Raw genomic sequence first — 275419 nt, 5'->3', positions numbered from 1 at the left:
CCAGACCATTCTGGACATGGAGGCAAGGAGGTCATTTACATGAAAAGGGAACGACCATCTCTGAAGCAAGGACAGGGCCTTACTTCACCATTTTACAGCGCTGTTTGTGGCTATTCTCCAATTCTCTGTGAATGGTACTCATGCCACTGATGAATGGTCATGACAGTTTGCATATTAACGCTCATAAAACTGAACTCTGGGCCTGTCGGCTGTTGTGCTGTGCTCTCATTAATGATATCAAGTCATTGTGAGACAGAACCAAAATCTGTCAAGGTAGAAGCAATAAAAAATTGACTTTCATATATATATATAAGAGTCACTTTCAAGCAGGTACAAAGTGTCTGACATTAAAAATGCCCTTTTCCAAGAGAGATCTGTAAAGCAGAAATTGCAGCAAGTTTAACATCCCAGTTCTATAAAGATATTCTAAGTGGCTAAAAAGGAATGGATTGATTATAATGTAATTACAATAATCGAGTCAAAGATACTCGCAGACAGGCATTTTTTTTAATGTTATACAGCGATTACAGTCTATTAGCAATATAAGCAAAGCTATTACGCATAAAAAAACATATAGAATTGAACTAGATCTGACCTTTTTTGACAGTTGATCACTTTTTGGCACAACAGGGGAAATCTGTAGTCCTCCAAGTTAGGAAATCACTGCCACCGGATAACCGGAGTTGATTTTCTGGGATTAAGTGAGTTAGTTCAGCTTGAGTGGGGATGAGATTTTTGCACGTACCATTTAAAGTCGTAGATAACAAACCAAGCAAGTGTCCTACTAAAATCCTAAGCAAGAACATGGCAACCACCGACTTTCATTAGCCAGTTCTTCTTTTATTTTGAAAAAAGTAAACGGAAGTTCATAGTTTGCAGCTGTTAAAATGAAACTATTTTTTTTGTGGAACCAAAGTATATTTGTGGACTTTTGTTTAATAACGAAGCTTGTCCCACACCAGCTGTTCATAATTATATTTAAGGAACCCATTTACATGTATACATAATACATAAACAGGGAGAGAAACCAAAACGCTTATTGTACAGGCACTGCCCGCTTTGCACCAACAGGGGGCGACATTATCCAGCCGAACGGAGGTCGATCTGTCCAGCAGTATCATTCCCTCCTTCACCGGAGCATCTCATCGTTTGACAGTCTCCGAGGCTATCCCTCCGCGACTGTGACGGTAAGACACTGTTTACGTTTCCCCTGCTTGCAGCGTTAATTGATAAAGATAAATCTGCCCGAATAGCCGGGCCGCGAGTGCGTCTAGTTTAATCTTCTTTACAGCTTATTTGTATCAGTTGCACTGTTTTGCTTTTACAGTATTACGGAGTGCTTTGGCTGGCGTGTTTTTTTGGGTTGTTTTTTTTTTTACTACGATATAGAGAGGATCGCATCACCTGAAAGCGGCACAGACATGGTGTTTCGTTTCATCCATGCACGTAGTCAGTGCAGGCATTTGTCAGTACGACGCTATGAAGGCTGGACGATCCGCTGCTGCTGTTGCTACAGCTGCTGCTGCTGCTGCTGAAGAGTGGTTGCTTGGTCAGCAGCAACGTACCGATGGACACTGAGCTGCTGTGCCTCAGCTTCCAGAAAACCTCAGTGGCTTTCAGGCTGATGGTGGAGGGATGTTGCAGTGAGGATGCTGATGCAGTAGTGGATGGGAGTACTTTAGGGGTGCTAAGACTTCCTGTGGGACTGTAGATGATGATGCCATCGCCATCCTTCAGTCTGATGGCTCAGAATACTCTTCAGTCTCCAGCTCTGAGGTAGCTTTAATAGCAAACCTCTTAATTAACTTACTGTAGCCTACCAGAGTCCCACACTTCACTTAAAGTGGGTTCAGTTTATCCTAAATCACTCTTGTGGTGTGACTTCATTACAGATCAAACAAGCAGCTAGTGATCTCTTTAGATTACAGAAGGAGGGCCGGGGAGGGGAGGTGTTGGATATGCTTTCTCTCTCACTCACCATTTAAATCCTAACCAGGAGACTCACATTCAGGAGGATTACTGTGTTTCGCTTCTCTCATCACCTCCTTATAACAGAATTTTATAAAGAGGGCATTGCCAGGTCATCCACGTGTCAAGCTGCTGTATGCTGAAGGGTCAAATGTACGCAGGGCTTTATTTTCCAGTATTTCAGACGCTGAATGCGATAACTGGAGAGATCTGTGCAGTGAAACGTTGGTGGCAATACTCTCTCTCACCGGAGAGACTTTCCATTTTTAGAAGGCATAAAAAAAATGACTCGAGGAACAATGATAAGGAAAAAAAGCTTCTCTTTTACCTGGATGTGACACATTCAGGTACTGTTTATGGGCCAAGTTTACAAGAACTTGAGCAATGAGGTGCTTGAATTATGCAAGTGGCATTTATCAAGGTTGGCCTTGTCCCACGAGGCCCAAGGCTCTAGTGGCTGGAGCGGTAGAGGTGGGTGGTGTGGCGGGCTTAAAGCCCATGAGACAAAACAGCCCCCCTCCTCCAGCCTCCAGCCTGGTTCTCTCTCAAGAACTGAGCACTAGTAGGAAAATGAAAGCATGCTGAACGACAGGCAGTGGTGAACTCCAAGAATGAGAAGCATGTCCAAGTCTGCTACACTTGTGTGCACACATGTACTCAGAAATGCGATGAAAAACAGAGACTTTTCTTTCAGCTTAGAGCAGCTGGAACAAAGAAAAACCTGAGCGCGATCCGAAAAAAGCAAAAACACAAGCATAAGTGAACAGCTACGCTTCTCACTTTTCACGTGTTTTGCATCCTGTCTGAGAGGGTTTTATAAGGATAAGCAGAAGAGAATGGATGGATATGTATATCTGCTACACTATGACTATAACTGTTAACATCAACACTTTATTCCTTTCTCACACAGAAAGTAGTTTAATGTGTAAGCGTGTCAGTGAAAGTAAGTTGTAAGTACGCATGTGTGCATAACCCTGCATGGATGGATATTTGCATATATCAGATCTGATCAGATCTCAGGCTGCACATAGGATTCCTCTCTCTCTCTCTCTCTCTCTCTCTCTCTCCGTGTATACTTGTGAGCATCTGAGCGAATCCCGTTTGATGTATGCCGAGGAGGTGGGTGTATCCAGCCCAGCCGCTCTGATGTTGGGAGGCAATAACTTCCATCCTACTCAGTCTGCTCTCTACTCTCACTGCTCTCCTGTTTCAGCCAGTCTGTCTGCCTCCTAGCGTAGTACTCTGCTTTCACTCACCATTATTCATCGCCATCTAAGGATATATATATATATATTTACACAAACCCACAGAGGCAGACGGAGTACCTTCCTAACGGACCCAAGACTTTGCATTTGGCTGATAGAGATATAAAATATACACCACCCTGCAAAGACATAAAAGTTGGGCTCGATAGCAGTTCTTCTTAAACTGACATTTGTTGTTCCCCGCTACTACATTTTTTCCATCACAAAGGATTTCACAAGCAGCTGCTGAGGTAAGGGAAAGATAGATTTCTCTCCGTTTGACTGTTTTTCACGTGCATTTGTCCCCTGGTGCATCCTGGTCTTCCAGGTTCGGTGCTTGGCAACTTGAGAACACGTTTTTTTTAGCATGTTGTGTTTGATCAACTGATTATATTTATTCTGGGCTTCTCTCTGAGCTTATGGATCTCTTAGTGTCTGTGTTGTAATCAGATGAAGCAGTCCGGGCATGCGCATATATCTGTGCTAACAAATGACATCTCTTTGTTTATCATTACTCCCCCTACCTGCTGATTCTTCCTCTGAAGTGTTTTGTTAGCAAGGGCAAGCATCAGTAAAACTCACTGCTGCTCCAGCTAACCTCTTTCAGCTGGAGCCTGACATGTGCACATATGTGTGGGGTTACAATATAAGCACGCTGTGGTGAAGTGCTGTAACTAGTCAGTGGCCGGTCAGAAGGAGTAAAAGCGAAGGATGGTTGTTGTTCGGAGTGATCATATATGCAACTTCTGCTTGGTTGCCTCTGCATTCAGTGTGCCTCTCTTTGCTTTTCCCTTCCCTGCCCTCTCCCTCCCTCTCTCTGCTCTCTTATGGTCTGCTTGTATTCACAGTCTTGGTCACTGCTCTGCTTGCCTGCCACAGACCATTGGCCATGGTTGGATGGCTAACCGCAGCTACACAACATTAAAAAGGCAAAAAGTTCCTATTTCGCGGGGCATGTTTGCAGGGTACCACTTTGTGTGTGTATGTGTGTGCCTCATGCTGCATTTACTGACTTTTGGATTTCTACTCCGTCGCTCAGGTGAAAGGGCACGTGGTTGTTAGCACATAACACACATTGTCCTCAGAGATACAGCTGACCTGCATTTAGTCCTTGCGTGTGTATGTGTGCGTGTTCTGTGTTTGTGTGTGTCAGTGTGATTTCCTTGGAGGTTCAGAGAGGTGAGTCATACCAGCTCAGAGGCTGGTGGCTGTAAGAGTCATTCGGTGTAACGATGCCTTGATGTGCGATTTGCAAATTGACACTGTCTGATGGAACCGTGTATCTGTGAAATGCCAACTTTTCAGGAAATGAAAGCAAGCAGAACTGCCGTTTTAAGCTCAGTCGTCATTCATTTTTAAGGCTTTCTAGTACAGCTGGAAGCAGTTTTGTCATCTCAAGTCTAACAGAACTTTCTCCACACAGAGGGGTTTGTAGTGTTTTCAAGCTAGCCAAGAGACTTTTAAATAACATAAAAAAATCCAAATGTTGAATATCTAAGACGTAAAATAAAAGCATGCATATTTAACATAAACAAAACAAATACTAACAGCACACAGAACATGTTTTTGTTGATATCTATAACCCGCCGCCGGATCATAGCAGCATGGTTCTTTGATTGGGAGTGTCTGCTGAAATTCTTCAACAGCTATTTGTTGGATTCCCATGAAAACTCGGACAGACATCTATGGTACCCTGAGGAAGAATCCTGCTGGCTTTGATGATCGCCAGAGTTTCCCTATGAGGCTGTTGTGAAGCTGTGCAAAATGTAAATATAAACAGAATGCAATAATCTGCAAAACTCATAAACTCTGAGCCATTTTTACCTCTGTAGCATCTATTTTTTTAACAGCAGTTTGTAAATGTCTGTGCTGCTGTTTAATATAAATATACAAAACCTTCCCTGAAACTGGCGGCATCAGGATGGGAGCATGTGTTGATCTTAAACCTCACATTTTCATGTAACTTTCAGCACTGATGGTGCATTTTCAGGTGTGCAAGGTATCAGTTTCATAGGCACTGATGAACCCCCATACCATCAGAGATGAAGACCTTTGAACTGAGTGTTATGGAGGACTTGGTGCCCATGTTTTCCAAAAAGAATTTCACATTTTGATTCATCTGGCCACAGAGCAGTTTTCCACTTTTTCACAGTCCATGTTAAATGACCTTTGGTCCAGAGGAGACTGTGACCTTTCCGGCCACTTGTGGCTTCTACTTCTTTGCATGACAGAGGTTTGGCCTGCATTTGTGAATGGCACCATAAACTGTGTTTGCATGATCACAGAATCATGCCCGTGTTTAATGCTGTGTCACCCGAAGGCCCGAAGATCACAGGCATCCAGTATTGATTTTCAGCCTTAGCCTTTATGCAGATATTCATATTATGTACCGTAGATGATGAGAATCATGCTTACATTGATAAACATGATTCTGAAATTGTTTCGTAATGTGAAGATTGATGAGTCTCTGTCCATCTTTGCTTCTGATACACGCTGCCTCATTTTATATCCAATCATATTACTGACCTGTTGCCAGTTTAGAATCAGAATCAGAAAGGGTTTTATTGCCAAATGTTGAGCAGGTTTACAACATTAGGAAATTGCTGCGGTACTTAGTGCAAAACATACTGTCAGATAACGCTTAAATAAACATAAAAATACAGATTGTGTCCAGGGTGAGAAGGGTCAGCTGTGATCTGAGCTGCACGCCCCAGTGTCCTGGAGGTGTACAGGTCCTGCAGAGATGGGAGTCTGCAGCCAATCACCTTCTCAGCAGAGCGCACAACACGCTGCAGTCTCTGTTTGTCCCTGATAGTGGCTCCAGCGTACCACACGGTGATGGAGGAGGTGAGGATGGACTCGATGATTGCAGTGTAGAATTGCATCATCGTCCGTGTTGGCAGGTTGAATTTCTTCAGCTGCCTCAGGAAGTACATCCTCTGCTGGGCTTTCTTTATGACAGAGGTGATGCTGGGCTCCCACTTCAGGTCCTGGGTGATGGTGGCACCCAGGAAGCGGAATGAGTCCACAGAGGTGATGAGGGTGTCAGTCAGGATGATGGGGGGGAATGGGGCTGTGTGCTTCCTGAAGTCCACAACAATCTCCACTGTCTTCTGGGCATTCAGCACCAGGTTGTTGTGGCTGCACCAGGACACCAGACATTCAACCTCCCTCCTGTAGGCAGACTCATCCCCGTCCGAGATGAGTCCAATAACGGTGGTGTCATCTGCAAACTTGATTAGCTTGACAGACTGGTGGGTGGAGGTGCAGCAGAGGAGAAAGAACACAGCCCTGAGGGGAGCCGGTGCTGATGGTCCGGGAGTCCGAGACATTCTTTCCCAGCCTCACATGCTGCTTCCTGTCCGTCAGGAAGTCAGTGATCCACCGGCAGATGGGATCAGGCACATTCATCTGGTAAAGCTTGCCTTGGAGATGGTCTGGAAGGATGGTGTTGAAGGCAGAGCTGAAGTCCACAAACAGGATCCTGGCGTAGGTTCCTGGGGAGTCCAGATGTTGCAGGATGAAGTGTAGAGCTAGAGCAGGGCGATATGACCAAAATATTTATCATGATATACATTTGAAAATTTGTGATAACAATATAACTGACGATATAATTGACATTAGACAAAATACTTTACAGCTCCACAACTTTATTAGTGAAAAAAACCCCATCAATGTATTTTCACTTAAACAAGCAGCTGTTTTTTATGTGCATTAAAGTTATATAAAAATGTAACAGTGCAAATTCTTTGCTGACAGTTTAACCAAAAGGCATTTCCAGTGGAAATTGGCCGACATATCCTCAACATAACCATGTATAATATCCACAAAACTTAAAGAGGTTATACACACACAATACGGTAATATTATGTTGAAGCACAGTACGTATCACTCCACGAGGCTCCTCCCTACGATAGCCGTAATGCTCCGACAATCCATCAAGCGGTGCGGCTTTGTAGCTTAGCAAAGTCGTACTAAAACATTTGACAGATTTTCAAGCGCCGTGTACCACATAAAATCGTTTCGAGGTCAGTAAACACAACCAGAATTCATAGATAAGGCACACGGGATTATAAGGGGCACTGTCGATTTTCAGAAAAATCAAAGGATTGATTTTAAGTGTGCCGTACTTTCCAAACAACACGGTAATAACGACGGCCCGCTAGCATGCTCTACTAAAAATAGTGCTTTGTTGTGTATCTGACGGACGAAAGCTAAACCAGTTCCACACCACTGAAGTTGCAGCATTTTTACAAACCAATTCTGGTTCATCCGTTTCATTTAACGATCCACTTTCGCTCTTCTCATTCTGCGTCGCCGCCATGTGTGTATGTAAACATAGGCACTGCACATGTGCGTTTTACCCATATTCTATCGCGATATTTCATTTTCCTATCGTTGCCCAAAACTACACCGGTATTACCGTGAACGGTATGATATAGCCCAGCCCTATGTAGAGCCATGTTGATAGCATCGTCTACAGACCTGTTGGTTCTGTATGCAAACTGCAGGGGGTCCAGGAGGGGGGCCGTGAGGGTCTTGAGGTAGGAGAGAACCAGGCGCTCAAATGACTTCATGACCACAGATGTCAGAGCCACAGGTTTTTCCAGTGATCCTTGGTTTCTTGGGGACAGGGATTATGGTAGAGGACTTGAAGCAGGCAGGCACATGACATGCCTGCCGTGAGGAGTTGAAAATGCCAGAAAACACTGGGGCCAGCTCGTTTGCACAGTGTCTGAGGGTGGCAGGAGACACACCGTCTGGGCCAGGAGCTTTTCGTGCATTCAGACTCTTAACTGCTTCCTCACATCTGCTTCATGAATATGAAGGGTATTAACTCAGTTAGCTGCAAAATGTTCCTCTAGCTTAGGTCTACTTCCTTTGCCGGCCTTTTCTCACCACCTTTTCAACTTTTTTGAAACATGTCACTGCCATCAAATACTAAACAAGATAATATTTTTCATATAAAAGCAAAATGTATCCGTTTAAACATTTGATATGTTTTCTGTGTTCTACTGTGGATAAAATATGGTTCCAGGAGATCTTAAAATCTGTACACTCTGTTTTTATTTACACGTTGCACAGCATCTCAGACTTTTTGGAATTGGGGTCGTACATTTACATTTTCTGGGGTGAACTAAAAACAGCTTGAAGGGTAAACTGGCCAAGTTTGGTCTTACAGTGGAAACCAGACGCATTAGAGACCAAGCCGTAGGTAGAACTGTAAAGGAAGGCCTCAGCAGCCTAATCTGATGGAAAGTCTATTGAAGCACTAAAGCAGACACACACACACAGAGACCCTGAGCCCACCCAGAATGTGTAGCCAGTTCAGTGAGCATTTAGCATGGCTGCTCTTATGCAGAGCAAACACATGGAACCGTGAACAAAATCATGCTATGCTTTTCTTTCCTCAGCAACCCTGTCGTGTTGTCTGGGTCTGTGTACGTGATGGTCGTGATGATAATTATTTCAGTTTATTATTCTGAAGATAGCTTCCAAACAAAGAAGCAGCTCAAAATACTTCACACGGCACACAACACGAATCCCTCACAGCGTCATCGCAGTGATGTGTGTGCGGGTCTGGTGTGTGTAGAGCAGCGCCTGTAGAGCTGAATGGGCAGTAATGTGCATGGTGGGAGTGTGCGTGAAGTTAGCGGGTGCCAGTAGATACCAGTCTGTGCCCTGGCTGAGTGCCCGGTGCTCCCATGTGGTTTATGTTCTCCAGAATTTCACATCCAAGTTCAAGTTCAAATTTTATTCGCCACATGCAGTGGCAGGTTGCCCTGCAGTGGAATGAACCCGCCCCCCCCACCTTACACACACAACACAGACATCACATGGGGATACAAGTCAGAGAACGGTTGCATTACAGAAAAAACACTGAAATGTACACTACAATGGGAAAGTACAAGAGGAAAAAAAGAGACCTCTACTCATGCTGGGCTATAGGAGGACAGCATGAGAACAGGAAACAAAAAGACTCCTCTGCACAGAAAACACATAAATGTCCACAGTACAACATTATAGGGCACGTGACCAGCAACAGGGTTGGGTAGGAGATAAGGAGTAATCCCAGGACACACAGCAGCCATCCTGCCACTGCGCCGACTCTCCAGTGCGGGCCCAGACCCGCCTCGTGTTCCAGTGACTTTCCCGAAGACTTCACTGAACCCATAAATGTCTTTGTTGGCCCACACAGCGTGTGCGTGTTTGTGTACAAATGTGTGCATCAAGTTGATTGCTTAAAAGGATAAGGGTGTCTAATTTCATACTGTAGCAAACAATGCAATGCAAAGACAAAACAGAGCCAGGAAGAAAAACAAAAAGAATCAGTTGAGTTTGTGTGAGCTGTCAAAAACACTTCCTTTTATGCGTGTTTGAGGTTGAGCCAATGCAGGGGGGCACAAAGTTGATTTTTTTTTATCTCCACAGTATTCAAAGTGTTTAAAAAAGATGTGCTTTCATCAAACAAGTGGCAGAGTTGTGGGTAAGGAGCTTTAGGGCTTCTTAGCACTGCTGTGGGAGGGAGAGGGACTCCTAAGCAGTCAAAGAAGCCAAAAACCCCTTGCTGAGAATACACACTGATACAGTACACAAGCACTAAGAGTTAGAACGCACACACATGCACCAGCTGAATGAACGCCCAGGGACAGCACTACTAATCTCATTCTCTGTTGACATACTATTCCTCAGCTGTGCCACGCTTTCTGAGCGCTCTCTCGCAGCGTGTTGATATCCTGACGCTGGAGGTGTATTCCCTGCTATCAGAGTCAGCAGAAGGTAAAGTTCACAGAGGGCCAGAGGTGTGTGTATACTCTGTGCCCTCAGCATTTCTGATCTGCAAACCACAGCTGTGCACAGACTGCACTATTTTACAAAACAATAACTCTTTGCAAAAGTTTAGATGAGTTAGCACTTCAGCTGCCTTTAGTAGCAGAGTTCATCTGGAGCGCTGCTGTGAACAGATTAAGAACAAATGCATTAAAAAATCAGACGTGCCCATAAAAAAAAAGATAAAAGAAAAAAAAAAGGATTTGAAAGTACAAATAAAATGAAAAATGTGCAACTTTATCAACTTTGAAAATGGAGACTTTTGTAGAAGTCAGCACTTTGGCCGCAGACGTTCACGAATTGGCTGAGGTGGATCCAGACCATTTTTGGACACAAGCCAGCCATGAAGTCAGCGCCAAGGTAGGCAGATTTCTTTCTTTGCCCTGAAAGCACGTTTTGTGCTTAAAGGAATGTTAGCTGGTGTAGATCTGTGAGCAGTCTAACTACAGACTGAAACAATTTGCTCTATCAGTGTGGGTCTTTTGGTAAACTAATTGAAGCCATTCAGATCAGTGTTATTCGTATCAACGTCTGTTTACAGGCGCGACTCATTGGTCACCATCACTCCATCACAGAGTATCACATCCCTGGATAAATCCACCATTAGCTGTTTTATGCTTTGCTGGGATATTGTGCAGATACAGATTATTAGCGATTAAAGTCTGGTATTTGTATTTCCAGTGCAACTCCCTCCACACATTGAAGAGCCTCTTTTTGGTGATCAAGGCAATCTGCAACAGATTCAGTGCTTTGCAGAAAGCTGGTGATTCATCAGACATCTAACGTTTATGCTTTGCTTTCTTTTGTGCTGACAGTCATACCTGACCACCCCTTCCTATGCATGTTGTGACAGTAGCTGTGTTAAAGAGCCTGCTTTTAACTTCCCTTGTTTGATTCCTTTCTCTGTTTCTTCTTTTATATCTGTGCCATGGTGATGTCAGTTTCAAACTGAGATCTGAAAGGGTTTCAAGCTGTTGTTAAAATTTAAATAACATTATTCCTAAGATGATCTTTTTTTTTGTAATATAATCTTTTCATAGATATATGGCAACAGGAATTAGTCCAGTCCTGGAAAAACAATGGGTTATGCGAGCATTGTTACTGAGCTTCACAATGGTGCGTGTGTTTTTGTGGCGTTTCCATGGTGGATGCCTGAGTGGGTGAGTTTAGCTGGACAGGGGTCACTGAGGTGGGCTGCAGTTCTTTGCTGAGTGGGACTGTGGAGATCAGAGGAACAATACAGCAAGGCTTGTTCTTGTTCTTTGGTTTTCGGGGTGAGTGGGGGACACTGGCCCTGGTTTTCATTTTTCAGCAAGACGACACATTCAAAGCGTTTCACAGCACCGCTGTCCTCCACCCACCTCACCAAATACTTACCCATATTTTTAATTGTGCTGTATTTGCTAGTACGGACTGCGAACAAGCCCAGGGATAAGGTTTCTAATGTTATCAGAAAGGAAACAGAAGTTTTCAAGTCATTACAACACTGCTCCCAGCAATAAGAGCTTTCTATAATGTGATCATATTATAAGTAAATGCTTAAAGCGATTATCAAACTTAGGCACTTGCATTTTAGATTCACCCCCTCAGACGTTGATGATGTACTTACCTTGTGATAAAAAGTGAAAAAACATACAGATGGATTTTCAGGTAAAGATTCAAGGTTCAAACCAGCAGGACATTTCTCAAGGACCAACACTGACCAACAATGGCTTTGTCCATCCTTACATTGTTCCCTCCCTTAAGTATCCCCACCACTGATTCTTAATGGATTCCTGGCATTGACAGGCAGGAAAAAACAGAGTCTGTCGTGAGTGGAGTCAAGACTGCTGAAGGGAACGTGGGACTTCCTTAATGGAAATTTCATTGCCAAATACTGTGTTTTAATTGGCTGGATGCAGGAGGCAGGAACTTCCTGTTGGAGTGTTGTTAGAAGTAACCACTCCCTGTGAAAGGCCAAGGTTTTGTGTATGCATGACTTTATGCTCATGTGTGTTCTAATCCAGGAATAATGTTTTGTTGTTCAGAATATTTACTTATAAGATGTGTGTGCATAGAAATCTTCGCTGTGGATGCACTGTGAAGTTCTTGGGAGGATTGTGTTTTTGGTGTGCACAGTAGACACTGAAATAGAGCAAAGCTTTCCATCCACTGAAGTTCAGCTGCTATTATCACGTGGCACACTCTACTCTCTGAAACATGAATTGGCCTTTGATTGCATTGCATAATTTGCAGTACAGTGCTCTAGTGAAGCTGTCTGTGCAGCGCATGCACTGCTTTACCACTCAGTTTGCAATTACTGATGCCACCACATTAACCTGTAATTGGCCAGATGTGTAAAAGGGGCATGAAAGTGTGTGGCATTACTCGCATTTGCACGTTTTATATAAATGCCTTTTATACAAACCTTTTCCTTTGATTTGTATAAAAGCGGTTGCATTTACCTGTGTATGGGCAACGCTTACAAGCAAGTTTATTTAAAGCCTGCTCTGAACCTTTCAAGCATGTCATGGATCTCAGTTCCACCCAATCAGCCACCTGAAGGCTGTGATTATATGTTTTCCTCAAATAGAAGTTCATTGCCATCACTTCACAGCCTTCAATGTGCTGCACATAATGTATGCTTACATTGAGTGATGCGACCAGTGTTTAGACTTCAATTATCAGCTGTCTGTATACTCTGCATCCACAAGTTTGTTCCATGTGAGCTTGCTAACTGAATTACATTGACTCCTACTGCTCTTGCTGACAGCATGAATGATGAGGAGGGATTATGGGCAAACCAAAGCTATGCAGTAGAAGAGTATATGGAAGGATACGGTTGTGGTCAAAAGTTTACATGCCCTCATCATGGGCATAAATTTGATGGTAATTCTTGGCTTTTAATGATTTCTTTGAACCATTCTTTTTACAAGGTGGAATAACTGTACAGCATACATCCCCACGGGATCAAAAGTATATATATATATATATACAGCTTGACCAATATTTGGTTACCTTAGCAAGTTATAATTCTGTCTGGATATATGGCAAATATTTGAATTGGTAGGTTGCATTTAAATTCGTTGGTTTTCTGACATCTTCCTAGCTTTTATGCGGAGTCCAGAAATTTTCAAGAAAGGTTGAGAATGGGGCCTCGGTAAGGCCATTCCAAAAACTGTCCAAAACCAATTTTGAGTTGTGTTTGGGATCATTGTCACACACCAGAAATGCCTTGTTTCAACCATCTAGCTGTTGTGTTCAGGTGAAGTTGAAGATTTTGTAGGTAGTCCCCATCCTTCATTATTCCATCCACTTTGTACAATGTACCAGCACACCTAACAGCAAAACTGCTTGACCGTTGGTACAGTTGGTACAGTTGGTACCAACTGGTTCTTAGGTTTGAATGGCTAACCTTCCACCTCTGAACATGCCATTGTGGCTAAGTAGCTCAATGTTTCTGTTTCTAAACATCCTAACCAGTTTCCTCTCATCTGACAGTGACAGTTTGGATCGTCTTCCAGACCTTGGCACACATACAGTTGTTTAAACCGATGATCCTGGACTCTGCATTTTTTTTTTTAATAAATAGCCGATTAAACCCTGATGAGTGTACGGAAACTTCTAACCACAACTGCACGACTCGAATATGTGGAAGAGTATCAGAGTTTAATTTTTCCTTAGAAGATTGCAAAGTTAACTGTTGGCTGGTTCTTACATATTGCACATTCTACTCAATCGCTCAAAGTGCTTTATACAACATGCCTCATTCACCCATTCATACAAGCTATTTTTTCTATGCTTAAGTGCTTTTTGTGTAACATTCACACCCAGCCACACTCCAATGGATTCATCGGAGAGCAACTTGAGGTTAGCATCTTGCCCAGGGATATTTGGCATTCAGACTGGAGCAGCCAGGGATTCAACCACCAGCTTCCCAATTAGTAGATGACCTGTTCTACCTCCTGAGCTACAGTCACTGTGTTCATGGTTAGCTACTTTTCAAGCTCAGTATCTTTGGATTATGGACAGTTAGTCGGGGAGAAAAAAAAAATGAGATCCTGGAGAAAAAACAAATTTTCAAACACACACCACTGTTGCAGGCACTTTAAACCAGGCACAACTGCTATCTTCCATTTGCATAACTGCAGTGGCAGCAGACCCATGCTTCCTGTTGGCAAGAAACAGCAGCAGCAGCAGCAGCGGTGTGGCACTGCAGATGTCAGAGACATGTCAGTCTTCTTGTTATTTCTCAGAGTATGCGTTTGATGAATAGATCCACATCTAAGATATCTCCCTCTTTGTTACACATTATATATAGATTCCATTCATTTAAAGGTTATCTGCATTTGTGTTCTCCTGCTGCTTGTGTCTTCCACCATGCCTGCAGGTGTGTGGGCTTTTAAGTCAGTTTTTCTTTGTTTTGTCACAGAAGTTTCTGAATGTGAACGTGCAACGCCTCCAAGTGTTTGAGAGTACGCTTCTGTGAACCTTTGAGAACCGAGCGATGGTTTTTATGTCTGTCTTGTGCTCGAAATCCCCAACACTACTCTCAGGACAACCACAACACATGCTTTCTCTATCTAACGACTCATTTTTCTAATGAAAATTTTATGCCTCTTGTCTGCAAGCCAAAGAGAAAATTGTCTTTATGCCTTTTCCACCCTCTCTGTTCTCCATCTTCTTGTTCTAGCTATCCCACACACACTGGCACACACGTACAGATTACAGACGCAGGCTCACCTCATGTTGTGTCTAATGTACATATCGCTTTCCCCTGGCGTTAAAAACGGACACATTTGAGGTTATAGGAGTAAAGATGAAAGGCATAGATGAAACAAAGATGGGATAAAGAAGAAGTAAGATGATGGGTAGCAGGTGAGATTGAAGAGTTTTTCTGTGTAAAAGAATCCAATGTGTGTGTGTGTGTGTGTGTGTGATTGTGTGTGTGTTCAGAACAGTTGTTTGATGTTCTTCCCACCTTCCCATCCCGTAATAAGTTACATGAAGCTTAGGAATGCAGATCAACAGATGAATGCTTTGGTGCTGCATGCACTGTATGCGAGTTTTTGGTTGTGTCTGAACGTGTGAAATCACACTGCTGATGTATGCAGTGTTAATTTACACACACGCATGCATAAGCCATGAGATGTTAGAGGTGTGTTTGTGTGCGTTCATTGCGGTCAGAAAATTTCTCGTGTGAGTTTGTCGGTTTTGCAGCGTGTTTGTCCTCATTGGAGCTGCTGCATGAGTGGGATTTAATGAGCCTCAACCTTGGCCATCTCCCCCACCTTTGAGTGTGCGTTTGTGCGTTTCAGCTCCTATCAGCATCTTGCCGGAACTGCTAAAACACTTATTTCCCCCAGTCACAAAACAAGCGGATACTTTTGTTCAAAAAGTGTTTACTAAGCGTTCTCTTCTCACATAGCATTGAATGTTTGGGCCAAATGTGTCCCCGCATCAGCAGTTTTTCTACTGGCCACATTTGACCTTGATTGACTGTGTTGACTCAAAGTAATCCAGCTTCTGGGCCTTGACCACAGGTTCACCTGTTATAGACCAGCTGTCAGGTGTTTTGTCACATTTAGGCACACTTTCCATGACCCAGGTCAAGTCTGGCTCGTGGTTTTTGGGACACATCTGGCTCACGCGTACATGCCAAAACGTCATATTAGGGCAAAACGTGTCTGCCAGTTGTGGATAGCATCATTTTAGCCACAATACAAGAGCTCCCCCTGTATTCCCACTGAATTTTGAGAAACTCAAGATTGCATACAACTTATAAAATTTAATTTAACTCTCAAGGGCGACAAAAAATACTTAGTAAATAAAAAATGGCAAAAAATACCATTTAAAATTTCCATATACACGATCAATCAATGGAAAAAAATGTGTGTTAGAGGCAAACATGGCTTTATGTATACACAGGTCAAATAGCCTGTCACATTAGCTCAGAAATAGTGGCAGTTCATAGTGAGTAACACTTTGATTCGGTGACAGGCGGCAGGATCAGGCTAACAAACACAGCAGACTTGGCAGGCAGAACATCAACAGCTGGCAGGCAACAGGTAAGAGGCAGGGAAACCGAAGCTTTGGATCAAAGGAAACCTGCCGCTGTAGTAACATTAGGCTTATCAGATATGTGTAGAAAACTGTGCTGGGAATTCTTAAGCTGCCGCTTGATGTTTACCTTTCACAAATGTATAGATCTGCTTCTGATGAAGCACTCCCTTTCCAAGCACTGTGGAAAAAGAATTTAAAGGACGAGGCTGGAGTATCATTTACTGCCCTCAGTATCCCCAAATTCAACTAATGCCCCTGATATGTGGAACCTCAGCACAGACTTCAAAAAGCAAGTCAGCAGCGTGTGGCGAGGGGGAGCGGGGAAGGCACAGGTGTCACTGTGACACAATCAGGCAAGATTGCAGCACTTGAACAGGCACACCCGCCATGAATAACTCTAATCAGCAGGACTGCATCCGCAAGGGCCTTTTCTGACTGTCACTCAGGGCCAAGTGTTTGAAGCCACTTTTCATTTTTAAAGCCAGCTCCTCCAAATATACTTAGCAGTAGAGATTGAATCCAAATGACATCCTTTAAAAAATGTTTTGGCAGAAAACAAAATCAAAGGATAAAGGGATTAAGGACAGGCTAAAATTAGGGGTTAGTTAAACACCTCTTCATGAAAGCAAATAGGTTGCCAGCAACAAATAATTACAGCTTTAGTTCACTATTCGAAAGGCAAATTATTTTATTAAGCTGCAAGACAAAAATAGTGATCTGCAAGAGCGCGTTGGCGCACTCGTAGCCGTGGATGCTCAGGCACAAACCGGGCCAACTGCAGTTAGAAAGATATGAAGATCTAATGTTCACACACAGCTCTCTGATGAGCTGTGTGTGAACATTAGCTATGATTATGAACAAATGATGGCCGTCACTGTGGTTTAACTGTAGTACTGGTACAGGAACAACAAAGATTCAGCCACAAAGTCACACCAAAAAGTTTGTATAGATCACATAATCTTCATAGATCTGTACAGTATAAATTCAAATTTTCCTGACATCTCACAATGTGATGCTCACTGAAACTGTAAGCATTCATTTTCCAGTGTCTTGGTAAAAAACAAAGAAACAGAAACTGAAATTCCAATTTCACTTCACCAAATCCCCCAAAACTCTCTATAAACATTCAAAAGTTTGACTAGCTGTCGTTTTCCATTTTCTTCCGGCCTCCGGAATGCCAGAAGTTGCTGACACGGTGCCATTATCTCCCTGTTCTCCCCGGTAACTAAAATCCACACAGACAGCATAGCCAATCAGATAACAGATAGCCCCTGATTTCAAATCAGCGCCGCACGCCTTTCATCCTGCTGCTAGAAAGCATTTTGCTTGACAGATAGGTTCCCGCCGAGTGTTTACTGTAAGCAGCATGTGAAAAATGGACATAATGAGAAAGGAGACGGGGGGGCAGTCGTATGATGTATGATATGGTGCTCCTGTTGAAGATGCAGAAACAATGAGGGGAGGGGAGGAAAGAGCAAGAAAGTAGAGGAATGGTGGAGAAAAATAGAAAGCATAGAGTGAATAGGATGAGGAAGAGGTGATGAGAGGTGGGAGACAAAATCCGTCTTTCAGCTCTCCTCCCATGTCAGCTGGAAGAAGCTGGGTGGAGAGATGTTAAAGGAATGAATGGGTAAAAAAAAAAAAGAGTGAGAGAGATTGTCATTACTGCATTCCAGAGGCCATGTTTCCCCGTATCTCTGACTGCCTGTATGTATGCCTCCAAATCAGATATTTCCATCAGTCAGCCATGGGTTCCTGAAACACTGAGGTAGCTCATTTTTTCCCATTTTTATCCAGCAAATCAGATCAGAGAGATAAAGGAAGGGAAGCAGGCCAAAAGACAGACTGGGGATAGACAGAGGAAGCAGATGAGAAGGCGCCAGTGGCGGTTGAAAAGAGGAGGGAGAGGGAGAGGAGAATCTGCAACTTTGATATATTTGACTTCTTTAATGAGGGTTCGGGTCTCACCAGCATACTACTCGATGATGTGCCTTTCGTCACTCCACTGTCGTATTTCCTCTGTGACATTAATGAAACTCTCATCCGAGCCCGGGACCAAACCTCAGAGTAAATTGGTTTCCTCGCCACTATGATCACTGGTTGCACCGCATATTTGGAATGGATGGAGAAGACCTTCCTGTTCAAATTAAGCAGCTTGGCCAGCTGTCAGTGTGAATTAGTGTAACCATAAAATGGAATAAATGTTTCAGACTTTCATGAGCAGGGTGCAGACTGACAACCTGTAGTGTACTTGTCCAGAGGGAGGCATGGAGAATTTGCAGTTGTCCTGCACATCGTTATGCGCTTCACAAATATATGCAGTGAGCATCTGATATTTAATATTTTTTTATATTAACATTTCAAGTTGCTACAGTTATGTTGCATTACTACTGTTAGACTTTGTGTCTACTATTTGCCACAGTTAGCCAAATGTATGTTTCTCTAAGCACCATTTACTCAACACCAGTATTGGGGTTGTTAGAATAGTAATCTATTACATGTTACTTGTTACTTTTCTCAAAATTAATGCAGTACCTTACTTAATTTCTCTCTGGAGAAAGCAATTTGTTACTCTACTTGTTACATTACTTTCTCTTTTCTCAGTAAAATGAGTAAAGCCCAAATGCTATAGAGGTGAATGCCATAGTGATTCTATATAAAAACCGTGAACAGGTAGAGATGGAGGCTGTGAGCCTGACTGCTCATCACTGAAGTTCAGGCTCTGGCTGCTGGGCTGGGGTCTGCTTACACTCAGCTTTTATGTAATTTGGGGTTCTTGGCTAGCTTTGTGTTAGCATGTTGTCTGTGCAGATTCTTGCTGAAGTTTTGTTAGTAGTTTAAGTAGTATGCAGCTGTTTCTGTCCTGGATGCAGTTTGCTTTTATTTTTATTGCACAATGATAAAGCGCAATGTCCATATTTCTGTTCCCCGCGTTATTAATATATTCTTTCTTCTAACTTTTAATTTTGTAATAAGGAGTGTTAGAAAAAAATATTAGAAGGATTTGAGTTTTATTATTGTTCGTTTGAGAGTAAAGTTAAAATGTTGTGAAACTTCTACTTTGTCTTTAATCTCATTTTTTTTATGTGGTCCTAATATTCTGTCGTGGGCCTTACAAGCAAGTCAAAGTATCACTGTGACTTACATTTATGATTAAATACAACAACATTTCTATGGAGATTTTTGGATATGACGGACACGGCGTTGCGTTGGCACCTACTCCAGCACTTTGGGACTAAAAGAAAAATCACTGTGAGGTTAAAAAGGCAAAATGCTTTTAGAGTTTGAAAAATTAATTTAACAATAACCTTCCCTCATACATAATTAACCTCCTAGGACCTGGCGTCCACATATGTGGACATCACATTTTGGGATATTTAGACCAAAATACTCAATTTTGCTCTGCAAGGGCCTGATATCCACTTACAAGGACATTAAACTGCTACTGTTCTATCAAAATTTTAAACGAATATCCTCAGATGTGGCTCTTATTTTTCTTAAAAACAAAAATAAGGTAAAAATAAAAAATCTGGTAATTCTTTATTTTTACATTCATCGGGCCCCAATCAGCCCAAATATCAAAGAGAAATTAAAAATGCATGCCGTGGAAGAGTTCGGGTCTTAGGAGGTTAAGGCTGGAAATCAACAATTATTTTACAAAACAACACAGATTTTAAACCAAAGATATAATTAGACATATCTCTAGATAGACTTGCATTATACATTTGACATATTAGCATCAAAACTGGAAAAAACATTACAGTTATAGAACAGAAGCTACTACTATCATCGCAGTTTGTTCCTGCTGTGTGGCCAAGCAGTTTCCCAATAGACTGCTATAGTCGACACATGCTTTTCCAGCCTGCATCATGGCACAAAAGGAAACCAAGAGTGACCCACTGACGCTTTGTTTTTCTGTGCCATGATGCGAGCACTGTGCATTGTCTGCAGCTGACTAAGCCTCTTCAAATCTCTCATTGCAGTGCAGCACTTTGGCCACAACCCAGAGCCCCAGATTTAGCCCTAACCATTTCAACTGGGACACGCGTGCCAACTGTGGTTTAGTATGGAGAGAAGTAACTAGCCTGAATAATGAACCCAATTTGCCACCAGGAATGAGCAGATGGGTAATATTTAGCCTGTCTGTTCAGTCCGGTCCTGATGTGTCTTTATCTGAGCGTCTTGCCATGTGTTTGTTTACTTTGTAAAGATAGAGGCTGTCTAGATAACCTGCACATCTCTGTTTTTTATCTGCCAGTAGATTTATGGTTAACCTGTATCTTCTGTATATGGCGTCGGTGTACACTATGTATGGGCTTGCACTCATCTGCCTTCTTTATTGACATTTAAAACATGATCCTCCCTCCCTCATCCTCCCTCTGAGCTTTAATACCATGCAGACACACACAGATAAACACACATGTATACACAAATGGATGGAGAAAGGTCTGATGAAAAAAGCACAATATTTTTCTCTCTCTTCCTGGCTCTTGGGTTATTTTTATCTTGAATGCTCGTAAGTTCGTAAGTCTTTCTTTTTACGCACCCCTCAGTGGCTTCTATCTTCCTTTCACATCGTGTGCTCTCTTTCTCCCTCTGCTTCTTTGCTCTTTCTCTCCATCCATTCATTAGGCCTGTGTGAGAGTGAAGCTGCCAGTGAGGAGATGAAAGACTCCAGAGTGGGGTTTTTATCACAGATACACATAAACACATAGGCTGTCCTACTAGTGCAGCGTGCATGCGTTTAGGTTCATCTCTCCGGCATTCTGCCAGTGTTTTTATGTTTTTTCAAATTCAAACATATCGCCCTGGTGCTGCTGAGCCGCCTGTGTGTTCAGAGGTACATTTTAGCTGGGTCATTCGTCAGATTCCGAACCAATTCTGTCTGTTGGTGTGCACCTCAAAAATAACCAGGATAAGTCAGTTACCAGAAAACCGTGACAGTGAATTTTAGATTTATTTTTTAAAAAGAGTATGTGTGCCTCCCTCTGATCTCCCTGTGGGTGAGTATGCAGTTACATGCATTTAGCTTGTTGGAAATAAAGGCTCTGCATTTCGTTCTGTCACACACAAACACACAATGCCGATATTATTAGAGCTTCATATTACAAATATTTTCAGTTGTGGTAATGTGGTTGAGTCCAAAATTCAAAAATAATTAACTTATACTGATACAAAACAAAGAAAAACAAGCAGGAAACTCTATTATCTGAATATTCCAAGTCAGGAAATGTTTGACCTTTTTATGAATGACTTTTTGTTCACAATCAATTATTTTTAATAGGTGATTAACTGATTAAGTGCGTTACATTGCTACGTCACCTTGTCTATAATTAAATTGCCATCTCATGACTTTAATGAAACATTTTGAACACAATGAAGGCAAATGTTGTTTTTACGTTTTGTTTTTTTTACATTAAACTACATTGCAGCATTTAATTTGCCCCACAATATGGAAATCCTGTCTTTTGTCATCTTGTATGAATTGTTGGTGGATTGGATCCAGTGTTGCTCAGCTGGGTCCTGACGTTTCCATGCCGAAGCCCAGCTGATGCTTGACATACAGCTTTATGGGGTGTTTAACATGGTGGTGAATGGGAAGGGGATAAGCTGACAGGCAGAAAGAGCCCCCTTTTGATGGGATTAGTACAGTGGCAGACAGGGACTAGTACTTTAGATTGATTAAAGTGGAATCCCGATGGATAATCATGCCTCCTAATGTGGCATGTGTGGCCAGCATCCTTCTGCAGCCCCCCATCTATATTCACAACAATATCTAAATCTCATTTGCACTCTCTGAGCTGTCACTCTGTCTGTCTTATTCATTTTTTACATTCCTTATTATGGTGTTTCTTGAATTTTGGCTCTTGATCAAGGTCAGGATGAAGGGAGATGAGATGGCAAAGATAGGAAGTGAACACTGGCTGTGACGTCCTCCATCACTCAGCTTAGAGGATTTAAAGTACGGTATCTATCTTTACTCTACTTCAGTCTTCTGCTTTTGCGTGTGTTTTGGTCGACGCAGAAGAGTTAGTGACTCCCTCACTGGGATAAATGCGCTTCTACTAGGAAAATAAAGCTTCACATATCGGAACCATGTCAATTGTAATGAGCTGTGCAAGGGACAAGTGAAATAAAATGAAATAAAGAGGAAAAAATGTCACATACCACTCCACACACATGTCGATCACTGTAAACAACATGGAAAAATAATAATATATAATAAATAAATGAAATGCTAAAAACTTTAAGGTAAATTTATATGTATAATTTTTTCTTAACCTATTCGAGCTGAAAAATAAAAATCTGCTACATATTATTGAACTGGTTTGCAAAGTGGAGCCCAGCATGGTTCCACGCTTTAAACTTGGAACTGGTTCTTGAATCAGAACTTTTCTGTCTGTCTTTACTCTTTGTGTGTTTGGATGTCTCAGATTTCTATAAATTCAGACTCGGACATCTACAAATTTTAGCTTTAGCTCAGAGTTCAGCTTTTTGGTCCACGTTTGACCCATCTAACCGATTCGCATAGAAATGCTAGATGAATTTCATTTGTTTGCTGTTAATCTAGAGATTTAGTTGTCTTGCCACAGACCTCTAAACTGCTTGCACACATCTCATATCGCCAGATTATCAGATTAGGCTGATTTTTGAAATTTATTAAAGAGTTAAGCAGGTTCTAAGATTGTAGCTGTTTAATCCAGCTTAACAGCATAGATGTTGGAACCTTCATTCAGTTAAAAAAAAGCAAATTTGGGTATTTTATTAACTTTCCAGCCATGTCTGGTTTCTCAAATGTGAGGAAATGTGCCCGAGAACTCGGGAACAGAAGTCCTGCTGTTGTTGTTCTATAACATTACAATGAGCACACTGGTTTCTTTACAGTTGTAATAAGAATGACCGTTGAATGCTGAATTATGAAAGCCCTAATTATGGAAAAAAGTATAGCCACATGTAAATTAATAATATACTTAAAAAAGCCCCAAGACACAATAAATGACCGTTTTACTATACAGCTCAAAATGTGCCTTTCATGTGCCTTCTGTTAGCACTGCCAGAGCGAGCTGGGAATTTCTATTATCTACAGTCACAGAAAATTCTGTCCATTTTTTTCCAGGCATCATTCCCAGTATGTGATTAATGGGAACACTGTGCATAGAGGGCACTGACAGTATGTAAGAGAGTGGTTACTCAGGCATTATCGTGATGGGAAAGAAAAGCTGTAAGCTCTGCAGAGTCTCTGTGTGATAGCAGGGAATTGGAAGTTGTCTGCAGCCCAGAAAAGGAGGAATGCTATATATATTTAACAAATCCCCAGTCTGGATGAATTTGTCTTATTTGTATGTGATATTTGTTAATTTGTTATGAGATTAAAATGTTATTACATTTTGTTTATTGGGTTTTTTCGAGCTGGTGGTGGTGGTGGTGGTGGTGGGGGGTGTATTTGGCATGTTTGTCGTCTATAAAAACTACCTTGTTTATTCATACTCTCAACTATTTATTTTGCCATTTTGGGGTATTGTGAGAAAAAAGAGGCAACACAGGCATTTGTAACAAATTGGATAGTGGGGGAATAATAAGAACAAAGAACGGTAGCACATTAGCAATTAGGAGGGGAAAAGAAAGCCTGAAAAATAATGACTCTTAGGCAACCGCGTTACAACAGTCAGGCTATTTGTTTCAGCTTCACACAGCAATCACACAAACATACTGGGCAATTTTGCAGACTTGGTCATGTTAATTCCTCCCCCTGGTTCATTTTTCTCACTTGCGCAAGCTGTACATTTTTTCTCCTTTCTTTTTTGCTCAGTGATTTCATTATATCAATGCAACTCAAGTAGTGACATCTTATCCTGGCAGACAAAGAAGGGAACAGGGAAGGAAATCAATTTTGAGAGAATAGAGAGATAAGATCCCCACTGTTATGTGGTGAGATGAGAGAACAGAGATGTGGTTGACACGAATCCTGCAGCTAGTCATAATAAAACCTTGCAGGTTTTTTTTAATGTTGTATGTAACTGACAGAATTATTGACCCATATGTTTCAATCTAAGAGCTAAAGCTAAAGCTAATCATTTGCTTTTTAACATGTTAGTTGTAATCAGGGTTACTCTTGGTAAGCTAACTGCATATCTAATCTCTAACTGAGCACCCAAAACCCTTTTTGCTATAGGGCATATTTGCACACATTCATAGTACATTCTCCCTATGCCTTTCTTCCAGTGAAGTGTTTTGCCAAATGACACTTCAACATGCGGTCATTGGAAGAACCAGGGATCAAACCACTAACCTCATGATTGGTAGACCGCCAGCTGAAGCTGTTCTCACAATCAGAAATTACACAGTATTATTACTAGGAAGCTGATAGATTAAATACAGTCTAACGGCTGATTCAACTGCACTGGACTTCTCATATCCACTGACGTTGAGTAATATCTGGGGCTACAGTGCATGTGTGAAAATGGCTTAAGCCATCTGTACTGTATGTTTCTGGCCATCTGCTCTCTCTACAGTGGTCGAAATGTCAATGCTTTTGATGGCAAGGTGACCAGATTAAACATTTTGACTTCTCCCACATTGCTTAGTGCGTGACGAGTACAAATTAGTCACCAAGTAACAGATGGTTACTAAGTAACTGACACTAAGTAACAGCGGTAGATATGTTATTGGTTTGCCAATCCATTACATCCTGTTCTATATTTGAAATATAGGAAACTGCTGACTTGACTTTGATTGATTCTGGGAAATAGTGACAGCGTGATAGACTGGTGACTTGTCCACAGTGCCCCCGCCTCCCATTGGGGAAAGCCCAAGCCCAGTGACCTTAAACAGCATGAAAGGGTGTGGATGATGGATGAGTGGATGGATCGATGTGTTATATTGCCGTACATCCTATTACCCGTGTGCCAAATAGAACAGCTGTATAGTAGATTAATGTTGCTCCCATTTCTCCATCAGTTATGCTTAATCATCTTTTTATGGTTCTGCATTTTTTAAGAGGGATAGCATGTTGTATGTTGACCTTAGAAACTCATTTTGGCATTTGCTCCCAACCAAAAAGCTAGCAAAAACAAAACACAACAATGGATGAACTGCTTAAAACTGGTCATCTGAAGCAAGTCAGTCCCTTTAGAAGTGTTTAAATTTCCAAATAATCAGCATGGTCAATGGACGGGTTCTTGTATACAAGTCAAAACACTTCATCACGACTCATTCACCCAAGCACTTTTTTTCTATTTCTAAGTGCTTTCTATCTAATGTTCACCCAAGCACTCACGCAGTGAAGGCATTAGGAACAGCTCTGAGTTTAGTATCTTGCCGAAGGATACTTTGGCACACAGACTGGAGCAGCCAGGGACTGAACAATCAACCTTCCAATAAGCAGATGACCTGCTCCACCTCCTGAGCCCACGACCCCAATGGAAAACAAGCATTCTTCCAGCCTAGTTCAAAGTAAAACCATATAAGAGGTGATTTTGTTTGTAACTCACCCTTTTGGATTGTGTAAAGAGTAAAAATTAGGAACGTGGATGCATCTTAATGCTGTCTGCTTGGCCTCACCTGTGTTACTTTAACTTTAGCTTTAGCTTTAAAATCCCCATCCAGCAGTGTTTATATGTACGCGACATGGGACTTATTCACCTCTTCTGATGTTTTATAAACATCAGCTGCAACTTTACAGTAACCATCAAAATAGGTTCTTAGATGGTAGCATTATCGCTCATTTAACAGCTACTTAGCTATCAGTTTACCATTTATTAATGATGTTTGCTATAGTAAAAACACCCTGTCATTTGCATGCTGCAGGCTCTCAAACATTAATAGATTAGCTTGGGTCTAATATTTCATGTCATTGTAAATTAAATAATGGTTCAGAAAAATAATTGGAAGATATTGCTCGGGGGTGTTTAGGAGGCAGTGGGCATTTATCTTTGTTTGGCATTTTATAAGCTGACTGATCTATCAATTAGCTTCTTGCTGTTCAGCCCGATTAAAATGTGGTTAATGTGACACTGCAGCTATTTTTGGCGATAGCTCATTCAAGTGTGTTTGATTTCTGCCCCTTGCGATTTGAAATTCAGCTTTTTTTGATTCTTATGTTCCCCTCGCTTCTTCGCTTCTTAGCAAGTGTGAAGATCCGGTAAAGCTGCCGAACACTGTGCCTGTCCCTCCAAAGTCTAATAAGTTTTTATTAGTTTGCAGTGCTGTTATTTTGTAGTTACTTTTTCAACCTTAACAGACAGGTCGACACCCAGCGCATGTATTTCCCAGGTCAGTTGTCCAAAGCTGGGGGGGTTGGGAGTCACGTTTTTGTTGCCACACATGTGATAGGAGAAAAAAAAGGAGCTGAGGCAGAAAGCAGAAACAAGTCATAGGAATCAAAGCCATGCTTGCACTCATCACTCTGAAACTAAGAGAGGAGAGGCAGGAACAAACATGGCTTTATTCCATTTACTGAAGAAAGAGATAGAGGTGGTGTGTGTGTGTGTGTGTGTGTGTGTGTGTGTGTGTGTGTGTGTGTGTGTGTGTGTGTGTGCAGCTATGGCCCTTTGAAGTGCTAGGGAATCCCACTGAGGTGACCAGCTCCCAGAATCCTTTGTCCTGCCTGTTTCCTGTAAGTGGTTTCATATAATCAGAAGCTTTCTGCTGCCCTCTGACAAACAGAAACCATGGACAACATAGTTGTCAAACGTAAATGAACTGTGGGTCACTGCTGGCACTGTCATCTCATTGGAGGGTTCAAGCAGTACAAAAAACGAACAGGAAAATATCCACAAATATTTTCGAAAATGTAGTGGGGGTTTTTTCATGTCAATATACGGGCCGCAAATAGGGGTGACGTGGGCCGCAAGTGGCCCCCAGGCCATGAGTTTGAGACCCCTGATCTACATTATACGCCTATGGTTATAATACAGCAGGTACTGTATTATAAAGCAATGACCTTAATTGACAACTGCTTTTCAACTAAACTAAACTGAAGCCCCGGCAGCACCAGCACATTTGTCCCTGTATCACAGCGTAATGAGCCCACAGACATATTTCCGGAAACTATGGAGATAAAAAAATGTTTATTGAATCACATGTTCAATAAGACCCTCCCCTGGATTATGGATTTAAAATTGATTTCATATCCTGCTTTATTTTTTTCACCAATTTAGATTTTTCCTCTGCACTCGTGGATCCCGGGAATGACTTTAAATATATTCCAAATAAAATGAAATCATTAGTGGGAGATAAAGAGATTTTTGCCCATTTGAATTATCTTGATCTTTGGCAGTACAATGTAATGTGGGGCAAAACTGTGCTCCTAGCCAGCACAGAGGGTTGCCTAAACACAGCCAGGATTTCACAGAACATGCATGGCCTGTTCTTTTCCCATTTGAGTGCCTTCTGCCTTCTGCTACTCCCCATATTGGAAAACAGGATTCAAGTAAGACTTCATCGCTTATTTTTTTTTATTCACCCCCCTATGCTGATTTTTATTTGCTCTTTATTTTACCTCGGTGTACAATTTTTATATTTGTGTGCTTCCTCACATCCATTTCCCTCTTCTTTAATGTGCATCTTTTATAAACATCAGAACTGCCTCTGAGCACTGTGTGTGTGTGTGTGTGTGTGTGTGTGTGTGTGTGTGTGTGTGTGTGTGCGTGTGTGTGCTGTGAGTAGGTCAGCTAGCCAGCTAGCCTCTTGTTTTCAGGTCCTCCGCGCTGCCCAAACAAAGTCTGTGTTTCTAAATGAGCTCCCTTCAGGCCAAACTATTTTGTGTTTTCTCTATTTGGGTGTTCTGGCCGCGGCTGTGTGTGAGTGCGCAGTTGAATGACCCAGTGCCCATCTGTCCTTATCTGACTGTGGCACTACTTTTATAGCCTGTTACTGTCTTAAACTGTGGTTCGATTAGCAGCTACTAGATTATGGTTCCAGTGAAAACCTGACTGCACTTTAAGTGACTCATAAAAGTCAGTTTCACCTTTTTGATATCAACAGTTCTTGTCCCTTCCTACAGATCCCCGTGCAGGTATCTGTTTTATAGACATAAAAAGTGGTTGAATCCCAGCCCACAATTTTGTAAAGAGTTTCAAGTTCCATCCAGAGAGAAATTGAGTTCATCGTCTGGTGTAAATGTGCTGTTATTTTGCCATCTGTAACAGCGTGTGTCTGTATGTGTATCACTTTGAAATCTCCTCCCTTCGTCCTGCAGTGAACCTACCAACACACACATTTCATCTCACCAGAGTGCACTTTGAGTCTATTTCAAGAAGATGGTAATTTGGGAAGCTCTGGAAACAAAACAATGCTGGAAGAGTAGTCTTTTTACTCTGTCTGCTCTCTCTCTCTTTTGGCTGACTAATGTGAGAGCAGAGACTGGAGGAGGCTGCTGTCTTTTACTTCAAATGGAGAAAAATACGGTATGTGGAGCAGTGTGGGATTTATTAAACTTCAAAAGATGGAGCACAAAGTGTTTTCTGCAGCCTTCAAAATATGTATCTTTGCATTCACATTCTGGGTCCATCATGTGCAACTTTTGTTTCCACTAACCTTTAACCTCTGCACTTTGAGCTTGAACTTCCCGTGCTTTGTGACTGCACTTTCTGCTGTGTGTATTCTCGGGTGATTAATATGCGTGCCGGGTGTGCATGCTGTATGTACTCAAGTGTTTATTTTCCAGCAGAACAGATCTATATTTATCCTGACAGTAATCAGACACTGCAAACAGTCAACTTTTCTCTTTTCTTTTTTGCTTTTACTGTCTGTTTCCTACTTCTGTCTATCTGATTATGTGTGTTTAACTTTACCAGATTTGTCCTTTTCACGAAGTAAAACTAAGTGTTTGGTCTCATCTGGTACTGGGGCAGTAAATTTTGACCTGATGCTGCTGCTTACAGTCTAATGTAGACTTCAAAACATTTTACTAAAAGCCAAAAATCTTAACGTCACAGTGGCCCTAGAGTAGGTTACAGATCACCAGGAGTAGGACTGGGCGATATGACCCAAAATTCATATCTCGATATTCTTTAGCTGGATGGCGATATACGATATATATCTCGATATTTTTTAAAGCCATAAAGTAAGAACAAAAAGAGAGTTCTTAGTCAAAGCTGTGTCCCAAATCTCACACAGGCACTTTTATTATCATACAGAGTAGATGTACAAGAAAAAATTACTCAGAAATAAATTATCAGCATTTATTAAGTAATAATGCTCCATAAATAAAATAAAATAATGTTGTTTTTGTGCATAACAAAAAGTTCACAATTGTGCAGTCAAAATGTAAACTAAAAAGACGCTGAGCATAATAACAAAGACAAATTTCGCTGCTCTGTTCCCAAGTTCTACTGCGTGACTGACAGCCTGGAGTTTGAAATCCTCTTTGTAACCGTGTCTCTTAACAGGTGCCATTTGTGGTCCTTATATGCACACAGTACGGTAATATTACGTTGAAGCACAGTACGTATCACTCCGCGAGGCTCCTCGGTAGCCGTAATGCTCCAACAATCCATCAAGCAGTGCAGCTTCGTAGCTTAGCAAAGTCATACCAAAACATTTTTTGAAAGGTTTCTGAGCGCTGTGTACCACATAAAATCGGTTCGCGGTCAGTAAGCACAACCAGAATTCATACATAAGGCGCACTGTCGATTTTTGAGAAAATGAAAGGATTTTAGGCATCAACGCGTTAGCCCGGTTAGCACGTTAACGCGTTGGCGCCGTCCAGCCCCACGCACGGGGCGATGCGCGGTAACTCGTTAACAGAGATTTGCCCCGTTAATGCAGTTATGGCATTAACGTCACGCTGCAGCACTACAATAGTAATCTCCAAATGTTTTCTTTTTACCGACCAGCTCCTCTTTGATAGCTGCTGTGTCCATCTTGTCGTTGCCTGCAGGTGAAGCGATGGGGGAGGGGGAGTTGTGTTCAGTGAAGGAGAGAGGCGAGGCAGAGTAACGTTGCGTAGAGACAAAAGTGGACGAAAGAGAGGCAAACTTGCGGCTCCACAAGTATAGTTATTGTCACGGGTTGCTCTGAGGATCCACTCGCAGGACTCCGGAGTGTGTTTTAACAGAGACGGTTTATTTACAAGATCTTCACCAAGTGTATTTACAGACAGTGCGAGGACAGTGCTATATACAAGATGTGAGAGGCAGGGTTCCAGGGCTCCAGGGAAAACAAGGGAATCACACACGCGCTCACGCCAACCTCTCTCCGCTAGTGACCAGTCACTCCTTACACACTCCACACGGGGAAACACGGGGACGGGTCCGGGGAATCTAGAACAGAGAGACACACGTTAACTTTCTGAGACGGAAGCGTGGGAAACTTGGGCTCGACGTGTACTGACTAGAGTCTTCACAACAATCCAGCGTTGAACAGCTGATCTCCTCCTTCTAATATACCAGCTGGTCTGATGAGGCCCAGGTGTGCACGATCCGGGAAGGCGTGGACCGAGGGCGTGAACCCGCCATGAGTTCCGCCCCGGCAAAACAGGGGAGAGGGAGAGAGAGAGGAAAAAGAGAAGAGAAGGGGGGCTAGGAGTGGAGAGATGCTGATCAGCGCCTTGCCGATCCCGCAGGTCGTGACAGTTATAATGTAACATAGACTATATCAATATAAACAATATTGTCACATCTCATATCTTGTATAAAAATATATCGATATATTTAAAAACTCGATATATCGCCCAGTCCTAACCAGGAGCATGAATGTGTTTTTAAAATGTAAAAACTAATCTGTTGGATACCTACAGATTTAGAAGAATACCCAACAATTAACAAAAGGCTCAATGAGCCTGCAGCGAAGGGGTCAGTAAACTGACAGCAGTGCTCGTTTCACCCTGCTCATCACAGTGTATATTGATTTAGAAATATATCCTAATGCCCTTTTAATAATATATTATAATGATTTCATCCATGCCACCCAACATGACTGATGCATGAAATGCATCCTTACGGGCATCTTTAAATGCTCGTATGTGAATGTTGCAGTCACATGACCGGGGCAGTGAATAATTAAGCAGGAATCCCAGAGCGGAAATGGTATCAATCTGTCTCTTTATGTGTATGTACTTGATTGTGTGTGTGTGTGTGCGTGCGTGTGTGTGTGTGTGTGTGTGTGAGAGCGAGAGTAAAAGAGAATGAAAGTGACCTTGGGAATCCTCTTCTTGTAGGAAAAAGTGGAGGGGTGGGTGGATGGGGGTTTAAGGAGAGGAGTGGGAGGCAGATTTCATTTGATATCATTGCTTTGCTCAGGGAATACTCCCTCCTTCTTCTCTCACGCCTGCTATCTGTGTTTCATTCTTTGGTTTTATAGCAGAATAAAAGCTGCCCTTGGAATCAATGCCTTGGCTCTTCATATCCATTACATGGAATTCACACAGGATCTGCTTAGGGACCATGGAAGAATTTTATGTTATTGACTATCAGAGTGTCTGACCTCTGCGAAACCTCAAGCAAGGATTAAGCTGAGACTAGGGCACCTTGTCTAGCCTGTTACGAGCACCTCCCCACATGTGTATTATTGTTGTTTACACCAATTAGTTAAATATTTCAAGGAGACTTTAGAACTTTCCAAAATTTTTAATAAGTCAGAGTTATGTTTGGACTTCTGCCAGTCGTCCCACACACTGGTGTTAAGAAGGCACTGATCCATGTTCCCATTCTCATCATGTACCTGTGACAGGAAGATCAATTGGCTAGAAGCTAAGCCAGCCTGAACACAATTCATTTGGACTTCTTTGTGCTACAGGTGCACTGTGTGCTTATTGCTACACAGTGACATACCTAAACAATAGCGCTGATTGTATGCCCATTTTTTTTTATTCCAACCGAAATCATTATAAACAATCCAACACCTTAAGAAAAGTTTAACTTGAAAGCCGCTATTTTTAGAAAGAGGAGAAGTATACATGGCTGCACGGTGGTGCAGCAGTTTGCACTGTCACCTCACATCAGGAGGGCCCTGGCTTTGAATCTGTCAGCCACCACATGGGGCCTTTGCTTGCTTTGTATGTTCCCCATGTGTTTGTATAGGTTCTGGGTATTCCAGCTTTTTCCTCACCGAACAAAGACATACATGTTAGGCTTTCAGTAGTTCTAAAGTCATCATAGTATGAATGAAACGGTGGATTTATTTTAATAACATGGTCTGGTGTCTGCCTTGTAGTAGACAGGTGACCTGTGTGGAGTCTACCCTTCCTTTCGCACAAAAAGAACAGCGGGAATGGGCTCCAACCCAATAGATGAGTGATTAAGAAGCAAACATGTCCATGTATTTACATCAATACAGAAGACATGCACAGGAATAACACAGGCAGCAAACTATTCAATAACTTACATGGTGCAATTGTTCATCTGACCATTTCATGAAAAAACATCTTCCTGAAACCAACTAAAAATTCAATAATTTCAACTTTTAACAAATACTCGGCTCCAAACACTACTTATAGAATTAAATAGATGTGAATGATTTAACTGCTTGTATGTGGTAGAAGAGGAAACAAGCTGGGCTTTAAAGTACAAAAGACGATATGAGAAGGGAAAAAATGAAAAAAAAGATCAGAGAGAGGGGAAAGCAGCAGACACAGAAAGAGACAGACCGAAGACAATAAGATTGGCCTGACGGTGTGAGCTGACATAGCCTGCAAGCTGTGGGTCAGAATGTTTCTTGTTTTCAATTTTTGTGTCTGCTGGAGGTTTTATTTAACATGATATCTTGGACCCTTTTTTTTGCTTCTTATCTTTAAAAGCAAGGAACAATTTCATGTACAACCACCAGCAGATCCACTTTTATGATCCATAAACACAGGTATTTTCATATCATTCAGGCTGATTAGACATTCATATAGGTTGAGATTGGAAAGACCAATGCTAATACAGTATGTAGTGGTCACTAGGTCTGTATTACTGAATACATCTCAGTAGACGGGTTAAATTTTACCAAAAAATGTGATTGAAAAATTTGTGATTGAAATGAAATTTGAACTCTAACTTTGACCATTTCCCAACCCCGTGGAGCGTATTGTGCAAAAATCTATACAAACTGTGAGCAAAAATAAAAGTAATCACCCGATGAAAGCAAAACTTTTGAAAAAACAAACTTCTGTGTTTGGCAGCACAGAAAGAATAAATCATTTGGCAACAGTTAAAGTGAAATGTGCGAAAATCGTTCCAAAACACATTTCACTAGATCCAAAGCTATTTCTTCTTGTTTTCTATCCAGAAACAAACTCAGTTATAACAAAAAGGACAAACGCTAATTAACCCGGTGTTTTAAATGGCAAAAAAGTTTTGGAAAATAAAAAAGAAGCTTTGTGAGCTTTGTAAAAGATTGTGAACTGATTATATAATTCCACTTACATCTAATACACTTACTACTCAGTTATTATCCAACATGCATAAACAAAAACTCATTTTCAGGTGCTTCAGCATTAATCCAATTTCATAGTTTTTTCTTTGTTTCATGAGATGTGGAATAAGGACACAAAAGCAGACAGGAATTGGAAAAACTATTTAGGTTGAACAAAAGTGCAAGAGGGCAGTCATCTCTAAATTCAAAACTTAAAGAAAATGCAGGGAGAAACAAAGGCAAACAAACATACACCAAGACCATGATGAGGGGAAGGATGGGACTATTTATACACACATGGTAATCAAAGAAGTGGAAACACCTGGATGAACAAGACACAGGCGAGGTTAATCCCACAGGTGAAGACATTCAATGACAATGAGAAAAAAAGAGGAAGTAAAACTAAATGTAAGATATGACAGGAAACTGACTACAAAAATGAAACAGGAAGTGAATAACAATAACTGAAAACTGGGAAGAAGACACAGGGAAAAGGTAAGAGGATTAATTAAATAACAAATACAAAGTAGAAATAAAGTATAGACAGAACTTAAGGCTCGCGATGCTCAAGAGTAAATGAAAATTGAAACTTAAACCCTAACAAAACTAAAAACCGAATGCAAACTCAAAACCTTGGGACCAGAGATATTGGACTTTCTGACAAATAAACCCCAACAGGTCAGACTGGGCAACAACATTTCCTCGGTCATCATTCTGCCCCAAGCCTGTCTGTTGAACACCTTCCTCTATTCCTGCTCTCTCAAGTTTGCAGATGATACCATAGTGTGCTGGTATCATGTGCAATGAAGAAACAGCCTATAGGGGGATGTGGGGCACCTGGTTGTGTTGTACACTGACATGGACCTGCTCCTTAACACTTTTAAGACCAAAGAGCTTGTAGTGGACTACAGGAAAAAGGAAGGTGGTACAGACATGCCCATTCACATCAATGGGTTGGCAGTTGCTTACCACCACTTTCAGGTTACTAGGCATCCACATCTCTGAGGACCTCACATGTTTGCCACATCTGGTGTTAGCAAAGATTAAAGCTGTTGAAATAGACATTTAAAAAAAAATCTTCCATTAACTGTTCAAACTACATGTTTTTGCAATTGCACATACTCCTCAATAGTACATTATATAGTTCATTGTTTCTGACGGGTTTATAAATGACTGCAGCATTACTGAAGTCAGACCTGATAAAGACTGATGGCTAATGAGGCACTAAAAGCTCATTTCTGTATTTTTTCTTTTATAAAATTGATGGTTTTTTTCCTCACTTTTATACTTAAATGCAAAATGTGTAGCTGGTGTATGGCTTCTTATTCCAGCTTTATTATTTCACTCTCTGTGCTTTTTGATAACCTCATCAATCATCCTGATCTTAATGTTGTTTCTTTCTTGTATTATGTAAATCTTTCTGCCACTGGGCTGGTATTTGTTTGTGTTTTTCCAGGCTGTAACTAATATTCTTATGAAGGAGTAAAGTTACACATCTGCTGTCCATCCATCATCACCTTTTGTCCCAAACTAAGATGACAGATGGCAGGCTGTTGCCTTCACCTTTTCTTTTTTTAAATCTTTTAATCTTCTAACATGCCTAAATATTAACACTTTAAATCATAAATTTAGACCATATCAACAAATACAAGATACGAGAAAGCTCTGATGCAGTTAGAACCCAGTGACCAGCACTTTCTTTATCTCAGTTTGGCAAGATGCAAAATGATGGATCATGCCAAAGTCGGAACTCCGTGGAAAATCCATTTTCCCCTGAGAAAACATTTTCTTATTTGCATTATCATATTTCACGCTTTATGACATAATGTGACTGAAATGTTGTATTTTGAGATTTTTGATTTTGCTCGTGGCAAAGCAAAAACGGTCTGATGATTAAAATAGCTGGAGTTAACGAGGTGAGAAAAAATAGTACTTCAAAGCCAGAGTTGGGTGGTACAGAGCTCCAAAGTAGTTTTTTTCCTCCTCATTAGGATAAAGTAAGAAGAAGAGAGGAGTAAAACTTGAGTTGGTTTGCCTTAATGTTCTTCTTCTTTAGCCACTCCTTTGTTGCCTTGGTGGTATGTTTCAGGTCGTTGTCATCCTGAAAGACCAACCCATGACCCATTTTCAGTGTTGTGGCTGAGGAAAGGAAGTTTTTCATCCAAGATTTTACAGTACACTGACCCAACCATTCACCTGTAGCAGAAAAACAGCCCCAAAGCATAATTTTTCCATCTCTGTTCTTGATTGTGGAGTTTGTGTACTTTGAGTCATACTCAACAATTCTGTTTGGCCTGTTTTTGATTGATTGCACCAGCAGCTGTCAGCTTCTCACCAAGTTTCTTGATGATAGCCTTGTAGCCCATTACGGCCTTGTGCAGGTCTGCAATCTTGTCCCTGATGTCCTTTGACAATTCTTTGGTTTTACCCAAGTTAGTGAAGAGGTTGGAATGGAAGAAAATGATTCTATGGACAGGTGTGCTTTATACACATAAAGGATTGAGATCGGGAATATCTGTAATTGCTTGCTTGCTTGATTGAGTGACTATAATCTGTCTGCCACATGAGCACAAAAACTGTCTGTGGGAGCCAGAAATCTGGTTGTACAGAATCAAATACTTATTTCACCCAGTGACATGCAAACTAAATCATAACTTTAATCAACTTGTTCCAATGTATATGTTCATTTCTTTGTAAGTGATCAAACCTATAAATTCAGCAGGAGATCAAATCGTTATTTCCCCCATTGTATATCTCCTACACAACATTAAATCCACCTCCATAATCAGGGCATAGACAAGGGACCTTACACTTGTTTAGTCAATACACTTGCTAAAAAGGGACTCTTTCAAATAGATTTCTTAAGGGGTGGCCACAGCAGATTGTCTGCCTCCATTTCACCCTCTCCCTTCCTACTTCCTCTGTCACCCCAACCCTCCTCGTGTCCTCCTTCAGTACATCCATGAACCTTTTGTGTGGTTTTCCTCTTTTCCTTGTTCCTGGCAGCTCCATACGCAACATCTTTTGTCCAGTACTTATCCCTCCTCTGCACACGTCAAAACCATCTCGGCCTTCCCTCTCTAATGTTGTTTCCAAACCTGCTCAGCCTGAGCTGTCCCTCTGATATACTCATTACTAATCTTGTCTCTCCTGGTCACTCCTAATGAAACGTTTTATCTACAACTATGCTACCACCAGCTCTGCCTCCTTTTGTTAGTATCAACATCTCCAAACCATACATCGTAGCAGGTCTCACTATCATAAAGTAAACCTTCTCTTTTACTCTTGCTGCTATCCTTCTGTCACAAGTCAGCCTTGACACAAGCCCTTTTGCTTGAAATCGGGTCCTTTTATTCTCATGATTTACAACAGTGGAGGGATAGTAAAAAAAAAATTAAATTGTAAAAAAGTTGTAACCTTGAAAGAAACCATTGTGATCCAGCACAAAATGCTAAAGCCTGACATCAGCATCAGATAAACTGTGGGATGCTTGCTAAAGGCAAAGAAGTGACATTTAGTTTTTTACACTGAAAATGATTTTAGAATTGCTCTTCTGAACCAGAATGGTTACAGCAAGTAAAGCATGTTTGTTTTCAGCCCAGTTTAATTGGTGTTATTGTTTCCCAATAAGTTTTACAGCTGCCATGTTGGGTGCGGTCTCAGTCACTGTAGTGCTCTGTATGTGTTATAGCTCTGATATTGCATTTCTTATTTTTCAGCGGGACACTCAGAACAGAACTGGAAGGAATTTAAAAAAATTTCACCCAGGATTTTCATCTGGATCTGTTGGAGTCTGTCATGTTCCTATTAGTTCACAAATCTGCTTTTATCCGATCACATTTCATGTAGTGAACTTTATCTAACAGGATAGGCTGGCCCGTTCGTGACCGGAGAGATGGCGAGCCATTGTCTCAGACCCTCGTATCTGCTGTGAAATATTTGCTTTGGCATCGGAAAACTGGGAATGTTGGCAGTTTTCCAAATAAACATAAGATGTCTTTACTACAGCATTGTGTCTCACTTGCACTCCACCCTTCTGCATGTATTTAAGAAGGGATAAAGCCTCTTTTTTTTGTCACTAAGAGGAATCCCAGTTTGCCCCCATGGTACTGCAGAGATAGACGACTTCTATCAGACAGGGAGAGACAGAATGAGGCGAGTTGAGCGGGGGTTTAGCTACAGAGAAGCAGGTACCCCTGTAGGACACATTGTTTTGATAGATTTGGGGTTGATGATATTTTGGGATTCAGCTGCAGGGGACTGTGAGGTGAAGTGATGTCCCCATTGTTCGACTGTGTCTCAGATCCTCCACATCTGTGAGTGTATTCCTCTTATTTGTGTACTTACTGTGTGTTCTCAAGCTGCTGTTTGTTTTGGTTTATGGTGGTGTGCAATTTCTTCTTTTTTTTTGAAAACCAGTATCCAGCCAGTCTTACGCAGCTAACACGGAGACAGACAGATGGATGGTGCAGCATTTTAAAATTGAGTAGCTACATTTTGCTGCAGGGGCTGAATGAGGGTTGGTCAGAACCCACTGAAAGCGCTTACAGCGCAAGATCAAAAGCACTTAGAAAAACTTTAGTTAATTAAAGCGATTGCACGGACGTGATTAGAAAGACAAAAGTTGAGAAAGAAGCAGCACATTGCTCACAGAAATTAATAATTTAATAGAAAAAAGTGTGTTCAAAAGTCCCTTTGAGATGCTCTGGAAAATACCAAATATACCATGCTGTCACCCTGCCATTATCTCAGTTGGCAGTGAGAGGGGGAAGAAAATTAAAAGCTCTGCTGTCAAAATGAGTCCAATCTGTGCATTACAGGCATGGCCAATAATCAGCATCCCCTCATCTCCATCCTGTCAGTCTGTCATTATATTTCTTCCTTTCCCTGTTTAGTATGTGGTTTCATTTCCCCTCTGCGCTGTGATGAATGTCTGTTCTCTTTGAACTGTGTTTGCACTCTCTGTTTCAGTTTGATCTCGAGAATAAGTTCAGTGAAGAAGCACTTGCACCATTAACTCATGTCCCATAAATGTGTACTTCTGGTGTAGAGTAGTTGATATACCAGTGGAGGGTGAGTAACTGTGGAAGCTGATTCCTCTGCCACTTCAGCACCATAGAAAACAGGTAGAGAAAGGTAGAGAAAATCTACTCTCTACTAGGGTTGGACGATTGGACGAATATATCGACGATAGGCTGAGCCCATCGGCAATCGTTTTTACGACTTATTTATTTATTTGCCCATGAGTAAGTTTGCTAATAATGATAGAACTAATAAAAGCAGTCAACAGAAAAAAAAAATAGTGCTGTTTTAACAGCACCCTCTTTCATCTGCGAGCAAATGCCCCAAGCGGCACACCGCTTTGGTTACATCCTTAGGTTTACCTCTTTCATCCCAAATGGGCAACTTTATATATTTTTTTTAGTGCTGTCAGCGTTAACGCGCCATCATCATGACTAACGCGATTAACAGTTAACCCGTCTGGAGCGTAGACTGAGTCAAAATCCCTGAAATGTCTCTGTCAACACGTTTCGGGCAGTTTGTCCAAAGTTTGTTCATTCTGCGCTCCAGATGGGTTGAGCGCGTTAAAAATTGTAATCGTGATGACCGCGTTAACGCTGACAGCCCAAATTTTTGGGGGAAATTGGTTCATCCATGTTTGGACTTCTGTGTTGTAAACGCCCAAATCAGTCTGTGCATGATTACATTGCTCCACCCATCAAAAAGTCTGTGCATGCGCGTATCGCCCATCGTCGATTATTGGACTGACAATTGTTGGTTGGAAAATTTTTACATATCGCCCAACCCTACGCTCTACTACTATACTCTACTGTAAATGCTACTAAAGCCTTCCAAAAGGTGTTAATGTATCTGAAACTACAATCTAGCAGAGACAGATTGACCCCAAATGTCTGTAAATGTCTGGGAGGAAAGGTACTTCTGGTTAGCTAAAGTTAGCTCTGCTGCTAACTTAAGGATTCATCAACTGCTGTTTGTGTGCATCTACGAAGCCCTTTGTCTACAGAGAAGGATTATGGCATATGAAAACTTTGAAGGCTATAAAGACACTTGCATAAACTCCTCCAAAAAAGTGAGTGTATTGCTGATTGGTGGTAACGCTTTGGGCAAAATGCTGCTTGGAAGTTGTCTTGAACAAGAAAGGGAACCATAATGGGGCATACCGTAGAGTAAGGAGCCTGACAATGGCTGCAGTGGATGGCTTTAATCATTTTCACTCTACCCCTAAGAAGTTCTTTGCCTATTATGACTTCTGTCTTCTCAGCTGTGTGGTGGCCCTTGTTCCCAACTCGTGTAGAATAGCTTGCTGTTGCTCTTTGTGCAGTCCTTCTGCCTGCAACGTTCAGCTGTACGTAGTGTGCTTTCCTATGTGGCAATACATGTAATGCTAAAAGAGAAGAAAAGCATAGAAAGAAATACAGGTGGAGAAAGAATGAGGTCAAAGAAATAGAAGGGTTCGGCGCTGACTCACTGTTTCATGGCTGTTGGCAGCTGTTTCTCAACAATGCCAATAAACAAAAACTCTCCCCTTGGTTGCACTTCATCTTGCAGATTAGTCTGACATTCGGGCTTTTTAAGATGGGGAACCATGGAGAGTGTCAGGAAAGATAAGAGAGCGGGTATGACACGCGAAAAAGGGCTATGAGCCAGGCGTGAACCCTTGAAGTACATGGTAGAAAGCTCAAAACGAGGTTAGTCACCAGCACTGCCCCCCTTTGACGCTCTTGTATTTTTTCTTCTTGTATTAAAAAAACAGCGAGTGGGAGTAAAATGCCCGAGTTCACGTTTTCATTTGTGTGTAACTGGAACCATACCAGAAATAAAATCCCACAAAAGACATTTTATTTACCCAAAGAAATTACTCCCATTGTTATCAGCAATTATGCAAATCCCCAAAGTCATCCCAACATGTGGCCTCAGTTTTTTTTTTTAAATAGAACATTTTGTTTGAATTATAGAGATTTATGTACACGCTATCTCATGGTTTTTCCCTTTTTAACTCAAAGGAAAACATTACATTCACACAAAGGACTCCCTCAGGGCGGATAAAAATGGCTCTGCTTTGTGTGAGCACTATTCAGTGGTCTGAAGCAGGAGATGCAGCCTGTGAAATATGTTGTAGAAAATTATGTTGGTCTTTATAATCATTTGGCCTCATTACTGTGCAATTAAGTGCAACACCTTGAAGCCTTTTGATGGCGATCATAATGTTTAGTTGTCCTATCTGTAAAATCTTAGGACGTCATAGATACTCTTACAGAAAGAAGACCAAACGAATGGATTTAACCCCTTTAGCATCAACACACCTCTGACCCACACATAACCCACATACCCCCTACCCCATTTTCACTTATGTAAGGGGAGATTCCTGGGAACTGTTCAGACAAGTTTGCGACCCCGTGTAGCTTCCCATCAGACTCAACAACAAATTGCATGTGGTGAGAGAGCTGACGCAGCCTCCTGGCTAACACCGCTGTTTTCTACGTGTGCAGTGTGGCACAGAGGGAGCTCAGATGCGCTCGGCTGCAGATGGACAGTGTAGGTGCTGTGGTGTGTGGCATCGTTCATGTAACATACTTATCACTTATACATATCGCCATATTACTTACCCTACTTTTAATCTCTGTGGATTTCAGTGAGAGCAACATTATACGGGGCAAGTTTGCAAGCTTTTTTAAGCTTTATTAGAAATTTTTATGTAATAGAAAAATCTTGTTGTCACAAAATAGTCTTACAGCAGTAGTTGTTATAATGGAAGCAGAGGGGCATTTGTTTATCCAGCAACAATAGCCATACTGGGAGGAGGGTTAAGTGGATGGAGGATTTTCACCTGAGCAACAGCTCATTCTGCACAAACCTTATTGTAGTGTCAAAAAAATAGATTTAGAACAGTTTTGGAAGGCACAGGGAAATTGTGTCCCATTATTAGGGGTGTCAGACTAAGACAAATAAATAGCCTAATTAGGTTTAATGTGCCGCTCTAGACAGCATGGGCAAACAACATATTTTGCTATTTGCTTTGGAGGACTTGCTGCAGATCAGCCTGCCAGATCATTTCCCAGATCTCTGCAACATTTAAAGCACTAACAGGTGAAGTGAATCATCTTGTTTCAATGTAACATGCTGCTGGCGTTCATATGGTTGTTACTTTTTTCGTGCACCACCCACTTATATTGATGCAGACCTAACACATTCCCCATTGCAATGGCATGCATTCAAGGAATGCCGCTTCAGCATGATGGTGAGTGCCGTAATCGGAGAGTGCATCCTGCCACGCCATAAATTAGTGGCTCTATGACCATGACCTGACCTGGCTTCTTAACTCCCCTGATCCCGGCTGAATTGAGCACACCGCTGGAAATGCTGAAACCAAGACAACCCAGAGGTCCGCCGTCCGTGCCCCGGATGGGTCAGAGCTCTTTTGGCATTAGGAAGTGTGCATTTTTGTTTTGCAATTGAGACTCCAGAAGTCATTATTCTGTATTTTTAGGCTGATAACATCACTGCAAAGCATTTTCCAAAGCATATGTTCCTAGATTGATTTCCTACTTTCCCAGCATCTGTTGGTTTCTGTCCATCTCACAGTGTGGTGAAAATCAACATGGAAAGACTTGAAACAGGCTTTGATTTATTTCTGAAAATAAATCTAAATGTAGACTGAGACTGATTTGCTGTTATACAATCACCATGTGTAATATTGTCTACAGCACAGACTGTTTTCATCTCTGCTGCAGGTTCAGTCTTAACTGCTTTCATATCATTGCATGTGTTTGCATACATAACCTACACCTTTCCCGTGATAGGCAGGAGGTTCAGATACACCGGCTGTCAGTTCTGGTTATTGTTTAAGTTTTTGTGGCTTTGATGCTTATTCATGGGCAGGAATACCTATGGCTAGATACCAAGAAGGAGAAAAACAACACACACTGTGCTTCTACAGTGAAACACAGATAAACAAACACATAAACTACTGTATAAATGGTCTTCCTCCATGCTCCCTTTGTGCTCTTTAGATATGGTTTCTTCTATGTTATGCTAATTAGTGATATTAGAAAGCAGCATTCAGTTTGTATATTCCTTCGCCCACACAGGTCAGCAGAGTTCAGGCCTTTAGAAGAGACTGTCTGTGGGAAGCAATCAGCTTACTGCTTGGCCATACTTCACCCACACTCGATGATAAATCTGTTTCTTTCTCTTTTTTTTGTCGGTTTGTGCTTTTTCTTTTTGCCTTTTTCACACTTTTATGCAGATTTTCTCCAACCTTTCAAATCGGAAAATCATCTCAAAAAGTCAGAGAGTGACACGAGTTTTTTTTTTTTTTTCAAGGCAGGGAGGCATTTGACAAGAAACTAATGCTGAAGTTACACTGTTGCCAGCAATCACCGGAGAGTGATTGCTCCTCAGAAATCAATGAACACTGGACATGTAGCGAGCGAGCTGATGGAAACATGCGAGCTCATAAACTGATAAACATCGTGTATTGGATTGAATGGCAAACAAATAAAAAAAAGAAGTGATTTAGGTGATTTGTGCTTCATTGATTCAAATGAAAGCATAATAAAATGAATTTAAATGAGGCGTTCATGCTCACTTACACTTAAAGTAACACAGTAAAAGGATTGGAAGCCTTTTAAAGTGAATTTAATCCAAAAATAAAGTTTCGGTGCTGGCCTGTATTGCACTTTTTCCCAGCTCATTTTAGTTGTTTAAATTTCACAGTGAGAAACAGTTAAAAGCAGTTCATATGCACTGGTCCGACCTCAGTACATGTGCATACGCTTCCCCAATTTATTTTTTCTAATGAAGTTTCTCCGGGACAGCTAGAAAGGATTATTGATTTAGCATATATTGTGGATTGTAGTAACTCTTTTGAGGCTCTGGTGAGAGCGTAAAATAAATGGGCAAACCATGGAAATGTGCTCTCGTAGCATACAAAGAAAAGCATCTGGCAAATCTAAATGAATCTGAAATAACAGAAATGTAGAGCTGGACTATTTTACAAATGACAGCTTTCAGTACTCAACCTGTTGTTGTCACTGTTTGCTGACATAGTAACATAGCAACCATATCTACATGAAATGCATGCAGTATTTTTCAGGTTTACTCCTCAGCCATAAAAGGCTGATGGGGTATTGTCGTCAACCCGCCGGGCGGGCAGCAACTGGCTTCAAATTAATACCACAGGTGTATCTACTGAAAATCTCAGGCGAGTTCGAATCTCACTGAGCTTGACCTCAAGGTAAAGAACAGAGGTCAAGCTTTCTGAAAATCTTGTGAATGCAATAACTCAAGAAGGAAGTCATCTATGATTTTCAAATTGATACATCTACTAAAACTCTTGGATGAGTTTGAATCTCAGTGACCTCGACCTAAAAGTCAAAGTAAGTTATCTGAAAATCTTGTGAATGCGATAACGTGAGAACAAGGCAATGTAGGTTTTTGAAAGGGATACCGTGGGTCAGAGCTGGACTAGGACAAAAAATCAGCCCGGGCATTTTGACTAGAGACCGGCCCACCAGGTATTATAGGAAAAACCATAAAGCCTTTGAATGAAAACAAACGTCGTTGTGACAGTGATGTACACTGTCTTGTTGGTACATATGTATCAATCTAATAAACTTAAACCTACACCATCCTCCCTATTCTGGTATTCTAAACAGTACTTAGCCGAAACCCAAAGACTGCATGGTTGAGTTAACTTCCTGAACTATCTACAACATATGGTGGAAACCTGAAATTAAGACAGAGAAGACTAGAGGTGAGACATGACCATTACTGAATATTAAAAATAATAAATGACAGATTTAGTGATATTTTCATAAACTATTTATTTACCACATCAATAAACAGCACGGCAGGGCAAAATATTTTTTCTAACATGGCAACCTTTTAAAAGTGAAAGGAGATAGAAAGACAGGTGAGAAAGAATAAAGCTTAACTGACTTTTTGATGGCATTTTACACAAAGTACTAGTACAGTATCTAGAAAATGTGGGAAAATACTAGCATCATGTACAGTACTTTCTTCTGAAGAAATTATGTTGGGACCCTGAAAAAAACTTACTATGTACAATAATGGATTTCTATAAATTTGACATCAGATGAAAACTTTGGTTGTAAGATTCAGATAATTATTTGTTAAAAGTTAGAAATTTTAAATGAGAATAAGAAAGAAAAGTATTTTTTGTGCCCCCCTTTCCCTGTTAATGCTCTACCTGGCCCCATGGCAAAACTTTGCTAGATCCGCCCCTGCACAGTTACCAGCTGTCAGCTACATAGAAAAGGATCCTGGTGTAAGTTGTCTCTCAGAAACAGTTCATAGCTTTCCTTCAACCCATTCATGTCACCTAAAAGGTAAACCTGTTTCTCCATCACCTGTTCAGCTCTGATGATTCAGTAAGGACATCTCCTGGTTTCATCTTCATGTTTCCCTCTCACCAGATAACCAAACCGATATCATGACCAGCAGCTTTTATGGCCGTGGCTCCAACAAACATCAGCTGATACTAGAAAGTAATATTAAATAAATTCTAACAACAGCTTATCAAGTTTAAAGGCGCTTCTGCTGTTTAACACGACCTCTGCTAGTTTCCTCTTTCTGGCGCAAAGCGGGAGATAAACAAGCAAGAGAGACAGGACTTGCAGCAGAAACGCCGATCAGCTGATCATTGATCAGTTTCATGATTGAAGTAGCAGCAGGAGAGGGAGGGGGAGAGAATGAGAGAAGAAGAGGCAGCTGTGCAGCAAAGACACAGAATAACTCCAGCTTTGTGTCTTTTTTTTTATTGTAGCTGAAGTACAGGACAAATCGCGTTTATTTTCAGCTCAATACAAAACGCATAATATTAACTCTGAATACCAGAGGATTCCGTTTTTTTATGGGACAGTAGGCAACTCTGCTAACTAACCATATGAATAAAATAAACTTCACCAGTAACATCATAGCACCCACCCAACTGTACAGAAACTCCATCATGCTAGCTAGTACACAGTACCAGTTATTGTAACTGACTGTAAAAAGTTAGCACAATGAAAATAAACTACACCTAAACTTGGTTTGACCCAGATAGACTGCAGGTCATAACTTCTTACCTGAAGCTCATTTCACCTGACAGTCGGACTGGCGGCCGCCTTGGGTCTCTCCACCTCCAGTCCTTTCCCCCATCCACCTGCTGGCCTCCACCACTTGCTAATTTTACTGAATCTGTGAAAGCTCCACCATAGCCACTACCAAACAATTGAGTTATTTTTACACGTCTGCCAGCATCTGTCCAATCCGCCACCTTTCACTGTTTACACGGTTATGGAAAAAAAGACAACAACAACAAAAACATTGGCCCATTTAAAACGAAAAATTACCATCGGCCCACCGGGCAAATGCCCGGTATGCCCGATGGCCAGTCCAGCTATGCCATGGGTGTGTGTACCAGCAGGCTGAGGGGTAGCACTGGCAGCTGTCTGTAGTTTTTGTATTTTCTCGGCAAGCTCACCACATTTAATTGGAAAGTCAAGAAAAGAGTGATAGTTATTGATTTTAATCTGCAGTCTTCATTTTGTAGCACTCTGTCTCTCTCATACACACACAATGTTCAAGATAGCTCAGATCGTTTCCACTTGAGCAGTGACGTCCGCTCTGTGGTCAGTTCTGTTACAACATATAAACAGTCTTTTCCCTGCCTAATGGCCTTATCAGAAACTGGCCTTCCTCAGGATGTCTGTCTGCTAACCATAGCCCAGCAATACAAACACACACTTGTTTAGAGTGGAAAGTCCTGGTCATTATTAATGTATTCTGATTCCGATTTCGATGCTCGTTTCACTGTTTTTCCTATTTTAAAACCATCTTAGTCATGAGTATTTGCTGCTACTCTTGAACAGACAGAATTTGCCCAGGCATTGCTTCAACTTTTTAATAAGAGTTAAAAACAAGCTGCATTAAGGGGATTCAGCCTGGAACTGATTACATTATTGCAGCTGCTTAATTTGCAGCATCCCTACCTGTAGGTACAACGCTACACTCACTCTTGGTGTTCTTGTCTGTGTCTTTTGATGTGAGATAGATGGAGAAATTCTGATTTAATGCTCAGTCGGTGGGCATAATGTCAAGAGTGGTGCTTTATTTCACTCTTGAATGATTTTTGTCAAGATTTTGACATTTTTAGCGCTAATGAATTCAGCATTTGCTGCCTCTCTACACTCCTCCTTGGAATACACAAAGTAACAGAGGCTCGCCAAAAATATACTGTTCAGAAACATTAAAGTAGAGCATTGAGTCAGTTAAACTTCTGGGATATAGATCTGGTCAGTAAAGTAGCAGAGGGGGTTGTTAATCAGTTTTAGCTAATTTGGTGTTAATGAAATTAACAACAGGTGCAACAAGGAGGCCACTAACAAGTTTTCCCTGCTTATCTTTTCTGTTTTTCACTAGTTTTGCATTTGGCTAGGGCCAATGTCACTACTTGTAGCATGATGCAATACCTGGACCCTGCAGAGGTTGCTCAGGTAGTTCAATTCCTCCAGGATGGAACATCAATATGTGCCGTTGCCAGAAGGTTTGCTGTGTCTCTCAGCACAGTCTCAAGAGCATGGAGGAGATTTGGGGAAACAGGCAGTTACTTGGAGAGCTGGACAGGGCCGTAGTAACTCATCAGCAGGACCAGTATCTGCTCCTTTGTGCAAGGAGGAACAGGATGAGCTATAAAAATGACCACAGCAGGCCACTAGTGTTAATATGTTAACATTTATGACCAAACAATCAGAAACAAACTTCATGAGTGTGGACTCAGGGACTAATGTCATCTAGTGGACCCTTTGCCCGACACTATGGAGCCTGAATGGCATTTGCCATTATGCTGCCTGTAACATCATTGAGCGTGACTTGTTTGGTGTTGTGTTCGGGGAGACATATCCATACGGGAACACACAGACGTCTACAGGATAGGCATCTGCACCCTGACTGCCATTAAATATCGAAAGGAAATCCTTGGACCCATTGTCAGACACTACGCTGGTGAAGTGGATGCTGGATTCCTCCTGGAACTAGCCTCTTGTGACAAGAGTATGCAGGCAGTTCCTGCAGGATGAAGGAATTGATACCATTGATTGCCCCCCGGCTCGCCTGACTGAAATCCAATAGAACCTATATATTTATTTATTTTGAAACATGATGTTTCAATCCATTCAGTGCCGCCCGGTTACACGTAGGACTGTCCGGTAGCCCAACATTGTGGCCATGCATACAAGCACATGGGGGCCAAACAAACTACTGAGTTGCGGCAATTAAATTTCCACAAAATGGACTAGCCTGACACATAATTTTGTTCATTTTGATTTTCAGGGTGAATTCAGCCATCTGTTGGATAAAATTTTTCATTTCTATCAAGAGTTGTGTCATCCTCTAATTCCTAAAAAATCATGGAGCATGATTTTTATTTTTTTTCAAATAAGAGGTTTTTAGCATAAGAGGTCTGATTTTTAGTGTTTTATCTGTTCCTTTAGTTTATTTGAGGAGTATATGACAAGTAAGGGGCTAAAAAGGGGGCTAGTAGAATCTCCCAGCAGCACTTCTCAAAGTGTTTATCTTGGGTGTTATTCTTGTCTCTGTCTACATGTGTGATTTCCATGAAAGAATGAGAAAACAAGAACAATGAAAACAAAGCACACATTCTTTTTGGTGGGGATCACGGCCTTTAATATCATCAGCTGGTGCTGCAAGGTTAGTCTAGACTATATATGGACTGAACCTTCAGACTGTGTGCACACTGAAGCAGTGATGTATGGCTTCAATTATGCATACACGCGACATGCATTTCAAACACTGGAAAAGCGATGCGACTATAAATTAAAATCAATTTGAAAGTTCTGGTGAGCCAACATATTTGCTAAATACTGTAAATCGTTCTTGCTTGAATAATGTGGAATAGTGCAGTATTGTGAAAAGAACTGCAAGTCTACCCATGACTCACAGATGCAAAATAATATTTATTATATATTAGGAAAGCAAGGCCTTGTGAAAAGGAAGATTAACTGGATGAAAACTCCCCCAACAAAACAAATGAGTCTGAAATTTGTTTTTAATAAATTGTACTTTGCTGCCAAGTTACATTTCATAATTGTGAAATTTGACTATGAACCATTTTCCTACATGTCATCTTCCCAGTTTAATGTATAAAACTGACTCATATTTCCAGACCCTGGTGCGAAAGCACAGTATACGAATAAAAACTGAAAACTTTGTGAGTAGATGACGTTTTAGTTTATTTTGAGAAGAAAACTTTTATTTCCAGAAGGCTCAAAGCTGCTGGAAGTGGTTTGAGAACTGTGAGCTTTGCCAGTAAAAACAGTTTTTGGTTTTTCACACTTGAACCCACTCAGACACACGCATACACATACTGCAGACGACACTTGCGTGGATAATTGTGTGTTGCAAGACTTGGCATAAATCCCAGGCTGCCAGTTTGCTAAAACTGTAACAATATTATACAAAATTATTTTGCAAGACATAGCAGACATTTAAACTGATTAGCAGGAATGTTACTAACAGCATAATCTAAATATTTTAATTGCTGTTCCCAGAACTGCGATGATGAAAAAAAATGTATGCTAAGTCAAAATATTTGACTTTGTGATCCAATCAGAGGTGAGCTGAAGGCTTGCATGAGTCTTAGGTAATAGTGAGTTATGAATTCAGTGCCTGGTGGTGACCACTAAACATTAGTTGTAACTACAGGCTGCATGTAACAAATACTTTTGTTTGCAGACTTTTTATCTTTGTAACTCCCACCGTTGTGAAAACATTCAGTATATGACTCGAAGTTGTTATTCTGAACAGTGGAGTGCAGCAGTTAAAGCATTTTTATGTTCTCACACTTACACACAGCCACACGTATTTAAAAACATACATTTGCAGAATCCTGGGGTGTCAGACTTTACATAATGTTGCCTTGTGTTTTTTTTTTTATTTTAACTGCGTGTTTTTACCTCAGCTGGAACACCGAGACTGTTGATTAGGGCTGCCACGATTAGTCGACTAGTCACGATTACGTCGACTATCAAAATCGTCGACGACTGATTTAATAGTCGACGCCTCGTTTGAAGCATCACAAAAGACGCAGGAATAAGTAGCAGGATTTAAGAGTGTAATAACGGACTGAAACAGAAGATGGCAGCACTGTATGTACAAGGATGCCAGCTGCCGTTAAACCCCAAAGAAGAAGAAGCTGTGTCCCAGAATTCATAGCGCAGTGCAGCTCAGTTTACAACAATGGCGGCAGCTAGTTAGTTTTAATATTACTCTTATTATTCTTTCTGGGTCACAAAATAAACGATTAAAATATTTTCAGGCGAGAATGTTGCTGTGTTAACCTCAAATATTTGCTCAGTTTATCAAGACACCACATATTTTCAGAAGCGCTCCAACGTTTTCGGAGACGTCTGTTACCCACTAGCTCGATAGCTAACCGGGGGCAAGGCTCACTAGAGCCCGTGAGAACACCGGACTCCCGGCAAATCGTTTTCAAACCCACCGCCGTCTTTCGCTACTCAGGTTAAACATATATAAGTCACTTAGATAACTTCAAAATGTTATTGTTTGGCTTTTTTTAGTATTTTATTTGTTCCTGAGTAAATCGGTTTGGCTGAGATTAAAGTTATAGTTTTTACACAGCTGAATAAACGTCAAGCAGACAACTGATTATCAGAAGTGTGAGATGCTCGAGAATATACTCCGGTGTCCCGTTATATTTTAGATAGCAAGGAGCAGACGGCTGAGATTATAAAATTTCACCGAAACAATCTGCAAATTTCATTAAAATTTAATAAACTATCGTCTTGTCTTTATTTTTAGTTAGCACATACCTTAAACACTTAAAGCTGTAAGCTAATGATAGTTATATAAGAGCAGATGCATGCTGGTGGAGTAAGCTGTATGTTTTACGTCCAATGGATGCATGATCTGATTAGTCGACTAATCGCAAAAATAATCGGTGACTAGTCGACTATCAAAATAATCGTTTGTGGCAGCCCTACTGTTGATATACAAAAGACTTTGTCACAAATGCCCTACTCATGAATGTTGGCCAGTTGAATTACTATGGTTATTGTGGTTCATACAGTTCAATTCAATTCAGATCACTTCAGTAGCAAATTATAACAACGGTTACCTTTATATTCTAAGGTTAAGACATTAATATAATACAGAGAAAACCACAACAATCAAATGCTATGAGCAACCACTTGGTGACAGTGGGGAGAAAAAACTCAATTTTAACAGGAAGCTCCAGGCTCAGGGAGGAGCAGCCATCTGCTGCGACAAGTTGCAGGTGAGAGGAAGAAGACAGAACAAAAAACACACTGTGGAAGAGAGCCAGAGATTAATATGTTCAGCGGATCATGGAAAGCCCCCCCTTAGGGAGCCCAAGTATGTACTATAAGGTTTTTAATATAAGATGGGGTCTGATTATTTAAGACCTTGTACATGAAGAGAAGGGCATGAACCACGTGAAAGTCATTACTGAGGGTGCTGCGCATAGCCACGTGTTGATTTCCTGCTGCTCTTAAATTGTGCATGAATGCAATATTAAGTTATTTGAACCTCTCTTGAGGCAACAGCTCACTCCACAAACTTTGCCTGCACTTAAAAGTTACATTTTTCTTTTGTTTTAACACAAGAGGAACCAAGATGGACAGACAACATCACTGCAACATATAATGAAAAGACAGGGAAGGAGTGATTCCTCGAGAAGTCCTTAGGGTCTGAGGTGGGATCTGATACCTCCTGACAGGAGAGGTTCATGTGATTGGGAAGGGAGAAGTTTAACCCCCTAGGCTGCATCACACCCTCTTTCAGTCCGCTGCTTTAGATGAAAGGATGTGAGCTGATAGGGTGCAGTGTGTTAGACATATATCGAGAGGGATTTAGCCACAGAAACTGTGAATATTGTCTGAGTTCATGTTTGACAAAGGTTCCTTGTGCAAGTCAACACCCTTAATAGGTTTTAAAAAATCATTAATATTTAAATACAACACACTCCCATGTTGTGCCTCTCTTAAATTCACTTAGTCATTTGAAACAGCATCATCAAAACAAGCAAAGTGGTTTAAAGTTCATATTAGCAGTTTAAGTATAATCAGTGCTAGTGTCCAGAATTTAAAATGTACCCCTTTGGCCAGAGAAAAGGATAGACCATCGCATACAGATTGATTTGCTACCACTTTGCGATATATCTCCCCATAAAGATTCTGGGCCTATCGATATATTTGTGTTCTCTTGTGCAATGTTAGAGTCATTACTTGTGTAATGTAATGTATTACACAATAATACAGTTACAAAGTACACCAACAACCAGGGGTTTCTTCCTGTTAAACTGGCTTTTTTCCTTCCCACTGTCACCAAGTGCTTAATAATAAAATAAGCAATAAGAAAGTAATATATGATGAATAGTTTATATAATTGATGATAAATATGATGGATAATGCTTAATTAATGAGGATACCTAGAAGAGCTTCATTTTAGCTTTGAAGTTTTATCACCAAGCTAACGGCAGAGTTGAGGTGGATCACAGAAAAATGTTTTGACCACTGTGACTCTATTTTAGAAACAGGTACAGGTAGACTTAACGCGCCGCTACAAGCCTGACTGCTCATCACTGTTTTTGACACCTGCTGAAAATCAAGCTTTGGCTGCTCAGCTGGAAAGTAATATTGATTTCTCCACTCCTGAGAAGGTGCACACTTTAGCCTCCTCACTCCATACTAGCTGAAGTCAGCTGATTGTTACAGAAGTGCACAGTAAAAGGTCACCTTATTTTACTGAGTTACAATCTAATCAGATTACTTTGCACACATTATGCCCAACACTGCTCATATGACATGCTGGATATTTTTTTCTTTCTTCGCATGCTGTGATGTCGAGCAGCTCTCGAGTAGAAGTTTGCACACACTCGTGGAGAGAGGAATTAGCATTGTTGGACTGAGGAATCAGTGCAGGAGTGAGATAAGAGATAGGACCCATTAGCCTGGGCAGTTAGCCTATTTAAAGGCAGTTAATTATTTACCTCATTTACACTATAGAGCCAACCGGGCTAGGCTGGGTTTACTCATTAGACTGCTTTCTGTTATTGAGCCAGACTGAGATAACTTGGGGGTTTACTTGATAAATTTCACAGATATGATAGTCTGGAGCACCTTGAAAGTAGTGTGATCCAGTCTCATGTGGCAGCACTGTGGAGGGGGTGGGTAATTTTGAGTCCTCCAGTAAATATTACAGTGTTACACAGCGTGTGATCGTTGCAGGGTTAGACCTTTTAGCCCAGAGGCAGTACACACAGACACTACTGCACATGCACACAGCCCAGAACTAAGCATGTACATGCAACAGTAGGTGCATGAATGAACACTCACTTGTACTTAAAAAGAGGTGCATAAATTAAAAACCAGACAAGACTCCTCTGTTGTTCTGTTGTTTTCTGTTCAAATCATGAGCTTTATAAGGTTCCATTTCTATGCATGCTTGGAAGTTGCTGTGCTGTTAACACAGGCTGTGGTGGTTCATTACCATGCACTTGTGTGTCTGTATGTGTTTTTGTTCGTGTGTTTTCTGTTGAGCCCATTTGTCTATTAGGGTGTTATTTTTGTTTTTTTCTGGGCCAGTTGGTTGCACCAAGGAGGCTGGTGAATCTATCACACTGAGACATCTTCTCTTCTCTTCTCTTCTCTTCTCTTCTCTTCTCTTCTCTTCTCTTCTCTTCTCTTCTCTTCTCTTCTCTTCTCTTCTCTTCTCTTCTCTACCTCTGGCACCACATGCCAACACATCCCCTCTTTCCCACCCATCCTCCCCTCCTCTTTTTCAGTTTTTTTTCTCGTTTTTTCTCTGCTGATATTAAGAGAGACAGGGTCAGTAGCATTCACAGAAACAGGAAGGACAGGAGGTGAGAAGAGCTACATGGCAGGTGAGAGAAAAAATTCCCCCTGTGAATTAACTCTGTTTTTCTTGCCACTCTTCCTTTTTTCCCCTCAGCTTTCATGTCTCATGAACAATTTGCCATCATTCACCGTTGTTTGCTCTGCTTTTTTCTGTTCGCCTTACCTTCCTCCTTCCTCCCCGCTCTATTTTTACAGTCTAGAACACGGGTCACATGTGCAGGAGCCTCGGATGTGTGAGAAAGAAAGTGTGGAAAAGGGAAAGGGGTGTATGTACAGGATGTGCACGAGTGTAATGGAGAGAGGGTAGTGTTGTTCTGGTCGGACAATGTTAGTGCTCCCCCACACAGCTTTGGCAGCGATATATTTGCTGGGGATGTAAGAGGCAGCACACAATAATGCATTAAAACAAACACAGTAAAATAAGAGATGACATACTCAACTTATGTGTGTTTTTCCGTACATGCAAAGGGAAGCAAAGCTGGAAGTTTTGCCTCATGCTATGCTAAGAGCCATAGAGTGTGAATTTATAAGTGTTGATTTCTTTGCACAGACCTCCTGCTTGTTCTGCAGAATGTGCTGCTGTACCAAGCTGAATTGCTTTCCTGCACTTATATTCTGCTGGCTTCAAGCCGTCCTCTCTGGCAGAATTATGTGCTTGCATGCACGTTTCCATGTGCTTCTGTGCACAGATCACTTACTTCATGATTGCTTTACTGTGTTAGAGTTTCCTGTTTTTATGCAAATCTGTATGTGTGTTTACTTGTGTGTGTTTGTGCGTGCACGTGCCTTCTGTGTTTCTGTGTAAGTAGAAAGCCATAATTAATGAGCAAGGGGACCCTTTTTTTTAAACTCATGTTAACACTCACAGAAACACATCTCAGACCGCTTACGCTGTCACTTCCGTAGTTTATGCATGTTACGCATACATTCTGTATGTGTGCGTGTTTGAGAAAGACTTGCTTTTACCTGTCAAAGAGGACGTAACTTCACGGCTGTGTAACTGACTCTCTGCTGTTTGTCATGTTTCCCTCCTTTTTATCTTTGACCATCTAAGCCTTTCAAATCCAGACTGCATAACCTTAGACATTCCTAATCCCATCTGTCTTTCTGACAGATGTCACAGATTTATTCTGTTTTCTGCATGTCTCTCTAGTTTCTACCCTTTTTTGTCAGCATCGTTTCACCGACTGTTGACACATCAATAGTCAGATGGCCCAAATGCTAATTAGCTTCACCACTGTTATTAACATCCATGAGGGGAAGTAACCATAATGCTAACGTATCTCAAACTAGAATGAATAATAGATGGTACAGCACCTCCTTTATCGCTAATGAAAGCCTGCAGCTGTTCTTCATTTTTGGAATGCCACTACAGAACATGAGGAAAAGAGAAGCTCCTTTCACTATGTCTATGGAGGCATACAGAGCTCATGCAATAAGAGACAGAAGAGATGCAGAGATAGAAGAGATAAAAGGCAGTTGCAGCGAAGGCGTTATCTGTCCTTTGACAGACAGCGCAGAAGCAGGACAGGGGTGGTTGCACGAGGTCGTGTCCACGCTATTACTGATAAAACACTGCACTTACTCTGTCAGCCCCTCACCCATTCTGTATTTGAAAACAGCTAATTATGTTGTAGACTGGTGTCATAAGACTGAGTAAAAATGGAAAATTTGTTTGAGGGCCTTAATAACATTTATTACCAACTATTAAAGGGCAGATGTAATTACTTAAGCAGGACATATTGCCTCAGTGGACAGATGGGCTACAGTATCTGGAAAACATTCATTACATTTAGAAAGGGTTACATATGAGTGGAGCTGTGTCCATGGCAGTTCTACTGAATGTCCTTTGTCCTTTCTTTAAATGTGCAGGCTTTTGTTATTTTCTCTGTTGAAACCCATATTAAAATACGTGATGTAATAGGCACATGTGAAATGTAAAAATTAGGCCGGAGGTCAAATCTGGCATGGAAACTTTGATATTTACAATCCCGATATACTAATCTCATGTCCTAAATGCTTCTAATACAAACAAAGGCAGTAGATTTTAAGCATAGTTTTAAAGATAACAGATATTTCAGAAAGGTTCAACTTTATTTGACCTCGAAGAAGAATCTCCATATATTATTCCTTATATGCCCATTTGTAGTCAGTACAAACACTGGAAGTAAGAAGCATAGTTTTAAACAGGTCTGTATAGCAATATTATCACTTTGACCTTCAGATCTATTTACTGACTTTGAAGGAGAGGTCAGAGGTCAAATGTTACACAATATTTTAAATCTTTCTATGGTACTTTCTATATGTTGACAATACACACCACACTTATCAGAATCATAGTTTCTAAGTCATAAGGCTTTTTGTCCATTTTTGATCAATAAATCATTAAACTGACCTTGAAGACCTCGGTGGATGAAAGGCAAATTCTAATGGATTTTTATTTAACATGACCCCACGCTACCCCTCTACAAAGTTTTTTTTTTATCAGAATTCATACAAAACACCACATATGAGCGGGCAGAGAGCGGTATGGGGTCTTCACACCTCTGTTCACCCCTGGGCCGGGAGAGTGAGTTGGCTGTCTGGTCGGGGTCTGGGATGCAGGGAGGCCCAGCATCCCAGGAAATATGTCCTGAGTCTGGGGGCGGTGCCCGGCGCCCATGGTTCAGTTGGGCCCATTCCGGAGGGTGGAGGGCCCTCAGTCTGCTCTAGCGTAGCAGGTTGCTGGCGGAGCCTACGGGCACGTCGCCGCAGCCCTCTGTGGCTTCTGCAACGTGGCTGCTGGGTGACCCCACCGTTAGGGGCTCTCCTCAGCTCTTTTCTAGGAGGGTGGTGCTGCTGCCCCTCCAGTGGTCCTCCATGGGCTCTCGTGATCTGGGGGGCATCTATATCTGGGGCCTGGATCCACTTGGGAAAATAAATCTGCTCAGCATTTTTCTTGGCCTTCAGACAATAATTCTGACTGCTCCAGTGCTGAATGGGACAGGCAAAAAAGAATTCATACAAACCTTTTTGAGCTATTGTGTTTACAGACACAATGACATGCAGGTATGCACACTCGCAAAAACATAACACCCTTGGTGGAGGTAAAGACAAGATTTATTGTAGAGTAGACGCATTTATTGCTGAATGGTGAACTAAATCTTAAAGCTTTGTCTTGTTGACGTGCAGTGTGTATTTATTTCATTGCTATAAATTGTTTAAACCACTGCACAGTTACCCACTGAAATCTCAGTGTGAAAATGACAACCACAGCTTTTACTAAGTGAATATCCACGCAGTGCCACTTCCCCACAGTTTCTATTTTTTTCTGAAATAACTTTATTAGAGTGAAAGTTAAGCAATTTGTGTGGTTTTTAGGAAACCTCATGATCAGATATATTAAGACTAAGACTCCTTGGAATTTATTTTTACTTTACTTGCATGTTAGAAAACAGCAAGGCAGAAACATTTGGCAAGTTAGGCAGAAAGCTCAGAGTTCTCCTTCATGAGTCGAATACATCCTGAATGGTCTTTGTGAATCATCAGTACAATACTTGGGGTCTGCAGTATTCCTTTTTAAACAAAGTTCTTTGTGTGGCGTCCTAAAACTGGCAAGTGCATAAAAAAAACATTGCTTTGTGCCTTTTGGTCTTTTTGTATAAGGACCAATTTCTATTGTTGGCCTTGAGCTTAGGAAAGATGTTTTTTTTTCCTTCATTCTGTGAATAACTGATAAGAGAGACGTTGTAAGGACTTTGCTGATAACCAGCCAACAACTGGAGGTAACTAGTGAACTCACTATTGTACAGACATCTGATTATTACAGCTACTTTAAAATTCATGCTCCTTTTAAAGATGGATTCTTATTAAACCGTCCAATAAAGGCCATATCCTGAATTTGCAGTTCTTCCACAGAAAAAAACATCACTTTTAACTGACCTATAATAGCTTGCTCACTGCAACCCTGTGGGAAAATTTTGCCACTGTTTAATGAAGCCCATAGACAGAAGTTCCCTCTCTCATTTTCTCTCTGGAGTTGAAAGCCAGATGTTGTTTAGCACAAGGGGAACAATCTGGCCCCTGATGAATGCAGACGCTGTTAGACTAAACTTGACTGGATCATACAGGATTAGGACTGAAGATGAACTAGAATAGACCCAAAGGTCTGGGGTGAAGTAAATAATGATAAATTGGACCAAAAGATGTAATACAGCAGGACCTTATTCTTGTAATGTACTATACATAGACAGAGATAATCTTAGACTGGGGTGGGATGGCCCAGACTCTACTCAAATAGCTCTTGTAGAGCAGAGAGAGATTGATCTGTTCCTGCAGAACACAGACAGACTAAGCTGTCTATCAGATAAATGTCCCCCCAATTCACTCCTTGTATTCTGGATGCTAACAGCATTCTTTGTGCTGCATGAGCCTAAACTTTCCAGTTCCCAGTTGACTTGTCGGTAAATTTTACCAGTTTTCACACTTTGTTGCACAATATCAACAAAGTCATTATGCAAAAACTGTTATCTGCACCTGCAATTCACGAGATTGAACTAATTGTACCGTCAGCTGCGTCCTTCACTCACATTTGTATCAAAGGGGATGCATCTGTAATGTGACACAGATGAGCACATCAGATTGACACCCCCCCCCCCAAAAAAAAATGTCTTGATGCATGCTCAATCATCCATATGTAAATCCCCAAAAGTTGATTCTGGTCTTTGATCAATGATCAGTGGGCTTTGATCAGTGGTTGTTGATTAATGGTCATGATAATTTGCATATTAATGATCAAGGAACTGACCTCTCAGCCCATTGTTCATTCAGTGGTGCTTGCTTCAGTTATTGTGCAAATGTACTGTTTATAAGATTGGGGAAACCTGCAGTCAGCTGAGACTGAAGAAGTCACTTGGATGAGTGACGAAGTGTTTCTCCCATTGAAAACGCTACGTCCAGATGAACAGAATCAACCTTTTAGGACCAACTGAAAAAGTCACAAACCTGATGACAGCCCTCATAGCAGCGAGGTGAACGCTGGCTGACTGCAGAGGCTAAAACATCCAGCAGAGAGGAGTCTCAGTGAGACAACGATGTCTGTTATCAAGCTAAAGTGAAATGAGCTGTGATTATACCAGAGTAATTAAAGTGACATGTGTAGATTTCTTGATATCACTATGTTACATGAAGCAGGACTACGGTGCTACGGACACAAAAGAATACCTATGTTTTATTTTCCGAAGAATACCGCTTCCTGAAACTCATATTTTAATTAGAAAGGCTAACTGGTCATATACAGGAGCACCAATCTTTCCACGCTTAGCAACACAGCACACGCACATTTGACATTTGATGAGCAATACTGCAATATGACTCCCTGAGTGACAGAGGAAGAACAACAGCACGCATGCTGATATGTATCCATGCCATGAATTGTGGCTTTTATAACATTTTTTTTAGAAATTTGAATACATCGAAGCACAAATTGTGCTTTAGTGTATAACGCACTATAAATCATCATCAGAGCCCACTTCTGATATTAGTGAAACACAATAATATGAGCGATTGTCAATACTTGTGAAGAACAGACAAACACAAGGAATGCTTCAATATTTTAGTGAAGTTTAAAGAAATGTTCCAATGTCGAATCATTTTAAATTGCATCTGCTTCAGTTTGTTCATGTTAACGCAAATTCAGCTCTGGCTGTCCCCACCATGGGTTTCTACCTCTGACTTTATACTTGTTGAAACTGCACTCTGGCAGTCTTGTGCTGTCATAAGCTTTTACCAGCTGTAGTTTGCATATTCACATCTTTATGCGTATCCCTGTGTTTCTCTGCACATGTGCTCCTCCTCAAATTTGTTTTTATCTCGGGCTGAGAGTTGGCACATTAAGCTGGACGCTCCTGCTCGGATTCTCAGGGCAGTACAAGGGTAAACAGAGATAGCTGTTTCCATGCATGTCGGTCCTGTGATAAGACCTTGGGACCTGTTACTGTTGCTCAGCCTGTCTGTTATTCTTTAATCTGCTGCTGCGTGCAGTTTCTTTAATGTCACTTTCACACAGCTGATGAACACTTGTGTTTGAAGCGCCAGCTGCAGTCAGTGCACAATGCTTCAGAGTATATGAGAGATTGTAGTGAATTCATGGGTAATTTCTTTTTTATGAGATAAAGTTTGAGACAGAAAATGAGAGAAGGGATGCTGGGACAGCCGGGAGAGCGGGAAAAATGAGAGCGAAACGAGACACGAGACACGATGCACGAGATACGAGTACATCTGCCACTCCCGTCTCTGCCTCTTTTTCACTTTCCCGCCCACTTTTCTCCCTCTCCCATCCGCCCACCTCTTGCCTCCTTCTCGCTCTCTCCAATCTCATTTCCTGCTGTTCTGTCTTCTATCCAGTCCTGCTGTGTGTCAGTGTATCCGACTAATTCAATCTCCAGTACACAGGCACTCCAGTGTAATGACCCATGACATTCAATTAATGCTTCTTGGTAGGTTAAGTCACCAGTAATTGTATGTGTGTTTGCCTGATGTGCATGTGTGAATCCCTGAGTCGGTGCTGTGTGTATAATCTGGCAAGGGTGACAGCCAGGGTACACGCATTTGATGCCCTCGCATAAAGTAAAAAAACACATTTAAAAAAAACGTAATAAATAAATAAATGTTGGTGTTGATCTCGTGGTCTGTGCAAAAGAAAAAAAAAGAACAGTTATCTTAGTGTGGTTGGGGTTTCTATACTGATGACATATGAAAACCCACAGCTGTCAGTACGGGCTTATTTACTGTACTGTCATTACTCTTCGCATTATCACCATTGCTGCCTCTCGACCAGCTGTCACACTTATTGGATTGGTGTCGAGAGTGCTGCACGTCCTTTAAGGGGGTTACGTGCGTCTGAGAGACACGGAGTATTCAAACACAGTGACTCAACCTGACACACACGTGAACCTACATGGTGAAGGCAGAGCTAGCAAACACACACACACACACACACACACACACACACACACACACACACACACACACACACACACACACACACACACAATAAACACTGACAAAGAGAGTGGCTAAATTGGTGCTGATACACACAAACAGTTTTGAACACTCACACCCGTGGCCACCTTTTAGCTTCGCGTGGCCTCTAGCAGATACTTTCAATTTGGATTAGCATAGCCTTTTGGAGCTTTCAGCTCATACTCATTATGACTGTAATCCAGTGTGTATTGTGCATCATCAGTGTCACCGTGGGCTTTCAGTATTTAATTACTAGTCTAACCTGGGTAATCTTCTAGTTATGCTGAAATAACAGTGCATGCAATTTAGAAACATATGCATTTAACACTATAGACTGATTGTTATGTCTTATCACTCATGCTAATCATCCACAGTACACTGCTTAATGTAACACGATCCTTCTGTTGCTCTGAGACCTTCATTAAACACACACACACACATTAGAAATGACTTTAATTAAAAGAGGAAACTTTAAACAAAAGTCCTGTAACTTCCACATTAGGGAAGGTCAGGAAGAATGTCTCATTTGGGAAAACTATAGCAGTTCTTTTTCCCCCCCACATTTACCCTGCTCATCCCATCTTGTCAAACCTATCTGTCATTTTGAAGCTTTTGTTTTTCTCCTCTCTCTTGTCCCTGCTCCATTTTCTCCCATTCTACCTCTGTCTTCGGTAATGATCTAATTAAGGCGGGTTTTGTTGCCTGCCCACTGTGTGTAATTGCCACTGGGGTGTGCCTGTACTTCGCTCTGCAATTACCAGCATCATTCTTTTGCTCCCGAATCAGCTAATTAAGCCTTATGGACAGCGAGGTGATTGTAGCCACATTGAGCGTCACGAGGAGTCAGGAATGCCCGTTCTCTTGTCTCACTCCTGGGACACACAGAAATAGTGGATTTGCAGTGGTTGCCATGGTAGCCATCGCCCTGTCAGATCGTGTGCAGCGACTGTCAGTCAGATGATCAGTGTTTCTCTTTGTGTGTCTGTGTTTATCTGTTCATCTGTAACTGAGACAACAACTTTGCTCTAGGTCACCTCTTCTTTTCATTATTAAGGCGCAGTCTGCACAGGAGGGGACAGGAGGCCAAACAGAGCTTGTCACAGCTCCTGTTTAGGTCCCTGGGTGGACTGGCTGTCATTTTGATTGATTATATTGCCATCTCATGTAATGCTTGCCTTGCAGTATGTCCTCACTCAGCACTGCCTGACACATTTTTCCCACAAACTAGACCACGAACTTACTTCAAAATAATCTCAGAACTTTGTGGTGCAAACATTTGATTTAATTTGGTGCATGGTTGCTTGAAAATGTGATCAAAAATGACAAGTGGTTAGTCAGTAGTGAGATTCTTCATCCGGGTGCCTTTTTTTTTTTAATGTTCTCATCCACACGTCAAAGAAGTCATCACAAATGGGGAAACTACCTCTTAGAAGACAGCGTTTCCATATTCCCTCTAGACTTTTATCTTCTTTGAATCTAAATACAGCATCAAAACAAGAAAAATGGCTTTCACTGTTGCACCGTTGTATCCATCGAATCAGCTGTCTGCAGTGACTTGAAACTGAGTGCTAGAGGTATTATAGAATACAGAGCATCAGTGAGGAGTGTAAAACACTCATCTGTAGTATTCATATACTACACATATGGTTGTGGAACTCCTAAAAATAATGAAAATGCTCATTTAAGCCTCTTAGCTACCTCAGGTGTCGACGTTTGAACTCCAGTGCTTATTAAAGCACAGCCTCGGGCACTTATGTGCTATATGTCTCATACATAGCAGGTATCCTCTACAGTGCCATAAATTTGCATGGAAATTGCGTGAATAATGTGTGCCTATTTTCTAAATAGCCTTAGAGCTGATATTTGGCTGCTCATGCAGCTGCTCGTGTTCATTTAATATGGATTTGAACTGTGCAACTCACTCAAAGTTGGGCAAATTGCCGTTATTTTTACTGTGAGTATTGGATATTTTATTAGAAGCTTTTAGTCCTTAAAAGTTTTGACTCCACATTCTGAATTGTTTTCCCTCTCACATAGGTCTACTGTGCAATAAACTAATTAAAAAAAAAAAAAAGTCATAGCATCTCTGGTTTATTGGCTTCTCCATGTGGAACAAATTATGCAAACATTTGTGAGCTTGTCCTTGGTTGTGCTGACCTAAGTGGATCCTAAAGGTTGACGAAAGGCGAATTTAAGCTAATGGGTACAGCGGCACTGCAATTAACTGCAATGTGCTACTAATTTTTGCTTTTTCTTGGCAGACCTAAATGTTTTTCGTCTTCAGTGGGGTACCCAAGACTGTACAATATGTGACTGCATATTTATTTTTAAACATACAATGTGCATCCATTTATCATTTTCCTAATAAAAATAAACTAATGAGGCACAGTAGTTCAATTCAGTTTTATTTAGATAGCACCAAATCAGTTGCTTCAAGGTGTTTTCTATTTTAAGGTGAAGATCCTGCAATAATAGAGAGAAACCCCAAAAATCAGGGGATCCCCATGAGCAAGCACCTGGCGACTGTGGAAAGGAAAAAACCCTTTTTGACAATAAGAAATCTTCAGCATAACCAGGCTCAGGGAGGCGCAGCCATCCAACCTTAGAGTGAGGGGAGGAAGACAAGATAACAGATACACTGTGGAGAGCCAGAGTTGAAATATAACAGTTGTGTGTATTAAGTCTGCCTGTTTCATATATAAAAAAAAATATCATATCTATAAGAAATTGTTTTGTCTTATTTTGGTGGCTTCACTAAATCAGTGAAAACATATTACGAGAATCTTGGAAAGCAATAACTTCACTGTGAAACATTTTCTGGTCCTTTATCTGCAGAGATCACATGCTTTTGTCTTGGTTTGTTTTGTTTGATTTAACAGAACTGCCATTTTCTTGATATTGAAAAAAGTCCAAAGGCATGATGTAAATGCCATAAATTTACTCTTGCAGAATTTGGTTCTATTTGCATAATAATAGTGGGCGATATTTCAGTTTCTCATGTTTCTCTCTCATTTCTGCTTTTTTTCTCCCAGGCTGTTAGCTCCTACTCTAGCAAACACAAGTAGATGACTGAGAACTCGGCCTCCCATGATGGACAAGAAAAGTGGTGAGTGTCGCCAAGCCTGTAGTTAAACAAGCAATCCTCTTTGCTTCTAACATGTGCAGCAACCTTTTTTAACAACTGTGAGAAGCTTAATAAGTCAGACTCTATTTTTTGCTTTTATTCCAATATATAATCTAGTTCATGACATAAAAGGTGACATTTTTATCTCGCCGTTCCTTTCATGTGGCCAAAAACAGCTATGGGCTTATTTCCTTCAGGTGATAACCACCCCGTCTCATACTGCATTCATAAGTTGACACAGCATGAGCAGCATTTTACATGCTGATTAGTTTGTTTTGGCGCAATCACTGCATGATAATTACTTCCCAGTAAGTGATCAGGTTTTACATAATGAAGCACTGTGTGTTCGGCACAGTACAGCCTGCTTGCACGAGGGGGTGAAAAGAATTAATAATGCTGATGATGTGTGATTTGGTTCATGTTCTTATTGTAAACTAATTGCACATGTTTAGTTCTTTCATATCGGATACTACAGTATTACTATGACTAGTCACTGAAGTATGAAAATAAGCACCAACTAATGACTTATTTCATTAATGAATCATTTGATGTTAATTCTTACAGCCAATGGCTTTCAGTCCAAGGCCAGTGAGGGTGGTGTTCAAAGGAAGCAGCTGCCCTACTCAGTGGAGACTCCCTATGGCTTCCACCTGGATCTTGATTTCCTCAAGTATGTTGATGATATTGAAAAAGGCAACACAATCAAAAGGGTCCACATTCAGCGCAGGGTAAAGGGCCCACCTAAATTCAGCACTCTGCCTAGAAATTTTAGTCTTCCTGGGCATGGAGTAAGGCCTCCCCCAAAGGAAAAGGACAGTACTTGGTCTGGGACGTCTACCCTGGGTCCCAAGCCTAAATCACGAGTGACAGAGGTTCAACAGATCTTTGACTTTCGAGCAAATGAAGGCGTGATTTCCAGCCAGAGCAGCAGGGGGACCACGAGTCAAGGAACTGGCTATGTTTCAACTAAACCCAAAGATGAAGTAGGCGCGGGGGCTCGCGGTGCTGAAGACAAAACTGGCGGGATTCAGATTCAGAGTCGTCCAAATCTGCTCAGAGCATCGAGCATGCCCATCACGCTACAGCAGCGTAAGAGTTCAGATTCAAGCAGTCCTGACCGTACCTTGGGAACACCAGAAAACGGCTCAACAGAGAACATTTTCCGGGCTTCACCAGACCTAACAGAAAGACGCTGTGTTCCCCAAGATCGAGCAGGTCTTCACCAGCAGATTACTGTTGCACTGAAGCGGGTCAGAGAGCTAGAGGAACAGGTCAAAACCATCCCAGAACTGAAAGCTCAGATCTGCTCTTTGAGGGAGGAGCGGGAGCAGCTGCTTCTTCAGCTACAAGCACAAGCCAAGGCCCAGGCTTCCAAATTATCTGCTACAGTACCAACAGGCTACGATCCTAGGACAAATAATCAATCGCAAGGACAGAGACCTTCACAGGAGATGAAGTTAGTCCTAAAGACTCAACCCACTGGACGTTTAGAAGACACAAGTCTTGGGCCATCAAACCAAGCTGCAGGGAAGGAGAAACAAGGTGAGACAGAGAAAACTAACGTGTTACTATCTGAAGTGGAGAGCTCGGCACAAGGGGAAAGTAGCATGTCGTCAGCACAAGAAGTGGAGAGACAATCACTGCAGCTGGACATACCTGACAAACAAAAAGAAACAGAGAGTCCACTGGGACAGACAGTGCAAAAACTGCCACGAGACATTTCAGGGGAGGAATTACTATCTATCACAGTGGCTTTAAAAGAAACAGAGACTGCAGCAAAAGAAGGAAAACCAAAGGATCCAGATGATATGCAGAAGTTGCAGGAGAAGCTAACAGTACTAGAGGCTAAACTTATTCAGGCTAGCCAGGAGCTAGAGAGCACTAATGCTCTTTTGAAACAGCAAATAGAGGAGAACAAGCTTAAAGAGGAGAGAATACTACAACTGAGTGAGGGAACGAGAGTGGAGGTTTGCACCGCACATGAACGTCCAAGAAGAGAGAGCATTGACACAGGGACAGTGACAGAAAGGATAGATTTTACCCACCAAGAAACAGAGACAGAATCGCCTGGTACTGTAGATCAGGGGACAGACACTGAAAAAATCTGCATTGAAGTGTGCATACCAAAACAAGAGACTAAAAGTACAGATCAAGGACCAGTGACGGGAAAAGCTGACACGCATGACCAGGAGACAGAGATGGAGGCGGCGATAACAGTGACAAGTCCACCGAGGCCCAGAGCCAACAGCATGGAACGAGGCACACTAACCGAGAGCATCATCACCCTGGATCAGATGACCGAGACCCCCGTGGCCGAAAGGGTAAACCAAGTCACAGAAACAGAAGGCGAGATGGTGACGGACCATCCTCACAGACCGAGGGCCAGCAGTGTTGACAGAGGGACAGAGACAGAAAGGGTGGGCACTGTGGACAGAGTGACAGAGACAGAGGTAGCCCAGAGAGCAGACCAGCAGACTGAGACAGAGATGGAGAGACGTCATGACAACAACCCAGCCAGAGGTGTAGAAGCAGAGAGTCAAGTGAGTGAGAACACAGGCAGCCAAAGAGACGTGGTGAGCGAAAGAACAGAAGACAGGGAAACATACGAAAGAATTCAAAGAGAGAGTGAACGTTTAGTTGCTGAGGTTTTATCAGAAAGCTCAGCGGCAGCTGTAGAAAGCATAAAAACTTTAGATGTTGTTAGGAAGAATGAAGAGTGCGCCAGTTCGGCTGCTAAAGCAGGAGAAAATAAGATTAAAGTGAGTTCTGAAAAAGATGACTCAGAAACAAAAGAAATTACAGAAGTGGTTGAAACAAGACCAGCTGCCCCTGAGACTACAGAGAAGAAAGAAACAGGAGCCGGGGAGGTTATGTCTGCAGCAGTCAAAGAAACTGTAGCCGCTGACACTGTTGCAGTAACTGAGGGGAATTCAGCTGTGAAGACAGCAGCTCCTGTAAGACCACAAAGAGGCAGGAAACCCTCAGTGGAGCAAACTCAGCCGTCACCTCCTCAACTTCAGGTGGTGCCTGTGCGTCCTCGTAGGGGATCCAGTGAAACTCAGACCCAGCCGCAGACAAAAACCCAGCCCCAGGTGCAGGAACAGAGTGCAGCTCAGCTTGAAGCTCGGTCCCCAGAACAGCTCTCTGAAACACAGGTAAAACATCAAACACCGTCTATGCCTCAGGTTGAGGACCACACTATAGCAAAGAAACCTCCTGGAGGGTCTGGAGAGAAGCAGTCTGAATCTCGGCTTCAGTCTGAGACTCAGGCCGTGTCTCCGGGCTCTAGTGAAGTCCAAGTCAGGCCTAAATCAATACAAGCCCAATCTCAAACTTCTGCACCTCGGCGGGACTCAAAAGAGCTGAAAGCACCGCAGAGGGTGTCTGGTGCATCACACACTCCTAGACGGGGATCGGGAGAAGCCCAGACCCAACCACCTCGCCAAGCGTCAAGCGATGCTCAAACTCAACCTCAGGGTTCACGTAGAAGCTCCAGTGAGGCTCAGGCCCCTCCGAAAGATGCCAGTGAGACACAGTCACTGCGCAAAGGCTCCAGTGAAGCAGCTCAGCGCCGTGGCTCAAGCGAAGCCCAGGGTTCACGTCGCGACGCCGGGGAGGCCCAGCCTCCTCGAAGAGGCTCCAGCGAATCACCAACATCGCCTGCAGCTTTGGGTCAAGTTGTAACTCGGATAACGGGGCTGCTAGGAGAGCAGTGGGCACATCTCGGAAGCAGCTCTGGCACTCAGCCAACAGCCAGCCAGCAGGAGAGCGTGAGCACACAGAAAAAGACGACAGGGAAAAGAGCAGAGGCTGGAAAGGCAACGTCAGCCAAGCCAGCGGGGAAAGCAGCCCCAGCAGCAGCAGCGACAGGGAAACCAGCGGGGAAACCTGGTACTTCCAAAATGAGCTCCATTCAGAGCCAACTGGTCAGCTCCCTCAGTGTCCTCTCTGCCTTCTACTCCCCAAGCCAGAAAGCGGCTGCTGCCAGCAAACAGCAAGAACAAGGTAGGCCCGTGGTTCATCTGTCTGATAGCTGCTCACCTATTTGTATTAGCTAAAGCCATTTCTCTCTTATAGTCACTGAATAGATCCCTTCAAGGAGCATAATGATGCATTAGCCATGCCGCTTCATTACAACATGTCCCTTATGATCTATAATCGTCATGAAGTATTATAAATGTGTACAGCTCATTAGCCTGAAACATTGACTTCTCTCCCTAAAAAGAACTCCTGCAAAAACAGCCAAACATTTTCAGTGTGGTTAGACAAACATCCATGGTTTCACTTGTATAGGCGCATCTTAGCCCTGCATACCAGCAAACTCTTACAAATGGTGTGTTCACAGCACAGATTTTTTTTCATTGCAACTTGAAACCACACTGCTCCCATTCAATTACTGGGAACATTATACTCAAGTTGATATGCTGTCAAATTATCACTTCTCCTGCTTCTATGAATAGTACTGTACTACAAAAGTACTACAAAAGTTTTAGTGTGCCTTAGTCATGAGATTAGATGCCGTAATAGGATCGCGATAGAAATAAATGACATTGCTTAACTTATTTTAAGGTTAATATCTTGAAATTGATGTGCCTTTTCTTTCTGGAGAGCACAGGCATTGTTAATATAAGACATATTACGCAGAGCACAAAATACACTGAGCACTGTTGCTACAGTAAATGTCAGTTTTACTCTGAAGTGCGGAGTGGAGGAGGGGTGAGGGATGGGGAGCTGGGAATAGGCATTTTTTTCTGTTATATACAAGAGTGGAAAAAAGCACACATTACTAAAAACTGTCAAAATGACATGGTTCAGTGACCTTCAACAGCACACGTACACATTTCTTGTTCCCCACAATATATGCAAAGACAGAATCACACAGCAAAGTTCACACGTGTGGTTAAGCATCTGTTTACAGTACACAGTCGAATGGATCCTTAAGCACCGGTCGTCACACATATATCAAACAGATGACGCCTCTCTCTTCCCTCCCCTGATATGTCTCTCCTGTTTCTGGTCATGGTACTCACTCGCTCAACTATCACACACATATTTTATTTTCAAAGTTCATCTACAGTTCAGTGCCGGGAGCACAGTGTGGTACAGGAGTGTTTTTAAGTCTGGTTTGAGATGTGCGTATTTCAGACCCATTTCTGAGGTGCCTATGGCTGATGTGAAGTTTCCCAGTGTGGCCTTTTAAACGTCTTATCATCTTCTGTGTGTGTTAAAAAGAAACGCCTACTGCTGCATTGAGGAATTCACTCATTCTAGTCAATCTGTGCCTTGAGTGAAACTTTGGAGAAATATCTCTGACAAAGCGAAGGAGGGTTAAATCACACAACTAATTTATTTATTAGGAATTAGGAAAAGGATATTTTCAAATTTCAAGTATGTTTCTAACCCTCCTCTCCATGTTGCTGTCTCCTGGGAGGTACTAGATCTAAAAGCATCATTCTTCTTAGATGGTGGTCCCTGGGAATTTTTTTTAAACTGGTATTTTTTGGCTCAAAGCTACGGTCTTGTGTCCTTGCATAAAACATTACAGATACTCTGCACCATGTCTGCTGTCACGCACAACTGAAACAGCTATACTGGGCTCACAGCCAAAGGGAGACAGCATAAGAGCCCACACAGAATCAATTCCTGGGCAGTTACATACATAAATGGGCCTGGCAGAGTCAAGGTGTATAGTCTTGACCTGTATATATTTCCATGGAGAATACTTCGAGGCCTTAGTGTGTACTTGGAAAGTTAAATCTAATTAAAAACTGAAGTATGTGCTTTAGATTTCAGTTCAGCAGTCTTAATTGTTGTCTTTGTATAGAGTATAGCAAATGGGGCTCTAGCTTTTCTGCTCTGTGTTAACACAAGCTTTCCACATCATTTGATTGGCTGTACTTACTCGTTGTTTTTTTCCCAATATCTTCCAGGCTCAAAATCACTGACATTCACATACAGACACAAGAGCACACAGAAACAAGCAGAGAGACATACTTTTAACATTAGCCCAAAGAAATACAGTCGCCGTTTGCAAACTGTTGTTGTCTGTTACCTAATGAGATAAAAGTCAATAACAATGTAAATGTAAGTGTACTATGTGCAAATGTAAATATAAACAAAATACAATGATTTACAAATCTCATCAACCCATATTTTATTCATAATGGGATGTAGAAATCATATCAAATGAAACATTATTAGCTCATTTTGAATTTGATAGCAGTAACGTGTCAAAAAAGTTCAGGTAGGTGCAACAAATGGCTGGAAAAGTAAGTGGTACTAAAAAAAAAGAGCTAGAGGAGCATTTTGGGACTAAAGTTTATAATAAGCTTGTGTGTAACATGATTGGGTATAAAAAGAGCATCGCAGAGAGGCAACATTTTACCGGTTTGCAAAAAAATTGCATCTATAAATTGGAGAATGATTTCAGAATAATGTTCCTCAATGCTAAATTGCAAAGACATCATCTACGGTGCAAAAGATTCTGCAAATTTGGAGAAATCTCTGTGCGCACGGGACAAGGCTCAAAATATTGTTTGCTTGATACTTGTGATTGAGGTGGCAGACCTGATTTCCATGATTCTGTCATGGAAATCAGTGCATGGGCTCAGGGACACTTCTAGAAATCTTTGTGAACACAGTTCATGAAGCCATACGCAAATGTAGGTTAAAACTTAAGAAAGCTGTGAACGTGAATCAGAAACATCAGCATCTTCTCTGGGCCAAAGGTCATTTAAAATGTAATGAGGAAAAGTGGAAAACTGTTCTGTATGATGATGATCAGATGATTTAAAATGTGAAATAAAGGATACCGCCTCCTCCATACTAAAGAAGAAATGGACCTTTGGGCTCATTATCAGTACTTAGCTCAAAAACCTGCATCACTGATGTTATGGGGCTGTATTTATTCTAACTCAGTCAATGATTCTAACCATAAGCCTGTAAAGGTGACAGATCTTAAAACACTGAGACACTGTGAAGTCCTCTGACTCATATCACACTATTTAGTTGTGAGGATGTTTCAAATCACTTGAACTTGAACACACACACAAAATACACATGCACACACCCAAATTCCACAGAAACCCTATTAATTTTTACTTCCCTCATTTTTATTTTTCATCTTCCCCTCTGCCTCTCGCTCTGTCCTCCTCTTCACTAGGTCTCAAATCCATCATGAAGAAAAATGGTGCAGCAGGCAAGCAGGGGAACAAGGGAGCCAAGAAAAACCTGAAGTTTGTGGGGGTGAATGGAGGGTAAAATCTTCTTTTTAGTCATCGTCCAATCTCTTTGTGATTTATATCTTTGTGTGGGCTGAAATGTGTTTTGTGCACTTATATTTTCATGCTTTTGTCAGTCTTCATCCTTATAGGAAAAATAATGTGTTGCCACTTCTGATTAATGTAAAAAATCCCCTTTTATCTTGATTTAGTTCATTAAAAGTATTTGTTATTAGGTTTGATGTGTTACTGTATGCAAAGGGGCTTCAAGTTTGATGGATTACCCACAAATTTCTTTTTCAATGTTGTGGGTAATCCACATAACCATACATTATGTGAAAAAATTCAGAAAGAGCAAAAGATACAGGATTGTCTGAGAAATTTGATTTGATGTTATTTGATTTCTTCATCTTTGTGTGTAGAAATCCACAGGCGACAGTTTGGATTTTCATGCACCTGTATTTCAGGCTACATGTGGTCCATTCACAACAAACACTCTTTTCATTCAAGACAAAAAACTGTCTGTGCAGCAGTGTTAATCTTAATCTTTTGTCATTTAGCCATGTATGCGTCAGCTTTGTCACTGTTTTAAACTTGGATATTAAGCTGTACTTCAGACATCTGCTTCTTGCTGTTTGTCAGGCTCACTAAAGACACGTTGTCCTGAATCTGACCTTGCTGCTGCTTCTGCTGGTGCTAATATGCCTGCATTAATGTGTGTTTAGATTATGTGATATGCATGCATAGTTTCTGTTGATGGCACCTAGGTGATTGTGCTAGCGTGCTTATGTCAGCATTTGCTGATGCTGGTTGCAGTGTGTGTGTGTGTGTGTGTGTTTATGAATTTAAAGTATGGGGATGGCAGTGGTTCTCAGTTTTTTTCTGGCATGGCTCGCACAGTGCAATTTTCTGTTATTAAATCTAAGAAAGGAATTGTATTTTAGTGAAATAAAACTCAGGAGCAGTTCAGTAATTCAGTAAAGTGGTTTTTCTGTCTCAATTATATAACTTCACTATACTTAAATGTTCTTCAGGCTTTATTGACCTGAAAAATTCTTCATAAAGAATATCTTTACGGTGTCATCTTTGAGATGCTTTGCCGGCTTTGTTGTGCTGCTGCTCAAGTGGTTAGCTGCTTCAGGAGAGGCTTCTTGTCTAAGCTGCTGTGCTGGTATCAGTAATATTGCAAAGGGGTATTTATTGTGTTAGCAATTTTTTAGCATCGATTAGCATCCGCATATCCTGTTCTTTAAACAACTAAACTAACTTTATCTAAACTACTGGAAAAGGGAAAAAAGTACCACTGTGTTTTCAAAGTTTTGTTATTGAGAAGATAAGTATTGGTTCTGGTGATTTACCTACTAATGAGGTAGACAATCACAAAGCAGGAAAAGCAGGAAAACTACAAGATATGAGAAAACTAACCTTCAAAGTAAAATTTGGGCACAAAGACTTGCTATAAAGTTGCATTTGTTCTTAGGTCATGCTTACAGCATTATTTCAGATCCTGTTGTGGTCGTTTACAGTATTTCTCATCACTTACGTAAAAAGTTTCTGTTTTAAATTCCTGGTTATTTTAATCTCCTGCATATGACGGAAATGGCTGCCATGCATAGCATTTGTTTTATTCCCGTGTTCCTGCTCTTACATTCCTGGGCTTCACTGTTTTATGACCTGCTCACCTTTGCAGTGTTTTTGCAGACTGTTGTGGTGTAGTCCATTCCTTCCTCCCTTCAACACAATGATCTGCAAACATACCCACATTCAGAAGAACACGTAACAGATTTTTTATGGTATTGCAAGAATCTATTCCTTATAAACTTGGACTAATATGTTTAATAAATGAGATTATATAAAACGTTTTGACATCTAGTGTACATCTCTTTTGGTTTCATTTCAACCTCTATAAATATTTGACCATTTCCATGTTCCGCCCACCCAATCCTGAAATATGCAGATGTTATTTATAATGAGGCAAACATGTCAGGCAACAATATTTTCTCTGACTATCTTTAGGCTTCTGCCCACAGCAGGAAGTGGTCTGCTGTTCATACTTCTTCTCTTTGTATAGTCTAACCTATCTCTGCTCTCCCTTGAGCTCCTCTGGAATCTCGAGAATGCTGTGGCCTCTGAACGTCTCTTGTGGTGTCTCAGTTTGTCTCTGTGTGTCTACAAGAAGTCTGAATCAGTGGTATTCAGTATAACCTTATCTGATCACTGGCCTTACAGAGGTGACTTGATGATGCGCCCCAGTAATCACACTTATATACATGCTACTCCAGCAGCCTCCGCAGCATATCGTTAGCCTTTTCTCAACGAACAAGGTTGTACGTTGTTCAAGGCTGCTTATGTTTGTGCTCAAACATGTCTGTGGCTTTTTATGTATGTTTAAATTATGTTTATGTTAGGATATGAGGGCAAGGCTGCACAAGGCAAACATCTTTTTCATCTCACTTGTGAAGTCTAGAGGGGAATAACCTGTTAGTATTTACCCTGTCTTGCCTGGAGCTGACTTAACATTGACTTAATATTAGTTTTACCTGCTTAGACATTTCCTTAGTGATGCTGCTAGTGCTGCACAAACTTGGATGGCTTGGATGGATTTTTATATTTGGAGAGTGTGGGAAAGCTTTAGCTTGTGGAATGATTTGAATGATTTCTGTGGAGCTGTTATAGAATCTGCCGTCTTCTTTATTATGTTCTCTTTAAGATATGAGACGACATCCAGTGAAGAGTCCAGTGGAGATGAGAAGTCAAAGGTGGAGGTAGAAGAGGAAGATAGCTCAGAACCAGAAGTGGAGAAGGAGCCTGAGAAGGAGCCTGAGAAGGAGCCTGAGAAGGAGCCTGAGAAGCAGCCAGAGGAGGGAGCAGAAGCCCAGAGAAAAGATACAGAGGTCCCAACTGAGGGAGGAGGTGCTGTGGCTCAAGAGGAGACTGAAAGAGGTCTGCTGGATCCAGAAAGTAGCCAGGAGCTCCTGGAAGGGCAGGCTGGAGGGTGAGACCGACAGCAGAGCTTAAATTATAATCTTGGGTTACCGTGTTGCACTTTATGTGTTTCTCATAAATGTAACTGAGGATTGGGTCTGCTATGATACCAAATGGTTTCTCCATGAACTGCTTTTTGGTATTATTTTACAAATATAGAACAAAAATAACCACATTTGCAGAATTTGCTAGAAGCAGTGTTGGGTTGATACTCAAAAAAGTTGTTGCACTTGTTACTTGTTACACTACTCATTACTTTTTTGCAATGACCAGAAACAAATTGCCACTTAATTATCAGTTATAGAAAACTCAGTCTACAGTTCCACAAACCAGCAAATATACATGTGTTAAGGACACAATACATTCAATTCAATTCAATTTTATTTATATAGCGCCAAATCACAACAAAAGTCGCCTCAAGGCGCTTCATAGATACAGAGAAAAACCCAACAATCATATGACCCCCTATGAGCAAGCACTTTGGCGACAGTGGGAAGGAAAAACTCCCTTTTAACAGGAAGAAACCTCCGGCAGAACCAGGCTCAGGGAGGGGCGGCCATCTGCTGCGACCGGTTGGGGTGAGAGAAGGAAGACAGGATAAAAGACATGCTGTGGAAGAGAGACAGAGGTTAATAACAGATATGATTCAATGCAGAGAGGTCTATTAACACATAGTGAGTGAGAAAGGTGACTGGAAAGGAAAAACTCAATGCATCATGGGAATCCCCCGGCAGCCTACGTCTATTGCAGCATAACTAAGGGAGGATTCAGGGTCACCTGGTCCAGCCCTAACTATATGCTTTAGCAAAAAGGAAAGTTTTAAGCCTAATCTTAAAAGTAGAGATAGTGTCTGTCTCCCGAATCCAAACTGGAAGCTGGTTCCACAGAAGAGGGGCCTGAAAACTGAAGGCTCTGCCTCCCATTCTACTTTTAAATACTCTAGGAACAACAAGTAGGCCTGCAGAGCGAGAGCGAAGTGCTCTAATAGGGTGATATGGTACTACAAGGTCATTAAGATAAGATGGGGCCTGATTATTTAAGACCTTGTATGTGAGGAGCAGGATTTTGAATTCAATTCTGGACTTAACAGGAAGCCAATGAAGGGAAGCCAAAACAGGAGAAATATGCTCTCTCTTTCTAGTCCCTGTCAGTACTCTTGCTGCAGCATTTTGGATTAGCTGAAGGCTTTTCAGTGAGTTTTTTTTGGACATCCTGATAATAATGAATTACAGTAGTCCAGCCTGGAAGTAATAAATGCATGAACTAGTTTTTCAGCGTCACTCTGAGACAGGATATTTCTAATTTTAGAGATGTTGCGCAAATGGAAGAAAGCAGTCTTACATATTTGTTTAATATGTGCGTTGAAGGACATGTCCTGGTCAAAAATGACTCCAGGGTTCCTCACAGCGTTACTGGAGGCCAAGGTAATGCCATCCAGAGTATGAATCTGGTTAGATACCATATTTCTAAGATTTTCAGGGCCGAGTACAATAACCTCAGTTTTATCTGAATTAAGAAGCAGAAAGTTAGCGGCCATCCAGGTCTTTATGTCTTTAAGACATTCCTGCAGTTTAACTAATTGGTGTGTGTTATCTGGCTTCATGGACAGATAGAGCTGGGTGTCATCTGCATAGCAGTGAAAATGTATGCTATGTCTTCTAATGATGCTGCCTAAGGGAAGCATGTATAATGTAAACAGAATTGGTCCTAGCACTGAACCCTGTGGAACTCCATAATTAACCTCAGTGTGTGAAGAGGACTCTCCATTTACATGCACAAATTGGAGTCTATTAGATAGATATGATACCTGTAATACCTACAGCATGTTCTAATCGCTCTAATAGGATATTATGGTCAACAGTATCGAACGCTGCACTGAGGTCTAGCAGGACAAGCACAGAGATGAGTCCACTGTCAGAGGCCATAAGAAGATCATTTGTAACCTTCACTAAAGCTGTTTCTGTGCTGTGATGAGCTCTGAAACCTGACTGAAACTCTTCAAATAAACCATTCCTCTGCAGATGATCTGTTAGCTGTTTGACAACTACTCTTTCAAGGATTTTTGATATGAAAGGAAGGTTGGAGATTGGCCTATAATTAGCTAAGACTGCTGGGTCTAGAGATGGCTGTTTGAGTAAAGGTTTAACTACAGCCAGCTTGAAGGCCTGTGGTACATAGCCGATTATTAGAGATAGGTTGATCATATTTAAGATCGAAGAATTAATTAATGGCAGGACTTCTTTGAGCAGTTTTGTAGGAATGGGGTCTAAAAGACACGTTGATGGTTTGGAGGAAGTAATTATTGAAGTTAACTCAGAAAGATCAATTGGAGAAAAAGAGTCTAACTTAACATCAATGGTACTAAGAGTAGCTGTAGATAATATTACATCTGTGGGATGATTACTGGTAATTTTTTCTCTAATGATAAAAATTTTATTTGTGAAGAAGTTCATGAAGTCATTACTAGTTAACGTTAAAGGGATGGTTGGCTCAACAGAGCTCTGACTCTTTGTCAGCCTGGCTACAGTGCTGAAGAGAAACCTGGGGTTGTTCTTATTTTCTTCAATCAGTGATGAATAGTAAGATGTTCTGGCTTTGCGGAGGGCTTTCTTATAAAGCAGCAAACTATTTCTCCAGGCTAAATGATGATCCTCTAAATTTGTGACACGCCATTTCCTCTCCAGATTACGAGTCATCTGCTTTAGGGTACGTGTTTGAGAATTATACCACGGAGTCAGGTACTTCTGATTAGAGACCTTAGTTTTCACTGGAGCTACAGTATCCAGAGTCGTACGTAGTGAGGAGGTGAAATTATTAACAAGATCATTCTTTTACTATTTATGAGCACAAAACCATCAACACAAAGCAAAAATGAAAACCAGCCAAAAAGACTTTAAAGCAATCAACAGAGTAATTCTACTATACAAACACATATAGTGAAAAACTGAGGCTTAAAGCTGCTTTTGTTACTTGTTGATTGGGTTGATCGTGGCTCAAGAGTTGGGAGTTGTAATCGGAAGGTTGCCGGTTCGAGCCCCGGCTTGGACAGTCTCGGTCGTTGTGTCCTTGGGCAAGACACTTCACCCGTTGCCTACTGGTGGTGCTCAGAGGGCCCGGTGGCGCCAGTGTCCGGCAGCCTCGCCTCTATCAGTGCGCCCCAGGGTGGCTGTGGCTACAATGTAGTTTGCCATCACCAGTGTGTCAATGTGTGTGTGAATGGGTGGATGACTGGATGTATAAAGCGCTATATAAATACAGGCCATTTACCATTGTTGAAGTTCAGGCTCTAGCTGCAGGACTGGGGTCAGCATGCATTCAGCTTATATCATATTAATATCACTTTGGGTTTTTCGTTACCTATTTGCTGACATATCTGTGCAGAGCCAAGGTTTTGTTGTCCTTATTATGCTCCTGTTTTTGCCCTGGAGGCAGTTTGCACTTCACCATCGTACACTTAAATGCCCATATCTCCACTCCTGAAGAGCTCTAGACCGCTCCACAAGTTTTCTCCCCCTGCACAAAAACTTAAATTAGCTGATTGTAGTGCAAGTTTTTCACTTTATTTCCCTCATTTTTTGACTACAGCCAGCATAAATATATCGATGGATCAAGCTTAGATTTTTTCTGGTTTATGCTACTTAGTTTTCACAGCCACTGTGAACGGTACAATATTACCTTTACACCCTGAAAGAAAAAACAAATTCACAACTTATCAATTAACAAAGCAGTTGCCAGTAAATCAAGCTATATAGAGGTTTGTTGGCCATTATAAAAAGAGCCGTGCTATATTAAATGGTATCTTTATCTTTAAATGATTAATCTTTAAATTGACAACGCTGTATTAAACATTTATTTCAACACCGACAGCAATACGTAACCTTTTAAAAAAACCTATCAACACCTTGATCAAACTACTGAAGGCTCAGATTCAAACTGTTAAACTTCTGAATTTATATTGCTGGTAAATACTTAATTACATGAATTTTTAAACACAAGATGGTTTTTAGTGTTAAATATTACTAAATATTTATGTGTGTAAATTCTCTAAATAGAGACTGCATTCTCTGCTCACAGGTACAAATATTGGAACAGTCATTCGTATGCAGCCTTATCTGATATACTTGGTATAGGACAGGTGCTGAGTAATGCATCATGCATGCACCGGAGGCATTACATTGGGACTTTGACTTACATGCATGGGAATTCAGTTAATACACACTCATGCTTTTTTAAATCTTGTGCACATTCATTGCCATACGTGTGTCTGTAATATATATACACACTAAACTGACATTTCAATTCAATTCAATTCAGTTTTATTTATGTAGCGCCAAATCACAACAACAGTCGCGTCAAGGCGCTTTATATTGCACAGTAGATCGTACAATAATAAAATGGCAACATTTGTCGCCACAAGTACACTGTAAGCTTCACACAAGCACACACATATTCCAACTTGCAACTAAACTCTTTGATTAAGGGTGCTCAATAGTCACACAGACGTACTTTGTTCTAGGACAAAGCAAATAACTAGCAGTGTTGTCTTCCCCGTCACTGACTGATCACTTATCAGTCTCAGGTATGCAGACAGGGCTGATGGCCATGGGCCCAGGCAGTGAGGAGAAAGCAGGACTTATATTAACTCATCATTCAGCACCTGTCTGATCATTCCTGTGGGTACGTGCAGGATGTGCTTCTATATGTGTATAGGTGTTATAGCTGGAAAGCTAGTACAGGTCACATTGTGACCCACTCAGGCTTGATGCTCAGTTTGCGTGATGGATGGCCAGTTTGAGCGCTCTCTGGATATTAATGGGTAGTGAATCAGAGCAAACTGTAACAGTTGAGGTTTGCGTGTGCTATCAATGTGTCAGACTGTTGAGTGATGTGAGTAAGCCACGGAGGCGTGCAAGGCATTTTTTCTTGTATTTTCTTGTTATCATTTCTGACAGAATTTAGACATGAACCACAGAAGCTGGCTTGGCCATACTTAATCCCTGCTGTGTTGTATGGTTTTGGTTTTCAGGGGAAAAGTCGACAAGGGGTTTATAGATGCATGCCTTTATGTAAAGGACCGCATGGAGGAGGTTTCATCCCCAGATAAAGAAATGGTAAGGATTTCTTTGATTGGACTTAATAAAATCTAACCCGACTTTACTATGGTAAGTTTTTTTTTTTCCATTGTTTTCTGTCTCTCTCCTCAGCGCCAGGTTTTAGTGGTGCTCTACCAGGAGTGGTTCAGAGTCTCCAGTCAAAAAGACTCGCAGGCAGATACTGTCAGATTATACCTGCGACAAGTGGGGATGACCACACCCACTCTCCTGCCATATGTTGTTAACTTGACAGACGGCAATGGGAATATGGCTCTTCACTACAGCGTGTCACACTCCAACTTCCCTGTGGTCAAACTGCTGCTGGATACCGGTGAGACGGAAAGGCACACAGAACGACAAATCTAACTAAAAAACTAAAAGATTATAACTGTGCATACGTTTTGTTTCTCATCTCTTTTACTCACTCCATCACTTTCTGTGTACATTCAGGCCTGTGCGAAACAGACAATCTCAATAAGGCAGGCTATACTCCAGTGATGCTGGCTGCACTGACGGCTGCTGAGAGCCCCGATGATCTTGAAGTGGCACAGCAACTGTTGAAAGTGGGAGATGTCAACGCACGCTCCAGACAGGTGTGTATACAGACGGCAGTTGCACTTAGACGCTGGATGAACTAAAAATAAAACGGATATCAAACAGTTTGGTGACAAAATAGAAATAAAATAGAAAAAGGAAGTAAATACATGCCCTAAGGCAGTGAGGGGTTGTTATAAAATGTAGGTCACTTTACAGGAGGACATGTTTTTTTTTCCTCAACTGCAAGATTTCCTTTAGTGGAAACCATACAGGAATCATGAAAAGGACTGCAGAAGCAAATCAAAGTCACCAGAACGAATATTTATGCATGTTTGTATAATAAGTTAATGTACTATTTAACTCGTCACTTTCTCTCTCTGTCTGCATGTAAGATATACATATCTTCCCATCATTCCTGCCCTCTCACTGTTTAATTCTAATCTCTGTTTTTCTCACTCTTTTTCTAGGCGGGCCAGACAGCACTCATGCTTGCGGTGAGCCATGGCCGCGTTGCCATGGTGAAGCTGCTCCTGAGCTGCGGCGCGGATGTAAATGCCCAGGACCGCGAGGGCTCGACGGCCCTGATGTGTGCCAGCGAGCACGGGCACACGCACATCGCTCGCCTGCTGCTGGAGACAGGTCGCTGTGATACCAGCCTCAAAGATAAGGTATAGCTTTAGGTTGTGCAGTTAAAATCAGGCCATTTAGTGGCTTGTTGTAAACTTGTAGATGTTTTACCTCTTGTTTATGAGACTTTCAGCAATTAATTTCAGCACGTAATTCTTCGCTGTTCGCATTCGACTAATGGTCACATGGCTTTTACCACCTGGTTCGCTCAAAAATGGAGACTGTGGGCTCTCAGTAAGGTTATAGGGATATGGGAACTGTGGCTGGCCCACACAAAGTAGATTGATTGTTCAGCCTGGTGCATTGATTTCTCCAGTTTGTAGATTTCCCAGTCAGAGAGTGATCACATCATGGCCGGTGCTTTACGCTGCCGAAGTACTTCTGTAATGAGAGCAGTCCTAGAAACACAGAGGCAAATGGACTGGCTGCATTAAATGGAGAGCAAAGACACTTAGTGTCCTGTGGCAAAAAAAGGATGGATGCAGGTGTGGAGGTGAGGCTTTGTAAATGCCACAGGAAGAGTAGCAACAGTGTTGCAACAAACACCGTGCTGCGTCTTACCCCAAAACAACATTAAAAGTCTTCCAGATTCTGCATCGCTCTGATATAGTTTCTGCACTGTGACTCTATGAAAACACATGAATACACACCATATTCTAGTAGTGGGCACATAAATAATATTCAAAGTGGGGAAATAAACAGCTCTGACGCATTGTTTTCTATTCATGCAAGTCAAACAGTTTGTTTAACAAGTGGACAAAATTGACACCGTATGTGATACAGAACATTTATGCTCATGTCTCAGGATGTGGATATTAATAGAATTAAAAGAAGGAAGAAAAAACACAAATGTAATCTGCAAAAATATTCTTGCAGAATCCTGACATTGCAGATCTGTCAGCTGTATCATTTGACTGACGTCTTGGCATCAAGCGCATTTCTTAAACTGTAAGGAGATGTGCTTGCAAGTGATTGCATTCTGAAGAGCGTTTGTAGCAGCGGGTTGGGGAGATTGTTATCCATAAGGACGCAAGCACTGATAAGCGTTCTTATTTCTGATAATTGCTGGTAGAGCGCGACTTGAGTGCTTGCCATAAATCCTCGCACGGTACATAATTACAGCACAAGCCCGACAGCGTTTATTTATTTTACCTTGCTGCATTAAAAAAAAAAACAACATTATTGTAATCTGTGCATATTAATTTTTAAAAATATGCTTGCAAGAAAATAAAGATGATCAAATAAGTAAGAAGGTGACAGTGGCAGTGATTAGATATTTGAGTGCATTTTCAAGAGATCAATCACATACTGGTCACAGTGTGTTATCCCTGTCGCTACTTTATCATATTGCCTGTGCAATAAGTAACAACACAAGATGAAAATACACAAAAAATACTCCAAATTTTCTTACATATGTTTCATAAGCAAAATACAAGGTTTACTTGTATTACGCTTAACATCAACACAAAACATCCCAGGCTTAAAACCTTTATTATTTCAGAGTTAATTGCTGTAGGATGTAAAAAGGGTTTATTAGTATACAGAGTCAGGGCAGGTTCAGCATGCACCATACTCCTGATGTTCAGTTACTAGAGAATATGTTTAGCCCAAAACAACACTGCCGCTGTGTGGTTCAAAAAAGTCACTGCAGTGTTTTGAAATGTCTGTTTTTTCCCCCCCAGAACGGTCAGACGGCTCTGTTGGTGGCAGAAGGAGCCTCTCAACAAGACATAATTGACCTTCTGAAGGCCAACGCTGAGGTCCAAACCTCTGAGTCCACAAGCACCGCAGACCTCCTCTGAGTCAGAGTTCTCCAAACCATCCCAGCTCGCCATTCAACCGCTCAACTGCTCTGTTTCCATTAACCGTGGCCGCCAACATGGGGAGAAAACACTGAAATAAACACACGGTGGTACCGCACACATCATAAGACGTGGCAGGAGCTTTTCTTCCACGTCTGTGCCAGTAATGCTGGTGTGTGTCGATGGATATGCTGCATCAACCGCTCAGGTCCACAGCTGAGGGTCCCGACAGCCTGATGAGAAGACGTTTCCACAGTGTCATGTGTGACTGACGGGATGTTAAGTAGGACACGGGGTGAGACTATAAAGTAGGACAACACATTGGGCGGCCTAGCAAGTGGACAGAGAGAGCCTCTGAACTGCTGCTTCCTATCATCAGCTAACTCTTAAAGCAAAATACTAAGCACATGACCTACCTTTGCAAATATTGAATATGAAATAATACATTATTTCTATTTTTTTCCCTTTCATGACATTGAAATCAGTCTTTACATATTTGGACATAAGCCATTATTGAGGACATACTTTATGTAGAATAGATTATAATCACAAAAATCACAAAAACTGTATTTTCTACTGCACTTTTTTTTAAATTGTTGATGTGTTTCGTAAATAGTCCTCTATAATATTGGTGTCCAGATGAAATTATATATCTCCGAAAAGCATTCATTAGGAATTTAAATAACAGAATATAACTTATAACAGAATATATTTGACATTCAGTGTATCGTTTTTGCCGTAGTACCCATCGCTTTTCACATGTGGGACATGGGTGCTCATCAGCTGTGTGTTAATGACAAACAAATCCTTTCTGTGGGACATTAAACTATTTTTTATAACCACAACATGACCAGGCTGAAGAAAGACAACGCTCTTCTCTTATGAAGATTGTACTGCATGCCAATACGTTTACTCCCCCTACTGGCTGTCTTATAGTACTAAACAGCAGTATGTTGTAGTACTGTCTGTTCTCATAGCGACTCTCTCTTTCTCTGCATCTCCCGCCTTCAGTTCAAATATATTGTATGCCTTGTTCGCCTACTCGTTTTAAAATCAAACCATGTATGCAACTGCTACAAAATGCACAATGAATGTCAGGCTGGCTGTGACACATTCCAGGAAATTAATGTAGCAAGTTTAAATACACTGGCATGGGCTTTACGACTAACAGACACAGACTGTCAGTGGATGTGGCAGACATTGGAATGAGTCTGGTTATATATATTACGCGTGGCGAGACACATCGTCTCGTCCTTGCTTTCGTGAGGTCTCATTTCATAAACGGTAAGACAACACAGTAAATCTGACCCGAGGTTTGGGTTGAAGGTAGGGCTGGGACTTGGGTTTGCGTTTTAAGAAGCAATAGCAATTGAATACTACCTTACTGTCAGTCATAAAGTTGGTCGAGTGAGTGACCTTGGTCGAGCCTTAATCAGAAAACATAAGACATAAGATGTTTTCCACAGTGTTGATGTTTTTGTACCGCAAACCTACGTTCGTATTCCTGAGCTAATATGAAGCAGGAGTAGCGGTCTTTAAAATAAAGTTTACAGTTTCCCACTCAGTGACCGCTGCTGATGTCAAACAGTCCCGTATGTTTACAGTTAAACGAAATGCTGAAATGATACAACAGAATGGCATAAAATGATCTGTAATATAACATTATTATTATTATTAATTTTAGATAATTCATGTAGTTCATGGACTGCAAAGGAAATAGGGGGAGTAAGCCTAAATTATAAAAGAAAATTGAAAGGCAAATCGATCAAGTTCATTGTAAGCCTCTCTTTTCACCTGATTATGAGCATATTTATGACTATTCTGATCTTTGTTCTCTTTTTTAAAGAGTTGGAGGTGGGATTTAAAGGGGAATACCACTTACTACTTTAACAACTGCCATATATGTGACCTATGACCATGATCCAGTCTGAATTTACAAAAGAAAAAGAGCTAAGCTAAGAGCTTAATTGGTATTAATTTGGGGGGGTTTTTGCAGTGGGGTTTGTCATTCTAGTAAATGTTTTCGGACACAAATATAAAAATACGTAGACTGACCATGACGCAGGACTCATTTTAAATGAAGTATATTATATAGATCTATATACTTTGACTTATATAGTACATTTACACAAGAAAATACCTTTTTTCACACTGACTTAGTAATCAGATAAGTATTTGTGGGGGCTCACAAAGTAGCACAGGTTCTCTCCACAACGACGCTGCATTCACACAACATCAGTAAATCTCAATGTTAACTCTGTGCAGCGCATCTGATCATCACTGACTGTCTGTGTATGAAGGAACAAAAATAAGAGTCTCTGTACAGCCGTAGCTTCCTGCATTACAGACAGCCAAAGGTCGATCGGGAGGGCGCTGCGAGAATTATCTGGTGAATCTGGTCTTCCGTGCCTGCGTATAAGTCTCTATGAAAATCTATATGTTTAATCCCCTGTGACCCAGATATTATAAGGTTTCACATGAGCACCAAAGAATTGAAACCAAATCTGTTTCACACGGGACTAAATATGTATGTTATCTGTTCCTGTAAATCCAGCCAAATATATGTATATGTACATACAGTATTGTGAAAAGTATATAACAAGTATTGTCTGACAGTTTGCTCTAAGATTACAGTATTTATTCCAAATGCTATATTTTTTATCGTATAATATACCTATGTATGCATGGACAAATATTCAAGTGATACAGCTCAATGGGAATTTTGAATGACTGAAAACTGTACTGAGTATACCCTGATGATGTGATCATTTAACTTATCTTTCATCGGTTGGGTGGTTATAGCACATAGTGTGATTTGACGAGGTTGCGGACTGTCATGTGTACTTTAATGCTACTCTTGACATTTCAGATCTGACACTGACTTAAGCTATGAGAGCAACGTCTCCCTTGTTTGAATATCAAAGTGGAAATCCGAGCCGACGTACATGACAGAGTCAAATGTAAAAAGTTGTACCTCTCTGTCATATTCCTTGTACAACAGGCTTGTATGTTACAAACCAGAGAATTAATTCTAATTAAATAAATGATAAACTCATGTTGTCGCATTTTTTTTTTTTTTAAATCGACCACAAAGCTGTGACAGACATGATTAATTACACATTCGGGCCATTCAGGCAAAAGTATATAAAAACAGTTTCTGTCGGAAGATGTGAAAAAGTAAGTACATCCCAATGAAAACAGTTTTTGTCTCATGTATTTTAACCAAGCCAGTAAGAAGTGCTGAAAACTGCAGTGGCTTGAGTCTGGCTCCAAAATTAAGTATGCCTTATGGATAAAATGATAAAATGACCAACTTCAGGTGCTGGAATGGCTCAGTGGGTTGAGCAGGCTCAACTTTCTAATCTTGTTTAGTCTTTACCTCACAATATAAACCCTGAGGTCACTGTTTTTGTGAATTAGTTCCATATAAATAACATAAAATACATTTATAACTCTGGAAACATCCCACTGATAAAATGTGATATACTCAAACAAATCACATAAAATGTTACAGTCATGCAGCCCTGTGTGCACCCTGTGATACATGAGCTTGCAGAATTACTTTTAGCAGCAATAACTTGAAGTAATTGTTTTCTGTATGGCTTTAACAGTCTCTCACATCACTGTTGAGGAACCATTCTTCTTTTGCACTCTTGCTTCAGTTCATTGAAGTTTGAGGGTATTCATTCATGCTCAGCTCTCTTATGTTTCCACCACAGCCTTTCAATCGAGTTGAAATTTGAACATTGACTGAGCCATTGCAGCACCTTGATTCTTTTCATGCTGCTGTGTTTGGGTCCTGTTGCATGACCCAGTTTGTGCCAAGCTTCAGCTGTCAGATTTGATTCCAGAATACTTTGGTTTACAGGAGTTTATGGTCAACTTAATGACTGCAAAGTACCCACATCCTGGTTCTGACAGACAAGCTCAAATCATCACCATTTCACCACCATGCTTGAAAGTTGATATGAGGTGTGCTGTAATTTTCACCAAACAAATCTCCACTTCGGTCTGGTCTTTCCAAAGGACATTGTTCAAGAACTCTTGCAATATATTCAGATATTTATTTTCCATAACAAAGCTATCTTGTTATGTTATTTTTAGAAAGAACACACTTTCTCTTGTCAACCCTTCCAAACAAGCTATATTTGTTCAGCCTTTCTCTGATTATACTCTCATGAACTCTAACGTGCCCGTAGAGTCTGAGATGTAACTCTTGGGAGTTTTGCAATTTTATCTGAGCATCTGAGCTTGGAGTGAATTTGCTGGGACATCCAGTCCTGGAAAGATTATGGCATTCTGTTAAGGGACACCTGAATGCTTCAGGCCAGCTAACTGATCAAAACTTGTATAGCAGCATCTGGGTGATAATCAATTTCTATGGAAGCAGCAAGTGTCAAGTATTGGTAGGTGATTTAGGAAAAGTAACCCTTATTTAGACTGTAGTCCTGAATCCAAAACCCCAAAACAAGTCTATGACCTGATGAGCTAAGTCTAAAATGCAAAATCCGTTAGATAAAGTAGCTAACTAAATCCAAACATCAGCAAGGAAACACCCATTTAACAGATACTGAGACAAAGACAACAGGGAACAAAGCACTATTCATACACAAGAAGGCAATTAGAGGACAGTGAACATATTTGCGTAACAAGAGGCAGATGATAGGAATCAAAGGCAATGAAACAGGAAAAAAGATCAAAGTAAAATCAAGTAAAATCAAGACATTAGAGACAAGTCTACAAAAACTGAAAAAGTAAAATGGCCTGTATTTATATAGCGCTTTACTAGTCCCTAACGACCCCAAAGCGCTTTACACAACCAGTCATCCACACACTGGTGATGGCAAGCTACATTGTAGCCACAGCCACCCTGGGGCGCACTGATAGAGGCGAGGCTGCCGGACACTGGCGCCACCGGGGCCACCTCTGACCACCACCAGTAGGCAACGGGTGAAGTGTCTTGCCCAAGGACACAACGACCGAGACTGTCCAAGCCGGGGCTCGAACCGGCAACCTTCCGATTACAAGACGAACTCCCAACTCTTGAGCCACGATCGCCACGAAAGTAAACACAAAGCAAACTGAGAATCAAACAGAAAAGACTCAACACAGAAAAAGCCCTCACAGATTGAAAACCTCCACCAATGCAGCTCACTGTCTGTGCAGTATTGTCAGACCCAGGACCCTGAGCAGTTATGGACTAGTATTATAATATATGTATTTTGGAATTGCTGTCCCTCGTTCTCCCTGCTTGTAGATATGTGTGTGTGGATGCAGGTATTTCTGTAAGCACTCGTTTACAGGCATCTTCAGGGCTGGTGGGTGTGGCCCTGGGAGGTGATTGGCCACACCTGAAGACCGTGACACACCTGTAGCTGATCAGGCCTCGTCGGAGGAGCTACTTGAGAGTGTGGTAGAGCTTTCTCCGACGCGGGATCATTGCGTGGCTTCACGTTAGTCTCTCGACCAGTTCCTAGTTTAAAGTCTGCTGCATTATGGTGTGTCTGACAGCTGCCTCTCTCTTATGTTCCCAGGAGTAGCGGGGAGACGAGAGGACAGCGAGCACGGGGTGCTCATCACGGAGAAGCGGAGACAGAAACACTAGCACTGGGAAGAGGACACGTCACGGGAGTCGGGAGAGCACGGGGATTTATTGTCATGTTTTTCCATCACTGTAAATGAACGCACTGCTAAGCACACAGAGCTCCGCGCCTGGGAGCACGGTTTGCCCTGCCAAACCGTGACAAGTATTTACTTTTAATATTGTATATTATATAATATTGTATTTTGTATCATCATAACACAGCTGTATGTGATATAAAGAGGGAAATGACACACAGGCGTAGAAGGCTGCATTTAAATAAAATAAAATAAAATAAAGAAACCCAAGTAGTATAAACAGTTGTCAGCATATCAGTATTCAGCCATGACTGAATGCTATATATTGCACCTGAGCCTGGCCTGCTCAGGTCTGCTGCAGCTACTCCCAGTTACCTGAAAAAGACACAGGGCAACTATGAAGATAATCTATAATCATCTGGTCTAGATGATTTACCTGTGGAGGTGTCTTGAAATTATTATAATTACAGTCAGCCATTCAGGATTAATCTGATGATCTGTGTGTCATCATTCTAATTGAATAAATTGAATAAGATGGATGAGTAGTATTACTGGGTAAACTATTTACTCATCCTATGATTTGGTTTTTCAGCCCATTTAACTTTTTATGGGCTGAAAAAATATTTTCAATCAACTGAGAAAACAGCTCCAACACTTTGGTTGCTGTTTAACTAAAATATACATCTGCTCGTGATTTAAAAATAATAATAATTGAACAGTGCATAAAAACTTTAAGATAAGATTTTAAGATATGCATATTTTAGTGGTACACCCATTCTTATTTTTTTCCCCCTTTTCCCCGAAACACAATCTGCTCATATTCCCGTTTGTTTTTCGAATATAGGGGCTCAGCACCAACAGCGGTGGAGGGTGAAATAAAAGCAGTGGCCAGCAGATGGCGGTATAACCCCACGGTACACTCACACAGGATGAAGAAGAGCAAGCTGAGACATTCATTTCCCAGTGTTTCATCGCTCAGCCACAAACAGTTTTTCTTATTGATCTCTTAAAGATAATATGCATCTCATTTTTCAAAAATATGATTGGCTTTTGTAATGTATTTATTTATTTAGATTTGTTTTGAGAATATTTGTTTGGTGTTCGATGTCTGAATTAGTTAATCAGGTGAGCTGTCTTTGACTTTAGCTTTCTTATGACCTTCATGATTGAAAATTACGTCATATTTCCCTTGCAGTTTTAGTGTTAGCATAGTATTATTACTACCTGCTGCCCAAACCTTATGTTTGTGAGGTGCAGCCAATCAGAGGAAAATGTTGGGTGGTTTTAGACAGTGGACAACATCAGGGGCTTCACAAAGGATTGGAAGAAGCTAAATAATGAATATGTTTTAACTGTGAATGATGCAAAGCTACTTTAATAGAGTCTAGAAATAAATAAAGGAATAGCCATGACTGTTAAAACTAATATTCACATCAGAACTAAAGCTGCAGCATTATTACAGCACAGCAACAGTGCAGTAGATGCGCTGTTTATAACAGGCAACACAAATTTCCGATATTAATCCTGTGCATCCGTCAGAGTAAGATCAGCTGATGATTTTGATGGGACAAAATGTCAAATGCTTCAAGCTATTCCACAGCAATCAGTCTCCTCTGAAGAGCCGAGTTCTTTTCTTCCACTTGTGGAAGCAAACATAATGAACAATTAGGAGTGCCAATCATCGGATAACCTTGATGATAAGCCATGTTAACTGCTTGATTTCCTCAGGGGCAACGCCTGTGTGAAAACACCTGCTATCAATCAGCATTGTATCCTTCTTTCTTTTTAAAAAGAAATTTCCTTTGTTCGAGCTGTTGCCTGAGATTACTGTGGACTCGGTTTTCCCTCGTCTTTGATTCCATTAATGCTGTAAATGTTCTCCCTTATTGATTCGTTAGATTATCAAATCACTCTAGGCAGAACATTTTTATGAAAAATACAGTTATTATAATCACTCTATATTACAAGTGAGGGCACAGTACAGAAAATGATCGAATTTGTACTAATGGAGGAAGCAGTGTGCTCTTTTAAAGTGTCGGTTTCATGGATATTAAAAGAAATGAAAATCAAACAAGTGATAAACTCATTTAAAGTGCATTTCCCTTCGATGGCTTAATGTTGACATTAAAACAAGGCAGCTACAAAGCATAATAAATTAAAGACTCTGACTTTCAAACCCTAAAAGCTCTTTATTTCATCTTCTTTACCTTTCACATTCACCCAGATACAGCTGCAGCAAACAAACAATGAGACAGCAAGTGAATAAAGCTGAGCTGGACCGACTATTATATGCTAGTGTAAAAATTACATCAAATCTATTGCTATTAGTTTTCTTATCATACCAACAATTGACACATGAAAAAAAAATCACATCAATAAAAATACTCAGTTGGGTTGATTTGATTACATCAGGCTGATGATTGGTTTTTACAGGAGACAAATGGCTGTTTTACAAACAGAGAGGCGGGGAGTGATGAAGCTTTTAGCTGTAGTGGATGATGCTGTACTGTTGTGTTTGAGTTGTTCCCTTTGCAATCATTTTACACAAACATCTTTTGCCCGTGTGCACAAATATACGCACAGTAGTCCACGATTTTAAAGAACATTATATTAATTTAGTTTCATTTCCTGGTGACTTATTCTAACCCTAACCCTAGCATAACCATAACATCAACCTTAATCCCGTCCCCATACATCAATCCGTCCATCCATCCTCTTCCGGTTGTCTGGGACCTGGTCTTAGACTAGCAGCCTAAGCAGAGAAGCCCAGACCTTCCTTTCCCCAGGCTAACGGAGCGACGTAATCTTTCCAGCATGTCCTAGGTCTGCCCTGGAGCCTCCTCCTGGTGGGACATGCCCAGAACATCTCACCCAGGAGGTGCCTAGGAGGCATCCTAGTCAGATTCCCAAACTACCTCAAGTGGCTTCTTTTGATGTGGAGGGGCAGTGGCTCTAATCTAAGCTGCCGTTGAATGACTGAACTCATCACCCTATCTCTAGGGGACATACTGCATTGTGCCATATGTCCATATTTTAACACCTGCTAAAGATTAGATCAGTGGTTATCAAACTTTTCACGATGAGTACCACCTCATAAAATATATGGCTCTTAATGTACCACCCTTATGACCGACATTAAAGTACAGTAGTATAGGCCTGTTTAACAACATATACAGTTTATATGAGGCAATTTTATTTCTTATATGAATGTTATCTATTTTAACTGTCATAAACAGGATGTGACAAGTTATAATAATAACAATTGTACTGCACTAAAACATTCACAGCAGGTGGGAAATCTGGTCTTTAAGTGGTGACGTATGAACAAACTGCTCTGTGTTTATTAAGGCTGTTGTGTTTTTAACATGTTTTAATGCTTTGTATCTTGTTCTAGTTAATCTAAACAAGCAAATAAAAAAGGCATTGATCACTGTCGCCTTCTCTCGGTTTTTATTACCACTTTTCATTTTCAAACTCAGTTTTTCAAACATTACGATGTAACTACAGCCCAGCCCATGCAGCAGTAAATTAATTACTAACCTCGTATTGTGGATGGATTATCTCAGTTGTTCTCCTGACTGAAGTTTGGTCCGTTTACAGCATCCTGCGATTGCATTTGTCCCTAAGCCTTGGGAACCCTCACGTTAACGTTTACTGAGTGGAAAAGTTAGTGTTCATCCTCCAGCTTCACTGTGTTTATGTTATGCTAACATAGCTGTGTAGCTAGCCACCACATTGCACATCATTATATACCAGCTAGCCCAACTCCAGTAACCCTACAAACGTCACTGCTGTTTAGTTTTCTGTCTTAATTTATGTTGGAAGTGATAGCAGAGCTGTACATTTTAATTTTTCATAAATCCCTCAGTCAGAACATGGTATATTATTTAATCTGGAGACTTCCCGCGTACCACTAGAAGGAGCCCAAGTACCACCAGTGGTACGCGTACCACAGTTTGTGAACCACTGGATTAGTAATAAAGGATAATAAAGGATAATGAATAAAAACGATCATCAGCAACTATTTGGAGGTCTGTGGATTGCAAAGATAAGGCTTAAGAGAAAAACCTTTGTTATCAGGATCTGAACCTCCTCGCCTTTCCCAGCGGGCAAAAAACTAATAATTAGATTAATTTTTCACAATTATGCAAAATATAATATCTGTAGGACAAAAGGGTAAAATATTTGCTTTGTTCTTTTTATGTACCCCCATCTTACACATGCGCTTGTTCCTGCTGCTGACTGCGGGTGTGCACCACAGATCACATTTAGGAGGAGGATAAGCCCCTCACAGAGAGTGAAGAGTGAGCCCATTACAGACATCGCTGTGTAGAGTAAGGATGCCCTCAAACTCAACTCACACAGAGGCCCCTTACCAGCCAATTAAACTGATGTACAATGTTCATATTTGTGTGTGTGTGCACCCTCACACATGCAAATGCTCTCTAAGAGGCTGTTTTTTTTCCTTTCTTTTTTAAATTTCAAATGTGAATCTGTCGCATGGACAGGACAAGAGGAAGAGAGGAACAACAGGGGAGGCACATAGTGAATGCACACACATAAAGCGAACATGCAAGTGCTCCTAATCTGAATTGCAGATGTTTTTTGTGGCCTCTCTGTCTGCCAGCACCATAATGATGAGCCGTCCTCGTTAGAGACTTTTAGCTGTAATTATCTGGTAATGGCACTTAGCCCATCAACTCCTCCTCTCGCGTGTCCCACTGCAGGCACGGTAGCTCTCTCTTGTCTCTCTCTCTGTCTCACACACACACACGCACAATCACATTCACACTCAGACAGAAACACACATACTTGCACGTAGTTAGACAGAGAGACACATGTACACATCCAGCTGGGAAGACATCCATGAACACAGAGATGGAAAAGACAAATACTGAGAGCTGCACAAGCGGTTAATCAGAAATCCACAAATACAATCACAAAAAACACACACACAAATGCACACACGTGCCATGCCATATCCCCGCTCCCCTGTCTGCCCGCATGGCTAATCTGTGCAACTTATTATCCGGGAGATAATAGAAACTGTCATCCATGAGGCAGAGGGAGGAGGGAGACAGTGGCAGAGGGGCGGCTGTGTGTTCACTGCATTTTTAAACAGGGACAGACTTCATCGCAATAACTTTATGAGGCCAGATGTGGCATATTAAAAGCAAGCTTCCCAAAGCAGAAACACCTTACCACTGCAACAAATGATGCCACGGCGGGAAAGTAGGAAGCAGCAAAAACGCTGATGGAGGTAAAATGAAATGGACCAAGAGAGACCGGGGTGAAAGACGGCACAAGAGGGAAAGCACGGGGAAGGATATGAGGGGATAAACTGAAGCAAATTGAAAGGGCTGAAAAGCATGATTCTTTACAATTAAGTTTTAATGCGACGGCTGTGAAACACTTCAATTGTTAATCCTGTGAAATTATTCTCACGCAGGAGTACCATAAACCTGCTTCTCAGTGGCAGAAACAATGGAAGACAGGATGATAATTAGAGGAGAAGAAATAAGGGAGCTGAGCAAGAGCAGGCAGTAACGTAGAATAATCAAAAGAGAGTTACTATAGTGAAATGTGAGCACACAGATCCAGCAGTGTGTCACTATGTTTCCAAGTGTGTGATCTGAAAATAAAAGGGCAGATTAGTTGGTCTTTGGTTGGAAAGAGGCAATCAGATTAGCAGCCTGGGTCTTGTTGTGTTCCTGCCATCTGTGCCAGATGCTGCTGTTGAGTCAAAACCTTAGCCAAAGTATGCACAGGGTACCTTTTGGGGTCAGACATTAGTAGAGTGGGGAGCTGCTGCCAGTAGGGGCAGCAAAGCATACAGCCTGCCTAAAGAAATAATGGCTAAGTTAAGCTCATAACCATGCTTTTTCTTGCTGTCATACTTATACAGGTTGTTTTGTCTGTCCAAAGAAAGCAGGTCCTGGGTTTTAAAGATGTTTCTGGGATTTTGATTCGTGAAGCCTTTGGAGACTTGGTAGTCTGTTGTGAACCCTCTTTATTTGCACTTCTTCACTGAGTCTTCTCTTCATTGCAGATATAGATAATGCTACGACTAACTGCTGGAGAGAAAAAGGATTTCCTTTGCATCTTCCATGGATGTCTAGGTCTTTATGCCAAGGTGTGCGTTTTATTTTGTCGCGTATGTGCTCATTCAGACACTCCAAATGTTTCCACTGTCTCTCTGATGTTTTGTTTTTTCAGTATATCTTTGTCATTTACATTAACAGGTCATTTGACTGCCTCATATGGTTTAACAGCCGCAGTTTCAAATGCCACATCTGGAATTGACTCCACAATCAGATTCAGTGTATTTATCTGCAATAATTCATAAACAGTCACTAAGTGGGGCACTCCCGTTCATAAAAGCATCTTTTGACTGAACTGTCCTCAGTGTGGAAACATGGCTGTAATTCCTCACCATTTAGCAATGAAATTAAGGTGGAACATTTAAAAAAATATTGTCATTGTTTCATTTTAAATGTACTGTGCAGGCACACAGAGTACTAGCACAACTACATAATGATTTGATGTTAAAGAATTCAGTTTTAAAATGATGCAAAGCCCCAAAATATATTTTGAAAAGATACTTCAGGAAATCTGTACCTAAAATTTTGCCAAAATTTCAGACAAAACAGTTTTCCAGAGAGAGCGAGGGAGGTTAGACATTGAGGTCAGCTGTGCTACTTCATTTTCATAAGTACAGGTGTCACTCCAGGCACCCCAAATATTTTATTCATTTTAAGTGACAGGTGGAGAGAGGAGATTTTTGCACTCAGACACCTGGATGCCCTACTAACTCCGAATGGTAGCTAATAGAGTCCGACATGAGCTCCATTTAGCAGAGGAGAGGGAAATAGTTGAAGAGAGAGAGAGAGGGAAAATGAGAGCGGTAGCTTGCAGGTGTGGAGTGAAGCTGAATTGCCACCACAGCACTGTGAAAGTCGACTGCTCGAGGGATTCTAGCAGGTCAAACAGAGAAAATTAATATGTTCTTTAGTAGTGTGGATAGTGTTGAAAAATCTGGATTTTCTACCTCTTTCCACCATGAAAGTAGACGGACTGCTTTTAGGTGGATGAATATAAAAGGTTTAAATTTCCCACATGCATTAATGTGTCAGTCAGTGCTCAATTTGTGACAGACTGGCTAATTGTTTGAGGCTTCTTCCCACTTTCTGCCCCTTACTGGAATCAGCGCCAATCCCCAGGCGACCACAGAAAGCTTTAGCTGTGTAATGATTGTTTTATCTTAGCAATGCGCCTCTGGAATTTTATATAATAAAATAAAGGCCTTAGAGACACCAGGTGCATTAGTAACAAAAAGATCAATGGAAAAATCCTGTTTGTGTTCCTGGATCAGTTTTGCGTGGCCTCTTCTCTCTTTATTTAAGAGTGTGAGAATTTTGAGAAAAACTAATGAGAAGCTAAGAGAGCGCCCACTCCAGCAAGGGGAGTAATCACAAAACCCAAAGAAGGGAAAACAGGAAAGTCATAATGTTACTGTTTTCTGCCAAATTGATATCTAGCCATGAAAGGTCTCAGTATGTTGTGGTTTTCAAGGTGGCGGTCAACAATCCTGACTAACATTATGCCAAGGACACTTGTTTTTAAATCAAAGTCTTCTCGAGGCCAAGAGCTGATTTAAAACACACATTTCAAACACAGGTTGAATCCTCAATGAAGAGCAACAGCAAAGCCGGAACAACTCTCAGGCCAAATAGTGCCAACTCTTTTTGCTGGCTCATCCATCAAACTCCGAGTGAAATGTCACTCCACAAATGTCTCCATAGACTAGAAAAGTCCCCTATCTCCTTTCCTTCCCCCCATTACACAGTCAAGTCCATTTTACCCGATCATTCCTGCTAACCTTTAGAAAAACTTGTCTTTTTCTTTTCTCTGTGAGCCCGACAACATGGACAAAGAGCAAGTATCTCCAGTGTCCATGTATCACATATATTTTAGCACATAGAAAAGAAAGGAGAAAAAAGACGTTTGGAGGTTTTAACACCCTTTAAGACACACAAAACCCCTTCTTTCAAGCTTATTTCATTTCATTTTATTTTAGGTGGGCATAGGCAATACTATTTATATCTAAACATTCCTTTTTGCTAAAGCATATAGTTAGTGCTGGATCAGGAGACTCTGAATCCTCTCTTAGTTATGCTGCAATAGGTGTAGACTGCCGGGGGGATTCCCATGATGCACTGAGTGTATCTTCTTCATTCACCTTTCTCACTCACTATGTGTTAACAGACCACTCTGCATTGAATCATACTTGTTATGAATCTCTAGCTCTCTTCCACAGCATCTCTTTCATCCTGTCTTCCTTCTCTCACCCCATCAGGTCACAGCAGATGGCCCCGCCCCTCCCTGAGCCTGGTTCTGCTGGAGGTTTCTTCTTATTAAAAGGGAGTTTTTCCTTCCCACTGTCGCCAAAGTGCTTGCTCATAGGCGGTCATATGATTGTTGGGTTTTTCTCTGTATGTATTATTGTAGGGTCTACCTTACAATATAAAGTGCCTTGAGGCGACTGTTGTTGTGATTTGGTGCTGTATAAATGAAATTGAATTAATTACTAACTCATGCCTATGCTAGAAGTGAAGTGGTCAAAGGCATGGCAGGTCCACATCCTGATGAGAGTGCTGGTTAGACAACAAAAGAAGTGAAGTGAAAGAGCATGGAGTTCATTTCTCAAATGAGTTTTCAAAGTAATTATATCAAATGCAAAACATCTGCACTGAGTGAACTCAATGCCCTAAAAGAAAACGCCAAAAACACAAAACGTCTCATTGCTTTTGGCTCAGTTTGAGACGACATGTTTTGACCATAAAGGTCTGCACATAATCGTTGATCACAGTGCATTATTTTCTGTTCTGGACAATAAAATTTAATAGAAGTCATAAAAGCACACCCTGAGGACACTGATGTAAACCCTTTCTAAAGAATCTGCTTATTTAGCTCAGAATTGCATTCAATTTTATTCAATTCAGTCGACCAAATTTCTGTCTTTGACTTATACAACTCCTGGTGTACACTGTACACTCTTTATGTGAATGAAGAGTAAATGTTACTTAGCACAGTTAAAAAAAACCTCACTAGAAATACTCAGTTTTCCTGAACAAGCTGGCAGGAGCCAGAAACACATTTTGGGTGGGCGGGTTGGGGAGTTCTGCCATGACTCAAAGCTGTAACTTCTTTACTACACCCGTACTGTATAATCAACAGAGTACATCCAAATGACCTGTGTATGTGAATTCACTGTAATGTCTGTCTATATACTCTCGCAGTCACAGTCCTACTATACCTGGTGGTTAGAAAAACATCTTTGATTATAAGCGCTTAAAGTTTCTGGCAAGTGCTGCTTTTGCGGTATAGAAAGATGATTTATTGTCCTGAAACCACATTCTGTAAAATTCATTGTGTGTTGTCCACAAATTATAGCATTTTAATTTTGATTGGTCCAGATGTTCAGAGATTTTTTTCCCTTCATTACAATTATACAGGGGATTTAATTTTATTTTTCTACTGTAAGTACTCTGTTGAACCACATTCACTACTCAAAAAATGATAAAATAAAATGCAATGTTGATCTGGTCAGTTAAGTAGCAGAGGGGCGTTTTAAAATTAGTTTCAGTTGCTTTGGTGTAATTGAAATTAAAAACAGGTGCACTAGAGGGGCAACAATGAGACAACCCCCAAAACAGGAATTGTTTTACAGGTGGAGGTCACTGAGATTTTGTCCCTAATCATTGTTTCTGGCTGTTTTTTCACAAGTTTTGCATTTGGCTAGGGTCACTGTCTCTGTTGGTAGGATGAGGCAATATCTGAACCCTGCTGAGGTTGTACACGTAGTCCGACTCCAGGGTGGCATATGGCCAGAAGGTTTGCTGTGTCTCCCAACATAGTCTCAAGAGCATGGAGGAGATTCCAGGAGACAGACAGTTACTCTAGGAGAGCTGGAACAGGCTTCAGAAGATCCTTAACCCCTTAGCAGGAGCGGTATTTGGACCTTTGTTCAAGGAGGAACAAAATGATCACTACCAGTGTGACAAAATGACCTCCAGGAGGTCACTGGTGTGAAAAAAAAAGTTTTAGGAGGCCCTGTGCAGAATTGTCAGGTCTACCACTGACGCGCTGTACTATTCAAACACTACTCTGTTCCAGTTGATTCCTCCTGTACAACAATACCTGTCCCCGTGTGGCGAGAGCATGCATGCAGTTACTGCAGGATGGGTATTAATACCACTGACTGTGATGTTTCGATCCATCTGACATTGCCAGGTTGCACTGCAGACTGTCCAAGAGGTTGGCGATACCCTGGTCACGATCTGGGAGGAGATCCTCCAGGACACCAGCATTGTCAGGCATGCATACAAGCATGTGAGGGTCAAAAAAAAACCCCAAAACCAAAAAAGAATCACCTGGGATGCCATTAAACCACGTGGCATCCTTTGATTCCTAACACATTACGCAGTTCACGTCAGTATAGACATCCAGCATGATCTGATGTGTTTCTAAGTGTTCCTTTATTTACTTTTTGGAGCTGCACATTAATCCTCAGTAAAGTATTCTAATCCTAGAGTCAAGACGTTTTAAGACATTTACTTTTAAATGAGTGAATGTGAGTGCGAATGGTTGCCTGTCTCTGTGTGTTAGCCCTGCGACAGAGACAGACCGGCGACCTGTCCAGGGAGTACTCCGCCTCTCACCCTATGACAGCTGGGATAGGCTCCAGTGCCCCCCGCGATCCTGAAAAGGATAAGCGGAAGCGAATGGATGGATGGATGAAACTAGTGTTAGGAAAAGTTGCAAAGAAGAGCGAGAGTATTACATTTGATTAATACATTATGCTGCAACCTACAGTAGCTGTCACAGCCTGCACAAGTTGTCAGCCCATACAGAAAGACAAACAAATACAAATGAAAACAGTATTCACACTAAAGGGTTGGACAGTTTTTATAAATTTAATATATCAATATATAGAGATATTTATCAACAGCTTGATTTCATAGAAACGTGAGTGAGACCATTTTGGCATACAGTACAGATATTCAATGTAAGTACAGAAGTTGCTAAGTTGTCAACACTCCCCCCCTCAACAACCCGCCCCAGTTAACCACCCTGCACCCCCCACCCCCACCCCCTCCCTCAAACAGACACAGAAGACAGAAAAACAGAGTAGAAGTGTACAGGAGCACAAAACAAGGCACCAATAAATTAAAATGATTCCTCCCCCCTCATCCCCACTTAAAAAAAAAAAAACCTAACAAAAGATGAATTAAATTTAAACAGAATTAAATACAGTAGAAACTCTAAAAATCCGCATTGCTGTTAAAAAGCAGGAAAGTAAAACAGAAACGAACAAATGGAAGTGAAAGTAAAATAGGAACACTTTGGCAGATTATTAAATTTTAGTTACAATCAAGTAGTAAAGAAATCCAGTGCTCGTGTGTACAAATAAATTCATATATCGTCTACACTCCTTTTACCCCAGAAGTTTATGTACATCTTTTTTCTCCGTTTTTTTGCCGCTGTTGTTGTTTTTACAGATACATTTAAAACATTATCAAAAGATTTCTGCAGTATGAAAACGTATTATTTACAAGTCAGGATTCAAAACCACTGGACTGTACCACTGGACACCCCCCTCGAGCCCCAACCCCACCACACTTTTATTTCCTCCCTTACAAAGAACGTTATTTCTTTACACAGTGCAGAAGGCTTTTTGAAAAGTTTTGTGCAACAAACAGCATAAAGAAAAAAATGCCTGTCTTATGGCTGAGGAATGGTTAGAGGCCCGAATGTTTTTTTTTCCTTTTCTTTTTCTTTTTATCTTTCCTTGCAGACAAAGACATATCAGCAAGATTTCTGAGAAAATGTAGGTGGACAGTTTTGCAAAAAAAAAAAAAAAAAAATCTGGAGCCTTAGATTTTCTTTCAATTTCTTCATCTTGTTTGACTGTGGAAGGACCATAAAAACGTATCAAAACGTTCCCCCTGTACATATCATCATCGTCATCCCGAGCCATGAAAAAATTTACACAAAGATCACCTTCTTTCCCGAAAGCCTTCATTTTACACAGAGTGCTCGAAAAATCTAGGCAACTGAACGCTGCCCCTTCAAGTAATCAAACATCAAGTAGATTACACATGAAACTAGAAATAGTCTGGTGAGGAGATAGAGAGGGAGAGACAGAGAAAGGAGGAGAGCAACAACTACAACTCACTTACACAGTCCAAAAAAAACCTCCCCACATAACAAAAAGAGGAGTCAGTGTATCGAGGAAAGTCACTGGGTCAACAAAAGCTAAGTGCCATCCAAGTAGAGTCACTGAGGGTTCCTTCCACAGTCCAAAACTGTAGCTCAAGGGGGAGGCCGCTTCTCCAAGCTGAGTGTGATTGTTCACCGGTTTGCTGGTTCACATTTTTCTTTCTATCTCTGGGGATTTCCTTATTATTTTTGTTGTTGTTTCAGGTTATTTCCTCCAGTGTTTTCTTTTTCTTTAATTCTTCCACTGTGTGCCTGTCTACCCAAAGACTGAGAGCCCTTGCCAAAGGAAAGATGTTCATGGGTGAGATGAAGATGAGAGGGTTGCAAGCGAATGAGAGTGCACAGAAACAACAGCGTGGACTTTGCCCTCGAAGCTAAAATTCAACAGTGCGACAGCCAAAGAAACACTTTAAAACTCACAGTTGGAATTACATTTGATACAGTGCTCGAGGAGCAGTGGTGGAGTGGTGGAGCGATGTGAGAAGAGCATTGTGGTTAAAGCAACGTAAGGTCTCCGCTCAGAAAAGGAAAAGACAAGCAACAGTACGATAAAATGGAGAGCACAGATCAGGAAGACTGTATCGGGGTTATCAGGACTGTTAGTATTTACTATTTACGCTGATAACAAGCAACAACTTCCTCCCTCGATTTAGTAACAATTTGCACAGTTTATGCACTTAAGGTGTCCATTAGGATTGTTCTGAATATTTGTTTTCTCAATCAGTGAACGAGTTAAATAGAGTTAAATATCAAGGAGTTAAATATTATAAATATGCCTATACATATGGTTTTGCTGGTGTAAACAGTATGCATTCTACATAGTTAAATAACAACTTATATTCATTTCAATCCTGTCACCTAGAAACTACACTGAAGCAAAACACAGTCTCTAGCAACACATTTTATATGTAGTAGCTTTTGGCGTCTATACATATAAAGGGACCATATTAGTCCTTTTATATAGTTCTGATATGATATATGTAAATATTAGCGCTGGTTTCTATTTGGACTGTAGGTGAGAGCTGTTTGAGCAGCAGTCAAGCTCTAAAACAAAAAGGAAAACAGCTCTTCTGTTGTTTTGTATGCCATCTGTTCACCTTGAACATCTGATTGCCAATTCTGGTTGGGCGTGGTATATAAGCATAATGTATTCTCCTTCAAAGACAAACAAAACAAAAAGACAAAACAACCTAGCATCTACAAGCGTCTGAACGATATAGAATTCTTAAAACCAATAGTCAAAATTGCTGATTTAAATTTGATAAACTCATATCAGCTGATATGTAGTTGTTTACTCATTTACACACTGCCTGATGTTGTTTGGATCTGCTGGTTGTTGCATGTGTGGCATTACCGCCAACAGGGAAGTTGCGACGCACCCTCTAGTGGACAAACTATGCAACAGCAACCAATAAAATCGGCCTTTCAGATAACATTTTAGTATTAAGTACCATATAAATGTCATTTCTAGGTGACAGCATTGATTCTGTGTTAAAAGTAAAATAGCAAAGCGTTCACTTCACCAGAACAAATGTTCCCTGTTTTCTTCCTTCAACAAAAGGTAGTGAGTTCCAGTAACTCAGAAATCCATACAACACAACAATGCCAAGACCAACTCATTTAATTAACTCATTTTTCTCAAAGATTTCAAGTTTACTAGCGAGACATTTTTAGACGTACATCAACATTTTCAATTCAGTAAACACAGTCTACAAGGAAAAAGTTCATTTTAGTGCAGTATATTTCCCCATTAAGTGTTAAAGAACTCACAGTATCGTTTATAATGTTGCACTTTGTTTTACTAGATTAACACTGAACTAAAAAACAAATAGTGACCCAGTGCACTCTAAGCTTATCTGACCTAGAGGGAAAAAGCTGATATAGCTGACATCACACCAGTGGTTAGTCCCTTAATAGTCTTGTAAATATGGAACAACAGTGAAGCAGATGTCTAGAGAGCCTATGGTCACAGTAAGCCCTCCATTGCCACTACAATTACTACCTTGAATAGTTACAGACAAAGAACCGTTCTGGGCTTCTTTCAATGTCCTTCAGAATAGACGAATGTTCTTGAGGTGACCACACAGTGGACCAGCCAATCTGTCTTCACACTGTAGCCATAATAAGTTTCCTACACCTCAATAAATAAGCAATTTATTCTCCTACCTGCACCCCCCACCTCCAGCATGGAACTCGATTAGACCTGAAGCAAACATGGACATGAAGGAAAGTGTTGGCACGCAGAGCTGACTCAGCTCAGGGAGCTGTGATTTATTTAATCTTAAATTCACAAAGATATCTTTACATCCTGATTTTTCCATCACTACCTAATCTCTCCTTTGGGAACTGGATCCTATACGCATAAAAACTCCAGTGGCTAATCTACATCATTGTTTTCAGTGTTTAGTCAAATCTGTTCAATATATGTCAATTCTTAAAGACCTAAAAAGCAGTCACTGGAGGAAACTAACAAACCAGTCTAACGTCATGCTGAGTGGAGTCCCAATCTTCCCCACTGTGCAGTGCATTACATTTTGCTTCATCTGTACAAGGTGAAGATGAAGGGAGATGGCCTCCCCCTTGCGCTCGATCCTCCTCCATTAGATGGATGTAGGGGGAGCGCGCTGCTGGAGAGGACTACAATTTACCTGTCTAGCTTGCTACTTGTCACACACAGTTCATACAAATCACCCACTGTGCTTCATAAACTGAAAGGAGAGAGTGCCATCCTTTCGAGGGAGGCGAGAGGAGCGACTGTCAGAATACGGCGATGCCAACACTGGCAGAAATCCGGGAAAACAAACGACCCACCGTTCATCTTCCAAGTACAAACCTGCTCACATATGGCGGCGTATAAATTCTGGCAGTCAAGCCCTACACCACCTTTCATCTTTGTTTTCCTTGCCTTTCTGTTCCTCCCTCGTGGTTATCTGAGCTTCTACGCTGAAGCTAAGCCTTCCAAGAAATAGTGAAATCCATGAATAATAACCGTCATTAATCAACTGTTGCATGAATACATAATCTGAGACCGTACTGAGTCTAGGATGGAAGACTTTAACATTTGCATTGGGAACTTTTGTGTGTGTGTGTTATTTAGTCATATTGGATTTACTAGTCCAATATGTAGGATCTTAAATGCAGCATTGATCAGATTCATTAGGCAAGAATGGAAGATGAGTGTTTCATGTATTTATAGTTTAGACCATCCAAAACTGCCTTACAGAGTATATAATGTGTTTTAACTGAGCTTAAAACTGTCAAATTTTCAATTAGGACACTAAATGATGTCCTGAATAAGAACTCTGGCAATCTGCCTCGACTACTTGTAACAGTTCTACTATTCTGTCATATTCCAGCACAAGATGAGCAATTATTACAATATTCATTGGCATGAATCGCAACTGATTCAATAGGCTGGAAGCTGGTTCGAAGCAAGCCAAGGAAGATCAGGTCCCATTTTTCAAATCGGCGCTCAGCTCAGTCGGCCTCGGTGTGTTACTCATCTGCGCACCGCACAGAGACGGTGACAGTGACAGACATAAGAAATACAGCATCACATCCAGAAAACACACAGCTGCATTGTTAAAAAGGGGGAGCAAAGGTAGCCCCTCACCCCACCTCATCCCAAAAAACAAACAAACAAAAAAACCCAGCTGGGACTGATGTTTATGGGGTCACTCAAAGTCAAACACCCCTGTGTTTTCTTGCTGTGATGAGCTTGTCATCTCACTCTTCATTTCCTCCAGGATTCCTATACAGCAAGTGCAGCATGCACTTACATGTTTTTAAATCCGATCACTAAACAACTATTTAACATCCAATTCCCTGCATCAATTCAAAAGAATATGTTCTTGCTGCTAGAATATTGACGCTGGCAGATGCAAATGAAGACTCAGAAACACATGTGGGATTCTTGCTACTCAGTGCAAACAGGAAAACAATCCCAAGTTCATTATTGACTGTATGCACACCTCTGATGGCAGAGGCCAGGGGATTACCCATAATCCTTTGCCTTTCTACCCTGCTGCTTTAAGCCTTGAGGCACTACCCTCTGGTAGCACAAACCCTCCAATTGCAAAGGAAAAAAAAAAGAAAGAAAGAAAAAGTCTCCTTTATCCCCAAAATCACCTCTAAATGTACAGACGACCCCATCAGTTTTCCTCTCCTTGGCTATATTTAGCTTTACAGTAAGTGAAAGGGCAAATCTGAGGGACTAGGTGTGAAAAATGATGACACCCCCCTGCAACAAACCCCTTAAAAAGGGTCTCCTTACATGACAATGAAGAAATACAGCGTCCTTGCTTGCCACTGTACTGCACCATCCTTCCAAACTTGTCTTTCGTGCTGTGCACTGAGAGGTGCTGGTCACATATTTACAACAGCAAACGCAACAGAAATAAATACAGTGAAAGCACGAGGAATTTAAAATGATGCATGCCGCCTTCTCCTGCTTGCACGGCAGCCAGAAATCCTTTTATTTACAAAGTGCACTGAGACAGCTGAATGAGGTTAGTATGGACAATATCATCATCAAGCAGCATTTTGAGCAGCACTGGTGCTAACAAGAGGCAGAGCGAAGAGAGGAGTGGAGCAGAGGCTACTAAACTAATAGTAGTAGTAGTAGTAGCTAATAATGGTAGTAGTGTTACTCCAGTGGAGACGGTAGGAGATGGAGGTGGGATTTAACAGGTGTATATGTCATCCCTGCTCTTTAAAAACGGGGAGGCAAAATGAGGTCTCCTTTTCTTTTCTCCTCTGCGTTGTACTGGCCTCATTGTAGTGGTCTAGAGGCTGTGGTGAGAGGAGGGGGCCAGTATGGGAGCGCAGGGGTGCAGGCTGCATCCCCCTCCTCCCTCAGGGATAGCCATCATCCTCCAGACTGAGTGCCACGCGCTGCAAACAGCAGATAAAAAGACCGTTACCACAACAGGCTGGTTAAGGAGAAAGAAGTGAGATAGAACAGCGGGGAATGAAAACAGAGAAGCTCAGTGGAAAAAGAGGAGAAAGGGAGACAAGATTCCAGTTTAGGTGGAACCCAGAAGAAAAATGGCAGCTTTGTTATGTGATGCCCTCTCACTATTCTGCCTCCTCTCCCCAACCTTCGTCTTCGTTTCTTTCCAATTCAGCCCCCCCAACGTGTTGTTTGTCCCCTCCTTCCCTGGCTGCTCGTAGCAAGGAATGCAGGCTGCCTGCCTACAGTTGCGAAAGTCTGGCCCACATAATGCAAGCCTGATTTCTCTGGCTGCCCAAGCTGCCACACTGAGACAAAGGGCAAGAAAAAGTTAGGACGAGAAAAGAAGAGGAAGAAAACCACTAAAGAGATAAAAGGCAATACATAAGATTTGTACAAATGTTTGTAATAAAACTGGGAAAACGAGAGAGGAGGAGTAAAGCCCCCTCTCTCGTTCGGCGAGGGTAGGTTGTTACTTCGACCTTGAATCTTAATATGACTCAGTCGTGCACCTGTTTCAGTGTCTGTCTGAGCGTGCTTCCCGCCTGTCATCATGCCAGTGATACCCAGAATTCTTTGCCTTCTTTCTCTCCGGGGTGACACAAAGAAATCTGTGTTACCATGCCAACAGATCAAAGCGCTAGACTCCCGTCTCGCCCTCCCTCCTTTATCCTTTTTGGCTGCCCTTAGCCGCTTGCTCTCTGACACCCAAAACAAGAAGCATATTCGGTAAATGTCATAAACTCCTAATGACGCACAGTCTGGATTTAAGGGCATTTTACTTTACTGCTACGTGTTGCAGCTGCCGCTGTGTCCAGGGTTTGTAGAAAATGCCGCTTCCAGTGACTTTTAAAACTGCATATACATCAGTGGGAAGTCATCAGGGTAATCCTGAAATTGCGTTGCTGAGATTTATGGTTTCTGCAAGATAAATTGTATTTCGAGAGAGTCCTTCATCCTGATTTGTGCTCCCTTTTTCAAATTTTGTGTGACCTCAAAACAAAATCGCATTAGTTCAATGCTATGACGCAACTATCTACTCTACATGTCCATTTTATTCGTGAGCAGTGGCTATAGAGCGACTCCTCTGTCGCCTCTTTTTTTGCATCTCATCTGCACTAATCATGATTTCTTGGCTGCTGAACGTTTCTGAAGCAAAGGAATAATGCTTTGCCTGTGCACAAGGGTTTTGTCAGGAAATGGGGATCACTCACTTCAACAACCAAAAACACTAACACGATGCACAAATAAATGGGATGGCGGGTCGGCCGCAGGGATGTATCGCATGAATATGGTCGCTGAAGGTGAACGAATGTGTCGAGGGTTTACGTGTACGCGTGACAGGTGTGTTCGGTAATTACTTCAAAAACATAAAGAAATAAAATGATATGTGAACGTGTGCGAGCCTGTTCTTTCTTTCCACCAGGCTGACATGTACAAGAAAACGGGCTTTTCCAAACCCTCGTGCCAACTCCCATTTTCCAAATATTTCACACCTCTTCCTTTCCTCCGCAGTATCTCTCACTTAGTGTTCGAGAGCATCGGCGCCCCCGAATACCAGTGAGAGTTGTTGTCTGTGACGCCGCCCCCTAGAGGAAGCGCTATGAATGGCTGACTGTGGCTGCCACTCACTGCTGGGTAGACGTGACCGATGGACTCGCTCTGACGCCCGATGTGGATCTCGTCGTCGTCATCCTCTGTGGTTTTGCGGTACACTGGGTTGTCGAAGTTCATGCTCTTGGTGTTCTTGCGCCGCCAGTTGCGCCAGACCAGGTATCCGCCGGTGCAGAGCAATCCGATGACCACTGTGGCAAGGATAGGGACTGCATGTGTTTAACACACACACAACAACAACACACGGCGGGAGCGTTAACACAGCCCGGGGGACACAGAGCGGCGCTTTAAGCACTCACGCACAAACACACGTTGCACTGTTCACCTGAAGGCTCATTATTTTTCAGTTTTGGTTTTTGAAAGATGCAAAATGTTGTTTGCATAACAGCTTCTCAAAAATTTTCAAAACAAAACAAAACAAACAACAAAAAAAAAAACATGGAACTATTCGCCTTCTGGAAAACGTCCAGAGGTGCACAAGGAGATGAACCTGAAGGGGAAGCAGTCCACTTTTCTGAAACTGTTAGAAAAACTGGTGGCACTTTATGCATCTGTTTCTATAAATTTAGTGGGCTGAGCTTTTTATGTTTCATCCCCCGTATGTCTTCTGTATCTGCATAAATCTAAGCATTTATTAGAGAAACAATGAGCCTTCAAAGAGGAACTAATCATTCATTGCATTATATCCCCCCCTCAGTGTCACGAAACGATCAAAAACATGCACACACAATATGCAACATAAATGTCTGCATGGTACACATGCACATAAACATCATTCTAACACACACACACACACACACACACACACACACACACACACACACACACACACACACACACACACACACACACACACGTGGGCACACTGAACCAAACTGGCATTTTATATTAAATCTGTAACCATTCAAGCCCTGAAGACACTGATTACGACCTTGTTTTTGAATAAAAGCCCCACAAGGTTGCTTAATTGTCATCAGCATATAATCCTGGTGCAAATTGCTCAAAAAACTGATTTTTGGGCAATGATTTATAATTTTGTATTTTATTGCACCGAAAAATTAATATCTGGAGTGTCCGGATGGGGTTATGGGAGGAGAATAAGAAGAATGTAAGAGGAGGAGAGAAGACGGGGAAAGGGTTGGGATTTGGAGGATTTGAGATAAGCGCCGTCTCTCCTCTTTCATTACCATATCAGCATAACTGCCCTGCAAGGACCTGTGTGTGTGTGTGTGTGTGTGCGCGTGTGTGTGTGTGTGTGTGTGTGTGTGTGTGTGTGTACAGTGCATGCTTTAGAGTTTTTGTATAATGAAAGCGCAAACACCCAAACCAGAGGTAAGTCAAGGAGGTTTGGATATGTGTGCCTGCATTCATAGATGTGTTTTCCTACGCTACAGTACGCCTGTCTAATTGCGACTTTATTAGATAGACACTTGAGATTCCTTCGTGGCTGGGTTGGAAACCCCAGCTCCTCCTTTGTTCTTCTCTGCTCAATGGTTTAAAGGAAAAAAAAACAAAAAAAACCCATCAGTTTTCCTCTCATTTAGAAAATTTATCTCCAATGAACGAGTGGCAAAACAGCCTGTCTTTGGCTAAAACTGATAATCATTGCTGGGCTGCTTCCCCTTACGGAGCTGTGGGTGGGTGCGGTGCATTACTGGGTATGAGCGGAGAGCTGGGGTGCAGAAATCCAGCCCCTGTGGACCTCCAACATTAACTTTTCAAAGCTGCTAAAAAAAAAAGATTTGTGGCCGCAATAAATGGGAGAAGGACAAAAAAAAGGATAAAGCGGAAAGGGTTAATAGTCTCCGGGGTTATTTTAATGAGCTGATATTTCAACTATAGAGACTGAAAAGAGAAAAAAAAATAGCTTTACAATCTTTTAGCGCTCCCCTGAATTATCAAACTTGTTAATATTAGGGATGAAAGAGATCTCAATTAGTGGCATATGCTGCCACTATAAGGCCATTTGCACATTCAGCTGATTTCCCAGTCAAGTTGGGCATGAAAGTATGAAATATTTCCATAAAATTAGATTTTCATTTTAATCGGAGCTAATAGAGTAGATTAACTTTTCTAAGCCGGTTTGATTGAAAGAACTACAATTGCCTTTTTCTGCCTTTGTAGAGGCAGCTTGATGGTTTTCTCTTTATGTTTCATTGCCTAAACAGACAACAGCATTATGTCTGAGGTCATTAGCTTCCTGCTCCAGGCCAAAAACACAATTTCATGGCATTAATCCACTTTTCTCTCCCCTCGTCTCCCGTAAAGCGGTATAACCCACTCTTAGTCCGCTCGGTCACAGAAATAGGTCAGAACGTTGGCCTGATTGATACGATCTGATCAGAGCGGTGAACACGAGCAAAATGTACTAACAGCTGGTCATGTGATGACAAAACCTGAATTGAATTTCACATTTGCTCAAATGTCATTAATAATGACATAATGTGCATATTACAGCGGCCTGGCCGTTTACTGACAGAGGGGCTCACTTCCATGTAATGGCTTTTTCTAGCCATAGGCCACGAGGATATTGCTGGATAATACCATACCTCAGTACATTTTCTCAATAGATGCGATAAAATTTTATGCCTGAATCTCACTATTGAACCAGATATAATGTGTTGAATTGTTATTATTTTAATGAGAATGTTTTAGATTTAATCAGCCAAGTGGAAACGCAAACATCCTAAAACCCAGGCACACGCACACAAACACATAACCTCATACTCACACGCACACGCATTAAAAACAAAACGCACACAACATGCAGTTAAGCAGACTTGAAGGAGCGAGGAGGGAGAGGCAGGCAAGCAGAAAGCAAAGACAACACAGTGAGGGAGTCAACAGTACTCACCGATAGGAATAACTATCCCCAGAACAGCTACTGTGATGTTGTTACCTATGAGGTAGTGATCACTCGCAGCTGAGATGAACAGAAAGATGGAAGACAGAGAGAGAAAAAAAGAGAATCAAACCAAGAAAAAGTTTTTCTTCAACCCCCACCAAGTGCCCTCCTAAAGAGAAAGAGAGACTTCAACATGGGAGCATCAAAAGAAAGGCTGGAAAAGGATATTTGCGTAATATAAGGGCAGAGAATCCATCTGATTTCAGTTTGGACTGCTGACTTTGTCTTCCCCAGCAGCATGTGTAAATGAAAAAGCCAATGAATCACACAGGGATGGCATAAAAATGCAGTGAGATGCCTTTTAATACACGAAGGAACAAATGCGTTTCCAGAAACCAATGCATCAGAATTTGTATGAATATAAGCAACGAGCACATGATCTCGCATTACTCCATTCTTTTTCTACGAGACGTTTCAAAACTGTGTCACAATGCAATGCAGAAGACATTTATTCTGGACATGCTTTGCATCCTTACTCCCCTTCAGCTCTCACCCCAACAGGTCGGCGGGGGAGCTTTTGACATTAATCTCGCTCCCAACCCTCGTATTAGCAGCAGGCTAGCTGTTAGCCAAAAGTGTGATCAGATGGCTATAATGAAGTCTGGTAAGGAAGATTAACACAAGAGAGCACAGTGCTGGCCCTGCATACTGATTGGCTCATTTGACAAAGTGACTGTTCCAGTTCTATGGCTGGCAAAAAGAGACAGATGGCATGTGATGGATGTGACAGACAATGCAGACGCACATTATTCTTCATAAATGAAATCATATAGTGAATGAAATGCAGATAAATGCACACACGTGCGCACACACGAGAGCCACAAAAGGTGAAGTGACTTCAGACAGCGAGTTCTGAGTCAGCAGAAGCGAATTTTGGCTTTTCTTAAGTGTGAGTGACGGCCAATGGATCGTACAGTAAGACTCAAAAAGGCAGATTAACTGAATCTCATTAAAGAAACTGCTCTGGAAGAAGGCTGTTCTGGAAAGGGAGGGCACTGAGAAAGGGAGAAGAAGAAGAAAAGGGGACAAAAGTCTCAATTTCATGAGGGTCATTCTTACTGGAGGGATTTTAATATCAAAACGTTTACTGCCACTTATTATTTAAATATAACTGTCAGGGTTAGAATGCTATATCCAGTACAATTAACAATGATTAATAAAACAGTATATCGTAAATATACTGCTCAAAAATATACTTTAAAAACACATCAGATCAATAACTGTACTGATATGGACTGGGTAATGTGTTAGGAATGAGAAGATGCCACATCGAAATGAAAATGATCAACCCACAGATGGCTGAATTCAAAGAGACCCTGAAAATCAAAGTGAAAAATGATGCAGCATGCTAGTCTGTTTTGTGGAAATTTCATTGCAGCATCTCAAAATGGTATGTGCTTGTACAAATCCCTGACCAAGATGGGGCACACTCGTAACAGGACGACGGATGGTGTCCAGGGAGATCTGAACCAGGGCTTCACTGAACTCCTGGACAGTCTGAGGTGTGACCATACAGGATCGGATGAACCAAAACATAACATCCCAGAGGTCTTTTAGTGGATTTGGAACTGCCTGCACACTTTTATCACATGAGGTCAGGCATTGTCGCACACCAGAAGGAACCCAGGAACAAGTGCACCAGTGTAGGATTTCATCCTGGGAGCTAATAGTAGTCAGGGTGCCATTGCCTAGCCTGTAGAGGTCTGTGCCCCCCAGACCATCACTGACCCGCCACCAAACCTGTCATGCTGGACGATGTTACGGGCAGCATCATGGCTTCTACAGACTCTTTCGTATCTGTCACACGTCTGTTTTTTTTTATTTTTTCCAAAATCTTGAAATTTATTTTCTTTAATGTCGCTGAAAGATGTGCAAAATTACTACCGATATCAAAAGAAAACATTGGTTACCAGCTGTCTTTAATCTTTGCCCTCCCCAATCAGACTCCTGGTTCTCCCTCGCCCCACCATGCCCTCCCTCCCTCCCCCCAGCAGCGCACATGTGTAACAGCTGATGCCGGCAAACTTGACAGTGTGCACCGAGTTGAAAATTATAACACATGGCCCGTGGGTTTGGAGACTCGTCTTGTTCATGCCCCATTTTTCTCATCCGTGTCTGCTCCACCTCTCATCTGGAGCACTTGTGGTGTGCTGAGGAGGGCTGACAACTTCAGAGACCGGAAGAAACGTGCCTCTCGCCTCTTAGTAACTCTGAAGTACCGCGACCCCTAAAGTAATACAGCAGGCAACCTCTTTAATTCCCAGAAAATCACTTTCTCTCCCGCCTCTTTTTCCATCCCGTCGTTTCATATCCATGTAAATGCCGCCTTTCCTCCCAACAGTGTGTCATCTACAACTCCCATCCTCCCCGTTAAAGTGCTGGACTGTCATGTTCTTTTTTGCTCTCTGTTCACTCTTCGTTCTCTGTGGCTTTACTGTCTCACACTGCACGTTTTTGTTTTTTTTCATTTAACATTCCTTCGTTTTACTCCTTGCTCCATTTCTCATTCTTTTCCCTGTCCTCCAACTACCACTTAAAACTTTCATCATCTTTCCCTGCTTCTCTCCATCTGTACAGCTTTTTTTCATCCTCAACACCTGCTCTTTTAATTCTTTTTTTCTCTCCTCTAAATTATTTGTTAGAATGATATAAAGATATACAAGTATTACGATAAGTGTTTTAGTGTTAATCTTCCTTTTAGGGCATTTTAGGGCACAGGCCCATTATCTGACATAAATATATATTCATCTAAAGAGTCAGTATTAAAAAGGCAACCTTTTTCATTTTCTTAGAAACAAAAGACATAATAAAAAGCTGCCTCGGCAGGTTGACTGTCTCAATTTAATATCGCCATGCAGTAAAAAAGCTAAGAAGACTTTCAAAACAACTGCTGAAAAATACTGATCTCTGAAAACAAGCACACACACAATTTGGTGGCTTCATCAATTTTGCTGCGTGGCGCTATCAAGGATTCTCATCCGCTTCCAAGTACAATTTAAGTGTTAGCGTGGCTTTGTAAACCATTGTTACGGCTGTTAGTCTGCTGTCACTGTTTGTCTGGGCTGCAAAGTGGTATTTTTCTTGCGAGCCAGTGAAGCGTGATTGGCGCGAGAATGAAGAACACTGCCAGTTATAGAAAGAGAGCGAGCGAGAGCTAAAGAGAGAAGGGGAGAGAGGTACAGAGGGAGAGACCAAGACAGAGATAAAGACAAAGAGAGTAAGAGAGAGGCTGTCAGAAAGTGAGGATGAGTGATGAGTAGTTTTATGCGAGAATGGAGGGGACTGTCATTTCTTAGCTCTGACACTTCAGTTAAGACGCTGGTCGCGAGGGATCAACAGTAAGCAGACCGAGACATAGTGCGGGCCTGTGGAGCGTTCGGACGGGTGTGTGAGCAGATGAGAAAAGGAATAGAGGAGGAGGTCGTAGGGCCAGTAAAGCAAATGATCAGAGGGAAAAGTGGAGGGGAGGAGAAGCTAGAGAAAGGAGGGATGAAAGTATTGGTTTTTAGCTTCCTGCTGATTTAATGATAGTGGTAACAGCAGTGATGGTAGCAGAGCAGAAGAAAACACTCGCTTTACACACATCCACATTCCTGTCAACATGTCACTTACCTCTGTGGGAGAGGTTGGCATTGCTCTCTTTCTGAATGCTGTTGGGAGCCACGGCAGCCAATAAGGGTGTGTGTGTGGACGTGGACTTCTGACTAGTGCTGCTCAAACTGGTCGTCTCTGTACTGGTAGCGGCGGGAGTCCGAGGGTGCTCTGTGATTCTGCCGCTCCTGGTGGTCTGAGGAGGGGCTGGTGTTGTAGACTTGGCTGTGGGTGGTAATGTGGTAGTAGCAGAGGTGGTGCTGGTGGTGGTGGTAGAGGGCGTTGTGGTCATGGCAACGGTTGTGGGAGTTGTTGTTGTTGTGCTTGTTGTGGTGGTCGTCGTGGAAGTTGTGGTTGTGGTGGGGGCAGATGTCGTGGTTGTTCGGGGTCGAACTGCGCAACAGAAAAACAACCAGTAGGATTTGAGATTTCACTCCAGACTGCTCGGCTGTTGCAGCCGTTTCCACTTGTAAGCTCTGCATCAATATTCAGCATACGACTGCAGTCAACAGCAATGCCTCCATTGTCTCTACTCAGATTTCATGACCATAATTTCATAATTATTTATTTATAGGCATTGAACTGAAGTCTGTAGATCTTACATCACACCACAGGTTTGGATTGACACATAGATGGATCAGTAAATGAAAAGCTTCACCTTTCAGCTTTCCCCGTGCACCACAGCAGTCCGGTATAACGCCTGTGTTACTGCTAATCAGAAGTGTGACACTTTAAAGTCCTGTACAGCACCACATAGGTACTGTGACAGGTACTGTGATATTTCTACAGGGAGTGCAGAATTATTAGGCAAGTTGTATTTTTGAGGAATAATGTTATTATTGAACAACAACCATGTTCTCAATGAACCCAAAAAACTCATTAATATCAAAGCTGAATGTTTTTGGAAGTAGTTTTTAGTTTGTTTTTAGTTTTAGCTATTTTAGGGGGATATCTGTGTGTGCAGGTGACTATTACTGTGCATAATTATTAGGCAACTTAACAAAAAACAAATATATACCCATTTCAATTATTTATTTTCACCAGTGAAACCAATATAACATCTCCACATTCACAAATATACATTTCTGACATTCAAAAACAAAACAAAAACAAATCAGCGACCAATATAGCCACCTTTCTTTGCAAGGACACTCAAAAGCCTGCCATCCATGGATTCTGTCAGTGTTTTGATCTCTTCACCATCAACATTGCGTGCAGCAGCAACCACAGCCTCCCAGACACTGTTCAGAGAGGTGTACTGTTTTCCCTCCTTGTAAATCTCACATTTGATGATGGACCACAGGTTCTCAATGGGGTTCAGATCAGGTGAACAAGGTGGCCATGTCATTAGTTTTTCTTCTTTTATACCCTTTCTTGCCAGCCACGCTGTGGAGTACTTGGACGCGTGTGATGGAGCATTGTCCTGCATGAAAATCATGTTTTTCTTGAAGGATGCAGACTTCTTCCTGTACCACTGCTTGAAGAAGGTGTCTTCCAGAAACTGGCAGTAGGACTGGGAGCTGAGCTTGACTCCATCCTCAATCCGAAAAGGCCCCACAAGCTCATCTTTGATGATACCAGCCCAAACCAGTACTCCACCTCCACCTTGCTGGCGTCTGAGTCGGACTGAAGCTCTCTGCCCTTTACCAATCCAGCCACGGGCCCATCCATCTGGCCCATCAAGACTCACTCTCATTTCATCAGTCCATAAAACCTTAGAAAAACCAGTCTTGAGATATTTCTTGGCCCAGTCTTGACGTTTCAGCTTGTGTGTCTTGTTCAGTGGTGGTCGTCTTTCAGCCTTTCTTACCTTGGCCATGTCTCTGAGTATTGCACACCTTGTGCTTTTGGGCACTCCAGTGATGTTGCAGCTCTGAAATATGGCCAAACTGGTGGCAAGTGGCATCTTGGCAGCTGCACGCTTGACTTTTCTCAGTTCATGGGCAGTTATTTTGCGCCTTGGTTTTTCCACACGCTTCTTGCGACCCTGTTGTCTATTTTGAATGAAACGCTTGATTGTTCGATGATCACGCTTCAGAAGCTTTGCAATTTTGGGACTGCTGCATCCCACTGCAAGATATCTCACTATTTTTGACTTTTCTGAGCCTGTCAAGTCCTTCTTTTGACCCATTTTGCCAAAGGAAAGGACGTTGCCTAATAATTATGCACACCTGATATAGGGTGTTGATGTCATTAGACCACACGCCTTCTCATTACAGAGATGCACATCACCTAATATGCTTAATTGGTAGTAGGCTTTCGAGCCTATACAGCTTGGAGTAAGACAACATGCATGCAGAGGATGGTGTGGACAAAATACTCATTTGCCTAATAATTCTGCACTCCCTGTATGTACATACTGTGCTAAAGTGCATTCACACATTCATAAGTAACAAGTTGCCAGATGGATAAGTTGCACAAGCGCATAATAAGCAGAATTTAGTGCAAGCGTTGCAGTCAGTTGTTGCAAACATCATATCACATCACAAGAAATGATCTGAGAAAACACTACGTTGTTAAAGCAGATGTACTACACCAGTACGTTTGGTTCATAGTAAAAGAAGTATTCAAGTCAGGGATTTTAGCTGAAGCTAAATTACACCACACTCTTCCTCTGATCACTGTTTTTTTTTGTTTGTTTTTTTTTTTTGGTGTATCAGATTTACACAAATCCCAGTGCACACACTGCTGCTGATATAACATTCTGTTTTGTGTTTTCTAAACATTATTTTTTAATATAAGTGATATGCGTTTCTTTGTGGTTGTAAAACTGAAATTTTGATCCAATACAGTCACAATTAAACCAGTGAGTTTTTCCACCAGAAATGTTTGTGTTACAGTAAGAATCCAAAAAGCTTTGGTACAAATGCACTCACTGCCCCTGCACCTACTCCCAGCCTCTCTCACAGGGATTCTGTGAAATATTGCCTCAATACATCATCATCTCTTTCCCCCCGTTTCTCTGTGTCAGCTCCTCCTAGCTCACCTATATAGACATTAGGTGTAGGTCTAGTAAAAATAGCAACTTTACAAATGTAGTGACTCTATAAGGGCAGGGGCACAAGCTGACTGATGAAATAAGGTCAGCAAAATAAGCGAGGTAGGTTAGAAGTGCAGGGAAGAGTCCCTGACCCAGTTCCCAAGATAGTTTTACACAACACTTAAGGTTCAGATTCTCTGAAGGATCCAGGGCACTTTTAGCTTTGTAAACATTGTACTGTTAAATTGCAGACATTGAAAAATACTGTATTTGGAGTATAAATAGAAACGCTTTATATTTAGAATTTTAAATATTTGTGCTTAAATATGACCTAAAAGATGATCAGACTTTAACACTAGTCACACAGACGAACATAACTCAAATAAATAAATGAGACAAAAATATTCTTGGTAATTTAATCCAGTATTACACGGCTTGCATGTTTGTGGGTTTATTCAAATGAACTTCAGGTCTTTCCAAAATATTTCTGTCAGATTAAGTTTGACTTAGAAACAAGCTCATTCCAAATAATTTTACTTATACATAGAATGACTTGTGTGCTTCGTTCTTGCAGCCTTGCTGTGCACCACTGCTGTTCTATGTTGTACTGATGGAGTAGCTGAGAAGTTAGCCTGGATTCTTTGTGCTCGTAAAAGAATTTAGGAACCGGAGAAAATTCAGGCCTTACTATTGGACTGATCACTGTTAGCCAGCAGCGTGAATCTCATGTGACATTTATCCACACGAATCATTCATTCATGTGTGCCTGTGGAATGTAGACTTACTGATCGCGCAGCGTCTCATGTCTGGTCCTAGCTCCATGCCGTCAGGACAGGCGCAGGTGTACTTGGGGGAGTGGTCTGTGATCTGAGGCGCCTTCAGGCAGAGGTACTCGCAGCCACCATTAGGCAGTGTGCCCATATTACAGGTATCAGGACCTTTGGGAACACAGGCAGAAATGTAAAAATATTAAAAAAGACTTTTGGCAACACATTTATCTCTTGGAAAACAATAAAACCCCAAATGTTTTATTAACGAGCTGTACTGGAAAAGGAAAAAAAAACGTGCACAAAGCCCAAATCTCAGCAGCCCAAATTTAATTCAAATTAGAACAAAGAAAATTTATCAAAGGTTTAAAATTACAGAATGTACAATTGTATCAAAAAAATAAGGCCACTTTGAATTTGATGGCAATAACTAGTCTTAAAAAAAGTTGGGACACGGGTAAGAAAAGGCTGCAAAAGTAAGTGCTAATGAAAAAGAACCAGCTGGAGAAACATTTTGCAACTAATTATGTTAACTGGAAACATGTTAGTAACACGACCGGGGATAATCATCTTATATTATATCATCTCGCAGATGCAGAAAAAACACATGAAAAACTGGATGAACCTAAGAAAAAGAAAAACCAGCATCAAATTTGACACGTAGGCGCCGGTATCTCATCAGTAAAAAGTTTCTGCTGCCATCAAACTATTAACTAGTTTGATGCTAGATTTAGGAATCTAATCTTTATTCCACACACTTCTTCTTGAGATGCGTAGGTGAATGCAGGAGAGTCTCAACTGCTTTTAATCTCTGTAACCCAAATAAAAAATTTACATGTAGTTTCTTAAGCATAGTTGCAGACTCATGGAAAAACACTGCAGTTTTTTGTCATGTGGGGAAGCGCGAGAATTAGGTCAGGTCGCAATCTTTCCTGATTTCTTATGTAGCTTTGGAGAGCAGCATGCCATCAGCTGTCAGAAAAAGCAGCAATATCACTTGCGACACAGAGTGAGATTTTAATAAGCTGGGAATACATTTATACTTGATGTACAGTATCTCAGCATAATGACTATGTAATGAGAACAGCTGTCGAAGTTCTCAAAGCTCCAAATGTGGTAAAAGGTTTGGAAGGAGTCATCAAACTGGGGAGGATGGGAAAAAAAGGTTAAGGAAGAGTGTAGGAAGGAAAGAAGAAAACAGAGGAGGAGAGAGAGGGAGGCAAGAGAAAAGTGAACGAAAATGATGAGGATGAGGATGAAGAAGGAAAAAAAGAAGGACCGAGATGATAACAACAACAAAATTATGTTGTTTTTAGGCCATAAAAGCGTCACTTTCTCCTCCTGCGCTGCCTGTCTTTAGTCTCCAACTAAGAAGAGTGAACCTAGGCTTCAAAGACCCACTGAGCGCACACAAAATTAATAATAAAACAGACACAACTTGGGAAGGATCGGACGAAAGCCTCTTTTAAGGAAGTGTGTCGATAAACATGAAAGACATCTGAGCGTCTCGAAATATGTGGAGACGCACAGTACTGTACCAAACCACACTTACAGATAATATTCCTCACTGGGGTTTTCCTTCGGTGCAGTACACTAACAAATAAGAAATGATACAAAATGCAAGAGAAACAAAGATAAATTGTTAAAAAAAAGGGCAGAGAGGAGTCTGAACTCACCAAGCGTTGCAGTCGAGGTCACATTTTATCAAATACTTTGCTTATCAATGCTACTCGTGTGCTTGGGGGGGCTACTCGGTACACCTTCACTTAGCCTTGCAGTGTCTTGCTTTTGTTGGCATTTGGGAGAAAACATTTTCCAATTCTGTGATTTCTTTTTTTGACCAGGACTCTTGATTTATTAATGAGGGAATGCAATTAGCTGCCTGCTGGCACACAGACAAGATCGCTTCTGAGCGCTCAGTGAGTGAGGAGAGAAAACAAAGCATGAAAACACTCGCACAAACACATTTCTGGCACGCAGTGTCAAACACACCCAGGTATTCACAAGCAGAGGTGTTGACAGGCACACACGCGTGCGTGCAGTCACACACATCGAGAGTGCAAAAAAAAAATGACAAACACATCGTTTTGATGTGCCCGTCACATCCACCGGTCTAATCACACTCATCAGATTATCTGTTTATTGTTTCACACCGTTTCACTAAGTGGATCCTCGTGTCTATGTGCTGATAATGCAAGGCTTTGTACTCAGGAAGGAGGTCAGATTTTGTGTATCCTGTGTGCACATATGCCCCAAAATCCTGCTCATTATACCGAACAAGATCCTGCACGCTTACGAGTGGCAAACAGCACCTAGACGGAGACTGGGCAGTATGACAGACTAAAAACGAAACGGACATTTTGACTTATTTGAGAAGGTCATCTGGGACAGCCCCACTTAGATCACCTGTGCTAAGCTTCTATGCGTTTCTTCTTCTTACCCTTGGGCTGCCTCTGTTCATGAAACACCACCAGGTCCAGGGGGTTGTTAAGGTCCTCTGCGACCTTGGCCACATCGTGTCCCGTCAGTCGGTTGGCGCTGTATATCGCTTCATCTTCCAAGTCTGTCCAATACACACGATCCTGGGTTAAAATAAATAAAATAAAGGAAAGTCAGCTTGACAAATACACAAATAAATTTCACGCCCTTAACCAGCCTTGATGATTAACGATCAACCTATTAAAAAAGAAGAAGAATAAATGAAAGATAACTCAGCTAATGCCACAGATAATGTTATAAAGCCACATGCATGTTGCAGATCCAGAAGTGCTTGCTCTGTACCACTTGAGATCGGACACTTTTCTAATCAAATGGCAGTGATGACGATATATATTTCATATTTCAGTAACAGAACACTTACAAAAATGTTTTCTCTAAAGAGAGCGTCATTCTAGGGTTTTATAAAGCTGTTGTTGCTTATCATTTTCAGAGTCCAGTGATTCTGTAATTCAGAGCCGTGAGACCTCAACTATGGAGCAACCATGCTGCAAATGAGCATAATCTGCATACAACTTTAGAATAAATGGCTTTTCATAAACACCATTTGTCTCTGCTTAGAAGCTGTGCACTGAGATTCATTGTAGTCACCGTTAATTTAAAAAAATAAAGGAAGAAAAAAAGCCAGTCTGCTGCAAAGAAATGTCCTCATCCCAACAATGGCTATTTGATTAAATTTACAATTACATTTGAGGATGTGTTGTGTTGAATGGAGGTGTTTTATATCCAAGGTAACTGGTTAATTTTTCAAAAATGCAATAAAAAAACCCAAAACATGCCATTCAGCCCCCATTCTACCATCTTTACCCTCCAGCACTCCAGGTATTTAAGATTATAGCCAGTCTCTCTCTTCTCTGGTAAAAAATAATCAGCCCCAAATAAACTTAAAAACAGAGTCACATTACTCCAATTTGCCAGAGAAGAAAGCCCAGGTGGCACTCTTTGCTAATTTCTATTTTTAACCACCCTAATTATAACAGCTACTTAACAAATGCAAGGAGACAGAGGAGGCGTGGCATCTCTTGGAGACGGTTTAGTTAAAATAAGCCACCTACTCTGTGCTCGGTGGGTGAAAAGGGGAGCAGTGTTTACTTAAAAAAAAACAAAAAAACAGTAAAAACACCGTTTTAAGTCTGTAAGGAAGTTGCATGCTTGATAAGAAAAAAACAGCCCCGGTGTTTTATTGGAAAAACGTCTGTACCTTTGACTCTCTGTTTAAGCTTTGTGCCAAAGCAGAAGGTAGTGACTGCTTTGGCGGAGCGTACGGTGTCTTTGTAGTCCTAGTTCAGCTTCCTTCTCAATTTCCCTTCCGCTCTTTCACACCTGCTCATTATTCTCTTTAATGATACTACACGATATAACCGCACAAGTGCTCACGGCACTTGGTTTCCACAGCAACCTCAGACGGCTTTGTCTTTGCAAGCACACATCAATTAAGAAAAAACAGAAAAATGCAGCAAATGACTGCACGAGAAAACACAGACAGGCTGATATCATGGAAAGCTCGATAAAACAACGAAGAGACGATTTAGGAGGTGAGTGTGAGACGGAGAGACCAATCAGGAAGAGTGTCTGCAGGTTTTTTCGTCGTTACAGGGAGGATGTATTTTTATCATCTTTTTAAAGGCGAAGACCTGCAAGACTTGCATGGTGTGCGGGTATGTGTGTGTCCGTGTGTGGGGCTTAGTCACAGCAGCCATCCATGCTTTTTGTGCCGTATTATCAGTGGACTTGACCTCTCTCTCACCTTCCCCCTTTTCCCCCATCTTTCAGTGAGCTCTCTATCACTCAATCTCTCCCTCACTTAGGTTCTGATAACCTTTACTCATATGACAGTAGTTCTGAAACAATGAAAGACAAATATCAGCCACACTGATAAAACACTTCTATCTCTTCTTTTTGCTTCTCTCGCTCTCTGTCTTGATTTCCACCTCAGCAGTCAGTCTCTGACATTGTTTTTCCCTTTTTACTTTCTCCACTGTCAATCTTTCCGCGCGCTGCTTGTGACCTTGAAGCTTCAAACAGCAGCACAAAACCTGAGAAGGGCAGTGCTCTTCAATTGTAGGATCAAGGTACATCTTTTATGTTTTGAAGGATAGGCCAGAAGTTATACACAAAGCGCACGCAGACTTGTTCCCATGAACACAAGGCGCCACGTCACATCAGATGGAGCTGCAACTCGGGGGAGTGAGAGCACGTCTAAATTGATATGGAGCCATTTTTGAGTTGAGGGAAAGCAGCCCTTTATGATTTTGCTGCGATTCTATCCCAGAAGAATATGCGTTGGGGCTGTATGACACATCTGTCTGATGAGCTTCAGGTGCCTACTGGATACCTGGATGTTATGCATGAAAACTACAAATGAAAGCTCAAACAAAGCCAACCCACTCGCCTGTTGAGGATTTTATTTTATTTTTTTTCTTTTTATGGGTTTGATCTGCATTCTTTGGCATAATTAGCCAAGTTCTGAAATAATAATGTGGGGGCTTTTTCGGTAAATCATTTAATCTCCAATAAGCTGCAAAAGAGAATTTTAATCTCTCTCGTGTGCACGTTACAACGTGTCTCTAGTTATGTGAGCTGACTAGTTTTCTTATTTGGGCTGTAGATGTGGACAGAGAGGGCCTGACGGACGTCTTTGTCAGGTTTTTTGAAAATAAAGCTTTGATCACATGTCATTTGACTGCCCTGTTTTCACATAGAGCCTTTAAATTTTGAATCTTTACATATTACTCCAATTTTTATTTCTTTCAACCACCACTTCTCTTCTCAAACCCATCCCACCTTCTCTTCTATCGCCTTCCTGTCAAGAGCTTGAAAAGAAACAACATTACTCTCTGCAAGCTTCTGCGATCTCCTCGGGGCTTGGCATGTAGGCAGGCGGTCGGCACTAACTGGTAGAGTTTACATGCGTGTGTCTGTTCAGAGTTTGATACCGAGGCCCTGCATCTTTCTCTGCAGTGCTGAAAACCCGTTCGCGCATCAGCATCAAAACGAAGTCTGCAGATGACACGCTCGAGTGTAATGACTTGTAGCGTTGACTGTATCGCTTAGGAATATGAGGAGCTGGAATAAACCGTACGCCGCACATGAGTTGACAACTCATATCTCACATGCTCAGAAGAGCAGCTATATGGATGTGCATGTGAAAGAAATGGATGCTTAAGAGCTGTGGGGTTGTGGTTTTTTATGCTTGTGCATAATCAAATGTGGCTAAATGTCAGAAACATTTTCTCTGCATGCGAGAAAACATGTGAGGATGACTGATTTGGGGTTACATAGTCCCCACAACAATTCCCGTTCACAATAAGTTTCTACAGTTTTCACAAAGTTTTACATGTGATCCCTCAGGTCTGATTATTGTGGATTTGTCTTAACTGAAACTTACCGAACAGTGTATGAGCTAAATGTGAACATTTTACAGTTACTTTGTTTTTAACTAAAGAATAGGAACAGTTAAATTAACGTTTGCTTCATTTATACTATTTAAGAATCAACTGCAACACAAGTAAGTGCACTCTTTGTTAGCGTGGCTCCAATATTTGATTCACCAGTCCACTTTCTTCCACTCAGGGACAGACACTATGGGCAGAGAACAGCCACAGGTAGATCGTGCAAACTCCACACAGAAAGGCCTCAGCCTAGATTTAAACCCAAGACCAACTAAAGCGAGGCGACAGTCCTACCACAGCAACACCGTGCAACTCGTGCATGCTGTAATATTTTTTTACTCTCTCTTCTTTTACCTTTAATAAAACTCAAACTTCCTGGGCATGGATGACACCAGTTTTAAATATTTTGCATGAGTGACTCTGTGGCAATGTGTTCTGCCATTCTCGACACAGATGATTCTTTGCAGGTGCTCTTTGCTGGAGGTGTTGTTTTTCTTGCTCCACAGTCCACCTTAAAATACTCCAACTGTTCTGCTGAATTCGAGGCAGGACACACAGGCCACAGCTTTCACTTTTTTCATTCTATAAAAACTTGTGTTTGAAATTGCTATGTTTTGGCTGGTTCAAAATGTTATCCCTGCAAAGCATCTTCACACTAGCAGTCTGTTCATTCAGTGTAAACTTGGGTATAGACTTGCCTTTGCTATCCATCTACAAATGGCTACAAATGGTAGATTCATTTTAAAGAGAGCGACGTAACATCAAGCAAAAATACAGAAAAAACACATCACATAAAAGTTCTAAACTGATTAGTATGTAATTGAGTATTTGATCCCCAAGCAAAACATGACTTAGTTCCTGTCTTGTTGTTTCATGGAGTTGGTTTGCACACATCTCAGGAGGGATTTTGGCCAGAAACTCTCTAAAGTCTTTAGGCTTCTTGGGAACTTTTCTATAGGACTTTATTCTGTCTCTCTCCATTAAAATGAATTATATCAGTGCATATCAGTACACTGCACTCCATATTTTCTGCACTGTGCAGTAAGTGTGCTTGTCCTGGTCAGGTCTATGCTGCAGGCTTACCTTGTATCACATCTGCAGGACGGGCACTGTGCCTTCTGTTATTGGTAGTATGCCCCATCCTGTCCCTCCTTACTGATGCTGCAAGCGTGTTTCTGTTTCTGTTCAGTAGCCTAGAACAGTAGCTCTTTTATCCTATCCTATCTTTATGAAGTATCACAGCTGGTGCCTTACTTGTTAGAGCATTTCCTTGAAGCTAGAATGAATCACATGATCAAAAACGTTCAGTGTTTTAGTTCAAAATTTGAACGAGGTAATTCTAAAAGTAACAAACTTCCCATTATCGGTCTGTAGGCACCGTGACATCCTCCTGTGCTGCTAAAGGTTTTTAATTTGGTCTATATCATAACCAGAGCAGAAGAAAGACCAGAAGAGCCGAGAGCTATTAATCTCCTGGGGTGAACTTTCACTGCTGCTCGAAACATCGGTTTTCTTTCTCTCTTTTACACGCAAACACACAGACGCGCACACACTCACACGCTCTCAGCTGGGCATGATGGATGTCCCTTCTTCCCTTTGCTTTCCCATCATCACACACAGTGTGTGCAGCAAAGAGGGGAATGGAGCAAACACTACTTACTGATCACATTTTCACCTACCACTTTCCCCACCTTCATCCTTGCTCTCTCCTCCCTCCTCCAGTTGTTTTCCACCTTCCACACCATCATCTCTGCTTGATGGGCCCTAACGTACCGATTCACTCCCACCTCAATAAATACACCCAAATTAGTTTTATTGATTGATGCACTCTATTGTGACTCTACACTCGTCAGCAAGCAAACAACAATTCCTTCTCTGGATTTATCCTGCTTCTATACTTTTATAACATCTCCATTTCTTTTCAGTCAGTCAGCCATGTCCCTGCACCGACTCATCTCTCCCCCTCGAGTTCTCTCACTTCTTTTACCGCTAGTACACTCTGAAAATGTGTGTCAGTCCTCCATTTATGACGATGAACAAGCACAGTAATAAATGGCATCAAAACAGTGTACTTAAAAACTCATCCCACTGCTAAAATTTTGCTCACTGCAAGTCTAGAAATACGCAACCATGTTGGGAATCAACAGACAAGATATAACTGTCACTTACAAGGCAGCGATAACTGAGCTGAGACCCCTTTGGTGTGTGTGTGTTTACATTTATTTTGGGAGTGAAATAAGAACTTCTGGATCTTGTTTACCTTCCAGGTAAAGCCTCCCACTAACTCTATTAGGAAATAAAGAAAAAGCGTGCTGTGTATGTCCTAATATACTTAAAAAGAGTTCTGCATTCTTCACATTTATTTAAGAAACTTTAAGCAAACTGATTTCAAATTAACCTCAACCCTAACCCAAAATTATATAAGACATACACTGAGAAATTTAATCTAACCAAGGACATTAACCAAGACAGAAACCCTACGCATGAACATATTTTACGGTCAGCTAAGAACAGGAAACTGAGGCTACAGCGTACACAGGCTCACCAAAACTGGTCAACACAAGATTAGAATAATGATCCCCGATCTGATGAGTCTTAATTTCTGCTGCTACATTTGGATTGTAAAGTCAGAATTTGGCATAAATAAAATGAAAGCAAGAATCCATCCCGCCTTATATCAACAGTTCAGGCTGGTGGTGATGAAATAGTGCAGGGGAAATGTCTTGGCATTCTTTGGTCCCTACCCTCTACTAACTTATGAGTATTGTTGGTGACCATATCCATCCCTTTACGACGACAGTGTACTCATCTTCTGATGGCTGCTTCCAGCAGCATAATTCTCCATACCATGCCACTCAAATAATCTCAAACTGGTTTCTTGAACATGACAGGGAGTTCACCATACAAAAATGGCTTCCACGGTCACCAGACCAAAAAAGGACCTTTGGGATGTGGTAGCACAAGAGATTCACATCTAACTGTTTGATGCCTTCATGCCAATATGGACCAAAATCGTAGGAATGTTTCCAGCTCCAACCCTTAGTGGCAAGGTGTACCTAATAAACTGTTCAGCATATATTTCAATAGTATACAGCTAGAGCAGAAAATATATCCCTGTATGATGATATAGTGCTAATATATATATTAGTATATTATATATTAGTATATAATATATATATGCTAATGTTATAGAATTATTACATTAGCATAAACTAAAATTTGCCCAAAAGGTTGGAAACGAAAAAAAACAAACAAACCACCATACACTTTCAAAAATGCATATTACAGAAACAGCTGTATGCACCAGACCAGAGCTCTGGTATTACTGCCTGGTCTGATTCTTAGCATTTGAATCTCAATTCTCAATTGCTGTACCTCAAAGACAGTGAGGGCAAAGGGATGGCCCAGGTGGTGATGCGAGGAGAGCAGCACTTTGCGGTTGTCACCATTGAAATCCACGCTGGACAGCAGGTGCAGCTTGGAGTCCACCCAGTAAAGTCGTCTGTTGGACAAGTCTGAGAACATGCAGGGAAGGGGGAGAGCGAGAGAGAACAAAATCAAGAGGGGGTAGGGGAGAAGGTGAATGGAGAGAGAGGTCACTCAGAGTGAAACGGCCTAGGGTGAGGGGTATATGGATGTAATGGTCCAGTAGCTACACAATCAATCTTCTTTGACATGACGACCTCAGCCCCGTACTAAGAAAACACAGATGTGATTGTAATATTGCCGCTTGACTTCTTTGCTGGAGAAAATATATGTGCCCTTGAACAGATTCATTAGTCTTGCTGGACCTATTTTAAAGACAAACTTTGCTGTTTCGCAAATCTCAAATAACTCCACATTTCAGCCACTGCTATATTATTTATATTAGGCCCAAATCATTGTTGTGTCCTTGCTACGAGCGCCAAAGTGTTGTGGTGTTTACTTTGAAATCGAAACACCACACTGAATTTAAACAGCAAAGGAAATAATCCCTGTATTACTCTTTTTTTCACCAGACTCTAAGATTATGCTTTTAAGAAAAACATTTAAAAAACAGAAAGCAAGAATTTAATTAGTAAATAATAAAGAATTAAGCTTTGGTGTGCAATAAGCAATTCGAAATTGGTAAAACACTGGAAGTACATTAAAAAAAAGCATCCAATAAAAGCACCAAACTGAAGGGGGAAGAGAATTAACACGATTCTCGGTCCCCATTCACCTCTCCTGACTCAATCACCTGCACTGTTCGGTGGTCTCTATGAAATCAATGACCAGGGGAACACAATTCACCCTTTCTCCCACAGCCGCCTGGCGCCAAGCCTCTCATTCGCCTTATTCCAAAAAATAATTTGTTTTCATACAGATGCGGCGACACCTCAATTCCACAGAGTGTGGCGACTGTGTGCTTCTATTTCTCCTCAGGCAAGGGCAGCTGAGAGGAATTGGCTGGTGCTTCGGAGGGAGTTGAAAGGGATGAGGGGAGGTATCGACAGCACAGAGCGTCTGGCTTATTAATTCGGAGCCTCATACTCACTGGCTTGATTGATGAGAGCCAGACACAAACTGAGGTATATAACAATAAGAGCTACTTGGGTTTCAGCACCCATAGACTATTTTCTTCTCTCAACTTGTGCTGTTTGTCTCTCTCTGGCTTTCCTCCATGTGTTGTTTTGTTTCTTTGTGTTGAATTCACTCGAGACACTTTTTTCTCTCTCTCTCTAAAAGCAATGTCAGCATCATAACTTTTTTTTTTTTTTTTTAACAAAACTGCTGTCAGAGCTGATTGATTTTTCTATCTGGGCATCATCTTCTAGCTTTTCATCCTTCTTCCGTGGGCTTTGCATGTTCAAAGATACATGTTTTTTTCCTTACCTAGAGTTATTCCATTGGGCCATTCAATGTGTTCAGACACCAAAATTTGTCTATCCACTCCATTCATCCCAGCCTTCTCAATTTTGGCCTGACCTCCCCAGTCTGACCAGTACATAAACCTGCGGGAAGATACACAAGTTAGATTAAATTCAAGCAGCAACCTCGGAGGCTGAGAAATCAAGCCAACGTGACCTGCCGGCATTCTCTCTGAGGGCCACCAGATGGCGATAGCTGTGGTTGTAAAAGAGACCTGAAGTCTTACAGAAGGCTACGAGAAATGGCTTTCTGATTTTACTCATTTGTTTTGGGTCATACTGAATAAAATATCAACTGAAATATTTTGTAACCATGTTACAAAATGCTATAAAAACCGCACACTTGATGGCTAATAGCTGTCCATCAGAAGTCATTAGCCAATGATTGTGCGGTTTCACACTTGACTTCTTGTCAACTCAGGTTTTTTGCCAACCAAGCTGGTGATGGCAAAAGCTTCAATACAATATGGCACTTCAGAAACCAATGTGTGGCTATCTGTGGCTGAGTGCCTAGCTTTAGAGCAGGGGTGAAAAAAGTTTCTAGCTTGGTATAAAAAGTAATTTTCCACCTTTGTGACATATTTACATTTCATCCCTTTATAGGGGCTTAAAGTATTAAGACTTAAAGTTGTGAATTATTAGTGCTGTGGAGTGTGACGGACACTTGGATGCAGGCGGTTGTAGCACCAACTCGCGGCAAGGCTTCAACTTCCGCTACTTCAAGTCATCGAACTGGACCTTTTTGTTTCTGCGTTTGTGACCTTTTGAACTTTTAATACAATCATCTAACAAATAATATGGCTTCCTGTGTGCTCTACTTTTGGTGAGTGAAAGTTAGTATTTTATTTGTCTGTTACTTAATAACTAGCAGCTTATCTGTGTGTCTAGCTAGCATTAGCAGCTAACTTAACATACAGCTTATCACCCAAATACAGTCCAAAACCAGTGAGAGATGCCATTGTGGCCAAGTTCATCTTTATATACATGTTGTATCATTAAGGCACGGCCAGTTCAGTGTCAGAAATGAAAGGAGTAACTTTGCTAGGACCAGAGAAGAGAGGTTAATATGCAATGTCAATTGTTCTGAAAAACTCTTAACTGACAAAATCAACTGTACTCTGTCACAAAATGTTCCACAGACATTCCACTTTCATTTTCTTTGCAAAATGACTGTATTATTAGTAAGACAGGCATTGAAAACATAAAAGGGAAAGCACTGTGCAAAACAGCAGGTACTGGAAACTTGGACCTTATCTGAATATGTGTGTCCATGATAAAACTGTGAAATCGTGGCTTCATTTGCATGTATTTCATGCTAGTCTAGCTTTGTAGAGCTGTGAAAAGACGTCTTTGGGGAGCTCAAGGCACCCGAGACAAATGGAAAGAGTTAGAAAGGGAAGACAAAGTGTTACATCCCATCTCAAGAAAACTGTTAAACTGCTTAATCTGACAGATGGGCTCAGTGCTACAAATAGCCTTACTTTGGTGCAATACTTTAGGCCAACTTCTACACCCAATCTCTTTCTACTATAACAACACTGGCTTTTACAGACACACACACAATGACAGTAGGATCTCTTAGTCCCCCTCCCTCCTTCCTGCCTTTTTGCTCAACTCCTTTGCAATCTTTTGCTCCTTTGTGCATCTTTTCAAAATCCTTTTACCCTAAAACTAACCCAACTCACCCTTGGTGCGGATCCACAGCGATGGCTCGTGGCTCGTTCAGCTCGGTGGTTATGAGCATTTTCCTTTTCCTGCCATCTCCTGTAGCGACAGATATGCTCTTATTGCCTGAGTCCGTCCAGTAGATGTTCTTGTGGACCCAGTCGACAGCAAGGCCCTCCGGGGAGTGGAGCGAATCGATGAGCGTCACCTGCTGTGATGAGTCACTGGCCTTGTTGATGTAAGCGCTGGTGGGCGGATGGAAAGGAAATGTATCAGTAAGTAATCTGGAAATTATAAAAGCCTAATCCATCACAGAGGTGCTGGCACGATAGATTTACTACCGTTTGGCTTCCTTTCCTTGGGAGGAATGACTTGATTGTGAGTGGCTTAGATATCTTGTTGGGAACATAGATTCTTCACTCTATTCAGGTGTGAGGGGCACCCAATCCTGACACCTTTATAACAACTTCAGCCTTCACACCAAACACAGCCTCCCAGGGAGAATGAGTCTGTCTTTTTCTATCAGCACCACATGCCTATATCTCCCCTTTAACCGAGTGTCCCTTTCTTGTCTTCAGTTTCTTTGATTTTCCTCCTCCTTCCACTTACTCTGTCAACTATCTATCCCCATTCCCCACTGACATCTCCTTTACTGGTGAAAATTGTTAAAACTTAATAGATTACTGCCTCGACTATATATGAATGCAAGAGCAAGATGGAAGAAAAAATGCTTGATAAAAGGTTGGGACAAGCAATGTCCCAAGTTGCACAGTGCCTTCACATTTTAGCAACGCCTGCAGGAGTGAAGAGGAGACGGGAGGTGCATCTTAACTAAAGAAGAAGGTTGACTGGTAGTCAGAGCGAGGGATGAGGTGGAGATGCTCACTGTTACATTTTGCCAACCCAAATATCTTCATCTTGACAGTCAGGTGAGTGTGGGATGTTATTGTGTGAGTGTGATAGATAATCTATGGGTTCTCAAGAGTGCCTCAGGGTTTGTAACATGGATCCAACACCACACTGTTTCACCCTCGAGGTTAAATTAAAACGGCTCAAGCATTGTGGACATGAAGGAAACCCATCGTGTTATTGATGCAGCATGCAGCTACTGAACTCCATTGAAACTCTACTGAAAACGCCAGAACAAAAATTACATTTGACACAAATTCAATTTGAAACAATTTTCTTTTACATTACATTCTGTTCTTTGATACTGAGTAATCGCGAGTTCCACTAAAACATATTTTCTGTTTAATCTCTTGTTCAATTTCTCCAATATTTAATGTTTACGAACACAGCGGATATAAAAATTCAACACGTCAGGTTTTCATGATGTATATAAATGAAGAAAATGAGATCAAGGTAAACGATTTAAGAAAATCATTTCCACCTTTAAAGTTTAACCTGCACAATTCACAGTCACTCTTCAATTCTATTTGGGTGGGGGACAATCACTGAAAAACTTACAATTACCTGGCTGCACAAATGTGCGCAGCCTTAGACTAAAATACTGTTAAATACCTTTTTTGATTTTACTACACCGTTCAGTCTTTTTGGCTAGGAGTTTGCCACAGCACTGCGTCTCTTGATTTGGCAATACTTAACAGTCTTCTTTGCAAAAGTGCCACAAATCATTGTCAGGTCACCCCACAGGTTTTGATTTGGATTCAGGTCTAAGTCTTTCCAAAACTTTAATCATCTGGTGAAGACATTCTTTTGTAGAATTGGATGATTTGGGTCATTGTTGTGCTAAAGGGTGAAATTCCTCATCATTTTCGTCTAGCAGCTGTTTTTGTGCCAAATTGGTATCAGTATTGGAACTGCTCATATTTCCGTCCATTTTGAGTAAAACACAATGTATTTTATGGTATATTTAACAGCTTGGACATTCTTGTGTACCCTTCTCCTGACTGATACCTTTAAATCATGAGATCTCTTTAACGCTTTATAAGCTCTTTCTGGACCATGGCTTTTAATTTATGTATGTGACATTAAAAATGGACAAAGTTCTGAAGTCATTTTTCTTGGGCTCATATTTTCTTAACATCACAAATCCAGATATTTTGACAGTGCTATGAAGATGTTTTATATCCACTTTATATTCTTTTACTCACTCTAATTTCACTATGTCCTTAATTTGAGTTAGAAAATCTTCACATAGACTTAGGTTGAACAGGTTGGTGGGCTGAACACAGGCTTCAGGCACAGTGAAGAATAAGACAGAGACAGATGAGTCCAAGTCCACTGAGCAGATTGCATGTTTAATTGGTTGAACCATTGTTTGCAACAGACATCTCCATCATTGGGAGAAGGTAACAAGTCATCGACCCATGGCATGCTAATCACTATGAATTAGTCTGGAAAACCACATTATCACATTGAGGGTGAATGAGTAGTGCAGACTTTAATAAGCCTAACTATTTCATATATCACCTTATCAGGGAACAAAACAAAATAAATAAAAAAAATCCCACAATTTACTGATAGTAGTCCAACCTAATAAGCTCCGATTTCTAATTTCATCTCTACCTGGGGTTAAGATCTGTCACCAAGCCAACTTGGACAATTTGCTTACATATATTCTACTGTGACATTACAGGAGAAAAGAAAACATATGGTAATGTCAAAAAGAGCAGATATTCTAAAGAGCAGGAAAGCTTGATTCTGATGCTATGCACTTGGGTGCAAGTGCAGAAGATTTTGCTTTGAAAGATTACAGAAAAGAAAACACCATCAAGGACAACGCCAAGTAGATTAAGCTGTATAACTTCCCTCGCTGTTTGCTACTTAAAGCAACTTTTGATATGTGAGTTTATTTACGGCAAAAATAGACTTCGCTGTGAAAAATGAGTTCATTTGTCCGTTCCCTGTCACAAGCCCTTGACTGTGTTACCAAGTTTGTGTGGGAGAATGTCTGCGTGTGAATGTGTGTGTATGGAGATGAATAATGGCAGCGATTATTGAGGCAGTGAAATTAGTGAGAGCATATGGCTCAGCTGAGATGATAGAAAGCCCCTCCCATAACCTGTCAGCCATCAGGGTGACACAAACACACACAAATGTATGTGCAAAGCTATGATATGTGCACACACACAGACTCACACAGTGTGTGTGAAGGACAAACAGGTGCAGCTGACTCACTACCAGAAGGTGTGACAGGTTGAAGCACACAAGATGGATGGATAGAGGAGAAAGATAATGAACATGTTGGCTGGAGAATGACAAAAGTGAGTTATCTAACTTTAAGGTCCTGCGTCTATACAGTGGCTTTCATGGTTTTATATGGGCTTCCTCTGCCTTTATAGACAGAATATATACACATCATTTACAGCATTTCAATCATTGTACTAAAATATACAATTATAGATCATTTTTCTGTCGATTAAACAGAATGATCCAGCAAAATCTAGTGGGTTAGTGACGCAGTGAGTTTTCAGTTCTGTGTAGCAGTACCTGATAGGGTTAAATAAATAATAAAAAAAATATATATATAACTTGTCATTGTGTGTGCGTGCTGTATGTGTGTGTACCTGTATATTTTCTGATGATACAGATCACACCAGAACATCTTGTTGGTGGACACATCCACATCCAGGGCCACGGCATTCTTCAGTGTAGGGACCACTTGTGTGTACTCACTCTTCAGCAGGTGAATACGACGGATTTCATGACGGTTAGTGAACAGCAGGTACGGACTCTTTCCTGTTGGAAAAGGAAAGATGTTTATGTTACCATCAATGAAACCACTGGACAGAGAAGTTATACAGAACAGCTCATCTGCCCTGTAACCCACTGCTGTGACTCTAAATTAGGAACCTACCAAATATGGGCCATTTGTACTGCTTTTGCTCTTGGTATGTCACAGGGAAATATTTGTTACCCTTGCAAAATACCTGTACATGAAAGCTGAACTTGTGAATCTGTACTGTTATAGGCATTTGCAGCTAGACTGCTGACTAGAACTGAAAGTATGAGCACATCACTCCAGTCCTGGCCTCTCTGCATTGGCATCGTGCCTCATTTTAGAATTCAGTTTATGGTTGTTTGATCAAGGCTCTTAATGGGCGGCCCCTAGCTTGTATTACCAGTCTTATTCATTTATATTCCCCAATATTTCCCAATCTCACAGACCCACTGGTGAAGGCCTCTTACTGTACACGTCTCAAGGTCATGCCTCAAGCAAAGAGGTGACGGAGCCTTTGCAGTGAGGTGACGGAGCCTCCACAGTTTTCAAATCTACACAATCACGTGAAAGCCGAAATTCTGATAGAACTCTATGCAGTCCTCTGAAAAACTAAGTACTCTTCATGATTCAGTAGCTTGTAGAATCACCTTCGCAATAACATGAAGCTACTGAAGAACTTTGGTTGACTGTTCACAACGTTGGTTCAGTTCATTGAGTTTTGGCAGGATGATGCATAACTCGGGTGTAGGTCTGGATGACCTTAATTGGACCTTTGCAACACCTTCATTCTTTTCTTTTTCATTCTGTTATAGATTTGCTGCTGTGTTTGACATCATTGTCTTGTAGCATGACTGAATTTGGGTAAAGCTTTAGCTGTCAGTCAGATGGCCTCATATTTGATTCTAAAATACTTTGGTATACAGCATCGTGCTTGACAGTTGGTATGAAATGTTTGTTTTGATTATGTCGTGTTTGGTTTTTGCCAAACGTGGGGCTGTGCATTATGGCCAAACATTTCCACTTTGTTCTCATCTGTCCACAGGACATGGTTCCAGAAGTCTTGTGGTTTCCTCAGATAAACTCTGTAAAGCTAAGGTGTGTTTGCCGCTGTCTTTCTTAAGAGAAGAGGCTATCGCCACACTTGTTCAATCTTTTTGTGGCATCATGAACTGTCATGAACGTTGACATTTAACACCCTAACAGGGGTTTTTTAAAGTCTGAGATGTAGCTCTTGGGGTTTTAAGCAATTTCTCTGGGCATTGCATGGCCTGACCTTAAGAGGAATTTATTGGGACGCCCATTCCTGGGAACATTGTGACATTTTGTTAACACACATACACACAAAATAGGCTGTTCTAGTGTTTCCCTTTGCTATTCTTCACCAGTCTAATAACCTACATACTGTTGTGTACAAAGATACCGTGGGTAGTGCTGAGTGTTTAGCCTTATTCCCAAAAGGGAACATAATGTAAGCCAACTGTACTCTTGTTTTGCATTTGTACTATTTAGGTCCTTAAAGCATGTATTTTTGATGATGTGAACATAAATTATGTATCCAAACAACCCCTTTAAAATAATAATGTTTCCCATCTACACATAGATTTTAGAACAACATCATATTATTGAGTGAGTTTTTCACACAATTATGCACAACAGGGAAAATGATGTATGTGGTATGATTCGGTCCACATGGAAAACACACACCCCTTTTTAAAGACTATTGTTTTGGAATACACATGCAAGTGTGGTGTCCTACTGTTGGAAAAAGTTACATTAGTCTTGTTAGTGAAGTGACCCAACAAGAGCCATGCCACAGTCTATTTTAAGTACAACAGTGCATTGCTGGGTTCTCTTTTTCAGAGGCATTCAGGATGTGGCGTTCGCTGGCACATTAGTTACCTGGTAGGGGACACACTTCAGCTGACTGAAGGTGAGGATGGCTCAAGCATTTGAATAATTCTAGGTAGGTGACAAGGTCAACTCTAGCACACAGAGATACCTTAGTTTGTGAGCATGGGAGTTGCTGTGACATCTATACTTTTTTTCAAGCACTTTCAACCTAAAATACAAGAAATGTAGTCCTGGACTCTCACTACAGTGCAGCTAATAATACATCAATGTTTCTTTTAATTTAGCAGCACTGGTTTGTCCTGGATTGCCACTCCCATTACATTTTCCAGCACGTTTTTTCATGTTTGTTCTCTGTCCTAGCTGTCACGTCATCTTTATTCTTCACTGTCCACAAAAATCAAAACACTGCCACATAAAGCATTCAAACAAGACAAAGCCGGCCGGCAGCAACGTTCGAGCGTGCACAGACAGCATAAACTCTTACTTTCACACAGACTCAACCGTGCTTTGACAGGTTTCCTCAGCCCTGGTTTATTACAGGCCACTGCACAAGGAGAAAATATTACAGTTCTACTACTGCTAGGATCCAATCATTTTTCTCTTACTACTGGGTTTGTAATCATCAATTTCCCCTGCTGAGAGGGCGAGCGAGCGAGAAAGCGAGAGAGAGACAAAGGAACAGGCAAGCGCAAGTACAGGGAGTGCAGAATTATTAGGCAAGTTGTATTTTTGAGGAATAATTTTATTATTGAACAACAACCATGTTCTCAATGAACCCACAAAAATCATTAATATCAAAGCTGAATGTTTTTGGAAGTAGTTTTTAGTTTGTTTTTAGTTTTAGCTATTTTAGGGGGATATCTGTGTGTGCAGGTGACTATTACTGTGCATAAATATTAGGCAACTTAACAAAAAACAAATATATACCCATTTCAATTATTTATTTTCACCAGTGAAACCAATATAACATCTCCACATTCACAAATATACATTTCTGACATTCAAAAACAAAACAAAAACAAATCAGCGACCAATATAGCCACCTTTCTTTGCAAGGACACTCAAAAGCCTGCCATCCATGGATTCTGTCAGTGTTTTGATCTGTTCACCATCAACATTGCGTGCAGCAGCAACCACAGCCTCCCAGACACTGTTCAGAGAGGTGTACTGTTTTCCCTCCTTGTAAATCTCACATTTGATGATGGACCACAGGTTCTCAATGGGGTTCAGATCAGGTGAACAAGGTGGCCATGTCATTAGTTTTTCTTCTTTTATACCCTTTCTTGCCAGCCACGCTGTGGAGTACTTGGACGCGTGTGATGGAGCATTGTCCTGCATGAAAATCATGTTTTTCTTGAAGGATGCAGACTTCTTCCTGTACCACTGCTTGAAGAAGGTGTCTTCCAGAAACTGGCAGTAGGACTGGGAGTTGAGCTTGACTCCATCCTCAACCCGAAAAGGCCCCACAAGCTCATCTTTGATGATACCAGCCCAAACCAGTACTCCACCTCCACCTTGCTGGCGTCTGAGTTGGACTGGAGCTCTCTGCCCTTTACCAATCCAGCCACGGGCCCATCCATCTGGCCCATCAAGACTCACTCTCATTTCATCAGTCCATAAAACCTTAGAAAAATCAGTCTTGAGATATTTCTTGGCCCAGTCTTGACGTTTCAGCTTGTGTGTCTTGTTCAGTGGTGGTCGTCTTTCAGCCTTTCTTACCTTGGCCATGTCTCTGAGTATTGCACACCTTGTGCTTTTGGGCACTCCAGTGATGTTGCAGCTCTGAAATATGGCCAAACTGGTGGCAAGTGGCATCTTGGCAGCTGCACGCTTGACTTTTGTCAGTTCATGGACAGTTATTTTGCACCTTGGTTTTTCCACACGCTTCTTGCGACCCTGTTGACTATTTTGAATGAAACGCTTGATTGTTCGATGATCACGCTTCAGAAGCTTTGCAATTTTGAGACTGCTGCATCCCTCTGCAAGATATCTCACTATTTTTGACTTTTCTGAGCCTGTCAAGTCCTTCTTTTGACCCATTTTGCCAAAGGAAAGGACGTTGCCTAATAATTATGCACACCTGATATAGGGTGTTGATGTCATTAGACCACACCCCTTCTCATTACAGCGATGCACATCACCTAATATGCTTAATTGGTAGTAGGCTTTCGAGCATATACAGCTTGGAGTAAGACAACATGCATGAAGAGGATGAAGTGGACAAAATACTCATTTGCCTAATAATTCTGCACTCCCTGTAAATCTGACAAATGCAGGTAAAGTCAGGGAGAAAAGATCATTAAGAGGACGTAATTAAGGAAGGACGAAGGAAAAAGCCATCAACAAAACAAGTGAAAACATGGGAAAGTGGGAAAAAGAGAGAGAAAAGTAAGAACATTTCGAAGCCTGTATAATGAGGACATGGATAACTCCGACATGTCTTTCATCAATCCCCACAGACTCACTTTTTCACGACAATATCTCTTATCCCTCATCGGTGTTGTCACAGCAATATGTCCTTCTGAAGTTTATTTTTAAAAAAAAGAAAAAAAGAAGCTGAGTCACTGTTTTCCAAAAGGCCCCAGCACTACAGATGTCATCAAAAAGTGCAAGATTATCTCTTCTACAAGATACTGCAAAGCTACAGTCAGCTATCTGAACAGCAACATGGTTCCGTAAATATATTTTAATCTGCAGTGCTCGTTTAGGGCTGCTCTGCCCCATCAGCCAATTAAGATAAAGCTGCAAAAGGATAAGTGCAGCCTGGGAAACACTGTTAGATGCTGCAGGAGCACTGATTTCCAGGTGTTTATGTTGTGAGCTTCACAAAGTAAGAGGTAAATAAAAAAAGAAATCCCCCCTCAAAAAAAGACAGACAGAAAGGTCAGAAATAATGGTGAGAAATTCTGCAGGCTGACAGCGATGTTTAGCTGCAGCCTTTGTGAACTGGCCAGCACTAGAGGAGGTAAATAGGATGATGGTATGTCTGGAAAAATGCACGCACGTCAAGGTCAGAAGTGCTTGTTAAGACTTGTTGTTAAGACTTACAAACCGTGCTATATAATGACGAACAGATGCGACAGCGGAGAACAGAAATGAACTTCCCATCGACAGCTGTGTCAAAAGTCATTCAACTTTCCTGTCATTCGTTAACACAAAGCAGCTTACATAACACTTTGTTATTTTTGTGGTTAAAGGCCACATGTGCTTATATTTGATATTTTATTTATATTTTATATATAAAAAAATTGTCGGTGCCTGGAATTTCATGATGAGAACACCGATGTGCTTAATAGATCAGTTAAAGTAGCAGAATAAAGATGTGTAAATTTGAACCTTAATTCTGGTTTAATTTGACCAGTTTCTTTCCAGACAAACAGAATTAAAAACTAAATAACATCATAATTGAAGCCTAAAAGCACAAGACACAAGTTTTGACATTATTCAGCAACATTTTTGGTCCTGTGGCAAAATCTTCTGACAACGGGGGGAAAAAGAATTTGACCAGTCCTTTAAAACCTTTCTGAGAAGTGTGTAATCAAACTGTCAAGAAAGGTACAAATTGTTCTCAGCTCTGAGGTGAAGCCTGCAGTACACTACAGATGAGAGAGATGACGAGACACAAGTGAACGAAACAAGAGAACAGAAAAATAACACAACACTTTGGACCAAAGGCAGTTTGTAGCTTTCCTCTGCATCACTGCCACAGCCTGTCGTGCATTTATCGAGTGTACCTGTTATGTAGTCCCACAGCTGTTACACCCTTCGCCATTGTATTCATTTATATTTCTTTTAATTTCACAGACTTTAATTGAAGTATTTTAAAGAGGGTTTTTTTTAATACAGCCACTAAGCCTGTGTTAATTAGTACGAAGTTAATTTTATTGTTACAACTTAGATTTGCTAATTGTAGTGACCAAGTGACAACCTCCGGAGGATAAAATATCAAATTCAATTCAGTTTTATTTATAGCTCCAAATCACAACAGCAGTCACCTCAATGTGCTTTATATTTTAAGGTAAAGACCTGACAATAATACAGAGAAAATCCCAACAATCAATGTTGCCAAGTTCTTTGAACAAGCACTCAGCGACAGTGGGAAAGAACAACCTCCGGCAGAACCAGGGAGGGACAGCCGTCTGCCATGACTGGCCTAATTTGCAAGTATGCACGCATGTATGGTTCACATCCTGCTTTGCTGCCAATAGCTAAAAACGTGACTATCTGGTCAATTTCCTGGATTCTGCCATATAATGCTCACACACACAGAGCTGAGAAAAGAAGTCACATCATGACTCCAGCCTGAGATGTTACTTTGAATTAGCACTGCTGGTGTAACACTTGTGTATTACTCTGAAATGAATCTGCAGAGACAGAAAGCGCATTCTAGGACTATAAATGAAACGCAGTTACTGTACACCAAACACATCGTAGCGTTTTCACAATTACCTACACAGACTCAACTCACAGCAACAGCATATCTAAAAATGGACTTATATGCAACTTTAATAACCTTCAGATGATATGAGTATGACAGCTTCTGAACTTCAATATGTGCATATGATATTGGCACTGGGTTCGTTTCCTATCTCATCGCAGAACGTGACATTCCTCCTAACCAGTCAGTCGCAGGGGAATTGCATTTGTGTAGAAATCATGATGTGACTCCTCAAAATAACTACTTATGCGCTGTGTGCATGTACGGTGATTTCTGTTGCTGCGCACGTGCGAGTCTAGAAATGAGTTCATAAGCAAAATGCAGCTTCATTAAATCCAAATTACCTCAGCTTCACAAAACAGGCATCCCTGTACTTATGGTCCCAACCCGATTTCTTCCTCTGAATAAACAATCCTCAACTTAAACAGGAATCCATCCAGTCACATTTCAGACTTCTTTTTTTGTCTCCTTTGGCTATGCTATGTAATGATGAACAGTATGTATACACAAGCAGAGAAATAAGTCATATACTGCGTAAGTATCCATCTCATTTCTCTTCTGCTTCTCCATGCTGCCATCTTATAAATGGCCTGGCCTCCAATAAGGACTGTTTGCTCTAGCTAACAATAATAAAGATTCCCACACAGAGACACAAAGCAATCAATGCTGTTTTTTATGCCACTTAGGTTAGAAGTGAAGGTCTGTTTTCTGCTTTAAGCACTCTCATTACCAGACCAGTTTACCCTGTAATGACTTAACCTCAGACCGTAATTACTAATAACACTCTTTTCTCTCTCGCCGAAAAGTAATTTGCTGTGTAAGTCAATCAGTTAAAAGTTCCATTCTCATGTATGTAAATAAATAGTAGAAAGGAATTAACATCACCAGAACATGAGGTAATTTCTAGCCTAGAAATATAATGTATATACATTTTAAATCGTTAGCACATGTGGCAAGATAGCAGGTACCTATCCGTAAAAGTTTAAATTGAAAACTAAAATTGCATATTTAGAAGTTTGTTTGTTTTTTTGTAAAAACAATCCCTTATTGTCTTCATATGGCTCAGGTGTATGGTGGCCCTGAGAGGCAAAACGGACTGCAACTTAAGAAAACACCAGCAATAAGAAAAACGCTGCAAAGGCACACAAAACACAACAGAAATAGGAAAAACGACAATGGAAATAGGAAAAAAGAAAAAAGAAATAGGAAACATGAAAACAGAAATAGGAAAAAGCTGATTTCCAAAAGCACAAGTGAAGTGTTTCTGGGGAGACAATAACCCGACGGACCAGTTGCAGGAACCAAAATATGCTAAGAACTGCGTTGGGAGACAGAAGTGGAGGATCTATTGGTTTTGTGAGGAAAGAAAAGATGAGAGGTACGTGTGTTAGTCTAACTATTAGCCTAAAAATCCGTCATCAGTATTATATGAATCATGATAAAACACGCCTACCATGTTTTGGGTTCCTGCAACTGGTCCGTCGGGTTATTGTCTCCCCAGAAACACTTCCCTTGTGTTTTTTCCTATTTCCGTTGTGTTTTGTTTGCTTTTGCAGCATTTTTCTTACTGCTGGTGTTTTCTTAAGTTGTAGTCCGTTTGACTCTCAGGGCCACCGTACAGATGCAACTTTGCATGTTCACTTCTTTGAATATTCATGCATATATAAGAGATGCATACTAGCCACCCACGTCTGCTTCTGTGTCTCTACTCCAAACAAGTTGCAATATTGGACTAATTCGGCCATGCCTCAGCCATCCGTGTTTGAGCTGTTAACTGATTTTGGAAAATAGGAAGAAGAAGAAAAGTGAACTTTACAGTGGCAACATAGGCAACATGTTGTTCTGGTTTGTTCAGTCAGGCTAGTCACCTACTGTGTTGCCTGCTTATTTCACAGATATGTCTTCGAACACAGAAACAACACATCGTAGGGACATGCTAATAAGGTTAAAAACTTGAAAGCATGCACTGTTAACACATTCTAGACCAGGGGTCGGCAACTCCAGGCCTCGAGTAACGGTGTCCTGCAGGACTAGATGTGTCCTTAGTCAATTACAGCTGATTCAAATTGCTAAATGACCTCCTCAACATGTCTTGAAGTTCTCCAGAGGCCTGGTTATGAACTAACCATTTAATTCAGGTGTGCTGACCCAGGGTGATATCTAAAACCTGCAGGACAACAGCACTTGAGGCCTGGAGTTGCCTACCCCTGTTCTAGACCGTCTGTTTCCTGTACTTCTTAAAGTAAAATATATAGAAACATTATCTGCAGGTACTTAAAGGCTTGGTAACCACAGGATTGTTATCTTTAACATCAGCTCTAACAGACTGAAAACTGTGTGAACTGATTAGAAGAACCCAAATTGTGCTTTCAAACAAGTCTCATGTATACCTAACGGGCTCATGTACAGTTGTGTTTTGAATAGCATTAAGGAAGACTTCTTTTCAGTTGCAAACTTGCCAAGTGCAGCTTAGAGGACAAGATTTTATTTTCATTCAAACCGCTGTTCAGTGTATTTGCTCTAGCCAACAATGGGTAGAGACCCTGCCTGTGTCCTGCAGTGAGTGGGCAGACCTTTTCCCCAAATAACACCCTTCCCTTAACACTCTGGGGAGAGCAAAAGCAGCTGGCTGCAAACTTTCATTAGTGAGAGCTGCAGAAAAAAGATGGCAAATATTTATCTTTGCACAGATTGCTGTGCAAGAACTGCATACAAAGCAATACTCTCCTTTCACGGAGTCCCACTGTGTGAGAACTGCGTTGGATGTGACTGGGTAGTCGGCGCTAGAGTCGGAGCGCCGTTGCTGAATATGTGAGAGTTGGTTTCTATGTGTGATTCCTCATATGTATGTACGACTGTATTTTGATGGGAGCTTCCATCAGTGACAGTGTGTGTATTCACTTCCAAAAATGTGTGTGTGATAAATGCCCTACCTACGGCTTTGCAGGTCTTAGAGGCAGGGTCCATCTCATAACCTTCATAGCACTCGCACTTGTAATCCCCTTTGTAGTTGATGCAGATCTGACTGCAGGCATCTGGGTTCTCACATTCGTCTATGTCTGCAGAGAGAAACATGGCACAAAGACATAAAGATCAAACAACATAACTATAGACAAACACAGTCCTATTTGTCTGGAGACTGAGACATAAAAGAGCTAATATTTTCTGTTTCTCGCATGTTAACAACCTTTCTCAGCAGGATCCTCACTTCAAAAAAAAGAGAGATTCTTATTCTTTTAGCTTAATTTCTAGGATTTACGTCTTTGAGCTTCAACAGAAAGGCGGAGATCTTTTGTTGAGAAATTTGAATGTTGTAACACTAATATTTTTGAGAAACAGACTAACACTGCTTTAACTGGATAATAGAAATGATGTTAAACACGTTTGTATATGGAAACAGCTTAAGCCAAATAAATTAGCAAAAATGGAAAATCTGACATTTCTGAAAGCATTCAGGGTCATATTTAAAGCTACAGGTCAAGGTCCTCCAAGGTCAGCGTAACCAGAATCTGGGGACAAAGGGGATGAACCTCCCAATACTGGAGGCAAGATCACTGAAGTAGTTAAACAACTCCATTGTGGAAGGTCCCCAGGGTGGATGAGACTGGACTCGAGTTTGTAAGCCTCTGGATGTTCTGAACTGTCTCAACTGACATACCTCTGCAAAATTGGATAGAACTTGGGGAGAGTGCCTCTAGACTGCCCTCTAGGATGGTAGTTCCCCTCTTCAAGAAAGGGCACCAGAGGGTATGTTACAACTTCAGGGGGATCCGATTTTCTCAGCCTACCTAGGATGGTCTGTGCTGGGATACTGGAGAGGAGAGTCCATCCAGTAGTTGGCCCCTAACTTAAGGAGAAACAATGCAGCTTTTGTCCTGGTTGTGGAACACGGGACAAGCTCTGCATCCCATTAAGCATATTTAAGGGGACTTGGGATTTTGCTCAACTATTGTCTTATTAACTTAGAGAGGGCATTCAATGGCATTGCTTGCTGTGTCCGCAGGGGCTGCTTCTGGAGTATGTGGTATTAGGCCCTTTGTTAAGGGCTATCTGGTCCCTGTACAACTGTAATGAGAGCTTGGGTCACATAGCTAGCAGTAAGTTGAACTGATTCTCGGTTTCTAGAGCTGAACTTTGTTTCCGCATCATTTCACAAGCCATTTACAAGCAAAATAATCAGAAACCAAATGCTAACAATTCCAAAACTCCCTTTTTCAGCGATCCCGGACAAGCCCCCTCTTGCTCCCCTAAAAAGGTCCAGTGGTTGAGGGAAAGTAACAAAAGGTGTCCGGGTTGAAAAAAGGAGGCAGAGAGGCAAAATGATTACATTAACAGGTTTTATTAATGTTTCTATTAATAACTAAACTAAAAGAGACAGACCAGCCACTATTACCTTTTGAAGAAAGAAAACAACAAAACTCAGGTGATCATCACTAAACTGAAAATAAGTCAAAGGGGGTTAGTACCAAAACACACTCCTCTCCACAGAGTAGGAGCAATAGACAACCATACTCACAGCTCACTAGCTACAACCCAACAAAGCTCTCTCTGGCCCTAGAGCTCAATTTTCTCTGAATTTAAGCATTCTTAATTGCCGATGGGAGTCAGCCGTAGAAAAACGGTGGCACCAAAGGCAGGAGATATGGCAGGACACATCCAAACAAAAACGATTACAGGAGGAGGTCCTGCTAGGGCCGTAACAATGGGTGGACGGACCCATTAGGTAATCAGTGAAAATGTAATTAGTACTGAATAGGGAATAGCAGTTTTTGTGAACTGATGTTTTGTTGTTTTGTTCTTCTGTACATCATTTATCTGTTTTTTATGGTGGAACACTTTCTAATCATCAGCATACCAACATTTTACAAATGCCTCATCTTACATTCTGGACCTGGCAACCTCGCTAAGGAGACTGGTTGTTAAAATAACTTATTCATGCTCCCAAATCCAGAATGTCTGCATGTAATTAATAAGTTGCAACATGCATAAAAGACAAGCTTTAGATGAGGCAGTTTACTCCAGAGTGCTAACCCCATTTTTTGCATTTAAGTTAGTTATCATACTAGATTTTTGTCTCAACCGCGTGAAGAAAATGCAACTAATCTTAAACAGCAGTGTTTAATGAATCATGTTAATGTTTTCCTTAGACCTGAAAATGGCCATAGTTAAAAGTACTCTTGAACAAAACAACCACAGAATAGCACAGATAAAGTTCAGCTGATTAATGTCACTGCCCTTTGGTCGTGCTTCTCTGGACCAAGGCATGAGGAGCTCTGCTGCACATTTGCTTTCTCTTTACCTCCACACGTCTTTTTATCCAGGAGTTTGTAGCCAGAGGGGCAGTCACACTCATAACCAATTCTCTGGTCCTTGCAGATGTGGGAGCAGCCACCGTTGTTGTCTGCACACTCATTCAGGCCTGCAGAGACAGAGTGGCAGCAGAGGAAAGGGCAGGGATGGCAGAGAGGAAACAGTAAAAAATAAAACAAAGAGTTGATTATGGTTCCAATAAATTCCAGCAGGTTTTTAGACAGAATAACTTTGGCAACACAAGAACAAGATGGACAGGAAGACAAACCCATGGGTTGGTCTGTATGGACAGTTTTAATCATCCTGCCAGTAAAGATATTTTTGTCCTGTCTGTATACATCAACAATTCAAGTTTGTGTGTGATTCTGGTGTGCTCTACTAGTCTTAGCTAGTAGTTCCTGGAACGGATCCATTTTCCAACAGGAACCTTTGCTTATCCCAGGTGCTACTGCACTATATTGCCTATTGTAACACAAGCACATGCTCTCCTTCATCTTCTCATCTAATTCTCTCCATTTCCTCTGTTTTTTTTCCTTTTAACAGAACATATTGGACTGAGTCATCCTTCCTTTCCCTTTTGTATCAGTTTCTGTGCCTCCATTTATCCCTTTTGTCTTTCAACTACCCTCCAGGGAGTGAAGAGGGATCTCTGCAGAAAGCTAAAGCTGGTACTTCATTACCGGTTTACATTAAAGATTTAAGCTTCAAGGCTACAGGTACTGCTGTGAGACTAAGACACTACTAGAGATAGAAAAAGAGAGGCAGCATGACATTAAGGGAGACTCACAGGAAGAGGAAAAGAGTAGTATGGACTTTCACAGATTTGCATTTAATCAAAATTAGACTGGTAATTTACAGTAGAACGGAACAGCAACTGAGTATCAGCATTATTTTAAACTAAAATAAGGCAAAAACATGAAAACCAGCTTAAAGCAGTTTAAGCAGGTTGTAGCAGAAGCACTAGAAAACAAAAAACAAAGTATGTGGACACTCATATCCATATTTCTATTCCCTTGTAATGTTGTATAGTTTGTACTGAGGTTTAGTTAATAGTTTAGGAAAATCACATAAACTATAATGAGAATAACATGGGTAAAACATGCAGGTGGCTGTCAGGAGGTCCTTTTCAGATACCAATAAACTCTTTCTAATATCTTAATTCTAGCGCCAGACAGACACTGAACTGTATGACATGATGTCTGCAGCAATGTTGGAGTAAAATTCTTATATTTCTGTGTCTATACACATCAATTTATGGATCAATTTGTGGATCAATGTACATAGACACACATATACACAGAATGAGTGAGTAAAATTCAGAGGAGTTTTACTAAATACCAAAAATAATCCGGCAATGTCATTCACAAATAAGCTAAAGCTATATTACTGCTAATAAGTGATATTACTGTGTAGACTCGGCTTAACTCAGCGCCATCTTCTTGGCTGTGATGTATGCTAACTTCCAGTTCACAGATCATCATATTTAATTCTTATCATGGGAATCATGGCAGATTCTTCTCTCACCCCAACCGGTCGCGGCAGATGGCCGCCCCTCCCTGAGCCAGGTTCTGCCGGAGGTTTCTTCCAGTTTTCCTTCCCACTGTGCTTGCTCGTAAGGGGTCATATGACTGTTGGGTTTTTATCTGTATGTATTATTGTAGGGTCTACCTTACAATATAAAGCCTTGACTGTTGCTGTGATTTTGCGCCGTAAAAATAAAATCGAATTGAATATATCCATCAGCCGTGAGGTTAGAGGAGGATGCAAAGGCAGTGCGCACACATATAATTTTATACTGACACAACAGATGCCAGGCCACTCCACTTCAGAGAGGCTATGGGTCAAGTGCAGCGTCTCTTAATAACCTCAGACACTTTAACATGTACATAAAGTAAAATCTCAGGCTTCAATTCCCTTTGTTTCATTAATTTGATACGATTCTATTAATAAGTATACTTTTCTCAGCCGCTTACATGTGATTGCGGATGAACTGCACTGCTTGTGGTGTCAAATGTGTGACCAAAGCTGAGGAAGCAGTAATTATCTGTGCTGTTTGGATAATCTCTGTGGCTCCTTATGGGTAACGTAGTCGTGTCACGCTCTCTCGGCTAAGATCGCACCGGAGGGCAGAGTCGTTTGGGTCTTTCATCATAACAAGGTAGTTGAGAAATATCCTGATTTACTCAGCCTTGATCAAATGAATCTCCTTTACATAGAGAAGAGTGACCACCCACATTTGAACAAGCTAATGATCCCTGGTAGAGTGTGTGTGTCAGTGTTCTCACATTAACGTGTGTGTGTGTAAAGAAACACGAAGAATCTTACCACACTCCTTCACAGGTTCATCTGACCAGTCCTTGCAGTCTTTCACGTTATCGCACACCTTGCTGCTGTCGATACACTCCCCGTTCTTACAGCGGAACTTTTTGGGCCCGTCGCATTTTGTAACTGTAGTGAAGACATCAGATGACTTAAAAGGTTAGACTCTTAGCAAGTGTTTTAATCAGATTGCGCACCAAATTAGTGTTTGGCAACACAATAATTCAACCCTACTGTGATGAAAGCCTCTAGCGCGTCAGATTTTGTAGAGTACAAGATTCTAATGCAGATACAGTAAATGTCAGCAAAGCAATGCTGTCGATGTTTCTTGTGGTCTGTGGAGATAATTAGCCCAAAGGTTGACTGTTTTGACTCTCAGTGAGAAGCATTAGGCAAAGCTTGATCAATAAATTGCTTAGTTCTATAAATAAGACAGGCTACAGGGAGTTAAGTGCGAGGTTAACAAATGTTTGTCGCTATTCTAATTAGGGAAGCTTACCGAGAAAGACATATCATATGTATGGTAACTAATAGTAAACACAACCTCAAAAAAAAGAGAAAGGCTTCATGGAAAATATATGCATTATATGGTTTGAACTACAGATGAGCCAGAGGCAGCTGAGCTCCCATCAAAGAGGCCCTTTAACTCTCTTGAAAGTAGAAGCTAAATAAAATGTAGAAGAGTAGCAGGTGTGACATCCAGTGCCTATTAAATGCACGAAGCAACTCAGCTGCTACATATCTGTTCTGTGCAAGTTATATGCAGCTGAGTTGTTACAGTAAATAAAAATATCGCTGTAGCTTCTTTGCAATTCTTTGAATCATCACCTCCGTCTTCGATCACTCAGGAGATTTAAGTGGAGGGAACACAGGGGAGATTTAAGGCAGTGGAGATTCACAGCCTCTTATCCTCCCATGCCTCTAAGCCTATCTTTTGGTGGACATTTTTCTGATTAAAGTTTCTCATGGGGCCGAACTCACCGGAGAGGCCAACTGTGCTACTCTTCGTTATAGCTCCTGTGAAGCTAGTTCAAAGTATTAAAGTTGTAATTGGCCACTTTTTTTTGAGTAAATGAAGTTTAAGAAAAGAGGCAGAAGCGAGAAGCAGAAGGCCTGAAAACATAAACTGAAACTTTAAATAAAATCTGGAATTTTGACTCTGCATTTAGAAGAAAAGCCAACATTATTGGGAGGAAAACAAAATAGAACAATATGTTCTTCTAATAATAATAATCGGGATGTTTGCTCGTTTCATGGCCGTCCTCCTTTTCCGTACTCGTGAAACGCTTACCGTTGACACAACCTGCTTCATCACTGTAGTCCGGACAGTCGTGAACTTTATTACACTGCTTGGTGCCGTGGATACAGGAGCCATCGCCACACTGGAACTCATCAGGTCTGCACGTAAGCAGTGCTGAGGAACACAAAACACACAGAGTTAAGAATTAGCTGAGTATTCCCATTAGTCTAATCCACGAAAAGACAATGATAAAGTTCCACAATGAAAATTCAGAGCATTTTAAATTGTTCACAAAGTCAAATTCAGCCCTTTTCCTCTCACATTGCATTCCAGTGTTCAGCTCTAATCTATCATACGCACCTCTTGATAGGGCATAAATCCTCATAAACTGCTATACTGAAAAGAAAAGCATTCATGTATTCATCCAGCATCTGAAGCAAACCCACATCTAGTGACCTATTGAGAAGGTGTGTGCGTGTAAATGTGCATATAGACATTTGTGCTTGCTCTAACGTGGAGGGACGGTTTATTTAACTCATTTGTCTTTTTAACTGGCTATTTAATTATTCATGTGTTGTGTTTTGGACTGGCTCCGCCAACGGAGCAGAGGCAGACATGTGGAGCCGATAAAAAACACACGGCAGACAATCTCCGTATCAGTAAATATGGTATCAACACAGCCACACACAACGGTTTGGGCACATTTGGGTTTTCAGGCTCATAGAGGCATTATTAAATGAGCAAAATTAAATGCAGGCTTGCAGCAGGACATGTGGATGCCAGGAAAAGGGGAAGCTGAGACATACTTTGAAACATCCATCCATCCATTCGCTTATCCTTTTCAGGGTCGCGGGGGGCGCTGGAGCCTATCCCAGCTGTCATAGGGCGAGAGGCGGGGTACACTCTGGACAGGTCGCCAGTCTGTCACAGGGCTAACACACAGGGACAGACAACCATTCGCACTCACATTCACTCGCACATTTACACCTAGTGGCAATTTGGATTATCCAATTAACCTATCCCCACAAGCTGCATGTCTTTGGACGGTGGGAGGAAGCCGGAGTACCCGGAGGGAACCCACACAAACACGGGGAGAACATGCAAACTCCACACAGAAAGACCCCGGCCTGATGGTGGAATTGAACTCAGGACCTTCTTGCTGTGCGGCAACAGTGCTAACCACCGTGCCACCGTGCTGCCTTTGAAACACTCAGACAAAAAATAAATAAAATAAAGACAAACAGATGTTCAGCCGAAAATGTGCCGATTCCTTCAGCCAAATTATTGGGATGTTAGCTCAGCTAATAATGATAAATCCCCGGGATGAATAGTTATAATAATGGATTGCCATCTGCGGAAACGTTGACAGGACGGAAAGAAGGAAAGTTGCGATACGATGTGACCATTTCTCATTTCCATTAACCTTCTGTCACTCTGCTCACAGTCGCTTGTCTCAGTGTGTCCGCGAAGAAGCTCGAGGTTATTGAGACAGATGTTTCGAATAAGATGGGAAATGATACGTAAGGGGCGTGTGTGTGGGAATGAGCAGAGCCTGATGGAAACGAGGAGAACGAGGAAAGAACAAACTGGAGGTATAGTATGCAGTTATTGTCACAATCCTCATTTACACTCAAACGTTGCTAAGCTGTCTTCTATGTTCTCATTTAAATTGCCATCCCTCCATTCTCTTCCGCTTAACCTTATCACGGTCGCAGTGGGGGCTTCAGCCTATCCCAGCTATCACGGGGTGAGATGCAGGATACACCCTGGACAGATTCCCTTTTTTTGGTTAATAGAGAGATTTTTTAAATGTTTTTTAGGCAGTTAGCAAACAGTTTGAAATGTTTTGGAAAAGATATCAGTTGGTAGCAAGGACATTTTCCTTTCTTAAAATAATAAATACGTTAATTATTTTAGGAAAATAGTCTGTTTTAATAAAATATACTCTAAGCTGTCGGCTGTTCTGTTTACAGAATTTTATTTTCAGCCTCCAATTCTCCAAGCTAGCAGTTAATAACTCAGTAAATAATACATTGAACTTCCAAACAAAGCCGGTGTTAGCATTAGCTAATCAAGTCAAAGCTCTCATTAAAACATGCTCAGGTCCAGTCAAAGAGACTAAAGTGGGTCTGATTGAAACACCAATATCAAGGTCATAGTTCTCAAACCAATACATGACATATCATCGCCCATGTTTGACTCTTATTTACATTTATGGCTGAGACAAGTCTTGATTATACTCCGCTGTAGAGACATGAAGGGTTAGTAGTCATTTTCTGTTATATGTATTTCCTTTAGGTCTTTTGTGGTGCATGCATAGCTGGTGCACACTCGTGTAAATTCTCCACAGACAACTCTGCACAATAACACGCACAGGCAGGCACACGGGCATCCTCAAAGATCGATGCTCAAAGTCTGATAATGAAATTTGTGTCATTCAGACCTGAGTGGACTTACTTGCAGAAAGCAGAATCGAGGCTTTAGAGTGACGTTTCGACCGTGTCACAGATTTAGACATTTAAAACTTACTGTCAAAATATAACAACATAAAAACGACCAATCGTGTAGTGCTTACCTACATAATTATTCCAATCTCGTAAACGACGACTCCACAGACCCATGTAATTCTGTCTGGAGTGCAGCAGCCATTAATTTAAGGATAAGGAGGGTGTGTACTGTGATAAAGGGCAAGCCGTGATCTAAACACTGAAACAACATGTACTCTGTCATTTCTGCTTTATTTTTTGTACTAACACCTTATTATTGTGGGTGCATGTGTGTGTTAGAGCTTGCACCTGGCTGCGTGTGCAGCTGCGCACTGTGCTTGTATCATGTCTTATGTGTGAAGTTGCTGTCATCTCTCTAAGTGGTGTGTGGGCGTGTGAAGAGGAGACCACATGGGGGTCACGCTTGATGAAGGACCTTCACCTTACACAGGCTCAGATGGGTTTGTCTCTTCTTGCACAGATCACATGGTTGCATGGCAACACATTTGTGGATCGTCACGATAAAATTAGAATTGATCTTCCTTTAGTCATTTGGTGACACATTTGTCATACAGTCTTTGTTCTGAGCAGAGCCGGTCTTCAAAGCATAGTCCTCCAGTACATTTAAGCTACTAAACAGCTGATTACTTTTTGGTATCCATCCGTAACTTTCATTAAAGGCGATAGCTGGCATTAGCTTCACTACAACACCAGCCAATATTAAATTACATGAACAAGTAAAGATAAATGACACAAAATATCCAAAAGTACTAATACAAACCATTCATCCTAATTTCTAAAATTAATAAAACTGGATTCTTTAGGCTGATCAGTTACTTCACTACCACTCTCCTCAGACTGATAAGAGTTGAATTGAGCCCGTTGTTATGGAATAATCAAAGATAATTAAAAAAGATGTTTTGATTAAGGAGCATGCCAGTGGTGTGACTCGTTCCTGTGTTTTCTAATTGCTTTGAACAACAATAAAGCGAACGGCACAGGGGGAGCACATGGTGGCAAAAAGAAAAAAGCTGACTTACGACAGTTTGCTTCATCTGATTTATCCTTGCAGTCTGCATCGCCGTCACACTTCCAGTTCAAATGGACACACTCGCCGCTCCCGCACTGGAACTCGCTCACCAGACAGCGGGGTTTCTGGGGCTCCGTCCTCCGGCTGCAGCGCTCCATGGACTCGTCTGACTTGTCCTTGCAGTCGGGGTCGCCGTCACAGCTCCACAGGGCGGGGATGCACTCCGAGTCGTTGCAGCGGAACTCATGCTGCCCACAGGTGGGAGCCGAACATTTCTCCTCATCGCTGGCGTCCCCGCAGTCGTCGTCTCCGTCACACACAAAGATCGGTGCCACACATTTCCCGTTACGACACTGGAAGTCTTTGGAGGGGCAGGCCTTGCCATCTGCAGGAGGAAAGGTACATTAAATTATAATTGTATATGTATTTTATTTAATTCTCATTGATTATTATAACCTGTAATATTTAGCAAATTAATATCAGTCTAATAATTACAGAATAGCTTTAGTAAATAGCTTTATTTCAAGTCATTATGAAACATCCATTCAGAGCGGGAGTAGATCAGGGGAAATACGAGTTAAAGGACAGCTATAGTTTAACTTATCTCTGCATTTAATCAAACCCAATCAGAGGTGGGAATATGCACACCAATATGTCTTTTTACGCCTTCTCTACAGATGGTAGTAATGTTAATGTTAAAATTTAGAGTTAACAAGAAGAGAGTCGTTCCACAGCTTCCTTTTTAGCTCTGGAGCTTTTAGTGACTGGCAAGAATCAAAAGGAAAGATTGATCAAACAGTTGCGTGGCGCTGAAGAATACCAGCACAGCTTCCTTGAAAGTCTGACGAGACAAAATGCGGCAGGTGCAAGAACAAAGCGAAGGGATAAAGAACCAGGAAGAAAAAATAAACTTGCCTTGTAGAAAAAGTATAAATGATGAAACATTAAAAAACGTAAACACCACCTCAAGAGATTCCAAATACTTTCAACATATAAAGATGCTGCTGACCATGTATGGGACAAGGTCGAGGGCAGCAGGAGTCCAGCGTATATGTATGGCTGTATGATGAGCACAGCTGCAGAAACGTCGCTCCTAGAGTGTGTGTGTGTGTGTGTTTATACATGTGTGTGAATGTTTGGACAGAAACACCCGTACAGAATGAATATTCATGTCCATGTCTGCATTTTGATTTTTTCCAGGCTGGTAACTAAAGACCTGCGACGAAAAGTGTGATGCCATTTCAGCTTTTAATGTGTTGTGTTTCAGTGTGCATGTGGTTGTTCTGCTGGTGTTGTTTTATATTACTGTGCTTATGTTTCCGTTCAGCAGTGGCATTATCAAATTCCAGACAGGGTGGACAAATCAATTTGAATCATATAATCTCCTCCAAAAAAAAATCAAAACAAACCACTTCACTGATGCAACGCTCCTCTCTGGGCGACCGGCATAACTTCTTCATTTTCTCTCTCTTTTTTTTTTTTACCAACACACACAGTACGCCAAAGGGACTCATTATGATAATAGGCTATCGGATTCCCTGTTAGCTATTACTACTAGCATGCTAATCATCCCCACTCAGATCTAAGTAATTTAATTAACATGAGCACAAAAACAACATCAGCAGTATCCCAGCAGAAAGTACGGTTGTGCAAGATGCATAAAGTTACAAACGGACTGTTTTCAAAACTTTCTGCATCAACAGCGAGACACACTTTCTTTATGAACATTTCAAACTGATTTTTGCTAGATCCCCGAGGACGATTATGTGTTTCTAGTTAGATTAAACACCTTTTATGCTCTAAAGAGTCCATCATTATAGCAGAAGGCTTGGTCAGCCAGGTGTGTGGGATATAAACAGCAAGGCTGGGATAAGAAGCTTGTTAGTATGGTTCCCACTGGGAGACTGAGTTCTTCCTTCTACTACAAAAACAAGTAGGCAGTTTTTTTTATCTTAACACTATAATGAAGTTTAGGTTTTCCCTAGATGCTAAAGTGACATCAAAACAATAGAAGCTATTTTGTAAGGAACTAATGAGTCGCAATATACAACCGCACCTAAAGTGCACTGTGTATATGAGCTACCCCTTGTTTTTCTGCAAGTGCAAACATATCTGAAAAAACAGTAAGGCAAACATTTAGTTTCTACAATTCTAAAAAGTTTGAAAATCAACATTTGGTTTTTGACCACCTTTATTCTTCAACACGACCTGAACTTTCTTAGGTAAATTCTACTTGTAATTCTTTAATTAGCCTTCAGGAACAGTTCTCCAGGCTTCTTGAAGGACATTCAAAGCTTTTCTGTGAAAGTTAGCTACCGTTTGTTCTGTTCTCTGTCGAGATGATCAAACATTGCTTAAATCAAAGGCTCCCAAAGTGTGGGGCAGAGCCATTGCGGGGGGGGGGCACAGTATGAAAAGAAAGAAAAAAAAAAAAGGATGCTTGGACGCTGTTAGCATAATTGACAGGTTTTTGACGGGGCTTCCACACAAACGCAAAGCAGGAGATGAAGCATCACCAAATATGTTTCCAAACCAACTTCATTCTAAGCCAAAGACTAGAACATATAGTGAAGCATATCTTCCCTTTGGCTTCATCTGCACAAGTGCCAAGGTAGGTCTCCCCTGCAGAATTGGTTTTCCCTGTGTTGGGAGCAGCGCTGGGCTCTTCAAATCACGGACAAACAGTATCCCACATTCTTGATTTTTAGTTCACAAACACTTCTTGTAGTAACTAACTACTCCTGACATTTTGGCAATGTTAGCTCTTTATACAGTAAAGTTACTGGGGAAAGATTTTTCTTGTAACTGATGATTTAAACCAAAAATACTACTACTACTTCTTTTATTCTTGTTTTGATCCTTATTAACGACTTCTTGAACAGTAGTTTGGTGAGATGCATTTCTTAGGTCACGTGTCAGGTCTTTGCTAGATTTCTTCCCATTTCTGTCAGACATTAAATTCAAATACTGTTCATCTGCTCAAAGTCTTTAAGGATGCACTGCACACCATGCCCTGATATGCCAGGTTTTTAGCCAATAGCTCTTTGAGAGATGGCACCTTTGGAGGGAATCTATTAAGAAATGAGAGGTGGCTCAAGACTTCTGCACAGTACCGTACGACACAAGCAGCAATAACTATCTGGCAGCACTGCTGCATATCAGGGCCTGGGATATAAACTGGAAATTAAATATAGAAAATAAACTCACAGTCAGCCACCCAAGTGACTCTGACATTCTTGTGTCTCACACCTTCTCACAAAAAGTGATAAACCATGAATCTGTTACTTTCAAAGGAGTCCTGGCCTCAGGGAGTTTGGAGCCCTGTCAATATGTGAAGGACCAACAGTACATTAGGCAGTGTTGGTCATATGTAATGAGTATATAGATATGATCAGTCGCATAAATTCAATAAAGTCATATTTGGATTCCACATTGGTAGAGCACAAATGATCCAAATTGACACTGCGTAACATTAAAACCTTTTTTCCCCGTTTCCTTTTTTTAAACCAGACCAGTTAACACAGACAAAGAATGTCGTCTTTCAAACCTTTAAATAGGTGCACAGTTCTTTCCAAAGTGGTAATTAAAGTATTCAAACACAGGCGTTCTTAAAAGCACTTCAAACAAATTAGCTTATAAAATTAGACTCTTGCAAAGCCATTTTCTTTTGCCTCTTAGGTCACGGGTATTGTAAGTGAAAATGTCGCCTAATATGACCAAAACTACTGAAGTCTTTTTCAGAAAGTAGCAGGTTTGTCTCAGATAACCCCAGTTCTATCTCTGTTTCTTCTGGCTTCACATAACCAGCTTTAAGAACACCCTACAGAGATCTTTAGACTGTTATTTTTTGCATCACTGACTGCCCACTCTGTGAATGACAATTTAAAGTTATTGCACTTATAATTAACACAATTTGCTGATGCTGAAAAGCCATATTTGCCCGTGTCAGCGTGATGCAGCGATTAGTGCTGTCAATAACAGCAAGACTAAAAGTTCGAACCTTTTGGCTGGCCTTTCTCTGACGAGTTTGAATAATAATAATTAAGGAAGAAGGACGGTATGACCTGCACAGAGCTTTCGTCTCAACATCATCCACCGAGGCTGGAAGTACATGATAAGATATCGAGGCATCCTACATTCACAACGGAACATTGACGAGTTGCTCTAAACAACCCTTTTGAAGTTTTTTGCTTTGGTGTTCTTTGCATGAAGTAAATTTTCAAAAACCAAAAAAAATGGTAGTGATTAACTTACTAACCTAGCAGGCAAAACATTTCTCCATCGTGACGTCCAACGCTGGACGTTGGTATTACTACAGGACAAAAGTGTTGTTTTGTTTACCTGTGTTGGGCCAAGACTACTTAGATCATCTATCAATGGGAGAAAAGTGAAGATACGAAGAGACATTTTGCAATGACTTTTACAATGTAACGTCAGAAAAATTTTGGTATTCTAATTAATTTGTCACATAAATGTGTCATTACGAAAAGCTGATCTACAGCTGAAATAAGCTGTCACGGACAGTCTGGGTTTCTGCGGAGAAGCAGGGACTGGGAGGCAGGGTTAGGAGAGGCGTGCTCACATGTTGGTGCCATAATCTCAAAGATTAGTGTACCCGGTGATTATTGTACCCGATAGCAGAGCAGAAGACCTCAGTACTGTTTTTGCCCACCAGGTGGGTGTGTCCCAGTATAGATTGCTGTCAGTTTTAAAACTTGATAAATTCCCAAAATCACTTTGGTCTTTGGTTGATTACTGTTGGTGGCTTCTGCATTCATTCAGGCTTAAACGAACCCTTAGAAATGGATACACTGATAGATCTGAGAATAGAAATATTGGATGTTGTAGTCTGAAAGAGTTAAGAGGTATCTGGTTATACTATAGAGGTGACTATAGACTCCTAACTGTTAATTAAACACACCCATCCAACAGATTAGTGGACCAATTACAATTTTAAAAAGGTAATCAGTAAGCTGTACCCAATTCCATCTTGACGGTTACTTTCCCCTGTAGGTGACTATGCTTAACATGGGGTCAAAGCTTTCCCTCCATCCATCCATAGACCCACCAGTTAACAGCTAATAGATGAACCAATAAGATAGGGCACAGCTCGTTGACCTTGATCTAAAGGACAACTGAACTCTCTTTCAGCATGGAGCAGAACATAGCAAACAGCTATGCATACACGCACACGCAGAGATTAAAAGATAAAGAATCTTTACTAAAACACAAAGAGCCACAAATATACAAATGGACAATAAAAGAGCCAAAAAAAATATTGGGCACACACCCACACACGCATCATCTCTGAGCTTTTGTCCACGACTCAGTGAGTTTAATGTTTCTTGAGCGAGGAATCCAATCAGACTGTGGTCTAACATGTCAGGCACTGAGCCGCGGTGTGTATGCACATACGTGCACGCACACATACACACGATCTCGTCCACATACGTACATTTGTCTGATCACTTCAGTTCACCGGGTGCACTAGCAGTAAAGCAAGCTGAAGATCACAGATCAGCTCCTAACAACCAGAAATGGAGATAAAATATTTACTTCACAGTGATGTATAAAATGCTGCATTTAACTGAACTGCAGCTCTGTAATCTGCTGGAACAAAAAAAGAAGAAAACAGCAACACCGGAAAGCATTTTTACACTGAGCAGACTTAATGGGCTGTATAGAAGACAAGCAACATGATCATCTTCTTTATGGAATATCAATATGTATGGCTTATCTTTCACACGAGAGCATCAATAAAAAAAACACATCCGTGTCAATTCAAGCATACCTTGTACCATCAGATACACGGGGGTAATTGTAAACAAACTGCCATCTATATTCATATATTCATGAGGATTGATGTTAGGGGAGCAAAAAAAAAAAAAAACCTCAAACAGCAGGATTTTTTTTTTTGGCTTAATTATTCAATATTTATTAAAAAGTTAGAAAGTATTATTCTGTTTAGTGCAGATGAAACTAAAGCAAAGGCATTCTTATCCAACATCAGAAAAGCATTTTGATAGGTCCAAAATGTATTCTCTGCTAGCTCACAGTTGACTTTGGACCGATGTTGCATGAACTGTCACTTTGCCTACAGTCCTCACCGCTGAAAACCTAACCTGCAAAAGCAGGAATCCCCCTCACCAAAACAAAGGCAAATGTCATATACTCAGAAAAAAAAAGCAAATGCCCTTTTCAAAGAAACGGTGCTTTATAATAAAGGGACTGCAGAGGAGTGATGGTAATGCATAGCACACTATACTTACCATATTTGTGCAAATGACACCAAGAGAGAGAAAAAGAGCTCTCCCTCCATCTCTCACTGACATATCTGACCTACTTTTACTGGAGCTCAGGAGAAAGTACAGTATTAAAAGTTAAAATCAGTGTGGAATTACATGATGACACCTCTGTTTTTTTTTTTGGTTTTTTTGGCCCACCAATAAGCAAATTCACAAATTTCACAGTTTTCTTGCTCTCCACAACTTAAAAGCATTCAAGAAATATCTTCAAACATTGTGTGAGAACATTTCTGAGAACAGGTACCTAATGTACCATTTGCTGTGTGTCAGGGAACATTACCCTTGGAATCATTACAACAGCAAACTGTCAGAGAAAGAACAAGCCAGAGGCGTCAACTTCCCAGCATCACCCTGCAACAACATGGCTGCGTGTCACCGGCGTTTTGAAACGTTAACCTGATGCCACTCTGAATCTAAACACTGAGAAGTAGACAGAGGGAGAGGCAGCTTTTGATCATAATTTTTAATTACGCAGTTTAATGTCTCCTTGCACTTTGAAATGAAAGCATAGTACAAATTAAGTAATTGGAGTTAAAAAAAAAAGAAATCATGGAATGATATATTATAGACCAAAATGTATTCTACATTTTTGACTCATCTTTCTCCAACAGAAATCAGAATTCTTCACAGTGGTTGCAGAAGTTTCCATAAATGTTCAGCACTTTTAGGTTGCTTTGCTTTCACTCTTCTGTTCAACCCAAACCAGCTCGATGGGGTTTAAGTCTGGAGTGTAAATGTTACACCCCTGGAAATGGGGGAAAGAATTATAAGAGTGCTTTTCAGTTGCTTCTCTCATGTAATAGTTTAATGCAATCAAAATTGAACATAAGTATTTTACAGTATTTTCTGCACCGCTCAATGTGAGGGAAAGAGCTAATTAATAAACCAAAATAATAATAAACTGCTGACTATTTGTATGTTTTCTAGATACAGATATGTTTACTAGCTCCTGCCGTTAGGTACTATATAATTGCTGTTAAGCTAACTGAAGTTCGTTATGTCTAAGTATTCAAAACTATAATAAAATGCTGATGGTGTCCTGGGGGATCTCCTCCCGGATCTGGACCAGGATATTACTGAGCTCCTGAACAGTATGAAGTGCATCCCAATTGCTAAATTGAAAACCTTACCAAGTTTGAGTTATCGCATTCACAACATTTTTAGGAAACTTGACCTCCGACCTTGACCTTGAGGTCAAGGTCACCAGAATTCAAAGTTGTCTGATATTTTTAATAGATACACTTATGGGTATTAATTTGAAGCTGCTACGTTGCTTCATTCTCAAGTTATCACTTTTACAAACTTATGCTTCCATACCGCTTGGCCACCCAGTAGTGTGATGATAACACCCCATAGGCCTTATAACTGTGTGGAAAAAAGTGCACCACCATAAAGTCTCTTCTTGAGTCTTCTGATTGTTTGATCAGAGACATTCACACCAGTGTCCTGCTGGAGATCATTTTGTAGCTCTAGCTGTGCTCATCCTGTTCCGGCGTGCACAAAAGAGCAGATATCAGTCCCTGCTGATAGTTTAAGGATCTTCTACAGCCGTGCTCAGCTCTCCTAGAATAACTGTGCTGTGTGACATAGCACACCTTCTGGCACTGACAAGTATTGATGTCCCATGCTGGAGGAGTTGAACTACCTGTGCAACCTCTGTAGGGTACCAGTAGTAGCATTGACCCTACTAGTGAAAAAACAGTCTGAAAAGATGAGGAGGGAAAGCTGTTATTAGCCTCCACCTAATGTGTCTCATTGTTGCCCCTCTGGTGCATCTGTTGTTAATTTCATTAACACCAAAGTAGTTGAATTAACAACCTCCCAATTCTACTTGACTGACCAGATCAATATTCCAGGAATTGACTTGATGGTACACTTTAATTAAAAAGTTTTCCTTTCAGCTTAAGATTTCTCCAGTAATTGGACAAAAATGTTACATGTTTAAATACAGCTATATTAAAAACAAACACAGAGGTTCTGTAGTGTAGTCTGACTAAGTTCCACGAGGAGACCCAAAACCAGGTGGTGTAAAAATCCACCAAATCAAACATGCGGAGCTACCTGCTGTGGTGAATAAGGAAGCTGACAGTGGCCTACATGTTGACAACAAACACAAATGAGTCTAATTAAAACACAATCTGATCAATTCGTATCAAAATCAGTTCTATACCATTGTTAATACAGTGAAGCAACAAATGCAATCGATTTTTTTTTTTTAAATCACAAAATAAATGCAAGCATTCCAATTTTGGCTCCCTTGCTCTGCCTTTCAAAGCTTCCAATCACCTGGGGTTAGACCGTCCTTGCTCAGAGTAAAAACATGTCAAACTAAGTGTGAAAAGCCAATGAGAATAAAGCCTTGATGCAGCGTGGCAGCTGAGCCTGAGGAATCCAACTGAAATGGCAGCTTAGACGAAGAGAAAAATGGCACAAAACTTATTGAGACTCTGAAAGTCTCTAAGCAACCTGATTAGCATACTCTAGGGAAAGACTTCTCTTAACCACCTTCATGATGAGCTGGGACTATAGGGACTGTGCACACACACACTGAACACAAACGCAGCCCAACACGGCCGGTATACTGAATAGAACAGGATATTTCAACAGCTCAATCATTATGCCATCTGACAGCAGCTTAGAACTGAATATTAACAGCCTCACAAGCAATCACTGCAGACTGAAAATGTGTGTGTATGTCTGTATACAGCTCCTGTATGATGAATGTCCCGGTGGTCTAGATATACAGTACACATAGACGTCCATTTGCACAAAGAGCACTCTGGGCATGTAAGATTTCAGCCACTGAACGTTAAAACTGACATGCCCGTTACTCCCTTCTCTTCCTCAGTGTTAACTCTTATCACTGTCCTCAATTTCTGTCAAGCGCACATCACATGTGTAAGCCACATAGCCATGCTCATCTGCTTGCCTGTCCGAAAATAATTGTATTATTATTGTCAGAAGATTGAATTTATTATAGGCTGGTCATTAATTGTGGTGCTTGACATGACAGCACAATGACCAAATTACAATTTTGGATGGCTTGAATTATATGACTGTCATGGTGCTGGGTCTTTGACCCAGTATTTTGAGTTGTGGTTCTGGACTTGTTATTGGTTGATAGTTTATGTTCTAGTTCGTGAATGTTATTTTCCAATGCCTCCTAGTTTGTTATTTATAAGTCTTGATTTCTGGTTTGTTTATGTTTGTTTCCCTTCGTGCCCAGTCTGTCTCTGTGTCCTGTCATCAGTGTCCCCACGTTTGTGTACCTTTGATTATTCCTTCTCAGTGTCTGGTCTCTCTGGGCTCTGTCTCCGTGAATATGTTTGGATATCCCCAGTATGTCATGTCATAGTGGCCTTGCCCCGAGTCCCAGTTTTGAGTTCACGTACCTGAATCTGAGTCTCTGTGTGTGTTACTTCTTGTTTTATTGTCTCCTCTCTCGTCTGTGTGATGTTCAGTTTTAGACGCTCTCAGAATTGCTGTAATGCAATATTGTGTAGCACTGGACATGATCCTGGCTGAGAAAGGAGGATTGTGTGTCTTATTCAACACCACATGCTGCACCTACATGCCAGATAATGTACATTCATTAAACATGGCTTCAGATTCTAAAGAGACTGTTGATCGGCGTTGGAGTTTTCCTGGTTTTATTTTATTTTTCTTTACTTGTGTTATTCCTTGTTTAAAAGCTGTAATTTCACAGATGTACTGAAACCGATGAAGATCATGAAGACTTCTTTTCCTATTTGTAAGATGAAGATGAAGTGCAACTAATGATGTAGTAACTAATAATGTGAAAGACAAGTAGTTACTTACTGATAACATGTACATTTCATTTCGTGATAAACAGGAGGGAATGTCAGAAGAAAATTGTATATAGTGTGATCAGCTACATGAAATGTATTCTCTTATTGATCACTAAGCAAATGTCTACGTGACTTTTGACATGTACTTTTGTGTGATAAACAACTAACAGCTTCCTCTTTCTGTAAGAACATACAGATTTAGAAAAAGGGGAACCTCAGCTCAGAGTTCTATTTGTACACACACACACACACACACACACACACACACACACACACACACAGAGAGAGAGAGAGAAAAGTATAAATAAAGCACGCGGACAGTGATGAGACGCAGGTCGTGCGTCCATGACTGCCCTCGCGAGTGAAAGACAACTGCAGTGTTTGTGTTTTCTAACTCAGGTGTCTCAAGCTGAAGAACTACGGGGTGATTTAAAGAAATCCCCTGTCAGCTACCCTTGTCTCGTTAGTTATGATTCTCTTCAGCTGTGTTCCCCAGGTGTGTCCACTTCCCTTAATCACCCTCTTGTGTATATATTGTCTGCATCGCTCTCTGTTTGTTGACACATACTCCGTCATTGACGGTGACGTTTTCTAAATGTCAAGTTAGCTTGTTGTCAGTTAGTCAATTCATAGTATGCCCTGTTATTGCTGAGTTGTTTTTTTTTTGTTTTTTTTACTTTTCATTGCTTTTTTCCCCCATTAAAAAGTCTGTAGTTAAGAGTTTAGTTTGCCGAGTCCACTCTGTTCACCTCATACCTGCTCACATGACAACCATTGACTTTACTTAGTGCCTGGTTTTAGTCTGACAAAAACTATTAAGTCATAACTGCTTTAATAATTTGAATGTGGCTCATTGTTGCTTTAAATTCTTTGCTAATGGCTTTTAGTAGAGCAAGACAATCACATAATGTGATTATGTATTAGCAAATTACTACCACTGCGTTAGCAGCAGCCATTTAGGTGACAAATAAATCATTAAGTTAAAAATAAAAATAGCAATGGGGCTTTGAAAACATTTGCTTGCCTGGAAAGTGTGGTGGGTCCTTCAGCTGTCTAGAGCTCGCTGGGCAGGAAAAGCAGTAAAGTGAAAAGATCCTAGATCTGACTCGAGCTAAGCGGTGTTTGCACCTTGATCAATTTTCAGACAAACAGGCTTCACTGTCATCTCCAAGTAATACTGAGAGGGCGTATGTGTGTGTGCTTGGCCGGGGTTGGGGGGTGAAAGAGGAATGAGTAATGTTCTTAAAACCATCAATGGAAGAAAACAGTCTGCTCGAAACTGAAGTGCAACCGCCTCTGGGTGCCTAGTGAGCCTGTTTGTGTGCTGGCGCTCCATTACATTACACCTACGCACACAGTGAGAGCAGTCAAAGGATTATAAATGAAGGAGAACATAATGGGAAGAAACTCTGAGACAACGGCTAGCACTCTGTATCTATGCAGCCACCTCTTGTAGTGTAAATGTGGGTGAAGCAAGATTAAAGAGGGAAAAATGCATTACGACGACTAGACTTTTTTTTTTATGTCAGTGCACTCTTCTTCGTCTTCTTTGATCTGTTATCAAATAATGGAATCCATGTTTTTTTTCTATAGCTTCCTATAATAAAGAAGCTACATATTGCATGTGTGTAGATGTATAGGAAAAGGGGATGTGCAGGTATATGTTTTCATTTGTGTAGTTTTTATCTGTGTTTTTCATTAGGATACTTACTCTGTGCAAAAAGCACCTGAGCTTTCTGATAAACGTGTTTATTAAGATGTGCAACTTTTCCCCCCACTTGCTTCTTTTTATTTTCCATCAGAAAAACACACACATACAGTACACAATAATCTCTCCCTCTGCTCGGCTCCTCTCTGCCCTGCTATAAAACACCATCTAACATATCCCTGGGCATCCATTCGGCAGCAACTTGCTGTAATGTAACGCAGCAGCACTGGCTGATGTGAAAAGAGCAACAGGTCCTCGGGGCCTGCGGGAGCTTTCACACTACTGTCTTTCTCCCTTTCTGCAGATGAGGACAGAGAGGGGAACAACACACAGAGAAACATTCTGCTGGAAATATCTGGAGCGAGTATTAGCACTGCAGAGAGATGAAACTAAAGCAAAGACAAAAAGAGGCATATGCACTGGGCATAGATATAGATGCCCTCACTGACTGGAGACTGGAGACTATAAAACCATCACATCAGAGTGTGAAGAAAAGAACTAAAAACACCAAAGATGTGGTAATGCTATGTTTAAGTGGCAAACTTTAAGGTTCAAAAATAAAGCAAATGCAGATTTCCTCAAATGGCAAAAAGACAAAAACATGTTCAGGACCATGTAACTCCTGCCTTCATCAGAGCAATGGAGAGTGATTTTCTACACAACAAAATCTACAACCTACTGACCTGACCTACCACTGATGGCAAAACTGACACGGGCAGCTCTAGTAACTCACTGTCGCAAAGGTGCCCTCTCAGCAACTGAGTTGAACACTGCAGTACTATGGAATAGTCTTGAACCACCCCTCATTTTTTTGTTTTTTTTTCCAAGGAAAATGGGAAATAGCTGCACTAATTTACTGAAATGTGTGCAAACATACATGGAATTCCATCACAAGGGAAAGGACTGAGTTTGTACAATTCTATTAAGCTTGAATTTTAAAAACAATTGGTATGACCACCTTTATTCTTCAACAAATCTCTTTGTGAAGCTTTCTTTAAGTAGTCTTCAGGAATAGTTCAGGCTACATGAAGGACATATAAAGCTGTTTCTTGGATGATGGCTGCCTTTTTTGGTCCTCTCTGTCAAGATGATCCCACACTCCTTCAACAATGTTGAGGTCTCTGGGGAGGCCAGTCCATGACTGACAGTGTTTCATTGTGTGTTCTTATCCAGGTATGATTTTATTGCATTGGCATTGCCTTTGGGATCATTGTTATACTAAAAAATAAAGATGTTGCCAATTGGACATTTCCATAAAGCACTGGTGGATCAAAACCTAATGGCACTTTCCTGCTGTCATAATTCCATCAAATTTGACAAGAGCGCCAACATCCCTGGCTAAAATGAAGCCCAAAACCATGACAGGGCATCCACCGTGTTTTACAGATGGCTAGAGGCACTCACTGTACCCCTATCCTGACCTTCTCTGCACATTTTGATGATTTGAGATGAAACTTGAACAAGAAATCTTTGTTATAAGCAAGCATACAATGTTTTTGAGGTACATGAAATAAGACTAATCAGCATAGCCTACTTCTACGTAGACTTGCTCCTTGACAATTTTAAATGACAAAAATACAGAACAATCAAGAATAAGAGTGTGACAGGCCCAACTGGACAAGCTTATCATTCCAAATAGACTAGGTGTGGGTTAGGATGTCTGTATGAAAAGGCTTATGTTGGAGCTATGTAACTAATCTTTTTTTTGTTTGTTTGTTTGAATACATACATAAGCATGAATGCAGCCTTTTTTATTGCTGTAAAGATAAAGTAGCCTGGCTCACTGTGATACAGTTGTGCTGCTTCTACAGAAGGGTTAGTACACTTAGAAGAAAGTAACAGAGAGGAAGAGGATGTGTCAAGCAAGATGGATTAAAAAAAAAGATCTTTTACAAAAATCGACTTTCTACTTTCTCCAGGTAGAAAGGACAGAAGCACATTCAGTCATTCAACTGATATGTTGAAGAATTCAAAATGTCAGTTTATTGTTGCACGAGGAAATTAGGACCAGTGTGTAAGATTGAACTGCCTCTATTAGCATAAATATCATATGTTATTCATAATTCTGTTTTCATTTGGGCATTGTTGACTACACATGTTATATGAATCATTTTATTGTTAGGTCGGAATGAGCCCCTTGTTTCTAGAGCTCTAGAGAACAGCTCAATGTATTAAAATTATAAGTTGAAGTGGTAAAGGACACTTTTCTGGCATTTGTTGGTTGAATTCTTCACCTAATAAGACAGAAATTGGAAAAAAGTGAGTTCATCCATCTTGAAAATACTCTATCAGTGTTGAAAAAACCCCAAAACGTTTTAGCATCTGCACACTATGAAGCATGCAAACACATAGCTTGCAGCTGATGTGTGCCTAAACACATGCAATTTCACATTAACATAAATTAAAGGCTCATAAACTTTCTTCAGAGGCCTCCTCTTAATGTAACAGAGATCCTCTCTTCCTGGATCCATGTTTTATTCAACATTTGGATATGCTCAATTAGCGGCCCAAATTAACATTAGCTGTACAACTGTAGCTGCTGACGGAGGGAGGGAAATTGAGATGGGAGATCAAAGGTGCAGGAAGGTGGTGACGGCAGCAGTAAGGATAGGGGATAGGGCTGTGCGATATGACCAAAATCTCATATCCCGATATTAAGACATCTATCGTCCGATAACGATATAAATCACAAAAATGTAACATTTTCTGTAAATTCTGTTGCGTTAAGTGTTTCCAGCTGGGTGTCGTGTACCTGGAGTCGAGTGTTTTAACCGATGCATGAAACGATACATTTTTTAGACATAGGTTGTAATGGCGTGAGTATTTATTACACGGCGTGCTGCGGGGAAAAGCCTGTTCTAACGTTTGAGTCTAAGGTTTATTTTTTAGCACCTGGCGGCTCTTTTTTGCTTCTCATCCGTAACACTCTGCATCTTTCACGTGATTCAGTTTATTTTGAAAAGTCTCAACAGGATCTTGAGCTTTATTGTGAAAGGTTTATGTGGAACATAAACAAGCGGACACGCGGTGGTTTTACCGTCGTTGTTGCTAACGACAACGCATAAAAACAAACGCTTGTCTGTCTGTAGTCTGGTTATATTAAATATAAGAGAAAGAGAGAACTTTAAGAAATGAATATAGCCACTACAGTGACCATCAAAACGATGAAAAAATGTTACCGTAAACGGTTTATTTTGCGACACCACGAAACAAACGATTGCGTAAAATGAAACGATAGACGTTTTTATATCGTCATCCGATATATATCGTTATATCGAACAGCCCTAATAGGGGATGGATGAAAGTAACAGATTTCAAAAAGGAACTATGTTTTCAGACACACCATCGATGAACTAATTTGTGTTTGTGGGTGGTATAGCGGTCTCTCGCTCTCTCTCTCTGTGCAGCCATTTCTACAGTTTTACCAAAGATCTTGATGAGTACGCTCCCACAATCATGACATTGTAAGAAAGTCAGGCAGGGCTATTGGTCCGTTATTCTGCTTCCAAATGTTTATCACGTAACTGAACTTCATTGTTTGTGTGGCAAACACTCATTTGATGTTCCAGCTGTGTCTGGTACATCAATTAAAGATTACTTTTCCAAGAACAACAAATGGAAGAGCGGGAAAAAATTAGGTTACCAGATACCCAAAGGGAGTGCTGGTCTCATTAGTCTTTGCAAATGTTTTATCTTTATCTGTTTAAAGGACGAGAAGGAGGTGAGCTGACACATGCATATACTTTTATATTTTTTCTTGTGCTGCAGCACCACTGACAGTATTGAGATAAATAATGACACCCACAACGCATTGCTTCCCCCCCTCTCATACCTGTGTGCATTCAAGGTGCAGATGTAAATAAAGTTCACTGTACTTAATAGCATCTAGCCAGCGCTACAGACGAAGAGTGCACCGAAATGGACTAGTACTTTTTTTTTTTTGTGGCTGGCAATTTTAAATGTAGCTACACAAACATCAAACACACAAACTGTTTCTGTGAAATCTTTCACAAAATGTGTCTGCTACATGAATGAACAGTTAGTGCATTTCCCAGGGAGGGAAAAAAACCTAAATGCATGATAGAAAAAGATGTAAGAAAGAGAGAGGGCAGATGAGAGATCATTTTAATAACTGCTCTGCAGATGAAATTTAAATCTTATATGTAATGTCCTAATTCATTTTAGTTTTTAAATCAACAAACTGTGAGTATACCAATTCTGTTTTATTCCCAGTTTTCATGAAACTACTGTGCAGTTTAGTCTAGTCTAAACTGGTTAGTTTGTTGTGAACATTACAGTGATGTTGCACTGCTGTAGAGCGGCTGTGGTGCTCATGGTTAAAGTTAGTTAACATCAAGGGTAGCAGACATCTATTCTAATTTATGCTGATGTTGCTGATTAAATTCACTTGCTCAATTCTACATTTCATACAAGCTTTATTAGGTTTAGAAAAATCAGCTATCGAGTCATTTGCTTATATCATACTGAATTTAGCTGACTAAATCTCCCAAGAGCAGTGATTTTCTGAGAAGCAGCGCTGGTCACAGCCTGCACACAAAGAAATCCCTTCTGTCGCTCACAAAACAAGTTACTGTGTGAAGCATTTCTAAGCGATACTTTTCTCCACATTACACTACTACGCTCCATCTTAGGGTTCTCCCACCTGCCAAATCCCACTTCGACCCCTGCATGGACTACACCAGCATTAAGCTACGGTAACATTATATTCTCTATATTCTGTAAAATCTACTCAGACAGAAGCCCTCTTCAGAGATGTTATATGACTTGCCCCATAAACACACAAGGGGGTGTGTATGTGTGCGTGTGTGTTATAGGGGCAAATGCAAACTTTAATCTTGTGCCACACTGAAAGTGACACATGAGTATTGCTAGATATGACCTGCAAATATTTCCATCACAGATTTCATGACAAAGTAATGAGAGTGCTTATTTAGACATGAAACTGATATGATCACATGTCCTCAGATTAATGGAAAGGAGTGTTTGTAGAGGAGGTGTATTCAGGAACATGCATTCCCACGATGACGCACACAGACTCAGAATGTAGACACAGTACCTGTTTTGCTGCTACTACCACGCTGTGACTAAAGTGACAGAGAAGTAAACAGTCATGTAAGCAGAGGAGTCTTTGTGACTACAGCTCTTTTAATACTTTTACCAACAATGAATCCTCTTTTGTGACTTCCCACATAATATGATGAAGAGCTGACATTTTGTATTTAAAAAAAAAACTTCAAATGTCAAATCTCGGCAGACCTGCAAGTAAACTGTACCTTCAGAGGCTGGTGGAGGTGTAAAACTGCAAGGTGGTGCTTTTAAACGCTGTAGTGTTCTTAATTTGTGTTCCTCCACTTATGGAATTCGTTATCCGCATCTGTAATAAGGCGATATCTGCACTCTGTGTTTAACTGATGGATATGAAATTTGAATTTCAGATACTCTGAACGGTTTTGTGAAATTTTGTGTTTTGGAAAAAGAGTTAAGTTTTCATGAAAATAAAGACTAGCGTTAATGGATCCATTGTGCTGTTGGGCTTTAAGTCAGCTTTAATGTGTGATCTCTAAATGTCCGGTCAACTTTTTAATATTCATCAAAGGCTGGTCTCTGCAGCAGAACGTCTATAACACCCACCTATATAATCAAACCACTTCAGACAGTAAATCAATTACCATCAAGGGCCCTATGAATTTCTTTTTTTTTTTCCACAGGCATATTAACCACTTTATTTTCTACTGAAAAAGGTGATGAAGAGTTGGCCAGGCCAGGCAGATGAAAGGCAATGGAAGACTATCAATACACAGAAATACAATGGAAAATTACAGGTGCTAAGCAAACATGGGAAGAAAACTACACGAGATACAGACAGTATGTGAACAGTGCAGCTTGGGTTACATGACTAAATCAACAGTGCCTGCTGTTTTCATTAGGTCATGGTCATAGACTCCCTAAAGAGATCTCCTTGTGCTACCGTCAACCTAAAGCGCACACACACAATAAAAACAGATGAACTTGGACAAACACAGAAAAGACTAGAAGGAAGGTGTGGGAAAGAAGATGAGTTAGGACATCCTGCTAACCATGAGAACAACAAACAAACCCCAAAACAGTTATCGCAACTTTTAAAATGTGGAAAAATTGTAACAAATTCCAGATTTCATGTGTTTTACACTAAGAAAATTCTGGATTAGCACGCAGCTGATGTGTGAAAGCTTTTTTTTTTCCATATAGACAATAGAGAGGTGGGAATCAGCAGACGGCCCACAATATGGTATTTTCACAATACTTCACTCATGATGCGATATTGTTACGATTTTTAACATTTTGCAATATGCTGTGCAATAACAAATCAGAGTTTATCACCTTATGATGCAATCTGTTTCTCATAAAACAACAGTTAAGTGTGATAAAGACAAGAATTCACATTTAAATTCACACTTGCTATAAGGCGACCCTGCAGTCCCTCTTGTTCACAAAATTCACAGAGCACTTGAATTTATGTAATAAAGCATCAATATTTGGGTCTCTATATCGATATAATATCGGCACACAAAGTATCACTATACTATGCTATATCAATTTTTTTGTGGATGGCATTTAATGAGAATTATTACACTGAACAAAAAAGAAGATGCGGACAGAACACAAAGAAATCAAAGAGGAGAGTTCGCAGAAGAGACATTAAGGAGAAAGAGATCCATGCTGGTGCAAACCACAGGATCCCTCTGTGGAAGCAAACAATAGCTGCAAACCGATACTTTTAACTGTGATGAAGAGGCATGTGATGCACTCGCAGTGTGCAGATGCCCCTGTGACTTATGTGGTGAGCCAATATCCATGGTTTTTGAAGGCAGCATGTTACAGCTAACAGCAACACTGTATTAATAATAATACATGAGGAGGCATTTGTAGAGTTTTGTTGACTGCCAAATTGGGGAGTCTGCACATCTTTGTGCCTCATCTTCAGCATGAGAATATATGAATGTCAAAGTTTCTGAAGGACAATGCCAGCATTATGGGAATAATCTGAAATGCATCACGCAGATAATCTTGTAGTTTCCTAGTGAGGACACTTGGTACATGCTCTCTCTGCTTTAGGCCCCTGCATACAAAAACTGGTCTAAAATGACCCCACTTTGTCTCCATTAAAACATAATGACTGTGACAGTAAAAAAGCCATTTTTCATTTGGACAAAGGCACCAACATTATATTAGAGATATTAGAGAAATTCAGAACATAAAGGGCAAACTGTACATGCAATCTATATTCTTCATTGTGGTTGCATGTGTTTGTTTCAGGTTTAAAATCAATAATGCTGCAGGCCAGATGTTTATGCTGATGAAAATCAATACCCCTTTTTCCTACAGCTTTGATATCAGCTGGGAGGATGTATGCTACAAAGTGTGACAGCAGTCAATGTATGCGTAATTACTAAAAACATGCGAGGGCATTGCTGATCAAACAAGTGTGTGCTTTCTGAAGAGACAGACTTGGGCTTGATTTCCATCATGACTGTAAAGTAGATGACAAGAAATTTAGCAGTCAATTCCAAAAGCGTTAGGATGCTTTGAAGTAACGATGGGCAGAGGTTCAACAATCTGCAAAAAAAAAGTGCATTTACAAATTGTGGAACGATTTCAGAACAATGTTCCTCAACATAACATTTCAAAGACTTTGGGCGTCTTATCATTTACGCTTTATAATATAAAGGCTGAAAGTCAATATTGGATGCCTGTGATCTCTAGCACTGCGTTAACAACAGGCATGATTCTGTCATGGAAATCAGTGCATGGACTCAGTGCCATTCACAAATGCAGGTTAAAGCTCTATCAGACAAAGAAGATGCAAGCATGAGATGAAAGCATGCATAAATGCTGCCATCTTTGCTGAGTAACATCTCATTTAAAATCAACCATGGTAAAATGACTAAAGATGGCTAAAAGATGGACGCCGCACACTCTGGACTAAAGAGGAGAGGGACAGTCGGGCTTGTTATCAGCCCTACAGTTTTGGCAGATTACACATCTGGAAAGGAACCATGAATACAGGTATACGTACAGGTTTTAGAGCAACATATGTTTCCATCAAGATGATGTCTTTTTCATGACACTATACTAAACTGCATCCTGTGTCTATTACAACATCTGGATGCTCCACTGGCCTAAGTGTAGTCCAGACTTTCACCGACTGAAAACATTGGGAGCATTGCAAAAAGAAAAACATCACAAGAAAGATTCAGGACTGTTGAGCAGCCAGAATCTTATATGAGACAAGATAGAGACAGTCATTTTCTTCTACCAGTCCAGCAGCTGCTCTCCTCAGTTCCCAGATGTTTACAGACAGTTGTTAAAAGAACAGCAGATGCTACACAGTGGAAACCACGGCCCTGTCCCAACTTTTTTGAGACATCAAAGTCAAAAAGAGACAATATTTTTCTTAGAATGGTACATTTGATGTGTTCTATTATAAGTAAAATAACTGCATTCAGTTTATATTTATGTTTTACACAGTGTCCCCACTTTTATGGAATTGGGGTTACATGTTACATTATTCCCAACTGGAATACAACAGACTGACTGCACTGTAACATGAAAAGTGTGCCGCGTGTTTAACTATGTGCTCCTTCCTTCACCATTTCCACCACAAACTTACCCGCGGCGCACTGCTCCTCATCTGCCCCGTTCTCGCAGTCCCTCTCTCCGTCGCATCGCCATGACAATGAAACACATTTGCTGGCAGCCCCTCCGCAATCAAACTTCTCCGGAGGACAGGTCTGTCGGCCTGTGGTTGCAGGGCAAGGGTGAAAGACAGCAAAGGAGAAAAGGCGGAGGGTGGGGGTTGGGAAGAAGAGGAATGAGTGGAAGAAAATTGGCGTAAAAAGGGGGGAGAGAATGAAGTCAGGGAGAGTAGGATGGGACAAGAAAGGGAAGGAGGCAAAAAGATGGAGAGAGAAAAGAGAGCCAGTCAATGAAGCAGTTTGATAACTTAGTTATCTTCTCTCTCAAATCGATCCCTCTTCAAAGGTCTGCAATTAAATTAGACACACAGCTACAGTGGAACAAAGGAGTGGGAACACTGTCACACAAGACACAGAGCTGGGGGAAAAACAATGTAGACAAACAAACAAATAAAGAAACAGAAGGAAACCAAACAAGAAAAAACTGCCCAAGTCTGTCTGTGAACAACTGTTTCAACCAGGGCTCATTTTTCCATGAATATTTAGCCTTAAGCGCTAGATAACAATGTGCCAAAATAAATGTTAAAAAGCCCAAGTCAAGACCCCACAGCTCATTTCCAAATTATTTATAAATGGAGCGGCACAACATCTTTCCAAAATGGTTGTTATTTTGAGTGTAAATCAGAGAAAGCAAAAGAAGTGGAAAGCTGCACATCGCAGACAGTGAAACACACTCCTTTACACACTGTGTGCGACTGAGAAAGTAGTCCCTCTAGATAAAAGCCTATTACAGTAGTCAAGGCCATTGTTCCTGCGTGTGTAACCCATGAGGTTGCTAGAGTGGGAGGAGGGAAATACACCGTTCTAATACATCAAATTTACACAGCCCACAGTCCCTGCAGCAAATCCCCGTGCCTTTTTCCGGCAACCCACTATACACCCTCACCCTGCCTCATTTTCCCCTCACCTCTCTCTTTAATGTCTCTCACTCCCACTCTAACGCCACAGAGACTCGAGCCCCAGATTACATTACAGCACTGTGTCAAACTCAACTCCATCAATTACACACATCTGACCACCAGCATGCTCGCTGGCAACAAGCCTATGTTTGTTGCAGCCGCAGATCAATAGTACCTATGGGATTCGCCCATTCCGGCTTCACTCTCCATTTTATTCTTCTCACATTCCTCCTCCTTGTTTTGATTTTTTTTTAACAACACTCTGATATTCAAACACTGCCCCTGGTGGTGGGACGTTGGGACTAGTTTAGCCAAGAGGGACTGCAAGAATCCTCTCCAGCTGTGCACCTTTGGTTGATGTGATCACCTTTGAAGTCATCCACTTGAATTTTCAGTCTTCTCTAAAACTGGATTTAAGGTTAGACTTGGGCCCTGGTGCCAGGCTGGATCTTTTGGGTGACCACTTTCCTCTCGCCTCCATCTTTCTTCCACTCGCTGAATATCGAGCTCTTGCGCGAGCATCTTTTCAAACCGTCATCCCCTAAATGAGGTTTCTCCTTTCCTTTAAAGAAATAAAAAGCCTCCTGCAAATCCGCTTTAAAAGACCCAACGAGTAAGCGCCATATCAGCGCAGTGTAGCTATTACTGCCAAAAGGGACTGAATGGTCTGCGTGTACAATAAGAGCGCGTGCGGGTGAGTGCACGTGCCCATGTTCTTGTGCCTTTGATGCAAAGAACGCAGCTCTTCTGGATGATGTGAAGGTGTGAATGTGATGTGGGTTATGTGGAGGTGTCTTAATATGTGAATTGTCTCAGCAATCTAAATGTGCGCCTCAGAGATATGGTACTATACAGACAATAGTGTTCCTGGCCTCCACATTATCTAGCTTTTCTAAGAGCGTGTGTGTGTATATTAGTGTGTGTGTGTGTGTGTGTGTGGCAGTGTAATACTACTGTGGGAGACTTCGTCAGTTTCATACAAAGCCTAACATGAAAACATCCCCTAAGGGCTTCAGTCCACCAAGCGTCTGACTGACAGTTGGGTTAAAAGGATGTAATTTGTCTGACTGACCATTTCTGGCCCCTGCGAGTCAGAATGGTCGACTCACGGATAAACTGCCAATCACGAGGCTGAATACAGATGAGCAAGGGGAAAAAAAACGAGCTAACACTGATTATGACAAAACGAATTAGAGGATTCTCACCCCAAGGGTAATCATTTTCCATAAATACAAATAAGTACGATTCCTGCTAATGTACAATCAAACAGTAACCTATAACTATTAAAAAGTCAATTCTTCTGCTCTCTATTAGAATTTGATAGACCATAATAACAGTTTCATCCCCACCAATAGTTTCTACATAAGGTCTCTCTATTTGCTGCCTCAGTTACTGTGCAGCCCATTCCAAGACAAAATTGGGTTGTGCAAGCTAAGAAATCTGTTTTTACGCTGCATGCGGAAGCAACAGGAGTTTGTGTGGACTAAGCTGAAGCGGGTAGCACATGGAGCAATTGGCATGATCAACATCGGTCGCCGTGCCTGTACAGGCCAAAATAAGAAAAACAAAAACATGCCTGCTCTATCAAGTCTGCATCAACTAAAGGACATGGAAACACGAGCGTGGAACAATCTGATCAGCATGTAATCAAAAGGAAAACAAAACATCGTATCATGTATAATCTAGGATGTATTTTTGTTTTTTCCTTTGCCAGTCCAGATGGTGTTGATAATGAAGTCGCAGTTAAAGTTGCTTTCCCCAGTCTTTCAAAAATTGGTGCTGAGAGCAAATTTGCCCTCTGTCTATCTCTCCTTGTTCCTTCTCTCACTAAATGCTGACAAGGTGGACAAAAGTGGTAAAGCAGGCACTAAAGAGAACTGCAGGACTTCCTGAGGGAGAGATACTGCAGACTCTGATCATGTTACATGCAGAGTGCAATATCTGACTCCTGCTCCCACCTTCTCAGGAAAAAGATGTACACAAGACCATAAAAGCATCCTAATGCAAATAAAGACGCACATAACTCTAAACTACAAATGCAGTGTTTGTGGAGACCGCATGTACACCAAAGCAGCTGTGAATCATTGCCTCAGCTGCCAGTCAAAGGCATGTAAGTGAATTCACCTTTGTACTGAATGAATATTTCAAGAGCTGTGAAACTGCTGTGGCACAGATATAAACACTTGGCCGTTAGCTCTCAGTTACCTTTGCTTATTGCCAAGGCTTAGAGCAAATAATAGGCGAGGCACTGATACTAGCCATGCTCCAGTGGAGCTGCTTGGTGATGAGCAGTAAGACACTGAGGGCTCAATACAGCAGCTCCCTGGTGGGTGTAGACATTATCGAATAAGTGTAAAAACGGGTTGGGAAACAAGCATGTACTCTTAGTGAATATAACAGGATACATCAGTGTAAAGGAAACAAACAAGTGCAAATTGGCTGGATGACCAGGTCAGAGCCTTTCCCTCAACTTTCATTTCTGTGACACAAACAAAGCACGTGAGGCTCAACAGATTCAGCCTTGAGCCTCTCTATTCACACCGTAACCCCATTTATATATTTATTCACAGGCCGACTCCGGGTAAGGGGTAATTTTACTTTGAGAGCATGAGCCTGATTTCATTAATATGGCAGTGCTATTAGAGAATAGCAGGTACTATGAGAAAACACAGGAAATTATGATGAGGGAAAACCAATGTACCCAGTTAAATTCCTTAACAGTCTTGTGTGCATAGAATAAGTTAAAAATTCACTGCTTAGTGTTAGCAATACAGCCTGTGAAGGGATGCAGTAGCGAAATGCTGCAAGCCAAACTAAATTTATGAGTGACCTCCATGGCTTCCTGTGCAGATTGCATTAATAGAAGCTTGCGCTGCAGTGTGAAAGTGAACTAGGACGAGATAGCTGGCTCCAGGAGGAAAAAAATATTTACACAGCAGCTCTAGCTTTGTGAATTTATTGGTAGGAAGCATATTATCACATGAGAAAATATTCAATGAATGTTTGACTTATTAGGATAGACTGGGATTTTGATGATTGGAAGAAATGCATTCAGTGTCAACTTTATTTTAACTACATAAATCCACTGTATATTTTAAGGGGAAAATGGCTTTAATCATTTTTAATGTGTTGGTTTAGTTATTTTGTACATTCTGGATATGAAATAGGTTTTTGCTCATCCTGGGGTCAGAAAACTCATTTGGCACACAGAACACGATGCAGTCTTTTAATTCAAACAAGTCCACAACCAGAAGTAGTACACACTTGTTATTCTCCTCACATGGCCCGTCTAAGTGTCTATTATGAGGAGGGTATAGGGGTGGACGGAGCAAGGAGCTGTATGCTAATGAACTTTTGATGAACTACCTTCTTAATTTCCCTTCACAAGGAGGGAGGGATTGGAGCATTGTGGCGCGGCACCACGTCCACTATACAGCTCCATGCTTAGCATCGAGGCGAGCCTCGTAGTTGATTGATGTAGAACTCCCGAAGCCCCGTAGGCTAATGCTAAGATAATTATTTATTACGATTTGCGTGTGTGAGGCCAGGTAGTAGAAGCCATCCTTAAGTCACTGTCCATCACAATGAGACACAACGTCAAAACAAAAGCCACTTGGGAGAGTATGTGGTAATATGGCACATGATAAATGAGGAGGAACGGAGGCTTGTAGATGATTTACTCTGTATCGACACGAAGCATTGTAGCTGAATGAATTTAAAATGCTTTAAGGTACACCGCAGACGGCACAGCACTGATTGATGAGGTACCCCGTTTTAATGTCTTTTTATGCAAAAAACACAGAAGAAACATGACATGTCTCACTACATTAGTGGCATATTATGAATGCCCAGATACTCTGCAATGCTTTGAATGTCAATTGAGTCAGCAAGCAAGCAGGACAAAGCAAAAAAAAAAAAAAAAAGTGTGTGCCATATGAAAGGCATTAAGTTCTTTGTAGCCACTTGCTTTTTATTGTGTCACTTCATTTTTCCTGGTCTTTTTTAACTTTAGAGGACACAACATAGGTACCAGAAGGGACTACAAACTATGTTCATCAGAGCTGAGAAAAAAGAGAAAATAAACATATTTCTTGCATGTGTTTGACAGATCATCAATTGAGTCCAACGGGGGGGGTGGTCCATAACAGTTGATCGTCTGTGAAACTGAATCATTAAAATCAAGTTTCAGCCGTGAGGTAGCATCATAAATTGGCGACTGCCTGCTTGAGAACAGTAAACCTTTACTGCTTGGCTACTCTGTGTGGTATAAAATCTGGGCCGAAGCATGTCTTGAATCAATACACAGTGAGGTACTGCACCTTACTGGAGGCTTGGTCTGTATATTTAAAGGTCATATTAAATTTTATCCATGTATTTTGAGATCATTAAGTACACGCCACACCACGAACACTTAAATGTCTCAGCCTAATGTCTTTATATTTATCTTCAAGTACACAAGACAAGAAATAGGGGAGAAAAGAAGGGAGGTGGGATGTAAGGTGGGAGAAAGCGGTCAGATATTGGTCACAACATTGGAGAACATCAATAAAAGGACAAACTGGAATCGAGGCAATTAGAGGAAGCTACTAGAAAGAAAGAGAAAGGCATCGAGCTGGAATTGGATCGGAATGGGGCTTCTTGTGACTGCAGGGCCAAATTTACACAGATAAGAAATAAATAAATAAATCTTTGGCCACTCACTCATTCACGCTGGAAACATTTTTACAAGATAACACTCTACAAATTGATCGACCTGCACATTAAGACCCAATCACAAACGTAAAATTCCACTCCACGCTGCGTTTCAAGCCGAATTACATCTTAATGTAGAATCGAATTGGAGAAGCAGTCCACGACGCAGTATGGAATAATTACTTTTGTTTTAGAGCTGTAACCTTAGTGAGAGGAGAAGAGCGCAGTCGACAAAGGACGGGAAGGCGAGACTTCGCAGATGATCAATGATTCATTCAAGACCTGGGATGTAGGGATCAGCCAATTATTCGGCATGTAAGGACTTTTTAAATCTAATGGTTTGATCGTTTGTAGTGGGTCGTGTCATCGTGTGGACACTCATTAACCTCATTCCAAGCAGCAGTCTTTTTTGTCCTCCCTGAGGCGCCCAATGCTTTCATTAGTGGCGCGTAAGGTGCCTCCAAGGGGCAGACACTTTGAACTGCAGGTACCATTTATCTTTGTTTCGTAACCATTGACTAAAGCTTTCAGCTAGTACCTGCTCAGGTCTGAGCAGTGATATTTAATGTGGTTATTAGAGGCAAAACAATTAGTCAGTTCATTAACTGCATGATTGACAGGAAGATAGCTTATTGGAAAAAAAGGTGGGGGAACAGTGAGATATTCTTTGGCTGCACATCCTAAATGTGGTTTTCTGTCTCATACGTCACTTTTACAGTTTTTCTCAGTCGCTTTGGTGCGTTTCTCAGATCAGAATTGAAATTCTCATAACTATTAGTTCAACCTCCACAACACTCAGTCATTTGTGCACATCATAGTAGCAATTTCTCCTCTCTCTGAACAAACTGCAAATGATTTTGGACATGAATCAGTTGCTTCCATACATTTCCCTGCTGCTTACTGACATTTCCATTTGCTTATGTCATGTCAGTCAAAAGTAATCATACCTATGGATGCTGAATAGTCGTTCCCAATAAAACTAATAGTCATACATCCATTGCTTGAGTCATCACACACAAAATTGTTGAACTAGTTATCACATGCCAAATATTGGCCATCTGTCAAGCAAATCCTATACCTTTCTGTATCATTTTTCCTGGAAATGTCTCCGAAATTGAACAATTGATCTCAGGTGAATCACAGCTGTCACTCATGAGGAGGCGTGTGAAAGTTTAGTTGTAACCAATGACAAACAACTTGTTCACTGTCAATTATGGATGAATCCTGTGAATCCCCAATTGGCAAGCATATATAAACTGCGCAGGAGCTAGTGTGTACCATTTCTACACTTCTGTGACACAAAATGGAAGGTCAGCACCGTGGAAGAGGGGTGAGGATGCGGGGAGGAAGGGGAAGGGGAAGAGGGAGAAGAGGCAGATATAGGCGGATTCCTAATGAAATAAGGGCTACAATTGTGGACCATGTTGTCAATCACGGCCTCACCATGGAGGAGGCTGGTCGAAGGGTGCAACCCAATATTGGAAGAACTACTGTCAGTTCAATCATCCAAACATTCTGTAGGGAAAACAGGTATGCAAACAGTAATACACTGTACTGTACTGTGCCATCTCAGACACATCACATGTTACTGTACTGTATTTGCAATTTCACAAAAAGTTCACTCTGCACCACATAGGATTGTAAGACAACCTCGCGGAGGCGGAAGAGGGCCCCTTTTTACCCCACAGCAAGAAGAAGCCATTTGTGCAATGGTCATTGCAAACAATGCAATAAAGCTGAGAGAAATACAAAGCGCTGTCATAGAGAATCACACGGTATTTGGCAATATTGAATCTGTTTCAATTTCAACAATTGACAGAGTACTCAAGAAAAATGAAATCCACATGAAGCAATTGTATAAGGTGCCATTTGAACGAAACAGTGACAGGGTGAAGGAGATCCGTCACCAGTATGTGCAGGTAAAGCTGGTCTTCTATGTTCTGCACTGCAAACTGTTTTACAGTACTTCGTAGTTTCATGCAGTACACTTGCAATTCCACAGCACATACTCTACAATGTGTTTTACCAAATGCATGCATTACTGTTTGTTACTGTACACAGGCATATTGTGACATTGCATTTCTGTCTCTCTCTAAAGCGTGTACTGGAGCTGGAAGCCAGGGAAACACTGCACACATTCATATATGTTGATGAGGCAGGTTTCAATCTGGCCAAAGGCAGAAGGCGTGGAAGAAATCGCATTGGACAGAGGGCAACCACTGAAGTCCCTGGTCAGCGCGGAGGGAATATTACCATGTGTGCAGACATCTCAGACAACGGCGTCCTCACCCATATCCCCCTTCTTGGTCCATACAATACCCAACATCTCCTGACATTTTTAGACACTCTTTACAGGGACCTAGTCCCTGAGAATGAGAGAGGTGGAGGCCAACTCAGCAAGTATGTTGTTGTCTGGGATAATGTCCGTTTTCACCACTCCCATCAGGTCAGAGAGTGGTTTGCAGCACATGACAGACTTCTGGTTGAATATCTCCCTCCATATTCCCCATTCCTTAATCCAATAGAGGAGTTTTTCTCTGCCTGGAGGTGGAAAGTTTATGACCGGCATCCACATGAGCAAATGGCCCTGCTAGCAGCCATGGATGCAGCATGTGACGACATCACAGCAGGGTCCTGCAGAGGATGGATTCGCCACTCCAGGAGATACTTTCCTCGCTGCATTGCGAGGGATAACATCTGTTGTGATGTAGATGAAAATATGTGGCCAGACAGACAGGAACGTCTGGATGTGCCAGAATGATTTACTGTACTGTTACATGTGCTGTTTATTGTTCACATTAGTGCACAGCTCTACCAAATGGGTGATTTTATGTTTACATGTATTCTACAGTGAACAAGTGACTGTAGCATATTTTTCTTTTGCACAATTCTGTAGGATTACAAACACTTCTACACAATGGAAATGTGAAACGTAGGTATTCAGTGTCTCAGTTACTCCCAAGACTCCCATAACATCTACAGTGACTTTACTGCACATTTCAGATGGCTGTACAGGTAGGCCATAGTGCTGTCGTCAGCATTTTCAGGTGTCACCAATTGTTTTTGCAATGGGAAACACTGAAATTATAAACTGTCATAGTGGAAACATGACAATGCCATTTGACTATCTTGTTCATAGAGATGGTGTCAAGACTTTTCATTTTGATGGCACTGACAGTTTCATTGACATGGATACTTGCTTTTGAGGTATGGATAATCAATTCTGTGCATGTGACGTGCTTTTGCAGGCTATCCACTAGGTTTTGCAGTTTGCACTAATTGCTTTGGGAAATGCACTAACTGCTGTGCAAATGTTAATGGTGTTCTGAGGAACGCACCAAAGCGACTGAGAAAAACTGTAACTAAATATTATTAGGTTTTGGACTTTTGTTTTGGACAAGATATTTGAATAAGTCAGCTTGAGCTCTGGGAAGTTGTGACAGCATTTTTTCACTATTTGTCTGGCATTTCATAGACTTTAGATCAATCTATGATGAAAAGGCTGGCAACCTGTCCATGGTGTGGCATGTGTCTACGGTAGGCTAGGCTCCAGCCCCCCCGACCCTGAATTGGATAAGTGGAAAAGTATGGGTGGATGGATGAATCAGTGCATGCATTATATCCTTGCGGTCAGTTTTTTTTTCTCCCCCCTTTCGCATCATACAGCAATTTAGTAAATATACAGAATTTGTCCTGCATATTTACTCACATTTGTGCAAATTTGACAGACAAGATCAGCAAAAGAATTGAAGGATTCAAATGACATGTAAATCTTACTTCAGGTTCAGTGACAGTTAGCTTTGTTCATTGTGTTGAATTAGCCTACAAAGCACTGCATTACTCACAGAGGAAAATCATGCTTTATCGGGCACGAATAGCTCACATGGATTATTTTGTAGACAGATTAAGTGTGCCTAGGCATGTACAACAGGCAGAATTACTACATGCACGAGTTAAAAAGGGGTTGCATGTACTCTAAATATATGGACTGTTACATATATTTGTTAATGCATGACTGAGTACATCTTTGGTTACCTTTATATATCTTTCCGTGTATGTGTGAATGCTTGAGCACGAAGAACACTGCACATTGAGAACTGGAGCATAATATTTCATGGCAATGGGGAATTGTATTTGGCAAAAATGACAATGGAAAGACAACGGAGCTCAATTTCGAAATCAAACAAGAGCGTCACGTTAGAATTTTTACTAAGGTCATCTAATTTCACAATTTAACGTCCTTAACTAAGTGAGACCATAAACTGGAGATTTTAGCATAGGAATACACAGGAATTGACCCGTATTTTGAAGCTTTACATGAGCGTATGCGCCATTGCCATCTGGGTTACCAAAAACTAGATGTGATGGGGAGTAATGAGTATGACTATGTTTCCTTCCATAATTATATAATCCCCTATTTTCAGACATAGTATGGCCAAGATTTACAAAATACTTTTTTTTTTCTTTTTTGGCCCCAAATCAATGACTGAGGCCATAAACAGCAGAAAAGTGCTTACAGAGTTCGAGAAAAAAAGTTATTTTCCGGACGTCTCTTTGTAACCACAGCTATTGCCATTTTGTGGTCTTTGGATAGAACCCAAGTTAAAGGCACTTCAATATTGGCTTCATTTTTCTAACCTGTAAGCTACAACCATGTTTTATACAGTCTATGATTTCATGAAAGTTTCAAGCGGCGTTCCGGGGTACTGCTAGTAGCTAGTAACAATTAAACGTTAAATGTTTGGATGGATCCAACATAACAGATGTCTCCTTTCACAAATTTTGTTTACCTATCAACTCAAGTTTGGTTGAGTTGGTTGACCCTTTGGTGCGGAATGTAAATGACATAGAGTTTGGAAGCAGTGGGAAAAGCCAGCCCAGCTAAGTATGTATCGCCAACTCTACCGGCCATTGTCCTTCAGATGTGAAATCCAATTTAGGGAAAGGGCGTATGCAGTTAATATCAGATTACATTGTAAATGAAGGTTAGTGTTGATTAGTGCCTTTCATTGGAACGCTGATCTCCAATTATTGCAGCCCTGATGTAAGGAGTGGAGGGAGAATGTTGGAGAGAGAAAGATCAAAGTCAAGGGAAAGAAGAGGGGGAAAAAAACTGATCAGAGAGAGCAGGTGCAGAGAAAGGAGAAAGAAGCGGGATTCCAATAATACAGGAAAACAAGGGGGGCTGGGAGGTCATGCAGTGAGAACAACAAAACAAAACTGTGAACCTATGACAATAACAAAACAGTAGGGGTGCAACAATACTCATATCAATATTGAACCGTTCGATACAGTGCTTTCGGGTCGGTATGCATATGTATCGAACAATACAAATTTTTTTATTTATTTTATCAACTTTTCTTCTGACGATGCTGTCTGTGTTGAGCGCTCAGTGGATCTGCGTTCGACTACTCCGCCTAGGCTACACTGTCGAGTGCAGATCCACTGAGCGCAGCGCAAGCTAGCAAGACAGAAGCTAAGCTCGTTGCAACATGGCAACTGCCTCAACGCTACCAAACTGAGCCTCCCCCACCCTCATTCAGATCTGGCGTTTGGAACTATCTTGGTTTTCATGTGAAGCATGACCCTGATGGTAAGCGCGTCATGAACAAAAGTAAAACAGTATGTCGGATGTGCCACGCAACGCTCAATTGATGGGAACTAATGTGTTAGCGCAGTTAGCTTGTGAACATTTTTTTGTATCGAAAAAATATCGAACCGTGACACCAAAGTATCGAACCGAACCGTGAATTTTGTGTATCGTTGCACCCCTACAAAACAGCCACAAGTCCAAAGTAAGATCTGAAAAGCCTATGGGGATAAATAACCAACAGCGGGCCCCCGCCATCAGGATGCGAACCGGTGTCACTGCAGCTATATACAACCATGGCAACAAAGTTTCTCTAGATGTGAATTTTAGAGCTGTGTGTTTGAAGGCATGTAACAGTGAGTGACAACATGCCTATTAGAATTCAAAAGTCTTGCACTCAGTTCTGTGCAAACCTCTTAAATTCCCAGCTGAACTATTTAATTTTTTTCTGCAAATGAAAATGTGAAGAAGGGCGGGTAGATTTCTCCTGCGGGTTTAGCTCACATATATTTCTCGTAGGTGATGCTGAAAATTTCCACTGAAAATTGCTCTCTCCCTCGTGCTCCCTCTCTCTATTATTCCCCTAACTCTATCCGGTGTGAAGGAGCAGGAGAACACGGTTGTTAAATGTGGAACCATTAGCACAGTCTAGACCTATGTGTCTGGCAGTGCCATGGGGGGAAGAAATACAGCGCAACACCAGCGCTTTCATAGGAAATTGCCACTTTCTACCAACGGGGCCCTCTAAATTGTTGTTTAGTAGACGACGCATTGGGAATTAAAAATATTGCCAGTGGCTAGTGCCACATCTCTCAGCTGATGACAGAATGCAGGAAAGGGAGGTACACAAAAAGGAAGGCGGAGGAGGGAAAAAAGGCAGTCAGGACTCTATTGAGGGATGCAGAGAGTCGCGCTGAACTTGATGGGGAAACTGAGCTCATTTCCTCCGAGGCACTTTATTGAAATGCAAGGGCAACGAACAAAAACAGATCTATAAAGAGAAACAAAGGCAGGTAAAATGACTTCTAAAGACTTCTCTGTGGAATTTTGAAAGAAAAATATTTCTGGCTCTGTGAAGCTGCCTCTCTCTCTCACTCTCTCTCTCACTCTCTCTCTCTCACACACACACACACACACACACACACACACACACACACACAAACACACACACACACACACACACACACACTCTAAATCTAGGCAATGGAAAACGGGTTCGGTCGAATTATAAATTTAACCAATTTTTGTGGTCTTAAAAACAAGAGAAATAAATAAATAATTTCCTGGATAATTAATTTGAGTCACAACGAGAAAATGGAACCCCACGGAGAATGTTTGAAAACGACAGCTCTGCGGGTATCATCCCCAAAGAACATCTGCATGAATCACACTTTATTACTGTAATTATCAACTGCAAAAAAAGGCAAGCTTTATATCCAGTCGCGCTTCTGCCATGTCGGCAAATTGTTATGCCCACACCCTCACGTTATACTGTTACCACACAGCTATTTAAGTCACAAAACACCAGTTAAGTTATGCTGTATCAGCTTTAAGATTACTTGTGTTACGCATGCTTTGGTCATGGAGACGGCAGCTTCTCTTTATTTGCTGTTCTTCTTCTAGCTCCTATCACTAATTTTTCCATTGTAGACATTTTTGACAAATCAAAATTAGATGCATTTAAATATCTATATGAAACTCATCTTTAAAAAAAAAGAAAATCACTCTTATCACTTCCTACATGCAAACTGTTCATGAACTCTTCTGTATACCAAAGTATTCAAGAGTCAAATGTGAGGCCACCTCCCTGAAATCCTAAAGACTGGCCACAAATTGGGTCATGCAACAGCACAATGATCTCAAACACAGCAGCCAATCTATAACAGAATGGCTGAAAAAAGAAAACAATCAAGCAATGGTCCGAAGTTCAGACCTCAACCCAGCTGGAATGCTGTGGAAAGATCTCAGAGCTCTGCGTAAACGAATTCCCGCAAACCTCAATGAACTAAAGCAACACTTTAAAGAACATGAACAATGTAAAGACTGATTCTAAATGTAAAGTCAGGTGGTTCTAGAAGCTACTGAATCAGTGGGTGTGCTTAATTTCTCACAGGACTGCATAGAGTCTCTCTTTCATAAACCCCGCCCCATGGAATAAGTCAGCTTAAAGCCCTTTTCCACCAGTACCTACCTAGATTGGCTTGACGTGACTCGACTCGGATCACCTAATGTGTGTGGGGTCATTATAGCAACACGGTTGAACGTCCTGTGACGTCATTGGTATGCAACATATACACCACAACAAAGGAGGACGTCGAGGCGATGGTATACCAGCTGCTCGGTCTGTGGCTTTTGGTCAGACTCGGGACACACGGTGCTGTTTTTATGCAGCCATTTTCTTCGTTTCCAAGTTTTAAAAAATGGTGGTTTTCATTTTTCGTGAAGGAGCTCGCCTCCGATTGCTTGGAACCACGGCCAAGTAGGTACCTAGTACCAGGTACTACAACCTAATGGAAAACCCTAAAAGCGTTGTCATACCGTCCTGAGCCGACCTGAGTAGGTACCAGTGGAAAAACGCTATTACTGTATAGACATGACATGGGGAATGTTAAATTTTGTAAGCTCATCCTTGGGTTATGCATATATCCTCCTGAGAAGCAGCCTATTCAATGATATCCTCTTTAAGTGATATTTGTTTTTGGTCTATATCTTGTGACTTATTTGAGCTACCCTACTAAGTCCTGACGAACTAAATAAAGGACATCCTGGGCTTTCCACTGATATCTCATGTGTTTGGATGGCCTTTCCTCAAAAAAGATTATTTTTTCCTTGGTTCTTTGGAGGATGAATCTAATTTTTACTGATAAATGTGTTATTCAGACCTGAAGTGTGGTACAATAGAGTCACAAAACTCATGTTAGTCTTCTGTGGTTACATAATGGTGGGTTGTAGATTCAATCACAATAAACACAGCGATAGGCAAAAAGAAAGTGGTGAACTTTGGTGGCATTTAATTTTTTGCATGTTGCAGTCTGTGAATGACATTGAGCTCATAGCAACTAAAAGAACATGCAGCAAGACACTAGACTTCATTGTCTCTGAAGTAGCTAGGTGACCTCCTAATATTCACTCATATATTTCCAGTGTTTATAACCATATAACAGCTTTTGATTTTCTTTTGCACAGCTCTTAAATTTGCACGTTGTTAGTGTGTCCTTTAATGACAGGTCACTTGCTTTCTCCCAGACTGAAAGAACAAGGAAGGCAGACAGGTAGAGAGAGTTGGATAAAAGAGAGGGAGAGGCCACCTGGGAAATTATGGCAGGTGCTGCCGCCGCCTCAAGCATGAAAGTGAAGCTGTCCGACAGTGCAACTCACTGGATCCTTCCCTTCCACGTTCCAAAATAATTAACTCGCACACCCGCCTGCCTCCTCGCTATAATACGCTGACCTGCCTATTGTCTCAGCACACAGAGACAAGGCAAAGCCTACCTCATGACACAGAAGGAGGTGAAACTGATGACAGAGACGATGACCGAATAGGAGAAGCTGGCAATTAGGGCAATGCTGTATAGTTAAACATTAGATGACACTTATTGTATTTTCACCTGAGACATTGTGACTGTCAGTTTTGAATTCAAAATTCTCAATGTGTTCATCTTGACTTAATATCAATGAGATATTATGATCAGCTCTTCATCGTGACCGATAAAGACTCTAACCTTCCTCTTTACTATAAAAGCATTGCAACTTTAGCCAACTAAATATCTATTAGAGTAAGAAAAATACGACCTGTCCTCCATCTGCCTTGCCCGACAATTTCAATATTTTTTGCTAAAGTTGTTTCCTCAGACGTGCCATAATTACCAGGTCAAAAAAAAAGAATCTGAAGAGTGCCGACTGGATATAAGTGCTATAAATCATCGCTACTAGAAATTGGGAAAGACGTCCTGCTGTGATGAGAGACTCTGCTTTGACAGTTTGTGTCTTTAGATGTATGAGTTTCATCAGATGGAATGAAATCATGGCACTTTTAAAGCCCGGTGGGGTTGGGTAAATTGATAAAAAAATGATCTAATGAGATTATCAATATAAAAAAAGGACTAAACAGAGGCACAGTTTTCAAAGTGTGACTCTATATTCATGGCCTTTAATGACACATTGGAACTCAATATTGTAATCTTGTAGTATTAAAAGAAGAATTTTAGGGAAAATATCCCGAGTTCAAGGCCCTGGAATGGAGTTGTATTTGAAGCAAAGAAACAAATGCTGCCAAATCCTTTATAGTTTCTTCTGAGTAAATTAAGGAATAATTGCTTTCTTATCATATCAAAGAGCTAAAGGGAATAATAAGACTGTTGCTTTCTCGGTTTTATCCCGCTGTGTTTATCCTATCCTATCATGAATGATGATTTGAGATGACTCGACTTATAAAGTTATCACAATTCTCATTTCTGTTTGTCTAATTTTCTCTCATTATGCTTCACAATTAGAGGCTTTTCAGAACACTCTTTATCATCATGCCTCCGAGTGTGAAAAATGCCTGAGTAGACTTAGACTACTTCTACTGATAATAAGTCTTTTGTACTATGAATATAAAATATCCTCCACAACTTCCAAAACACACAAAGCCTAAGCACTCTTGAACAGTTTTTGCTTTTTATACAAAGTTTTCAAGCATCACTTGGACTGACGGGGCCACTGGAAAGGTTAGACGCTGCTCCATATGCAGTTAAATAAGGGGTGCAGAGTGTCTCGTGTTCGGTAACTTTTATCTACATGGGGACACTTAGACAGTGAGGAGTCCTCACTTTCATCCCAGAACTATAGATATGCACCAGCAGAGACAGAATGCACATACAGATGGGGTTTTAAATAATACTTGAGAGACACTACACAGCTCCTTTAATCAGCCCTGATTGTCAAACTGCAGGATCTTGTTGATGCCACTCAGAGTAAATGGATGCTGTAATGTCTAGACCCCAGAAATTCAGGGCTTTGATGTCTGGTAAATGGACTGGGTTCCCAGTAGCATGGAACATTATGAAAATTTAAAAGAAAGGTCATCTGTCTGGTCATTTTCACTTGACTGTAGTGCATAATGAGTCTATTTTTCTAAACTGGTAACTGCAGTTGATGCAGGAACCCTAACATAGTGCCAAAATACAATAAAGATGCTAAAGGTACACAGCAAAATCTCCAGTGTTAAATTAACACTAGAGAGTGTCTATATGGGTCCACACCTCTGAGTGTTAAATACAACACTGTTGAGTGTTAAATTAACACTTTTGACAGTGTTATATGTTTAAAAGTAACCTAGTCAGTTTTGAAGATTAACAATGGCTAACACTGAGCAGTGCTGATTTTCTAACACTGGAAAATAACTCAAAATGTTAGAAATATTCCAGTGTTAGAAAATCAGCACTGCTCAGTGTTAGCCATTGTTAATCTTCAAAACTGACTAGGTTACTTTTAAACATATAACACTGTCAAAAGTGTTAATTTAACACTCAACAGTGTTGTATTTAACACTCAGAGGTGTGGACCCATATAGACATTCTCTAGTGTTAATTTAACACTGGAGATTTTGCTGTGTATTTATCTAGTATTTAAGGCTAATTACCTCAAGAGTTTTTCTGTTATACTTACATCAGACTCATAATAATATAATTGAGTAAAACAACTTAAAATAAAACTATTAAAACAGAAAATCATGACTTTTATTTTATTGCCTTTGTGTGTTATTCTACATCTGTTCTGCTTGATTTCTTCCTCACCACCAGCTGGTTGCAGGAGATGACTGTCCTTCCCTGAGCCTGTTTCTGCAGGAGGTTCCATCCTGTTAAAAGGGAGTTTTTCCTTCCCACTCTCGCCATGTGTTTGGTCATGGTGACTATATACAGTTGCATGTTATTGTGATTCAGTGCTACGTAAACAGAACTGAATTAAAAGGTTGAACTGAATATACTTAATGGTGAAGTAGTCGAAAAGTCAGAAAACAATCAAACAGATAAAGTTAATCATCGTGTGGACTTTACATTCAAGAGCCCCTTAAAAACATTAATGATATTCTTCAATAATCAAATCATATTTTGAATGGAACTTTGTACCATGCAAAAAAAAAAAAAAAAATGCACGTACAATCCATTTGCAAAGTGCTAAAATTAGCAGTGATAATGTTAATCCAGAGTATTATCCTGGCAATGCCACTGTGAAATCAGCTTTGCTACATTGGCTAAATTGTTTGTAATGCCTAAAATTAAAACCTTATGTGAACATAATGTAAACATTAGCAACCTACTCGATAACCATCCTAACATTTTAGTTTGTGCCTTGTGAGCAAAATATAATATGAACATATTTAATAAATTAAATTAAAAATACTTTTTACTAAACTTTATGTTTCAGTATCTAGGATGATCATCGAGAATCATGTAAATCAACTGGTATTGGTACTACTTGATTTCTGGTATTGTGACCTCCTTCATTTCTTGTGTGGACTACAAAGTGCAGCAACGTTTGCAGCAACAACGCATGTAAAACTAATTTATATTTAGAAATGTATTTAAACATGGTTCTTAAACACTGAAGTATTTAGCATAGTTTGTAACACCAATTTGCATAACTAATTATTAAAAAGGTGTTTTTGTTAAAGTGCCACTTTGATTAAACTTTTCAAGCGCTTTAAGTGGAAAGCAACTGATTCAAATATATATGTTGTAGTTTGATGTTTGTTTACTTACTTTAAATAAATGTTGCTGTTGAGCAATGTGAATTTATGATACTTCAATCGCAATTTATGATGCAGCTATTAAACAAAAATGTGTGCACGGTAATAAATGGTTAGCACGGTCTCTGTTTGAATTTGCTTGGACCTTGCGTGTCCTCCGTATGCCCGTGTAGGTTTTCTCTGGTTTCTCTGGAGAAAATGTTCAGTGCAGAACACTGTGCACACTCTTTCATGCATCAACCAGCACTCGTCTGATTGAACATTTTCTCCAGAATCCCCTCCAGGCCCAGGTTCATTTTCAGACGTATAATTACAGACAGCTACAGAGAGGCCTGCCTCTGTGTGTGTGTGTGTGGAGAGAGAGTGTGAGAGTGTGCGTGTGTGGTTTCAGAGGCGCCATCGGAGGTCCATAGTTAATCAGCAGGCGACCTGAAGTCTCGGGGATCAGCTCATCGATTCCCTCCTGGGGCAATCAATTCTATCAAAGGCATTACTTAAACTGAACTCAGATCAGAAAGTGGGAGACAAACTGCCCAGAAGAAATCACAAGGACAAAGTAAAGAATGTGACACGAGGCGGTAGAAGGCTGTAAGAAAGGGGGGTATATACAGTTTATACTTTAGGACAAAGTCAAGTGTGCTGAGTGAGAGACAGAAAAAAAGGAAGATCTTAGTGAAGATGATGATGATGCTTTTAGAACTGGCTCAGATAATAAAATACAGAAGGTAACAAAAAAGAAACAATGAATCCAGATATACTTTATGTTTCTATAGACTGAGTCTATGGACTGAGTCTATAGACTCAATTAATGGTAAATCTTTTCGAGATTTTTTTAACTGTCATATTAAATGCTTTTCTCCAAGACTATCTTCAAAACACTACGTGAAGTAGATTCATGTATGAAATAGAGCAGGGCGATATGACCAAAAATATTTATCACGATATACATTTGAAAATTTGCGATAACGATATAACTGACGATATAATTGACACTAGACAAAATACTTTACAACTCCTCAACTTTATTAGTGAAAAAACCCCATCAATGTATTTTCACTTAAACAAGCAGCTGTTTTTTATGTGCATTAAAGTTATATAAAAATGTAACAGTGCAAATTCTTTGCTGAGAGTTTAACCAAAAGGCATTTCCAGTGGGAATTGGCCGACATATCCTCAGCATAACCATGTATAATATCCACAAAACTTAAAAAGAGGTTATACACACACAATACGGTAATATTATGTTGAAGCACAGTACGTATCACTGCACGAGGCTCCTGCCTACGATAGCCGTAATGCTTCGACAATCCATCAAGCGGTGCGGCTTTGTAGCTTAGCAAAGTCGTACTAAAACATTTGACAGATTTTCGAGCGCCGTGTACCACATAAAATCGTTTCGAGGTCAGTAAACACAACCAGAATTCATACATAAGGCACACGGGATTATAAGGGGCACTGTCGACTTTCAGAAAAATCAAAGGATTGATTTTAAGTGTGCCGTATTTTCCAAACAACACGGTAATAACGACGGCCCGCTAGCATGCTCTACCAAAAACAGTGCTTTGTTGTGTATCTGACGGACGAAAGCTAAACCAGTTCCACACCACTGAAGTTGCAGCATTTTTACAAATTAATTCTGGTTCATCCGTTTTATTCAATGATCTGCTTTCGCCGCCATGCTTTTTCCGCCGTGTGCGTATGAAAACAAAGGCACTGCGCATGCGCGTTTTACCCATATTCTATCGCGATATTTCATTTTTCTATCGTTGCCCAACATTATACCGGTATTACCGTGAACGGTATGATATGGCCCAGCCCTAGTATGAAATATGGTTGCTTGTGTAGTCAAGCACTAAAAAAACTAGATTAGTCAGAAACACACATTAACGTTTCCAGAAAAATGTACTTTGTTAATACTATTCTGATGTTTGCAAGAAAGCGTAGACAGCAAACTTGGACGTTCTATTACATGCACATAAACTCATCTGGACACACACAGCCATGAGGATCAATGGCTGGGAAAGTTACAGAAGCTCTGACAGTGTCTGACCTTGATTGGATGTAATGAGATTTAACCACAAGTCCACTAATCTGATGAAATTACCTACAGATTCACCTCGTGATGAATACTAAATAAGAGCATACAGAATGCACGCACCCACACACATGTCCTTGGCCTATCCCAATCATACTTATTACTTTAAGGATCTTCAAAGAGTCCTTTGATCACCTCTTTGAAAATCATCTTTTAAAAAAAACTGCAAATAGGTGTTAGCCTTTTTGAAAAAGAAGGAAGTGGGAAGTCAAGGCACCACTGGCCAAGATGAATTTCTGTAAAATGCCAGTGATCGCTACTAATAATCAGATAATTCATCTACGTCAAAACTGAAAGCCATCATGCTTTCATGTTGACTACACCCCTTATGCTCTTTTCTTCCAAAACTATCTTAGAGCACGCTTACTATAATCATTTGATACAAATATTTCTCAAGTTTATTTTTTCCCCCACAGATTTATTGAAAGTTACTGACAACTCCAAGACTCAATCTTTGAGACCTCCTGGTCTGTGTTATAAACAACAAATTTCCCACACGTGGGACTAATAAAGGTTATCTTATCTTAAACAGCTTGAACATGTAGTTAACAAACAAGAAAAAGAAAAGTATTCATAAAGTTTAAAGCTATATATATCTTAGTAAAAGCCTCTTATATCAAAGAAGTACTTTAACGTCTACCAATTTTACCACAGGCCATTAGCCTCCCATCCAAAAACAAAAAGTAAAGTCTTTAAACACTTGAGCTTCAGTGAGCTTCTGTTTCCACCACACTAACACATACACTATGTAAAGTACTGTGGCTTGTTGGAGGTTGTTGAAGTAACTCTCTTTTTAGGTGTGAAATCGAAGCACACTGTGTTGTTCTCAGACATGCCTGGATTAGTGTTGTTGTTCCGGACAATATGATTTGGCACAAGCACTCCCACTCCTATCTTGACGACATCTAGCTTTAGATATACTGAGCCCAGCTCCAGTACTCATGAAGCTCCCTAAGTTTTGGAATCAACGTTTTCAGACATTTACTCTGAGGATTTTTCCTACCATGCTTTTCCCTTCTAGTCAAATTTCCATTGATATGTTTCAATACAGCACTTTGTGAACAACCAACCTTTCTGGAATTAACTTCTGTGGTTTACCCCACACGTCATTTGGACAAGTTTAAAGTTAACGGTCTTGTCCATGATTGAGGTCACATGTACTGAACTAAACTGAGTGATACTCGGTATTTACGTTGTATGAATAGCTGTTTATGCAAACCCAAATTAGATCATTTGAGACACTTGATTAGTGATTTTCAGGAATCTGTTATTTTGGCTATATTGATATATATGATGAATGGAGAACTGATGATAGTTTACATTTTTTAATTCAAAGAAATGTATTACTTTTTTTTAAATTGACAATATTCAAACTTTTGAGATGGACTAATTTGTGCAGAGGAACATTTCTCAGTTTTTTTCCAGGTATCTATTATGTATTATAAGCATGTTTTGCAACATTATGGCATCACTAATTTGAAGTGAGAAACAAAAATGTTGACATGGACAGCTTATGGTTAACAGTTAAAAAACCTTTGAAATAATATAACATGTATTAAGGAGAGAAGTACAGAATAATTTATTTCATTGTTTATGAGCTGCTGCATTCACAATTTCCAGAACAGACTCAAATTCAACTGCAGTCATGTTAATAATTACAGGAACACTAATAAAACCTTACATTACATTTGTCTGTGTAAAATATAACTACATTAGCTGCAATGCACCGTAACTATCAAACAGCATTACAGTTACAGGGTTAAAGTGATAATATGTGAACTTGGACAAGATGGGAAAAAAAGTTTCTAAAATGCACTGCGTGACTGAACATGTAATTTAGAGAAATTTTCTCTCGTGTCATGAGCTACTTAATGAGAACGAGATGAATTTAGGGCTCAGTAATTATTTCTAATTCTCCCTTTGAGGATGCTCAGCAGACATCTTGTCCACTCTTCTGCCATCGAGGGCCTTGATCAAACCTTGTACAAAGGTTCTGAGTCTGCTGCTCAAGCAGACAACAAAAAAGCCACTAAAAGCTATTTTCTGAGGCAATGTGCGAGAAACAGAAGGTTAGCACGGCGGCTGGCGTGCAGCAAAATGTGACACACTGAAAATGAGTGACCTTAGGAGTGTTTTATGCTCAGGGAAGTTTGCGTGTGTGTGTGTGCGTGTGTGCGTGCATATGTGCTGACAAAACTGACTTTGCTCACAGTTTGCCCAGTCAGTGTGGCTGTGCTGCTACTTACTGCAGATTGAATCGGCTTCATCTGAACCGTCTGCGCACTCTACTTCTCCGTCACAGCGCCACCTAGCAGGAAGACACTGTCCATTCTTACAGGTGAAATCTGTGGCTGCGCACGTCTTCTTCGCTGTGTAGAGAAGAGAAACATTCAACATTATCATATGGCCTCAAGAAAGCACTGTGTCTGCTGATACTCTGATAGTCATCAACACAGTGAATTATTGAATCAGATTAGGAATCAATCCATCCATTTTCTTAACTGCTTATCCAATTCAGGGTTGCAGGCAAGAGACAGGGTACACTCTGGACAGGTTACCAGTATAACACAGGGCTAAGAGGCAGACAACCATTCATACCTACAGCCAAGTCTGAATAAGCAGTTAACCAAACAATCAAGTCTTTGGACTGTGGGAGGAAGACCGAATATCTGCAGAGAACATGCAAACTCTACCCAGTCACCCGGCAGATCCGAAACCACTATTAGACAATATAATTGATATTTACTTGGACATAGTCTCTTAAGCACAGCAAACAATATCTGATTAAAGCTAAAAAAGAAAAAAAAAAACAATACTTTAGGAAAGATGTGATGTAGAAGTACGCACCAAGAAAACATGTCAAAGGTTTTCACTTAACAAGTCAACAAAGTAATTAAAATTGAACTTTAGTTGAGAGCAATTCTGAGCACCAACTTGAAACCAATTTTCCAGTCCAATTTTAATTTAACCTACAGCAGGCAATGTTTCTACTTAGACAGTCAGAGCATCAATGGTGTGTTCAAGTGCAACTTGTATCAGAACACGAGAGGGAATGAGGGTCGTTTGATTAGATACCCTTTGTTTGTGTGTCTTCTTTGAGGCAGACTTAGTGGGTCAGGAACATGAGTCTGGTGATCCAATGTGAGATGGGTTTTATTTCTTTCAAATTAAAATAAATAACAGTGTTTCAGGTTGAATGAATGAGAAAAGCACCGGCAGCTTAACCAGGCCTCTTTCTGTGAGGATGTGTTGGATATACTACATGTGCTGTGGGGGTCAGAGGTTTTTCTCCATTTTTAACCACCGCATGATCCACCTTCCAGGCTAACGCTGGCTCTGTGTAGCAGTGATAGCTTACGGAGTCCAAAGGTTTTGTGCAGTCACTTTCTCCAAGCAAATGGAAAATTGAAGCACTTGGGTCTGTCACGGGAAAAGGTAAAAAAATAAATAAATAAAAAATCTCTCCCTGACAGTGAGAGCCAGTGAACAAGAGAAAGCACTCGCCTGGCATGTTAGCGATGCCTTGGCTCACCATGATGAAATATATTGGGGGAAGGAGGTGGAGGGGGTTGACAAATGGCAAGAAAGTGTGCGAGTGTGAACAGCACTGTGCGTTTGGTGGTGTGTAGGTCAGCGTGATTTTATTCTGACAAGTGCATTTTTTTCATATGCACCACATACCTGATCTGCTGGGAACACAGGTTAGATATGAATACTGTGTGGACATACAGTAGTCTAACTGAATCCTAGCTGACTAAAGAAAACTAGCAAAAGTCAAAAAAAAAATGGGGGGTTATATACGGTAGAGCAAAAAACAAACACCAATAGCTTAGTTTAACCTTAATGGAACGAGATCAAAAGCAAATCAGGATTTTGTCAAAATTGTGAACACAACTGAGACCGCAATTTAGTTGTTTGGACACCATATTATTAGAAGAAAGGGTTTGGTGTGTGTGTGTGTAGTCTATGGTATCAATGAAAGCAGAGTAACAACTGAAAGCCCAAAGGAAAGCTATAATAAAGAAGCACACACTATGGAAAAGAGCATTATATCAGCAGTGGGGACTAATGCATTCTAAATGTGTACGTACAATTACTTAAATGAAATGATAATGTATGGCAAATTGAAGAAAAGTCAGACACAACCATTTGCTCGCACGCTCACCTGTACAGCATTCATTCCAAGTATAGAAAAAAAGGGAGTCTAGGGACATGTGGTGCAATAGATTGAAGAAGGTGTAGGCATAGAATAAATGGAAAAGAGCATATCTCTTGGGATTCCAGACTAGTCAGAGCCAGAGACAAAAGTAAATAGAAAGAGAAAGAGAAGAGAGGAGAGACTATAGGGGCAGAGAAAGAAAAGACAAGAGGGATGCAGGCTGTTGAGGTGGGGTCTTGCGCAATGGCATTACTCTTCACAACAGACCACATAAATCCTTTTCCTTCCAACCAGCATGTTAACATAAACACCACCTCTTCCACTTTACCCTCCTTGTTTTTGTCTTTCCCTCCATCTCCACCTACAGCCTGATAAAACACAGGCCACAGTGTACACACCAGAATATTCCTTCATCTTCACAATACATGTCTGCTCATAGCACAACACAGTCATTTTCAGCATAACACTGCCTAATTCGGATAAAGATAAATATTGGTTCAGGTGAAAGACTTACAAGCAGGAGTTAAAGTGGGATTTGACAGATGATGAAACCCTAGGACTGGATGTAGCAGTGCAGCACGGAAAAAATAATAACTTATAAGTAAATTAGTTTTTATTAGGCTGAGATACTACCCAGATATTCATTGATCTTTGGGTTTAGCAGACTGAATTCATCAAGATATAAGTAGATGTTTCACAAGCTGTATCCCCGTGTCCTGATCCTTAAACACAAGAAGCTAGTAGAAAAGGTAGAATTCAACGAGTGAGCTTCATCACTTTAAACTGATGCCGTGATGCAACTTCAAACTGACCATGAACGCCGTGTCTGCTCTGAACCAACATAGTTGATCATTAGAAGTTTAAACTAACCAGTTTAGCAAACTGACAGTTTGTTTCATGCAAGCTTGAATAAGACAAAATTAGTATTAATGTACTTTAATTTTACCTTTGTAGGTTTTCACATGAACATTACGCTATTTCGGATCGACAAAACTTAACCCTTGTTTACAACATATAATACAAGAGTTTTTGTAAAACTTAAGTATCAGTTAACTAATTTTCTTCTTATCTTAAGTATGAAAATATAATTTCCCTGATGCCTTCCTTCTTGTTTTGGTGGGCAGAAATCATTTTCAATGATAGCACTCTTACACATCCCGGTTTACACTGGATACAGGTTTTTTTAAACCCCCCCACAAAGAAATGTGTTTTGTAGAGAATACTGGACATTTTAATTGTTCTGGGGGGAAAAAGTCAGCAACTAATCTTCAGAAAGAGGTTGTGAAAACATAGAAACTTCAATAAAATATATCGTAACTAGACAATACCATTCATCTTGACATTTAAGGTTCTAAATAAAATTTCACACGCACAGAACGGCAGAACAGTCTGGACAGAAAACTGTAACAAAATAAAAATTCAAATAAAAACTCAATTTTCAGCAACAGGCTCAAAAACTGACACTAAGAATAAAAAAATATCACTACACATCAAAAAGACTTTCGAATTTCACTTCTTCCATTACACACAGTAGAACTCCTTTAGTTAATGACTATGGAAGGAGTTTAATAGCTGTAAAAGCATGCATATATTATTTTAGAAACAACTAGGAAAACATCTACACATCCTCCTAAGAGTTGCTGACACACACAAACTGCTGCTTACATTTACATTCTGATGCTCCAAGGCCTGTCATATACAGATGCCATCCATATGGAACAGCCTAAACCTGCCTTATGATAAGGTTATTTTGAGAGAGTGAATAATGTGCAGTGGAAAACTACTACAGACATATTATGCAAATATGCCCATACATACCTACCAACAAACCCTCATCCTAGATGTCCAAAATCTGATTTTAGTTTACTGTCAAAAACAAAAACACACCAATAACTCACACATAATAGGATTTAATTAAAAAAACTGTAAATACATCAAGGATGTTCTATGTTGTATCAACATACTGCTTTTGGGAACAACTTTTTAATCCTCTGAGATCCCCAAAAAATGTATGGTGTGAAGTAAAAACTTATTAACATTCAACGGTCACACTTGAATGATCAGTATTAGGAGGCCTTACATTAATACTGTTAGAGCCCAACCAATACAGGATTTTGAAATTGTTGAGCAGTAAAGACTCCAACAACCCCTGCCCTTGTTATTTTGGTTCCCACATTTAAGAGAGCAATGGTGAATGAATGTGCAATTGCCACACCGAAGTAAGGCGGTTAGGGCAGTGATCTTATAAAGAAACTAGAGTTTCTTCATAATGACAGTAGACTAGTAAATGAATGCCAATTAATTTAGACATATTTCAGAAAACACATGTATGTTTCTTAAGACCTCTCAGGCTAAACATTTCCTTTTTTTGTGGAGAAAAAAAAAAGGTGTTTCTGATTTTACTGGGCTGGCCTCATCCACATTTAACCTGGGTACATGTGTCCCATAACTTAAATTACTTGGACGCCCCAATGTACATGGTACCAGAAAAACTGCTCAAGGATGCAGCTACTGCACAAGCTATGGCATTCAACTAACGGCACACTCCGGAGACCTTCATGATCAATGAGTCACTAAGCTGCCCTATCGACATTCATACAGTCTACATTCTGTCCATACAAAGCACATACAACGGATTCCTCTCCATATACTCCTGACAACATGGTTTGAGACACTATAGTTTGCCCTGAGAAAAGGTAAAGGTCAGCTCCTGCCTTGAATTAATTCAAATAACAGACTCCATTACACACACACAAACACAAAGAGGGACAGCAGAATGTAAATTAAACATCCAGCAGCTACAACAGAGGCATAGCTGTGTCACCTCTAATAAGGACCTGTTGACTCCAGCCCTGAAATGTTGATTTGCAATGGCAACAATGGCATGAAACAGACAACAGTGCTGTGGTGAGATAACTTTCCATCCTTTAATTAGAGGTAGTGACAGTTTTGAATCGGGTTTTAAGCACCCTGAATAAACTAGCTTTGGACTTCTACACTGCTTTGCCATTTGGTAGTCCTTAAAGTTAAAGCTTCAGTCTTTAAAAATGTGAAGCAATTTTCACGTTGCAATTTTTTTATTGCTATAAATGAAGCTTTAAATGTAGCTTCTTTTTTTTTTAAATCCTCCCTGCCCAGCTATCTTTTCTAATCATGAACACATGTGCTCATGATTAGAAAGATACCAATGTCATGATAGCAGAAATTTGTAGTTGGCAACAATATCAGTCGAATTTTTTACTATCAAGAATTTTTTTTATTTAAAATGATTGTGTATTTAAATTGTTAACATGATATGTTGTTGATAGGACACAAACTAAAATATGAAGGACAGTTGCCAAGTAACCTACAAGCTATAACCTTATTACAGTACATGCTAGCATAAGCATTTGTACAACTTTAGACAAACAAATAAATTAACCTATGGGACATAGCTGGTTTTGCAGTGGCAGTGCCAGCTGTCTCAAAAAACCTGCAACTTGCATTTCACGATAAAATAAGATACTTTAGATAATACTGAACATTTAATTGAAACTCATTCACCTTTAATTCTTTAAAACGATCTAGATGCCGGTCTCCCTAACCCTCGTCACAATCTTCCACATCTAATTTCTGTTGTGCCGTGTACAGTTCTTCCAGCGTATTACAAGCATCGGTTCTGTTGACTTCCCTACACATTACAAATTGACCAAGCAAGCAACTGCATTATTTCCAATGGACATCTATATCATGACTATTAATCCTGCAGATTATTTTAAAGAATGATACGAAGAACTGGCTTCATTGTTTAGAGTCGGATATGTCCAATTTTTTTTTTTACCCTGATGCCTATGGTTATTTCATAAAGTTGGGATAATAATGTGTTTGAAAGTAGCAACCATCTGGATTGGCCCTGCGAGTTGCAGTAAATTAACTGATATTACTGAATCATTAGGTATCTCCAGTACCAGGGTCAATATCGGTATAGCAGTGCACTCATGGAGGGACCTTTCTTTGGTTTTAGGGCTCAGCATCAGCCTAACATGGGTTTCTACTGGCTTAGCTACACGTTTCCTTTCCTCCAGGGCTATTTGTGTGGAGTGCACAGTATTTCATCACACGTTAAGCAGCTCATTCAGAGAACCGTCGTTGGGAAAATGTTCCATTACATAGAAAGAAGTTCCTGCAGGTAATCTCTTTTAATCTCTTTTTTATGCATAAAGTCACACAACACAGTCTTTGCCCTGTAACTTGTGCCTGAGCTTTCTCCAAATCCTGCTTTTATTTAGCTGGACCTGATATTTAAGCTAGTGCTTAATTATGTGAACAAATAAATAAATAAATTACGGTTGATGCTGAGACAAATTCGGTTTAAAATATCCCAGTAAGAATTTACCAAACCCACTCAGTCTGTTCTTCTAGCGAGGACGGCCAGACTAAATACCAGGGTAACCATGTTGCATCATCAGTCATTCTATTACAGAGACTCAGCTCAAACTGTGTGCAGATAATTTGCATGTTACACAAAAGCCCATTTAAATGACTAAACAGACAAGAAATGTGTGACAGACGTAGACACAGAACTTCACCACTAAGTGTTTGAAGCAGCTTGTGCAGTCATCGCAGCAGTGTAAAAGATAAAAATCCTGGGAAACGCCGAACAAAGAACGGCTGTGTAAACTGATGATTAGCCTATGAAAATTAACTCTCCTCCCTCTCAACCTGTTAGTTGGAGTTAATTTCTTGCTCACTGTATTTACTTGAAACATTATTCATTTTCTTAACTTAAAATTCTACAATAGGAAAGTTTCTGCCCGCCCCCGTTTTTTTTTTCCTTTCTTTCTTTCTTTCTTTTTTTTTTTTAATCCCTGGCTGTCCCAGAGGTAATCTTAAAGCACAACCTATGTACTACGCAGTAGAGTACAAACCCTCTTGTAAAAGGACAGAAGGGAAGGAAAAAAAATTAGAGACAAAAGGAGCAAGAGGAGCGAGATGAAGTGTGGGAGAAAGAGGAGAGGAAATGGATGGTCCTCCACATTGTTGTGATCGGCTAAAGAGCTAAAGAACGGAGCATGTCAGGAGAGCGAGAGAGGCTGTAAATCAGTGAGCGGAGGTGAAAACCACAAACGTAAGGGAGCGCACATTACTCAAAGAAATCTATGTGAGCGTGTGAGCAAGAAACAAAGACGGCAATGGAGTAAAGCAGAATAATGTTGGTCTTTTAAGGAGATTAAAGGCCTATCAAGCTTCCCTAAGTTGCAGACAGAGATGTAGCGGGGAAAATACCGGGATAAAATGGCAACCATTTTTAAATTATCCTACTTATTAAAAACTAAAAAGGAAACTCAACTGGAAGCAACACCTTTAGGTATAACTGCAAAATTCAAGTATTGAAAAAGTATATCAATGCTAAACCACATTAACTCTAGTTTCAAACAGCAGCCACAATTTGCAGCAATCATCACCGTTACCAAAAATGCTGCGAGTGTAACACTCTAAAGCCTAAAGGCAAGGCCAATAATCTAAGGAAGTGCGCTTGCATGTGTGCATGTGTGTGTGTACATGGCCATGAGACTGATGCATGCACTACAAAGGCCAGAGATGTGAAGAGAACTCATGGACAGGCAACTCAGACAGCTGGCCAGATCAAATACGCCATATATTATGCTCCTCTCACCACATCAAATACCACCTACCAGTTCAAAGAAGCTTGTTACAATTTTTATGATCTCCCTCTCTGGACACAGGAGAGTCGGGCCTATAGGGCAAGACGTTGGCTCTGGATTTCTTTTTTTTTTTTTTTTTTTTTTTTTTTTTTGGGGGGGGGGGGGTACAAAAACAAGAGAATAAATAATGCAGAACACCAGAGGTGAGAAGAGTTGGGCAGGGTACCTGGGTGACACTTGCACCGTGTGGTATTAAGAAAGCCTCTGAAGTTGAGCGTGGTAAAGATGAAAGAGACTGCCGCAGCAGCGGACAGTTGGGGAGCATTTCCCAGTGACCTGAGGTGCATGCATGCGCCTTTATCTTCATCTTCCGGCATCATATGCAACACCTAGCTGCTTCTCTGTAAAACAGGTTTATATATGTAGGTGAAAATATTTTAAGAATGAAATGAAAAAAGAAAGAGGCACACCTAACTACCCAGACCTCTTATGAGATTTTGACAGATAGTTTCCATTTTACCCTGCACAACTTTTCTGATATTTACGGTAAGGTTATTTTAACCTGGGCTGCCTTTTCCTTTGTCTTTACGGTAGTCCAAGTATGTACACAGGACACACAGTTGTTTGCATTGTAACTTTACATGTCAAATGTAGCTGAGGAAAAACAAGAAGAGGAGAAACTCAAACTACACCATTTTCAAAAGCTCTATTTTTTATTTTACTTTTTAGATTTTTCTATTTAAATGTATAATAAACATTTTTGAATTACTGCTGAATTGTACTTTCTTTGTTTTACTTGACAGTCAGCTGTTGACTATATAGAGACACTGATACAAATTCAAGACGTATTGCATATTGTGTGAGGTTTTTTTTTTTTTAACTGGACATCAAATTTTAGTTGACTACCTCTGCCGCTGCTTGTAATGTAGCCTAGAAATGACACTATAAATATATATTAGTGTCACAAACATCATATAAGATATGTTCAAGGACCAATTCCAAAATAGGAAGCAATAATGTCAGGAAAGCTAAGGCGCATTATAGAAAAAACGCCAGTGCAGTTTCCCCTCATATTCAACTGCTTCCCGGAGGTTAATCTCTCATCGGTGTTTGTCTGCATGAGCGTGTGTGCCCATGAATCTGTTTATACCTCTGCTTAAGGCTGTACCTGTGTACTTATTTTAAGACAAAAGCTTGGACCGCATTCTCTCTGTTCAAAGCTTCCAGAGAAATATGAAGAGTCTTTTATGAGAATCACTTTGCTGTGACGGGGATTAGCATTAAGAGGAGCTCATGAAGAGAGGCTGTGGTGCGGAATAATGACGCAACTTTTACTATTTAGTTTTAAGGCAGTGTGAAAGCAGAATTACCTTAGTGTGAACAAATGCACAAAGCATCGCCACAGGAAACACACTCTCACACACGCACACACTTCAAGGATACATTGACAAGCACAATTAAAGTTGCGTTTTTGGCATCGAGCATGTTTGCCTAACATCTTCAGCAAATATTAATGCTATCAAATTACTACTAAAGTCCGGTTTCTGTTTTTCCACCCGTTTGACATCGAGTGAACATGTTGCATATAAACAGGTCTTTAAACTCAAGAAACCAATTATAAGAATTCTCTTACTGACTGGTTTTATGCGTCCACTTTATTTGATCTAACAGAGTAATCCTTCCTCTTTGTATGCACAACACAAGCCTGTGTCTCCCATCTAGAAAAAAGCAGCAACTTTATGATGAAATGATGCTAGTGGCCACTCCAGCCCCAAGATGTCTAGCTCAACTTTTACTCTCCCCCAAATAGAGGGACTATGTAATCAGTTCCTTTGTTTGTTAGCAGTGTAGTGTCCATAGTTTTCAACATATCACTTTTTAAATTTTGTGTGATTGTAGACACCGTTAACCACAAAACTGTACAACAAATGTTTAAATTTTTTCCAATACAATGCACTACAGCAGCACAACGATGCCTTAAAGTTTGGCAAAAATCACACACTACAGGACACACTATGGCTTATAAAAGCCAAAGATTTCAGCCCATTCTGCTCCAATCATATGGGTAAAGATAATAAAATACATCCTTTTAATATGGAAGGCTTCAAGGTCATAGGTCAAAGGTCAGGGTCACTTGAATTAGGAAAAAGCTTTACTTTCCATTGGATCATCTCCAAACTTTAAAGCAATATATTAGTCACTGGGGCAACATAACATTGAGCTCTTTGTAACATTTTTTGTTTCGATAAAAATTTGAGGACGCAAAAAGAATACACTACACTCGATCTGAAACTGAGGGTCCTTTACTCTGATATTATCCAGTATTGTGTGCCTAAATGGTAGACGTCAGACATACTTTTACGGCATTACAGCTTTAATGCCCCAGCTTTGACAATTACCAATCATCTGGTCTGTATTTTCTCCATCTGGCTAAAGAGAAGGAAAAAAAAAATCTGTGGTTTATGTTGTTTTTATCATTGTGGCTCTGTGTTGTTCCCAGATCCTGGGATTTAACTCCCAGAACACCAGCGTTTGCATCAGCATTATGCCAAAGCCTGAGACCTCCCAAATTCTGTCACATCCTAGGACCCCCCACCCCCTCTTTCCCTTACATAAGTGGGGCATTACATCTCTGCAAAGCAGCTTAGAAGTGAAGGGCATGAAGCAAGACAACAAAAAGAAAATGGAAATACAAAGAATTAAAGACGCAAGATCTGATGGGATGACATTACAGGAAAAGTATCGGCCTGCTTTATGCTGTGCTTCTCTACGCACATACTGTTGTGTTTTTCTAACCTTTCCCCCTCCTCTCCAAACCTCATTCTTTTTTTTTCTTTTTTTTTTTTTTTGGGGGGGGGGGGGGTCATATGTCCAAAAGACTTTTTTGCTTCCTCTTTGAGACGAACAAATCCAAGTGTTTTTGTCGTTGTGCCGGTGAGTGGAGCATCTTGTATGAGCGACCTGAGAGCGGTGGCTTTGTGCGCCGCGCTGTTTTATGTTCAGAGACTGCTAATTAAGTAGGATCACAAAAGGGGCCACTGTGGGAGCGCACGGTGAGAAACAAACGAGGCCGCGCTTGTTTTTGTTTTGTTTACGCCACGATGCCCCGCTAGTCCTTCAAACCATTATGCGGGATGAGAGGCGTGAGCAGCGCATCATACCAGATCTGTCGAGCGCGAGGAAGCAGAAGAGGTCGCGAAAAGTGTGTGTGAGCAGGGGCCTTTAACAGGTGTGAGTAAACAGTGTGTGTGTGTGTGTGTGTGTGTGTGTGTGTGTGTGTGTGTGTGTGTGGGCAGAGAGACGGTACTCTTTTCCAAGAAGTCAAGAGACTATGAGGTCATATCTTTCTGCTCTAGTACCGCTCATTAGAAATGACATATGCATAGAGCAACCTCGCTGCTCCTGTATTCTCTACTACCTCTATATCGGTGACATCGAGCTCTCAGACTTGACCTGCATTGATTTATTAAACACAGGCACTGATACCGACCCCATTACTCGCATACATACTAGCATTCATGCACACGCACAGACACACATGCTTGCACACACTTCCTCCCCTCTACCTCCACACGCCAATCTCATCAGAATATCAGGCGCTCAATTGTTGAGACAGTGCCATCGTCAACATAAAACCCCATAAGGCTTTGCATTCATGAAGGATCCATATGGGACACACTGTATCATAATGTAGACATGTGAGACTGAAACTATGAAGATGCCATTGCAAATACAACTTTTTATTTTTCCCCCCTCAAAAACTCAAATATTGCATTTTCAAAGGGAAGATCTATCCTGCTGTGTTAGTCAAGAAACAGTTTCAATTACGCCAGCTTCCAGCCGGACTCCAGAGGTCAGAACACATGCGCACATACACGCAAACACACACACACACACACACACACACACACACACACACACACACACACACACACACACACACACACACACACACACAGGCCTACTCACTTGTTCACTCAGACGTACAGTGTAAATCCCCCACTGGGGCCATAAAATTGTTGTGATGCATGGGGGGAGGATGGGATGTACAGTGCTATATGAAACCCTAGTTTGTCAAGCAAACACACACATAGTCACACACAGTACACAATAGTGTTTGCTCTTTATGCGCACTCCTATACTGCTTATATTTGCACAACCCAACAGGAAGAGCAGTAAACTCCGAACTCTGCTTTTTAAGCCTATAGCTGCCCGCTGACGTGCTGAATAGTCAAATATTCATCAGCTCTCTTTATCGATGCATAATTGCTAAATAATGAATAACCTTGATGACTTATAGCAATTAAATTTTCAATTGCAAAATAGTGGAAACCCCAAATTTAAAAGGCAAACTGCCACATGTGTGACAGCCACAGTCGAGTGGCAAAATAAAAATTGATAAAAGCTCTCCTGTAATTACTCTTCGAGCGAGCGACTGACTGACAAGCAGGAACGGGTGAGGTTTCAGCAGCCCAATCCCCAAAAACGAAAAAGAAAAGCCTTGTACCAGCAAACAATGTCCCCGCTGGCTCTATGAATCGACGCTCGCTGTGAGACTCGTAATTTCCCTCTCGCGGCCCTGCACTTCCAACCATTGCCATTCAAGTCCCAAACCGCTCACATGCCGCGCGCTGCTGGTCGGGCCACATGACAAATTACTGCTGGGCTTATTATCAAAAATCAGCACTCGCCAGAGGGAGTGGCCGGGGAGGAGGAGGGTTACGACGGAGGGGGGATTCCAATAAAGCCTACTGAGCGTCCACAGACAAAGGAGAGGGACGAATTCCTCCTCCTCCTCCTCCTCCTGCTGCTGCTGCTGACGACAAGCAAGAAGAATTCATTTCAATTACAAATGGCCGCTGTTTGGAGAGGAAAAATACTCATAAAAAGGTCAACAGGAATTGCAGCATGTGTGCATCTGTTTGTACAGCACCATACATTATCTGCATTCTTATCTATTTATGGTTCAAAAAGAAACTGGAAGAGCAGAGCGTCAACCTGCAGAGAGCGATGGAGGACGGCGATTGTTTTGTTGTCGTGTGCGTGTGTGACACGCTGACCCGCCTCCATGTTGTGCTGCGCTCTCAGCAAAACAAAAACACTGTACACAGCCTCCTATCCTTTGTCTTTCTCGCCACACTTATTCGTTCTGCATTACTTATGCCCTTCTTCTCCACCCTTCCCCTCCTTCCTCCGCCCCCACCCCCTACATTTATTTTTTTTTTCCCTTTGGCAAACAGCCAGTTGTCTTTTCTCCTTTGTCTGCTCTGTTTGTGATCGCTGATTAGAAAAATAAATGATTTTGTAAAATGCAGATCAGCTGCAGGGATCTCCTGCGAGATGCGACGAAACACCTGCATGTGAAATATTTCACAATGAACGACGTCTGTGTGTCTATAACTGTATGCCCACCCGCCTTAATTACTCTCATTAAACTGAAGGAACCCAGAATCGCCACTATAGCTGAGCACAGTTAGCACATTTAAAATGTTCCCAGGTAAGAACCCTCTGCTTACCCTCCCAGGACCTGGCATCCACATGTGTGGACATCACATTTTGGCTTGTCTAGAACACAATACTGAATTGTGCTCTACAAGGGCCTGATATCCACTTATTATATTATGCTGCCACTGTTCTATCGAAATTTAAAACGAATGTCCTCATATGTGGATATCAGGCCCCTGTAGAGCAAAATCAGGTAAAAAGATAATTCTTTGCTTTACATTCATCAGGTCCCAATCAGCCCAAATAGCAAAGAGAAATTAAAAATGCATACCATGAAAGAGTTTGGGTCTTAGGAGGTTAAACTACACCATCACCACCCACCCTACCTGCCCGCTGCTGTGGGGGCTGATCTAATGTGGAAGGACCTGAAAACAGAGCCAAGGGAAGATGCAGGAGCCTTTTCTTTGAACAACAACATGCTTTAAAGTGTTACGGACTTTAATTTGAATTTTTTTTTTAAATACAAAACTGCACAAAGTTTGTTGCCTACCAGTTTTAAGGGTCAGTTTATAGCCATCATTGCAGTTTGTTCAACACTCCACGAGCGTCACATCCATCTCTATTTCCTGTCATAGCTACTGCCATTTTAATTTTAAAATTCACTTTTAGGTTTGTTTCCCCCTTTAATACACATACCTACAACTTGCTTATAGTAAGGAATTTCAAGCTAATGAGGAGACTTGTCCACACAGCGGCCAAAGGAAGCTCGGTCAGTGCCATGACTCTAACTTCCTCTTTAGAGCGCCGAGACTGTCTCGAGCAAGTTAAAAAACTTAAAGTAAGCATGTATTCTACGCTAATCCCTTTAAGGCCTACATGTCCCATCATCATCAACAGCTGCATGAATGAAACTGCACAACGACTAAGCTCTTTTCGTTGGCCCCCTCAAAGCTTCTTGATTTGGGAACATTAGGAGGGGAAGAAAAGAAAAGCATGCGGTGGGAACCATTTGACACAGCCTTTGTTGCAGCTTATGAATCATCCCGCTCCGTAAGCCGACCAAATGAGCTCGTCTGTCTGGTGTAATCTCGTGACATCTCAACTTTAAATGGAGGAGCTGCCGGGAGCCGTGTTGACATTTCGTAATGACGACAACTGATCACTGTGACTAAATTTTCATTTAAGACGGTTAAGAGGTGACCTCATCCGAGTTCGCCATTAAAGCTGGGAACACACTAAGACACTGGGATTTTTTGATAATCTTAAACAACATGGGACGTGTTTTAATTGGCCAGAAAACCCTCCCTCAGCTGCTCTGCTGACAAAGTACTGCTTAACTGGCCCACAATCAGATGAGGCTTACACTGAACTTAAGCCCAAATCCCCCAGTCTATGTAGCCCACTGACATATCTATTAAAGTTTGTTTCAACTGCAGAGCAGCATTACTGTTGCAATTATGTTAAATGATTTCACATAATATATTCATTCAAGTTTTATTTCAGTTATCTTATACAGTCTTCTTGCTTTCTGCTATTTAACTGTTGTTTTTTGGCTTGTTTATTGTTACAGTGACTTGCAAGTGCTTTGCAACTGCTGTGAATTGCAGCCAGCGAATGACAATCAACTGCTTAAATTTCCCAAAATGGCCAAAACTGACGTGTCTTTTTACATACATCTACTATACAGACAAAAGTATTGAGGCACACCTTTTAATCTTTGACTTTGTGCTGTTTCAGTCCCACAGCCACAGGTGTATGAAGTCAACCACCTTTACAAACGCTTACAGTATGAAAGAATGGGCGTTCCTAAAGAGCTCACTGATTCACAGCGTGGTGTTGTATTTGGTGCCACCATTGCAACAAAACAGTTTTCAAGAGTTCTTCCTTTCTAGATATTCCACAATCAGCTGTAAGTGTTATTACTGTGTTATTACAACTCAGACATGAAGTGGTAGACCACACAAAGTTACAGAGGGAGGTTTAGAGACACCGACGCTCCGCTGATTCAGTAAGTTCAAAACGTCTTCTGGCATTAATATCAGCTCAAAAACTGTTCTGGGAGCTTCGTCACCGCATGGGTTTCTACGGCTGAGCAGCTCCAGTAATTTTGCTGTAAGTTTGAGTTTAATACAAGGCAACCAGACAAATTCCTCAAACCTTGGTTCCACACTTCTTGTTTCATATACTGCATGTATTCAATCACTGCATGAAAAAGGTGTCAAACAAAAGTTCTTTCAAATCATTTTGCAGTGGGTAACGTTTTTTTTTTCCTGCATATTCATCTCAATATTCTGTTAAAATTGGCAATATCATGGTTCAGCAAATATAGAACCAACTGTGCCTCTGTATTCAATTGCTTCTTAAACAGTGGTTTGCTGGTGCTTTGGAGACAGTAACCGTGTCCTGACACCTTCCTTTTTTGTCCTACTCACAAAATCATCTGTAATCAGTCACGGTCACATGAAATAAATCAGTGAGGATGTGGCCACAGATGAGCATGTTTTCCAAAGGAATGACCTAAAGTTACCTCACACTGTGTGGCTCTTTTTAATCATCGTGGGTATCAGAGGCACGTTGGAGAAATAACTGCTCTCCCACTTCCTCCTTCTGCATGCTTCCCAGTCACCTAGGTGTATCCACGGATACCCTGGGCCACTGGAATACAAATACAACCCAAACGCTCGCCTCTCAGCCCCATTACCACGCACACACACACACACACAAATCCCAAACCACCCCGTCTTCACTCCTGTTCTACTGTCTCTCACACCATCCCCCTTCATTAACCGTTCTTCTGTTTCGAGACGGGCACAGGGGACTATTTGTTCAGTTTTAATAAACGGGACAGTGGGGAACCGCTCTTTCATTTGCTCTTCAGAGATTATGCAAAATTTAAAGTGGGATGCATTATGTACCTTTGAACTAAAGAAAGGGAGGTTTACTTTTAGCCTTTTACCCACTTTCCCTATTTACGCACATGGGTTAGAAGACTGATTGTGCAGTCAGCGTGACACACTACCTTAGTCTCACATGAATGCAAATTTGCATCTGTACCTCCACCTCTCTGTCTGATTTCAGTCATGTGCAGAGGTTGTGGGGGTGCCCTTGGATCACTTTGAAAAAAAAAATCCCATGGAAGGACGATGAACAGACTCCCAGCAGGTGCTCTTGGCCACACAACACAATACTAGAATAGCCACTGGCCGAAGTGGCAGGAAAGTGGTGCCAGGAGGGCTGATGGTGAAGGGCAGAGGGTGGGTGCCGTTGGGCGATAGGGTGGGCAAATTTTTTGGAGCCAGCAGTGCGCGGGCCCCGGCTTTTTCGGTGGCCCCGAACAAAGCAGACCTCTTCACAGCCATCCAGAGATGCAAATTGCTCTTCATCAAAGTTTCACACTCCGTTTCCAGCGAACAAAATGGAAATGCTGGCTCCTTGGCTAGAACTGTCAGTAACGCCCCCTCAGTCCTCTGTCCTCTTTCAGTGTTTGTAACTGGCAGTTCTTAGACGAACAGCCAGGTGAGTACACACATGCACTCGCACACTCACTACACAGTCACATTTACACACACGCACTGGGCATCAACAATAAAACTCTCATAGACACACTCACACACACACACACACACACACACACACACACACACACACACACACCCCTCCAGGCCCAGCTTGCTTTCCACTGGCTGTGTTTTGATCCAGTATCCCACTGGGAGGCTTACGATGAGCCCTGCTTCAAATTAGGCTGGGCAACAGCCATCAAAGACATCCCTGCCGGAGGGGTATTTAGACCCTGATCAGCCTCACCCAGAGGCACCTACAGGTAAGGGAGAAACGTGTGTCTGTGTGGGAAAAGCAGACAAAGAGAAAAGGCAGTTTCATCGCTACATGTGCATATATATATGTCCAAGAAGGTGCCTTTAATATTTCAGGATAGTCTCCCCCGTCACTCCTTATTCTCTTTTTCCCCCTCATCTTCTCCTCTCTTTTTGCCGCCAGCTAAGAGGAAGATGACCTCAACTCCTGGCTTAATGTGATAACAGCAGTGCTTTAACCTAATGCAGAACTGTCTTCCAATATTCTGTTGACGTCTGAATACCTTTAAAAAAATGTAGGCTGAGCAAACAGGTCAAATACGCCTCATTAGCATTTTTGGAAAGAATCCCTGGATGGCATTGATGTTTTCTAATTCCTTTGTGTGTGTTTGTGTCAGTATGTGTGCGCTCTGTACAGCTTGTGCTAGGCACTTCGGGGGTGGGGGTTGAACCCGTATGACCACCCAAATCCGCGGCTAGCCGGTAAACTGATCTAAGCTTTACACATGGTTTCCGTCAGTGGTGAAGGAGAAAGTGAGCAGAATAAAATGATCCTTACGCTACAAATTTATGTCAATTTTAAATAAAGGCTCTTTATTTCAAAATCTTAAAAATGCTTATGTTGAACATATGACAGATTGGTATGCAGTATAGTCCAGGTCATTGAAATGAATCAGGTACTCTGAGATATTATAGTGGGAGTTTGACTGAGGGGATATTTTAGAAATGGACAAAAAAGTGGACAAATGGAGGCTCGGAAGCTAGACACATATAGCTCTTAGGTTCTTAGAAGCTCACACGTGTGTAACTAATGGACCTTTTTCGATCAAACGGGCACAGCTTGAGTTTTGCCTGTAATTAAGCAACACTTTAAACAAAAGAATGCAGAAGCCATCCTGCGAGTTTCCTGATGTACTTTGGTAAATAGTCAGGCTGATCCTGAAAAGCTTTAACCATTATAAAAGAAAAACGGCACAAAGAATTAACACGAAGGTTCTTCACATTGTTTTCTTCCTTTGTATCCTAGTTCTGTGCGATACTCCAAATCGATCTGAAATCAATACTGTATCGGTATTGGCAAATACCGATACAGTATTGATTTGAGATACTTTTAACTTATAACGACAGCTTATGTGAGGCGGAGAGCGTTTTGTCATGACTTATAAGATGAATCATTATAAACGTGCAAATATTGTACATACTTTAATGTATCACTGTGCTTTTTATTTTCCACAATAATTAGTTAACGCAATAAAATACACATTTCAGCTTTTCATGCGTCTTAAAACTCCATTTTTAGAATCTTTTTTTGGAGACCTGAAATGCAACTGTACCTCTCTCTAAAGCATTTTGTGTCACCGTCTGTTGTTTAGCTGTGTTACAGGATATAAATAAAATAGACGCGACAGTCTACACAAAACGGTTCAGACATTTTTTTCATTTTTTTCTTTTTCCAAAGTAAATCATTTTTAATTTAACACAATTTATTGAGCTACATACTGAACTTAGTGGCTGGAAACAAAGTATTGATCACATACTGCCAGCATTGATATGACACCACTCTGCTGTATGCTTTGGATCATTACATAGATATAAATAGTGCATAATGTCAAATTTCAAGTTTCCCAGTCACAGTTTTCTCTCTTTTTGTGCAGTTATTTGGTCTCCCTCTCTCTTTAGGCTTACACAAAAGGTAAACCAAACTCAGCCACTGACAGAACAATCTGCACAATCATTATACTGCTAATACTCGTCTTCCCCAGCATTTCCACCGATTTTGAATAGGCAACACAGGAAAAGAAAGGCTGTGATGATTAAATTCCATGCAATCCAGATTTAAAGAGCACTAGGTTCACCGGTAAGGCACCAAACCGTGTACGTAACAAAAGAGGTGCTGTAGCATTAAGTATTAGTAGTGTTGTGCGTGTGGCTCTCGGGACTTAAAAAAAGAAATAAAAGCAACTATAAGAACAGCCATTTACTATACATCCCCTGTTATTTTCTACCATCGCCGAATGAATAGAGTTTGCTTAGAGGCGGAGAAGGCCCTTCTGATTAGTATTCTTTAGAGTCTGTAAGAACAGACAGACCCACGATCAGAATGCAAGGAAGTCCTCTTTCAGGCAGCGAAGGAGTGAGGGTGAGGGGGACGAGACAGCAGAGGCTTGTCTACCATGTAAACAAAGCTTTAAAGATCGCATTTACAATGCAGCACAGTCTTAAGCAAAGGAAAAAGCCTTCATCATCTTTAAGGTGTCTTTAAAGATCTTTGCAAATGGTTTTGGCGAGCAGAAATTAGTTTAAGGTACAGAATATCAAGTCAGCGTGTGCCTTGAGTACCCATTTCCCCCAAAAGACCACGGCATCTGAACATGTCGGATAAAAGGACAGTGTTGTGACAAGAGGAACAAAGCGTGCACAGCCATGAAAAAAAGAAAGTGCTGCCAAAAAAGAAAAGAAATGCAGACGCTGGAGTCCTTGCAAGCTGAAACATTAGGATTCCTGAATAATCACATAGACTGATCAAGGTGACACCTTCTTTCCCCCCTTTATTATTTGTCATGAATTAATGAATCATTTCAAATTCTTAAACACTTTGTTTTTTTTTCTTTCTGACTATTAATAAATGTCTTAACAAACGTCCGACTCTGACCTCTGAGATTAATGTCTGAGTTATAGTGTTGAATTCACTCACTGAAGCCTCGAGTTTAAATGCAGCGCGTCTTGATTTTTGATTCCTTCAATCCAAAGAAACACCGCGAGCATAAAATGCCATCAAATATATAATGATAGAGTTGTTAACATTTTGAAAAGAGAGTTATATTTCAAAGAAAAAGACACAAAAACAGAACATTTGATTTCATTGTGGGAATTAAATGATTCTGATTCTTCTCATCGCTGCCACTCCAACACCGTTAATTAGATTTAACACATAATAGCTCCACAATCCCACCAGGATATCTCTCCTCCCCCATCCTCTCTCACTGTTTTTCTATCCTTCTGTCCATCTTCTCTCTCTCTCACACACACGGCACACTAAACAACCTCTTTTTGTGGTCCGTGTCATTGATATTGCTTGGCTGGGGCCTTTCAGCCCTGACGGATAAGGAGCCCATAGGAACCGACTGAACTCTGATAAAGGTATGGCGAACGGAAGCGAGTGTGGGTTCAGGCCCCTTTAGCCCTCCAGAGGAATAATTTACAGCTCTGCCACAGTTGATTTCCCTCACTACGGCCAAAGGCAGTCAGAGACATAGCGACATAGCTCACTTGCAGATAGCTGAGCATAGCAACATACAATCATACACAAAGGAGCTAGGAGGCGGCAAAGACGGGAGAGAATGCTTTGAATTATTAAAGGGAAGAAAAAATAACAACATTAATGACACAAGTGAGGATATCGGTCATGTGCGAATGTGCAACATTCCCATTTTGTTTGTTTGCACTCAGTACTGAACAACCTTATAGTACTTTTTACTTCACCTTTTAGTGTCCTTTCCTTCCTGAATCCTTGATTTATCGACTGTGTCAAAGAGAAATCAAAGTTATTGACTGAAAACAAAAAGGAACAAATTCACAAGGTTGATTCTCAGTATCGTCTTGCACCGTGCTTCAAGTCCACTTTGTTGTCATGGAGATACTTCAGTTGAACCATACAACCTCGGTGAAATGAAATACAGGAGAGGTGGCAAAAAGTACACATTTGCGACTTAAATAGAAATAGAGATGCTTGTGTTAAAAAAAATACTGAAGCACTGATTCGACTTCTTTACTCAAGTGACAGTGAAAAAGTACAGCCTCCGAAATGTACTCTTTCAAAAAATTAGCTCTTTGAAGGACAATTCTACCTGCTGATTTTGTACTAAGCTGACTGGACATCCCACGGCAACAATTTACTGACATCTACACCTCGAACACCGTTCCAGATCATTGTGGCGCACTTTAAGCCCTGAGTAAAGTGCAATAAAGGATCCATAAATTACATGTTTGTGTCTCTTTCATGTGTGTCATGTGTGATAAGAAACAATGATGAACCCCCCCCCAATAGGATTGTCTATAATGCTTTGTTGTTCCTTCCACTGATGTTCAAATCAGTATGAAGTATAAATTAGAGATATCTGTGGAAAAAATGCAGGAAATAAAAGAAAAGTACTTGAAAATCCTCTTAAGTGCAGTACTTCCCACTTTTGATATACAGGCAATATAATGGTGGGTTCACACAGAAATGTCAACCTTAGTCAAATTGGAAACCCATGCATCAGCTTGTAGGCAATCACGAGTCTTCTATAAAGACTTGTGTGGAAGACGACATGTAAATCAATAACCATTTATTATTTTATTACGTAAAATGTGTTAAAAGTTTCACATTCAGTTCGGTTTTGTTTTTTTCCTGTAAGTAGAGTAACTTTTTTCTCAAATTGCTTTTTTTAATTTCAAAGATGAACTTTAAAACAAATCCACCTGATTGTCCAGAGAATACAAAACCCTTTCAGCAGTGAGAAATCAGGAAAAAGCAATAAAACACTAAGGAGGGTGGAGCAACTTAGAGATCAGTACTTTAGCTTCATCAATCACAGTTTTTGTAGACGTATCTGTTTATTCAGCCCCTGTGGGTATGTGCATGTAACATTTGCTTCTGTGCCTGCCAGCAAATGCAAGTGGTCAGAAGTGTGCATTCAAGCTGCTTTTATTTATTTATTTTTATCTGTATGCAGCTGCAATACACTTAACACCCTCTGACTTTTTCATTTGTTCCACGTAAAAGAAGATCCAACTCTCTCAGCAGAGTACACAAACCTCTGAGCCGCACAGACACACATTCCCTCTGGTTAGGCCAAAAGAAGAGATTGGCTTTGACATCTGCCTCAGTGTGTATTGTCCTGTTCTCATTTGTATGGGGCCTAATATCGCCCTAACCTTTCCGCCACACAGCGGTTCAATTGCATCAGCATAAAACTGCTTCAGTGAAAAGCCAATTATCGTCTCAATCGCGCCACAATACAGCTTAGGCACTGCCCACGCCACTGCTGAACGTACAAAACAGCCAACAATGCTGGCGAAGTGACAAAACTGGGGCAGGGCATGCAGCAGTGACAGAAAGGAGGAAAACTCGATTGCATTCCTAATCAAAAGCTCTAGCACATTGTGCAGAGGTTTTTAACGCATCTTCTAACAACCTCTTAACCGCATTAATTTATGATCTGTAAGGCATAAGCTGCATCTTGCTTTATTTTTTTCCTCATAATGTATGGAAACAAGGCAGAGGATGGAAATTGTGGCCGTAATCTAGTTTTCTTTAGGTGAGATATACAGTTGGAAAATATATAGTGTTATGCAGAAATTATATTGCTTAGGTGGCAGTGTTTACATCTCTCTGTATAGATGCTATGACACTAAATGAAATACAGGGATTCTGTTTTAATCATAATCCTAAAACGTAAAAAAAGCAAATAGAGCAGGCACTACAAGTGGTAATAAATGCACAATTAAGATCGGAAACGGTAATTTGCCTGCAGCACTTGAATGTGAAAAGGCATCAAATGATTCTCTTAATTTCGTGAGCAAGCTACAGCGAGAAGATGTCACTTGGATTGCGTAAAGGTAAAATATGAATGCATGAGATGAGGCATCTGACGCTATCTGTAAACCCCTCTCCCTACTGATTCATGTTCAATTACCACAAAATGCAGTGGAATACTCAGCTTAGGGTAAAACATGAGCAAACAGCACACTGCCGATCTGCAACAAACATGCTTAACATGCTTAATGTGTTTTTGCTTTTCTTTTTTTGCTTAGATAAGTAACAAGCAATCTGCTGCACTGGCAGCAATGCCCGCTTTGAAATGGCTGGGAGAGAAAAGCTTGAATGGTTCAAGTTTTGTTCAAAAAGTCACGCTGACACTATGGCGACACAATAGAATTTCATTGGGAATGGAGGTAACAAAGGGAGAGAAACTGCTGCTTCCATCCCGTGCGCGTGTGTTTGTGCATGCGCGCGCTCGATTGGAGCGAATACAACTCCAAGCCTTTCTCCATGTCTGTTAGTGGGAAACAGTTGAATGGCAGGGAGCAGGGATACAATGTTATTACCTTCTGTAGCTCCACCCCTCTATCAATCCATCTTTGCAAACACACACGTGAGAACACACAGATTTGCCCAACTTCAGTGAAGCATGGAACAATCCGTCTTTCAGTGCCTTTATTCCTGGGAAAAGCTTATAGATCTTAATTGCATTACTGGGAGGCGTAAAGGGCTAGAGGGAGCATCCAAACCCGGTGAAGGAAACCAGAAATGGAATTCTGATTTAAGTGAAAGATAAATAATCCGTCGCCGACACTCTAGAGGCGTTCTTTACCTTTTTCTTTCACTTTATGACTCTGACACAACCACAACTGTTTTTTTTTTCTCCCCATCAGAAGCTACACATCTCTAACAGCACCACTGTGCAAATTACACCAAATCATAATGGTTAGATATATACAACAAATCTGATTAAATTGCTCCCACACTGACACATTTATGCTCTCCTGGAGTGGAAAATCTTTTAGCCAACGAAGAAATGATGCGAAAAATGGGAGTGGAAGTGAATTTTATTTAATTAATAAAGACCCAAATGGAATGAAATTGAATCTTAATAATAAATCCAGTCATTTCTGTATGTGTATTATAGAGTGGGTGTGTCTGTTCTTTACCTAACTTGACAGTAAGAAATAAGTAAGTGCAATGCCAAGTTTGGATGAGAGTTGAGCCCAACTGATTTATTAGGAAGCTGATTTTCCCCATTTGCCGATCTTTAGGCATTGGCATTTATTTAAAAGATGAGAGAAACACCCTTCGACAATGTAAAAGAATTGTTGATGTTGCACAGTTTGCTCACCAGAGGGCACTCTGCAACATTCCTGTTGGGAACAAGTCCTGCAAACACAACAACTATCTGATCCAAGCACACATATCAAATGTTAAGAAAATCTGCTTGTTTCATGTATCTGAATAGTAAAGAAAAATATATATTTCTCAATCACGAAATATCAATATCGCTCCATCTGTTTTATTTGCCTTCCAATAACAAATCAGATTTTTGAGTACTCCTGTTAAACTCTATATAGGAGTCCTGTACTGTACGACATTCCTATGCACAAAAACAAATCTGTGTTGGTAGGGAAACATGACTCTTTTATTCACATTGTAAATTTGAGGCTACACTTTATACACAGCTTCCAACTTTTATTTACATTGTTGTGGCTTTTTAAAATGTCACTTTCAGTCTTTTAAAAAAGCTGGATCTTTCAGTAAAACAATGTTGTGTTGCTCAGAAATTGGCCCCATGTGTTGAAGCTGCCAATGTCATATTTCATCTGTTTTTTGTTTGCCCCCCCCATCAGCGTTACATATCAAGCTGTCAGCCTGCCAAAGCTGATTTGCTTGCACGTCGAGACAGCTTATTCAAACATGGCATCTAAACAGAATACTTGCTATGAAACACAGAAAAGGCTGCATGTGTGAAAAAGTCCTCTGTAAGAGAAGACATGTGAAAAACCGAGTGAGAGAACAGCATGTGCCATTAGAGGAATGGAAAAAAGAAAAAGCATAAAAGGCAGATTGGGAATAAAAGAAAAAAAAAAAGTTGACAGTTTGAACTTTAAACTTTTCGCTTTCTCTCTGCCAAAACACAAGGTATCTATTGTTCAAACTAAAGGCCCTAAAGTCAGTGTCGGGGCCTTCCGAGCCCACACGAGGGTGACAGCTATAGGCTTGAACTCTTAGATTAATGCTGTCCCCCTTTCTGTCTCCAACATGGACCCTGGACTTCTATAAACGCCTCCTCCCCATCATTTAGACTAGACATCCACACATACACCACCTCCACCCCCAACAACTCTTTGGCAGGCTAGCACAAACAAGGCGTGAGGAATGTGGCTTCAATTGCTGGACGGGCCACGAAGGAACATTAACTGCCGACGCCGAACAAAAGCAGAAGTTACGAGTGTATGAGCGCAATGCTGCTTTTCCAGACTACTCAGAAATTTCTAAATATCTAAAGGTGTATAAACCTCTGCAGAAAACAAGTTTGTGGAACAAAACGATGCGGCTGGTAGAGATGAGCATAGCAAAAAACTTGTTTTTTTCCTCAAGAGAAGTCTCCTTGGTTAAGGTATTATCCAATTACCTGCAGATCAGATGTGAACAGCAACAGGGCAATTTGCACAGCAGGAGGAGAAGACAATGAAACTCTTCATCCATGCATTTGTCCTGACCTCAACCACTAAAAGGGCGGGAGACTGTTGTGAAACGACAGTTAAGAGGACGAAATCGAAAAAGCAAGAAGAGACGAGGACAAGTCAGAAGCAGATCACACATGAACATCAATTTAGACATTGCGGTGAAAGCGTCTGCTTGATATCAATTATTGAGAGCCTTCATGCAAGCAAAGTGGCCGGGCCACCTTTTGATTTACCCTCCCTCACAATGTAAAGAAAAAGAGCCGAGTGGCAGTCACCAAAACTTTGTATAGCTGTGCGACAAGTATTAATGATAGTGTACTAATGATAGCTGGCTGTTCTTGGGGCAATAAGCACCTCTAATGGCAAACACAGAGATAAGCTCTGTTCCTATGCAGCACTGTGAGACAGATGGTCTCATTACTCCTGATTGAGAATAGGGAGAGTAGTTTATCCCGAGAAATGGGCAAGAAGAATCGCGGTAGAGACGAGGAAAGAAAAAGAGCTACAATAAGTCAATAAATTCATTCGTTTCCAGATTCCAGAGCAGCATTTTGATACACTTTTTGTTTTAATCCTTTCAGAATTTATTTTGGATTAGGCTTTCGCCGACTCTGCTGTTCAAATATACATAATCTAGTCTGTATATATAACTCGTGGAGGAATCCAGGGTAGCCAGCTGAGCTGGTCGGATGTTTCGGTATAGCTGCTCGAATAGCTTGTTTTGCTTTGTAAATATATTTGTGCAATTAAATCGATCGAGGGGCAAACAGAGACGGTGGAATGCGAATGCCCGAGGCAGCTGAAGAAGTATCTGCCCATACTGTACACAAACAAAATACACAGTACACAAAAGCTGAGAGGCAAAGACAAATATTACCAACGTCTCGTCAAACACTCGAGAGATAAACACTTCGTGCCGCAGATATAAAACACTCATGTGGAAAATTGATTTAAACTTTAAGATTAAAAAGGAATCGAGGCGAGAGAGTGTATAGCTTGGTCTAAATTGAGACCAATCAAATGTCACCTGCAAACTTCGGATGCAATGCATGCAGTCCTGCTTTTAGTCGATACCCCTAACCCTATATCTGTCACCAGTATTGCAGAAGGCCAGACTTACTGCGTTAAACTGACATTTTGACACATTGCAACAAAAGGAGGAACTGTCTTCATCTAGATTGGTTCAAATCAAAGATGATAGCTTTAACACTGCGAGTCAATTGAAGCTGGTTGGGGTTGTTTCCGTCCAAGGGCCCCTAAAAATTACTGAGTTTAAACTGCTGTCAAACCCCTGTCAGCTGGGGTATAATATCCCTAAGAGTGACAGAAAGGTTGCTGACAGAAGCAGTTGGAGGGAAAGCAGAACATCATCTTTATGACAGCATGTAACGAATTTTATATCACTACCAATTTTTTCCACATTAGACCACTCTATATGGCTCCAATTTAAATCAGTTAAAAGTTTTAAAATTTCATCTGTAGAAACAACGTTAAGAAAAGATCCAGCTGATTGCATTTGTCCGTAACAAGTTTTTATAATGAAGATTTGTTTCTTTTTTTGGCTCAAAAGGGAAACAAAATTCTTCTATGTCCATCCAGAATCTCATATTCTGTGGATCTCACTGATTTACTAATTGCTGAACGGGTTTGATGTGTAACCATAAATATTTCATTATTACTATAGCTTTTGTGTGTAATATTGGTCCACTCCTTCAGCCTCACTACAAAGAGCTCTAACCACCTTCATCTTCAATGACTTTGACGTGAGCCGTTCAGCACAGAAGAAAAAAACCCAAAACAAAACAGGTAAATTGGGGTTAATTCAGGTAACAGCTCTGTTCAGTATAGCCGTCTCTTAGAAAATGTCCTGCTTTGCTTCTTGAATGCATGTTATCTTATTACAGAATATTGCTTTATTATGAGTATTAATCAGAGGTCTGGAGGGATTTCAGAAAAACAGCAGTGCCACTTTACCATAAGGAAACAGTGTTTCCATGTAAATAATTTTCTTCTACAAGTGCTCACTTCTGAGCGCTTGTACTTTGAAGCACTTCATTGTTTGTTTCTTTCCACTTTGCATTTTTGATGTCTCATATTTAATCCTATGAAGTTTGAATGCATTTGTCATAAGCTGCTTCAGGCAAAGCAGTCTGTCAGATGAATGCAACGTAATGTGAGGCATCATCATCAATTTTAAAATGAGGAAAATCAAATCTGCAAGCGTAGATCAGTTGTGACTTTGAAACACCTGGTGGAAATCTTTAAAAGTCCTCTGAGACACTAGTTTCTAGATCTAAGGCTTGTTTGGGGCAAATTTTAATTAGTCCTCTGGATAACGGATTGCTATTATCAACTGATTTTATCAGTTCAACAAAAAGTATCTAACAATCCAAAAAAAAAAAAAAGAGGTAGCAGATGTGGCTGTGGCATAAATCAGATACCTCTCAGCTGTGGGACTTGAGCAAGTGTTTTGGACTCACAATTTAAAATGGAATTTCACTTTCTATTTAAAATCAGTTTAGGCAGCAAAAACTACTTTGTTAGGATCTAGACAAGAGCAAGTGTTGCATTAAAAAAAACTTTTTTTCCCAACATTAACTATTATATTAGGAAGCTCTTTTAATCTTTTCAATCTCACTACCAGATTGAAGACTTCACCAAAGATTACTCTAGTACACACACTTACTCAGACCATTACTGGCAGTACTACACAGTCTGGGTTTCTTCAGGACTCATTGTATATACAGTAGAGCACCTAAAGTTAATTTCTGAGGTAAATTAAAACTGATAATGGCCATTTAATTGAGAACACTCTAAGCGGGTGCAAATGTCACAATCTCTGACAAACAAAAGCAAGTTCAATCAGGGGCTGTCTGGCCAGTGCCATCCTCCTGAAAGGCCAATTCATATAAAGCCCATGTGAGCCCTTAATGAGTCAACCTCTCCAAAAAGCTCCAGAGCTACTGTTAATTACATAAAGACCAATTCACCATGGACAATCATCCTCAGGCAAAAATACTGGGAGCCCAGGTTAGAGGGAACAGCGCTGCATAGCTTGGCATGCTACAGCCCTCTATTATGCAGAAGCAACAGGAAGTGTCTGGCACCACCCTGACAGCGAGTACACCGACCTCTACGGCAGCCAAGACGGTATCAGCCCTGCTGAAATGTAAACACCTTGAGGAGCTGGATGTATTTGAATGGGAGCACACTTCTGTTTTTTGGGGTTTTTTTTGAACCATTATCTATTTAAATGAAACAAAAAGCTCAACAGATACACACCGAGCCCAGAGCACAGCATAAATTAAAAGTGTATATCAAACTACTGGATTCTTATTTTGATTGAAGAAAAGAATCGGTGCTTTTGCTGTTTAAAGAAGACTGCTCTCTAACAAGCAGACTGCGTGGCCTTTATAGACCTTGGATAGTCAGGAAAGTGGCAAACTGTCTCCAAATGTTACACTCGATCTTTGATCAAGTCTTGGAAGTCATTCAATTCACAGTCATCTGCCATCACTATAAACCCTTCAAGGCTGACAGCTGGCCCTTTGATGTCAAAACATGCCCTTTGGCAAATATATAAGTATATGGGCAACACTGCTAAATTATCAAAAATAAAAGAAAAAAGATATACTTTCATCCTCCTCTAAAAAAGAAAAGTAAGGTGAGCTTGATTTGTTCAAAGATCTTTGGTGATGCTCTGATGTGATATTCAGTTGATTGAGATGTGGCTTCAAAAGAATTTCTACCCTTGGCAAAACAGTGTTTTTACTGTTTCATACAGGGATCCAACAGAATCATTTATAGCTGATTCAATGCCGAACGTCAAACAAGACTCCCTTCATCGCTGCGCATTTCTGCTTATAACACTATGCGAAAGAAAAAAAAACACTTGGTGATGCCCCATAAATTATGTTTTTCACGTATGCATGTGCAATAAATACCGCAAATGACTGCCTGAGACTCACTGAACAGAGAAAATAATTCTATTTACATGTGCCATGCATTCACGCTCAGCATGTGAACATCTGACCTGTCAGAAGAAGCTCTGGATGGATCAGATTAATGGTAGGGTTGTCCCTACGATTATTATAGGCTTTTCACAGTTGGTTTTTCATCACTCGGAAACATAATTTCCAGAGGCTTGCGCTATGCAGCGACTGTGATAAATGTCTATGTGGCCTGCAAAAATGAGGCATCCAGCCAAGCTGCAGGTAGAGAAGGCAAAGGATCTACAGTGAATGTAAACTCTGAAGTAGAGGGAATAGTTAAGTCTGTGTGCCATATTAAGTGCCATAAATTTAGCATTATGTCATATTTAGACCCACAGCTAGCTAGTTCCCACACCCTACTATGGGAAGCATAAGAAAAGCCACCTTACCACTAAGGAGTGCCTAAGCCATTGAGCATTTCACAATGCACAAAGAGATCAATCACACAGTGTGAAAACAATGGAACTCAATATCCGGGCTGCAATGTCAGATCAGCAGAAATCTTGTGAACTCTTAGCTCCCAAAACAATACAGGAGGGAGAGATACGGCCTCCCGTGCTTTATTCTGCCTAGCAGCCCCTTAAGGAGATCAAAGACTCTCGTGTTAAAAAACTTATGCAAACAAATCCTTTTTTTCCCCCAAATACGCTAATCACATCTTGCTACTGCTTAGCTAAAACCATCCTCTTTAACTGCTTAATATCCCCATCCCATTACAGCATACAGTATTCCCTGTATTGGCAGCAGGCAGCTTACAGAGCTCAGCTCTATCGATCCGTCTTAGTGATGGTTAGACATGCCTGTGCTGCGAGCAGGCAAAGGGGAAAAGCAGCGGGGCATTCAGTCCGACTCAGATGTGGCATTCCTTCTCGGTCCATCAATGATAGCAGAGAAATCTCATTTCACGACTCACTGACATGTTTGCAAAGCCACATCAGCGAAGGCACAACCTGAACAAAGCTCTAAGGAGGCTCTAGCGCCAAGTTCAACCTGTCTGGGTCCAGGACACATCCACACAAGAGGTGAGAGAGTTAACAAAATGAAAACCTAACAGCTGAGGTGAGTGTGATGCCTCGAGGACAAACATTGACAACATCTGCTTCTTTGGTTGCTAATGGCTTATTGATTCAAGAGGCAAACACCAGCCTTCTTTTCCATGAAAACCGTCCCCATCACAATCGAATCAAAGCGGCTGAGCAGACATTGCTTCACCTCAGAGCTGCTGGGCAGGTACCAATAATAGCTGTGTTAAAAATGCATTTCCTCTGAATCTACAGTTGTTGCCATCCAGATCAAATACTTTGCAGACCGCATGCATTTACGCTCCAGCAACCATGTCCAAAGGGTCCTTCAAATCAACTGATAAAAAAGGCATTTTATAGTAAGAAAACCTGGATTTTCGTCCCCCTCCCAAGATCAAGAAGCCCCCATGTCTCAAAAACTGCCCTTATACACATGAACATAGTGCCAAACTGAATAACAAGAGGTCAAAGGTGGAAAATGACTTTAAACTGACTAAACAGTGCTGTGTGAAACCACCCTAAAACCTAAATATGAAAGTTTCATGTGGAACTTTCATATTTGCTTTTGTATTCTGTATGCAGCAAGGTGCTATAGATGTGCAAAAGTCTGTACGGGCTAGCAGCTAGCCATGAAATGAAAGTAAATTCTCCATGTTCTCCAGTAGTCTAGAACACAACACCTTCTTCCTGGCTTTACTTTTGTTGCCCTGCCCCAGACAGATGTGGCCAATAAGTGGACTGATTATTGTCACGTGGTACAGACCACATTTTGGTTTGCTTGGAGTTTACTTGGATTTTCCTGTGTGTGAAAAAATAAAACCATGGCAAACAGCCACATGTCGACAAACTCAGACCAGGGTGAACAAACTAATGGTGTGAAACACCCTTAAGCAATTTATGGGTTAATAGCAACGCCTACATTAAAATATGTACATCAGCCAATAAAGTTTACTTTCAAATATTTTATGTCTTTCATTTAAAGGCACAACATCCCTAAGACCCGAGAATTAAGGTGTAGTGCTCTGCAAACATACAACCCACATTCAAGAATTAGTCCACCATTTCAGCTTTTTTTTTTTTCTTTTTTTTTTTTCAAAAAGTAAGGCTGGTCTCTTTTGATAGAAACCTTGAGTCGATCGAGTGAACTCATTACCATTTAAATCCAGGCTATAATGAGCACACAGTATGTGCCTTAACCCAGTGGTCCCCAACCCCCGGGCCTCGGACCGGTACCGGTCCGTGAGTCGTTTGGTACCGGGCCGCGAGAGTTGAGGCTCAGGTGTGAAATGTATAGTTTTCAGGGTTTTTAATCGGTTTTCAGCGTTATTTTGTTATCGTTTTTATCGTTTACTCGGTTTTCCTTGGTCTTTTCACGTGTGTTATGAATAAATTTTCTTTTTTTCGGTACCGGTACTAGTTTTATTTTGTTGTATTTATCCGCGACACCTTAAAGGCCGGTCCATGAAAATGTTGTCGGGCATAAACCGGTCCGTGGCGCAAAAAAGGTTGGAGACCGCTGCCTTAACCTGTTCAGACACTAGAACGCTCCAGCAGTACTCTGTGGTAATGCCCTTCCTCTGTGGTGATTTAATAGCTACCGTTACTTGTTGCTTGGTAGCTCTGTGCATTTTGTTCGCCTGTGGACTGAGATTAATGTGAGCAGGCCAGTGGGGAACCGGTGCTCAGAAATAAACTTGCTACTTGGCAATAAACTAGATGGCCTAGGTATTCATGAAATCAATGGCTGAAACCCATCCTATTTATGTCACGTATCTTTGCCATGTGTTGGGCAGGGAAAATTCACATCGAAATGATATGAGACAGAAAGCAGAAGCACACTTGGAGCCGTTTACCATTTGCACACAGATTATTTGTGTACGAAGAACGCGGGGCAAAAACGTCCATATACACGCAGCCTATGGAAACCAGCAGAATACCGGTAGTCTCCTATGCCTACAATTCTACTGCGACATATTGCACGCACACACACAGACACACAAGGATCACATAAACATGTATATATGCATGCACACGCCCAGCTGGTGTCCAAGTAATTTTGGCCTGTTACAATGGGAATCCTGAAGGCTTCAATTTTCACAGTGACTAAAGCCAGGAACCAGACTCAGGAGTCCAATCTGTGTGTGAGCAGATTTACAAAGAGGGAGGTTATTAGAGAGCACACATTTTGTTCGGGTGTGTGTTCATGTGAGCGTGCGTTAACTTTAGTTCTTGCCAGTACTGGGGCAGGGGATGGATAGCAGCCCACCATAACAGCTTCTCCTCCCTCTGTACTATATATGTATGTGTCTGGGGATATGTATTAACCTCCAACCTTTTTCTTTTTCTTTCCCGTGGGCCACTGCTGTGCCATTCCTATTTCATACCGCTGAATATGCAGCAGTCTCTTTTCTGATGACGATCCACGTCAAGGCTACAGAGATAGCTGCTGATCTCAAAGGCAGCTTTGACCGCTCTTGTATACAAGCACCACAATCAAATGCAGATCAAAGATATTTTATGTCCTTCTAATGTGCATTAGAGTCTGCAACGTCTCATTAATTACTGAACTTGGACTACTTGGCAGACATAATTGCACATGCAGATCTGTCAGTGGACATGGTAACACTTTTTGAAAATTAAAATGTCAAAGTACTTGGATTTTAGTTGAATTACATCTAAATATTACACTTCACTTAGATCAAGAAAAAAAAAATCCACCAAAGATTTCAAAAAACTGTTCTTCAAACTGCCCGAACCACTCAGCAAAAGGAGTAAATAAAGCTTTAAAGGATTCTTTTAAAAGATGTCCAAAGGTGCCTCTCTCTGCTTCTGCTCAGGGCGCCGAGGGAATCAACTGGCAATTTCTGATCAGTCAAAAGGAAGATGTTTCACTCCTTTTACACTTGAGCACAATCACTGGACTTGAAAGTCTAGGGTGCTTGAGAAATGATTCCACAATAAACTTGCTGTCTTTGCAAAACAATGAGAAGTTCAGCAGAAACTTTGAACTTCTTTAACTCCATGGCCTATTTTTAAACAGCAAACATTACAAACATCCTCTTTTCATTTCCCAAACACTTATTTTTTCAGCTTCACTATAAAAAGCAGATAATATTTTCATGAATTTCACACATAACACTACCTTAAACCCGACATTTCTGCAGCTTTTCTTTGTAGCCAAGGACTTATTTCTCTGTCCATCAGCAGGCCTTGTAAAACTAAAAAGATTCCCAGTGTTCCTTACAATCCCTCATTTGCTTCCCATCTTTGTCTAGAGTGAATGGTAATCTTCCTACATCTCTGATGGGATGATCTCAAGGTGGAAGTCCAATTATTTCTGAGGTGAGGAGATTACATGTGTAATGCAAATCCCCCTTCCATTCCTGTGACAAAGTACATTATAGGATAATTCCTCCATTATTTCCCGTAATGTGGTGTTTAGATGGTTCTCCAGCCCGACAGCGCTCTGAATGGGGCTGTAGGTTTTGGTTTGAAGGGGATTTTCGAGGGAGGTGGAAATGACTGATTTCTGAGATTCTGGACAGCTAACATATCACACGTGCCAAAACCACACAAGAATACACACACGGGAAGGACGCTCGTCAAGGCTGCACAGACAAAGCCGGTGTTCTGACACATGCCTGTAACTCGTAGCAACCCAGAACAAGGTCAGAACAGCCGTGTGATACACCAGTTTAAGAAAAGGTGATTTCCCCTCCCCTTTTCACCATAACAGTGTTCGGATGCTTAAGCGTGTGTGCATAGGCAGCTGCTACTAGGCCACTAGGTCCCTCGGGACTAGTTGGAGTCATAGCCACCATCATCCCTCTTTTAATAAATACACACCTGGACCAACCTGGAATGAATTCATACAGAGGAGCTTACACTAGCCTTATTTTTGACCGCGCGGATCGGGACGTTTAGAGCTTCGTCACCACCAGCAAGAGCTGCTGGTCAGCACTTAGTCAGCACTTCATCTGAGACTATTATGAAACACAATTTTGTAATATTCGAAACTTTTGTTTACGTCTCCGGCATAAAGTGGTACAGTTGGAAGACAGCCAATGAAAGAGACAGTGAGAGAAGCCTTTGAACTCAGCGTGCTCGAGAGGCTAACGGCGGGACAGTGACCTGCTGCGACCTTGCCTTGGCATTGTGGTGCCTGTCTGCAGCTATCAGTGTCTGTGTACATATACGTTTGTGTGTGTGTCTCTACCTCCAGTCATCACAAAGCCCTTCTCACCTAGTCGTTTCCTTTTTTGTGTGTGTGCAGAAAGATACCTGCCCCTTACACACCCTTACACACCCATCTGTTTTAATAAAACACATTTACACAAAGAATACATCAAGTCATCGTGCAGAATGAGGGGCATCCGTCCGAAGTGACTAACCGACAGAAAAATTTCACCAGGGTAAGCAGGTCACCTCAGCTCATTTCTTCGGCGCGCTCTGCCTTCCCCGCAATAAAAGGCGAGCAGAAAAAACTTAACGACCAGATGGTAAGCACTGTGATGCATTAGCAGCTAAAGAGCCAGGTGGAGGTGTAATGACTTCATGGACGCAGACACACACACAAAATCTCCAACATTGTTCTGTGTTTACAATAATGTGTATAAAAGAAGCCTCATGCATGACAGTAGCGTCACAAGGAGATAATGTAAGAGGGTTCTTTACACCTCCCCAAAGGCCAGAAATCAATGAACACAGATTTAAATTCAACACTTTGAAAGGGTAATAATGCTGCTGTTTTGCTTTTTTGGGGGTTGTTGGGATTTTTTTTAGTTATGAAGTGGTGCAATTTTCCATCAACAAGGTCATATAGTAGCTGCAGTTTGTAGAGGTAAAAAAAAAAGAAGAAGAAGAAGAATATCGGTGGAAGGAGGAGGAGAGCGGTAAGTCTTTAGTTGTAGTACAGACTGAAAATGCAATTTTTAAAAAAAAATTGTCAGTATCATTCAAACAGAGATCTATCTAAAAGCTAATTTAAGGAGTTGATGTGAGTATTTATAAACAGAAGTCAAACAAGAGGCGTCCACATGTATTGAACAAGATGTCCTCATTGTGATGGTTTAATCACAGAAATGTCTGACTGAAACCACCCTGGGAAAAAAATGCTTTGCTTTTCATTTTTCTGCTCTACAGTTTGGCTCATCTTTTTTTCCCCAACTTTGGTGCAGGCTGTACTACCCTGTATTCAAAATGTTACACAAAGCATTTCTCTTTCTACCCCCTTTGCTAGCTTGATTCAGGCTATTTAGCCATACAAATTGCTAGCTGTCCCTCTCACCCTATTTACAGCGTTAATGTGGCAACGTTTCAACAATCAAGTCTAAAAAGAAAAAGAAAAGAAAAAAGAGCAGTATCTGTTCCAGGTAGAAATGAACACATGAATGAAGACGATGTTATGTTGCAGTGAAACGAATGAGCCTGATAAATGAGAAGTGACAGCGATATGTGCCTCGTGTTTATGGATGTCTCACACGAGATGTGGGGGGTGGGGGCTGGATGTGGGGGGGGAGAGGAGAGAAAAGAGAGAGAGATGCACTACAAAAAGGGGAGGGGCTCATAGGAGGGTGAAAGGGAAAGGGAAGAGAGCCGTCGTATATTGCAGGTATCCTTGCAAAAGCAATTTGTATTGTATCAAGATAGGTAGGTGATAACGTCTCCTCATTTCCGTTCTGCCAGATTTGTACTGTACAACCTAAACATCTCAGTTCCTTCATCACAATAGAGGGAAGGGGGCTGGGCGGGGTGGGGGGGTGGGGCAAACAAGGATTGGTTCTGATCTCTTCTTTGATCCCTACAGCAAGATTACAGCTAATAACAGTCAGCCGTGGCAGCATTGGAGGACAAGAATAACCTCACCAAGGTGTGGAAAAGAGAAAAAATAATCTCACTGTAGCACAAAGAAATGATGTAAATCAGTATTCATCAAGAAAAAAGAAAAAAAACTGGTTTATAAATGCAAGGTTGAATGCTCACAGGAAACATAATGTAGGGTGAAACAAAAGCCAAGTGCAGCATCTCATGTCAGTGGGTTAGAATCTGAGTGTTACTGCAATGCATTGTCCGATATCACGGTCAGTGATGCTACGATACGCAATAATCGTGATGTCATGACACGTAATAAATATTATGCTTGCATACATGCAATGCAAAGCATGTACCGTCTCATCCACAGTAGTAATTTTAATGCAAATTTGTCCAGTATTCTTCCAAAATAATCTTAAAGCAAAAAAAAGATAAAGATGAACTCAAACAATACACACAGTCCCTCCATATGCAAGTGAAAATGTTCTCAGTGCTCTGCCTCTGCCTAAGGGCACTTCACTCTAGTGGAAATGAGACTGCATAAACATATTCCTCATTACAACACGGGGTCGCCTGGCAAAAATAGTCCACTGGAATGCAAGGGAGAGCGCTCAAGGCACGGCACGAGTCTTTTCCATATGCTAATTCAACATCATTAAATATCATCAATAATGCATTTACCTGGAGTTGGTATTACAATGACTTTCATAACTGCTGTGTACAGTAGAAATGAATAATGCATATACATGATGAGTTGCAGTGGCCTTTTATTTTTAGAGGCATGAAATGACACTGAGTAAAAGAAAGCTGATTTTGACAATCTTAAGAAGTTGTTTTGTTTTTCTTAAAATGTGTCTCTAAAATGGCCACATTTTTTAAAGTTACAGTGTGTTAAATATCACCACTAGATAACTAGTTTTATTACTGAGTCACCTCAATAACTCACTGTTCATCTGCAGATAGCAAAGTGACTCCAGACCAGTTCCATCGCAAGGTCTTTCACTATCCGGGTAGGCTGTCAGTCCAGTGACACATAATAAATATTATTCTTGCGTACATGCAACACCTGTTGATATGCGAGCTTGTCTATTTACTCTGGAGCAGGCTAACTTTACGGAGTACATTATGAGTTAATAACTCTGTGAAGCTCTTCTGACTGATGACACCCATACCCCGGTGAGCTGTTGAGGACATGCTGAACCTTTCTAACAATAAGTGACGCCATTTTTGCCACTGGTAGCCTCCGTTAGCTGCTGTTACCCAGTGTTAATGAAACAGTCTTTGAAGTGGATCTAATATTGTTGGACTTTAGTGAATAAACTCTCATAAAACCTGAGAATGTAATCAAACTGTTTATTAAAGGCCAAGTATGATTTTGAGGACACTTGAGCCTAACATCAGGTAGCCTAATCTTATCTTATAACCAGCTGTTGCATTGTCTAGCTAGCTCGTGAGCTGTCCAGAGACGGGAAGGTCGCATGTCTAATCTGCTGATAATAAGTAATTAAAATAATATTGTGAATAAGTAATCATGTTTTGTTAGAGTCCTAACTTCTGTTCAAGATATTAGGATTGAGGTGAGGAGGAAGAAGATGAGATTTTATCAAGATTCTTGTGGTGTTATGCCTTTTTCTTCACATTTTCACTTCTTTGGTGAAGCTGGCTCCTTCTCCAGAAAAAACGAAAACAAAAAACACAGGTATAATGTTTCATACGACACATGGGGCCGGTCTCTAGCCACATGCGTAAAATGCAATCAGTTGGAAGGTAAATGTCCTTCCCGTCTACTGAATTTAGATATGCATACTTATACCTGTATTCACAAATCTTCTAAAGAAAATTAGCTTAAAAGAAATGCAGTAGAGGGCAACAAATCCTTTTCCAATCATGCTTCATGTGCATCTAAAAATAGAACGGACAGATCATTTATTCACAAACTGAAAATGCTTCTTCCTACCGTACATAGCGTTTACAGAAAATGACCTTCTTGTCGAGCAGTAACACACACTGTACCGGGTCTGGTTTTGGTTGGATATAACCATTAAACACTCATATTAAGCCATTTGTCTTAATCTCAATGCTAAAAGCATTTTTGCTTACAGAAAATAAAGTCACTAACAGAAGGGAGGCCCTTCAAAACCGATTCCAACCAGACAAATCAATAGTGAGGAGATTTTCTCCTGTTCCTGAGGCTTGTCCCACAGAGCTCAGCCCCATATGTAACTGTCTGTCAGTGCCATGCCTCTATATCATAACTCCACACTGTGGCTGGGATGCAGTAATCCCGTTTTTATTAAAAAGGCAAATAAAAGGAAACCATCTGAAACAGGTTTAAGCCTTTCTGACAGCCAAGCATTTCATTACCACGGCTCACAGTTTGTGTGTGCATGTATGTATATGTGAAAGAGAGAGCACACATTCTGCACATGCATTACAAATAATACGAACAAGAACAAGGGTCATTTTTAAACAAGCTAAATCCCATATATGGAATATTTTATCCAATTACTTCCTTTAAGATCTTGCAACTAATTTTCCTTTTTTTTTCCCCCTGCCTTTTCTCCATCACTAAAAATAAGATGGTGTTTAAACACTCTGCCAAGTACAAAGTTGAAGGGTACAAGGGCTACGCAGCTAAAGCCTCTCCTTTTCAGGCAAATTGAGAATAACACTCCTTTCTTTGTTCTCAGATTTTGCTTTAGCTACTTTGATCTTTTTAAGGAATCACACCACCTACACTCATCCTCAAATTGTGCAAGTGGGAGTGAGATTAAAGCCACAATGTGGGACTGTGAGGTCTAGGTGACTGTTCGTACAAGTACAGGTGGGCCATCTGACGAGTCTGTTTTTTGAGGAGTCATACAGATAAACAAATAAGTTAACCACATTTTCACACATAAACTAGGCAAAGGCATGACTGGTTGTGGAACAATTTTTTTGCAGAAAACAGCATATTGGACGAAGATTGGCAATAGCCTTAGCAAGGCTATCATTGTTTCAGTGTTGGAGGGGGTTAATTAGTAGCTGTGGAGGCAACAACCACCTGGGATCAAATAATGTTCCTCTTTCCCTTGAGTGAAGAAGTTTAACAGCATTTTGTGACTCTGTGCTCTCTGGCACGAGCTGTGCTGTGGTCAATACCAATTATCCCGCTAGACTTTTAGAATGGAATTTTACCAAGTGTCAAGACAGTCCACAGAGATATCCCTGGGCAACTAATTTACTGGTTTAAATAAGAGAATCAAAATCAGACCAATTTGAAAGTTAAAAAGCACTAAGAAAACAGTCCGAATTGAGCACAGTCTAATGAACGACAACAAATACCATCTATCCACACACTGCATGTGTCTTCTAAGAGCTATTTGAAACATTTAATCACATTATTTAATAAGCACTCTATTTTAAACCTCTTCATGAATGACACAGTGGCAGATTGGTTTGCTAAGTTCAGATTTGTTAAAGTTCAATTTTATTATATATAAAGTCAAATCACAGCTGTCACCTCAAGGCACGATATGTTGTAAGGTCAAAACCCTAGTAAATGTAGCCTTCGTTAGCAGTGCTAGCCCAAATAGCCTTGTTTCATAGCAGCCAACTGCCACCAGATGGAGCTGCTGCCCAGACATCGTCATGGAAAAATGCTGTGACTCTGTTCATCTAGGCCTGACCTTTTTGTTAGGGCTACTATTATTATATTTTGAAGGTGAAAGAATAAGATTGTGGTTACAAGCAGCGGAAATGAGCTTTCTCAGAAGGGTAGAGGTCCTCTTAATTACAGATGGGGTAAGGAGTTCGGCCGTTTGGGAGGTGCTGCTACACCTCCACATCGAAAGGAGTCAGGTGAGGTGGTCACCTCCTGGGTAAGATGTTCTAGGTATGTACTACTAGAAGGAGGACATGCTGGAGAGGTTGCATGTCTCGGCTGGCCGGGGAATATCTTGGTATCTTTTGTACCCTCTATGGTGATTTCTTCAGCTTTGTCAGGATAATGAGTAAAGTCAATTAAAGATGCAATAAAGTAAAATAAAATTGAAACAAAGTCAGGAAGAAGACATCTGGAAGTTACACTTTTGTGTCAAGTTGAAAAGACTTTGTTTCCACTCTGGGCACAACCAGTCATGCCATCACGAGTTCATGTAAATCTGTGAGGGGATTTGTGAGTCTGATCACGTAGCATAATTCTGCTACAAAGGATCTTGATTATTGCAGATTTTTCAAGGAAAGATGAAGGTGAAGATATCTTAAAATGATTTGCACAATACAACGAGATTGTTACAGGTTTTTAAAACTCCTTTAAAGCAAACCTGCTGTGCAAAAAAGGAGCAATCAGTCATATACATAACCCCCCCACATACACACACACATAAGCCAGTATATCAATGATAATGACATGTGTTCTCATATAAAATCTGTAAATAAAAAGCCCCAGACAGACATTGGCCTTTAAAAGAGAACTTCAGTGTGTGGAAGATGTAAAACTGACTGTCTGAAAGTTCATCCTGTGTTCTAGTGCGTGTGTGGCTTCAGCTGAGTAAGGGAGGTCTTTGTGTTTCATTTGCTTTCATTCAACTCTTCATCCTCAGCAAACTGGTATTGGGGTCAGTGCCTTCATAAGCCTCTGTTCCCAGATAAAAAGGGAGGGGGGAAAATAGGAGGAGGTGGCAAAAGGAAGAGGAGAGGAGAAAAAAAAGTGTGACTGAATGTAACTAGAGAGCAAGAAAGACATTCAAGAAAAAAAGAAAGGAGCCCTTGATTGTCCTGCATGCCAAAGTCATTGTGGCCTGCCCATAGAACAGCAGGACTGCCCACCACTTCAGCTGCTCTTGCACTGTTTACAGATCCCTAAAGGCCTGGGAAAAGCCGTCAACTCGGAAGAATTTCTTGTAGAAGCAGATGAAAGCCTGTTCCTAAAAAGTCTTCTTAAGAAACAACACATGACAGGATCATGCGGCACAGTCAGTGCAGAAGAAACAAACACTGGAATGGGAACGTTTCGAGCGGAGGAGGAAGACGCCAGCACATCCACAGTGATGAAAATGCAGAAAGCTTGGGGAGGGGGGAAGTAATGATGTATGAAAATCATGAGTCAGCATTCTTGCCAGAAAGGGGGATGAGGTAGAGGTATAGGTGGATGGAAGAAGAAATGATAATTTCATCGACTGCCAATCAAGCAGAAAAGGCTGTGACAGTCACAGGTCTACATTGTCGAGCTGTAAGCAGTAAATTACAGATGTGCCACATTTAGATGAGCAAAGACAGCCTTGGGTTTTTACTGTCAAGGGTCAGTTGCACTTACATCAGGAAAGGAAAGCAAAGGAAAAAAAACAGATGGGTAAGCCTGCACATTAAACCTCCAGGCATCACAGTACTGTAATACACAGCCTGCTATACAACTACAACTACAGATTCAGCTTTGTTATTTATGCATGTATGTATTCAGTTGCTCTAATGACATATTTGGGTAACATAGTTGAGAACCTTTGACGTTCACTTCATTCAAATCACTTTATTTTTTCCACCCGTCTAGTAAGTATCCTGACTGCACCCAGTCAAGCTACAGGGAAATAAGGCTTATTCCACAAACTACCTTTGCATAGAACCAGAACGTTTCTATTGCTTGACAGAACATCAGGATCTATTTTTGACTAAACCTTATACTTTGTGCTTCTAAGCTGGAGTATTTCATGGCACATATAGGGAAGGACGCTCGATTTAATGAGGAAACAAGACCAGGAAACAAACATGTAAATGGCCAAAAAAACTGATACTCATGCATGAGGAAAATGGGAAAGTACATGCAAAATTCAAACACCACAGCAGCTCAACAGTTCAACCGTGAGGATCCAGCATCTCGTGTGGCAACACTGAGCCACCCATGATAATGCCTGTTATGATAATCAGGGATGGGATTAGGGACCGGGTGTTAGGTGATGAATAAGCAATTAATCCATCCTTATTACTTGGATATTGATTATGAGGACAGAATACAAATAAATGTTCCTCAGTGTAAGTTGTTCTGGGAGAGAAGTTTTTATTTAAGTCAGACTGTAATTTTTATTAAAGTTTTTACTTTTGAAACCTTCCTTAACCACCGCCATTGGAAAGAGATTGGTGGCTTATTTTTTCCAAATTAACAAGTGCTTTTAAGCACAAATCTAGAACATGACTAACACCTCTATTTCATGGCCGCACACCAGGAGAAATATATGCTAATATTTTAACACAGTCCCCCTCCAAATAAATGAATCCATGCATGGATGAGCGCAGACTGACACCCTGAATATCATCGCATTAGATAGCAGGGACTAAGTGACAACTCGTGTAAGTATATGGACGTTGCTGGGTGTGTGCGTTAATAGAGACCAAAAGGCCAGTTTAGGTGCATCGTTCATCATTATTATAGCGACATCTCGTCAGGCTCCATCTTGGAGTGACAGCTCTCTTTAACGGGTTTCCAAAGAGCTATTCCTCCAAGGTGGTAATGTTCAGGCACCCAATAACAGGAGCTATTAAGGGGCCAGAAACACTCTTGTTACATCTATAAACACATTCATGTTCACAGACTGCCAGTGGAAAGGAAGATGCCAACTTGGGAAAACAATTTCTCTTTACAGAAATTATGTATCTGCAATATATTCCTCCTAATAGGAAAGGCACTAGGTGTGTTTATTAAACCTGACACAAGAAACATTGGATCGATATATAAAGTGCATCTTTCAGTGAGTGTCTTATACCATCCCCTGCCTGACACATAGCATCGTGCAAGCACTTGGCAACAGTGGGAAATAAAAACGCCCTTTTAACAGGAAGTAACCTCGTGCAGAACCATGTTTGGTTGGTTGGGGGCCAAAACAAATAAGTTGACAAAAAGAAAGATTTACTTTACAGCGGTACAGCGACAGAGTACTCCAGGGAATTATCCTTCAATGTCTTTGGAAACTCTGGGCACGTATGCATTTCATATTCAACATCTGACACTTTAAATCTAAATGACACATTACCATCAGTGTACAAGTCATGGGAAGTGTTTGCCCTGTGAAAACAGTTGTATAATGGCTTCTGCTGCTATAGAGGGAGCTGTTCAAAGTCTATATTCTAGAGAGTTCTCTGTGCTTTGAGGCTATAGACCTTTTTGGACAAAGAAAGTATTGGCCAGAAGGAAAATTGAGTTTTACAGTGCTGGTGGCTGATAAAGAAAACATGTTATCGAGATGCAATAGTTTGTGTAAAACTCAACTGCAAATAAATGTCAGGATTATGATTACCCTATTTTGTAATCTCCCTCCTGTGAATCATTCCCCAGGCAATATAACACAATGCACAACAACATATAATGATTTTCAGGACAGGGAAAAAAATAAGTGGTAATGTTGGTAAAGGAAAACTGCAGTACTCTGCAAGAACAGAATTTCTTTGTAAAGCTTTTGGTCAGACTTGACAATAAGAGGTATGCCTTTACTTTCCCTGCTGAGGGGAGCCGAATAATTCAATTGATCCCCTTTTCATAATTAACTGCTGCTGAACAAAGGAGCACTTTAGCCAACAAATGGTAGTAATCCACAGGAGACAAGGAGTTAAATTATGGCTATAAGTGGGTCCAGCATGGGTCATTAACATTGTGGTGTGGTGTTATAAAGAGACTTAAGCCATATGAGGAAAATAAACTTCCAGTTTCCCCTATGTACAAGTGTAGCATGGCATATCCATATCTCGTATGGTGATTTCATACACATTTGACATAAAAAGAGATAGGCACCACTTTCATAAATAAACCACACGATGAAACATTTCTTATGAGATATAAATACATTTAAAAGCATAAATCATCGCTTTTCTTTCAGTGGGAATGCAGTGGAGTGGTTCCTGCTTCTGTTCAAACCCTCTAAATAAATCTATGGCAGCAGGTGAAAAAAGACAGGTGGTTTTCTAACTCTGTGTGATCCTGTCTAATGCAAAGCAGACAACAGGGGCAAAGTAAGGAAAAGAAAAGCAAGGGTGAAGACTAGAGCGAGGTCCAAAGTCCACCCCAAAGCCTAGAAAGGCAGAAAGGAAAAACAGGATCACGCGAGGGTAATGACAGTGGTAGGAGGTGAGCTTTCACATTAGATCCTAGGAAGGAGAGGTGTCAACTCCTGAGATTCAACTAATGCAAAGTCTGTGGATGTGTTGCATCTCAAGAAGCAAATGTGGGCTCAAGCAGCGAATGAAAACCCTCTCACCACCACCACCGAGACTGCAGGCACGTAAGCGGTATGAAAAACGAGATAGGATGGGGAAACAAGCAGCACAGCAGTGGGATGGAGATCATTTACACCTCATCACCCTTTCATGCTTTCTCTCTCCAACACTTCTTGTTCTCATACACCCTCCCCTCCTCTCTACACAATTGGCGACAAGTCATTATGGCGGACCGCACTCGGGTAATTGGAGCAAAGAGTAGAGGAATCTCTACGAGGGGAGGGTGACGCTTGGACCAACATTTCTTTATGTGCCTTGAAAGCTATTAGCAAGCATAAGATTTTAACTGAATGCTGCACATGCTGCAATTAGAGCAAGCTTTTTGCTTAGAAATGCAGACAGTTAAATTATTATCTGTTCTGCCAGAATGTCATCCTCAGAGTTGGATTCTCAGTACTCAGAGCGCACAAATGTATGCAACATTATTGCATGACATTTCAGAAGTGTATTTACTGAACAAGACCTGCTTTCAGGTATTTTGATTGCTCTTGCTCAAGAGATATAGAATTTTATCCATAACAAATCATTATCTGATAATTATCCATCACCTTCCACCGTTTTGATCCACATTGTGTCCAACACAAAATGTTAGCCTAGGAAAGTAATTTTGGTGTATGTTGGCTCATTTTGGGGGGAAATAATTTGAAAATAAGCATTACTGTTTACATAGTCTACATATAAAACACTTGCCTGGAGTAAAGCAGAAAGTGACAGTCACAGTCTATAGCCAGCAGTGGATGTTTTAAAGATTTTAGTTATTAAGCATTCCCAAAGGCTGTATTGCCTTCCAAAAAAATGTGGAAAGTCACCAATCATGGCTGGACCTGAAAAGGTTTTAACACCATCACAGCCATATGCGAGCTCATCAGTTGCTTGCTACCTTAGCTTTTGGGGACAGTGGTCAATATTTCAGTGCTTCTGGTGCAGCTAGCAGATGTCATTATTTACATCTGCAGATCAATTGCTAGAAAACCAAATTGACCCCAGATGATAGCCAGTGGTTTCGAGATTGCATTTCGGGAAATGCAATCTGACTTTTGTTCGCCACATTTACCGCTTTCCTTGCCTGGAACCAGTATCTTCGCAAACCTCATTCATCAACAGACCTGAGACTATGCCCAAAGTAGAAAAGGAAACTAAAAACAGAGTCTATGACCCAAAAGCCTGTCCCTAGATCTATTTTATAGTATATTACCAGTTTGCCCTGAATGAGTGGCTGAAAATGGATGGCTCATTCCTATATAGCACTTTTCCACTCTCCCAGAGTACTCAAAGAACTCTGCCACATTCACCCAATCACACAAGCACTTTATTCTAAGCTTTTTAGTGCTTCCTAACATTCATACTCTGATGGATGCATGGATGAACTTGGGGTAAGTATCTTGCCCAAGGATACCTGGCATGCAGACTGGAGGAGCCAGGGATCAAACCACCAACCTTCTGATCAGTAGATGACTGTACCTCCTGAGCTACAGCCACCCCCTGTATTACAGTAACTACACTTTCTTTATCGGTGGAAAGAAACTGTTTCTTATCCTGCTGAATAAAGATCACAGCGTGTTCCAAAAAAATTCCTTCTATGAATTTTAAACATATTTCCAATTTTTAAAAACAAGATCACTAGTATTGGGTCATTGCTGACAGACTGATCGGTATCAGAGAAGATAAAGTTATAGAAATACTCCCAATAGAGAAGTTGTCTTAACTAAGTGACGATCCCACCGAGATTCTTTTCCTGTAAAATCTTCGGCTAGCTTTAAGGTATACTTGAGTACTTGTTATATGACTGCTTCCAAAATCAAATGTGTTCGCCAAACAGCCATGGTACTGTTCACATGACATAAGCTTTAAAACCACAACCCTTCCACTTGCTGGAGTAGGCATCAACATTGGATTGTTGGTATCAGGACATATCAGGACATGCCAGTGTGATTCTACGCACTTAACTTGCTGAGTGTAATGTTGGTATTACTGATAGAAAGTATGGCTAAAAACACCAAAGCTGATCACAGAAGTTGGCAGAAATCTAGACAAAGCGAGAGCCCAGAGGATGTGCAGGAGTCTTGTTCCCTCTCAGGCTGCTTGAATTACAAAATGCTGAAAGGTTAGTATAGATTTTTTTTTTGTCTAATGCTGCAAAAGATACACGTTGCCTCCCCGCCTCCCCCCGCTTTAATAAAGCAGAATTATTCTTTCAAATATAGTGATTTTTTTTATATCACACAACATTGATTAACTAACAGAGAGTGACAGAGAAACACCACAGGCAATGACGAGGAGGAGAATGAAGTGATGGGGGGGAAGGAGGATGAGAAGAGATGAGCCCCACAGCAAGTCACAACTCCAGGGCATCCTCTCTCTCACTTTCTCCATCTCTCTGACACACACACACACACACACACACACACAGTAACAGTGGCTAACAAAGACTGTCATGCATAAAGCCTTCCTCACTGTTCTGACCTCCAGCTTCTGAGGACTGTCAATGCCGTCATGTCTAAATTGCCTGAGGAGTCTTTGCCTCGAGGAAAAAGAAAAAAAAAGAGGAGGTATGAAGGGAGGTACTGCGCTCCAGATGGGTTTATAATACTTCTGCTCATAATGTTGTGATTTTAAGTCTGGTTCACGATCCATTATGCTCCCGTCTACTCCATTTCTCCCCGTGTTATCTGTTACGCTCGGCTGTACAATGGCCTCTTATGCAACTCAAGTTAAGTGAAAACTGATTTTGAAATCTAGACAGCACATGAGAACATCAGGCATCATCAGATTGAAACGAGCCCTAGGGTTAGTAGATGGAAACTGCACTGCTCACATTTAACTTTAATTAAACTATTAAGTTTTTATAAGCTTGTTTGCTGTCATAGGAAATGGTTTTGAAGTGGGGCCTACAGGGTAAACAAAGCTCTGTCAAGAGCTTAGAGACTGTTGATCAATCTTCTCGTCAGATCAGGTCTTCAGGCCGTACAGTACATTTTACCCAAAAATGCTGTTATTCTGCTTCCTGAAATGGATCAAATTTGGTTATGCTGATTATTACTGCAGGAGTGTTTCTTTACAGTGAAATTCATCATCCCCAAAAACACAGAGCTTGACGTGGCAGACCACACAGCCAAAATACCGCACCACAATTTCATATAAAGCCAGCGTAACATCCTACTCATCCTATTCACACTCATACTTAGTCAGACAAAATCCCTTACAGAGAACGCTTAAACAGTTTATGTCTTCTTGTTTTTTAGGCCTTGTAATAAAGTAGTACATACAAAGAGATTAATATCATTGTTAAAAGATGCCCTGAATCTCTTGAACAATTTTCGACTTTGACGTTGCACGCGTCAAAATTCTGCCAAAAATTCTGGGTTGCTGAATTTTTTTCCCCCTCTCTCACATCTAATTAATGCAGATTTATTGCACATGCATGCATACAGACCCCCTTTTACACACACACACCCACCCACTCTGGGGAAATAAAATGCTTACAAACACAATCTCTCACTCGGCTCCACCCCGTCCCATCCCAGCAGACATGCATGCAGTACATGCATATCACCCCAGTTTAATCTAATCCATTAGTCATATTAAGCAGATGTGGTAGCTTGTGGTAGGCCAGACATCTCTATCTAACAGCAGCAGATGCCGAGTTCCCCAACTGAAACTGAAACCTAAGTATATATTATTACATTATTATATATTATTTGTCATTATGGCTGCACTTACTATAGATGGGAATATCAGCATAACATCTTATTAGGAATCCTCCCACGACGCAGCGTTATGTCATTTTCTGTGCGTTTCTGTGAGTTTCAGCAGCCAGTCGAGTGGCTGCGGTGGGCATCGGGCCTGAGACAGCTGGTGTAATGACATTTTCCCAGCGAGCGACAGAACAGCATGTTATTTTCTTCCACGGATGGCGAGCGCACAGATTTAGAAAGGCTTGAACAGGCATTCCCATTCAAATCAATATTCCTAACAGAGGTCATTTGGCCGGTACAATCGAAATGAGATGGAGGGAAAGAGGGCATTATCAGCGAGTTATAAAACTGAGTATAAGCAAAGTGTGTGAGAGCCGTGTTTAAAGCATTACTAAGGAAAAGTTGCATTTGGTTTCACCGACCCTGCCGGAGGTGGGGGTGGGGCGCCTGGGCTCAAACCTTGCGTCTTAATCTGTCTCGAGTGGCAAACAATCCTGTTTCCAGTTATGTTTGGAAGATTACGTTCTACAACACTAACTTCAGATGTACCGTACAGCAGAACCCATCAGGGAGAGTGATACCGACTGAGTTTAGCCATGTGAAGGTGGCACAAGCGGGTCCTGTGGTTTTGTTTCTATGGATCAGTGCACTGAGATTTAGCAACCCACCGCTTTCACAAATGCAAGCTCACATGTGTTGGTCTGCACCTGGACCACATTTTGGACTTGCACAACCGTTTAATTCAGCAGTCTGATGCAAACACTTGCAATATAATTGCACCGTCAAAATAACATTTATTTTTTAAAAGCACTGCCTGAGGAGCTAAATAGACACTAAATAACAAGGCAGTGGTCCTCTAACTTATTCTGTCTATACAGACTCTGGGTTACACTGGGACAAGTGTATCACATGAACATAATTCCCAGTCAGGGAGCAGAGTACAGATTAGATGGATATGTAATATCTTGCGTTTGAGTCCTGGCTATGACCTTTCCATTCATTCAGTCTGTGGCTGCCACATTAATTAAACTGATAGTGATATAAAGAGAGATGGAACACATCAGTCATCGCAGGTCTACAGTTACACCATGAAGAAACAAAAATCCAAACTATTAGTAATTAATCTGAAGACTAAAAAGAAAAAAAAGAAGTAAACAGTAACTAGTTTATTCTTACTGACAGGCAGCTGTTAACAGTGTTTGCTTTTGAAAAGCTAGGTTTAAAATCAGTACTTAACTCATAAAATCGAGTGGTAATTAAAACAGATTAAATTTTCTCTTGATACAAGGGTCAATAATCATTTTAGAAAATGAACATTATTTGAATTGGCAAGCTCTTAGTGGCTAACTTGTTTATGGCTTTTCCTATTTTTCCCGGCTTTGGTAAATATCAATCAGAATCAATGTGAAAAATGGTTTTAGATTCAAAAGAATCATGAAGGGATGTTTTGTTATAATTCACACAAGTGTGAGAGAAAAAAAAAAAAAAAAACACAGCTTACCTTTACCCAGATTGTGCAGTTTGAATAGTCCTAAGTATATTTCTTATGTTTGTCTCAGTGGCATGGAGATTATAATGTTCCAGCAACTATGTGTCATGTTAGAGATCATTTATTCATGAACTAGCTGTAAGAAATCACAGGGACATGTTTTACTGAGTCATGTGCCATTAGTAGAAGCTCGACGCCTGTCGATCTGTTCCACTCGTTGCTCATCTACGACTTTTACACACGGGGTTATCTGTCGTGTTCTGTTTTTGCTTCAATTTTGCCTTCTGTTGTAATTTTGTAGAGCAACTCCTTTGTGTTTTGCAGTCACCTTGTGTACTTGTGTTGGTATGACTTCCTGTCTTTGTGTTTGTGTCTGGTTATTCATTTAGTTTCCAGTATTTGTTTACAAGGGACTTGTACTACGAAGCAGGACACTGGCTTAATCAGGTAACTTTAGGGCTAATCCAGGGTTTTCTGTACTGCTTACTTAAAAATCACTGACTGAAGGTGTGTCAGTAAGATTAAATGTCAAATGTATCCATTTGTAAGTTTCAGAGCTCCAACGTGCGCTCATCACCACAGAAATAAACAGCAGCATCGAAAGCGCATTCAGTGATAAAATAATCAACTGGAATTAAAATTTCTATTTTACCGCTCCGATTTATTTTTTATTTTCTTTATAGATTTTTAATCACCATTTGATAAGGTCTCTGGAGTAGGTGGCACTCATAGGGATCATTTTCTGGGGAAGAAAAGTCATGACCCATGAAATGCTGTTTTTTGATTGGTCAAATGCTGCCAACACCACCCCTTCCATGTGAACACGCAGGGGGAACCATGTTAACTTAGAGCGTTGATAAACATTTGTCTGGATAAGCAATTCCAGGTAACTGAAAGATTTCTGGATTCACTGTATTATGAAGCAGGATTTTGACTCATCCGGGTAACTACACTTGCGTAGTAAAACAGGGCCAGGTGTTCCCTTGTTTAGCTCTTGGTCCATCTAATTGTCCAACAATGTGAATCCCATGCAGTTAACAGTAGATGATACATTAAAAGTGGATTACAATTCGTTTTGAGGCAGCAGAAGATGTTAGGTTTGTCATCGCAACAAACTTCTGTTTACCTTTAGCCATTCTGCATTATGAAATGAAGTCACGTTTGCTTTTTCTTCTCTCTCTGCAGCCATCTGAAGTATTAAAGCTTAAAGAGTCATAAAAGCCTTGACCCAAGAAGAAGAGGAAAAGTGGGAAACTGAAAAGCTTAAGAGAGAAACACTTCTCCTTTCTCTCTCTCGGCACGATGTTGAATTGTGGTTTAACAACAAGCTACACAAGGATGGCTGACATTTTCACTCGACACAGAGCTCCATCTCTCTCTGTCTCCATCAAACACACAGAGAAAATTTTAGGGCAGTAACTCACCTCTCTTTTATTTGCAATTCCTCCTCCAACCTGTCCTAGCAGTATTATCAGCAGCTTCTGAGCATACACAGAAGTGGTTTGCCTATAGGGGCCTCTGTGTATATCACCACCTGTGTGCAATACTGTACGCCTGTCTGCTGTCTTTCTCCCCGTTTCTTATGCTGACATTTTAGCAGCTGGCCTCAGTTTTCCCCATTCACAAAGGAGAAATCCTCACTTCATTATTATTCACATTTCCCCCAATAATCTTCCAGTAACACAGGAAATGCAGGAAAGCTAAAACAAACATGGGAGGTTTATAAAAACTGGCCATTTGGTTTCACTGCAGCACAACGGCTTTTTAATATGAAAAGGGAAGCAAGGGCAAAGGAAAAACATCCAGAGAGCGACTTTTGACAGCTTCCTATATAATGAAAAATATCTGATTAGCGCATACGTCTATTCATTAAAATGTTGCAATAAGGCACAGCGAAATTGAACAATATTTATGTTTCGGTGGTGCTGTTCTTTGGAATGAGAGAAGTGTTATGCATGGATGTGGAGTTATTAAGTTACTAAATTTGAATGTGGGGTGGATCCCCAGGCCCTGAATCCTCCATCCATTCATCAAGGATAAGAATAATTGGATTTTCAGGAGGCTGGGGACAAATATGAGCCAAACACAGAGGGCTTGGGTGTTTATCCATGCAGGAGAAGTATAGGAGCTCACACTATGACCTTGACTGATCACCTCCACTGAACAGCAGAGGAGGAAAACAAGCTGGTTCTGCAGGAGTCAGCACTAGAGACCATGCAGGTGTAAGATTTGAAAGAAGATTCATGGGATTCAATTTTAGTCGCACAAATCTAAGCAAAATGTTATTGACAAAACTTACAAAAAAAGATATTAAAACATGTTTATATATTTTGTTTTAGCAATTCAGTACAGCCTGTTCTCAAGTGACCCCATCCTTTTGTGGAGGACGGCAGTTTCACAGGAATCAGCATTAAAAGGAGTCCTGGTGTATAAATTATATAGCAAAGAGTAGGAGAAAAAAGTGTTGGCCACAGTCAAGCCTGTGTTCAGCAGTTCATTGCATAATTGCTATTAGATGAAAGCGCGCTGCGATAAAACATGAAATTCTGATGTTTTTGGATGGAAACGCATCGTGTAACGTATACAGACACGCTGAAAGCGTTGCCATTTTGCAAAGAGGTTGTCTTTTAAAAAAATGCACTGCCACAAAAAAATGTAGTCGACATCAGGCAATCATGAGCTGATGTTTCTAAACAAGAAAAGGAAGAAACAAAAGATTCTGGGTTTATCAAAAAGTTTCACGAGATGGCAGCAGCAGCAGGGAGACTTTCTTGATCTGATCCAGGAGTTGAAGCTGTATCGTGGCCGCTTTTGTACATATGTCAGGATTGTCAGCAGGGCAAGTTGAGCTCCTGCTGGTAGAGTTGGGACCACATCTGAGGAGGCAGGGAAATCCTTTCAGAGACACGACTGACCCAGAACAGCATTTAGCTGTGTGTCTGAGGTATATACAGTTTCATTTTACTACTTTTGTATTCAGTACCGGCGCGCGTATTGAGCTATTTGTGCCCCTGTTAACAAATGCTGTGGTCTGATTGGTCAGATCTGTTTATTTAGATCAAATTAATCAACTGTGTTAGGTTTTAAACCACAAAATAGTCACAGCGTTAAGTCTGTAAAGGACTTAAGACTGCTGATGTTCTATTTCTCTTTTCTATTATTGTTGAAATAATGCACACAGAAATATATGCACAGTTCAGCTTTAAAATCCATCATCACACCACAGTTTCCAGGGATAGCACGCTGAGGAGCTCACTCTCTGAGGCATGTCTAACCTTTCTGCTGAGCCCTGTAGGGGCACCTAAATTATCAACTACTGCAATTAAGCAGTTAAAGAAGAGTGTACAGCAGCAAAACGAGAGGAAAAACAGTGCTGATTTTCCTGACCTTCAGGTTACAGGACAAAAGCTTGCTGAGCGGTAAAGTCAGACGGTATAATTGGAGGGGAGAGTGGATTAACTTGTTGAGGGGCATAATCAAAAGTTACAGAGCAAGAAATGGATGTGACACCAGGAGCAGAGGAAGTGCAAAGGAACATAAAGGACATAAAGCACTGAGATTCAACCTCACTTTTAATACTCACGTTGAAAGCACTACACTAAACTTGAAAGATTTGTCAGAAAGGAGCCGGTCCTCCGCCCCACACAGCTTCTTATAACCGTCATTATCTTCAAAGTGTTTTGCTAGTTCCCATCTAATCTCTTCTACAATCATTCACAGATCATCACTGATTGACAACCGAGGATCAGCGAGTGACAGAGATGGAGAAGGAGACCCCACGTAGACCATCTGACACCCCACGATTAGTGTGCACGAGTGTCCTAATCTCTGCAGAATGATACCCCGTGATTAAACACAGTGGGGATCAATGAAAAGCCAGAACGCGTGTGTATGTGCCGCGGATGGGGTGGTGAGGTGAAGATTAACAATCATCATTAACACAACACATGTCCATTAATCTTCATCGTAAAGCCTGCTATTATTACTACACTGAAAAGTTCAGCTGTTTGTCAGTGACTGAGCTGCACAGTGCTGTACTCCTATTGCACAGTGCAGGAAACACGTTGTGCATATAAATTTTAATGGACAGATTGATGCGCGTTTGATACGAGTCCAGGGCAAAATGACTCACGCAGCCTTTTGTGCCTCATTCAATTCACTACTATTTAAGTGGTTCCATAAGCTGCTTGCTGAGACCTTGCACAAAGCACCGCTGAGTCAATCTGTAACTCTGTCACAATATACAATATGTGTGAACACAAAAAATAGCCAACACCAGTCTATCACTGAAACATATGGTTAATTTAGTACATTTGCTCATTAATTGTATAAGCCATTTGGATAAACATTAGTTGGTTCAAGATTTTCGGATGTCAGGATTTGCCCCTTTATTTGTCAGCTACTCCATCATGTTCAAGAAACAGAAAATGATAAAGTGTAGGTTTAAAATCAAATCTCTTTTGAGCTAGGGTGGGCCAAGGAAGCATATCAACAACTCTTTAAGCATCTGGGGGGGAAAAAAAAAAAAAAAAAACCAGACCAAAAGAAAGTCATATATTGATTTTTGAATTTGAAAACAAACTTCACCAGCAAAAGCAGAACAAATAAAAACACCATGCACATGACATTCAAATATTCAACCAAAGAACGACCACAGCTGGGGTTGGAAATTCAGATTCCTTTCAAATGACCCTCATTTGCAAAAGGTTCAGATTTGTTCTCCCTTCACGCTGCCATAACCTCTATACACTTACTATCGACTATGCTCCATTACCTTGTCCAGTCTACAGATATTTTCTTTTGTATCCATCCTCAAGTAACACCAAGGCATTTATGTTACCCAGAGCTACACATGACGAGCACTTCCTGCTGATTCACGTAAAAACAAGAGGCACTTCAAGTGCTTCGTTATTACGTAAATTATTCATAACAAATAATTCGATGATCTAGTCACACTAATTTTTTTAATGAGCAATTGGCAACATTATCCAAAAGTCAAATAGATTTTTGTTCCTATTGAGAGAAGAGAGCGGCAAACTTGTTTTTCTTAAATAAAATAATCAGTTTAATAGCACTGATGATTTTCAGTGTCAGCTACGCAGTTGCTTAGATGCAGGTAGGTGGGTGTGGGTGGGGGCTGGTTATCGGCTTCATTTGTCCATTTTTAGATTTTGTTTCAGATGCTCCTCAAGCTCCTACTGAGTACGGTTGGCTTTAATCTACTGAGAACTAGTTACATTTCCAACATCATTATCAAAAGGCATCTTTGCTCTCCTTAATTACAAATCTCAGGAAACTCTTAAGAAAAGTGTTAAGAAAGCCAGGCTTTTTTAACACTTGAATATATTCAATAGCGATCAGCTTTGAAATGCACTCCTAATTGCAACTGAAGGCAACATTTCATACCAACCACACAAATCTGTGAACCTGGATACAGATTAGTGCAAAGAGCTTAAAGTTTCCACAAACTAACAAAATGCAGGAATGAATCATACAACTCTTTTCTTTTTTTTTCTTCTAAGTGCTACCTCAAAGCATGTCTTAGCTAACACTCAGAGTCCCACACAAACAGTTATCATATTTAAACACTGGTTAAAGCATCTCAAGGATACCTTAGGCACCTGCTGGCTACGCCTCGACATTTTCACTGTTGAATTTGTGCCCATCAGATTTCATCACACTGGGAGAAACATTTTTTACCCCCGAGTCATCTTAAGTAAAGTCTTGTTAGCAATATGAGTGAAGCTACCCGACACACCTTTTCCTCCCCGAGGTGCAAGTGCTTTATTGAGTTGGATGGCAAACAATGAGCCGAATTCCAATCGGCTCTAGCTGCTGTTGAATTAGCATGGAAAGAGGGGCAGCCTTGATTAGGGGCCTTGTGGTTTGTCTGGGCTGATAAGGGTCCGACCGGGAAGGAGACGAGCGACACATCGATCCTACACAATGAGCACTGTGTGACACGCTGGAGCCCCAACATAGATTAAGACTTAATGAAAACCAAATCAGATGAGGAAGAGGAAGAAAGGGAGAAACGGAGGGGAGATAACGCGGGGAGGACAAGCATGGCAGGCAGACAGGGAGTCCTGCCTCAATATGGGACACAGTTAGGCAAACAGGAATACTCCATATTGTGCAGCCAACCCTCAAGAATCTATCTGTATTTATTATTGTGAAAGAAATAAGATGCAAAAGCACCAAAGAGATGCAAGTGTTATAAAGATGATATAGCCTTCTTGAACACAAGTCTTCCCAAAGTCAGCTGACAGCACAACCACCCACCAGGATTGTGATTCTTTGGGTCCTGTGGGTTTTGGGGCGGGGTCTTGAGGAGTTGGCTCCTTTTAGTGCATCCTGCAGAAAACTGATTGTGGTTGGGGGAATTTGGAGGCCAGGTCACTGCCCCAGGCGTTGTGTCATGGCTATAACCAGGCAACATCCGCATGAGTGCCAGGACACGGAATTTTTCAACAGTACATTGCAGTATAACAAGAAAATAAAAGTAATTCACTTCCTGTATCCATGGTTTTAAAGTTGCAGTCGATTCGTTTTTTTAAATTGTGTTTTCACAGTGCCAACTACTCTTTGACTGCTATAAAAATCAAGTGTGAAGTACTGGAGTCAATATATCCCTCTTGTGAAGAGCATGACGGACACTGTCACCATTTAATGACCTGCAGGCCTGAACTCTGCCCACATGTAGCACCAGCACAGCTCGAATGAGTGTCTACCCGCTGCCAACTTGAGCCATAACAAGCTGCAAGGCGTAGGAGAGGAATGCAGATGGGTGGTGATAACTGGTGGGTGAGTATGAATTGCAAAAATGTGAAGGTGTCGGTGAAGAGGGTGACTCAGTGGTGAGCCTCACACCGTTAACAGACACAGAAAGGTGTGTGCGTGTCTTCATGTCAGAAACACTTATAAAACTCAAAGACAGAATTAAACATTTGTGACTGCCAGCACTTGAGTTCATTAGCCGCTAGCAAAAGCACACAGACAGATCTCTTGTGGTTTCATATGGTTTTTATTGGACAACAGATACTCTACCCTCAATTTAGAGGAAATCAAAAAGACCAAGAATAGCAAGAGCACCAGTAATTCATTTAAAACCCGCTGAACCTTTTACTGATAATATCGTATGAACAGTGAAGTCGTGCAGTGGATTTTGTAGTGAAAGTCCAAGGGTGTAGGTCAATGTGGAAGGTTGGCCATACAAAGCCCATGACATCAATATATTTTGGCCTAATGTTTCCAAAAAGGCGTCCAAGTGCATGCATCTCGAAAAATTACATCATGATGGAAATTGTTTATTATAGCTCAGGACCAGTGACCATTGACCTCATCATCATCCCCCCCGATGCCATTTGAATACGTGCACATGCATGCTCATTAACTGTGCTTCATCATACTATCAATTCAGTGTAAAATAGCAAGGTTGCTGTGCTTCAACGTCCTGCAAATACTAGGTTCTTAATGTGCATTTAGGCTTAAAACACAAGTTGGTTAAAGAGTAGGTACAATTTGGTTGACCACAGCCTCAGAGTATCATGACATTTCATTACCCAATATTCCACAGGAGCACGTGCATGACGCTTCAGAGATAATAAGAGAAGCTGACTGGGATCTCTCCTCATTTAATGAGGTGACATACACACAGTGAAGGATGAGTGTTTTCTAATCAGCACTATAATTCAGATTTAGGTCTGTTTAGATGGAGGTCACTGGGTATTTAATAATAAGCTACATGGTCTGCTAGTTTTAGTGTTCGCGCGCGCATGCGTGTGTGTGTATGAGGATGGTGCAGAAATGAGCACTGGGGTTGCTTGTAATTTTAATATCTTAAGAGATTACCATCTTTTGCAGTGTACTCACTCACCGCTTACACAGTTTGTTACATGTGAGGAGCCTAATTGGCAAACCTAAAGATCTATATGCATTTAAGAGAAATCCTAGTGCGCAGTGAAAAATTGTCCACTGTGCAAGACAATTCCAGCCAAACCACAAGGCCAACGAGGAGCAGATACAATCTGCTTGCACATAGGTGTGCACTGGCCTTTTGGTTTGTGCACAAAAAAAAAAAAAGCTGCTTAGATATGCAGACTGAAATACACCTCTATATATTGTATATGATGACAGCCATTATGCTACTTTTTCCTACATTCAGACAAAGCTGGAGCCTCGGCCACACGCTATGACCTTGCATTGCTTCACTGCATACACACTCCCACTCGCACAGGGGATAGTCAGCCATTTCCCCTACCTCAGCATGACACCGTGTGTACGTCCATGTTGCTCTGTGTGTTTAAATGGCACTTCTTCTCCATGTGACAGATGGGGCCCCCCCACTCACAGTAGCAGTAAGTCACTTTTGGATGCAGTAACCTTCACACCTCCCAAGAATTTTTGGACTGGGGTGGGGGGCTATGTGTGTGTGTGTGTGTGTGTGTGTGTGTGTGTGTGTGTGTGTGTGTGTGTGTGTGTGTGTGTACAACTCCTGTTGAACTGGACAGACTTAAGATCTGTGCATTGGCGGGATCTGTCAGTGTGTTAGAGGACCAAAGTGAGCCAAATGAGGCCAAGGCTTTGGACCAAAAGCCTGTGCAAGAATTAGGTTTTAATATTGTGTAAAATACTTTGGTAAATGAGGCTTCTAACAATGCAACTGTCAGACGTATAAATTGCAGAATTAGCAATTCATGTAAATTATAAATTGAATTGTAAATCACGAAGGAGGGAAACAGATGGCAGCCAGAAGGTAAGGACAGGGCAAACGGACACCCTCGTCTGTGACGTTTCTGCATTTCTGCTAGAAGGCAGTTTGCCTTTGTCCAACTGTCGGAAAGTCAGTGAAGAAATGTTGCTCTGTGGCTGCTCAAACCAAGTCTGATGTATAAAAAAATGCTGCCTGCAACTGTGAGGTAGCCATATAGTGTTATCACAATTACTGTGACAGTTGAGCCCAAAAACAACTTTTTTTTTTTAATCCATCGGAAGAGTTCAGCTGTGAGTTAGATTTACAGACAGTTTCTAAAACTTATCACGTTATGCACTCAAAGCCCACAAAGAAAAAAAACACAAATACATCTGAAAAACTACATCGACCAGCTGAAAGGAGAATACAGCTAGCTAGCATTGCAGCTTGGCTAAAGGATGCACCAATAATGTTTACTTCCTGTCAAACTGTCAATACCATCAGGCTCTGGAGGCGTTCTTTTACACGAGGGATACAGACGACAGATTTAGTTCCACAGAAATAAAATATTAAACATTTACCACATTAATCTGCTCACAATGACAATTTCAAGGCCAGTAAGCAGGTCGGAATTTCGGTAAAAAATAAAAATAAAAATAAAATTGCTGATGACTATTTTTTCCACCTGCTGCGAACCACCCAGCAGGCCAAATCAAAGTGTCCTTCTTGGAGTTAAAAAACAAACAAACAAACAAACAAAAAAACCAAAAAAAACCAAAAAAAACACACACACCTTGGAAAATCTCACTCTGTCCCCAGAACCCTTTATGACATCACAAAGAAGGTCTGAATAAACAACAGTGACCATAGCAGGTAGTGGGAGCGCTGGGTACCTGGAGCATGTGTGCCTGCAGCCTACTCTCAGAAGCAACAAGAGAGGAAGAAAAGCAGCTAGAGGATGTTTGTAATTATAATTAGCATATTACATAACGGCAGCATGTTTGTTAAATACCCTTTCTTCTGGGTGATGCAGTTCTGTCTCCATCACTTTACAACAAACTTCAGCTATATATTCTTTTGTCACTCACTTTGGAATTAGTCCAACTTACAGTACACAAACAAAGGAATGGAAGTATCTCAGACTCTCCATCCTGACATATTCTTTATATGCACAAAGGGCTCTCATGAGCACTCAGGTGTAATTCATAAAATGCCCTCATAATAAGCCTCGTATTTCCATTCTTCTCTGCTTCTCACTCTTTTTTTTCGATTATCAGTAACGATCCAACACCGTCTCCTTCGCCTTCCTCTTCCACCCATTCTCTTTCATCTGTCCTTTTCTGTCTCTCCCTCCATCCGATGTTACGCCACTTTGCCAGTGAGGAGGAGCAGAGGGAGAAAAGAGGAATGAATCTGGGTCACAGGAGGCCATGCATCTCAAGTCTCCACTCTGCCACAATAAAAAGGAAATTGATCTGTTCCTCGCCTGCTCTCCCACTCCCTTAGCTTTGAGCCTAGAGACACGCGCACACACACACACACGCACACAAAGGCAGACACACACAGCTGAGTCAGTCCATGGAAACAGCGTTCATCCGCTTCTTGGATCCATCCTTTTTCCAAAGCAGCAGGTGCGCTCACACTGGGAGAACAGCAGGACACACACACGACACACACACGATCTCTTCCCTCCAAGCCACCCTGTTCGCACAAGTTCATGTGTGTCAGTAATTCTATTTCACAATTCAAATGAAAGCAATTAACAGAAGAACTTTCCTACACTTTACAGAAGTATCCATCAGTAAAATTCAAACTTGGGCCACAGACGATCATTTTTCCCCATTTATAGTTTTCATAATATCATTTGGTAAATAACGTTTCAGAAGACCGTGTACACACTCCCGTCACTCATCCCCCAAAGCCTGTAGTTAATCTTAAAATCAGCCATTTGCATTTAAAATTTATGTTGCTGCACACCAGATCTGATAAGCCTTGCAGTTGAATTCCTGAAACTTTAAGTTAAGAGATCACCCCTCCTGAAAAAAAAGAAAAGAAAAAGAGGGATGGGGACAGAGAGATCTTCCCTAGCCATAGAGCAAAAAAAGAAAATACAATCATTTTCTCATTACCACGCTTCCTCGGTTAGTTGGGCTAATTTGGAGAAAACAGATTACCTTCTTCAACTCGAAGTCACCCCCACGAGTCCTGGACAACTTTATACTATTATTCCTGGTGTTCCCTGCCCTGCGTGCTCTGCTTATGGAGCTGAGAAAAAAAATTCAGTTAATTTATGGTTTTTGTCCACTGCAAAACACAATTTGCTCACTTCAAAATGCAACCATTGCTCAGGGAGGAAGTTGGTTACTGATCTCACTGTCAAGTCTGACGGAAAGATGACGCTTTGTCAATATAAGTGTTTCAGCAGAGTTTTGTTTCTAGGAATGCTGAAGGCCAAATTGAACTCTGTGGTGTGTGTGTGTGTGTGTGTGTGTGTGTGTGTGTGTGTGTGTGTGTGTGTGTGTGTGTGTGTGTGTGTGTGTGTGTGTGTGTGTGTGAGCACTGCTTCTATATTAGATCTTCATTTTCTGACCTTGAAGCCTCATTGTGGAAAGCTTCCTAAATCAGCGTGCTGTGGGTTTTTGCGTTTGTGTTGGTCTTTCTGTGCAGTGTACTCGTGTGTATCTGCTGCCCCCATCGATGCTTGGCTTAATCAATTAGTAGAGAAGTCTGGGGTCTGTAGGGGGAAACGGGGAATGGTCAGGCTCCTCCATTTCCAGCTGGGGTCACTGGCTTTACAATCCTTCAAAGTTAATGACCATCTCTGGGAACACACTCTGTAATGTGCTCTCCATTATAGACACACAAACGCACACACAGGAGGTGCAAAACTCTTCATCACCAGGACATTTCGAAAGCATATGCAGGCACACACAGAGAGAGAGACTCATTATCCGACACACCAATCCATAGTCTCTTCATCACGGTGACACTAACAGTAGGAAGCAGGCGCGCACACACAAAAATGCAAAGTTACAAAGGATCCTACGGTATGAAAAGGCTCATAGAGATATACACACTGTCACTGTGTGCACAGCATTTTTATTACTCCCTCTGCCACCAAGGTTATGAAAATAATGAAAACTTTACTGGAGGTGGGTCTCCAACCTAGAAGAGATTAACTTTTGCTAAAAAATGAAGCTGGTGCCAGTCAGGTGATTTCCAGATGACGCCACTCTTCTGTGTGAAAGATTCCTTCAATTTTCCCAAGATCCCCCCGCGACCCTGAAAAGGATAAGCGGTAGCGAATGGATGGATGGATGGATGATTCATAAGTCTAAGTGGCTTACCAAAAAACATTAATTCCCATGAAAATGGGTGAAAAATGTCCAAAGAAAACAGTTTAAAGACCTTCAAAAAAAAGCTAGAGAACCTACTGAACTAGTGATGGCTCAAGACCTCTGCACAACACAGAGCTGATGAGCAAACAAAACAAGAATATTGAAATCTTACTCGTAAAACATGTCAATTCAGAGCTACATAAAATGGGACAGAGTGCTTGCTGCATGCAAATGTCACACACTGCTTGCTGCAAAAACTGTAGTGATAGAAGTTTTCACAGACGACCGATGGTTGTCCAAAGGAGAACGGTCTTCTTCGTTCATTTGGTTGAAAATAGTCAAATATCAGAAGCATGAAGCTCTCAAAATGCCATTTCACGCTTCTTTAAAATTCCCTTGCAGCTCCTCCTGCTGACTCCCTTGTGGTGAGCGTGAACATCTGTGCTGGAAAATTAAAACTTAAGAAGCAAGCTTGGCTGCAATTCATACATCTATTTTTTCTTTTTTTTCCCCTCCCACACTGCATAGAAAGATGGATCGTGAGAAACAGACACAAACACCTAGATTGTGATTACTGAGAAAGGCAAGGAGCCCCTTTCATCAGTTTAATCACTCAGTGTATTTATTTATATCATTGCACAAACATTTAAAGGATTTTAAGGACAGTAGTTGAATATGTTGCAGAAAACAAGATAAACCACACATGCACATGCACATACATACAGACAACCGCGCACACACACACGCACATTTAGTCAAACCTATACAGACATCTGTTTGTCTCACGCGCTCTCTTTCCTTGCCCCAAAAGAAACAACGCAATCACAGCACTTGCACACATGAACAGCTTTACCCCCCTCTGCACAGCTCTTCCTGTTGATTAAACAGCTTGCATCAGGGACAGAGGGAGAAAACAGTGAAGGGTTTAAAACTGAGGAAAAGGAAAGAGAGTGAGGGAGAGACTTCTTGAGGAAAGTCTTGTATCTCTCTTTTTCCAAAAGCAGCTACATACAGGTGCATATAGTCTGTGCAAAGTCAATGCAAACATGAACAGGTTTAAATTAGCTCTCCTTTATGTTACTAGGGGTCGGAGGGAAAAAGTTGATATAGCAGAGTATTGCAATATTTTGCTTGTGATATTGTGCCTATGCACGAACACCAAATATCAATATTTTATTAAACAAATTTAAATACTCTGGAAATACTACAAACTCGTCTCATCCCCATCCTGAGATGATGTTAGTTGAGCAGACTTACATTAAATTGACTCATATGCAATAATTCAGAGCAAGCAAATAGCTTAGTTACATAAGTAAATCTATAACCTCTGTTTATGGCAGGTTTTAGTGCCAGTGTTGGTATTTTTTGACAAATTTTACCTCTGGAGACATCATTTACTATAAAAAGGGTGAGAAATCACACGTGTGTTACAGTAATACTCAGCATATGGCAAAATGTTAAAAATCACAATAATTTTGTATTGTGAGTAAAATATTGTGAGTATATATCTACAGCAAATAAAGTATGTTCAGTCTTCAATCACTAGATTAAACATGACCAAGGCGTGAGAATAAAGACATGTTATAACTGTGTTTTTAAAAACTGTCTGAGATATTTTGGTTGGTTTGTTTTTAAATATAATCATATCTCTAGTGCTACTTTAAGCACCAAAACACACACACAAACAAACATGCACACACACAGACAACTTGCTAGTAAACTATTATGCCTCGATTCTTTTATGGATTTAAGGGACCAATTAAATCAAACATGAGAGCAAGCACATGATTAAAGATTTATCTGCCCAAGGTCCCTGCAGCCCCTTCCCTTTTCACCCACACACTCTGACACGCACATACGTACACACACCTTCTAGCACTCTGACCATCTGGGGATGTGGGAAGGAAAGCATTGATCTCATTAAAAAACAGACTTTACAGATTGCTTCTCTCTCACACACACACAGACACACACAAAAACATGCATACATTTGCCTTTTGGTGTAATTCACTAACTGAAGTATAAACATGCCATTCACTGAAATCAATTAGCCACGAGTTGCTAACTTTAAACACATCTCCATAGACTCTAGAGACATGGTACTAATATGATAAATTAAGGTCAACCACACAGAGTTAAACTTTCATTATAAAACACACACCTTGCACACACACACACACCATGTGATTTGTGACCACTGCTTTCAGCATTGACATATTTTAGATCTCACCCATTATTTAAACTTCTAGCTGTAGATGTACCGTAGTGACTACAACAGGCCACATCTGATTCAGTCAAATTACTGATAAATGCATGTTGCAATTTTGGTTACTGACCTAAGATCATTTTTTTGTATGACACATCCAATTATGCCAAATATTTTGGGCAACTTTTAGTTTTTCCTCTGCTAAATGATGACAAATTGCTCACATATAAAAACACACATACACAACATAACTTTACAGAATACTTTGACAATGATTTTGATTATGAATCGATCATTTAAGTATATTTTCAACCAAAATATGAACGCCCTGGGCACCACTATAGGTCACTGGCTTTTCTGCTTACTGTTAGTATTTTATCTTTCAATTTAAAGATAATATTTTGTTTTCAAAAAAGCAACATTAAGAAGGCATCTGAAATCATAATGTATTTGATGATAAATGCAGTGTAGCACTTGAGCTGAAATGAAACCAGAAAAAGGCTCTTTGTTTGATTGCACATATACACTAGTAAGACCATCAATGATCTACAAACATATTGATGTGTCCTACTATTATACTTCTTTTAAACACTTCTTCAATGTATAGAAAATAATGTGCGTGCAAGCTGTCCGTCTTCCCTCTGGACTCTTTATCAGGTGCAAGGTGTGAACGGTTCGATTAGAAATTGATCGAACCATCTCGAGCGTGTTGAGCTGAAAGCATGCCGTTGCTCTTTGAAGTTTAGAAAACAGACACGCTCACATGCACAAATACACTCGCGCAAGAAATGTACTTTGCAAACAAATCCTTGCTCGGACCACTCCTCGCAACGCTTTCTGAATGAATCTGTGATCTGAAATTTGTAAACAAATGTAGAACCGCGTCAATGCAAGAACAAAGAGCCAGCTGTCTAAGAAAGTGCAAAGGCACATCTTTTACCACTTTCAGCCTCATTACTTGTGAACATCCCACTTATGGATGTTTGTCTAATAACAATATTAGCTATGTGGAGAAATGGTGGCACTGTGCAAGTCCAATAGCAAATAGCGCTTCGTGCCTGTTTGACTAACAAACACAACAAATGTGCCACATCAACAAATTATTAAGAAGTAAGAAAAGTTTGAATGCACTTAATTAGTGAATGAGGCCCAATGTCTCTTAAAAAGCCAAAAAACCGTGGCGTCTAATAAATGCACGTTGAAGTAAATGATGTCTGGGCAATTTTAATATTTCAATAAGACATTTCAATATTGCAGACTTTAAGCAGAGGACAGGAATGAATAGAATTAATCAGGGAAGCTGTGAAGCAGTCTTAATTATAGACTGCAACTTGAGACTGTCTCTCTATCTCACGCCATGACTCGCACAACTGAAAGGGAAATGGCAATATATGGCTGATTATTCAGCGATTACCATGAGATTTGAACTCCCGCACAGTTAAGTCCAAAGACAGGAGTGATGCTCAATAGAAAGTAAGGAGATGCTGAAAAAAAAAAAAATTGCTTTTGAATGACTTCAAAAGGGGCATTAATTTCATTTAACTTACCACAGCAGAATATGGATGCTGACGCAATAATTTGTTACTTCCATTTATCGCAGGATCTTCCAGGTGAGAGAAACAGATGTCCAAGAAGCCTCAGTAGTAACAAACAAGTGCCCAGCTTTGAATGCCCATCAACTATACAGCCTTTACCAACAAAATCTGGTTAACAGTCTAGGATTATGTTAATAATACTACATACTCTACACATATAACTGCTGGCTAACCAGCAGTGTCCATCATTCAATAGTGCAATGAAGGTTAAATTCAAACTACAAAGTACAGGTACACATCAAAAGGTGTTTCATCCAAAGAGTGTCAGGGTTTAATTAACTTCTATGATCACTTATGAACACATCAACACACAAGAAACGGGACCAAAGTGGTCTTGTCTGGGCCTAAAGAGGTGGAATAAAACCATTACATGGAGGAAAAAAAACATCACTGTAACAACACTGCGGGCCAATTATGTTTAACTACTGCCTGTGGTCTGTCACAACTGGGTCACTCCATGCTGAGTGAGATAGGTGCATGTGTGTGTGTTATAGAAGGTCTGCTTTGCACATGTGTTGTTATGTGATGACGATATTTCCAGAAGATATCTTTCCAATATACACATTTGTTCTGGAAATTTGGGTTTGCAACTCAGACTTTATAAATAAAAAGCTTTGTTTTTTGCTTTGTTTGTTTTTTAATTAAATTTTACTCAGAGTTTTAATAATTTATTGTCTGGAACAGTTTCCAAAGCTGGGAAGGCAAATATAAAAACAAAAACAAAAAACCCCCCAAAACATTAAAACTATAACAGTAAAAAGTAAGTAAGGTTTCCATGCTCAAAATGCTTTATTTTTTGGCTTTGGGAATCGGAGTGTCAGGTTTTTCTTTCTAAGTCTGCTGAAAAGTACTTTGAACACTTCGTACTTCCAGCCTCCAATCTTCCCCTGGCCTTTTACTTTAAGAAGGAACTGGGAATTTAGCTTGGAAGACTTCTTTTGGATGTTTACTTGTGGGGATTAAATGTTGGCTTCTTAAATATGGCTGTGGGATTTAGTGGTGGTTGCACCTGAGCGCAGCAGGCACTGCAAAGTGTAAATTCATGGGCAACAAGGCATGAAAACTTGCAGATGGGCCATGGCAGTTGGGGAGTCCCCCCTCCTCCTCCCCAAGCATTTCTTGCTAAACAGACTCGGCATTTATGGTGTGACGGCCAGGGCTTCACTATTAATCCTCTCCGAGAACAGCTAATCATACTACCGCATAATCTTTACGTTCCAACTCATCTAAAAGTATTGTGTGTTCCCACAGTTCTATTATTTGAGAAAATACACTAAAAACAGATGTATGGATTCAGCATTAAGGGCCTAGAAGCTGTGGGGTGTTGGATAAGCCTCACAGAAAATGGGGGGGGGGGGGGAGTTCTGAATACAGGCAGCGATAGGAAGACGAGATGGAAGTGTTGAAATTGTGATGCCACACATAACGTGACAGCAGAGAAGAAGCTTGCAGATAAATGTGAACTGCTCATCGGTAATGACGTTTAAACTCCCCCAAGTAAATGTTTTCTGAAGTGATGCAACAACATGAAAAGAAATGTCTCACATCAAAAGAATTAAAACCCACGGGTCAGGTAAGATTCAATATTCCAAGCGAAAGCACAACATTATTAAGCCGGGGCCACATAAATGGCATCAAGCAACATTTAAAAATCTGAAACCAAACAAAGGCAAAATCGCTCTTGTGCAAAGCAGGTTACTTTGTATTTTATACAAGTTCATGGTATTCAGTCTCTTCATGCAAAACTGTGCGTGCACATGAGTGTGTACACCAGAGAGACTACAGGTACAGATCAGATTTTTGCATACGCTACATGCAGGTCTGTCAGGCTATTTTCATCTGTTAATTCGATGGGTATGTGTATGTGAGTAACTGGAATTTCAGTTTTCCTCCCACAAATCCCTGAAAAATGTTTTGGCTGATCATGTTTCTGCTTCGTTTAATTATGCTAAACCTCAGAGACCTGTCCAAATCAAACAAAAATTGTAAACCACAACAACAACAAGAGGAGCTGACAAGCAAAAAGGCTTCTCGACTCACTTTTTATCCCATCCTGGAAAATATACATAAACACATGCTTATGTAAATGCAGACACTGATTTCAAAAAGCTAAAAGGAAACAAGAAGAGCTGTTTGGAAAAGCAGATATATAAAAATAACACTGCAGATGCTGCAGGCACCATACGGTCCACTCTAAACCACACACAGTTCTCAATGCACGCTGTTTTTAGTGATTTATATGGTTAGTATGGAGCCTAGAGAGCCTGACCAATATTAGCTATTTGCAGTCTTATCTGTTTTAGCATTTATAACAGTTGATAAAGTAAATAAGATACAGGAGAAACACCCTTCAACCATGTCAACATGGTTATGCTAACATAATAACATAACGTGATGGTAAACTTGACCATTCTCAACATTATATAGCTTGTCCGCTGCAGGGCACTCTGCAACTTTCCTGTTGGCAACGCCAAGTTAGTCGAACAACTTGTTTTATTATGTTTTTCCTCTCTCCCTCTTTTTTTTTTTTTTTTTTTTTTTTTAATAGATACACTTATGGCTTAAATTTCTAAATCTTAGGGGACATCTTTCAATTTAGCGTGTTTTCAAGATTTTCAAAAAACTTCACTCCTGACTTTGAGGCCAAGATTACGAGATTTAAACTCATCTGAGATTTTTAGTAGATGCACCAATGGTATCAATTTGAAAATCCATGTATTCAGAATGTTGGGTCTCCATGCTGCTAGGCAGGCAGACGACAATAACACATCCACTGTTACTCTGTCCAATAGGAAGTGTATATCAGTCTTGCTTTTCCCAGGAACTCTGAACATGTGGAGGAATGTTAAATATCAACACTTCACCGAGTTCTTTTTGATTCCTCAGAGGCATCCAATGAAAGACAAGACTGTTCAGTAGACCATTTCACACTTTATTCTCTTACACAATTACTTCTGGAAGGGAGATGTGTCCTGCATGACACGTTGCCCCGGATCTCAAAATTGTGACGGGCACCCTATTCTAGTCTAAACAACAGCAATTCAGTAAGTTTCCACTAGAAGATGGTTCCCTGTTATCTACTGTTCTGCAGGCAAATGTGGGGGAGTGTCTGCAACTGAAGGACACCTATTATAAGGCCTTTATTATTCAGGGCTGTGTCCACTTAATACTATACTATATGATTATATGGCATTTTGATTAATATGAGGATTAATATAAAGGCACAGTATTAAAGCACTTCAGGTAATATCATTCTAACAGGAACCAGGATGTAAATGAAGTTCCACTGAACTATCCAAAAAGTTCTAATAAAGAAAAATGTTTTCCCCCTACATACATAAATGTACAAATTTACATTAGCATACATTCTGCAGTTTAAACACAGACAAACATCTAAAAGGAACCTTTGAGTACCCTGAACAACGTTCCTGGGACTAAATGCATTGGACAGTTTGGGTGAAAATGTCTGTGTGAGAGACAGAGGGCCTCTCAGGGCCCATTCAGAAGACATCACACTGCTTCCAAACGTTCAGGAATTATTTTCAATGATGCACAATAGGACGTGGGGGTGGAGGGGACACGGCAAAAGAAGCAAGAGAAAGAACTGTCACTGCTTAAAACACTTCATTGATGGCGGGAAAGAAAACAAATAAAAAGGGAAACCTGATCCAAACTACAATCTGCTTTTAGATTTGGCTCCTCCATTGAAAACAGCATCTTTTAACAACAAGACACAATCTTTGCAAAGCAGCGAACAATCCAAAAAGCCAAGGACAGTCCGCATGCCAATACATCCCATGAGTGTCCTGATGTCGCTCTAGCAACTACAGCGCATTCGCTTTTTATGTTTTACTTCAAACACACTTCTAATAATCCCCACATTGTAACTCCGATAGGAAGTACTTTTTAAATCTGATTTTGAGCGGAAGATCAGAAAAGTGCTTTAATTAAAAAAATAAATAAATATTTTTTTCTCCTTAATCAGTAGAGAAAAACACAGTGCTTGCCGTTGATTCCCTCCCCATTTCCTCACCCTTTAATCTCCCCTCGCTCTCTTTATGTTGACACAGTGTGAGCGCTAGGCGATAATGAAGTATCCTGCAGGTAAAACATTAGTAATGTGTGTATCCCCAAAACATAGCCTCTGCGTGCATGTAAGATTATGCTTTGCAACAGAATTTCTCCTGATAACCAGCATTACTGTGCAGTGGGTATATCATCAAAGAGTGCCTTATCCCTCCACCACCTCACCCCCATCATTCTGCGACACATGACAAGCAAAATCCCCTCAAGGTAAAAGACCCGTTTCACAGGCTTAAGAGCTGGCGAGGTGTGTGTGTGTGAAGAAGATACGTTGTGTGTATGAGTTTGTGTGTAATCTACATGAACAGCTTCATTCAAAACAGATGGAGGGAAGATGACAAACACAGAAAGAAGAGAAACCCCCAAAAAACACAAGTAGAAAACCAAGCACCAACCAGCTGATTAATAGTTTTTTCCATTCATTGCGAATAATTCAAACAACTGATCAATTATCCACAATGTTCATGGCAATTATTTTGCCATCCACAAGACTTAGAACCTTGAAACAGGAGGAATTACATCCTGGATGAAACATACATATATAGTAGATTTGGTATTTAGATGCAACACAAGCTACTTCATGGATAAAATTTTAATTTGTGTCATGGAAACAGTAGCTAACATTTTTACACTTCTTTGTGCAACTATTCAAGAATGGTTGATTTCAGTGATAAGGCACACACAATTGAAAGCACAGAGCTCACTAACGTAATAACTGCTCTGATATTTCACACAGCTGGCTGTTATCATCAAATTAAATTAATAAAAAACACACTGCATTTCAGCTTTGGTCCATCCAATTTGTGTAGCCTCAAACAGTTTTCCATCTACATTATCATTTTATCATTTCAGATGTATTTTTAGCATCTGTATCAGTTGGTGTTTTCCTCTTGCTAATGATGCTGAGATGTAAAGTTGGTTTACCAGAGGCTTTCTGAGAGTTTTGCCTTTTTTTTTTTACCCCCGACATCTTCAAAGGCTTTACCCATCTGCTTTCTTACAGCAGGTGCTGGGCCAGAAACTCGAGTTTCTCAGATGACAAAAAAAAACAAAAAAAAACAAAAACAAAACAAAAACCTACATTTCAACACTATGCAAAAATACACAGGTTTACTCATCAAACCGGAGTCACCAACAGTTCCTACTTTAATCAAACTAAATTTTCTGTTTCAACGATCAAACACAACAGACACTTGAGTCGCAGAAAAAGATGGAACAAAAAGAAAGAAAAAAAAAAAAAAACATCACAATGGAGCAAAATCCAAACACGAAATATCATCTGTCTGTGCGTTTACCTCTTTGTCCGCTCAACTCTTCCTAGACGATTAAGAGTATGGTGACCAAACTTTGTGCACAGGTATAACATAGGCCCCTAAGGGTTTTTAAATCTATATCAGATATTACAATGTCATTATTTTGCCTAGCAACCAATTTTTAGCATTTATGAATCAATTACATCTTGTAAAAGCATTCTATCATTTGAATTTCATGATAACATCTCGCTTATATCCACATAGATGGAGTTACACATGACATATTAAATATGCATATGCTAAAATGGCTAATTTTTAGCATATAAACAACATTTACCATCCTTTTGCCAACAGCATGAATGGGCTAAACAACAGAGCATTGGCAAGTACTCGTGAAGCATAAGTCAGAAATTAAAGTAGGAGCATTGTTAGAGTTCTTCCCCCACTACTTAAATTCTGTGTAAAAACTTATGATGAAAACTTTTGACATGCTGCACTTAAGTGCCCTATCTTGGTGTCAGCTGAGCAGACTGGTATTAGCGGCCATGTTTTATTCATCAGCATTCTTAGTTGTCATTGCATATGCCTTATCCTGACTGCATGTACAAGGCAACAGAGCACACGGTGAAAAACAGGATTACAGCAAATGTAAATAATAAACTGGAAGCACATGAAGATATTCGCTTAATCTGAGTTGGGGATTAATGTCATGATACCCTGTCAGACATGGCTAGGTTGGTGGGGGGGGGGGGGGGCATAATAACTACAACACAGTCAATGCATGGCTAAATATAAGCACGCACACACACAAGTGGTGGGGAATTAGGATTGTAGTGTTATCGGGGTTTGACTTTGAACAATATGTGACTTTGCAGCCGAGCAGGCAAACAAAACCAGGTAATCTTTCGGAAATGGCACAAGTTAATTCTGACAAAACAGACACAAGGGAGAGGGAGAGTGTAAACACAATAAAATAAGTGTAATGATACCACCAGAACTCACAAACTACTGCAAGAGAGTCACTTTGCAGAGGAGCAGGAACCAATTTTGGATTTCCAAAATATGTAAATACCTTATACTAAGCACAGGGATCAGCCATGTGTGACTGGTATCAGGTCCTAAAGCTAATGATGAAGGTGTAGTCTCCCACTAACAATAACACTAACTAATAGGACTGTAAGTACTGCAGACAGACCGTAAAGTCTCAATTTATTACACACACACACTATTCTTTTAAGCGTGTTTGTAGGCTACATTTCACACTCCTTCATGTCAATATAAAGTCATTATTTCATACACTCAGAGGCCTAATGTGCAGGAAACGAAGGAGGCAGCGAGGTGTAAAAAATGTCCAAAAATGAGCAAGAAAGAGCAGACCAACAGATGGACACACAAGCAGAGCGAAAGAAAGAGAAGGCAGAATTAGCGCCTCAGGCCAGCACTGACCCCAGCTAAAATTACCCTGCTGCTGTTTTGCACCACTGCACCCAACACCTATTCAACACACCAGGTACTATTATCGTGTAGAACATGATACAGGCTCTGACAAAGGTGGCGCCCTGGCAAATTCTGGGGGTTGTCATCTGTCAGGTGAGCAAAGCTGCATGGGAGAAACTGTCCATCTGATTAAGTTTCATATTTATAATCTTAACAGAAATTTTTTTGTATTAGGATTAGCCAGGCAGAATTCTTAACCTTTAATGTGTAATGTGTTTTTCATATCAATAGTGGATAATGACACTGCTTTACTTTAGATCTGAATAAATTACCTTTTTCATTGATACAAATACTGGCAATCAATACATTTCATACATTTCTTCTGAAAACTGCTACACAGAACTGCCATCACTGTGAAAAGCAGCTTCACAGATTCTCACTGTTTAGCTTCAAGACTGATAGAATTTGAAGATATTAATCTGCAGCTGACATCCAACAGTCTGTAGTGGCAGTTAAAAATTACAGTCACATGCATGGTGTCTGAGAGCAGAATACAAAGGGAGTAATGTGCAACTTTATAATAAAATAAAAATACATGAGACTCAAATTGTAGTAAAAGCAAAAAATAAACAGCTTCTAAAGGACAGCCTTATCTTTTTACTGACAAGCTTTTTCTTCAGTATGCAATACTTATCCATTTCACAAACACAAAATTAGAGAGCTCCACAGGGCCTCAATAGTCACACCGCACAGCAGTGGGGTTCCTTTTCTAAAGATTAGTGCAACACTCCATAATCGTATGCACACACAGCTATAGGTCCTCGGTGCCAGCACAGGAAACTAAATGATGACGTGACGTGTCACTCACACCCCATGTGTGGTTGTGTGTGGTTGACCTGCTAAGAAGCTGGACTAGAAACACGTTCAGTGGTGGCGTTAACCCTGATATCAGATCTGTGGATTTCTGCTGTTTTAACCTAGACAAGTGCAGAGTCTGTGTGTGTGTCTGTGTGTAATGTATTAAGCTACTGGTCCCTGCAAACTCATATTCCCATTAAAAGTCTGACCCCAGCTGTGAGAGAAAGCCATGTGTGTGCGTTCATGTGTGTGTTTGGGTCAGCAGGTGACCAAATGTGTTTTGGTGAGCCTATCAGTACAATGCCTTTTATGCCTGAAGCGTTTCTCTGCAGTCTCTTATTACAGTGTCATGTGTGTCTGTGTGTGTGTGTGCCTGTTTGTGTGTGTGAGACAGAGAGAGGCTGATTCCACACACACCCACAGAAGCAGCGTGAAATGTGTTGTGATGTCTCCGCTATGGGAAGCTGTTTTGAGACCACAGAGGAGACGCTCCCCTTCTCTGACCTGCTCAAACTCATTGTTTTGCTGTGACACACGAGCGCACACACACACACACACACACACACAGAGACTAATTGCTAATTTTTTTTCCTCCATCCTTATGTCTTCTGTCTTCCAGCCCCTGCTTGTAAATGTTCTGAAACATTAGGTCCTCTGAGTTCATTGGTGGTTTACGATTTTGAATCAGTGCCTATCCTCTGGCTGAACGTGTTCCAGCAGCGTGTGAATCATTAGTAAAGGCTGCAGAAAATGCTTTCAGATCAGCAGTGAGCACGCCCCTGCATATCGCTTGATGTTGAATAAGTCACACCTGTATCACTTCTCAAAACTTGCTGTTTTTTTAGTTGATCAGCAGACATTTCCTCCAATGAACAGTCACTGAAACTATGAACTTACTAAGAACACGAAACCACATCCTTTAGTCAAATAAATATTTTTTGGGTTCACATGGGTTCAAGCAGGTTAGCCACAAGCTTTAAACTATGAATCCAAATGTATGAATGCAAAGTCCCAAAAGTGAAGTACAGAAGCAGCGTGAGTGTGATGATACAGGGATCCATTAGTGCAGGAAGTGTTGGGGAGATAACATTTATAAATGGCGCAATGAATATCTGTGGATATACCAAAATAATGACTGAGGGGGTGACTACTAGGGGTTTCTTTCCTGATGTGAGTGGCTTCTGTCATATTTTGGGCCTGCTTCCTGAACAAAATGACTTTGTGTGCATCAGAAGTTAGTGAGGTTGATCTCCTACACAGTTTACTGGGACTAAAACCCAAAACCTGTTCTAATGTCTGTCAAAGCACATCTTTTCTACTTTAGTTGAGCACTCAAAGCAATTTATACAACATTCCCCCAATAACAAAAGCACTTTTTTCTACCCCAGAGCTTCCTACCTAACATCCACACACATTTACGCTCTGATGGTATTGGAGAGGAACTTGGGGTTCAGTATCTTGCCCAAGGATAGTTTGGCACACAGGCTAATCAAATCAAATCAAATCACCAAACTTACAACCTTAGTAAATGACCTGTTCTACTTCCTGAGCTACAGCCACCCCAGTTGAGCGATCTCTGTAGTACAAACCTGTTGCAGTGCTGCATCTCATAGTACCATCCACATATAAGTAACTCTCAGAAGTTCTAATCTTGATTTTGTGGCTGATTAGGAATGTACTCATATCAATATCGTCAATCCTTAAACCTGTGAACTTTTAATATTAGGCACAATTGCTTAACAAAGGACTTCAAAGTAACTGACAGACCATCACAGTGCCACGTGATTAAGACAGTTTGGAAGAGAGGAATCTACAGTAAAGCAAAAGAGGAAGAACAATTGAAATCTAACACAGAGTTCTGATGTGGAATGATTGTACAGTAGCACTTGGGATTAGACGTGATTAAATCCGCTGTTAAAACGATAAGGGCTTTTTTTCTGTATGTTCCACAGCTGAAATATAGGTCACACAGAGCCAAGCAGAGATGCGGAGTTGATGCACACACATGTGCAGCAGTGTTCTGTTCCCTACAAAGAAAGCGCGTGCACAAAATCCAACTACCACCACCACCTCCATCACCACTTTACCCGTCTCCCAGGGCAACAAGAGCGGAATCTACCAAGAGGCATGTTGAGAATGAAGGAGAGGAGAGGGGAGGAGAGGAGCAGGAGGAGGAAGGAGAAGAGAGAATGAAAGAACGGGGAGACGGACACAAAAGACAACCCAATCTACCAAGACTTATTCTAATAAGCTGCTAGGAGGAGGATACCATAGGGGTAATCCCTGCTGTGGGACACCCATCTATGGGCGAGTGTGGATAATGTGGCTACCGTCTGATGGATACAGATAATGGAGTACATGCTCAGACAGTTATATCTGGCCTTGGCATGTGTAAAAGAATGAGGTCTGGTTTATTTGCATACAAACTACTGCCTAAACTCTATGTGACAATTGATGCAATGACACAAACGCGTGTTCGCATGTAGGTTTTCATGCAGTGTCCTCCTTCAGTGTTGCACACATGAAATTTAAGTATTTCCTGCTTCCAATTTGTTCAGAAACCAAATTATGCAATCGACTTAGCCAATAACCCTCCAAGCTTGAGGAAACATTGATGTTTGGGGTAAGTTCTCCATCATAAACTGTTTAAATCACATGCAGGGAAACTGAGAATAACTAGTCCCATGTCCACACAATTTTACACAGTATCATTTTTTGTATTCTTTGGCTAATTTGCCATAAAAGAAATCATGTTGAATTACCAAAGAGCACTAAAAGGGTTCTTTGTGAATAAGAGGGTGTTAAAAGATGCCTGTACCCTGTTTAGCCTATCCCACCATCATAAGTGACAGAGAGGTTTATTATTTGGCTTCGCTGGGTTTATTCTTCCTACAATTGTGCTCCATGCTGCCCCCGCCCACTCTACAAAATTACTTGCTTCTATTTTCCTTATCATAGCTGCCCTACAGCATCCTGTTCCTCCCGATCATATCTGCCCCTCCTCCTCCCCTTCAACCACCACCTCCCTCTCTCCATAGGGCTCATGCTGGGTGGGGAGGCAGCAGTGGCAGTGCTGGCATCTGTTCGAAGGGCTGGTGCGTTGCCAGCCACCGAGCATCACTCCGGCAGCCAGAGTCACACTGTTGGATTTATCTCCAACCTGTCAGCTGATGCTTTTTGTGGGCGTTAAGCTGGGCGGGCATAACCTTTTTTCTTTTCTTTTTTTGGGTGGGATGGGGCATTCACACTGCCAAAGTGGCCACAAGAGACTTTGGGGGGGGGGGGGGGGGGGGGGTGCAGAAGTGAGAGAAGTGAGTGGCTTTTTATTAAAAAAATAAATAAATAAAAAAATCACTTCCAGCACAAGCTGAGGGCTGAAGCTCTCAAAGAATAGAGCATAAAGCTGTTAGGAAGGGAGAGCGCAAGCAAGGGATGAAGAGTATATAAGGCACCGTGAGAGGGGCTTGAAAAAGTAGATAAAAGGTAGAGTCTGAGCAGGAGAACAGATCAAGAGAGTGACAGAGAGCCCAGGAGGAAATCAAACCCACATCTGAAGCTTACAGGAGCACATTTCTGGTGCAGACAGAGCAGCTCAGTTGAAAGGTCATTCTGTCACCTTGTGGCTTAAGTACCATTCTAATGCTTTTTAAAAAAACAAACAAAAACAAAACCCAACCCCGTACTGAATTAAAAAGTAAACCCAACCTGTTAGACTGAAGCGGAGCTCATTAAAATCCAATCTAGCTACTGTCGAGTATTGCCCACTAAATGTCCAATAATCCCAATCAGTCTCCGCAGTCAGCGACACGCGCCTGTAAATGTCACGGCATTCCTGCATGAAACTCTAGAGACAATCAGCAGCAACCGGCGTGCCAGAGGACGGAGTCATGCGCTCGGTGTGCTGGTCCCTACCATCAGTGAAGAATCAATTGGCCGCTAATGGAACCATTCGAGCAATTAGTACCATGACAAATTCATAAGCGATGATTAGTAAAGTTGGTTGTCAGTGCAATTTCCTGATAGGATCCAGTTCAGAGGCATAAACTACCAGCCCCCATTCCCCTTCCCTAACATAACACTAATACAATAACCGAAGGCCAGAAAAGCAGAAAATTAGTGGTTAGCCCCATCAAAGAGCCCGAGTACTTCAGAAGAGCCGGCATTACTCAGCATTTAGATGTCATGTAACATAACCCTGAAATGCTATCGCTCCCTTTCACATAGGACTCCATCTGTGAAACCATGCTAGATGAATTATGAGACTGTAAAATGCTGAGAACTGATAACCAGACTGACATTATCTCCACACAGCCAGAGAAAGATTTTTTTTTTAAAAAATCATCTTTTGAAAAATAAAAAAAATTCTCATGTCAGAGGTTTGCTTAGTAAAAAAATTCCTGTGGCCATGTGACTTTGATCCAGGATCAACAGTTTCTGCGCTCTATTGTGTAGAACAACTGAATGGGAGATTCCAGAGGGGCCCCAAGCAAAATGATTAGGAGCCAACTCTTAGTATAACTTCATTCATTCCAAAGTTATATTTGGAATTTAATCGGTTATCTACAGCATCCACCATGATCCATTTATGTGCATGTCTTGTTCTGGATTAAAACTCCAAATTGCAGTATTTAGACACTGAAGCCTGCCGCTGAAAATCCAAAGGCGCCTGCTCCTATGGAAGCAGGAACGCGACTATATGTCACGGCAGGTTCAAACTCCAGGAAGCAGCGAGCAAAGGAATCATTGTGTTTAGTCAGCCAACACAAAATACTCTGTACGGGCTACTTACGACAATTCTCCTCATCGCTGCTGTCGGGGCAGTCATCATCTCCATCACATCTCCACACGATCGGGATGCACGCTCCGCTCTTGCATTGAAACTGCCCGGTCTCACACTCTGACTGTGTGTGAGTTCCTGTGTTTTGAGGGAAATATTTTTAAAAAAAGAAAGAAAGAAAGAAAGAGAAACTGTCCGTCATTTTCATTTCTCATTTAGAGATCACATTATGAACTTCACAGGAGTGAATCAGAGAAACAAAAATACAACAAATTACAAACAAGTTTGGGAGGTTAACTGACAAACTTTCATTTGTGACTAATGAAAGTGGGAAATTGGTAAAGTTGCCCCAATTAATAATGTTGCTGCTGTAATCAAGTAATAATTCAAGTGTTTTTCAAATACCAACTATCCCTTTTTCCACCATGACTGTAATGGGCATGCTGTTGTTTATGTACCACTATGCCACCTTTGGTTAACTTAGGTTGCTGCCGAAGTTCCTGCTGGCACTTAAACATTCAGACCAATTTCAGGCTATTTCATCTGTTCAAAATGTTAGCTCTAATTACAAAGAATGCATCCAATGCACACCATTACAATCTCCACTCAGCGATCACATCACCACTGACAGCCTTTTTCCATCTTCCAGCATCAGCAAGAGAGCATGTGCTGCCCTTTATTTCATTCACTGTCACCTCCTGCCGCCGCTAATAGCAGTCCAAATGCGGACATAAGTATGTACGCACGATGCACACAGCACATTATCTCGGCACTTAAGAAGACGCCGATCGCACTGACAGACAACTCGTTTGTTTTGTTTTGTTTTTCAAACAGGCAACCCAGATCCCCTGAGAAAGCGTTGCCAGTGTCCGCGTTGCGATGCAAATTCACCCCTCTATACCTCGAAACAAGTCCCCTACCTTTAGCGCAATGGAGCTCCAGGAGTAACAGATGTAATAGCACGAGCTTTCCGACCTCTGTCCACATCGTTAGATCCTGGGGGGCTCCGCGGTTGTCCGCATGTAAGTAAAATTTCCTCCCCACCCACCCAAAAAAAAAAAAAAAAAAAAAGACAGTGTGAAGAATCTCCAGCGAGTGACTCGCTCCGTGCTGCTCTGCCAGCCTGTCTGCTCGGAGTGTGTGAGTGTGCTCAGCCCGGCTTGCTGCTTTCTCTCCCTCTGCCTCGGCTGCAATTTGAATCAGTGACGCTTATGGGCGGGATAGTTTCAGCGTGTGATGGTGCCTGCGGTTAAAGTAGTAGGTAGGAAAAAAAACTACGTGGTTGGCTGCTAGCCAGAGGAGACACATCTACAGAAAGAGCTGAGTCACAGTCATTTTTCTTTTATTTCCTATTGAGCATTTTAGTAGCAAACCGAAAGTAAACTGCTAAATAAATAGTTCTGACTTCCTCATCTTGAGTTAGCTGGAATGATATATATGCCGGTAAGCTAGTCAAAGGCTTAAAAATGTAGCCAAAATTAAGGAAATGTAACAAGCAAGAGGAAGTTGCCCACCTCCGTGAAACAACGGAAACCGCAGACAGGTTCTCTGAAACGTGGTTCACTTTTTCTGGAAGTGGGTGTGTACTGTAATGCAGACCGTCTTTTTTCACTAGTCCTATCCCGTAGTTTTGTGGTCTTAACCTAGCGGTTTTTTCATTGGTGTATCAGCAGGTGAAAATACAAAGGTGGCTGAATATAAGAGTTTAAGGGCTGCTGCGCAAAAACTGGAAACGAACGTTCCTCAGTGACTATACAAATCCCTGTAAAATGATAATGTCCTTAAAGGTACAAAAAGGCATTTTATTTATGTTGTTCAACAGAAAAAAAATGATGTTGTGCTCATAAATATTCACTGTTTAGTGTGTAATTATGTCTTCCAGTCACTTGATGTGTTCTCATAAACTTAGAATTTAATCCATTAAACAGAAGCGGGCGCCAGTTTGTGAAAGCTGCTCTGTTGTCACACCATCTTCAATACAGTGGCTGAGATGGATGTTGAAATTCTGCCTAATCACGTTTAATGTATGTGGCTAGAAAATACTCGTAACTCCTCCACATTTACTGATATCCTCTTCCTACTCACCTCAAACCTCATCTCCTGACTGAAGTCAGGGCTCTAACACACACTTACTGTCAATTATTTTCAGCACTTATTGTCAGAAGTTGCTGTTTATGAGATTATAACATTATGCCAACTTACGCAGGGTTTGAGGTTCTAAAAAAAATACATCACACAGTCGAAATAGTTTGATTACATTCTTACATGGTATGAATGTTTATTCTCTAAGTGTTCAAGTCCAAAATGTTAGATCCATCTCAAAGAAAGTTTCACAGTTTAACCCCTGTGCCTACCAACAAAAAAGTTCAGATTATTCTTAACAACTCACTTCAGTATCGCTGTCATGGGACAGAAGTGAGCATCGATGACTCATCGACTCGTATTGGACATTCACAAAGTTTTACAGCCTCCTTCAGAGTAAACAGACATGGATACCCGCCATATTGACACTGCAGCATCTTGGCTGCTTAAGTAAACAGCAAACTGACAGTCTACACTCGCTACAGATGAATGGCGCCCAGAGTTGTTTGCCCTACAGCGGCCACCATATTCAGGGTTATGCACTTGAATTGAGAGGATAGGAAAACACAACTCAGTTAAGTTACTTTAACTGACTTAAGGATACGCAAGTGGATAGGTGATGGATGTATTTGTTATACCAAATTCGAATATGGTGTCCCAATCGAAATCATAGATTGTACACAGAACATGGGCACAGCCATCATGACTTCACTGATTGCTTTTGGGCTCATTTTAAAGTTTCATACTAGCAATTTGGCTACTATCAGGTTTTTTTGTAGCTAGAAGTGGGGGTGGGTGACATAGTCTCAAAAGTATAACATTTTAAACAAAGGTATAAAATAATTTCTTAACACTGTTATTTAACAATCACTAAAGTATTTAACCTTATAGCTCGTTAGGAGCCTGCACAATATTGTCACGTAATAAAACTGAAAAATTTGCACTACCTGGGTATTTCTTTCTTGAGTCAGGTCTTCTACCTGGTTGCTTAAAGCATGGCTTTTCTACCATGTAACCACATCAGTAATTTCTATCCACCATTAGCTCTTCATGTCATATGGTGGATGAAGGTTACTGATGAGTGCCCCAGCGACAGTCGGAGGAGTCATTTGTTTATGAGTCACGACTCACCAGCTGCTGACCATGTTTTACAAGCTGTAGAAGGTCACTGTTGTACCTCTGTCCTGGCCTCTTCTGTACATATTGACAATGATCTGAACCAAATTTTTTAAAATATGGATTCATCACTCAATTAGGCCTGTTGCCACAGATTTTTTTCACAGCCATCGTTTCACTAAAACTATTTTTGATGAGGCTTCAGTAAACCGTACATGGATTAACCGATCTAGTGCATCTCTAAGATCCCATGTCACATTATTTTTTAGGCCGGACTCGTTGTCTTTTGTTCTTCACTAGTCCTATTTCGTCAGATGTTTTAAGGACATGCTAAACACCATGTCGCATAGCTCTTTAGGACTTACTCTGTAAGTGCAAAAATACTATTTTATACCAGTCAAACTGTGTTATCCTTGGCATTTTTCATAGGTGCCATGTGTTTTAGCAACAGGCGCTTAGTAACAAAGTGCTTAAACAAAAAGTGTCTTAAAAAACATACATCTGAAAATGGTCAGGTACAAGGACTGGACCAGAAATGAGTGAAAAAGCAGATAATGTCCAAAGAAAAACGTTGAAAGACCTTCAGAAAGCTTAGAGAACTGTTG

General features: G+C 40.9%; 2 protein-coding genes across 7 annotated transcripts; one reads left to right on the top strand and one right to left on the bottom strand.

Annotated features, from left to right (window-relative positions):
- Positions 1-1097: 1097 nt before the first annotated feature.
- On the top strand, positions 1098-84807 carry kank4 (KN motif and ankyrin repeat domains 4). 4 transcript variants are annotated; one of them, XM_084909136.1, is made up of 10 exons: positions 1098-1187; positions 63397-63470; positions 64053-67493; positions 70651-70744; positions 73419-73703; positions 78720-78804; positions 78898-79117; positions 79237-79379; positions 79791-79991; positions 81633-84807. In XM_084909136.1, the coding sequence occupies exons 2-10, from the start codon at positions 63452-63454 to the stop codon at positions 81750-81752; spliced, it is 4608 nt and encodes a 1535-aa protein (XP_084765262.1). In that variant the 5' UTR covers positions 1098-1187; positions 63397-63451; the 3' UTR covers positions 81753-84807. The 4 variants fall into 4 exon arrangements, with proteins under 4 accessions (XP_084765262.1, XP_084765264.1, XP_084765263.1 ...); XM_084909138.1 differs by lacking the exon at positions 1098-1187 and adding an exon at positions 1230-1776; XM_084909137.1 differs by lacking the exon at positions 1098-1187 and adding an exon at positions 1808-3463.
- A 13507-nt stretch (positions 84808-98314) lies between these two features.
- Positions 98315-272806, bottom strand: lrp8 (low density lipoprotein receptor-related protein 8, apolipoprotein e receptor). Of its 3 annotated transcripts, XM_084909630.1 has the most exons (19): positions 272537-272805; positions 271629-271754; positions 194093-194215; positions 171756-171884; positions 151273-151647; positions 147798-147920; positions 146513-146635; positions 144177-144296; positions 141811-141936; positions 132434-132605; positions 128924-129148; positions 127204-127322; positions 125725-125864; positions 118902-119043; positions 116480-116632; positions 112736-113107; positions 109073-109141; positions 106237-106427; positions 98315-104546 (listed from the first exon to the last, which is right to left on the bottom strand). In XM_084909630.1, the coding sequence occupies exons 1-19, from the start codon at positions 272601-272603 to the stop codon at positions 104508-104510; spliced, it is 2934 nt and encodes a 977-aa protein (XP_084765756.1). In that variant the 5' UTR covers positions 272604-272805; the 3' UTR covers positions 98315-104507. The 3 variants fall into 3 exon arrangements, with proteins under 3 accessions (XP_084765756.1, XP_084765754.1, XP_084765755.1); XM_084909628.1 differs by having other exon boundaries at positions 98315-106427; positions 272537-272806; XM_084909629.1 differs by having other exon boundaries at positions 98315-106409; positions 272537-272806.
- Positions 272807-275419: the final 2613 nt, after the last annotated feature.

Source organism: Perissodus microlepis, chromosome 17, assembly GCF_051167445.1.
Source record: "Perissodus microlepis isolate ML-2025 ecotype Zambia chromosome 17, ASM5116744v1, whole genome shotgun sequence".
NCBI classification, from domain to species: domain Eukaryota; kingdom Metazoa; phylum Chordata; class Actinopteri; order Cichliformes; family Cichlidae; genus Perissodus; species Perissodus microlepis.
This window is presented reverse-complemented; position numbering and strand designations above follow the sequence as displayed.

Coding starts and splice junctions, on each gene's coding strand:
- kank4 (XM_084909136.1), top strand. Junction 67,494..70,650: donor CAGCAAACAGCAAGAACAAG/GTAGGCCCGTGG, acceptor CCTCTTCACTAG/GTCTCAAATCCATCATGAAG. Junction 78,805..78,897: donor CATCCCCAGATAAAGAAATG/GTAAGGATTTCT, acceptor CTCTCTCCTCAG/CGCCAGGTTTTAGTGGTGCT.
- lrp8 (XM_084909628.1), bottom strand. CDS start 272,603: ATGTGGACAGAGGTCGGAAAGCTCGTGCTATTACATCTGTTACTCCTG. Junction 129,149..132,433: donor TATCATCAGAAAATATACAG/GTACACACACAT, acceptor TCCGCCCACCAG/CGCTTACATCAACAAGGCCA. Junction 127,323..128,923: donor GCTGTGGATCCGCACCAAGG/GTGAGTTGGGTT, acceptor ATCTTCCCGCAG/GTTTATGTACTGGTCAGACT.